This window comes from Rhipicephalus microplus, unplaced genomic scaffold, assembly GCF_043290135.1.
Source record: "Rhipicephalus microplus isolate Deutch F79 unplaced genomic scaffold, USDA_Rmic scaffold_32, whole genome shotgun sequence".
NCBI classification, from domain to species: domain Eukaryota; kingdom Metazoa; phylum Arthropoda; class Arachnida; order Ixodida; family Ixodidae; genus Rhipicephalus; species Rhipicephalus microplus.
In genome coordinates, this window is record NW_027464605.1 from 1,456,566 (window position 1) to 1,744,923 (window position 288,358).

The 288,358-nt window shown below is 45.5% G+C and overlaps 4 protein-coding genes and 1 long non-coding RNA gene across 7 annotated transcripts; 2 read left to right on the forward strand and 3 right to left on the reverse strand.

Annotated features, from left to right (window-relative positions):
- Nucleotides 1–418: 418 nt before the first annotated feature.
- On the reverse strand, nucleotides 419–101,807 carry LOC142786794 (uncharacterized). Its single transcript, XR_012889161.1, has 2 exons — nucleotides 101,247–101,807; nucleotides 419–1,248 (listed from the first exon to the last, which is right to left on the reverse strand). It is a non-coding gene; the product is annotated as an uncharacterized LOC142786794 (long non-coding RNA).
- LOC119172267 (uncharacterized) lies at nucleotides 15,223–26,410 on the forward strand. Its single transcript, XM_037423312.2, has 3 exons — nucleotides 15,223–15,313; nucleotides 23,657–23,818; nucleotides 25,863–26,410. The coding sequence occupies exons 2-3, from the start codon at nucleotides 23,669–23,671 to the stop codon at nucleotides 26,178–26,180; spliced, it is 468 nt and encodes a 155-aa protein (XP_037279209.2). The 5' UTR covers nucleotides 15,223–15,313; nucleotides 23,657–23,668; the 3' UTR covers nucleotides 26,181–26,410.
- On the forward strand, nucleotides 66,093–92,565 carry LOC142786789 (uncharacterized). Its single transcript, XM_075884437.1, has 2 exons — nucleotides 66,093–67,556; nucleotides 73,311–92,565. The coding sequence occupies exon 2, from the start codon at nucleotides 86,976–86,978 to the stop codon at nucleotides 87,783–87,785; it is 810 nt and encodes a 269-aa protein (XP_075740552.1). The 5' UTR covers nucleotides 66,093–67,556; nucleotides 73,311–86,975; the 3' UTR covers nucleotides 87,786–92,565.
- A 2,110-nt stretch (nucleotides 101,808–103,917) lies between the features above and the next one.
- Nucleotides 103,918–144,787, reverse strand: LOC119172268 (uncharacterized). Of its 2 annotated transcripts, none has more exons than XM_075884426.1 (6): nucleotides 144,572–144,787; nucleotides 124,887–124,962; nucleotides 123,510–123,722; nucleotides 119,754–119,931; nucleotides 107,823–108,106; nucleotides 103,918–104,367 (listed from the first exon to the last, which is right to left on the reverse strand). In XM_075884426.1, exons 1-6 carry the CDS (start codon nucleotides 144,625–144,627, stop codon nucleotides 104,155–104,157), a joined length of 1,020 nt encoding a protein of 339 aa, XP_075740541.1. In that variant the 5' UTR covers nucleotides 144,628–144,787; the 3' UTR covers nucleotides 103,918–104,154. The 2 variants fall into 2 exon arrangements, with proteins under 2 accessions (XP_075740541.1, XP_037279210.2); XM_037423313.2 differs by lacking the exon at nucleotides 144,572–144,787 and adding an exon at nucleotides 140,398–140,687.
- Nucleotides 144,788–157,245: 12,458 nt separating this feature from the next.
- LOC142786783 (uncharacterized) lies at nucleotides 157,246–165,318 on the reverse strand. Of its 2 annotated transcripts, XM_075884427.1 has the most exons (3): nucleotides 165,108–165,318; nucleotides 159,434–159,601; nucleotides 157,246–157,840 (listed from the first exon to the last, which is right to left on the reverse strand). In XM_075884427.1, exons 1-3 carry the CDS (start codon nucleotides 165,301–165,303, stop codon nucleotides 157,701–157,703), a joined length of 504 nt encoding a protein of 167 aa, XP_075740542.1. In that variant the 5' UTR covers nucleotides 165,304–165,318; the 3' UTR covers nucleotides 157,246–157,700. The 2 variants fall into 2 exon arrangements, with proteins under 2 accessions (XP_075740542.1, XP_075740543.1); XM_075884428.1 differs by lacking the exon at nucleotides 159,434–159,601.
- Nucleotides 165,319–288,358: the final 123,040 nt, after the last annotated feature.

The window sequence follows — 288,358 nt, forward strand, 5'->3', positions numbered from 1 at the left end:
CGAAGCCCTCCACTACAGCGTCTCTCATAATCATATGGTTGTTTAGGGACGTTAAACCCCACATATCAATCAATCAAATCACGTATGAAACGTTAGTTGGTAGGTTAAACCTCTTGCACTAAAGGAGAAAGCACACTAAATCACCAAGCTTTTTTTTCACAACATAAGTTTAATAACGGGGTATGTGGACATTATTACCTGCGCTTGAAATTTGAAAAGCGCATGCACGTATTTTTTAAAGCCTGCTATCGAAAGTGAAAGCCCGAAGTTCAACACCCCCCCCCCCCCCCCTGAAATAAACGCGTTCCGTGCATATCAAGCATGCAAACTTACGAGCGCACGCGTGAAAAAGTTCATACGTCTCGTGCTCAACTGAAAGACAAGGTAGAGTGGAAGACATGGTAGGAGAACACGACTGTTTGGTGTGCAGCGCAAGGGCGCTTTTATTTCAGGCTGTCAGGTGCCATGTTGTCCGTGGGTCACCATGCTAATGCATCTACAAGTTTCGATCACTTGAGTGACCAGCTGCGACACGGTCGGCGTCGAGGGAAATTGCGATAACTTCTCATTTGCATACAGAGTGAGGGGACGTGCCAGAGCGAGGACGTAGCGTGGGTATGACGTCACGTTCCTGGTGTCGTCCAGAACTGGCCAACCATCTCCTCGAACGAGTCGCAGAACATGTCGACACGTAGGCGAATTATTGGAGAGAATGCCCACTGCGTGGCGTGGCACGTGACATCGGTAATTGCGGACTCAGTAATGGCACTTCGAGCGTCGCCAGCTGCTCTTCCGAGGTTTCATCCTGATCGGCATTGCGGCACTCCGGGAACAGCGAATGGAGCCCACCTCGTTCACGAACTGGCGCAAACGTCGTTGGAAGCCCCGTAGGCCGTGGAGTGGAATACAGGTCGTCGCACGGATGCACTGTGAGGTCCTTGGGAGGGTGCAGGTTGGCTGCTCGAGGTAACGTTGATGGAACGGTTTTTAGCATTCGGAGCGGTACACTGACCTCGACGCGCTGGGGTTCACACAGAGTGGCTGAACTTGGGTCGACCGGAACATCGGCCTCTTGTGGATCGCTGAAGATCGCAGAGTGAGGCTGCATTGGCAGTGCCTCTTTTCCAGCCGCCGTTCACTTGCAAGAAAGACCACGTCTGCAGGTTGGAACGACTGGTTAGCGACTTCGCGCACAGCTGTGGCAGCACATTTAGAGCTCGTGCCACTTGCGCACGTAAAGGGCGAGCACTGTAAGAAAGAAAAAAAAAAGAAAGCATTCTTCGCGCGAGAATCGGGTCAAGTGAGAATGATTCAATCAGACCCTCTAATGGTTTAGAATACAATCTAAATGAATGAGAGGGAGACGCATAAAGGTCAGTATCCACCATATCCATAAAATACCATTGCAGCAATAATACGAATGAAATAAACCGGTCATTAACAATGCATAGTTGGATGTAGAATGTTATTGATTCACATCACTCTCATACGCTCAAGGTTTAAGTTTTCATCTGCAATATAAAATCTTAGGCATGCTCCAAAAAAGTCTCCAAGTCTCTACGAAGCGAATTACTGAGGTCTCTAATGTTTACGTTGAAGTCGCCAAGGAATAAAGGATGAACTGATGAATGGATGTATGCACACACAGAACTGACGCAAGGACGGACATATGAATGACCATTTGCAACCATATGAGTTTCTATGTATGCTTTGTGCACAGATGTTATTCTCCTGCGTTATATCTCATGTAAACGTCGGGCGGCTGTTTATGAAGAGAGGAACATTACGGGGTCTTGAGGTGCTTCGTCGCCAAAATTGGTCCCGAAGCGGTGCCCTCTATCTGAAGGTGAGCGGCTTGACCACTCGGCTATTCAGACACGCTGACAGAAGGTAGCTTGGCCTTTTAAGTATTATATAATAAGAGGGCAGTAAATGAAGAGGGCGTAATGAGGAGAGATATGAAGATGAGGACAAGGAGAAGGTGGAAGGTAGAGATCACAGTATACCAAAGGGGACCTGCCACACGTTTTGAGCATGGTCAGAAAACGCTGCTGATCTGTAGTAGAGGCTTCCGGAAACACGCGAGCCCAATTCTACAGCGCAGCACGGGGCCTGGAATTCACAATAAATTATCAATGTGAGTTACAAATTCCTTCCTCCTCCGTCCCCAAATGATGGAAGTTGCTCAAAAAATCACACGCAGAATGCCCATCTATCAGCCATTGGCTGATTTGAACATGGCGCGTGTGGTGGTCGCAGAGATCGCCGATGGAGGCCGTCACTTTTCCACGCGTGTACGCTCGATTGCACTGAAAAAGCCGCGTATTCGAAGAAAAAAATGGCAGATCATACGTACAGCGGGAAACGATGATAGGCGAAGCACGAATGAAGATGGTAGATATGTCACTTTAACATCAGCACAACGTTACGAGGTGGAGGTAAATAATGCCGCACATAACGTCCATGTCATGATTATCATGTTTGAATGTCTCGTTTTCCTTCGTTATACATTTAAAAATTAAAAAAAAACCTCTATTATTTGTATAACTGCTGCTTTTTATTAATTTTCGATATATTGCTTTCTTTATAAAAAACTTAGAAATGTTCTTGTGTCTTGCACTTTCGTTATTCGTATTTTAGCTTTTTCTTTGTATTAACATAGGAGGTCCCGCCTGCGGTTTACAACCTTGGGACCTCCTCCTGCATACTTACTCACAATGTACATTTCAGACACTAATAAAATATTGATTGATTGATTGATTGATTGATTGATTGAGTTTTCCAGTGAATTACTTCCATGTTTACTCAAAAAGTGTTTTAGGGCCCCTTTAAGCACGAGAAAGACACATCGAAAAGAAAAACAGATTTAGAAAGAAAGATAAATAGAAGCGCGAGACAAAAATCATGGATACAAACAAAAAGCAATTGATTAACAGATAGTAAGAGAAAGAAAGAGAAAAGAGAGGAAGAAATAGAAAAAAGAGACGCGAAAGACAGGAAAACAGAGCCATTAAATAAAAACGAAGGGAAAAAAAGTAAAGAAATAAAGAAAGAGCAAATAAAGAAACAAGGAAGGCCTCCCACTTCTGAAATTTTTTCAGTCTTGGCAGCCAGAGGATTAGGGTGCCTCACTTTTTCCTATCTCGTTTTTTTTTTGCGCTTCGAGCTTCCTGCTATGAGGATGTACTTTAATTGATTGGCAGCAAAAATGGCCGCAAGAATGCAGGATCTACATCTCATGTCCATGTTCGTGTAAATGAAGTCTGTTTTATCATCGTCGTTTATGTATGCCTATCAAGAAAATGTTCTGTTGAAATGTTATTGACGTCTGCGACAATAGATTTTTCTGAACACACATGAGTGTCCTCTTTGAAGCATATTACTTATGAGCGGTCATGTAGGCTCCCTACTAATACAAGTAATCAAGAGACAGACTCGCCACGGCATTCTAGTGGTGAGCGTGCTTCAATGTTGACCAGAAGATCATGAGGCGGAAACTCGGCCGCGCATGCCGCCTTTCGATCGAGGTGCAATGCTGGAGGCACGTGTACTTAAATATAGGCGGACGTTAAAGAACACTAGGTTGCCAAAACTTCCCATACCTCTACACAGTGTACCTAATATCATATGATGGACTCTGTAGTAGAGGAATCCGGAAATTGTGGATTTTTTACACAAAACTCTTAAAATCAATACTTGTAGAAGAGAAAACACGCAGTTTAGCAACCTCGTAAGTGAACGGTTTTGTGTGCATTTCGTGCGGGCAAGGTAAAGATCACACAAAAAAAATGGCACACCAACCGTACATGGGGAATTGATGATATGCGAATCACGAATGAGGAAGGTTGATATGTCACTTTAAAATCAGCACAATGTTCCGAGGTATAGGCAAATCATGCCATACATAACTTACGTGTCATGATTATCATGTTTGGATATGTCGTTTACCTCGTCATCTGTTCACGTCACGGGAAACCAAATTTAGAATATGCGGAGCTAGCGAAACGGCCGCGAGCACGCTATGAGCGTGGTATGTTGTCATTTTCTTAATTGACACGCTTGTCAGCATTATCGTGTTTGCACCAGTCATATACTTTCGTGATCCATTGACGTCACGTAACACCAAATTTGATATATGTGGAGTTAGAAAAACGGCATGAACATGGAAAGGTCCAATATACTGCAATGTAACGTTGACGCGCGCGCACACTCGGCACAGTGATGATATGTTAGCAAAACCTGAGTATTCTATTGTCTGCCGCCAGGCGCGACCGATGCGACCAGCGTCCGTTGGTGCGGCCCGACGGCAACTGGCGCAAAATGCGACATGCTGCATTTCACGCTGATGCATTACCCAGACAACGCTGCGTCTCCCTCTTTTCGTGACGGACGGACGCTGGTCGCGTTGAAACGCGCATGCGTAAAAGCAACGCAGCACGTTTGTGCACCTGCGAGGCAGGACCGGCGCCTGGCGTGGCAACGCCGGCGTGACGCGACGAAGTGAACGCCGGCGAGCACGCACACCGCGTCACGTCGAAATGTATTGGCTCAGTGACTGTAATATGTAGTCATGTTTTCACATGACACGCATCTCATGATCATTATGTTTGTACCTTCGTCATCCGTTGACGTCACGTAATACAAGATTTGGCATATGTGAAGCTAGCAAAACCACCGCTAGCACACCATGAGTGTGCCATGTAGTCATGTTGTTACATGACACGCATGCCATGATTATCATGTTTGGATGTGTCATATACCTATGTCATCCATTCGCGTCGCGTAATACCGAGTTTCTTACATGTGAAGCTAGCGAAACGGCCGCGAATGCATCATGAGCGTAGCATGTAGTAATTTTGTTACATGACGCGCATCACATGTTTATCATGTTTGCACCAGTATCATACCTTCGTCACCCATTTACGTCCCGTAAAACGAAATTTGGTATAAGCGAAGCCAGCGATACTGCGACCAGCGCATCGTGAGCGTGGCATGTAGTGATGTTGTTACATGACACGCATCTCATGATTATCATGTTTGCACCAGTCAGATACGTTCATCCTCCATTCACGTACCGTAATGCCAAATTCGGTATATGTGACGCTGCTAGCGAAACGGCCGCGAGTGCATCATGAGCGTGGCATGTGGTCATGTCCTTACGTGACACGCATGTCATGACTTTTTTGTTAGGGTCGGTCGCTTGTGTTCGGCATGCAATCATATACCATACCAGTTTTGCAACATGTCATGTGAACGAAACCACCACAAGAGCTGCTGTCACACCTGTCCCGTTATTAGGGAGGCGATCGCCGGGCTAATTCCAAGAGCCGAAGTATCGGCCCCCCGAACCGCACCACGAAAGCGTGGACAATTTAGAAGTGGTCCTTATTGGTGCGCCAGCGGACGCCGGCTGTGGCCCAAAGAACAAGACAGAGCCGAGAGTTGATAAACAAACAAAATTATATTCTCATTAACGGCAGATCAAAACACAATACACACGTATGCACACTCCACAATAGTTACATACAATACGTCACCAAACAAACAATGTACTACACAGTACAATCAACCACACTTGAAACAACGGACACAGACAACAATACGCACCACAATGCAGTCGCATGCATTGAACAACCAAGACTCTTAAAGACCAAAGAGATATAAAACCTATTCAGTCCAAAGTCCTTGGAACAAAAGTCTGAATGATACTCTTCCGAGAATCACTCACTCAAGGTCCAGCGTTGTTGTCGTTCCGCAGCTCTCGAAGTTCTCTTCCAGGAAACCTCCCGTCTTCAATTGGCCACTCTTCCAACTTCAACTTCTTCGCCGGAACACGTCGGCTTCACACACGCAGCTGTTGCCCGCGTCTTCGCTCGATAGCGGTAAACCCGCGCTCTTGCCTGTAGCTCGAGCCGTCCCTACGGACCAAAAACTTCGCCGACTACACGGCGGACTCTCTACGCACTCTGGCGCTCACTTCCGTCTCCTCCTGTTCTGTCACTACGGGCAGAACCTTCGCCGACTCCACGGCGGAATTCCTACGCGCTCTGGCGTTAACTTCCGTCACCTCCTGCTTTCTGTCACTACGGGCAGAACCTTCGCCGACTACACGGCGGAATTCCTACGCGCTCTGGCGTTAACTTCCGTCACCTCCTGCTTTCTGTCACTACGGGCAGAACCTTCGCCGACTACACGGCGGAATTCCTACGCGCTCTGGCGTTAACTTCCGTCACCTCCTGCTTTCTGTCACTACGGGCAGCTCGGTTAAATACCTTGCGCGCGACTTTCCAGAAATTTCTGGTCATTTCGCCGGCGCGATACGCGGCGAAAGCTGGGAAGAGGGCGAGACAGTTGGAATGCCCTCTCCGGCCGGTGAGTCAACTCGGTATGGCCCCGCCCACTTCTTTCTGGAAAAATCGCGGGCTTGCTGGGCCGCCGATGTGGGGTGAGGAGGTTCGTCTGCGAAGCCGTGCTTCTGCGGGGAGAGCGCGCGCCCGGGAGCCCTGGATGTTTGCTTTCTTTTTTTTTCTTTTTACCTCGCGGCGTTTCTGCCGCCCGTTGTCGCAAGTATTTGGCGGCGCGCTCTTGTGTAGCGCTCGTTCTGTGACACTGCCCCCCACTTTAAGAATATTATCTCATAATATTCAAAACCACACAAACGAGCGCGAACAGTCACCACACATTCTCACAGACTGTAACACAATCCGTCGCTCATGACACTTCACATTCACAATATATCACTCAATACAATCGTACATTGTAGTTCAATTCCACAACACATGAAATATAGCCACAGGTACATGCCTACAACACTTCATCACACATTCTAAACAATACAACCGTACAAAGTTCTGTCTATCCAACAATTATACAACACTATACATCACACCATCGCACAGAACACTGACTCGCCCGACATACACTTGAGACACAGGATAACAAGAACAATAACACAACATATGGCACTCAGCACTGCCCAACACATTCTGATTCGACCTCGGCACTTATCCTGAATACTTCGAACAGCGCTTGCGCCCCTTTTTGCGGTGCTCGCTCGATCTCTTCTTGTGCTTCCACGTTCTTTTTCGGCGAGCCCTTTCCAACGACGATATCTGGGGCGTCGTCTCAGCCATCGTTGTCTCTTCCGACACCGTTAACGCGTCATTACATTCGACGGGTCCTGTCTGTTTATTTACCCGCTTGATAATGCCTCTACATTTTGCCCGGCGGGCCAACTCCGTCTCCTTTACACTGTCGGTCGGTTGAGGTCGTGCCGACGTACGTCCGGTTGCTCGGCCCGTGAACTGATTCGACACGATCGTCTTCTCCTTCGCTGTCTCTTGCGCCGCAGCTTCACCTTGGGCTCTAGTGAGCTCCGTCACGGGATGTTCCTCCACTGTATCTCGCGGCCGCTGTGTTGGCGAGGGCTCTATCTTCGGGTCTTCTCCCAAACATTCTGGATCACTTGGCCCTCGCGCCCCGCCGATGTTTCCGATGACAAGGTCATACAGGGGGGTCGTCATGCATAACGCAGTAACCTTCCCGCTGAAGTACGGGGTTTCAACCTCGATTTCTGCTTCGGGAAGCATCCGGACCGTACGGTCAATTAGGCAAACCGGTTTCGTTCTGCCTGTCAACTCTCTTTCCCGTACCAAATTTCTCCTCACGATAACCGTGGAGCTACCGGTGTCTCTTAGAACCGTAATCTTCTTGCCTGCAATCTTTCCAGGAAGCGTTGGCATTCCCTTCGTAACACCGGTTGGCTGTTTTGACATTACAGCACCCACAATAGGAATTTTCTCCCCATTCTTCAACTCTACGAATCCATCAGTGACGGCATTATTATCAGATTTCGGTGCCGCTTGCACACAAGATACCTGGTGAGTTTGACTCACTCCGTTCCGACAAGCGTCTGCTTTGTGCCCAGTCTGACCACACTTAAAACATTTTACAACCGTAGGGCTCGTAATGATCGTTCGACAGTTTTTCGCGCGATGACCCACTCGGTTGCACAAAAAACATCGCGGAATGCTCTCTGGTGCACGCTTCTTTTCTTCGGGAGCCAATTTCTTCGAATCGTCGGGGCACTCCTTCTTTACCTTGGCCAAATTAGTGCCACCTTGCGCTTCCAAGAATTGATCAGCCAATTCAAGCATTCCTTCAAATGACTCTGCCTTCCTCTCTTTCAAATACAGCGACAGGCTTGGGTGGCAACTAGTAAGAAATTGTTCTCTAATTAGGAGCTCTCTAAGCTCATCGTACTCCTGTGCTGTCCCTGAAAGTTCAATCCATCTGTCGAAATAATGGCAAAGTCGGGCAGCATACTGCGTAGCTGTCTCACCATCAGCTGGCTTTCCTGTCCGAAATCTGTCCCGGAATCCTTCCACAGTGAATCTAAATCGCTTCAACAAAGCAGCTTTCACCTTTGCATAGTTGGCCGCATCGGTCGGCGTCAGCCTACCGTACACACTGAGCGCTTCACCACTCAAGCAGGTACTCAAAGCAGTTGCCCATTGCTGTTCCGGCCAATTCTGGCTCCTCGCAATCGTCTCAAATCTGTGGAGGTACGCGTCTAGGTCGTCCTTCCTTTCATCAAACGCTACGAGCAGCTTGCTTGGGTTCAAGCGGAAGCCGTGATCTTCCCGTTCGCTGCTTTCAACTCTAGCTTGGACGGGAGTTTCGTTTCGCTGTTGCAAACGGAGCCGCTCGAGTTCAATTTCGTGCTGCCGCTGCCGTTCCCTTTCAGCCATCTCCGCTTCTCTTTCTTCTCTCGCCCTTTCGGCTGCCAACTTCTCTCTCTCCAGCTCCAACTTCAATTGCTGCTCTCTTTCTTCCTTCAGCTGTCGCTCTTTTGCCTCTCTTTCTTCTTTCAGCTGTCGCTCCTTTGCTTCTCTTTCTTCTCTCGCCCTTTCAGCGGCCAGCCTTTCTCTCTCCAACTCAGCTGCCTTTTCTTCCTTGGCCCTCTCTGCCGCCAACCTCTCTCTCTCCAACTCAGCTTCTTTTTCCGCTTTGGCTCTTTCGACCGCCAACCTCTCTCGTTCCAACTCAGCTGTTTTTTCTTCCTTGGCTTTCTCAGCTGCCAACCTTTCTCTCTCCACCGCCTCTTTCTCCTTCTGGCTTACCCATTTCCGTAGTTCGGCGCCGGAAAGACCCATCTTCTCACCAAGCGCAACTAACTTTTCGAGATCCATTGTGTCTCGCAACTCGCAAATGAAACCTTGCCGCGTGCAAAAAGTATCTGCCTAAATCAGTCTATCGGAACACTCCCCTGCACTCGTTAACGAGAACACTGAACAACACACAAAATCGTTCCGATAGCACTATCAACAACTCGAGGCTCTTTCTCCCTACTTTGGACACACTGTGCACCAAAAGGTCCTGTATCGCGGACGCCAGATTAATTGTCACACCTGTCCCGTTATTAGGGAGGCGATCGCCGGGCTAATTCCAAGAGCCGAAGTATCGGCCCCCCGAACCGCACCACGAAAGCGTGGACAATTTAGAAGTGGTCCTTATTGGTGCGCCAGCGGACGCCGGCTGTGGCCCAAAGAACAAGACAGAGCCGAGAGTTGATAAACAAACAAAATTATATTCTCATTAACGGCAGATCAAAACACAATACACACGTATGCACACTCCACAATAGTTACATACAATACGTCACCAAACAAACAATGTACTACACAGTACAATCAACCACACTTGAAACAACGGACACAGACAACAATACGCACCACAATGCAGTCGCATGCATTGAACAACCAAGACTCTTAAAGACCAAAGAGATATAAAACCTATTCAGTCCAAAGTCCTTGGAACAAAAGTCTGAATGATACTCTTCCGAGAATCACTCACTCAAGGTCCAGCGTTGTTGTCGTTCCGCAGCTCTCGAAGTTCTCTTCCAGGAAACCTCCCGTCTTCAATTGGCCACTCTTCCAACTTCAACTTCTTCGCCGGAACACGTCGGCTTCACACACGCAGCTGTTGCCCGCGTCTTCGCTCGATAGCGGTAAACCCGCGCTCTTGCCTGTAGCTCGAGCCGTCCCTACGGACCAAAAACTTCGCCGACTACACGGCGGACTCTCTACGCACTCTGGCGCTCACTTCCGTCTCCTCCTGTTCTGTCACTACGGGCAGAACCTTCGCCGACTCCACGGCGGAATTCCTACGCGCTCTGGCGTTAACTTCCGTCACCTCCTGCTTTCTGTCACTACGGGCAGAACCTTCGCCGACTACACGGCGGAATTCCTACGCGCTCTGGCGTTAACTTCCGTCACCTCCTGCTTTCTGTCACTACGGGCAGAACCTTCGCCGACTACACGGCGGAATTCCTACGCGCTCTGGCGTTAACTTCCGTCACCTCCTGCTTTCTGTCACTACGGGCAGCTCGGTTAAATACCTTGCGCGCGACTTTCCAGAAATTTCTGGTCATTTCGCCGGCGCGATACGCGGCGAAAGCTGGGAAGAGGGCGAGACAGTTGGAATGCCCTCTCCGGCCGGTGAGTCAACTCGGTATGGCCCCGCCCACTTCTTTCTGGAAAAATCGCGGGCTTGCTGGGCCGCCGATGTGGGGTGAGGAGGTTCGTCTGCGAAGCCGTGCTTCTGCGGGGAGAGCGCGCGCCCGGGAGCCCTGGATGTTTGCTTTCTTTTTTTTTCTTTTTACCTCGCGGCGTTTCTGCCGCCCGTTGTCGCAAGTATTTGGCGGCGCGCTCTTGTGTAGCGCTCGTTCTGTGACAGCTGCAGAACCATGAAATGTGAATTATGACATACATGTGACGATTTTCATGTTATGGCTGGTCAAATATGTTCTTCATGCACTCATGTAATGCCATACCAAGTTTGGTATCGATAACATCATTATTAAAAAACCCAGGAGAGCTAAAGGTCGTAGGTGGCTAGATAGATAGATACGCCCAATATCGCCGAAGTTCGCTAAGAAATGCTTCGCATTGAAAATAAGCCACGGGCTATGTGGTACAAACGTTGAGCAGTCGCCTTGAAACCACGGCGAAGGAATGGACTTTTTTGGCGTACAGCGCTAGGGTGGTTTTATTTCACCATTTCTAGTGTGCTATGGTAGGTCCCATGATATTATGCCCATGAGTTTCGGTCGCTTTAGTGACCGGCTTCTGTGCTGTTCGCATCGTCGATTTCGCACTGGGCTATCATCTGCTTCTAAAACTGAGGCGACGCGCCATAGCAAGGAGGTCGCGTTGGTATGACGTTGCGTTCCAGGTGTCGTCCAGCATGAAAGAACTCCTCGAACGGGTCGAGAAGCACAGAGACACGTAGGCGAATAACAAAAGAGAAAGACCACTGCGCGATGGGCCACTTGACAGCGGTAAATGCGGACTCAGTAATAGTACGGCAAGTGTCAGTAGCCCGTGCTCGATCAAAGTCACTTTTCACTCGATATGGCTGCGGTACGCCGAGGACTGCGAAAGGAACGCACCATCTTCACGAACAGCAGTGATTGTTACCGGAAGCCCTGTACATATTGTAGGGAAGATCAGGCCTGAGTGGCAAAAATTACGCACCACAAGTTTCGCTTGAGGCAGCAGGCGTGCCGTCTAAGGTAACGTTGGCAAAAGGGTGTTCAGGCTCTAAAGTTGGGCAATGGCTACGATGCACTGAAACCTGTACGGTTTACCTCTACGTTGTGCGACCACCACCTCCAGCCTTTGAGCACCGGTGAAGAGCGAGTGCTATCCTCGAGGCCAATTGAGCACGAATGTATGAAAGCTAATATTAAATAATCAATATTCAAATAATAAATAATATAATTGCATATAACTAAGTCACCCTTAAACCCCTGTCACACGAGATGGTTAATGTCATCTACACTGAATGACATTTACATATAAAGACATTAATTGGCTGTCACAAGGGGACGTCTAATGTTATTAAAAGAATATGACTTCAGAAAATGAATGAGCTCGCCGAACTAATTCGAGAGACCTTTCGTCGCGAAGATGTACTCTCGCCGGAAGAGGGCCGTGAACAGATTATATATGAAAGGATTAATAAATTATAACAAGGAATATTATGGCTTTATTTTTAAGTATGTTTTAATGTATTCGCATACAATTCAACTGAGCCGTTAGAAAAACAATTGAATATTCTCGTTTACAGCGACATTTACAAAAGCGTCGCCCGCCATGTTGGTCATGTCAGCCATGTGCTCAGTGTTTATGCTAGTCTCGCAGCTGTCTTTCTTGATTAACATGCCTGGCACGAAGGGAGACATACGCCGCGACAACGCTTTTTATCCGATCTGCGCGAGAAGTTGCAGCAGCTTCCTCGCACTCCGCCATGTCAGCCATATTGAACGTTTACCACGTGACCCCAAGAGCGATAGTGGCTCCAGTCTCACTTCGACTTCGTATGAGTTACAAGACTTTCTTTGCATATTTATAAAACTGCATATTAACCTTTTACCCTCAATTTCATCCATGTGAAAACATTTTTATAATGCTTAGTGTACATAATAAATTTGTTACACACGCTGCGACTGTTTTTTGTTCAGTCCCGTCTTAGCGATTGATTGATATGTGGGGTTTCACGTCCCAAAACCACTGTTGATTATGAGAGACGCCGTAGTGGAGGGCTCCGGAAATTTCGACCACCTGGGGTTCTTTAACGTGCACCCAAATCTGAGTACACGGGCCTACAACATTTCCGCCTCCATCGGAAATGCAGCCGCCGCAGCCGGGATTCGAACCCGCGCCCTGCGGGTCAGCAGCCGAGTACATTAGGCACTAGACCACCGCGGCGGGGCAGTCCCGTCTTAGCGACATCGCGATTGGCATCGTTTACAAATGACTATGTCTTTCCGTGTACCAGCACACGTTTCCTAATGTCATTCGATGTGTCGAACGTCATTAGAGTAAAATGACATTAAACTTTTTTGTGTGATAGGGGTATTACTAACCTTAAACAACTTAAAAGTGGAACCCCTTAAAACTTAAAGCATGTAGGGTTCAAACGAAGGATAGCTTAAATAATAAAAGATAATGTGCATTGTAATAGTACTGTTTTTCTGTGTCATTATCGTTTCTAGATTTGGCATAAGCTGATATGCCCAAACGAGCGTCATTCGATGCACATTGTACCACAAACTACGACATGAATGTACGAATACTATAAACGACTGGTGATGGCGTGAGTGTTCATAAATACATGAGTGACAAAAGTCACATCATGCGACTGTTGTGAAGAAGTTACACTGCTTCATTAGCGTTGAATATAATATACCAGTTTATGTACCTGCACTTATGAAAAACATATGACATACTCGTGGTAAGAGGCGTCATCACAAGAATGAGATGTGTGGCGTTTGATGTTTCATTTTTGACAGCTTCGAAATACGTCAATTACCACAGTGCACCTAGTATGCAGAATATTTTCTATAAAAAAACATCGCAAACTTTCCACTCTGCTATTTTTTGTTTTCTTCGCGTGTCCTTTTTTTCGTCAGTCCTCTTCATGGAAAGGTGAGTTTTTTTTAGCATATGTTTGTATAACTGGCGCTAAAAATGTAGTTCTCTACTGTCGCACAAAGCCACATGTCGTCTCCCATGATTACTCAATATTTCTCATGATTACTCACAATTTCTCATGATTACTCAATCATTCTCGTGATTACTCAATCATTCTGGCTTATCTAACCTGCTTGCGTATAGGCTTACGGGCGTCCCACGCAAAAGTCGCATCAATTGATAATATAAAGCAAAAGTCTTTGCTCTCAGTCTTCAGCCGTATACTAAGTTTTGCTTAAGTGTTCTCTGCCATGGTGAGCATATACGCATATGAAACGGCGGCCCATTGACGACGCCAGCGGCCCTCGTGGAGACGACACGTGCCTATGCGCGACAGCAAGGAACTACATTTTTTAGCAGCAGTTATACAAACACATGCTAAAAAAAACTCGCCTTTCCATGGAGAGGACTGGCGAAAAAAATACATGCAAAGAAAGCAAAAAATAGCCGAGAGGAAAGTTTGCGATGTTTTTATAGAAACCACGGATTCTTGCAAAGAAAAGATGCCCAGTTGCATCCCCTTGCAAAACGCCTTAAGCGTAGATCGCATACGCGCATAGCTGTGCGTCCCATAAAAAAAGTTCACATAGGCAAGCAACCAGTGTTACGAAAGTGCTCTATACGCTGGTTTTGGGTTTGTTGGGGCGTTATATATATATATATATATATATATATATATATATATATATATATATATATATATATGGTGTGTGTGTGTGTGTGTGTGTGTGTGTGTGTGTGTGTGTGTAAATTCTGAAGCTCTGTCCGACCGGAAGGCATTGTCGAGATTTGGGATTCAAAGCTCAATTGGTTGCCTTTAAGCAGTTTGCATTGAGCACGTGCACGCGCATGCGCATTTCGTTGGTCTTGTCGCGACACGTGTTACACGCAGTGTATGAAACTCAAACAAAAAAAGAAAAAAAACTGTGGATGTGAAAGAGAGATACATTTCTTTGCTTCACTTTCCGTTTAATAGCAGCAAGCCAGTTAAATGCACTCACAGTTTTTTTTTTCGTAGAAGATACGCTAGAAAAAAACTTCTCAGCTCACCACACGAGTCCTCACTGCAAGAAAGTAGAAAGATAAGCGCGAAGGAAATGCAAGCTCATTTTCGAAAGAGGAACGAGAGGAAGGTCGTAGAACGTGGGTAGGAAAGAGACGAGAGGAAGAAAACGATGGCGTCCAACGAAACGCGCTTATAGGTGCTCCCACTTTGGGTAAATAGGGAGATCGCCGGAGTTCGTAAATCCCGAAGCGAGAAATTCCTTCTTTCCAGAAAGAAGGGGACACGCTATGGGTTCACTATAATTGAATGCCCACCCCGAGTTTGCCGTAATCTCTTCGCGGGAGCCCATTGTCTGACGCTGCCAGAAGAAAGTATTTCGCGCTTGACAGTGGTCGCATAAATAACGCGTGGTCACTTTCCCATGCCAGCGACGCCGAATAGATTTCGAGAGGATGAAGGCGGATTTGACCACAACGGCAGTTACTGCACCCCAGGGTGGGCGGCTGGTTTCAGGCTTTAAGGTGACATGCGTAGACGGTACACGAGCGATAGGTCTCCACAAGAAAGAGCAGAATGTTGCTGGTCCTGCGTTCTTAGCATCCAGCTTCACCTCCTCCGGCGAGGGCCCCAAAAGGGATAAAAAGGACACCTTCGGCAGGCGGTGCCCGACTCTGCTTAGTCAGCGCTTGCGTCGAGTGACGTGAGCCCGACTCGCGCCCTGTGTCGTAACCTAGTGGGGCTGCTGGCGACGTAGACCGATTGCCTCCACGTGAGTGTGTTCAACCCGTTGCAAGGTATCTAGACAGACTGGCTGTGTCTTGCTCGCGAAGTGGGCGAGAATACCGTAGTTTCTGCTTGAGTATTCACGAAAAGTTAAACGAGCTGGAAAAAAGATTGCGGCTGTCTCCTAACCCTAACTGTCTAACTGAGTGAGATGTCTGAATGAATGGACCTCTAGCATAGCAGTACGTCTTTGTAATTTAACTACATTGCTATAAAAGCGGATAGCCCACGGCTGCCAGCACTAACCGACATCATGAAATGTTTAGTCAACACTAGTGAACGTTGGCCAAAATAAACCGATGGCGGGATCATTCGAGTGAATACTGTTGATTTCACACGAAAAGTGCACTATACTGAATATTATTCGTGACTGCACAGAATTCATTTTCAGCCTACGTTTATTGAATAGCTCATGAGTATTACTCAAAACTAAATTGAACTCGCTTTGCCAGCCTCATGTTTAATGCACCTCAATGGCCTTGATGATCATAATGATGATGATGATGACGAGGATGATGGTGATGATGACGCGAAAACTGCTTTGTGGTACATTTGTCTGTGCGCTACCATACTCTGACGCAGATTGGAACAATGCAGTACATGCCACTCATAATCCAAGCCGGAGAACACTTGTCCTAACCAAACGTGCAGCCACACACCAAAGCAAGGAGTTTATAATATCGTATGCACGTGACCGCAGCTTCTGTTTCAGACGACGCGGCAGAGTCACGTTATCAGACCTCGGTCGTGACTCTGAGGTCAATGTGACGGCGCCTCAGAGCGCTCAGAGCTGAAGAGTGGTGCTCTGAAAGAACCGTTCGAACGTATTTAGCGCGCTTGATATCAACCCCAGAACTTGACGTGCGTTGCCAGCGCACTTGGAAGTGCTATAAAATGACCAGTCGAAAGTACCATCAGAAGCCCCTGTTACCTTCTCTGAAATGCATTAAAACAAATAAAAATTTATCAGTGCGACTAGACATCCATAGAAGACTCAAGCTATTAACAGGAACACGTGAAATTCTTCCCAGCTGCTTTGAATTATGTAGTTTGGGAATACTTGCTAACGCATTTTCAAGTCAATTGGGCATGTGCTCAGCGTTTCTTTCTTTCATGTTGGTGTATTTTTATAGTGGTTCTTGCCTCATAGGTTCGAGGAGTCAACTCAATCATTCATTTCAACACCCCTCCAGGCCACCTGCTTTGAATACAGTAAAAGTTGGAGACTGATCACTATTTTTGTTGCGCCTCCTGAAAAAATTTGAAGCGCGAGGGTAATTGCCTCCAGGTGCTGTATCGATTGAGTAAACATAATCAAGCCCAGCTTACAGATTTTTTTTTTACTTCGCAGTTCTCGGCAGCGTCGCCACATGACCCCCTATAATATGCATGCGACGAAATTGCTTTGCTGCATGCTAAAAAAAATGAAAAGCAATTTATTCGCTAGGCTTGCTGTTAGCGGGTGGGTACTAATAAGCGCAGGCCCTGCCGCCTAAACTTGCTGGTTTCTACGAATAAAGTTCTTTTTTTTTTCTCCTATCCTCGAGACTGTAACAGCACAAAGCAACAACCGCGTTTCAATTGATATCATTTAACATTTGATCTTTGTAGTGGCTTTCATCATTGTTTACAACATCGATCGTATAAACCATAGCTTAATAAAGGGGAAGTACGAAGGAAGGTTAGAACGTTCACTTTCTCACCACCTTCGTTCGGGCAGCTGAACGCAAGAAATAGGCAGTCTATATGGTTTCACTATAGCGTAATACTCATGTATCGATGACCTACGTAGCCGATGGCTGCCTGTCATGGCTCTTAGTGTACACGTACATACTGCGATGAAAGCCAGTTATCTTCGTGTCTCCTCCGTTTTCTCCATGCCTAACTGACTTAAGCAATCCACTCCAAGTGGTAGAGAAGATAATGACACCTTCGCGTTTCGGCTCACCTCTGGGTCTGTCAAGACTATGAGGCAAGATGGACTTTCCGTCGACGTGAGCACTGTGTAGGAAGCTGGCAAGAATTCGAGCGAGAAATAGAAAAGATCGCGTGAATTGCGGGGTTGGCTGTCTGTGTCGCTTGCGAAAGAGCGACCACAGTTTCGTGAATTGGGCAGTTCTCTTGCAGTCATGCAGGTCGTAGAAATTTAAGATTGTAAGTCGGAGCAGAGAAGTTTTTACAGTGAGGCTCCCCTAGAGACAGCTTTATAAGGCAGTTCATCGATACCTTGCGTCGGCGGCTTTAGCTGCTCATGCAAAAGCGAAGTTCTTGGGTACATGGCCTAACCAGAGATAAGCGCGAGTCGCTGTAATGTCATTTGTGCTTTTTAGTTTGGACACCTCATTTAACAGTGCACCGTGTGTTTGCGTTGGACGGTACTTTTATTTTCTAGTCGGGCACTGCCACTGCCCTTACTGATTTGTGGCGCCTTCATAAAATAATAATTTCCACTTTCTTCTATTCTTATTTGCAAGATGTTTCAGCGCGCGAACAAAGGAAAAAGGACAGGGTAGACAGAAAGAGGGCTCTTACTGTCTACCCTGTCCTTTTTCCTTTGTTTGCGCACTGAAACATCTTGCAAATATGACTACGCACCAACTAGCCCAAGCTTCCACTCTTGTGAGTTACCTTCTATTCTTTCATGCTCCCAATTTCTCTTCCTAATTATACATCGTCTCTGCTTAGCCCTTCCTATCTTTCTTTTGTGGTCTCTCACAGTGAACTAGGCTAAAATAAAAAAAGAAGGAGCATATGACTGATTCCTTCGCCACAAAATTATTATAACACGAAAGTAAAACGAGCCTTTTCAGAACTTGTCGGTTGTTTATAGTGCATTGATATACGAGGGCTTGTACAATGTCTATCGGTGCTTGGCAGTACAAGGCACCGCTTGTTGTGGACCTGCCAATGTTGAAGCCTAGGTGCAAATCTCCTTCTCAATGACGAACGCCCATGACCATAACTCAATGTTTGTGGTAGCTGAAGTTAAAATATACATGCACACCAAATAAAGTGAATCTCTCGCAAAGGTAGTCACAACAAGCATGTAATGAACACTGGTCCTTGATATGCAACCATTTAAAGCACCCTAAAACACGAAGGGAAATGCAACGCACGTCATGCTGTTTCTAACAAAGCGAGACGCGGAACGTGGTGTGACTGTTTGGTATACCGTAGGCATATACCGTCGGGGCGAAGCTCCTAAAGCCGCCGGTCTGTCCATGCATGTCTTTTGTGATCTTTTGTAATCACCTAGTTGTATGACTCACTCAGCAGGTGGTGCTAGAGTGAGTGACAGACAGACAGGTGAACGAACAGGTAGACAAAAGGACATACAGACAGACAGACTGATGGACAAATCCATAGATACACGCATGGCTGCATGGACGGACGGGTGGTTGCATGGGCGCACGGACAAACGGAAGGACGCATGGGCAGACGAACGGACGGATGGACCTCATTGCCAATGACTGCACCATGGAGCACATGCTTATCAAATACGCACTCAAATGTATTCACATGCAAACAACCACGATCCAAGGGACGCGCATAGACTTAGTGTTGGCAAACGTCTCCATGCAGCCAGTACAAGAACCTCTCTCGCTTCATTTCATGGACCACAAAGCCGTTATAATAAATGAATTTCGCAATCCAGCCGCCATGACAACGAATGAATTAAAAGAAGAAACGAGAAAACGAAATAACAAACGAACAAGAACAAAATAGAAGTTCATTTAAAAAAATATACGCCCAGAGTTGCGTCTTTCTAATGAGGTAATGGGTGAAATTTTTACGGCAGAATTACGATTTACTCACGTTTGCCCCTCTCACGCTTCGCCGACTTATAATCATTCATCAGGTGGACATGGTGTGTTTTTTTTTTTTAATATGAACAAGCTACAGCGAAGTGGCGGACAATTTTCTCGTTTTAGTTATGCGTTCACCATTCCGAAGTGGAACTCTCACAGTTACAGCGCCCTCTGACAAGGTTCAGTCTCGTTAAATAAAATTGCAGACCACTTTTACAAACTAAAAGAAGTGTACAAAGCTGTACTGTTCACGAATTATCCAGACTTGACTTTTACAAGGCGTTGCCGCAGTTCATTTCATCGAACATTTCAGCCAGGCCGTTAGCGGAGCGTGGGCCTCGCTTCACTAGGGTAGCAAACCGGACTGGTGCCTGGTTAACCTCTGTGCCTTCTCAGTCTCTCTGCTCTCTTCCCTTCGCTCGGCTAAGCCACTTACGGCTGTAGTGGAGGGCTCATGCACACTCGCGTTCCCGGTCAACATAGCTGCTGAGCAGAGCGCGAAAACGCTCAACTAAATCTCTATAATATTATATGCAACGCTTGGGTTACAGGCGTCGTAGTAGTAGGTAGCCACCTCCTCGGCCGTACTGGAGGATTGGAACGCGCGCACACGCGCACTTTTTTGAACTCAGGAGGAAACCGTGCACGTTAATCATAAATAAAAAGATAGTGGCTTCTAATGAACTAACCCACAGAGACGAGTATCGGTGCCCTAATCTCCAATAAAGGTTGCCTAGAATTTGAAGTGAAGTGAAGTGAACTCTATTGCCACATATATCAAAATATGTTTAAACAACAAGGATGATGGGATAAAAGCTGCATGTATTCAGCTTGACTAGTCCCACCTCCCAGAACAATACCAGCAGCAGCAAACATTAACGAGCATTCTTACTTGTCACAATAGTAAAATAGAAATACATAAAGCAAGCGATAAGAGAAGAAGCAAAAAATATGAAACAAACATTCTAAACAGACACAATCATAAACAACAAACATTGGTGATTATAACATTAGTTGAAGCATTCTCTTTTTGGAAATATGACGTATGTTGTCATCACCTAATTTACACTTGTTTAGTATTGAAGGAAGGCGGTAGGAAAGTGTTTGAAAACCGTATATTGTGCGTGGTTGCGGAACTTCCCAATGTTCAGTGTGTCGCTTTATGCGATATGATTGATTTATTGACAAGTTAGCGATGTTCCTCAAATGAGTACTGCCCTTAATCGTTTCATGTTTAAAAGAACTATAAGCTGATACTCATAAAAGTGGTTAACTCGGATAATTTTGAACTTCAAAAATAGGTGACGCGTGTGCTCAATATAAGGTACATCAGCAATAGCCCGTAGGGCTTGCTTCTGTAGTGTGACTAAATTTTCTAAGGATTGTTTAGTGCGGCTTGACCAAACGTGGTGACAATAGCGCAGATGTGAAGCAAAGAGTGCCTTATATATTATGCGTTTCTGTTGTACTGGTAAAGGTTTCTGGCATCTGCGCAGCATACCTAAGGCCTTGCAAAGCTTAGATTTCAAGTGATCAGTATGGTGGTCCCAAGTTGCCAGTTCGTGAAAGATGACACCCAATGTTTTAGCCGACGCAGAGGGTACTACTTTAGAGTCATTTAGCGTAAGACACTTTGTGCGATCGCAAGGCGTAAATTTTGCTCTAAAGGGTACTGCTTTTGTCTTCGAGCAATTAAGCTGAAGTGAGTTTTTCACCGACCAATTATTTATTATTATTACTATTATTATCCAGATGTATAAGTTCATCATCCTTAGTTCCTGGAACAAAGAACTGGTGTCATCCGCGCAGATAATGTAGCGAGCTGAATCATCAACATTTACAATATCATTTATATATATAACAAATATTAGTGGGCCTAGTATGCTGCCCTGAGGCACACCCTATTCAATTAATTTTAACGAAGATAAATGTCAGTTTATTGATAAACATTGCTTTCTATCGGTTATGTACCTTCTAATTAAATCTAGGGTAATTCCGCGTATGCCATAACAATTTTATTTATCTAATAAGGTTACATGATTTATTCTGTCAAAAGCTTTTTGAGAAATCTACAAACACTCCCAGAGTTAGTTTCTTAGCCTCAATACTGCTCACAATTATTTCTTTTTGCTTAAGAAGAGCAGGTTCGGTAGAATAGCCTGATCTGAACCCGTGTTGTGATGACGTTATTGTGGAATGCTTGTCAAAAAAAGAGGTCATTCTGAGTAGAATAATTTTTTTCTAAATCTTTAGAAAGCAAAGGAAGAATTGATATTGGTAGATAATTGCCTAAATTATCTCTTTCACCACCTTTGTGTACCACAGGTACCCTAACAACTTACATCCTTTGTGGAAAAATGCCAGATGTTAATGCCAAGTTGTAAATATGAGTGAGGCAAGGTATGATCAAGTCGATAGCATGAAAGATTGGTTCGGACTTTAATTCATTCACATTCTCACTTTTGCTTCGCCTGAAGTTTTTGAACGTGTTTAGAAAAAATCAAAACATATGTTTAGAAAAAAATGAACATGCTCACCAAAAAAATCTAGTAACAGAAAGACGCACTTTAAACACTATCTAACCAGAAAAGGTTGCCACGTTAAACTCGCTAGGCGCAACCTCCTTGGTTTCAGCGATGTTGACAGGATGTGTTTCAATATCGTCATTCCACCGTAGTAGCAAGTACTCGTAATAGTTACCGACTTTTTCTAAGCACAGGTTTAGCGAGGTAGGGCCGCAGCGGTGATAAAAAGTGGGAACTAGACACGAAGCGCCGGCCGTTATAGAGTGTGCACGTCCGGCCGTGCCACCTCTCGTTTAGTACTTGGAATGTCCGCTGGATGGCTGTACTTCTATCTGATGGATATATGACGATAAGATGCGATATATTGCGATACTTTGAGTGCTCACTAGGTAGACGGGCGGATGGACAGATCCACGGACGGACAGACAGACAGATGCATGGATGAATGGACGGACGCATGAACAGATGAACGGACGCACAGACTGACGAACGCACGGATGAACGCACGGGAGACGGACGCACAGACAGATGCACGTACAGACGGATGGACGTACAGATGATCGCACAGACGGACGCATGGACGGGCGGAAGCAAGAACTAACTGGCAGACGGAGGCGCGGACAGATTGAGAGACGCTTCGCCCCAGTCGTCATCATGCACGCCGTGGATATTCTTCGATTTTTTTCATCTTTGAGAAACAGCCTCTGTCAGTAATGTTCAACGAAATGTAACGAACTGTTACATAGCCTGGTTCTTTTCTGGGTTCCCGACGGCCCTCAAGGACAATTGTTTGAATATATCGACAGTTCTCACGTACATAGGGAATCAATTTGATGAGAAGCATGCGCATAGTATAGGCCTGTGTTGTATTTTGATATTGAGTGAAATGTTGCTAAGTGGCGCTAAAGATAGCTACAATGCACGCGCAGGCATTCATTTAAAAGCCACATATGCTTATAGAACCAGTATTTTACAGTTGCGTAGGGGTGGCAGCAGCTACATGGGTATCAGCAACAGCATACGCTGTAAGCTGATATAAAGCACTGGTCTTCGTAAGAATGACAGCCACAGACACTGCTGCATAAATCAGTTTCAACGAATAACACCTACGTACAATTGATATAACCCGGCATGAGGGCTGTATTGTAGGAATACATATGTTCGCAAAACTGCATAGTGAATACTGCAACCACAATGGACGTTTGACAAACTTAAGGGTCTACTTGAAAAAGTAGTTCCTACACCTGGTGTGGCTCTGTGGTATATTTGATTTACACACAGAATGCGGGGGTTCAGTTTCTGCTGGGGCCCTAACATTTATTATTAAAATTCATCGGGTCAACGTTGCCGATGTTAGCTTTTTCCTAACTCTCCCGCGTCAGAATTGCCCATGCGTGTTCTCCTCGTTTCTGGGTAGATAATAAGTGTCAAGCACCAATGGCACATACCCGCATACCAGTGGCACTTACCCGCCCACGTGTATGTGCCACTGCCTGGCGGAAAGTGTATGATGACGCACGAGACGAGATTGGGATATCACTTATGGCATGACCAGCGAGGCTAAAAATTAAACAATCTTACCCTTCCTTCCATACTAATTTTGGGTTTTACCCAAGTTATGGGGCGGTCATGAATGTACACAGACATAAGCGGCAAGCTAGCTATAGCCAGCTAGAGAAATAGATAGCTATAGATATATATATAGACGCTCAAAGTGCCTGCAATACGCCAAAAAATTCGTCACTTGAAAAAAAAAACATTAACAAAATATTCTTCTACTGGTAATGCAGTTAACGTTGAGACTTAGCTTCCTATCAATCCTGCCCTGATGTAGACTTAGGTTTCTGCACCCATCCGAACAATCGTTCTGTTTTATTTTATTTGAAATGTGTCAGGTTGAAGCCTTTTAATGTACCTCCCTACTACTCATTCATATTCATTCAGTCTTTACAGTTTATCATTACAAAGATTCCATTTCCCTGTTTCGTGAGACAGGTGACCAAGATAATGAGCCGCCTGGAGCGGTACTTGGTGCTGTCTGCGCTGATTCTGACCAACGGCGCTGATCACTGCTTCGCCGAGGATGCCGCCGACAACCAGGACCTTTTCGTCATGAACTCGGACCCGGCCCTAGGACAGCTCTCCGCCAATGAGAAGGTGACAACGATTCGGGAGGGGTCAAAGTGTGCACTCCACTCTCGCGTAACCTGGCATCTTGTGAGCAAGAGGTTGTCCTAGCTCTCCTATTTAGTTGGCTGTGAAAGCTCGACTGGTTAGGTTGCATAGGTAATGAATTTATTTATTTGATTTGTATACACAGAAAACACAAGGCACAGAGGAAATAGGGAGGGAACGAGACGACAACTGCCACCTATTGTGGCCCGACGCCTGCTTGCTCCTTTGAGAAGAGGAGACATAGAGGAAAAGAAGGCAGGGGGGGGGGAGAAAAAACAAATGAATAGAAAATAAAAACTGAACAGAATCGAAAATAAAAAAATGAAACGAAAAAACACGTAAACACAAATATAGTGAACGGAAAGGTGTTCATAAACGTAGGCAAATTGGTTTTCTTTAGGAAAGTTAGCAGGGCACGATGGGCCTGGTTACACCTAGTACACATCTTCTCGGGAACAGGCAATCGTCGCGCATCTAAGACTGATAAGTCCATATGACTTCGTGAGCAGTGCTCACGGTGCAGGGAATGTCGGACACTATAAATTATATGTTCTAGTCCTCCTAATCTCATCTGCACACCCAACTTTCTTGTGCCTATCACCCACTTGCCTTCTCTGGAAATCTTGTAAGTTGCCCTTATTGAACAGAGCGCATCCTGCCTACGCGCTACATGCCTGGCCCATGTACCGTTTTCTTTGCTTTCATATATGATATCCTAAACCCCGGTTTGTTTCCTGACCCACTCTGCTATCTCCCTGTCTCTTAAGGTTAACGCTATCATTTTCCTTTCTGTCACTCACTGGGTCGTTTTTAATTTAGACTGTACTGTCTTTGCAAGTCTCCAGGTATTCTGCTTCGTAGGTAAATACCGGCAAGATGTAGCTTTTATATACCTTCCTCTCGAGGGATAGTGGCAATCTAATAGTCATGATTTTAGAATGCTTTTTGAATGTGGTCCACTTCATTCTTAATCACCTAGTCAATTCAATCTCGTGGTTTGGCTCTGCGGGGACTACCTGTCCCAAGTATACGTACTCTTTTACAATTTAAAGTGCACAGATACCTATCTCAAAGCGCTGTTCTGTTGTGAAGTTCTTGTAAATTACTTTTATTTTCTGCCGAACTTGGAAAAGTGAAGCAATGAACGTGATAGCAACAAATTGAAAAGTCACGCGCAGAATGAAAAGCAGATCGAAACGTGCCCCACGTTTGTCACTCACAAATGACGCACGAAACGTACTCACAGGTACAAAGGCACGCGAATAAGTGTCTCAGATGTTACATCACTGTGTCCAAAAAGCGCGTGCTTTTTGCAAATGGAGACTGCAATGATTCTAGTGAACTTTGTGCGCCCGGTAACAACAGAATCATTCCAGGTAAAGCCCGAAGCCAGCCAAGACGTACGATCCTCCCCTCCTCGCTACCCCGAGATAAGGGTGCGCGAGGGAGCATCACTCCCCTCCTCTAAGTGGGGCAAAGTTTGCGTAGGAGATTGGAGCGCGCGCCGCCGCACGCTGTGGTGACGCGCGCTCACTGCGCCATCTTACTCGCAATGCTGAAAACACGATAATGCACGTCAGCAGCGGTAAGTGGTAGATATGAATAGCTTGTTTAAACGCTGAAAGACGATGTGTATAAGACTACCGACTGTGTTGAAGATGTAATGTCTTTGTTTGACGCGTTATCACGCATGAAACACGTGTGATAGTGATTGTCATATTAGCTTGACCTGTAGTCAAGAAGGCAATAAAGAAAAAAAAGCTCCTCGGTGGCTCGGTGATTAACGCCTCACACTCACGATTTAGAGAACCCAAGTTCGATTCGGCACGCTGGAGTCTTTTTCTGTTTTTTTTTGTTTCTTGCATTATCATATATTTAGATACGCATACTTATACGGTGAGTTATGCCGGCGCCGGCGGCAAAATCTAGCTCAGAGTTTCCATATAACTGCTATCACAATAATAATAATAATAATAGTATGGATATTCTTAATAATAATAATGATAATATTAATTGGCAAACGCAGGAGAACGCTGCCACTGCGGGTGCTTACGCAGGCGGCAGTGAAGGCGCGCTCGCCGAAGACTACGACGAGCCGTCGGCGTACGACCGACGTCTCCTCCTGCAGGGGCTGATCAGCAAGCGGGGTTTCGGCGAGCGAAGGCGGCGCGGTTTTGGCGAGAAAAAGAAGCGCGGCTTCGGCGAAAAGAAACGAGGCTTCGGCGAGAAGCGGCGACGCACGGCAACCGCCCATCACAGCCTGCTGGCCGTGCCGTCAGCCAGGACGCCGTCGGGGGCACGGGTCCTGCTCTTCGAGAACCCTTACGAAGGCTCCATACCGTAGCTGTGGGCGGCAACTTTCGAAAGAAAATTACTTCGTACGGGCCGTGAGTGATCGCTGCAGGGAGGGAAAAACTTCGCATCCAAAGTAGCTATGGTAACAACGCAAACTGTCAGGCTCAAAAACACGTCAGCTGTAGCAGCGCCTGGGACGTGTGGGTAACACTCTGCAGCTACTGCTAGCGACTTCGCACCTATTTGGCTGCGAGAATGTACTTTTGAACAAAGTCGACTTTAGAGGGACCGTACTACGTGACGACGAATTTGTGAGTTAATAAAATATTGAATAAAAATAAAATATTCGCCTCATTGACTTGTGTAACCTGTTATAGATTGTCGGCTATAGTAGCCTCAACTAATAAAGAAGATAGTTTTCCGCACTAGTTCATCGAGTACCTTACATTGCATGGACGGACTGTCTGGTATTTTTGCGGGCAACACGTTAGCTTAATGATACAATTGATTGATTTGTGGGGTTTAACGCCCCAAAACCACCATTTGATTATGAGAGACGCCGTAGTGGAGTGCTCCGGAAATTTCGACCACCTGGGGTTCTTTAACGTGCACCCAAATCTGAGCACACGGGCCTACAAGCCTAATGATACAAATGCTGCTACCATCTAGCAAGTGAGAATCGACTGCGCAGCGTCACATGGGGCATTATTGGTGCAAGAATCATGCGGAAAAAATTTGCACATACACAAGAACCAGGACAGATTAAGACAAGCGCTACTACCAAATGTTTATTCTTTCAGCCCCTCCCCAAATTATAAGGATACAATAGAGCATTGAAAAGATTTTTCTTGGCTAAAACTCAAATAAAAAATTTTATTATGTGAACTCTAGAATGGAGGTATTTGAACAGCGTTATTGGATATAATACCAGAAGTAAGCATATATAGTGGTGTAAAACTAGCGTACAGCCTTTTTGGCTCGACCCACGAAAAAGCACAATATCAGTGTTTGTGTCATTTTGTTCAATATACCCTTCCCCAGGCTCTTCATCTCTTTGGCTCTTTCTCGTCCTGTATCAATTCACACGTCGAAATCATTTCGCTGGCTCTAAAGTGGTTGGTCATACACACTACAGTGGCTATAATTTAAAATCGCATTGTTGCAAGTGTTGCATTATTGCAAACCCAGATAGGAGCAAGAGAAGAAATACGAACTGAAAAAAAAATAAAATGATGAGAAAGAGCTTGCATCTATTGGCTAAAAAAAGAACTAATAACGTGTTGCCTGAATACAATAAAACAAAATCTGAACGAGGAAAAAAAACATTCCTTCCCCTAAGTCACCTGATTCTGCCTGTTCATTCGTGAGCAATGCACTGGCTACCATCAAAGAATAAAATACTGATGACGGGTAGTATTATTTATAATAAAGGCAGAAAGCGTATCCTAAGTCAAAACACGCTAAAGTCTGATATACAACACCTCGAATCTTTTTAGGAGATAAAGGCACTAGAACGTGCGGAAACGAATGGGAATGAGAGTGAAGACGTGAGTATACATTCTGACTGATGTTCGGGTCTGCTGCTACAGGGCAACACCGCTTCTTACGCGACCTTTCCAACGTCACATCATTTCCTTCAGTCGTGCCTCTGCGAGTTGCTATATGCTATGCGCATTCACGCAGGCCGCCGTAACACGTTTGCTTCAACTGCGGCACAGCGGATATCAAAAGGTGACAACCGGAGAGCGGCCCCAAAGGCGCCGCTGCGTGTGATCCCTTTCGTGCTAAAAGCAGGCGGCGGCGACGTAATTGCAGCCCAAGCTTCAGCCACAGTCGCTCTATTCGACTGTGTTCGCGGCGAGCACCGACAGAGATAAGCGCCCACCTACGCGACGCATTGCCGGGCCAACGGGGGCAAACATTACCTGCGTGTGTTCTGGCGTGTACTGGCCCACCAGGGAGAGCACCGGATACGTCGCTGCACCGGAAGTCAACCTGCACTCGGCAGAATGCATCCTATATAACCGCCCATAAAGAAAGACAAGGTTGAAACACCTTACCCTCAAATCCACCCATTCGTACAATGCGTGTACTATAACGATTCTCAAGCTTATAAAGATGTAGTGTACGGACCTACGGAGCTGACTTTAGGTGCGAGAAAAAGTACAAGTGCTAGCGCCACAGTAAACATATACGGGTAAGTGACACGAGTCGCATTCAATGTGCTGGCAAGCTAGGCGAAACACGAATACAGCGCTGCGTCTGGCCTACCTCAAAGGAATACTAAAGAGATGAATGTTTTTTTTGTCAGTACTACTTGCCGATACTAAAAGGAACACGCTTGCTGCAAGAAGATGCTTTATGAGCACGAAGGAGCGTATGAAAAGAGTGGGTGACGACGCCACATCGAAATTCCCGTACCAGTTACTGCAACGTCATAAATCTTGATGGTGTCTACTAAGGTTTACCATTTTCCTAATCGATAAAAATGGAGTAAATTGTCTGATGAGGGAGACGGAGTCTTAACATACATCGTTTCAAGAAATTTATTTGATCCACTACGGCCAGAATGCTAAAAACACAACGGCATATGTTACATCGGCATCAGATATATTCGGCGTAAAATTTCGTGGTGACACTAACAAAACTGATTTTCTTTTCAATTAACAAACTTATATGGTGGTGAAATAAAGGACATTGAACTTTTCAGAGTATAATTCATCAACGTGAACAAATATATTGTTTCATCTTTGTGCATCTTCAAGAAAGTGCTTGGGTAGAATAACTGCACGAAAAGTCGTCACTGTTTTTTTGTAATGGCAGGGACCGGTGATGCGTAGGAACTGTAGTGAAATTACTTGACGCTTGCCTATAGTTCTTACAGCTTTCTGGAATACACAAACATGTAATAAATATTGATGGGGTTTAAAGTCTCATCTTTTCTGTTGTACACAAAGGCTCCTTCACGTCCCTAGTCAAAACCTATACTGACCTTGCTTTCCAATTCGCTGTGCCAAAAAAATGGACGCCTTTTTTGTTTTGTCTCTTTTCTGTAGTGGTTATACAATTTTGATTTCACGTAAGTCATTAACGAGGTCTACATGAAGACTCAATATCAACACATGATTTTCTTCTTAGACTACAAGTTGAATTTTTTCAGAACTCTTTTCGGTATAGCATTTCTTCTTTCTATTTCGCGGTTGACAAAATGTCTAGCTTTTAGTCCAATAACTTTAGAAACTATCGTTGCCCTGTACGAATGGTTAACCAGCGAAAGCTGAAACATGCGGCCCCAGTGTTCAGCAGTGGGTTCAACCCAACGTGGCACTGAAGCTCTCCTCCTACATTTTGGTTACATGTTCGTGCTCCTTATTTAGGTTAGGAACACGTTTAGCTTTAGTTTACCACAGTGTTTATTTTACATGCTGCACATTGTGACTAGCATGATCATAATCATGGAAGAGTGTAGTGGGCAGATAAACGCACTTCGCGATGCGTTCATCACAGTGGTTGCATTTGAACCACTGGCCATCACAGAAGTCGCAGCCGAAGTCCAAGTGCTGTGGGAGAAACTGCAGCCGAAAGCGGGCGTTTGCCCCCGTGAATGCACTCCCGCAATCATGACATTGACGCCGTAACGCCACTTGTTCGGCGTAGGCATTGTGCCGTGTTGCCTGTAGGCAGAAAGAAATTAGGTGCCTTTTAGGGGCGAAGCTTTTTATAGCGGCACCCGTTCGTTCCCCGTAGTATGTAACGAGTATAACATTTTGGCCTCCAAGGTGGTGCCGGTGAAAGACTTCTTCTGTGCGTTGTTGAACAATAAAAAATAGTGCTGAATGTAGATGTCAATGGCTGCTAATGGGGAAGGAGAGACAGGAGCATTCGGCTTTTAGTTAACGCGCAGGCTGCGACAACCATTAGCAGCCATTGGCATGTACATTGAGCACTATCTGACAAGAAAGGGTCGCTACGTTATACTCGCTGGGTGCAACCTCCCAAGCTTTAGAAATGTTTAGCGAGCGTTGAGCCGCAGTGCCATGAATACAGTGAACTTGTATATACCATGAACTCGAGGTGGTTAAAGGTGGGAAGTGGACCCGAAGCGCAAGCCGTAAGAAAGTGTGCGTGTGCCACCTCTCGTTTAGTCCTTGGAATGTCCGCTGGATGGCGGTGCTTACATATGGGGAATATATGATGAAAAGATGCGAGATGGTGGTACTTGGAGTGTTGAATAGATGGACGAACGGAAACATAGACAGATGCATGGATGGACGCATGAACGGACGCAGGGGCGGCTGCATGGACGAACGCAGGGACAGACGCACGAACAGACGCACGCACGGACGGGCTGATGGACGCATGGACGGTCACACTGACGGACGCATGGACGGACGGAAGCAAGAACGAATGGACGGACGAATTCTTCGCCCCACTCTCCATCATTCACTCCGTGGATATGCTGCCATTTTTTCCCCTCATCAAGTACTACGCATTCATTGTTCGGCACGGTGTTGTTGCAAGCGTTTGACATCGTGAGCTAACTCGGTGGCGTGGTTTAAAAGGTCCGCCCACTATCCCGGCGCTTGCATACGCGTTCACAATTAAGCGCGGCTTGGATGGCTGCCGGATTATCATACGCATTTTCTGCCGGCACTCGGCATACCAGGCCTGTCTTTATGCCAGGATTCCACCATCGGCCCGGCGAATGCGAGCTTTCTCGCGTTTCGATAGTCGGTGCTCTGTTAGAGTCCATGTCATCATGGCAAACACATGTCGAAGGTTTCAGGAGAAACAGAAGCACGCGTGCATGGTGCCGCGATGCCACGAGATGGATGACGTAGCTCGAAACACAGCCAATGGCGCGCGTGCTTGGGTACGACGCTGAGAATCGCGTACTGATAAGACAGCCAATGGAGAATGACACCGCTGCCATGACACCGCTGCCGAACAGTGTTTGATTTATACAAGCCATATACAGCTTTCGCTGTAAAATGGTTTGTTTCTATAGTGCGCATATTTCTGTCGGTCTAGGTAACAAGCGGAAATCCTAGCAGTTACCCCTGACACAATACCTCGCGTCAAGCGATGAGGTGCTGATACTAACTAGCGTTGGTAGATACAGGTGAAGTACAAAAGCGGCTGAAAACGCAATTAGTGCCTATGCTAACATTTGCACAGTTCGTAACGGCTGGTTGTTTTGCTACGTGCAAGTGGCCCGCGTGCAGGGCAAATGCCGCGTGACCGGGGTCCCGTATCTGTTTGGTGATAACGTCGCGTGACTCTGATATATCAGTTGGCCAATATTTAGGGTGTTTTCGTGATGGGAAATCTGGGATCGCATTTAGCTCGGTCGTGATCATGTTAGTTTAGGCACACAGGTGATCATTCTTAATATTAATTTCTGGTATTTCACATCCCGAAACCCCCACATGATTATGAGGGACGCCGTCGAAGATGGCTTGGGAAATTTTGACCAGCTGGTGTTCTTCAACCTACCGTGACACGGCACTGAACACTGGCCTCAAGCACTTCGCCTCCATCAAGCGCTCATTCCTGTTCTCAGAGAAGTTGCACAGCAGGGCAGATTGTAACCGCACTAGAGGAAATATTAGGGTTTAACGAAGCACGAGGAAGTGTGTTTCTAATAGAGGAAATGACTACTACTCCATGCAATAGACCCTTGCAAATGGTTTTGTTCTTGCTCTGAGAGAGAGCGAGAGATATGGCGTACTAATATACGAAATGAAACATTGGTCGCTTATCGGACGCAACAATAGAAAGTATGCTCTCCGAAAACAGCTTTTCGGCAAAAGGAGATATCGCCCAGAAAAGAAAGTAAATGACCATTCAGGAAATGATGATGAGACTTGTCTTTCTTTGATAGAATAAGGTACAGGTGCTATCAGATTTATTCGGAACGCCTGAATACGCAGCCATTCACTGGGGAAGCGCACCGGGAGATAAATACAGGCAAGGTTATCGCATGTGCGGTCTACCTAGTGAGCAATTTTATCTCCCTAGTGCGTCTAGATGGGCATTGTATTGATCCATAAGGGAAGCGCTGGCTGCTCTTCAGGGATAAGGCAGCCAGGGCTGTATACGGAGAGGGGCCTGTAGTGTACCGCGCACCGTAATTCATAAATATGAGGGCTTGTAGATTCCTTCTAACGTGTTCTCCTGTTTATTTGCCTTCATTCTGGTAGAATAAGTGCGAGTAAGGCGGCATGGCTGCAACGACATCACTGCCTTCTTTAAACCATGCTGGTCATTTTTGCGAAGTATTACTCTTTTGTTTAAACATATGCTGATCAATGTTTCGACCTAGTTGCTTATTCAAGGACAATTTGTACTATTACATGATCACTTTCTTTACAGGTGTGTCTATGATAGCACCAATAAACCATTTTACAAAAAAAAATTGAAGTGACATATGAAATGCGAAGCATTTCTTTGCGAACTACGGCGACTTTGAATCTATCTATCTATCTATCTATCTATCTATCTATCTATCTATCTATCTATCTATCTATCTATCTATCTATCTATCTATCTATCTATCTATCTATCTATCTATCTATCTATCTATCTATCTATCTATCTATCTATCTATCTATCTATTTATCTATCTATCTATCTATCTATCTAATCATCTAGCCGCCAACGACTTTCAGCTCTTCTGGCCGTTTCGATAATGGTATCAATACCAAACTTGGTATGGCATAACATGACTGTATGAAGAACATATTTGACTAGTCATAACATGAGAATCATAGCATGTATGTCATAAATGTCATGATTTACATTTCAAGGATCTGCAGCTCTTGCAGTGGTTTCGTTCACATGGAATGTTGTAAAACTGGTATGGTATGGCATGATTGTATGTTGAACACAAGCGACAGACTCTAACATGAAAATCATGACATTCCTGTCATGTAACAACATGACTACATGCCACAGACATGCATGATGCACTCGCGGCCGTTTTGCTTGCGTCACATATATTAAATTTGGTATTACGGTACATGAATGGATGACGAAGGTATTATACTGGTGCAAAAATGATAAACATAAGATGCATGTCATGTAACAACATGACTACATGCCACGCTCATGATTCGCTCGCGGCCGTTTCGCTAGCTTCAATGTACCTAACTCGGCATTACGTGACGCGAACGGACGACATAGGTAAATAACACATACAAAATTGATAATCATGACATGCGTGTCATGTAACAACATGACTACATGCCACACTCATGATGCACCTGCGGCCGTTCCGCTAGCTTCACATATGCCAATTTCGGTATTACGTGACGCCAATAGATAACGAAGCTATGTGACTGGTGCATACATAATAATCGTGAGATGCGTGTCATGTGAGAACATAACGACATGCCACAGTCTAAGGCACCAATACATTTCGACATGACGAGGTGCGTGTACTCGCCGGCGTTCATTTCATCGCGTCACGCCGGCGTTGTTACGCCAGGCGCCGGTCCTGCCATATACTAGCAGGTGTGCCACGCGCTGCATTGCTTTAACGCATGCGCATTTCAGCGCATTCGGCATCCCTCCGTCATGAAAAGAGGGAGACGCAGTGTTGTTTCATGAGGGAGACGCAGTGTTGTCTGGGTTACGCATCGGCATAGAGTAATGTGACATCATGGCAACGGCGCAAAATGCAGCATGTCGCATTTTGTACCGGTTGCCATCGGGCCGTGCCGACGGACGCTGATCATGCCTGGCCACCGACTATAGAGCACAGAGTTTCCTTATATTCACTAGAGAGAACTCTGGCGCTGGTGTCTAAGGGAGCTGCAACCGACGACACTTCAGCGAGCATGGGGATGATGGGTAGTACACACATTTGTCTAATATTCGTACTTCTGGCCTGCTTTTGGCTCCGTGTGTGTTCGTGTGGCTTGGAGTTGTTTTCTTACGAAACAAATAATAACAAATGTTCAGCAGTTGGATTGGATTGGATAAACTTTTATTTGGTCCTCCAAAACACAGATCACTGTGTTGCGGGCAGCTCCCACGTGGGGACTGAGATGCCAAGCTCCTCAGCCGGCTCGCGGGCTTGGTGGACAGCCCAGAGCTGATCTGCCAAGGACGAGCTGCGGATTTCCGCCTCCCATCTGGCAGAGGTGATGTTCGATATACAAGTAAATTTAGTGGACTGCCAGAGCATGTGTTCTAATGAAGCTCTTTCCCCACAATGTGGACAAATATTACTTGGGTATAGGTCAGGGTACATGATGTGTAACATTTTCAAAGTAGTGTACATCCGCGTTTGCAAAAGCATTAATGTAAGTGCTTGGGGCCGGGTTAGATTTTCGTGAGGTGGAGAAAAAATCCTTCTAGACAGGTAGAAATGTTTAGTGAGCTCGTTATATGTTGTAAGAATATCCCGGTTATCCCCTTCACCGATAGAACGCATCCCCGGGGAGGCGCGGTTGAAGAGTTCTCGCGCCGCCTCGTGTGCTGCTTTATTGAGATGGGAGGGGAATCATTGATTTGCCCAAGGTGAGCTGGGAACCAACTCAGAAGATGATGCGTTATGTTTTTGCCTTGCAGTATTCTCAGCGTTTGTTCAGAGACCGTCCCCTTGGCGAACGCCCGTAGTGCTGCCATGAAATTACTGTAGACGACTTCAATGTTATCCATCTCGAGTGCTAAGGCGATGGCCACCTGTTCCGCAATGATTGGGGCTTTCGTCCTGACCGTCGCTGAGTTGACGACATGGCCAGCACCATCGACCACCACTGCCACAAACGCTGTCCCATTGGCGTAGGAAGCCGCGTCATACGACCCCTCGTTCTTCGTTTGAGACTTGAAGAATAGTCCTGGGCCTCGCTATTCTTCTTCAGAAGTTGTGTTCTGGATGCATGTTTCTTGGTATAGGAGACACCGTGATATCCTCCCTGATGTTGTCGGGGATATCATTGTAATTGCGTCTGATTGCCATTGGATGTTGGCCCAGCTGCTGCAGGATCATTCTCCCCGACCTTGTTGTAGATAATCTTGCAAACTGTGCTCTTTCTTGGGCTTCTGCTATTTCTTCGAGCGTGTTGTGAATGCCAAGCTCAAGCAGACGCTCGGTGCTCGTATGTATGGGTACGCCCATGACCTTCTTGATAACTTTCCTGAGGAGCACATTCAGTGTCTCAGACTCTGCTCTTGACCAGTTGTGCATTGCTGCCTCGTACGTGAAGTGGCTTAGAACAAACACATGCATCAACCTGATGAGGTTGTCTTCCTTGATCCCATTTCTTTTGTTGGCCACTCTGCGTATGAGGTACACCGCACTGTCTGTTTTCCAAGTTAACTTGGCTATAGATTTGCTCTTGGCGCCACTGGACTCTATCAGCATGCCCAGGACTTTGATGGAGTCGACCCTCTGGATGGTATTCCCTTGATTTGTACGGAGGTGAATGTCTATCTGGTTTAACGGTTTCCATCCCCTGGGCTTCGGTCCCCGGCGTGCAGTCTGATACAGTAAACGTTCTGTTACGACCGGCCCTAGGGAACCAAGCAAGAAGAGTTTGGGGGAGAACCGACGGGGTCGTCCACCCCCACCTCCCCATTCAGGCTCCTCCTCTCACCGGGAGAACTCCGGACTCTGCTGTGCGTTCGTGACCATGTTCGGTAACATTTTAGGGCGCCGTGACCATATATGGACTCCGTGTTAGGTTGTGCCACTCCATGTGTTGTGAGAGGTGTTTCCCCCTCCCTCGTGGCCGAGGTGCCGGGGACACCGTATTGGCTGACGATGCGGACAAGGCGCCCAGTGTCAACAACGTGGCGCTATAAAATGCCGAAGACGTTTTGTATCACACTCACTCTTCTCTCTTTGGATCAGTTGATCACTTCTCCACATGTAAATAAATCTCTGTCGTTCGCTCGGGCGCTTCTTCTCACTGAATTGTTGGACGATGGATCCTGCGACGGGGCCAGCTACCGAAAACGAGACCGGCAGGACCCGTAGTCCCAACAACTGGATGGCAGCGGCGGGAGGCCGATAACCCCGAAAGCGACCACTGGACGGAGTGAGCCCGAATTTCAACAACGGGACGACAGGAGAAGGATGACACGAGCTCATCGACTTCCAAAGAAAATCGAACGACACTTCTGAGAGGCACGACGCCGGAGACATGACTGCGAACTGGGTGAGTGCTGGCTTTCTCTGTTAAATTTTACCAGGCATTTACTCTATGTGTTAAGTAAAAGCTGGTAGAGAGGGGCTGTCTTGGTCATTGGGTTAACAAGTAACTTGCGTCAGGCAGAAATTGGGTGATAGCTTTGTTAAGCTCTTTCAGTCGGTGGCGTCAAGGTTAACAGTGACAGGGCAGGATTCCGTATAAGAGCTTTTTGAAGCTTTATTTGTAGACTAAGTTAACGGAAAACTTGAGGAAGGGCAGGAACCTAGAGCTGTCGTTGCCGTCAAGGTTAATTAGTTGCAGGACAGGAATCTTTGTGGAACAGAGACAGCGGTACTGGAGGCAGCCATGAATCTGAAATCCCTGCGAAAGTCCATGTTGTTGCTACTTGCAAGGGAGTTGAATCTGGAGGTGTCGGACTCTCAAAGAAAGCCAGAGCTGATAGAGGCGATTCTCGCATTGGGGGCGGAGGATGACGAGCTGTCAGAATGTGTCGAGGAGATTCAGGAGAGGCAAGCAGCAGAGGCCGAAAGAAAGGAGGCGGAGGCCGAAAGGAAAGCGGCAGAAGCCGAGGCAGATAAGATGCGAAAGCACGAGCTTAAAATGAAGCGCCTCGAGCTAGAGATTAGCCATAATAGTAGAGCAGGATGCAGCGAGGCATCCGGTACCACAGAGCGGGTCAGGTTCAAAATGACGGACCTAATGAGATCGTACAAGCTAGGGGGGACATTGGGCTGTTCCTCGTCAACTTTGAGAGAACTTGTGAAAGGCAAGGTTTCAGCCAGGATACATGGTCTCAACGCTTGTTGTCCCTACTTCCGGGGGAGGCCTCAGAAGTAATCGCGCGCCTCACGAAAGAGGAGGCTGACGAGTACAGTGAGGTAAAGTCGAGCCTTCTCAAGAAATACAAGTTGTCAGTGGAAGGTTTCAGACAAAAATTTCGCAACGCCGTAAAAGAGAGCAATGATTCATACCCGGAGTTTGCTTACAAGTTAATGGCCAACATGGGGGAGTGGCTCAAAGAGGCAAAGGCGTATGGGAATCATGACAAGGTGCTCGAGTGTATCGGTCTGGAACAATTCTATCAAAGGTTACCAGAAAAGGTGAGGTTCTGGGTGCAGGATAGACCGGACGTGAACACCCTAACGAAAGCCGCAGAGCTCGCTGAAGAATTCTTTACGCGCCGCACCCTCGGGGCAAACAGCGAGCCTAAAAGGGAAAAATTCCTACTACCGAATAAGGCACCGTTTAGAAAACAACCGACAAGTCTCGCACAAAAGGGTGAGGAAAACAATTCATCTAACCATGGGGCGTCGGCAGAGGCAAGCAAAAGGAAATTTGAGGCGAGAAAACCGGCTGCTTGTTTCAATTGCCACGAAACAGGGCACTTCGCGAAACACTGCCTGAAAGAAAAGGTGGCCTTTTTATCTATAAATGAAGCCGACGAGAACATGAAGTTGTTAGAGCCCTATATGTACGATCTTACCGTGAACGGCAAGCAGTGTCGGGTTCTTAGAGACTCCGCAGCCACTATGGACGTAGTTCATCCGTCTTTTGTTCAGTCCGGACAGTATTCAGGAGACTGTGCCTGGATTAGACAAGCCGTAGAAGCAAACAGTCAGTGCCTCCCCGTAGCTAAAGTTGTCCTTAAAGGCGCATTTGGTACGTTGGAAACGGAAGCCGCGGTATCGCCATATCTACCCCCTCAGTATCCTTACTTATTTTCAAATAAGTCAGATCAAATGCTGAAGGAGAAAGGTCTAACGTTGGGAGAAGGCATAGTGCAGGCACTGACTAGATCGAAAGCACGTGCGCTGGCTGCCAGAGCAACGTTCACTGAGGCAAACAAGCCTCAAATCGACAACGGGCCTGGTTGCGATTTGGACACTACGGTAACAAATCGACTTGTGCGAGAACAGGCTGCAGAAGCCGTAGTCGCGGAGGCAACCATTTCTAAAGGCGACGTTGAACCTCCTCCCGAATTGGAAGGGGTCAATTACGCCTCGTTGACCAAGCAAAAAGAAAATGCCGTTGCTCCCCAGCCGCTTCATGGTAGTACAGAGGATAGCACAGAGGGTGACACATTCCAGGTACTAGGAACTACAAAAGAGTTGTGTGTCATGCCAACTTCGGATAATTTCACTCGGCTGCTGCAGGTGAGCCCCCCTTCATTAATAACCGAACAAAAGGGGGACCCGACGCTTAAGCAATTCCAGGACAGTTCGAAAGAGGAAATTGCCAAACGAAATGTGAGATTCCAAGAGAGGAGCGGCATACTCTATCGAAAATATCTAGATAGGCGAGGAGTAGAGTTTGACCAGGTAGTCGTACCTCAGGCGTATCGTCAGGATTTGCTTAGTTTGGTGCATGGAGAATCATGGTCAGACCACTTAGGCGTAAAGAAGACGAAAAATCGTCTTTTACAGGAATACTACTGGCCTGGATGCTTTAAAGATGTAGAGAGGTTTGTAAAATCTTGCGATGTGTGTCAGCGAGTGGATAAGCCGGGAGATAAGGCGAAATTTCTAATGAAGCTGGTACCCGTAATCACGGAGCCCTTTCGTCGGTTGGTAATTGACACAGTAGGTCCTTTGCCCAAGACAACTTCAGGCTACCGTCACATCCTGACCTTAATCTGCCCAGCTACTAAATTTCCAGAGGCAGTCCCGCTAAAAGTGCTAAGTTGCGTGGAAGTAGTGAACGCACTTCTGTCCGTGTTTGCCCGGGTAGGCTTTCCTGCCGAGATACAATCAGACCAGGGCACCATTTTCACGAGTGCCTTAACGACAACCTTTCTAGAGCGGTGTGGCGTGAAATTATTGCATAGTTCAGTCTACCATCCGCAGTCGAACTCGATAGAAAAGCTTCACTCCGTGATGAAGCGAGTGTTAAGAGCCTTATGTTTTGAACGAAAAACTGACTGGGAAATGTGCTTACCTGCAACGATGTTTGCACTAAGAACTGCACCACATGAGACAACAGGGTTTACGCTAGCGGAACTTGTTTACAGCTGCAGACTGCGGTCTCTTCTTCGTATGCTGAGAGAGTCGTGGGAAGGTCAGGGTGATGATCCTGTAGTAGTGGAATATGTCCTCACCTTATTGGATCGTCTAACAAAAGCCCAAGAACTGACCGAGAGTGCGATGACCAAAGCACAGCAGAAGGCTAAGCTTTACTACGATCGGACCGCTAAAGCACGACACTTTGCTGTAGGAGACAGGGTCATGTTGTTGAGGCCCTCCCAAAAGAATAAGCTTGAAGTGCAATGGGTCGGCCCGGCCGAAATTACTCGAAAATTGTCTGACACCAACTATGTGGTAAAATTACCAGGAAGTCGTAAGGCACACCAGGTGTATCATAGCAACTTACTCAAACCCTACAAAGAGAGGGAAGTCATGGTGAACACGACTTTAAATGTTCCGGAAGAGGTTCCGGCAGAAATCCGTGAATTAGCTGCCGAATCGGACGAAGTCCCGATCGAGAAAAGAGTTGAGGATTTAGTATCAAAGTCACAACTAACAACGAAGCAGAAGCAGGAATTGCGTGGTCTTTTGACCGAGTTTCAGGACAGATTTGTAAGCGAGCCAGGCCGGACATCCGTCCTCACTCATGACATAGAGCTTACCTCGTCGGACCGGTAAGATCTAAGACGTATCGGGTGTCACCTCGCCGGCTTGAGCTAATAAAAGCAGAGGTTAACAGGATGCTGGAATTGGGTGTGATTGAGCCGTGTGAAAGTGATTACACTTCCCCGTTAATTCTTGTGGAGGTACCCGGCAAAGATCCGCGTCCTTGCGTAGACTATCGTAAGTTAAACCTCATCACCAAGGATCAGACATACCCAATTCCCCACATTGAGCAACGCGTCGAGAGGGTAAGCAGCGCGCAATTTATCTCAACGCTAGACCTAGTGAGAGGTTATTGGCAGGTGCCGCTCACCGAGAGGGCGAGCCGGTATGCTGCATTTATTTCACCATTGGGAACATTCCGCCCTAAAGTATTGAGTTTCGGCCTAAAGAACGCGCCTTACTGTTTTTCAAACTTAATGGATAAGGTTTTGCGTGGTCAAGAGGACTTCGCATTGCCTTACTTGGACGACGTCGCCGTGTTTTCCTCGTCCTGGCCAGAACACTTGACGCATTTGAGAGCAGTACTGACACGCCTACGCGAAGCAGGTTTAACGGTAAAGGCGCCCAAGTGTCAGCTAGCACAAGCAGAGGTACTCTAACTCGGGCATGTTATCGGTCGAGGGCATCGCCATCCCTCTGAAATGAAAGTGGCAGCTATCCGAGACTTTCCCCAGCCCCGAACGAAAACCGATATTCGGGCTTTTCTTGGAATAGCTGGTTACTATCGTAAGTACATCCCTAGATATTCCGACATTGCCAGCACTCTTACTGACGCGTTGCGCAAGACCGAGCCCCAAATGGTCGACTGGGATGAGGAGAAAGAAAAGGCTTTCCGCGTTTTGAAAGCGGCCTTGTCGAGCCAACCTTTGCTTAGTTCACCGGACTACTCGAGGCCTTTCATAGTCCAATGCGATGCTAGTGATAGAGGCATGGGGGCAGTTCTTAGTCAAAGGGATGAGGGGGATCAAGAGCATCCCGTCCTATATGTTTGCCGGAAACTCACCCTTCGCGAGCAGGTTTACAGCGCTAGCGAAAAGGAATGTGCGTGCTTGGTTTGGGCAGTCCAGAAACTGGCTTGTTATATTGCCGGAAGCAAGTTCATTGCGGAAGTGGACCACTGTCCTCTCACCTGGCTACAGACCATGTCCTCTAAGAACGGCCGCCTGCTGCGTTGGAGCCTCGTTTTGCAACAATATACGTTTGAAATACGCTACAAAAAGGGTGTACTCCATGGCAACGCTGATGGCTTAAGTCGATGCCCCTGACGCGAGAGGATGTCTCGAGAACTCTGGCATTTTTTTTTCCTGACCTAGACAAGAGCTAGTGATTGTTTTTTTACTCTTTTAGGTGTACTTGTTTGAAAACGTTGAAGACACGGCTATCCAGGGTTCCGGGTTTGGTGTGCTTCCAGTGTTGTTGTTTTGTGTCACCTTAAAGTGTGAGTAACATTTTGAATAAATTGTGTATTTCCTTTAATATCAGTTAAAGAGGAAAATTGCCTGGTGGAGTTTGGCGGAATTGTCCGGCGCTCACCGGCTGAGTAGTTGTGTTTTCATGTGCGTATGTGATGTCTGTTGAGCCCACAATGAAGCAGGTGTTGCCCTCTACTTCATCAAAGATGGTCGTCACCAAACCGACTGCCGGCGCTGATCTCTCCGGACAGTGGCTGCAAACCTCAGCCCATCGAGATCTCCACCCCCCGCGCGAGAGACTGTTACGACCGGCCCTAGGGAACCAAGCAAGAAGAGTTTGGGGGAGAACCGGTTCTTGACCGACGGGGTCGTCCACCCCCACCTCCCCATTCAGGCTCCTCCTCTCACCGGGAGAACTCCGGACTCAGATGTGCGTTCGTGACCATGTTTGGTAACATTTTAGGGCGCCGTGACCATATATGGACTCCGTGTTAGGTTGTGCCACTCCATGTGTTGTGAGAGGTGTTTCCCCCTCCCTCGTGGCCGAGGTGCCGGGGACACCGTATTGGCTGACGATGCGGACAAGGCGCCCAGTGTCAACAACGTGGCGCTATAAAATGCCGAAGACGTTTTGTATCACACTCACTCTTCTCTCTTTGGATCAGTTGATCACTTCTCCACATGTAAATAAATCTCTGTCGTTCGTTCGGGCGCTTCTTCTCACTGAATTGTTGGACGATGGATCCTGCGACGGGGCCAGCTACCGAAAACGAGACCGGCAGGACCCGTAGTCCCAACAGTTCTGACTTACTCGAGGAGCCCTTGAGCCCAGAAAAACGAAGGTACTCTTCTACGGTGTCAATCGCCTCTTGCAGGGCGCTCTCAATCTGCCCCTCGCTTCCACCTGTGCACCAGATGGTAATGCCATCTGCGTAGATGCTGTGCTTCAATCCTTCAATGCTCGACAATTTCTTTGACAGTCCAATCATGGCAATGTTGAACAGCATTGGTGAAATCACTGCCCCTTACGGCGTGCCCCTTGCTTCTAGTTCGATTGCTGCGGTCTCGACATCTGCAATCTTCATCACGGCTTTCCGATATGTAAAAAAGGACAATACGTAGTCATAGAAGGCTTTCCCCAGACCAAGCTTGGAAATTGCTTCGAGTATGAATGAGTGGTGGATGTTGTCAAACGCTTTTTCTAGATCTAGGCATAGAATGGCTCTCACGTCTCTGGTTTTGTTGTCGATGACCTGGTATATGATAAGCTTCAATGCATCTTTTGTGGATAGCCCTGCCCTGAATCCAGCCATATTGTGTGTATATATGTCGTTATCTTCCAAGTACTTGTTTATCCTGTGCAGCATGGCATGTTCTGCGTTCGGTAACGCGTTCGGTGGCGTTCGGTAACGAGTATGTTACATTTCGATCACGTGTCATTGTTGGTTGCCACAGGCCCTCATTGTATTCTGCTCAGAGGTAGTATACAAATAAAAAAATCAGTTCATTTTTCATACAAAACAAACAATCGAAACTGAACTGTCTTTCGCCAGCATGTTCACAATTGTATTAAACGGTAACGCCGTTCTTTGACATGGTAAATACGGCACAATGAAAGAAATGAAAAAAACTTCGGCAGCATATCCACGGAGTGAATGATGGAGAGTGGGGCGAAGCATTCGTCCGTCCATTCGTTCTGGCTTCCGTCCGTCCAAGCGTCCGTCTGTGTTACTGTCCATGCGTCCATCCACCCGTCCGTGCGTGCGTCTGTTCGTGCATCCGTCCCTGCGTTCGTCCATGCATCCGCCCCTGCGTTCGTTTATGCGGCCATCCAGGCATCTGTCTCTGAGTCCGTTGGTCCATCAATACAACACTCCAAGTACCACCATCTCACATCTTTTCATCATATATTCCATATATAGAAGCACCGCCATCCAGCGGACATTCCAAGGACTAAACGAGAGGTGGTACACGCACACTTTCTTGCGGCTTGCGCTTCGGGTCTACTTCCCGCCTTTAACCACCTCGAGTTCATGGCATATACTAGTTCACTGTATTCATGGCACTGCGGCCCAACGCTCGCTAAACCTTTCTAAAACCAATGAGGTTACGCTCAGCGAGTAAAACGTAGTAACCTTTTCCTGTCAGATAGTGCTCAATGTACATGCCAATGGCTGATAATGGGAAATGATAGACAGGAGAATTCGGCTTTTACTTCCTTACGGCTTGCGCTTCGTGTCTACTTCCCACCTTTAACCACCTCGAGTTCATTCATGGTATATACTAGTTGATTGTATTCATGGCACTGCGGCTGAACGCTCGCTAAACGTTTCTAAAGCTAAGGAGGCTACACCCAGCGAGTATAACGTAGCAACCCTTTCTTGCCAGATAGTACCTAATGTACATGCCAATGGCTGCTAATGGGGCTTGCAGCGCGCGTGTTAACTAAAAACCGAATACTCCTGTCTCTCATTCCCCATTAACAGCCGTCGGCATGTACATTGAGCACTATATTTAATTGTTTGACAACGCACATAAGAAATCTCCCACCAGCACCGCCTTGGAGGTCAAAATGTGACAATTGTTACACACTACAACAGCTATGAGGGACGAACGGGTGCTGTTATAAGGAGCTTCGACCTTAGGAAATATTCTGCTGAGTGTTATTGACGTTTGTGGCAATAAACTTTTTCTAAACAAAAAACAGCCAAGCGCACGAACATGCATCCCCGCACGAAGCCTTATGCTACAACGCGGTGCATGCGCACACACAACTTGTCATAGATTCTAACTACCTAGCCTCCCTTATTCATTTGCTCAGTGGTACTTACCGCTACGGTTTTGTAGCAGTGCATTGAAAATCTAGGTGCACTAGGGAGCAACGCCCTCTCTTTAGGGAGACCGCGGACGCACAGACCATCGTACTATACTTTTCTGCGGGTCCGCTAGCCAGGCGAGCGGCGTTCCTGCGTTCCGCAGTATTCTGAGAGCGTATGTACGCTTCTGTGTTTCATACTACTCAAAGAAACGAATGGTTTCTCATGGAGGAATTACCCTGTGAGAGGTTATCACTACACGTTGCTATGTTGCAATATTTCGAACAAGAAAAATATTACTGAATCACGAGCAAATCGTGCTTCTCTGGACAAAATTACATTTGTTAACGTGACCACGTCTTTAAACTCACATGGAACTCGACACAAGACCTCTACATGCACAGAAGAATTTCGTTGCATAACGCGGTAGGAAGCGTAGCGCGGGCGTGATTTTTGCCAGAAATGAAGCAAGCTAAGATATAGTGCCCCAGTAAAAGCGTTCACATGCACTCAACAAAGGCGGGCTGAGTCGGTTTGTCGATGACGATGTGTCTAGATGTGTCATGTTTGTCTTAACGCTAACCAGTCAAATTGACGAAACATGAATTTTGGCTCAGCCAGCAGGACTCGATGGGGCCTGCTGAGACTAACCGTCTCTTTTACCGTGTGTGTGTGTGTGTGTGTGTGTGTGTGTGTGTGTGTGTGTGTGTGTGTGTGTGTGTGTGTGTGTGTGTGTGTGCGTGTGCGTGTGCGTGTGCGTGTGCGTGTGTGTGTGTGTGTGCGTGTGCGTGTGCGTGTGCGTGTGCGTGTGTGTGTGTGTGTGTGTGTGTGTGTGTGTGACGCAGGAGACGTGATATACGATGAACCATTTATTTGTCTTCGCCTTCCTCCTTCTGTATCATTCCACCACACCGTTCTCGTGTGGTTCGTCACACACTTCCCCCCCCTCCCCTGAGAGAGACCTAGATGAAAGGGCGGATGATATTGTTTAAGTCTCCTGACATGAATGACGTCCGTCTGGCGACCGAGTAGAGCCACGCTGTGGCCGATCTCGTAGGTAACTGCCGAAATCTTGCGTATGATTGTATAGGGTCCTTCCATGATCGCGCTGAGTTTGCCACGGTTCGGGTGCCAGGGTGTTTCATATAGAACAGTCTCCCACTTGAAGCTCTAATGAATGGAACTTCTTGTCATATATGATCTTGTTTTTCTCGTGATATGCCACTGAATTGCGGACTGCGTCTGTATGAGCTTCCTGCAGATTTTCGGCAACGCCTGAAAGAAGATAGGGATATGATGGTGTGCCGTATATAAGAAAGCAGGATTGGTAGCCTGTGACTTCGTGAGGTGTTCTATTGTACTCGTCGACAACGTCCGAGAGGCGACGCGGCCACGGTTTTCGGGGTCCGACGTTGATCGTGCATCGGAGGCGAGTAACGATCGTCTGATTGGTGCGCTCGTTTAGCTCATTACACTGCGGGCGTTGTGAGCTTGTTAAAAGGTGATGAATATTGTTGTGCTTGAGAAACTGCTTAAATTTGCCGGCAGTAAATCCTGTGCCGAAATGGAACTTCCGAGGCTTTCCAGCAGCGAAGATACTCTTCAAGCAAGAGATGTACGCTTCGCAAGTCTCAATCTTGTGTGCGAAAGCCCAGACATAAGGGGTGGCATGATCAACGGCTAGCTGAATGAATCTTTTGGATGAGCCATACTTGCCAAAATCTCCGATAGTGTCCTTGGCCAGAAGATCAAATGGTTGTTCCGCTGGTGGTAAAGACTCCATTGAACCAAAGTGTTTGGTCTTCGGTTTCTTGCAGCGCTGGTAAGTATCGCAGTGGCATATGTACTCGCCCACGTCGGTGATGATGTCGGGCCAATAGTACTGTGGAGAGAGAAGCCGCAACGTCTTCTTTACCCCGACATGACCGAAAGCATTATGAGCTTTTTGGAGAAAACCGGAGGGCAAAAGGCACATAGACTTTTCGTATTTCTCTGCGTGTCACTATACTCAGTTCCTTCTCAGTGGTATGCTTTTCGGGTGGTTTGTCGTTGGGATGCTCTCGCAGTTGCTCAGCTGATCAGTTGAACTATCGTGCTTCGAGATAGTACATCAGCTTCAATGTGGTCAATGCCCTTGTGATGTTTGATGTTCACGTAGTACAAGGAGAGTTTCAAAGACCACCGGAAATGTCGGCCTCGGGAATTCTTGATACGTTTAAGCCATTGCAATGCTGCGTGATCCATGATTACAGTGAAAGGCTTCCCTGTAGATAGCAGTGCCATTTATAAATGGCGTCAATAATTGCCAAACATTCCAGTTCTGTGATGGCGTAATCAATTTCGTGTTTTAGAAACTTCCGTGAATGGTATGCAATTGGGTGTTCTCTACCTTCATCATCAGCCTGCTTCAAGACGGTGCCGATACCTCTGTTGAATGCATCGCAGTATAGCACACAAGGCTTAGTGACATCGTAGATGTTGAAGATTGGCTCTTGTGTCACGCATTTCTTGAGCTGAATGAAAGCCAGTTCACACTCCGGATCCCAGTTCCATGTGGCGCCTTTGCTGAGCAGGCGTGTCACTGGGTGAGCGATTTGACTGAAGTGGTCAGTGTATCGACGGTAATTATTGACAGTGCTGAGAAAACGCTGCAACTCATTAGGGCATGATGGTGTCGGAAACTGTAGGATTGCGTCCACGTTGTTTTGCTTTGGAGTGACGGTGCCATGCGAAACCTTGTGTCCCAGGTTCGAGCGAATTGACATTTCCTTAATTTTAGCTTGATGCTTTCGCTTTTGAAAGCTTTCAAAACGCCCTCCAGATGCCTCAGATGGTCTGGAAACGTGTCAGAGTAGACAACAATGTCATCGAATTAATTCGTGACGTTCTGCAAACGGTGTTCTGCCAATATGAATTTGACAGCCCGTTCGAAGGTGGCCGGAACATCCCGAAGACCAAAAGGCATGACGAGGCACTCGTAGTGACCGGTACGTGTGACTAACGCTGTTTTCGGAATTTCATCCGGGTGAATCTTCACGTAACCAGTAACCTGAAGTTATGTCTAACAACGAGAAATACGTAGCTTTTCCCAGAGAATCGAGAACGTCATCGGTGCGAGAGATGGGCTGATAATCAGGCACCGTCAATTCATTTAGCTTGCGGTAGTCGATGCAGAAGCGCGTGCGTCCTTCCCCTTTTTTCTCTGCCAGAAGTGCTGGCGCAGCGTATGGCGAGGTAGATAGTTGTATGACACCTTGCTTGAGAAGCTCGTTGATCTGTCTGTCCATTTCAACGCTGTCGGTTTCTGAGCATCGATAGGGGGCCCTGCGAATGGGAACATTGTTGGCGAGATGAATGCGATGCACTTCGCCATTGATGCACCCAATGTCTGTCTGTGACTTGGAAAAAATGCCGTCGTACTTGAGGACAAGCTGCTTCAATGCCAACTGTTGAGTTTTATTTATATGTAGTACACCGCAACCTTCAACACCTTGCAAACACGCGCCCATGTTAGCCGTGGTATCGTTTTGTGTAAGAGAATGGAGGATGTCCTCCTCTTGGCGTAGAGGCATGGTGTCAAAGTTCAGCGACAAGTTAAAGAGGCAAGCACTATCAAGCCAAGAAGTAAGTTGCTCTTCATGCCTTGTAGAACATGAGCCTGAATTTCTCTTGTCACTTTTCCTATCTGTACCTTTAGATTAACGCGACCCAAAGTTTTGGTAGTAGATGTGACTTGTTGAACTGAGAAGCATGAATTCTTCATTATTTGCAGGTGAAGTGCCTTCAGCACTGATTCGCTTATACAGGTATTCGTGGCTCCGGTATCAAGAGTAGCGCTGACAGGGTACCCGTTAATGAGGGCATCAAACTGAATTACATGAACTCTGGGTCGCTCTCCTCGTTTACCTGGTTGGTGTAGAGGGCAGAAATGCTTGCGCGTCGTGGGCATTCATTATGCCAGTGCATCTGTCGGGGTAAGCCATCTATCGCGCAGTGTTTGCACTCGCGCACGGGTGTTCGTACCAGGGTATTACGTGGACGCTGACTAGTTCTGTGACTTGTTACGTTAATCTATGTATTTCGAGCTGGTGGAAGGCGATGTAACTTCACTCTCTGCATAGTTGACTCTACACGAAGTGCAGCTGTAAGCCATGCCGCTGGTGTAGACGACGTAAGCCCAGCAAGCGCCATCTCCATATGCGCCGGAAGGCCGTCGATGAGCCCTGATATAAGGTGCGTGTCCTTTAGGTCGGCTAGGCGTTCGAGAGACATTTTTTCATTATAGTATTCCTTCAAGCTCTGGCCTGTTCTCAACCGGCAATGAATCAATTGGCGAAAAGGATCCGTGACGGCGCTCGTAAAGGGTTCCTTCATATGCGTTCACATAAGCTCTCCTAAGACGCGTCAGCGTTGACACCCTCGGTAAGAAACCATCGGAAAGCCTCACCGTCAAGGTAATCGGAGAAGTAGCACAGCTTGTCTCGCTCCGTCTATGCTGTGGCCGCAGTCCTCACCTCGAAGAGCCAGAGCCACTTGTCAAAGGGGACGTCCGTAGATGCTCCCGAGTACTTCGGCATGTTGATGACTTTCTTGGATGTCGCCACGATGAAGGGCATGGTAGATAGATCCTGTCGACTAGTGTGACGCAGGAGACGTGATGGCTATACGATGAACCATTTATTTGTCTTCGTCTTCCTACCCCACACCGTGTTCGTGTGGTTCGTCACACACATATATATGTATGTATGTATGTATGCATGCATGCATGCATGCATGTATGTATGTATGTATGTATGTATGTATGTATGTATGTATGTATGTATGTATGTATGTATGTATGTATGTATGTATGTATGTATGTATGTGTGTATGTATGTATGTATGTATGTATGTGTGCGTGTGCGTGTGTGTGCGTGTGTGAGCGTGTGCGTGCGTGTGCGTGCGTGCGTGTGCGTGTGCGTGCGTGTGCGTGTGTGCGTGTAATGAAACCGCTTCATGTATTCTACAACTGTCAGCTGTTGCAAGTTATGCACGTGATAATGGGAGTATTATATTTAGGAGAGTGTGTGAATGTTTTCATTTTATTTTTGTTTTTATTTTTTCAAATTTATGCTGTATATACGTCACTCTCTCATGAGCTTGTTTACCTTACGGCTCCACCTGTGCAGTACTTGTAAACTTGCAACTGTATAATTTCCCACCTGCATGGTACTATGTGGGGGGATAAACAATAAGAGGGAAGGCAGGGAGGTTAACCAGGCACATGCCCGGTTTGCTACGCTACGCTGGGGGAATAGGAAGGGGGCATGAAGATGAGAGCGAGAGGAAAGAGAAGAGAAAGAGAGAGAGAAAAAACAAGAAAAAGAGGATTTTCAGTCAATCGGCTGGCGCGTATGAAGTGGTGGCACTACACAAAAGTTAAAGGTGGTCAGGTAGGCCTGTAGTCCTCAAAAAGCAAAAGACAGCTTTGACTGCTATTTGAGCCGACGAAAGGCGATGATGGTGTTCAAGTAGCATCTGCACAGAGAGTGGGCGATCGTCCAATCGTCGCAATGCGTTCAAAAGCTTCTGTCTTTCAGAGGCGAATTGAGGGCAATGGCATATCAGATGGTCGATGTCTCCTTCGGTGCAGCAGACGTCGCATTCCGCATTGTCGGTCAATCCGATGAGGGTTCTATATGCTTTTGTGGAGACAACCCACAATCAAAGGCGACAAAGAAGTGAAGCTTCACGTCGACGAAGTCCGGATGGAGGTCGAAGTTCCAGTCGAGGGTTTATTTGGTATAGTCTCGAATGTCTTATGCTTGGGGTGTTCCACTCCTGCAGACTCAGACTCTGTGACTTCATTATACTGTAAATAAATAGATAAAATGTAAAGCACGAACGCAGATTCAAGCGTCTCGTGTCAGCGTTTCGCAACCAGTAGCGATTCACCAGGCGTCTTTACTTAGCTCTCATGTGCATGAAGGCTGCAACAAAGCGTTAGCTTCCGGCTGTTGGAATTACACTTTTGATTACAACTTCTTTGTCGTGTTTATGTATGCGTCGCGTATGAGGCTGCTGTCAAGCAGCAATAACATGGAGGGTTCAACAGCAGATGCGACCCATGCAGGTCGGGAACGTAAAATGCGGACGTAGGAATCACACTTGTCTAGAAGCCTGCAGCAGCCACTTCAGCTGCCGTTATCTGCAGAAATATGCAAATACCGATGCTGTGATGGTATAGTAAACATACTATAAATGTATGGTAGGTACCTCTGCTATACAATTTAAGCTTATGCTTGAATTGTGTAATTTATTAGCAGGAATTTCAGACAACGACGGAGTCCTTGTACACATAATTGTCCTATTCCGCACGAACGTTTTTGCTACTCTAGATTTCGCGATTTCAACGAAGCTGATTATACGTCTATCTCTGATACTTTGCTGCATAAGTTTGACCATTTTTGTCCCTTAGTACCACGTCTCATGTTGGCAATCTTATAGGTTATTTTAAGACAATAGTGAAGTTCTGTGAGAATAATTACTTTAATAAAAACTATAAAAAAGACGACTAAGAAGCTGCTGTGGAATCGCAATGATATATTGCCCATATCTCGCCGTGTTGCCAGACGGCGTTAAACCAAATACGCTAAACCTTCGCTTCAAGCATCCTTTGAGAAAGCGAAGGCAGAGCTTCGCGCTGCCACAAAACTGCCAAGGACGTCTACTTTTTTCTACAACTTCCTTCATTACTTAGATCCTATTCTCCGAGCTTTTGGACTTCAGCCTTGCCTAGTACAACAACTTCATCTTTCAAGATTAATAAAACCATTACAAACGACCCCATTGTAGTTTCCAATGCATTTTCCTCTTACTTTCCGTCAGTTTTTATCCTCGACAACCATGTTGTTTCAATCTTCAATCATGATGTACAAAAAAAAATAAACTAGGTGATATTGTAATAAACTCTGAAGGTGTATTGAACCTGATCTTGGGTCTCGACAGCGAGAAATGCTCCGCTTCGGACGGCATACCAAACTCTTTTCTTGTGAGATACTCCGCACGGAGAGCCCGTTACCTTACAGTGATCTTCCAGAAATTCCTAGACTGCAGTGAAGTTCCATCTTGATGAAAAACAGTCAAAATAGTGTCTTCGTATAAATCTAGTCATAGACAACTCTTATCTAAATAACGGTCAATATCTCTCACACCGCAGTCATCCAAGAATGTTACAAAACAGTATTCTTAAACGTATCTTAGAATTCCTCGACTCCTAACGTCAGCTCAGCATGGTTTCGGTCGTGCCTACTGCATTGTTACATAATTAGTTGATTTCGTTCATGACGTCACCTCTTCACTTCACTTCTGCAATTTTTATTTCCTTAAGGGCCCTCTCAAGGGCGGTATTACACAAGGGGTGGGGTTACGATTGGGTGACGTATACATAATGATAATGCACAAGTATACATACAAAAGTATACGTAAATATTATATATACATTTGTAAATTATGTACATCAACCAGATGCATATAAGTATGCAACAGAGATGTGCATATAATTACTAGCCACATATAAACATAAGAGTAAATTAGCGCTTAAGCTTCTCAGCAAATAGTGATGGACAGGTGATATCAGCGATAGAATGGGGCAGGGCGTTTCACTCTATGAACGGCAGAAAAAGGAGGCCGAGAAGGTAGTAGTACGACTGCGTGGACGGGTCACTTGTGTGTGATGCCCAGTTCGAAGGGAGAGGCGGAGGGGTGGGGCCAAGATGTATGGTGTTTGATGAAGCGAGCTGTAATAGAACTTGTGAAAAAGGATTAGTGAATCAATGCAGCCTCAAACCTAGGTACAGGAAATCAAAGCTTTTGATTTTGTACTTTATTCTAAGTTGCTAGTAAGACTTTGTTCTACATTCAATAATTCCCGTCTTGTTTCTGGGATTGCCAGTTTCGTTCATTATCACACAAAATTTGCTTCTTTCAATTCAATAGAGTCAACCCTTGTTGAGATCACGTCAGGTGATCCGCAGGGATCTGTACTGGGCCCATTATTATTCCTCATATATATAAATGATTTACCACACTGCTCCTAATCTAAAATAAGACTATGCTGACGGTAGCGTATTGTACGAATCCATTGATTCCGCGAAATATAATCAGTATGTCACAATCGCTCATATCTTTCAGCGCTTGGTGTAAAACATGGAAGATAAACGTCAAAACAGTTCTCAGGTCGTTTACCAGTGAGCAAGTACCCGGTTTCATTTGATTAACATCTGAATGGTACACTACTTGTAACAATACAAATGTCTGGGTGTCATTGTGAAGAGTGTCACAATACAAATACCCAGGTGTGATTTTTACAAAGCATTTTTCTAGGACTAACCACATCTATCACATCAGCGGGAAAGCTCTAAAAAATTTGGTAATTTGCTCCATACTTTGGCTATGTCTGCCCGCGACGCCAAACATCTGTATAAGACGTTTATTTGCCCTATTTTAGAATATGCATCTCTAGTTTGGTACCCTCATAAACAATGTGATCTAAATATGCTTGACGGTGTCCAGCTTAAATCCATCCGTTTCATTTGCCGTAACTACAGCCACAACTTCTCATCATCAGAGACCCTGAAATCGCAAAACATTGTATCATTGCATTCTCGTTATCATATTAAATCTTCCAAACTATTATATACAGTTATAAACTCCTCCACTGGTATCCTGGGCGTTAACAACATAGCATTTATATAAGAAACATTCACCCACAGCTCCCAAAACCTAAACATAAAGACTTTATCCACTCGTAAATACACATTCAAATATAATGATTTTTTTCACGTATTATAGATATCTGGAGCTCTCTACCGGGCAGGATTTGCTTACTGCCATTAAAAAATTTCATTGAGACCACCACTAACCATTCCGATCATGTGTAAGTTATTGTTTGTAATATGCAAAGTGTTGTTTTTTCGCGTATTCCTCTAATGTATTTCAGTTATGCATTGTTTTTTCGCTCTGTTGTTTTCGTCCTGTATTACTCATCCACTCCTGCTATAGCACTCTACTTAAACTGCAGTATATTCAAATAAATAAATAAGCATGCAGGCGACACACCAAAGCACTGGGTAAGGTGACACTGGAAAAATTTAAGGGAATAAATATATAACAAGAAACTACTTCGTAATATTGGCAAAACCGCTTCCTTTGTTTCCATTTTCACGCTTACAAACCTTTAAATGTAACTGCCGCCTTGCGTACAGAGCACACAAATCACTGAGAGCTATGTATGTTCTCAAACATTTTCGGTAAAATTGCGTGCTAAAGCAAACGTAGGACTTAGTTCTGGAACTTGTGCGGTCGCCACACTTTAAAGAAAACATTGAGTAAAAAATCCCAGCATATTAACGGAGTGAATGATGATGAGTGGGAGAAGCTGCGGAGGTGCATCGGTAAACAGTGAATCTCCCGTAAATCATGCCCAGTCGATTATCATGTAAAGACGGTGAGCACGCTCTGCAGTCGTTTTGCGATCCCTCTGCTCCACCGCCTTGTCTTCATCGCTCATACTCGAAGCACACAGACTGCCGGCGAAAGAGGAAGCGCGCGAAGGGCGAACGCGTTTTAATATAAGAGTAAACGCGGCCTTCTGTCACGCGAGAGCACGTATCGGATGAGAGTAGATCAAATGTAGATCATTTAGTGAGCCAGCCATCTGAGTACTAGTGGTGCGAGTGCCCCAGTGTCATCTTGTGAGCACCCTCAGTACTGTAGCCGTGGCTACTACAACGTGGGATTTGCGTACGCCTCAAGGAGCTTTGATCCTAAAAGGGCGTCTTCTGGTCTCACATTATTATATATGATATATCTTGCGTTCCTTTCCTTGCATTGCCGCTGCGTGACAAGCATTTGGAGGTCACAAACGACATGTGCGTTATCAACGTAAATTAGCATGCTTGATGCAAAATTGGCCAGCGCCGGGTTTTCAAGAAAGGGATTAGAAGCAAGCCAGATCACGGTTGTTTTTGTGGTGTTAGGACCGGCGCCAGGTCTGACAGTGGATCGGCGTTCCTTTTGATGTTCCTTTTGAGTCGCCAAACGGGTTGGCGGCCTGTGTCCGCCATGTATTGTTCCCACCTGGCCGGAGGGTGCGGCGTCCTGCCGCCGCGGCGCCGTGAGCAGTTCGGGAGACCACCGGTGCAGCTTCTTCTTTGGAAGATGACGGCGGCGGCGGCGGCCGGGAATCGTCCCGCTAATTGAACGAATCGTTCGGCACCATTTGAAGCTTGTTTACGGCGGCCCTTTCGATGGATGCAGTCATCAACTTCAGACCCCTCGCCCAGCGACACACCTTGACGGGGGGGGAGCCGCGTTCGTGCCACATGGCCGTGCGGTGACCACGCTTCAGTTTTGAACGTTCGCGTGGACCGTGCGTGCTCGTCACCCTCGCGGGTAATGTGTGGTCCGTGATTGGACGGTGCCCTCTGTACGCGGTCCCCGATCTAGGGATCTGGGGAGGACAGACCCTTTATAATGAGCCCCCACGGCTCATTCGGTGTGCTTTTTCGAGTGGAGAGCTCGCCATGTACGAAGAACGCCACTATATACCTAAACTTTCTTATTGACCTCTCTCTAATGTAAATAAACGTCTGTTCTCTGTTTTCCCATATAAGCATTGCTTCTCGCTATAAGGGACGAGTCCGATGGGAGCCAGCTACCAACGACGAGACCCACAGGACTCAGGTCCCAACAACTGGATGGCAGCGGTGGGATCGAGCTCATCGACCAGGAGGCAATGCTGAGACCTGCTGTCTGGAGGACCTAGAGTCGGACAAAACTGCTTCGTGGCATCACTGACAACACTGGAAGGAACGCGTCCGAATTCATGACTGCATAGGGTGAGTGCACTGCTTTTCTTTGCTGAGATATCACCAGGCTTTGCGTAGGATTGTAAACAAAGCAGTGATTTGGTAACGGTGGACGGAAATATTGATAGTACGTCAAAGTTGTTTAGTTAAAAGAGTTAGCAGCACCAAGGACCGCCATGAATTTGAAAGGACTAAAAAAACCAGAGTTGTTAGAGTTGGCCCGAGAGCTGGGCCAGGTAATTGCCGAGACGAAAAGAAAGCAGGAGATCATTGACGCCATCGAGAAGATCGGGGCAGATGACGAGGAGCTGAGCGAATGCTTGGAGGCTATTACTCAAAGGAAAGAGGAGCAGAGGCTCCGTGAGGAAAAAGAGGAGCAGAGGCTCCGTGAGGAAAAAGAGGAACAGAGACGTCGTGAGGAAAAAGAGGAACAGAGACGTCATGAGGAAAAAGAGGAAAGGGAAAGAGAACGTATCGATCGTATGGAAATGAAACGCCTAGAAATTGAACTAGCAAAGGCTCAATCAATGAACGGAGCTAGCGCAGTGGCACGAGAAAGAGAGCGCCGAATGACAGATTTGATGCCATCCTACGCGGTAGGAGGGGACATGGGTCTTTTTCTGGTGCACTTTGAGCGCACGTGCGAGAGGGAAAATTTTGCTAAAAACACGTGGCCCCAGCGCTTGCTTACGCTGCTGCCGTGTGAAGTAGCTGACATTATAGCCCGTATGGGTAAAGAAGACGCAGACGACTATGATAGAGTCAAAGCGAGTCTGCTCAAAAAGTACAGACTGTCAGCGGAGGCGTTCAGGCGAAAATTTCGTGAGATCGAGAAAGCCAAAGACGAGTCATACCCAGAGTTTGCGTACACCTTAAAGGTAAATCTGGAGGAATGGCTTAGAGAGGAGGGTGCGCTTGGCGACGCGGAAAAGACTCTGCAGTGTTTTGCGTTGGAACAATTCTTTCGGCGTCTACCTGAAAACATTAGGTACTGGGTTCAGGATAGACAAGGAGTAGATACTATCACGAGAGCGGCAGAGCTCGCAGAGGAGTACGTAAATCGCCGTGCCCTCGAAGGCGAGGATGTCCCTAGGAGGGAGATTAGTAAATATCGGGCCGACAAGCCTCCGCGATGGACAAAGTCGGGTCGGTATATGCCGAAGGAGGGTTTACACTCCAAAGGAAGCGGTGATGAGAAAAACAAGAGAAAGGAAGAAGCACCCGAGAAAAGGGCGGAAGGGCAACAGAAAAAGGCGTTCGAGGCCAAGAAGCCGATAGTTTGCTATAACTGCCAACAGACGGGGCATATTTCTTTGGGTTGTAAGAACCCGAAAGTTGTGTTAATGTCACTCTGTAGTAATGACGAAAACATGAAATTGCTAGAGCCATACATCCGAGACCTAGTCGTGAACGGCCAACCGTGCCGCGTGCTCCGCGATTCGGCCGCCACTATGGATGTAGTGCACCCGTCCTATGTCGAGGAGAGTCAGTTTACAGGAGAATGCGCATGGATAAGACAAGCAGTAGAGACAAACAGTGCATGTCTCCCAGTAGCAAGAGTCCGCATCGAAGGCCCTTTCGGTGTTCTAGACACTGAAGCTGCCGTTTCGGCACATCTCCCAGTGCAATACCCGTATTTGTTCTCAAATAAATCAGAGTACTTGCTGCGACAAAAAGGAATTGGGTTCAGTGAGGGTATCGTACAGGCCTTAACTCGATCCAAAGCAAGGGAGCTCGCCGCTCAGACAGTTTATAAAGATCCGGTGGCAGACGAAACAGCTTCAGCGGCAGAGCCTTCTTTACCTGGCACGAAACTGGACCACCCTATAATGGAGCCTCAAAACACAATATCTAAAGAAAGATGTAAGAAACCGGATGAATCCGAGGCATCTCGAGAAGTAGAATGCACTATAAAGCTGTTAAATGTAAGTCCTACAGAACTGATAGTGGAACAGGAAAATGACTCCACTCTCCGTAACCTAACGCCAGACGCGAAGGAAGGGGTGGCTAAGCAAAACATTCAGTTCACCAAGAAGGGGGGCGTCTTGTACAGAAAGTACACGAGTCGAAAAGGAGTTCGGTTTAATCAGCTAGTCGTACCGTATCCTTTCCGCAAGGAGCTGCTGCACCTGGTCCACGGAGGTTTGTGGTCAGGGCATCTCGGCATCAAAAAAACAAAAGAATGTTTGTTACGGGAGTTTTACTGGCCCGGCTGCTTTCGGGAGGTGGAGGCATTTGTAAGAAGCTGCGACACGTGCCAACGCGTTGGCAAGCCAGGGGATAAGGCTAAAGCACCTATGAAGCTGGTCCCCATTATCACAGAACCGTTTCGCAGGCTAGTTATAGACACAGTGGGTCCACTTCCTGTAACGCAGTCCGGGTACCGGCACATACTCACAGTGCTCTGCCCGGCCACGAAATTCCCGGAAGCCGTACCGTTAAAGGAGCTCAGCTCGGAAGAGGTAGTTAAAGCGCTTTTATCTATCTTTGCACGTGTAGGCTTCCCTGCAGAAATTCAGTCCGACCAGGGATCTGTTTTTACAAGTGCACTAACCTCGACATTTCTAGAAAAGTGTGGTGTTAAAATCATCCACAGTTCAGTGTACCACCCTCAGTCAAATGCTGTAGAAAAGGTACATTCAGTCATGAAACGGCTGCTACGCGCCCTTTGTTATGAGCAAAAAGAGGATTGGGAGGCTTGCTTGCCCGCAGCTATGTTCGCGCTTCGGGTCGCTCCTCACGAATCAACAGGGTTTTCGCCTGCGGAGCTAGTTTACGGACGTGCTCTTCGCTCCCCACTTCGCATTGTTCGAGAATCTTGGGAGGGCCGGGCGGACGACCCTTCGGTAGTAGCATACGTACTTGAGCTGTTGGACCGACTTCACGCAGCTCAAGAACTAGCGGAGCAGGAAATGCGCAGAGCTCAAAACAACGCTAAGCGCTATTATGACAAAACAGCCCGGACGCGAAGCTTTCGAGTGGGGGAAAAAGTGATGATACTGAAACCCTCACTGAAGAATAAACTTCAGGTCCAGTGGGAGGGACCTGTTGAGGTAGTTCAGAAATTGTCAGACACAAATTACTTGGTTACTGGACTGGGAAGGCGTAAAACGCAACAGGTGTACCACACTAATCTGCTCAAACCGTACCAGCAGAGGCATGCCGTTGTAAACATGTCGCTCAATCAACCGGAAGAAATGCCTATTGATTTCCCGGAGTTAACAACAGAAAACAAAGACATTGGCGAGACTATTAGTAACCTGGTAGAACAGGCGGAGTTGGAGCCAGATCAGAAAGCGGAACTGAAGGAACTATTGTTTGACTTTAAAGAAACATTTTCAGACACACCTGGCAGAACCAAAGCCCTAGTTCATGATATTGAGCTGACATCTTCGGAACCAATTCGTTCTAAAGCTTACCGCGTTTCCCCGAGGCAACGGGAAATAATGGCCGCGGAGATAAACCGAATGCTCGAGCTAGGAGTGATCGAGCCAGGAGAGAGTGATTACACCTCGCCTCTGATCTTGGTTGAGGTCCCAGGGAAAGAGCCGCGACCGTGTATTGACTATCGGAGGCTCAACTCGATTACAAAGGACCAAACTTATCCAATTCCGCATATTGAGGAAAGACTTGAGCAAGTCAGCAGTGCCAATTTCATCTCGACTTTGGATTTAGTCAGGGGATACTGGCAGGTGCCTCTAACTGAAAGGGCTAGTAGGCTTGCGGCGTTTATTTCCCCGATGGGAACATTTCGGCCGAAGGTCCTTAGTTTTGGATTAAAGAATGCCCCTTATTGCTTTTCTGGCCTAATGGACAAAGTGTTACAGGGTATGGAGGACTTTGCCCTCCCGTACCTAGATGATATTGCTATTTTTTCTTCTTCCTGGATAGACCACATGAAACACTTGCGAGCTGTGCTATGTCGTCTGCGTGAGGCCGGCTTAACAGTGAAGGTTGCGAAATGCCAATTGGGGCGCGCTGAGGTAGCTTATCTAGGGCATGTAATAGGCCAAGGCTACCGCCGGCCGTCAGAAGTAAAGCTGGCCGCAATAGACAACTTTCCCCAACCACGAACCAAGAAAGACATTCGGTCGTTTCTTGGATTGGCCGGTTATTATCAAAGGTATATCCCGCGTTACTCTGACATTGCAAGTTCCTTGACAGACGCTCTTAGAAAGACTGAACCCCAGACCGTAAAATGGGATGGGGCCAAGGAACATGCATTTTCTACGCTAAAGAAGGCACTAAAAAGTCAGCCAGTGTTGAGCGCGCCTGACTACTCTAAGCCGTTCATTCTTCAGTGTGACGCCAGCGACCGGGGTATGGGTGTCGTGCTTTGTCAGAGGGGAGAGAACGACCAGGAACACCCTGTGCTGTATGCCAGTAGAAAGCTTTCTGTTCGTGAGGAAGCATACAGTGCCTCAGAAAAGGAATGTGCCTGCGTTGTTTGGGCTGTGCAGAAGCTAGCTTGTTACATCGCCGGTTCTAGGTTCACAATAGAGACTGACCACTGTCCCCTCACATGGCTACAGTCCATGTCATCGAAAAACGGCCGTCTTTTGCGCTGGAGCTTAGCTCTTCAACAATACACCTTTGATATCCATTACAAGAAGGGTAAACTCAACAGCAACGCAGATGGTCTGAGTCGTTGTCCCTAGTACCCCGAGGGCTTCAAAACGATTTTCTGCTTTCTATCCTCGATTTGAGGCCCACTAGTTTTCTGTATTTATCCAATCATGTGTCAAGTGTTTTGTTTAATGTCTTCAAAAGTGGCTGATGTGGTGTTGCGACTCGGCGGGGGCCACAGGAATAAAGTTGAGGTAGAAGGAAATGACTTCCACAGGTGAATCTGAGTCTGGTGATTCTGAGTAGAGAATTGCCGTGTGCTTGCTTGTGTGTGGGTGTGCTTTCGGCGCCGTTTCCGCAGTTCCTCGTTTGTGGTGGGCGGAGAATATGGTGGAGGGGTTCACCTCATCCCTGCGAGCAACGCCCTCTTGGTCGATGATCATCGGATCCAGTGTTCGGGACAAAAGTAATAGAGGAAGAGCCGACAAGCTGCAATACAGATCCCGCTGCACAGTACCTGCTGGCCACTGCACCTCGGGATCTTCTTTCCCCGGCGGAGAGGCTGTTAGGACCGGCGCCAGGTCTGACAGTGGATCGGCGTTCCTTTTGATGTTCCTTTTGAGTCGCCAAACGGGTTGGCGGCCTGTGTCCGCCATGTATTGTTCCCACCTGGCCGGAGGGTGCGGCGTCCTGCCGCCGCGGCGCCGTGAGCAGTTCGGGAGACCACCGGTGCAGCTTCTTCTTTGGAAGATGACGGCGGCGGCGGCGGCCGGGAATCGTCCCGCTAATTGAACGAATCGTTCGGCACCATTTGAAGCTTGTTTACGGCGGCCCTTTCGATGGATGCAGTCATCAACTTCAGACCCCTCGCCCAGCGACACACCTTGACGGGGGGGGAGCCGCGTTCGTGCCACATGGCCGTGCGGTGACCACGCTTCAGTTTTGAACGTTCGCGTGGACCGTGCGTGCTCGTCACCCTCGCGGGTAATGTGTGGTCCGTGATTGGACGGTGCCCTCTGTACGCGGTCCCCGATCTAGGGATCTGGGGAGGACAGACCCTTTATAATGAGCCCCCACGGCTCATTCGGTGTGCTTTTTCGAGTGGAGAGCTCGCCATGTACGAAGAACGCCACTATATACCTAAACTTTCTTATTGACCTCTCTCTAATGTAAATAAACGTCTGTTCTCTGTTTTCCCATATAAGCATTGCTTCTCGCTATAAGGGACGAGTCCGATGGGAGCCAGCTACCAACGACGAGACCCACAGGACTCAGGTCCCAACAGTGGGAAAACAAGTCACCCTTCTTAATCGATCTTTTCTTTTAGCGTGTTGCGATAACGCTGAAATGTTTGGTGATACATGCTTAAAATTCAATGCTCCTTTTCATACTATTGAAAGGCAACACTTAGTTCAGTCATAGAGAGAGAGAGAGAGAGAGCTCTGTCATGAAAAGCAGAGAATTCATCTGGCATATAAATCGCTGACTTGCTACACTGAACGGCAAAGAGAATTGGCGATGAAAATAACGAATAGGGTGAGAAATAAGAAAATGTTAAGAGAGAAGAAAGATAAAAATGATAAATCAAAAAACGAAGACCACATCATTGCCCATTGAATTAGAACGTGATTTAATTAGTTTTTCAGTGGTGTCAAGCCAATGCTAGAGTTTGTCTAGCTGGCCGGTGCTGTCCAAGTACGCGAACTAAAGTTTCATTGCACGCCTCTGTAGCGTCAGGCAGACTAAATGTCTCAACACGCAGTCAAGGGAGAAAGTTCTCTCTGTCATCGGATGCACTGATATCAGTCTACTGCATGTATTGCTTGTATAGTGAAGTCTCGTTCTGTGGGCGAAAATTCGCCCCAAGTACAGAGTTCTGTTTTGAAAACGCCGACTGCTGTACTGTGAATGCCACGACCACGCAAAAATAGAAAGATAATTGACTGTTTGTATTTTTATCGCTTTTATTCTTTGTTGTTATTAAATTCCAGTTTAAGAACTATAGTTTTACCCACCTTGTGCACGGAAAGCACTTTGATAAACACCGTGGTTTTCGAAAACGTGTGAAAACCTGCTGTTTTGACTAGCGTCTAAATAACGTTTAATAACAATATATTGGGTTCTCCGTCCCATAACTATGACATGATTATGATGGACACCGAATAGCGGAGGGCTCCAAAATATTTAACCATCTGGTGTTGTTTACCGTGCACTGACATCGCGTGGTACACTAGCCTCTACCGTTTTGCGTCCATCGAAATCAGACCGCTACGGCTGGGGTTGAAACCGTGACCATTAGGTCAGCAGCCGAGCACTGTATACCCGCTGCACCACCGCGGCGGACGTAGAGACAACGTTTCTGCTCAAAAATGTTTACGATCGACTGGTCACAAAAACGCGCGTTTCGTGACAAGTGGCTTTACGCAGGCGTCAACCCTTATCGTACAAGCCATTTATGGACTCTGCAAAAGTGTCGCATGAGAGAAACGGTGTGCTTTCTTTGATGCAGTGTTCTTTGAGATTACGACAATAAGCCTAGCCTTCGTAAGTGGATGCTTCCTAGAGAAATGCGATATATATATATATATATATATATATATATATATATATATATATATATATATATATATATATATATATATATAGCCTGTTGGAACACAAAGACAGGACGAGCGCTAACCTCCAGCTGTTTACTCTTTCAGAATTACAGGCTAATAGAAATCCACTTCTTAGTGACCTCAAGAAATGAACAGTTGTATTCATCAAGAAATAAAGACTTTCGAGTGAGGGCCCGGTCGGTCGGTATGTTCCTTCATTTTCTGTATGGTCATGACTTTATAGCGAAATCGACCATTGAATTCAGAGACGCACCAGCTAAGCCTACAGCGAGTACCACTGGACAACCATTAGACAGCCGTTAAAGGCCTGTGCGCTGTATCGTCTTGTCCTTATTTTTTGCGCCCTTTACTGGTACTCGTGATATTATAGCGAGATATGTATGCTCGATCAAAATCTCTTCATTGCGTGACGATTGCATTACGGTTACATTATCATTATTGTTGTACGTGTGAACTTTATTAAATGGAATTTTTTCGCGGAACATGTAGCCCCGCATGTTTGTTTGGCGGTGAAGTAAAAAGAAAAATGAATGTTTCGCAGGAAAACGGTGTGACTCTTAGGCACCGCAGGGTTGACGAGTAACTTCGACACCTAAGAGGGTTGACAAAGTGTACCTAAATTGAAGCACAAGTGCGGTTTTTCATGATGCCTGCAGCGAAATGCAGAATACATATAAAACCTACTAGCTTTAGTATTTCCTACTGGAACTTCATAACCACGGAACCATCGCAGCGCACAATGTATTGTCTGATCTGAACGCTACAAATAAATAAATAAATAAATACTGCGGCCTTCTGGTTCATCACTACCGCAACGAGCACAACACGCTCAATGCGGGACGTCACGCGTGGCCTAGAAATTAGGTCAATTAGTTCACAAACCCCGCAAACGCTGAGTGGGAAAAAATAGCCTGCACATTAGCCCCGTCCACTCTGCGCAATATGGAGCCAAGCTTCGTGTTGCGGTCTTGCCGGCCTCTTTCACTCGCTGACACGCACTCGCGCTCGTGACGACAGAGTTTTCCGAGCCGCTATCGGCGCTATCTGGCGTTACCAGGGAAGCATGTGATGCTTCCCGGCTGAGCGGAGGATAAGCGCCCTTTGAGTCATGTGAAAAGCAAACACGCGGATTCGTCATCGGCACAAAGGCACGGTCTTTGACGGTCGGAACAACCTGTGTGCCCAAGGGCGGCACGGCAAAAGATTTATACAACAAGCATATATCAATACGAACAGGGAGCGGCACGCAATGCTGTTTTGTATATGAGAAGCTATTCAGAGCACCTGGCGTACGGCGACACACTCTACTTAATGATGCAAGGTGCAGGGCGCAAAATCGCGAAAATACGTATGTAGAGAGCGATGGCAGGGAAAGCGGGGTGAGTTTCATGTTATGAAACCAATTGCGGTTGTACGATGGTCATGGTGCTTGAATCCTGGCCAGGTGGTAACAGGTTGGAATCGTGGCCGCAGTTAGAGGAGGCAAAACGCGGGATACCCGTGAATATAGATATAGGACCATGTTAGAGAACCCCATGCAGGTGGTTCATATTTCCGAAGCCCTCCACTGTGACGTCTGTCATAATCATATCTTGGTTTTGGGACGTGAGACCGCAACTAATTTCACTACGTTATATATTAGTACTCGAAATAGTATCAAACTGGTGTTCAGATTGGCAAATGATACTTAATGTTAAAAAAACAGCTATAATGACAGTAACAAGAAAAAGGGAATGGTCAGAGTTCTCATATACCATCAATAGTATCCCACTTCCTAGAACAAGTCATCATAAGTACCTTGGCCTCACCTTTACTAGCGATCTGAGATGGGATGCCCACGTTTCTAACGTTACAGCTACCGCACTGAAACGACATTTGTTTCTGAGACGATGCCTTCGACTAGCACCTTCTGAAATTAAACTGTTAGCCTACAACACGTACGTGAGATCTGTTATTGAATATGCGAACATTGTTTGGTTCCCGTACACAAAAAAAACATATTGCGAAGCTAGAAGGCGTGCAAAGAAAAGCTGTTCGATTTATCTTTAACAAGTTTAGGCAAACAGACTCACCAACTGAAATGCTCGAAGAAGCGGGCATGCTAACGCTGCAAAAACGAGCAAGACTAGCACGCCTACGATTCATGTACCAGCTACGCCATAAGCAAACCAACATCGATGCCTCCAGGTACATTACACTTCAACAATCACGACCCACCCGTAAGAAGCACCCCGAAATGCTACAAGAATACGCATTCCGTACGGAATGTTTCAAACACTCATTCTTTCCCAGCATCAATAAGGGAATGGAACAGCTTAGCAGCTATGATTACTAGCAGCAATTCTTTAAATATTTTTTCACGTCTTGTTGAAGAACATTTGCGTTTGGAACCCTAATAATGCGCTATTGTGGTCATCTTTGCAAAATACATTGTTTTAGACTGTGTTATTTTGACTCTTCCACACTGTAATCATTTGGATATAGTACAATTACTGTTAGAACTTTATTGTTAGAATTTGGTTAAAATTTGTTTGAATTTGATTGTTAGAAATTGTGAGAACTTGGTAGCATCAATGTAACGCGTATCCTAAACGATGTATAACTTACGGATGTTTTTATTGTGTGCTTTTATTGTGTGTTTTCCCGATGTCCTTTCTCCGAAAATCCCGACAAGGGATTGGCAGTATTTTTAAATAATAATAATAATATATTGACAGTATAAAAGGATAAAGAGGTCCACCTGATGAGCTCATTGAAATAAGTGCTATAGTTTAGGGCTAAGCAATGCCCCTACTGCCATTTTTGTCTTCAGCTCAGGTCATACTCACGTAATTTCTACTCGGACATTTACACGAGAGCCAACGTTACCTGTAGCAGCCTGATTACCTGTAGCGACGCGAGCCCACTTACACGAGAGACTGCGCATACCAGTCGTGATACTAAGAGCACTGTACCTTCCAATGTCGACACACATTGAGCTGTTAACAGAGAAATAGAGAAGTAAGACCGAGAAAGAGTTAAAGGAAGAGGAGATTGAGGGGGAGGATGGTGGCAAAAAATGAAAACACATAACGTACACAAGTATGCAGAAATTTTGTGGAGACACGTATTTCACGTTTGACAGTTCATAATTTTTTGAAGTTGCACTGGCGAAGAACGTTCGTATGTCTGAAGGGGACAAATGAGTATGAACTGGTATTTTTTTCGAAATCATTGGGGAAAGCTTATTTGTAAGATCCGCATTTTCAAGGCAAGAATATCGTGTTCTAGATCAAGTTCTTTGGGGGTACAACCTCCGTATGTTTTCCCTTCTGTTCTGTTTCCCCCAAAATAGGCACCATCTTGTCCCAATGTAAGAGCTTCCCATTTGGTGTACTCTAGAGTATCTAACAAAAAAGCAAAGTGCTGTGGAGCAACACTCATCAACGCATCGCCGCACTACAAATAAATATTAAACGATCATTTTTACACCGACATTGCAAGGAAGCCACCCTAAAGCAGCTGATATTTGAAACGACTGTGCGGCTGCAACACATTATCAAATTTAGAAATACCGGTTCTTCGTCGCAAAATACTGTGGCAACCTTGTGTTTTTCTTTTCATTCATCTATGTAAAATGTACCACTATGTAAAATGTACCTCCCATACTGTTTGTTACAAGCATAAATTTTTATCAGCTCTTTGACACGACGTCACGGCTGCTGCAGTGTGGATAGAGAGAGGGAAGAAATGTAGTAAAGGTATGGAGGTTAACTAGACTATGCGTCCAGTTTGCTACCCTACTCATGGAGAGGGGGGAGTAAAAAAAGAGAGTGTGGATAGATCTTGCTAATTATTACGAGCTGTTAAGATAAGAAGATGGCAGCGGCGTAGATAAGCGTATGTTCGTCATGCTTCTCCACGGCTTGCATCTCCTGTACTCCGATTGCATCATAAAGAGCAGCTCAGGAACACACGGAATACTATCTCGAAAACACTTCACTGTCCTGGCAACTATGTTTAATTGGAAAAAACAACTGACATTAGGCGTAGTCTAAATACAGAAACTTCCGAGTGCAGTGAACTGTCGTTTTTGTGATGTTCCGCAGCTTGTAGCGTTGGGCTGGATTTTGCGACGAAATTCTATCAACTCCTCCCACTTAACGCGTTTTGATATTTTACTGCTGTGACTGCGGCTTGAAATTTTTCTCCACACAAATGCACGTGTCAACTTTCATGCTCGAAGGAATTAGCTATTGCATAATAGCAACGTTGTGACGCTATAAGCCATAAGCCCTTAAATAATTCATCGACAGCTACTCCTAATAACATTAGTACAGGTAATACACGTAATATGAGTCACATAATATGAATAAAATAATCAAATAGTATGATCACATAACAGAAATCACGAAACAATGCATACAAAACATTTCTAGTGGCTATACACATTTTCCAACATGATCACTTTAGTGAGGCCGAATGATGAACAGAGACTCCTGTCGCACGTTCCGACGTCGATTTTCGGCGATTACATAACCAGTATTCGTAGTTCACCACGAGTTCGGGATTCCCTCTTAAGCACCTGCTAACGACTATACATTTTGTTTTTGAGCTTAAAAACAACGCTGGCCATTCACTTTCCTTTGCGCTTGAAGCTTCGCCGACGTCCAGGTTTGATTCAGGACTGGGCACGCTAGATAATGCATTACTCGCGCATCGCATTCAGGGCCATCTGAAAACTCGATACTAGCGAAAAGTTGCGGCATCGTCAATCCTTTGTTCTAGAGGCTGGTTTGAGCACACAGCTGCTTTATATGCTGCTGGTTTTCCACGCTCTCAAAGCGTTGGTTGTAGTATAGTCCTTGGACTTGGAACGTATGTAGCAATGCGAAGGTACAACGTCTATCGACGACAGTGCTGCCTTAGGACGAGCAGCGGCCGGTATGCGAAGCGTTATACGTGTGCGAAAGCATCGTCTCATTTGACGCACGCGCAAGAACCAGGCGCTCGCGTGTTGACACAAAAGAAACGGCGTGAGCGAAAGGGGGGTTCAGGCGTAAAGATAAGGTGACCGTTATGCGTTCTGTCTCGACGTCGCAATGGCCTGAAACAGGCGGCCAAGCCCCTCTGAGCGCGACCGCAGCCTTCGCCCTTCCGCGGCGGGAAACACAGGCGACACGAAGGGCAGAGATAAAGTCAGTAGAGCACGCGGTGTTCGCACAGAGGGACACTCGCAGCGGCGACGCTCTGTGGGCTTTATTCCCGGTGCCGACGGGGGTTAGACAGGCGCCAAACAACTTCGTCGCTGGACGGATAGGAGCAACGCGTGGTGATGAACACCTGTACCTCCCACCGACAATAGGCGAGACCCTGGCCGTCGGCAGTACCGATCGTATGTAACAACTTTTCTCATATATCACATTCGTGCTTTTTATTGCGGAAATATTGCTGACGCAATGATATTTATTCCTACATGAAGATCATACGTGCCACAGAGCTTATTTTTGAAAATGGGGTGGGATGTCTGAAAGGGTGCGTATTAACTGCAGTGCCGACAGACACGCGTGATTTACAATTAACAGATCTGAGTCAACTTTTCGCAATTAACACACATTTTTACGATAGGTACAGCGCTGCTAGCACCGACAGCCAAAAACAAATTTGGTGGGTTTCCGTTCGGTGCGAAAGCCTGGGAGTCGGTGCGTTTTCTTTACGTCCATGGCCCCTGTACGTGATGGCACGCTGACAAGTTTCAGAGACCACGAGCCACCTAGAATGTTTCTGGTTGGCTCCACCAGAGTGACTGCTGTGCGCGTACGCAGAAGGCGCCCGTGAAACAGGTCCTTTATTCAAGGCACATATAGTACAAATGCTGCATTGCGGCCATTCAGTCCTTGAGGTATTTCTCCTGACGTGTGAGCTCCGCAAGGATAATTGGTTTCAGAAACTGCACTTCGTGCACGTGGTGTTATGTTGTGCAGAATGAAATTGCTTTCAGCTAGAAAAAAATACGTAGCGCTTGGAGCAAGGCTGCAATTTTTTCATAAATCTTATATCCAGCTCTTGTAAACTTGAGTTTTGCAGCTATAGAACTCATTTAAAGCTCATTGAGTAAGAAATTGATCGGCGTATTCACATGCTAAAGTGAACTTCATCAGTTTGGTATTATTCGGCGTAGAACATGATCGGAGCATTCCGATATAATGGCTATTTGGTTGCTATCGCTATTTTTCCACAATATTTAAGACATAGCTCCACCTATTTAGGTAAGGTTAAACATTGAAATGTGAAGACTATATGCTGGCTTACACTTCTAGAATGACTTTGCTGTCTGCAGTGTAGTCGTACTTTGGCATGTTTTGGTGCCATGTTCAGCGTTCCTATTATATATTTGAATTTTTTCCGACGCAGGTATTTAGCATAAATTTTTGAAGTACCTGTCAATAAATAAAAAAATTATTTTTGTCTTTAATGATATTTTTTGTATTACTGTGCTTATAAAATAGGAGAATGGTAAATATATCAATGCAAGCTGAGAGAATAATACAGTATTTATTCAGCATATAAAAGAAATATAAGTGGCACATCATAATTTTTAATATCTTGATTATTTCAACTTTCCTCTAACACAGAAAGCTTTTGAGTAAGCATTTTGTATGGTGAAGATATTTGTTGTTTTGTTTTCATAATGGGAACACACTAAAAATGGTATATGCAATCGTCAATAAGTCTTGCTTTTAATAAGTATTCTGGCATGTACCAGAATACTGGCTTTTTATAGTAAATCGCTTAGCTTCGTAGTGATATATATATATATATATATATATATATATATATATATATATATATATATATATATATATATATATATATATATATATATATATATATATATATATATATATATATATATCTTGTAAGACTACTTGCAACTGTGTACAACATTACCAATAACAAATACGATTCCCAAAACTTACAAGATCTAGGCAATTTGCCGACAGTATTGAACGAGTTAAGCCCTGACACACACGACGCACGCTGGGATTATTTTTTAGAAAGAACATTAGGGAGTGCTGCAATTATAGCACGCATGCGTATGAGTCACATGGTATGATTTTATATTTTGGGGGTATATGCAGGAGTCAGAAAAACACTAATTCTAAATAGATAGAAAGCATGATACTGAAATTGGATGTTTTGGAAACTTACCTACAACTTTTTGAGAAAATTTTAACCCAGTATCATTGCTTTGAAAATAGGTAAATTATTCTTATAAAAATAAATAAATAGGCTGAAGAAAATTACTACGATTTACTATTTGCAACTGTCAGAAACACGCACTTAGCGTCGGCATAAAGTGAATCTGTATATTTTCAAATTCTGGCTGGTGTTAGCTGTGGTACGCTGTACATCGTTGAGCAATGCGGGATGAACGTTAGAGCTAATAAAGCAGTCGTAAACACCTCTTATGTAGCGGTTGACGCAAAGCAGCCATTGCACTAGCACACTCCCGAATATAACAACATCGTTAAAATGAGATTACGATATTATCGCGTGCTATAGTAACACATTTCATATCACACTTGTAGCGTAAAATGCCCAAAGGAAACTCACGCTGTGAGGTTGTTGCTACTTTGTAGTATTACTGATTTGTTAAAAAAAGTAAAATACCGCTTTTGTTCGTATAACGTAGGAAGGATCACGATCGGGTTAACTCGTACTCCATAGTTCATTCTTAGAATGAATTATTTTTTTAAGAATGGGTGAATTGAATGCAACACACACATTAGCCACACCAAGAAGAAGAGGATGAATGTGTTTGTGTGGCTCACTTTCACTTCGTTTCTTGTTAATGTAGTTTTCAATTAGCCGCATGTCGCGGGTTCGAATCCCGGCTGCGGCGGCTGCATTTCCGATGGAGGCGGAAATGTTGTAGGCCCGTGTGCTCAGATTTGGGTGCACGTTAAAGAACCCCAGGTGGTCTAAATTTCCGGAGCCCTCCACTACGGCGTCTCTCATAATCATATGGTGGTTTTGGGACGTTAAACCCCACAAATCAATCAATCAGTTTTCAATTAGCATTGAGACACAATTGTTCTTGTTCCCCAAACCCAATATTATACACTTTATAACCCCATACTTAATTTGAGCACAAAAAGTAATAACCTATTCAGGATGATCAACAGCTTGATTAGCCTTAAATGGACTTGAGGGTCGCTAGCGAACGCTTCGCGTTTGAAAGATCGCAGACTTTTTGAGGTAGTTGTTGGGTAATGACTACCGCCTCAATTCAAGTAATATTTCGGTGAGCCTGAGTCCGAGTGAGTCCTAAGTACAAGATATATTTCATGAGTGAGTCTGATTGGGCTCCACCGATTTCGCCAATCTGCGCTGGCTTCAAAAGGAGCATGGCTGTAGCACGTAGTAATGCACCAGAAACTGCATACATAGTAGAAGCCACGTTTGCTAATGCGTTGTAGAAAAAACTGAACGCCCACTTCAAAGATAAAATTGTTGCCGTCCTTGAACGTCATCATTAACTCCCACATGGCGAGCTCTCTGATTTTTTTGTGGTTTTACGTACCGAAATACTCATCTGGTTTTAAGCCTCAGGGTATCGTAGCCGGTCAATTCAAATCAGTTTTTGACCACAGAAGAGCAGGTAAACGACTTCGTTTCTTATGTTGTTCATAATCAATATATTTCTGCCATGGCCTGAGTATAGAACATGTTAGGAGACGTGACTAAGCTTAGCGACGTAACACTAAAAGGACCGGGTTGTCACGACAAGTACGTAAGCCCATTGCTGTGGAGTCAGTTGCAGACGCTGCATGCCAGGAGTGCAAAAGTGAAATAGTTTTTGTCTAGGCACTCTGATGGAGTGTACAATGATCAATCTGCCTGGTGAAGTTTCTCTCTGTCAGTGTGAATTACTTATAATAGGCATGGTACCATGCTTACTCAGGGGTGATAACTCGAGATGGTGAAGCGCTTTGAACTCGATTGCGATCAAATCAAATGCTCTGAGAACTTGATACAGCCAATATATATCAAGTTTAGCAGGAAAAATCACTATCGTATTCACCGAGAAATTACCAGTACAAACGTATAGAAAGCGTCGGAGCACCAAGCATCATTTTTGTTTATTTCGTATGTGTTTTTCTCAAATTAACAGATCAAAGAATTTACCATAGCGCACGCGTAGGTTTCTGAGCGTCTGACAGCTGCTGTTACGACTGCACTGTTTGATAGAGCAAGAATCACGCATCCGTTATAACCACTGAGCCTAAGGAACTATTGGGACGACCGGCGTAATCACAACATGAAGCTTGATGAAGACCATTGACTTGACACCATATAACAGAAACCATGGCGTTGTGCCGCTTGTATTATGGTGGTGTTCACGTCATTTTTCGCCTGCAGTTGCCGAGTCATCATGTGAGAAATTTGTTTTCCAAAAGAGCATAATGCTGTAACCGAAACTTGGCTGAATTTCAGAGGAACGTAAAACAACCCAAAGTATTTTCAATTTCTAGAACAGTTGTAATCGAAACGGGGCAATTTCTCATTGTAACATGAGCTCGGAAAGCCAGTTTCAATCAAAACCGAACTAAGTACTAACTGTTTCAATCAAAGTGAGCCGCATTCATTAAAACAGTACTGCGCCAGCAAACCTGGTCAAAACAACCAACGCCTTCCCAACCAAAATGTTTCGTGTCTTAGTTGTTTCGATATTGTATTTACGTTAAACAGTTAGGCTTTCTAGCGCGAGTCGGAACTTACTGAAGGACTTGATATTTATTGACAAAACTTGATTGTAAAGAGTAAGAGGCCGACTTGCCTAATTCTTTTTGCATCTTAGTGATTCTTTTTGACTTTAGCGCAACAGTATCTTGTCCTCAGTTCACCCCAACGCGGTATATTTGAAATAAAATAGGCATGCAATAAAGATATTGGGCGTCTATCTATTCCCTAAAGAAGAAAAAGTGGTCATAAACGGCATGGTATAAATTTAACTGGAACACTTTTCAAGGCCTTCAATTGATGCCAGAAACAAGAAAACACTGATGACAGTCCTGATTAGTGCCGCTTTTGCCAGGTAGGACCACACGCTATTCCAGTCTAGTAATCGCCATTACGCCTATCCGTCGAATCATGGCAGCAACGGAAGCACAAGCATGATGTCAATTCTATCGCGAAATATTGCTTGACCATGCACTCGAACTATTTTACACATATTTCACGAGCTAATTCATGTCCAGATTAACTGTTTCAATCTATATGAGCCAAATACAAATTTTACTCCACAATACTGATGATGCTTGGATATATAAATTTTAGCCACAATATAAATTTGTGGTACTTAGGGGAGAGGAACATACTGGCAAAAAAAGTTTGAGTAGGCTCAACCACATTGTCGGTATAAAAAAGTGCGTTTTTCTCAGTTTCATTTAAAGTGCATTTGGCTCTTTTAGAAAAAAAACCAAACGCTTCATGTAAGAGTGCATAGCAAAGTACTAAATGACGTAAGAATTTAATAACAAACCATATGTAAGGCCTATCTAATAATCAATAGACAGCTAGTGGGAGCTCGACAAGCTTGCATATCCGAAACCAACTACTACTAGCGACCAAGGCTGCACAAGCTCACTGCTACTTCGACATAGATAGTCGGCTGCTTTTGGGCGTAAAGAGCCTTGTTTGGAAAATAAAGAGTAATTTTCTCCCTATCCATGAGAATTTTTTGTAACACAGGTGATGACAACCGAAAGTTATAAAGGCCTATGAAGACCTTTTCTAATGTGCACCTAGTGTAGTTTATGATTATATTGGGGCACACAACTTTAATAACGATCATTTTAATTATTCATATAAGAAAACTGTGGAACTCTTTATCAAGAATACCAACGGCTAGTGACAGTAGGTAGGTAGGTAGGTAATAAACTTTATTGAGATTTTGAAGAAGTCATCCCCCAAGTAAAAAAAAAGAAGCTTCTGACACGCTGGAACCGATTAATGCATTCAAATATGTGAACCAGAATTTTTCGCTTGTTCGAATTTTAACTGGAAACTCTTATTGAGCTTTTCTTATGGAGACAAGCATTGTGAAATAAACCTACTTACGAAATAAATGTTTCTTTTTCAGGGCCGTCCCCACACGGTGTCGAGCAAGCGATCGAGATACCTGTGAGCGGGTACTGCTGCCTAAAAGAGAGCAATCCGTGGACAGTATGCAATTAACCCTGACTGTCATGGAGTCGCTCTCTTTAAGGAGCTACCCACGATCATCATTGGAGCATTGCTGTGGACAACAGCGTTAAAATATTGTCTGGCGTAGTATGTGCTAATCGTCAATTACCGTTCACGTTACTATACGCGTTGAAATGCATGAAAGTGTCACTTTGCCTAATGCTCGGCCTTTTTGCAAGTTTGCACATTTATTTGTTTTTTTAAATGAGAAAGGCAAGCACCGAGCCGCTCAATGAGTGAAACAGCAAGACATTACGAATCTGATGACTAATCTGGTTCCTTATAGTTAGTTTCAAAGCCATGCCTAGGTTAGCCGGGTGCTTAAAAAGTGTTTGTATGTTGATTGTACTCCTTTTTAGCATTAATTCATGGTAAGTTTATTGAAGGAATACCAAATTGATGTTGAAAGCAAACAAAGTTGTTAAAGAAGTGATTTAGTGGCAGAGCTCTTTCTTTTCCAGCCCCCCCCCCCTTTTCCTAACGTTGAGTAGCAAGCTAAAACGGATTCAGGCCGATCTCTCAGCGTTTCTGTATCAAAAAAATGTTCTCTCTCGCTCTCTCTCTCTCACGACGAAAAGGAGATCGCACTAAAAAAGGAAAACAAAAAAAGTTTTGCTACACGACAGTCCGTAACGCACACGTATCTTCTCATAAAAAAACAAATATTGGCCACATACAACTGCACACATGTACTTCACATACATTCATGTTGTAAATGAGCCAATGAATGTCCAATGTACAAACATTTTCATGGCACACGTTTTGTTTGTCTAACTGGGTGCAAACTTGTCTTAGTTAGCTGCGCATAGTAAAAATAATTTAACGGACCCTCAACCACTACACCGTTCTGCATTATCACTCCAGACACTACCACCTCACCCTCTCGCTTTCTATTATCTCTTTATGAAAAACGTGCTCAATAGACAACTTCAGAACGGATTATCGCTGTTATCGGGACTCAATTTCACGCTATTATCTCCGTTCGCACCGTACAAAGTCCAGTACACATTGTTAGATCAGTTGATCCCACATGAAAGCGAAGTTAGGCGATAAGGAAGAACTGGTATGGGGCTACATGATCAATTGTGGTCGCAGACTTGTCCTCTAAGAGTGCCCTAATAAGGTACTGAAGGAAACTCTGGCATTAGTGTCTATTGAAGTTCCATGGGGCTTCAGCCTGCATTGTAATGGGGGGTAGTACACGGATATTTCTAATATTTCCTATTTCGGCTTCGTTCGGCTCCATTGGGCCTGGAGCCGCCTTGCCGCCAGACGAAGTTCAGAAACTGTTCAGCTGTTCCATTTCATCATCTTAATCTCTTGGACTCTGCAGTTCAAATTAGCTCATAAAGCTCAGAACAATCCAAACTTCTATTCGACACAATCTACAACACACAACAACAAAGAAAGACACTAGTTGAAGCCGCAGGCATAAAAAAGGCGAGTCCGTGTACTACCCACAATTCCCGTGGTGGCTTAACAATCGCAACGCCAGAGTTCCCTCTATAGGTTACAGCACAAAACTCTTAGCTTGTCACAAGCGTGGGCATGCGCAGGGTTCTCCAATATCGGAGGGGAGGGCAAAATGGGTAACGTTTTACTGCAACGAGGCCCCTCCATCTTTTGCGAATACCAGCACCTCACATCGTACTTGAGTAGAAGCCAATGATAAAAGTGAAAAACATGCTTTGTCAATTGTTGTCGTTGGTATGTGTCAAAGATATTAGCGTGCAATGCGAAAGTCATTCGCAAAGGAATAAATGGTACCAGTGACATGCAAGTTTTAACAACTTAGCAAAAAAACACAGAAGCTTACTTACAAGTAGCCCCTCCGCACTCCTTCACAAACAATACTGATTGCTCTTGGTATTGTAGTCAAATATCACCTAATCACGTTAGCGTACCTTAACCGTTGCCAGAAATTTCTTGGGAAAACGCTACAACCCTAATACTGCTGGCACAAAAATCGCAAGACACTTTCTGTTTCGTTCGTTGCTTCCCAATATAACACGGCTAACGCTAACACTTACTCGCTCAACGAAGATAAATGTCTGCATTGTGCTTTTTCGGCTGGTAATACCTCTCGCAGCACCGGTGCGGAATGCTCACTGACAACGCTCTGGTCATTTTACAGGCCACGCACTCTATAGCCGTTGCAGCCATATGTCTTCTGCAGCCAATGCCTGCAACCTGGACGACGTTTTCCCCTACTTCCCCTCCTCACATCTTGCAATCCTTTCAGCTCGTTCGGCACTGGTTCTCGGTTCTATTTGTGTGTGTTAAAAGTTCGTTTGCCATCCACATGCTATCTTGTACGCCCAGTTACGTTACGATAAAGTAGCACCATAAAGTGAGCGCTGAGGCTGTGGTTACGTCGAAGCAGACTTACATACATTCAGAAGCTTAAATATCTAAAGGAAATCACAGATGAACAAAGGCGCGATGGCTTCTTTTATGTACCCGAACAGCAGCAGGCCTTGGTTCTCTGGTCTGACCAGCGGGCCTAATCCGATTATCGAGTCAATGTGATTACATGGTCTACACAGCAAGAGAAACGGATCGATGAGTGCGGCTAAAGTAATCAACGAGGTCACCACAAAAAAAGTAGGCGAGGGGTTGACACGCGATCGAGTTTGCTGTTGGCAGCGTTTGCCGCACAAGTTGACGCACACCGCATGCGAAAGGGAAAAACATAAAAATAGAAGTAAACGAATGGCGACATGCTCTGTAGGCCTGATAACTTATCCGTACGCCAGCTCTTTGCGCAACAATTGACTAGACAGAGCAGGTATTCTCTTGTTATCTTTCACTTATAAATGAAAAGTACAGGAAGATAAGTTACCTCAAAGCCGCCTATTTCATCGTGACGGAAGTAGTATAGAAGATGCGCACAAAGAAAGAAAAGGTGAAGGGAATAAAAAAAAGATAAATTATCAAAAGCCCTATGTACGGAGGGGGGGGGGGCAAAAGTTCTTAGGCCAAGCTGCCATAGCAATGCATGGAATAATTGATTGATATGTGGGGTTTAACGTCCCAAAACCACTATATGATTATGAGAGACGCCGTAGTGGAGGGCTCTGGAAATTTAGACCACCTGGGGTTCTTTAACGTGCACCTAAATCTGAGCACACGGGCCTACAACATTTCCGCCTCCATCGGAAATGCAGCCGCACGCTTTAATATAGAAAAGCTGGATAAGGTGGAGCAGTGGTTCTGGTGCTCGGCTGCTGAAACCAAGGTCGTGGGTTCGACTCCAGCCGCTGCAGTCGCATTTTGCTGGCAGCGAAATGCTAGAGGTGCGTGTACTGTACGATGCTCATGCTCGTTAAAGAAGTCAAGATAGTGAAAATGCTTGTCCATGCGCTGCCTTTGCGTCGGCCAAGCGCTATAGCGGCCTTTCAGAGCCTTTTCGAAACACTCCTGCACTGGCACGGTGGTGTGAAAAGTGCACCTTATTATTATTATTATTATTATTATTATTATTATTATTATTATTAGTATTTGCATACACAAAGACGCAGAAAAAAGAGGGAGAGAGCAAGCTGGCAAGTGCCACCTGGAGGGTTACAGCGCCTGCTCACTCTTTTGGGAGGAGGGAAGAAACAGAGGAAACAAAGATTAGAGGCGAAAAAGAGGAAACAAGATGAGGAAGTGGAAAAGGATGAAGACTTCAACAATTATGAGTAAAACGCATGAGTAAAAATTAATAAAAAAGACCATCTATAAACGGGTGGCCAGGTTGGTTTGGTTCATAAATGTAAGGAGCGCTCGGTGGGTCTGGTCGCGTCGGGAAGCACTACCACTCGGGAAGAGGTAGTCATCTAGGGTTGTGCACTTAAGTCTTAGGAATTTATATTCCTTGACCAGCAAAAGCCGCTGCGTAGCAAAGGTGAGACAATGTACTACGAGATGATCAAGTGTTTCGCAGGAGCCACAAGCTGCGCACAACGGGCTGTCTACACGCCTTTTACGGTGTAATAGTTCACGCACCAGCACAGATCCACTCCTAGTTTGTACAACAGTGCTCGGGAACTACGAGGCAAGCCACGGCCACGAACACGGGGAGGAAACGATCGATTCGCCACAGGCTGATCTGGGCGCTGCTTTAGGAGGTGTCGGCGTATAAGCAGACGAGCGTTGTCCATCGTACATATAATTCCCGGACAGTCACAGCCATCATGGTTGCGTGACGAAGCAAGGCGATCCGCTTCTTCACTGCCTGCAATACCCACATGCGAAGGTACCCACTGTGCAGCTAGGCATACCCCACGTGACAGAACATTGTTAATGAATTCCATGATGCTGCTCAGAATAGGGCTGTCGGTCTCCTTGCTAGTGAGTCTGTTAGGAGCACCACGAAAGTTGGTGAGCATGACAACCTTCGATGCTGGTAACCCTTCTTGTACGTACCTAAGGGGAACATCAATCGCTGCTAGCTCAGCCGTCACCGAGGATGAGAGTTGCGGTATTTTAAACAACCGCCTGATATCGATTGAAGGGCCGAAGAAAGCTTCAGAAGCGCTCAGGCCATCGGTGCGTATAGAAGCGTCCGTAAATACTTTTGCATAGCCTTCGAAGTTTTCAAATAAGTGTGAATGGGCTAATTAGCATAGTTCCAAAATATGTTGGTCACACTTTTTGTGTATTCCTTGAAGTGACAGATGGGCAGGGAAGGCACATAAGCTGTGCTCTGTCGATGTTGTCAACTCAATGGTTTCACTGGAATTGCCAGTAATGTCATTGAACAGAGCCACCGAGTTACCCATCCGAGAAAGTAGGCACTGTAATAGCCGGTTAAGGAGTGTCTTGCCATGTGGGACTCGGTTCAGACGCTCAATTTGATGTAGCGCTCTCTAGTCAGCTTGAAGCCTTAGCGGCAACTGGTGTGCTTCAGTCAGTAGTGGGATGTATTGTGCTTCACGATGTAAGCCAAACAGTACTCGGAGGGCAACACGATGATCCCGTTCCAGCTGAGTAGCTCAGGGGATTACCACGTAGCCATAAACCTTCCTCGCAAAGATGTTATTCTAATCTTCACTGATTCACAGGATGCCTGTTGAAGATATCGTTCAAGTACATACACACGAAATTTGGAACACTGCAATCCACCCAGCGTGAAATTTCCGACTTGTCTGGACCCCTGGGCACGCCTCTCTCCCAGGTTATGAATGCGCACTTGCAGCTTACCCGATAACTCACTGACCGGGAACCAGAGGAAGAGCTTTCCAAGCCGGATTAGGATGACACAAACACGAAACTTCTAGGCTATTGAGACGCTCTCGATAACTAACGAAGAGAACGTATTCAGTACCCTGCAACATACGACACGTTCGGACGAGTTGATGGAACCATGGCATGTCAACTGCAGGTCAACACCTTCTGAACTTCTATTTCCTCCACATCGTCCATCCCACTTGTAACCCTGACTGAGCGGCCCCGACGTGATTTCACGCAACGCTGGAATATCAGTGTCCTGCAACCAGACTATGATGTGATGTGCACACAAAATACTGGCAGTGCTCCAGCGTGATATGGAATAGAAGACTACGATGTATACGTTGTGCTGGTGCGAAATGGCGTGAACGTGGCGAGTAGCGGGAAGGGAGAAAAAATTGCGCCCACCTCCGTGAAGGTAATTGTAAAGAAATGTGAATCCATTTCTAGCGCTGATAGTACATGGCGAAGTAATTTTATAGGCGTAAATTATTGACGAGATGGGGATGTGTACCGTAAACATTTACACATTGATCAGCCAGCGAACGGTTGAAAGTGAGCCGCACGTTTCTCTCCATTTATATATACGTAAGAGCAAGTACACAGGAGAGAGGGGCGTGGGAGGAGAGAGAGAGTGAACGGCGAGAGGAGCAGTGAAGCACTGGCACATACCAAGGAGCTTCTTGGCACCTACCCTCTTCAACACACTCCACACACGTGGGAGCTCCACCAAGCTGCCGCGATGCGAGAGCCCTGGCAAGCCATAGCACGCTTCTCCTCTCCACTCACTCTCCACCGATGACAAGTCTGATAAGGAGACCACGCTCCGTGGAGGCAGCGCTCATCAAAGTGCGAGAGGGGATAAGTTGATAACTTTTAGAGCGCGCCAAACGCGAGCCGCTCGCGCCATCTCGCCACTGATGACGAAAACGCGCTGAAGTTGCGGAGTTGTGAGGACCGCCGAAGAGTATATGGTGTATATAAATGGGTTTCCGTCAGCATGATTGACAACGTACACTCCATGGTCTAATGGTCAGCGGTGAATGATGGGATCGTGTGGCCGCTGGTTCGACGCTTCACGACAAAGTTTTTCGTTCTCTGTTTTTTAAAGACGATATTCTTTCTTGGGAACCTTGGGCGCAAAAATTATTGTCTGTCTGTCTGTACATTTGTACAGACAGACAGACAATAATACTTTGTCTGCCCTTCACGGTACTTTAAACGGCAACAAGTTGGCCAAACGATACTCTAAACGGTCGACCTCATCCACAGCACCCACAAATATTGCTCAAGGTTGAGCGGTCATACTTGTGTGATTGTCAAATAAAAAGCAGTTATTGCGCATATCTTCCGCATCATAACAACACGTCAAAATTGTGTATGTGTGTCTCTTAGTTGAAAAAACATACATAAGTAATTATAAGGACCGTAGCATTTATCACGTTGCGCTGACCAGGCAACGCTTGCACGAAAAAGAAAGTGTTTCCAAAGCGTTACCAAGACGACACAGTGGTGGCACCTACCAGTCGTTTTGCGTTCTACACTTTATCACCTCCGAGACGGGCGCCCGCGCTTCGTTTTCCAAGATAACTGCCAGATAGCGCCCATGTCTCACGTGTAACGTGACTTGATGGGTTCGTTCGTCTCCGCTGCACGCTCAAGCACTGTAACGCAGCGCCTCCAGAATACCATTCACCGAGTTTCTTGCGCAGAACATCCAATAAACGTTTCGTTCACTCTCTCCAGACGCAAGAATCTCGATTGATATGTGGGGTTTTAACGTCCCAAAGCCACCATTTTGATTATGAGAGACGCCGTAGTGGAGGGCTCCGGAAATTTTGACCACCTGGGGTTCTTTAACGTGCACCCAAATCTGAGCACACGGGCCTACAACATTTCCGCCTCCATCGGAAATGCAGCCGCCGCAGCCGGGATTCGAACCCGCGACCTGCGGGTCAGCAGCCGAGTACCTTATCCACTAGACCACCGCGGCGGGGCAGACGCAAGAATCTCGTCTTTCGATGACATTTGCAGGGTAACATGCAGATACGGTGCCAGTTTTTTTTCTTTGAATTCAGTTGGTATTTATTTTACAATGCCATAATCATGACGAAAATACGTCAGCAGAGCCACGGTGGAACAAAGCATAAAAATATTGCTTGGTAATATTTGCTTATCGCTGTCGTGATCTGTACGCTAATGGCGTCCAGAGTGATCACTCTAGGCAAGTAATAGGAAAAAAAAGTCCCAGACTTGAGGAGTATTATAGACCACCATGATATGGCCTAGGGTGATAAAAATGTGCTTTCAGTGTCTACTGTCTTTTATACTTCTCACTCCAACATGTGCGAATCTCTGTCAGCGGATGAGCGTACAACGACTTATATTTGTTCCTGTGGTGCAGCTCTCAGAAAGAGCAAGCATGTTATCGTTGTGGTTCTACGGCAGACCACGCAAATAGCTCTGAGTGTGAGGCCAAGGCAGGGAAGTGTCGAAAATGTGAGAAAGTTGGCCATTTGGAAAAAAAAATGCAAGTCATTGCGGAAGTTTGAGAAGAATGTTTAGCATATAGTGGAAGGTAACGATACAGCTGATTAAGACGACCGCATAATCATCTGTCAGATCTGGAGCCATAAGAAGGAAATTTACGAAGTGTTGGAAATTTAAGGATGTTCTCTATCGTTATTTTTATTTATTTGAAATTAAGCAAGCCAACATTCAGGCTCAAACAGGATGGGCTCAAGCAAGATGAGCTTCACGTGCAATCAAAACATATATATATAAAAACGCATTAAGCGAACCCAACAAACAAGACAAACGATGAAACTAGTAGGATAATTGGAAGATCGGGCCATGAAAACAAGTGATAGGAGCAAGCAGAAACGGTATCAACAAAGAGGGTTAGACCTTTAAAACATGGCATTGAATATTGCTAACAAACTCATCGGAGCTGAATATAATATTTGGCCATGAATTTCGATCCGCGACCGTACGAGAAAAAAAATGTATTGAAATGCTTTTGTGCGAGCGAAGATTGCTGCTGTGCCGTGATGTTCTTAATTTAAGACGCTCAATAAATGCTGGGAGAGATAAATTGATTTTACCTACTAGGCAGTTGTGAAGAAATAAAAGGCGGTTAACTTTGCTCCGGGCATCCAGCATTGGTTTGTTATTGAGCTTTATCAGCTGTGTAGAGAAATCTGTCTGTATTTTCCAAATATGAATTGCACTGCTTTACGCTGAACATTTTCTAGCTGCTAAATATCTTTTTGATAATGAGGGTCCCACACAGTTTATTCGTACTACAATTTATAGCTTATCCAGGCGTTGTACGCTGCAAGTTCAATCCTACTGGGCGCTTTCCTAAGTTTTCTTTTAAGAAGCCACACTTTCCAGAGGCAGGCTGCACAAATATCAGATATATGTTCTGATCATGTTAACTTATTTGTTAATGTAACGCCTAAGTAATAAACTTATAAACTTCTGCGGCCCAACTGTTACTAATTGAATGTACGGAAAAACTGACCAGTTTTTTTTTTCGGTTACATGGAGTAGCACTGTTTTCTCTGAGTATAAAATCGTTCGCAAACGCTTGCACCAATCTGCAACCGCAGATATACTGTTTTGTAATAAGATGTGGTGATTTGTATTTGAGAATTACTTGAAAACAGCACAATCATCAGCAAACAACCAGATTGATACAGTAGCAGTAACCACTTCAACCAGATCATTTGCGTGAATAAGAAATAATAAAGAGCCTCAAACACTGCTTTGAGGCACTTTATTTGAGGTAACAGGAAGCACAGGAGATAAAGATTTTTTTTTCATTTCTACAAATTGTTTTCTATTAGAAGATATGCTCTACTCCATTTAACAATGAAGGACGAAAGGATGAGGTGTCCTAACTTATACAATGAATTACCGTGTGGTAATTTATCGAAGGCCTTCGAAAAATTTGAGCATACAATATCAACCTGCCCAGAGATATCAAGTACAGCCAAAATCTCGTACACTGTATAAACCAACTGAGTAACTGTTACCATAGATTTTCTCAAGCCGTGTTGATGTGGTGACATAATACGTCGATCGGTTAGAAATTCCTGAATGTAACATGCAACTGCATGCTCCAATCACTTGCAACACGTGCTCATTACTGAGACAGGACGATAATTATTCACCGAAAGCCAGTCACCTTTCTTGTGGATGGGTGTGACACGCGCAATGCGCCAATCACTTGAGATGACACTTGTGGTTATCGATAGGGTAGTCATATTAGTCAGAAATCCAGAAATTTGCTCAGCATGGCGTCTAAAAAAATGTGTTAAGAATACCATCTGAGCCACCAAACTTCTTAATACTAAGATTTTGAAGCAGGGCGGTGGTGCCATTTTGAGTTATTGCTACTGTTTTCGCTGGTTCTGTCAGGGCCTCCTGATAATTGTATTCATTTAACGCCGAAAATACTGTATGAATGAAAACCTTTGTGATTTCTATTTGTTTCTAGATGATTCGATCATGCACTTTCAGTTTCTATATCTCCTCATTAGCTTCAGTTATGTGGTGCCAAAACATAGGAGGGTCAGTCTTAATAAACTCAGTCAAGGTATTGTTGCAGAAATTATTTCTTGCTTGTCTAACCTCATTCAACAGTTCTTAATTTAGTTTATTCAACTGTGGCATAGAAGTCTTATGCTGTCTTCTAAGCCACTTTATTTTTCATTTTTTTCTGTATTATGGACCTAGTGATCCAAAGATTTGAGCGCCATTTATGAATTTGTTTAGTTGGAATGAAATGAGAAATGCAATGTTCTGAAATGTTTACGAAAATATGTTTAATCGTTTCGAGTACTTTGAACTCAACTATGGGAGAGCACTGAGCCGTCCCGGTTAAAGCAAGGAGGTTATAGTGCCAAAGAAGCAAGGAATTTGAGAAGTGTGTTTAGAATAAAATGTTTAACGATTTCGAGTACTTCGTACTCTACTATGAGAGAGCACTGAGCCGTCTCGCTAAAATAAAGTGCTACAAACTCTGGCTTCTGCGTTTGAGACAGGGATGTTTATTGCAAACTAGTAACAACATTTCAGGTGAGTACAACTGTCTGGTGCAACATGGAGCGAAACCTTTGCCACAAACACTCAACATCATGACTGTCACAGGCAAGGTGCATGTCCGAATAATCAATAGTGGCCGTACCATTAGCCCTATTATAATCTCTAATATAACCTCCCGGTAATTCTTTCTTCATTCCTCCTCCTCCTCTAATTAGAGGTGAACAATAGGTTTTCTTATCTCCAAGAACCTCTTTAATCATAATAGACGCTATTAAATTATCACCAGAAATTACAGGCTTCACAAGCACTGTTCCACTACTGAATTTCTTTCGGATAAATAGCGCGTCTAAAAAACTATTTCCACGAGTGCACATTTTGCAACTTGCTCAAGATTGTGGGAGCATATAATATCCCCAAGAATATCACTGGTAATAGAATTCTTGTACTGAAAATGGCTCCAGTCAATGGACGGAAGTTTAAAGTCTCCAGAAATAATCATGTTTTTACCGTGTAGTTTTAAAGGACGGTAATACAGCTCACTCGAGAAGACATCGCTAGCATCCGGTGCTCGATAAACAGCGCAAAGATAAAAAGTCGTTTCTCGAAATAATGCTTCTAGGATCAAGCTTCCATAATCATTGATCTGGTCTGACACTGTTACATCAATACCACGCTTTACAATGATCGCTACGCCACCACCTCTAGACTTTCGATCTCTTCGCAATAGCTGGTAGTCTGGCAGGACAATTTCGTCATCGCGAATCAAAACATGTAACCATGTCTCAGTTATAATGCAGAAATGAGGATAGTGCAACAAAAGCAACTCTTCCAACTCATCTACTGTATTAACAAGGCTTCCTGCATAAAAACTGAGCAAACGAAGCTGATGTGGCACTGACTGCTAGCAATCCAATGGTGATTTTTTTTGTCTTGCTATTCGTTTGCGGGAGTTAGCTGTATCGTCGCACACGTACATCTCATTGGTGATACAGATCTTACAATGCACGAGTGACACCTTCTTCCCATTTGCTTTATCCTCCCTCGCTCTTTCCCAGGGCAGTTTTTTCACCCGCAACTTGTCCCCGCATTTGTCGTTTTGAGTGCTTATGCCCGCACTTTTTAGCTTTTTGCAATTTCTAAGCACTGTTCTTTTTTTCGCCGAAATCTTAAGAACGCAAAATAACTGATCGCTGTAAAGAAGGTTTACCAAGCCTATGGATTCAAGTTACTGACGTAACACTAAGGCCTAATTTATTTTCAAAAATTTCTTAAACAACTTTGTGCCGCAATAAGGATTCATTTTCTTTCGGTTTCTCGGTCAAACCAGAAACCACCAAATTAGAGCTATGACTATGGCGCTCTAAGACCACTAGTTTTGTTTGTTGTGTTTTAGCATGGCCTGCATAGAATACATTGATGTGTCAATACCCTCAGTCGAGCAAGCTTTAAGCTGCAGCGTTTGCACATTATCCTCTAGGTTCACCAGCCACGTGCCAAAATTATAAGCAGCCTTTTTCGTTGCTTCAAGGCGCTGTTTTAGTTCAGTGATTTCACTTATAATAGCTTGTTCGCCATCCATAATATTTTCAAACGTTTCTTCGACCGATGGCTCTTGATTCATCTCTATAGGCAACCGACACTAGACCAGAGGGCGCGATGGAGCTATTTTTGGCCGCCTCAGCATTGTTGGTGTATACCGACTGCCAGGGATACGATGAAAATGAAACTCACGCTGAACATATCGATATGCTGAAGTGTCATTGCTCTTTTTGGCACGTGCTCAAAGAACGCTTCCTGCGTACTTCGATAATCACGCGTGACCCCCTTGTTAACCACCGAATAAAAAAAAAATACCCGGGAAAGTTCGCTTTTGCTGCGTCTACTCGCCAAGCGACGCAGGGGCGGGCCCGGTTTTGCGGTGTCTATTCGCTAGGCTGTGTGTGTTGGCGTTATCGATTCTTGCCGACTGCATTGCCAGGTGCCTATAGAACCACACAAAATGAGTGTAGACATGCACAAGCACTCAAACGCAATAAGCAGGCATCTGTGTGGACACGTCAAAAAATGACAAGAAAACGGTCATCACTGCGTACGGAATGACAGTGACCAACCTGTACGAAAATAAGTAGGCGCATGGTGAGTGGTGTGTTCGCGGTGCCTGTGGTAACAAAAATTCTTAGATTATATGTCATCGCGGCTCTGGATGTGAAGCTTCAATGATCAGCGCAGATGTCTTCTAATGACGCAAGAAATTGCCATGTTACCACCAGAACAACGTTCCGAGTTTAAACACTTATTCGCAAAAAAGCTGGGAACTGTGAGAGGTTTCACTCACAAGGTCAGAGTTTGCGCGTCTGTACAACCAGTGGTGTTAAGACGACTACCATTCGTAATATGGCATGCAAACATGTAAATATGCAAAATGTACATATTAATGTATTACTTGTGTCTCTTGTTTACCTTTAAATATTTTTTGTGGTTGTGTTTGTGTGAACCATAGAATGCACATGTTCTTTCAATTTAATCTCATATCCATGTTCATGTAAATGAGGTCTGTTTTGTTATCATCGTTATTGTATGTCTAAGAAGAAAATGTTCTGTTGAGTGTTGTTGACGTTTATAACAATATTTTTTTGAGACAGCAAGTCTGGGCAGAAGTTCAGAAATAGGAACAAGCTCAGGGCACCATTGAGCGTGTCGACTCTCCAGAATGAGTCTCCTCTATTGTCGTAGACAGAAAGACAGACGGCTCGATTCACACGTGCTTTGACTTACGGGAGCCAAACAAAACGGTGGTGATGGTAAGTTTTTCTTTGTCACAAACTGGGAAACTCCTGAGCAGCTTGGCCGGGGCACAGCGTTTCTCCAAGCTAGATTTAGCTTCTGCATACCACCTGTTACCACCGAGTTCAGGCAGCCGTTATTTTACCAAGTTCTCAACGAATGACGGAATATTTCGCTTCAAGAAGGTTTGGCATCGGCGCCCTCAGCGTTGAAAAAAATGGAACCTATAATTTTAAAGGGGAGGCGCTGCGATCCCCAATTGGAGCAGACGCCTCTCACATCGGCTCCGTCATTTTCGTTGTTCCGCTGGCCCCTTCCTCATGGTGCGACCATTTCCAGCACACCATCCGATTAGTGAAGTTACCGAAAATTGACTGATAACAAGTGTCAAGGTGGGCAACATTTTTTGACAATATTACCGGACCTTTAGTGTTCACCCCACTAAGTGCGGAGCAATCCATACCGAGCAGTAGGGCCCGTTAGGCCTTGACGGCTTACGTTCCCCTCGAACATGACGGACTCCCGTATGGACGATGAGGCTTCCGACGTATCCGAGAACAACGAGGAGCATTTAGGCTGGCAAGTTGTTGCCGGCCGACGATCCCGTGCTGAGAAGAAGAGCAGCGCAGCGGCCAACGTGGTGCCATGCAACTCAGAAGTGTCCAGTGGAGACGCCGCCACCGGCGGTGGCAGGAGAGCCGCAAACGCCACCGGCGCGTTCAAGAATCGTCTTGTCAAAGCCTCGTGGATGCCCCAGCTGCCCGAGGAGCATCACAATATTATAATCCAACCACGGGGAGGACTGAATTTGAGCAAAGTGAGCTCCACGGCGATCAGAACTGCAGTGATCGAGGCTTCCGGCCTGACGGCAGAGCAAGGAAATGAAGACGTGGTGTGCCCCAACTTCACGCAAAATATAGTCGTGCTTAGCACGCCTGAACCAGATAATGCGGCAAGGTATGTCAGAATCAAGCCCTTCAAGATCGTGGAAGCGGAAAATGAAGTCAGTGCGTACGAAATGGCTTCACACGCCACTTGCAAAGGTGTGATAAGACGAGACGATATGAGGGACTCCCAGTCCGCTATAACAACAAATATCATGCATGAACGCAATCCACTCGCTTTGGCTGCGAAGCGTATCAAGACTTCGGGCTCAGCCATCGTCCTCTTTGACGGACTGCGTGTGCCAAAGTTTGTGCGTTACGGACTGACCTTGGTAAGATGCTACCACTACAGGAAACAATTTGATGTGTGTTTCACTTGCGGTAGGGTAGGACACCACTCGGATGTGTGCCCAACGTCGCACTCTGTTCAGTGTTGAGGGTGTGGAGCCCTCAACCCGCCAGAGAAGCACATCTGCACACCCGCGTGCAAGTTCTGCGGAAGAGGCCGCCCCACCAGAAACAAAACGTGCAGGAAGCGGTTTCAAGTTCCCTATGTGGTACGGGCTTGCCGAAGGGAACGCGACTGGTCACGATCTGCCACGAAAGCGCCCATGGAGACGACAAGCCTTTACAAGAGCCCCAGAAACCGCTCACGCTCTCGGAGTTGCTCGAGATTTAGACGCTGCTCGCTACCTAGGAAGAACAGCCGCTCCAAGTCGAGAGAAGTGCCAGAGAGCTCAGAATTCGGAGCGCCTGGTGCCACGCCGGCTGCTGGGACCAGGTGGGCCGATAAAGCAAAAGGTACCGTGAGAGTCGCTGGTAGCACTGCTGCGCCAGCGGTGTGATGACAGAATGGATCCGTTGATTAGGGAGGTAAACTCTTTGCGGATGGCTAACGAAGAACTGACCAAACAGGTAATCGAGCTCAAAAAGAAGGCGGAGCCATGTCCTGCGAGTGTAGTAACAGTCAGGCCATTAAGTCAAAATATTGAATCATGTGAGGGGGACTGCTCCCGCGCTCCTAAAAAGAGAGCAGTCAGCCCCGAAAGTCATTCAGTTTTCTCAGTTCTTCCTGAACACAAAGAGGTAATTAAAGAAATCAAAAAGACGACGGAAAGGACTAACCTTAAAGTGGACAAACTATGGAAATGAGAGTCGCTGGTAGCACTGCTGCGCCAGCGGTGTGATGACAGAATGGATCCGTTGATTAGGGAGGTAAACTCTTTGCGGATGGCTAACGAAGAACTGACCAAACAGGTAATCGAGCTCAAAAAGAAGGCGGAGCCATGTCCTGCGAGTGTAGTAACAGTCAGGCCATTAAGTCAAAATATTGAATCATGTGAGGGGGACTGCTCCCGCGCTCCTAAAAAGAGAGCAGTCAGCCCCGAAAGTCATTCAGTTTTCTCAGTTCTTCCTGAACACAAAGAGGTAATTAAAGAAATCAAAAAGACGACGGAAAGGACTAACCTTAAAGTGGACAAACTATGGAAATGAGAGTCGCTGGTAGCACTGCTGCGCCAGCGGTGTGATGACAGAATGGATCCGTTGATTAGGGAGGTAAACTCTTTGCGGATGGCTAACGAAGAACTGACCAAACAGGTAATCGAGCTCAAAAAGAAGGCGGAGCCATGTCCTGCGAGTGTAGTAACAGTCAGGCCATTAAGTCAAAATATTGAATCATGTGAGGGGGACTGCTCCCGCGCTCCTAAAAAGAGAGCAGTCAGCCCCGAAAGTCATTCAGTTTTCTCAGTTCTTCCTGAACACAAAGAGGTAATTAAAGAAATCAAAAAGACGACGGAAAGGACTAACCTTAAAGTGGACAAACTATGGAAATCGAGTATACCCTAGAAGAAGTCGTACTTAAAAGGTAGGGGGGCAAGGGGCGCAGCATTTTCTGCTAAAACATTTACAGCAGTCCCTGCGCCAGGAAACAGTACTTCAGGACACTTCACCAAGGCACTCGCCATCGCCAAGAGCTCCCCCCTAATATTAGGAGGTGACTTTAATGCCCCCTACCAGGTGCGGGGATACACTTGGAATACAAACAAAGGAGAAGGACTATGGGACCTCGCCACAGATCTCGGACTGAGCCTGATCACCGATTCACGTGCAGAGACTCTATACCAGACGTCACTTTTATGAAGAACACAAACGAAGCTAGCTGGGAAAATTCAGGCACCGATCTAGGTAGCGACCACTATATCATACACACTGATATAGGAATGCCGAAACAACAGGCTAGAACTTTTCGCATCAACTGGGACCTTTTTATTGAAGCTAGAGCAAAACGACTAGACTTGGAACCAATAGAAACTGGCAGACGGTCCTTCCAGACCTGGATCAACCAGCTCGCAGAGGACCTGCAGGAGACCACTAGAAATATTACGATGGAAGACAGGATAGAGACCATAGTTAGTAGGCTTGCACATCTGATCAAGGCCAAGCAATTCATATTGCAAAAATGGAAAACGCAAAGGCTGCACCAAAAGCTCAGGAAAAAGATGGCGTTGCTGAATATACAGATATAAGAGCACTCACAAACCCTCACAATACAACTGTGGGACGAAGCTTGCAACCAGGCAGATGGTAGAGTCAAACGTGGGTGCAGTTGGAACCTGTTGAAACACCTATTGACGAGAACGAAACTAAGTCTAACAAGCAAACTGCCATTGCGAAACTACTACATCAGGCGAGCCAGTCCAGGGCTGAAGAGGTAATCATGCAGCATCTTGCGGAAAAATATCTCCTGCCGAAACAACCGGGGGTGATCGATGAACACATCGGGTACTCTAGACCACCGTGCGAACAAATGAACCGTGATTTCACTGAGGGTGAATTGTGAGCTGCCCTTCATGGTCATTTAACAGATCGGCAGCCGGACCCAGCGGCGTTACTAACAAACTGGTAATGAATCTAGACGATGACTCTATCACTTTCTTGACGAATCACTTCACCGACTTGTGGAAAAAAGGAAAATATCCGGAGGAATGGAAGCGAGCCAATACTATTCTCATACCCAAACCAGCTAAACCACTCAGCCTAGATAAACTCCGTCCAATCTCTACTTACGTCATGCCTAGGTAAAGCTATAGAACACGTCATTCTCAACAGAATCACGCGATACGTCGAACAACATGACATACTCCCTTATAACATGATCGGTTTCTGTCCCGGGCTGTCGACTCAGGACGCCATGCTTCTCATCAAGCACCAGTTCATACAGGTTAGCGCAGTGCATACGAGAGTGCTCCAAGGTCTCGGCGTCGAAAAAGCTTTTGACCGCATAGAGCATAAAGCCATCCTCGAGGTCCTATCCACGCTGGGTCTGGGCGAGAGGCTTTTCCGCATAGTCAAGTTGTTTCTTAGTGGTAGACAAGAGAGCCTCACACTAGGAGAACTAAAATCTAATTTGGGGGCACAGGGCAACAGAGGCACCCCACAAGGAGCTGTGCTCTCATCCATGTTATATACTTTAGCAATTACCAGAGTTACGAGGGATTTGGAGCAGATAGAAGGTATACACTTCGCAATATATGCCGATGATATAACCATTGGGAGCGCCAACGGAAATATAGGCCAAACGGAGACTAGACATCAGGAGAGTGTACACATCGTGGAGAGCACTCTCGGCGAAATGGGGCTAAATTGTTCGGTGGCGAAGTCAGAACTTTTGGTTGTAAAAAACCGAGGTAGCGGTCCCAGGTGAAGAACCCAAGATTATCTTGCGCCGTCAGGACGGATCCACGATCAAGCAGGTCCGAAAAAATTTAGTCCTAGGATTTTACATAGAAGCGGGAGGTAGCAACCTCACTGCCATTCAGCATATTTCAAAAAAAAAAAAAAAACTGACCAAGTACTCAGGCTTCTAAAGAGAATCACCAACTGACACAGGCGCCTTGGTGAGGACCGCACTCTAAGGCTACTGCATGCCTTCGCTCTATGTTACTTCACCTACGTGGCAGGTCTTCTACAATAGTCGCAGGCTGAGCTAAACAAGCTCAACACCATTATCAGAAAGTTAGTCACGGCTGCGCAAGGTATACGCAATAGTGCGTCGAACGCGAAACTCATGAGCTTAGGCATGCACGAAACTAAGCGAGAAGTGGCTGAAGCACAACAGACGGCGCAGCAGGAAAGTCTAACGAGGACACGTGCAGGTAGGCTTATACTTAGGGCAATCGGGTCAATCCCCAATAGATCGAAGAAGCCGAAGGAGGTCGAGGTCGAACTGAACGCTAAGCTTAGAGACCTGATCAGAACGACTCTTCTGCCGAGAAACATGCATCCGGAACACAATGTCAGCAGGCGGAACGCGAGAGCAAAAGCTTTATTGAAAGAAATCGAACAGGTAGGACAACAGGTGGCCGTCGTGGACGCCGCCTGGGTGAAAGGCCAGGAGGCCTACACGGCGGTGGTGGTCGACAGCCAGGGAGAGGTACGGGACGCCCTGATTATACTCACTAAGGATTCAACGGTTGCGGAGCAAGCCGCGATTGCTTTAGCTATCAGGAACAGAAAATGGTCATACGTCTACAGCGACTCCAAAGCAGCAATTACGAGCTTTGACAAGGGTTATGTCGCTGGGATTGTGGTTAAACTTATGAACAAAGTCAATCCTATTTATACTGAAATTTGATGGTTTCCTGCTCATATGGGACAAGTGAACGAAACTCAGGTCAACCTCAATGAGGGGACAAATGACCTGGCACGAGGACACGCTTGCCGTTCCGGTCAGACCCGATCCGACGCCCACTACCATTTCGGGGGTTATAAAGATAATGTAATCACTTACAACGACATCACAAAATATTATTACTTGGGGCGGTGGCGATTCCCACTGCACGCAAAATTGAACAGGGCTCAGGCACTCACGCTACGTTTGCTGAAAACCAGAACTTACCCAACTCCGTATTTTCTACATAAAATTCTCCCTGACAGTGAAATTCAAGACAAGTGTGACGCTTGTGATGACATTATTGTGATCAGACACATGCTAGCGGGCTGTCCCATGACTCTCGCCGACCCCGAAGAGCAATGGCTTTACTGACAGACGATGGTGCGAAGCGCGTCTTATCCAAGACCAACTACGGGCAGTTCAGAAGGCCCATGATGACGCCACAAGGCACGGCCTTACGGTACCGACGTGGACGCGGCCCGCCTCGGTCTGAATAGACCGGGCTCCAGGACACAAATAAAGTTTTGTGAATGAATGAATGATTTTGAAGGGGTGAAAATGTGTCATATTCTACATTGATGACATCAACATGTATGGGTGCTCCTGAGAGAACCATTTGGGAAACTTTCGTGCTGTTTTGCAAGGTATTTCGGATGGTGGCCTCAGGCTCAACAACAAATGTATATTTGACGTGGCAGAGTTCACTTTTCAATGTCCCATTGTGAGCGCCAAACTATAATTTACGTTGATATAATCCATCGAGGTGGTTGCTAAGGCACCTTCCCCTACAAATATAAACAAACGTAGCTCGCTACTGGGACTTGCAGGCTTCTATTCCAAGTTCATTCCTCATTTTTCGAATGTTGTAGAGCCAAGACGTGCCACGCTACGAATAGAGATACATCTTTCATTTGAAGTGCGGCAGAACGAGCAGTTTGGAGCACCTGAAAACTCTGCTCCCATCTTGCGAAGTTCTTTATCTTTTCGAACCACACTTTCCTGTTTACGTTACAATTGATGCCTAAGGATATAGATTAGGTGCTTAAATTCAGCAGGACAACGGAACCTTACCACAGACAGTCGTATTCGCCTCCAGTGCACTCCAACCGCAAAAACGGAAATACTAAGTCATTGAAAGCAGGCCCTTGCCTGCGTTTAGGCTTGCGAACACTGACACGTTTATTTTTGGGGATGACCTTCCATCTTAAACACATCCCGCGGCTTTAGTTACGCTCCTTTTGACGAATAACCGGTGACCGATTATTAAAGAATGCGCGCTGGTCTTCATGGTTACTCTGCTAGGACTATACCATCGAATACAAAGAAGGTAGCGAAAATATAATGTCTGACGCTCTCTCTAGGCTTCCCGTAAATTGTTTCATCAGCGACGCACCAGAAGAATTATTTCTGTCAGTTGTCTCCCGTAGGTATGCAAGAACTTCAATAAGCAAGTGCGAATGATCAGATTACTTGTGAAAATAAGCACTTCACGGTTACTTCAAGGCCTGACAAGGAAGTCACTGTTAAAAGAGGTGCTTACCTTACCATTATTGGAAGACTGAACTCTCTGTCGTAAATGATATGCTAAGCCAGGGTGACACAATTGTCGTGCCTGAAACTTTGACACCCCGCTTTGTCTGGTACACTAGTCACGCCTAAGAATTAGTCGTACCAAATCTCACCGGAGAGCATCCTATTGGTGGCCATGTGCAGAAGAAAACAACATCTCCATTTATGCTGTCATATTTGTACGCACTTGACGGCTGTGGTGTGTTGGCCTTCGTCAGGTAATCCCCGACCAAATTATTTTTGCCATACATTGAAAAAAACGCGCGCACATTCCCCTGAATTCAGAAATCCGTCACGTTCTTTTAAAAACGATAGTCTTTCTGGGGGACCTTCGACACAAAAATTTAGGTTAGTCCGTCCGTCCGTCCGTCCGTCCGTCCGTCCGTCCGTCTGTCTGTCTGTCTGTCTGTCTGTCTGTCTGTCTGTCTGTCTGTCTGTCTGTCTGTCTGTCTGTCTGTCTGTCTGTCTGTCTGTCTGTCTAGCGCCCACCAATGTTGCTCAAGATTAAGCGCTCATCAGTGTGCAATTGTCAAATAAAAAGCAATTTTCGCGCATGTCTGGGGTACCATAACAACACGTATATATTCTGAATGTGCGTCTTTTACTAGAAAAGACATACATAAGTAATTTTAAGGACTGTAGCGCTAACATTTGATTTATTTACACGCATCTCGAGTTCGCGGTCACGCCCTAAGTACGTGCGCCTAGATCACGCTGCGCTGACCATGCAACGCTTGCACGAAAAGGTGTTTCCAACGCTTTGCTAAGACGAGACGGTGGTGGCCCCTACCCGTCACCTTGCGTTCTACACCTTATCACCTCTGATACGGGCACGCACACCCATCTCAGAGCCACGCTCTTTGTTTTCTAAAAAAACTGCCAGATGGCGCTCATGTCTCATGTGACGTGACTTGATGCGCTAGTTTGCCTCCGTGCACGATCGAGGCACTCTAAGGCAGCGCCTCCAGAATACCGCTCACCAATTTTCTTGCGCAGAACATCAAATAAATGTTTTGTTCGCTCTCTCCACAGGCAAGATCGTCTTTTGACGACACTTGCAGAAACATGTTGATACGGGTCCAATTTTTTTTGTCTGGTCTGGAAAAAAAGCCGTGGCATATAGAACGCAGAAACCTTCTCACACATTATTGGAAAAAAAAGCGGGCAAGCTCAAATTTGCATGGAGTAGCAAAACGAAAGAAAATGCATGAACAGAAAAAAAAGGGGGGGGGGGAGGAAGAGCCCAAGGAAGCTATGCAGACATATTTTTGAGGGTGGCTTTGTTGCCTTTTGTCTCTGTAGGCTTTCAGATATGGACTCAGGGCTGTTGACATTCAAAGTGGGCTGAAGTACTAAGGTGTATTTCTGCATTGATGGCAGACTCGTTTGCCGGTTTGAAATAATAAAATTCGCAAAACATTTACTTCCACGTTCTAAAATCAAACTAAGACACCAATGAAACATGTACTACTTCATGAGGCGATGGTGTAATAATAAAATGGCCGGTGCCTCCGGCGTTTCTTGAGAACAGGGACAATTTTTTATTCATGTGGCTGATACACGTTTATTCAGCTTGCGAAATTAAACAGGAGAGCAAGGGTAACGCGGCAGGGCAGCTGTTGATTGGATTTGCGTTGCAGTTGTTACCATAAAGCGTACTAAACACGACGAGGTCAGATACTGAGATAGAACGCGTGTTTTTCATAGAGACGAAACGAACCGCTTGCAGCGAAAGCGCTCAGGTATCGATCCAGGTCATCAAGCAAACGGGGTAAAAAGGTGGATAACAATATTTTTTTTTCTGCGCCATAACGTCAGTCCTACCTTCGAACCAACGAGCGGGCGTAATCTGGCGCTTGTGTACACAGTCTCTGTCAGGACTAACAACCAAGGAACTTAGGAAGAAAGGCATGCGAATAACAATAAGACGAAGCGGCGACAAGGTATGGAAGTGCAATAAAAAGAGAGAGAAGCAAATACGCTTATTCCATACGTGAATCGCATTGTCCGTTCCTTTCAGGCGGTTCTGTCAAACGAACAAAGGGTGCCTGCCTACATACGGGAATCGGATTGACGAGCACACTGCGCCCGGCGCGATATCAACACAGTCTGGGAAGAGGAAGTACCAAGACGGGACTCCCTCTAATGAGACGTGGTGGGACATGTTTTATTTTTCTTTGAATGACTGCAGTCTATTGGCGCAATGCGTGTAACGAGGGCATACAGTCCGATACTTATTAGGCCGGCAATGACTGAAACGTCCAGCTGCCATTATTTCATCGACCAAGGGGTGAGGCAGCGAAGGGGCACTATCATTACACTTGGCCACTCCAGCAGATAAGATTCGAGAACCGTGTTACGGGAAAGTGCATTGCATCACCATTGCTTTAAGGAACTTCTTTATGGTAATTCTTAGTGTGTCCTTGTACACAATGATATTATGAGTGCGGATAACAGATGCATACTTAGTTATCGCGACGTACTCAGTGAGCGAATATAGAAGTGAACGCTAACCATCCTTACAATACCTTAGCTAGTCGAATCACCGCTTCGGGCACCCTGTTGGTACCATGTACTCGTCGCATTAGTTTGACAATTTGAAACTGTCCTAGGAAATGTGATGAAAATATGTTCGGTATCTGACCAGTATTTAGGATGGTAACTTGTCGGCCTTCTTGGGAGTCATGCAGGTAAGAACCCAGCGTCTGTATTTATTTTTCTTGTGTGTGCGTGTGCGTGTGTGTGCAAGCACGCAAAATAAGTATATATACGAAAAAAGCTATGTTATAGCTCCAACTTGAAATTGATAAAAAAATACGCTATTAAGACAAAAGTTAGCATTCAATATCAGACGTGACAATTGACTGGCGATCCGCGTTGGCGGCGTCAACGAGAGTACTTCAAGAAACCTTCATTACTTCACGACTTCTATATACAAAGTGATCATGGCGTCAAAGGTCATAAGTTTGAGACGCCAATACGACGTCACTTTGATGTCCCTTGATGATGTCGCTCCATGACGTCATAGCCTGGGAAACAGTGGGCCAATAATCGAGGCAGAGCCCTAGCAGCAGATTCAAACAAAAACTGCGCTTGGCATCGTATATCAAAGAAGACCCGGTGCATTCTAAGGCGTACTATCCTTAACGCAATTTAGGTTTGAATATTATGTCGTACCATCTAGCACCACAACACATGCGTCTCGAAAACCAAGTGAGCTGTCTCCAATCCTGAAGGCAGTGGAAAACGTCGTAAGATGGAAAGTATGTGAGAGGGTGGGGGGGGGGGGGTCAAGGTGCGGTAGGAAAGATAAATCGTCTGAGAAGAAAAAGAGGCCCTGCAACACTTTTTCAGTGTGGGTATAGAACGCTGTCATTTGATAGTTGAGACTCTCTAGAACGTGCTAGCTAAATAATATAGCGCAACACGTCGCCTGGAATTTAAGTTATATTCTCAGAATTCATTTAACATCGCTTTTTCTACTGTCGATGAATGATGCTACATACTGAAGAATCAGTGTGTCAGGGGCCCAAGTATCACAATATAGGCTGATTTAAGCATGGCACGCTCGGTAGTTGCTGGGGGTGCCATGCAAGGCCATGACCTGTCCACGCGGACTCGCACGATCGCACGGAAAGGCCGAGCATTCGAAGAAACAGGAGGAGAAAAAATTGGCCCCGTATCTGCATGTTCCACTGCGAATTTCATCGAAACCCGATAGTTTTCCGTCTGGTGAGAGTGAAAAAACGTTTATTTGATGTTGTGCATAAGATAATCGATGAATGGTATTCTGGAAGCGCTGCGTTAGAGTGCCTCGATGCCTGCAGCGGAGCCGGAGGTGAACGAGCACATCGAGGTACGTGAGACATGAGCGCTATGTGGCAGTTATTATAAAAAACAAAAGGATGGCCTTTGATATAGCAAGCACCCGGTGTGCGCACCCGTCTCAGAGGCGATAAGGTGTAGAACGCAGAGCGACGGGTAGGTGCCACCACTGCGTCGTCCTAACAAAGCGTTGGAAGCACTTGCCTTTTGTGCATGTTTTATTGTCAGCGCGGTGTGATAAACGCTAAGGTCATTAGAATTACTTATGTATGCATTGCATTTTCTAGTATAAAGAGACACAAATCAGAACTTTGACGTGTTGTTATTGTGCCTCCGATATGCGCAATAATTTCTTTTTAATTTACTATCGCACAAATATGAAACTTGAGCAATATTGTTCAGCGCTGTGAATGAGATCGAATTTCGGCCGTTCCGGGTATCGTTTCGGTGAGCAGACAGACAGACAGACAGACAGACAGACAGACAGACAGACAGACAGACAGACAGACAGACAGACAGACAGACAGACAGACAGACAGACAGACAGACAGACAGACAGACAGATCAAACTTTTTTTGTTGAAGTACCCCAAGAAAGACTCCCGTCTTTAAAAGTGCTCAAGGTCAAGAGTGACAACTTCAAATCTGCAACAGGCTGTGACCCGTCGTAGGAGGGTCAGTGGATACAACTGATATGGATACCAAGGCACACAGGAGTTAGAGGCAATGAACACGCTCATGCCTTCACCCACGATCTCTTACACCAAGCTTCCGCTGCTTCATCCATCACGCACCTTCTTGCTGACCAGGACGATCCCCAGCGCCTTTCTTCCTATACTGACATTCTGCAACACATCAGGCTGAATAGACGCACTCTACCTCTACCTGACCCTAAATTGGATTTTTCATTTACTCATACTGTTGGCCTGTCGGCCATTAGCAGGTGGGTCAAAAGTAACATTTGCAAGACATGCATTACACGATAACTAACGAAACCACTTAAAAAATAGAGAAAAAGTGCATCTGTAAACAATAAAACAGGAACATCACTGATAAGGCATCGCAGGTTGTGCGGAGATGATTACAATCATCAGCATTTCCAAATCCTTACGTATTGTTGAAGATATACCCTTCGATGTGCAATCCGTAGTGTCTCCAGACGGCCACTTTATTTCATATGGTCTGGGAGTGCCAAAACAACCCCACTATATCGGCCAATCAAAATCCTACAATAGATGAGTGGCAGGCGACCCTGTCCAGCAAGAGAAGCAAGAGGCCTTGGTCGACCGAGCCCGGGCGGCGGCAAGAGCCAATGATATTCCGGACTAGAATGTCCAACCACTTATTTATTACCAATGAATGTTTTATTCTCTATCTCTCCCAGGTTCCATTTCTCCCTCTTCAGCTTCCAGTGTTTTCGACTGCCCCAGACATGGAAGAAGGAAACAACTGACGAGAGGCCCTGACGTCACTCGTTGTGAAGCCGGAAGTTGGCAGTATTGACCGGAAAATTTCTCTCTCTTGTTTACATAAATGTGAAGCAGAAGGGGCGACTCTCTCGCCAGCTTGGAAAGCACGTGGGTCGCGCGGCACACGTCTCGTGACGATACGAAATTAACGGACCGGTGCTCAAAACTCAGAGCCAGCGCAATACCTTCGGCGCCGTTAGCGAAATCATTTCGCCCGAATAATCAACAGCGAGTAACAGATGACCGACAAAGAAGCAATGACAAGAGAACGCGTGCTAGATGCACGGACTACGGCGAGTGTGGCACCAATGCTTTCACGACATTTAAATTCACGCGATGTGCAGACAACACAATTGGCCATGCGCCACTTTTTATGGTTACATTCTGTCGCTCACGTGGCCGACACGGCGCCCAGTCACCGTGCCAGTGTTCCACGTAAAAGCGCACCGCTGTAAGCATTGTGCGACCACAGCGACCTTGTGCACGGTAAATTGACACTCGTACGTAGTTGCTCTAATGCCGAAAACGTGAGCATGGCAAGCGAAGCAGAAAAAGTGTTTTAATACGCCCATGAAAGCTGTTACTGTACATTTATCGAACACGAAACTACATATGTGCCCAGTACCTCCCCAGCAAGAACTTTTTGATCGTTGTCACAAGCAGGAACAGTTCACAACAGTCCCTGACCTGCAAGGCATTCTTCGCGGTTCCATTTTGTAGTGATGCTCGAACGCAATTTCGCACAGCCCTTCAATTACTTCACCCGCCGCACGGCACATGCATATATGCGCTCACTCTATGCCCTGGTGATGTTCCGAGGCTAACAACAAATTTTGTAAACGTTACTAGGAGTACCGTAACTGCCGGGACAGCATTGCGTAGCTAATTACTCGGCAAAAAGCACGGATATTTTCCACCACGTGTCAATGCAAGATCTATGAAGGTGCACATGCCGCCACCACTCACTGCTAGACCACCTACTCTGCACAACACGTAACCATGGAACGCCGCTTTTGTGCCTAGTAGATATGACCACCGTGAAGTCATTTTCTTCACAATTTTTTTCACAGCATGCCGCCTGAACATGTCCTATTCTCTCATTCCTTCCACGAAGACCCGTGAGAATATTTGATGAATATGTGAGGTTTAACACCCCAAAACGACCATATCATTATGAAAGGCACCGTAGTGGAGGGCTCCGGAAATTTGGACCACCTGAGGATCTTTAACGTGCTCCCAAATCTGAGCACACAGGCCTACAAAATTTTCGCCTCCATCGAAAATGCATCCGCCCCAAACACTCGAGAGAAAGCAATTGTGGCGCGCGACAAATCTGTACTTCCGGCCGTACTGCACAGATTCTAAATTCATTTTCACGGTGGTCAATTCGTGAGGTAAATAGCTCCTTTACCGAATCGAATTCATTTTATGGCTACTTGAAAAAGTGTTGCAGGGCCTCTTTAAGCGAGTGCCTAAGGAACCATATGAGTTTCGATCTTCGACGTCGTTTGGACATTTCTTGTCATTCCTCAGTATACAAATGATCATGCGGGCCCTTGTGTTTTTATACTCCCTTTCCGCTACCAGCAGCTTATGCAGCGTAAACACTCAACGAGACCTTTTCGGCAGAAACTGGAAAACAGTACCCCAACGAAAGAGCGCATGCAGCTCGTTCCCGTTTCGAGTGCTCGTCGAATATCTTTTCAATAATTGCAGTTCTTTGTTTTGTCCAGGCATGGGCAATTAGCTCGATACGTATTCTATAATTTGTAACGTATATTCACTCATCCAACATACCCCACTTTGAGATTGGTTCAGACAATTTTCATACCAATCTCGCTTATCGATGACGCTAAACGCAAATCAGGCGAGAACAACCACCTGTTCACCATTATTAACGAACGAAGAGCTGAAAGGATACAAAAACAACCACTGACTGCTTTTGAAATCACTCAGCTTCTACCAAAAGATTTGCTCGTACGAAGCTACTCACAAAAACCGACATTTCCACGGCATAAGACACGCGTTGACGATAAACAAGCAAATGTACATACAAGCGTTCTAGTCGCGCAAACAGATGAGGAAAAGGGCAACATTGCTTCCTTCTATTACGTTATGCTTCCAGTAATCCTCATTGAGCGCGTTATTTAATGCAGTTTCAAATGCTTCAAGCTAGAGGCTAGAATTCAGCAAGTTGCTTCGTTCAGCGCAACTACGAAGCAAACGATCCCTCTTTCGACGATTTTAATAACCGAGTGAAACACTGTGGAGAAGAGGGGTTAAGCTTTCATTAAACAACGAAGTAGGTGGACTACCGTTGGTTCCTAATAAAGACTATCGCGTGGTTAGGCTTCCACTTACCATTGCTTTTGTTGATGTAGGTGGACAGAAAGCATGCGAGAACCACCGTAGTAAAATAAACAGCCTCGGCTGGATGCGCACAGCACAAGTGTTCCGCCGCACTTCATGGCAATCGTACCACTTCGTCGTTACCGCATAACATCCACGACAAGGCATGCAAGCTATCAAGAGCGAAGAAGCGCACGCAGATGATTCGAGCCAACGAGAGAGAACCAAATTTTCCCACGGCGGGAGCAAGGGACGCTAGAAAGCGCCCAAATGCAAGGAAACGAGCGAGGCGAACTTGGTGCGCAGGCGCACTGTAGGGCGAGCCAGCACTCGGCGAGATAATGGCTAGTGCTCCAGCGTGAGAGATCGCGGCGGCTAAGCAGTAGCGCCTTTTTTTATCGGGGTGACCACGATGATTCCTACCGAAGACAAGATACTCGGCTTGACAATGTGACGACGGCATTCTCTATGAAAAAAATTTCACACGATATCCACGATGGGGCGAACCATCCGTCCATCCGTCTGTCTGTCTGTCCATCAACTATACAAAAACCGCTCACGCCATCTACTGATCCTATCTATAAGGACATATACACACAATGCCGTCTATTTAGCAATGCACATAATAGATGATTGAATACTACTACTACTACTATTACAGAAAAGGGAACGGCTCACAGCCTGAGGAGCTTCACCCTCTAAGAGAAAGAAATTGTGTTTTCAGGTGCTTGCCACAGAAAAGCTTTAATTAAGGGGTTCAACATGTAAATCGCTGGCGTCGAATACGGTGTTACACGCGATAGTATAGTCTCAATCGCAATTGCAAAGGGCGGTCAGCCATCCAGTTCAGCAACAATAGCCCTTGAAGTCGTCGAACACAACATATATTTTTAAGGCGAAGCATTTCTTAGCGAACTTCGGCAACTTTGGCATATTTATGAGATCTATCTATCTATCTATCTATCTATCTATCTATCTATCTATCTATCTATCTATCTATCTATCTATCTATCTATCTATCTATCTATCTATCTATCTATCTATCTGTCCATCTATCTATCTATCTGTCTATCTATCTATCTATCTATCTATCCATCTATCTATCTATCCATCAATCTATCTAGGCACCCGCCAACGTCTGGGTACTCTCTTAACATGATGCAAACCAAAACTAGTATGAGAGGTACGAGATTGTTTGACGAACGAATATGACTCGACGATCACGAAAAATAATGTGATAATCCCGTCGCATAGAACGTGAGATCATTTTTCTTCGGATACTTGTGGCATATACACGTATACCACTGGTCACGATATGCGGGTGCGCGCCACAGGTATTTGATAGTTTATCTCTGCCAAGCAATGGCCACATTACAATTAGTTCTAATAACAACCCCTATACACCCCTTTCACTATTGTCTGTGCTCATTATTATTGTGTATAACAAAGAAAACTAGCCGTAACTTTACACTTTCTTCCTTCAAGACGGACACTGGCGATTGAAATGCCAGGGCGCGAAGAAAAACGGACATCAGCAGCGTTGACCCGATGAACAGCAAGCAATACAAGGTATGGTCCCAGCAGGAATCCAACTCAAGCATTCTGCGTGACAATCATGTATCCTAGCACGGAGACCCACCAAATATCCAAAATCCTTTCCAAAATGCTTCAGTGTTCGTGAAAGGTCAACAGTGGTTGCAGTGCTAATTTTATAAACATCATATGTGTACTGCTATTATACAACCGTCACGTCGGATTGACGCCATTTGTAGTTAAGCGCCATCCATGATTGATGTAGCGGTGTCCAGGGCTACCATTATCGCGAGCTCAAGTACTATATATCGACTTACCGCTTCTGGTGGTGCGAATATCCATGTTGCTGTTATCGTTTCACAGTTGTAAGCAACTGGTCATATAAAACATATGCCACTGTTCTATATATGTCTGTGCATACAACATTTGTATGCACAGACATATTCACCTTTTCATAAAAGCCTCCCTGGGCACCGCCATAGCCCTCCTTGTGCTGTGCAAATTGGCGCGTCCCCTCGAAAATGCACTGGCAACGCTGCGCCCTTAACCTTTGTACTCCCGCGCACAGCCCATCATGGCGGTGTTTTTTTCCTTCCTGTGAAGAGGTGTATATACATAACATTTGTACATAACTTAGACATCATTTCGCAACGTATTACTCAATAAAAAAGTACAGCATAGTCAGCTTTTTTTTTTTGTTGGACTTCGCATAACAGCGATTTCCAAGGTACGTAGCATCTGCCAAATCTTTTTATCCGAACTTTCTACATGAAGATTTACTTTGCAGCTACGTGAATGACAAGTGATTGTCTTATTTTTTTCAATTTAAAAGAATATTGGTTGTGTTTGTGTTTTAGACACCCAAACAATCGTTTAGTCGGTCTAAGTTGTGGGGGATAATCAAAGAAAGGCAGCGCACGCTTTTTTTTTAAGTGCGACACATGTTGTTAACGCAGAGCTGGCTCTTAAGTGACGCGAATCTGCGGTTTTTGTCTGATATTGCTCTCGTCCAACAACTATGGCGCGAAACAATGCGTTAACTCACCTTTTTTCTAATGGTAACAGTAGAAAATATAGCCCTTCCAAAACCAGCCTCACAAATGTTAGCTCGCTGATATGGAGAGAAAAGAAACAGAGACGTGCACAAACACCAGGCAACAACGGCGATGGGTGTTTAATGTACTGTAAAAAATGTACTGTAAAATTGTACTGCCAAACAAAAGCAAGACTAGAGTTAGACCGGGGCACCGCATTGCCAGGTAATTTTACGTCCGAAGACTTTTCCGGGGTTTCACGTTGCAAAAATGAATAAATAAAACAAAATAAACTGTTAAACAGTTCCTTTTGCGAGGATTGCGCCTCCTTCACCGTTGAATGTGACGTCCCGTCATATACCGCCGAGACCATTGCTGAAGACCTTCTTCAGCACTTCCATGAAGACGCTGCGATCCTGTAGTTCAGAACGGAGCCGTTGCTCACGTTCTTGGCGTTCTATCTCAAAGCGGGCCTTTTCCAGAGCCAGGTTGTCTTCTTGAAGCTTGAGCCTTGCCTTTTCCAGCTGCACTTCTTCTTGTCGAATCTTGAGCTCACGTTCTCGGACCTAAGATAAAAAGGAAGACATATCACCTGGGTAATTAAATACAAAGCATGAAAAATTTTCGTAGAATCGCTGTTTCTTCGAATATGGAAATAGTAGCACGCACATATTCTTGCTCAGCCTTGGATTGCTGCGCCGTGCTCCCAACCGGGTTGCAGAAATATGGCACTTTTTTCTTCTTTTAACCACTACCACCACAATATTGGCCTCGAGGACATACCGTTGCGCCACGTACGTGATGACGTCACTTATAGGATGTCGGGTTGTGTTGCCTGTTATAATACCGCATTCCCTGCGCTTTTGCTGTGGACACCGTTCGTGCTTCCCTTCATTTCGAAGCTCAGTTCAGTTAAAGTTAAGCTCAGTTAAAGAAGCGGTAAGCCCTGATAATACGGGCAAGAAAACTATGAATCGATGTCCCTGGTGGCTCTCTCGTGTCTAATTTGCATCGTGAAATCGCGACTAAAAACCAGTGCAGCCATGGGGGACAAATGAAACTGGTGTCGCGAAAACAAAGCTGCCGTATTCAACAACTACTATCTGTGACGTCAAAACGATCGCAGCGCTGGTCTCTCAGGAGGCCCTCGCGGGCAATAAAGCTGACCCAGATCATAACAAAGTGCAGTAGTGGTAACATAACTTAGTTCAGTATATCTGGCAATCGTTACTTTGTGTTGGTTAAAAATTAACTCACGAATTGGCGATCTGGCTCACACGAATTACTAGATACAAAACAGAATTACTAGGCTTCGAGCCAACTCGCAACTAAAGAATAATTACGGCTAATCTTGTGCCTTCAACTTCAATTCATCGGGGGGCTTAACCAGTATAATGAGCTTTCCTTGTGCGAGATGACCAAATATCTGCAACTGTTTCAAATGGCTGTGAAAAGTGCACGAATCAACTTTCAATATTTATTTAGATTTTTATGCCATCATTCTATTTTTGAGCCTCACGGCAGCAGAATATTTGTTCGTTGCAGCAGACACCACGATGGCCCTCGCATTTGTGGCTTCGCTATGAAGAAATAAATGTCTCAGAAGTGAAGCGCAACGATGCACTTACTTATTTCGCTATAAACAATAATTCACTATGTAAGGATTATTAGAAGTAATTGTAATGTAAATAGGAAGAAAGAAAAGTGGACAAAACAATAACTTGCCACTGCCAGGACACGAACCTGCGACCTTCGATAACGCGTCCAACGCTTATCGGAAGGTCAACGGTCAAGATCCTGCCTGTCGCATGTCATCTTTTAGCCCACTTTTCTTTCATACCATTTAAAGTGAAATTACTTCTTGTTACATCCCACGTACTTCTCTTGGCATCACTGTCTGTTAGTTGTCATTATAATAGGGTTTAACAAAAAAAGTAGCTCTTAAATATACACCTATTTCTTTATTATATGTATAAGACATGTAACATTTCCGTTTTTAGGATACGTTTAGTACTTATGATGTTCTACTACACAGAAATAACACCATTGCCTATCGCTTGCTCTGATGTTTCTATGCCGTCCGTGCTTTGATTCTCACTGCCGAAGCTATAAAATGTAATGGCCCCGGAAGGGCCTCAACGAAAACAGGATTTTAAAATTATTGTTTCAAGCAGCCATGTTTACCCCAGCCTTCCGCCTACCGCATTCTTTTATTCAGTTCTCAAAGTGAAAGTTCTAAAAAAAAAACGCCAACAAAGCACAGTGACATTTCGCTTTCTTTCAATAAATATGTTGAAGGACGTTGTCCTAATGACAACTATTTTTCTACGTAAATATAGGCCCTAGTTGAAGGAATCGCAGTGTTTTGTTATTGTTAATGCGCCAAAACATTTTATTACTTTCTTTTTAGCAAGCTCACTTGTTTCGAAAATTACTTTGGGGCATTCATTCTCGTTGTTTATGTTAAAGTGGCTTACGCTCGTTATACACACACTCACGCAAGCACATGCACACACGCGAAATGGCGTACGAATGCACCCAAGTTTTCCGTCCTTTGTACCAGAACTATGCGAACAGTCAGTCGATACTCGGTGTTTGTTGCCCTTTCACCTCCTTCCACAGACTGTGTTTTTCACACCTATTGGTCAGTATACCACCGGTTTCTGCAGATTACGTCCACTGTGAGAAGCTTCTTTTTTTTTTTAGGACCACCATCATCATCATTATGATCACCATCATCTTTAGCCCATTTAGGTCCCCACTGCCGGACGACGAAGGCCCCTCTCTATGATCCTCAGCTTTCTTACTTCTGTTGAGCAGACTCCATTTTATCCGAATTTCAGCAGTCCATTTAACACACTGCCTTCCTCGCGTAGGTTTTTCATCCCTTGGTAATTATTCCGACGCTCTTATCATGCACCTGTTGTCTGTCTTACGCAATACGTGGGTAGCCCAGGTCCGTTTATTTTGCCTGATCTGGTGAGTAAATTATAACATCCGCTACCTTTGTTTGTTGCCTTGTTTGTTGTAGCTTTTTCTCTCATCCCACTCTTTCCATTCCCTCTTTCAATCTCCCCGACCCCACGTGTAGGGTAGAAGACCGGCTTTCCTAAACTGGTTAACCTTCCTGCCTCTCATTCTGTAGGATTTCTTTTAAGGGCGAAGCTCCTTATAACGGCACCTGTTCGTCCCTCGCAGCCATTGTAGTAGTGTGCAACAAGTATAACATTTTGACCTCTAAGGTGGTGCTGGTGAGAGATTTCTTCTGTGCGTTCTTGAACAATGAAAGATAGTGCTCAATGTACATGCCAGTGGCTGCTAAGTGAGAATGAGAGACAGGCGAATTCAGCTTTTACTTAACGCGCACGCTGCGAATTGTTTATTGTTGAACAACGCACAGAAGACAAGAAAGGGTTGTTACGTTATACTCACTGGGCGCAACCTCCTAGGTTTCAGAAAGGTTTAGCGAGCGTTGGGCCACAGTGCCACGAATACAGTGAACTAGTATATACCATGAACTCGAGGTGGTTAAAGGTGGGAAGTAGACACGAAGCGCAAGCCGTAAGAAAGTGTGTGTGTGCCCCCTCTCGTTCAGTCCATGGAATGTCCGCTGGATGGCGGTGCTTCTATATGAGGAATATATGATGAAAATATGCGAGATGGTGGTACTTGGAGTGTTGAATAGGTGGACGAATGGACACACAGACAGATGCATGGACGGACGCACGGATGGCTGTACGGACGGATAGACGCATGGACGGACGCAGGAGCAGATGCATGGACGAAAGCAGGGACGGACGCACCGATGAACGTGCGGTCGCTCGAACGGACGCACGCACGAACGGGCGGATGGATGCACGGGCGGCCACACAGACGCATGCATGGTTGGACGGAAGCAAGAACGAATGGACGGACGGATGCTTCGCCCCGCTATCCATCATTCACTCCGTGGTTATGTTGCCATTTTTTTCTTCTATGCTTGATGATAATTGATGTTAGCCACGTCAAGGCTTGAGCTCACCTGAGCTTCCTTGGCCTGACGTGTGAGCAGGTAAGTGATGACTTGCATGGGGAAGTCTCCGGCGCCTGCGGACCGAGCCACGTGGGGCGCTTCGGCGGCCGCTGAGATTCCGTCGGCGGCTTTCATGGCCGCTTCGGCACTGGCAGCGCCGTCTTCGGCAGCTGCTGCTGCAGCCGTAGCGGCCGCTGCAACCCTCATCTCCTCGATGAGCATCTCGTCGTCCATGAACCGCGGACGCTTCGGAGATAGCGCCTGCTTGTCGTCCCTGTCTTGCTCGCTGCTCGCTGTAAGATGCCACAATGATCGTCTATTAACATGACATGTCTCATAAGTACGTCTGCTTCATTACTTTTCTTATTAACCTGTCACGGCACTGTAGTTGATAATGCATTCGGCTACTGACCTGCAGGTCATGGGATAAAATCTCGGCCGTGGAAGACGAATTTCGATGAAGGCGAAGATATTTGAGGTCCATGTTTTTGTATTTAGATGCGTGTTTAAGAACCCCAGGTGGTCGAAATCTTTGAAGCCCTTCACTACGCCATATGTCCTAATCATATGGTGGTTTTGGGACATTAAACTTAAACTATTATATTTTCTCATTATGATTATTATTAGTTTTGCACCAGTGTATTGGTATAGCCACCATGATATTTTATATTGAATCGATCAAGACAATATTAGGGATAAAAATATAATTGATACCAGCTGAATGCAGTGATGATTATACACGACATAGTTTTGTTTCCTGATGCAGGATAACCATACTTGCATTATATCTTCCACTTGTGCCTTGGGTTTATTTTACTGCCATTCTTCATTGCATTGTTAAGCAGCGACGTCTTCTTCACGTGATCTTGTTTCCAATACGCAATCAGTAAAACAAAACAGTTTTGTTCAATTGAAAATAAAAAGGTCGCATCATTTCATTCAGAAAAAGCACTTTACAAATTCGATGACAACAAAGGTGCTAAATTTGGCAGTGTTGTTTTCGCAGAAGTGAAAAAGTTAGGATGAAAGCCCACCGAGATTAACAATCCTCGGTGACCAGAAACTAATCTCAACTCAACATATACCTTCCATAGAATAAGTATTTATCCCTCCCATATCCATTGACAGCGCAATATTTCAGGAGAAAAAAAATTGCAAACAAAGAAGCACTTCTGCGAAATTTTGAGAGGCGTACATGTCCGAAAAATTGCAAAGGCATTGTTGACCTTCATATAATTTATACAAACTCCTTTGCTTATTAGTTCAACCAAGTTGGACATTTCAACGAGAAACGATACTTCGTGAATAAGTTTTCTCACAAACGTCACTGAGACGATATAAGGCTGAATTCGAAAGTCCCCCACATGACCCCCATTTTTTTTATCTCCCTGAAATATTTTAGCTTTTCACTGTGGTGACTGTAAACTAATCAGCACAATTTTTTTTCGATACACCTGAGATGGTTGTCAAAATGAATAGGACAACTGGTGTGAAACGACACGTTTGCTATTCCAACATGGTATCTCGCTAGCACCGTGAGCAGTATAAACTTATTTCATGTTTTAAGTGTTAATCCACTTTATAAGCGACCCCAAACCATTCACCGCCGTCGGTGGCGTCCGCAGTCTTCTCTCTATCTTTAAAATAAAGAGGACTTGGCGGGCCGCAGCGCGACGCTCTACCGAATAAGCCACGGACGCGACGCTGATATCGGTGTCAGTAACGCGCCTTATATCTTTAACGCCGCTGCGCGCGTCCCCCCCCCCCCGCCCTTCACTCACTCCTCCGTTCTCTTCGCTCGCTGCAGCTGCGCGCGCACCCCTCTCTCTCGCACGCCCGCCTTCTCTCCCAGTCTCCCGTCGAGAGCGGGTCGTGCGATGGATGTCCCGGAGGCAACGCTACCATCAACAACGAATGCGGTACAACCGAATGCCAGCACTGCACCCGTCGTTGGAGGTGACGGTACCACGGTGGTTTCGCCGACGTTGGAAGACAAGGTGGCGCTGCGAAGGGCTCGTGAGACTGAATGTAAGCGGGCGAAGCGTGCAGCGGATGCCGAACTGCGTGCTCGCGAGGCCGAATGCAAGCGGGCGAACCGTGCAGCGGATGCCGAACTGCGCGCTCGAGAGGCCGAGGACAAGCGGGCGAAGCGTGCAGGTGATGCCGAACTTCGCGCTCGCGAGGCCGAGGACAAGCGGGTGAAGCGTGCAGCGGATGGTGAACTGCGCGCTCGTGAGGCCGAGATGAGGCGTCAGCATCGAGCCGCGAACGCGGCCCAAGAAGCGGAACGACAACGCAAGCGTCAGGCGGAGAAGGGCGATGAAGGCTCACTGGCGAATGCCAACGGATTTTAACTTTACTCCCCCTCATAGCGTCACCCCGTGCATTCGCACTTAACCATGTTCACCCTCGGGGAAATGCTTGGGAGTTTTTTAAATAGTGGTAGGCTTCGTTGACATACCCAGGCGCTTGTAGCAACGTGACGGCGTGCGGGTTCCGCTCCGCCCAAAGCTCACAACCACCCTCTATGATAAGGTGACAACTTGCACGGCAGCTGCAAAGTTGCGTCCAAGCACAGCGTGTCGATGCCTTGCGTATGCACTACGTGTGGGCCGAAGTATTCCATATACATGGTTGAAATACACTGTGGATGCGCTGTACGAAAATAGGTGATCCACCATATAATACTAAATGAACAGGCCCCGCCGCGATGGTCTAGTGGCTAAGGTACTCGGCTGCTGACCCGCAGATAGTGGGATCGAATCCCGGCTGCGGCGGCTGCACTTTCAATGTAGGCAGAAATGCTGTAGGCCCGTGGGCTCAGATTTAGGCGCACGTTAAAAAAGCCCAGGTGGTCAAAATTTCTGGAGTCCTACACTACGGCGTCTCTCATAATTATATGGTGGTTTTGAGACGTTAAACATCACATATCAATGAATTATCGATACTAAATTAACAGTCTATATATATTCAAATATAATGCTTCGTGCGATTAATTCAGGTTATTTTGTTAATGAGAAACAAGTCACTGCTTTACGTTGTGGGAATAGATGCCGTTTGAAGATGTAGGGCGTGTTCAAAGTGCCATGTCTTGCGCGCTGGGTGTTTAAAGGCACCAGGAGTACTCACATACACTCCGCATATAAATTCAGCTAAACTTGCTGTTTCGACGGGCCTGCAGATTAGGTGAACACGATGCCAGAGTCAGTGGCGTATCAATTCTTTCGCGAGTCAGTTCTCCGATGAAGGCAGGCCCACCTGCCGTAACATTACTAAAACTTGTGTTTTCGCACGCTTGTCGACCTCTTTTTCTATCACATTTTCCACCTGATCCATTGAATTTCACCCCACTATATATATATATATATATATATATATATATATATATATATATATATATATATATATATATGTGTGTGTGTGTGTGTGTGTGTGTGTGTGTGTGACGCAGGAGGCGTGATGGCTGTACGATGTACCATTTATTTGTCTTCGTCTTCCTCCTTCTCTACCATTCCACCACACCGTTCTCGTGTGGTTCGTCACACGCTTCCCGCTTCCCCCCTCCCCCGAGAGAGACGTAGGTGCAGGGGCGGATGATATCGTTTAAGTCTCCCGACATGAACGATGTCAATCTGGCGACCGAGTGGAGCCACGCTGCGGTCGATCTCGTAGTTAACTGCCGAAATCTTGCGTATGATCGTATAGGGTCCTTCCATGATCGCGCTGAGTTTGCCGTGGTTCGGGTGCCAGGGTGTTTCATATAGAACAAAGTCTGCCACTTGAAGCTCTTATGGAAGGAACTTCTTGTCAAATATGATCTTGTTTTTCTCGTGATATGCTACTGAATTGCGGACTGCGTTTGTACGAGCTTCCTGCAGATTTTCGGTAACGCCTGGAAGAAGATAGGGATACGATGGTGTGCCATACATAAGAAAGCAGGGTGGGTAGCCTGTGACTTCGTGAGGCGTTCTATTGTACTCGTCGACAACGTCCGAGAGGAGACGCGGCCACGGTTTTCGGGGTTCATCGTTGATCTTGCATCGGAGGCGAGTAACGATCGTCTGATTAGTGCGCTCGTTTAGGCCATTACACTGCGGGCGTTGTGAGCTTGTTAAAAGCTGATGGATATTGTTGTGCTTGAGGAACTGCTTGAATTTGCCGGCAGTGAATCCTGTACCGCGGTCGGAAAGGAACTTCCGCGGCTTTCCAGCAGCGAAGATACTCTTCAGGCAAGAGATGTACGCGTCGCAAGTCTCATTCTTGTGTGCGAAAGCCCAGACATAACGGGTGGCATGATCAACGGCTAAGTGAATGAATCTTTTGGATGAGCCGTAGTTGCCAAAACCTCCGATAGTGTCCATGGCCAGAAGATCAAACGGTTGTTCCGCTGGTGGCAAAGACTCCAAGGAACCAAATCGTTTGTTCTTCGGTTTCTTGCAGCGCTGGCAGGTATCACAGTGGCGTATGTACTCGCTCACGTTGGTGATGATGTCGGGCCAATAGTACTGTGGAGAGAGAAGCCGCAGCGTCTTCTTTACCCCGACATGACCGAAAGCGTCATGAGCTTTTTGGAGAAGAGAAGACCGGAGGGCAAAAGGCACATAGACTTTTCGTATTCCCCTGCGTGTCACTATACTCAGTCCGTTCTCAATGGTATGCTTTCCGGGTGGTTTGTCGTTGTCATGCTCTCGCAGTTGCTCAGCAGATAGGAGTTGAACTACCGGGCTTCGAGATAGTGCATCAGCTTCAATGTTGTCAATGCCCTTTTGGTGTTTGATGTTCACGTCGTACATGGAGAGTTTCAAGGACCACCGGAAAAGTCGGCCTCGGGGATTCTTGATGCTTTTAAGCCATTGCAACGCTGCGTGATCTGTGATCACAGTGAAAGGTTTCCCGTGTAGATAGCAGTGCCATTTATCGATGGCGTCAATAATTGCCAAACATTCGAGTTCTGTGATGGCGTAAATAATTTCGTGTTTTAGTAACTTCCGTGAATGGTATGCGATATGGTGCTCTCTACCTTCATCATCAGCCTGCTTCAAGACGGCGCCGATACCTCTGTTGGATGCAGCGCAGTATAGCACACAAGGCTTAGTGGCATCGTAGATGTTAAGGATTGGCTCTTCCGTCACGCATTTCTTGAGCTGAGTGAAAGCCAGTTCACACTCCGCATCCCAGTTTCAGGTGGCGTCTTTGCTGAGCAAACGCGTCAGTGGGTGAGCGATTTGACTGAAGTGGTCGATGTATCGCCGGTAAACATTGACAGTGCCGAGAAAACGCTGCAACTCTTCAGGGCGTGATGGTGTCGGAAACCGTAGGATTGCGTCCACGTTGCTTTGCTTTGGAGTGACGGTGCCATGCGAAACCTTGTGTCCCAGGTACTCAATGGAGGTTCGAGCGAATTGACATTTCTTTAATTTAAGCTTGACGCCTTCGCTTTTGAAAGCTTTCAAAACGCCCTCCAGATGCCTCAGATGGTCTGGAAACGTGTCAGAGTAGACAACAATGTCATCGAAGTAATTCGTGACGTTCTGCAAACGGTGTTTTGCCAATACGAATTTGACAGCCCGTTCGAAGGTGGCCGGAGCATTCCGAAGGCCAAAAGGCATGACGAGCCACTCGTAGTGACCGGTACGTGTGATAAACGCCGTTTTCGGAATGTTATCAGGGTGAATCTTCACGTGCCAGTAACCTGACAATATGTCTGATGTCGAGAAGTACGTAGATTTCCCCAGAGAATCGAGAACGTCATCGATGCGAGGGATGGGCTGATAATCAGGCACCGTCAATTCGTTCAGCTTGCGGTAGTTGATGCAGAAGCGAGTGCGTCCTTCCCCTTTTTTCTCTGCCAGAAGTAGTGGCGCAGCGTATGGGGAGGTAGATAGTCGTCTTACACCTTACTTGAGAAGCTCGTTGATCTGTCTGTCCATTTCAACGCTGTCAGTTTCTGAGCATCGATAGGGAGCTCTACGAATGGGAACATTGTTGATGAGATGAATGCGATGCATTTCGCCGTTGATGCACCCAATGTCTGTCTGTGACTTGGAAAAAATGTCATCGTACTTGTGGATAAGCTGCTTCAATGCCAACTGTTGCGTTTTATTTAGATGTAGTATATCACAAACTTCAACACCTTGCAAAGACGCGCCCTTGTTAACCGTGGTTTGGTTCTGTGTACGAGAATGGAGGATGTCTTTCCCTTGGCATAGAGTCATAGTGTCAAGGTCCAGCGACAAGTTAAAGAGGCAAGCACTATCCAAGCCAAGAAGTAAGTTGCTCTTCATGCCTTGTAGAACATGAGCCTGAATTTCTCATGTCACTTTTCCTATCTGTAACTTTAGATTAACGCGACCCAAAGTTTTGGTAGATGATGTGACTTGTTGAACTGAGATGCATGAATTCCTCATTATTTGCAGGTGAAGTGCCTTCAGCACTGCTTCGTTGATACAGGTAATCGTAGCTCCGGTATCAAGTGTAGTGCTGACAGGGTACCCGTTAATGAGGGCATCAAACTGAATTACATGAACTCTGGGTCGCCCTCCTCGTTTCCCTGGTTGGTGGAGAGGGCGGAAATGCTTGCGCGTCGTGGGCATTCATTATGCCAGTGCATCTGTCGGGGTAAGCCATCCATCGCGCAGTGTTTGCACTCACGCACGGGTGTTCGTACCGGGGAATTACGTGGACGCTGACTAGTTCTGTCACTTGTTACGTTAATCTGTGTATTTCGAGCTGGTGGAAAGCGATGCAACTTCATTCTCTGCATGGTTGACTCTACACGAAGTGCAGCTGTAAGCCATGCCTCTGGTGTAGACGAGGTAAGCCCAGCAAGCGCCATCTCCATATGCGCAGGAAGGCCGTCGATGAGCCCTGATATAAGGTGCGTGTCCTTTAAGTCGGCGACGCGTCCGAGAGACATTTTTTCATTATAGTATTCCTGCAAGCTCTGCCCTGTTCGCAACCGGCAATGAATGAATTGGCGAAAAGGATCCGCGACGCCGCTCGTAAAGCGTCCCTTCATGCGTTCACATAAGCTCTCCCAAGACGCGTATGTGTCCAAAACCTCGGTGAGAAACCATCGGAAAGCCTCACCTTCAAGGTAATCGGAGAAGTAGCACAGCTTGTCTCGCTCCGTCCATGCTGCGGCCGCAGTCCTCACCTCAAAGAGTCGGAGCCACTTGTCAAAGGGAACGTCCGTAGATGCTCCCGAGTACTTCGGGATGTTGATGACTTTCTTGGATGTGGCCATGATGAAGGGCACGGTAGATCCTGTCGACTAGTGTGACGCAGGAGGCGTGATGGCTGTACGATGAACCATTTATTTGTCTTCGTCTTCCTCCTTCTCTACCATTCCACCACACCGTTCTCGTGTGGTTCGTCACATATATATATATATATATATGTATATATATATATACATATATATTCTCATGAACTTTGAAGGAAATTCATCAAAGTGGCAATGTTGGCGAAATTTCACTATATGATGTAACAAAATAGCCTCGTGACAATTTCCTTTTCTCGTAAGAATATGATTGAGTGATTACTGTTCTTATGTAAAACTACACTTCACTTGTTGGTTTCCACAGTGTGCTGCCAAAAGTTACCACTGTCGAAACAGCCCCCCCCCCCCCCCCCAACTTTTTTCAGTGCAGGGGCTGGCGCCCCTTGCCCCTTCCCCTGGCTGATGCTCCTATGGCCAGAGCCAACTTGACTAACCAGCCATCTACAAGGCCATACCTTTCAATATAAAAGTTAAAATCCTAGAACCTGCGTTGCTTTGCACATTGAATGTATATTACCTGAATATATGTGGTGGTTTCTAGCGTATCCCACAGTGACAAATAACCTTCCTGTGTCGAAAATGTCACCCCCTAACAACACTCAAGTTTTAAGACTTTAGCAGCACGAAGTTACAGTAAGCAGTTTTTTTTACTAACTTGGAAATTTTTATATATCTGTACATTGATCTACTATTTTCTGCATCAACAAAAGGGATGTCTGCAGCTAACTAACTGAATAACTCACTAACTAACTAACTAACTTGAAGTTAAGAATTGTCGGTGGCGAGTGAGCGTGTGTATGCACAAAAATGAATGCCTGGTATGACATGGAGCTCTTCGCTCGAAATAACGATGTCGTATAGAATGCAACCCCGCCAGCATAGCACTCCGGAATCTGCGCGAAAGCAATACGCTAGACAAAGTGGCCGAAACGAAGTTGGCCATAAACGAGTTCACTTCTAATACGAAATCACTCGAAATCATCGTAAAGCGCGCGCACTACTAATCACCACAAGTTGACCAAGTATCGTAGCGAATACGACGATAGCAGCACCGTGGCTCAAGCCAGGCCAGTGACGAAAGCGAAAAGAAAGAAAAATTGTCCCCGTATCTGCATATAATTCTGCAAATGTCATCGAAAGACAATAGTCTTGCGTGTGGAGAGATTGAACAAAACGTTTATGTGATGTTCTGCGCAAGGAAATCGGTGAATGGTATTCTGTAGGCGCCGCGTTAGAGCATCTAGAGCGTGCAGCGGAGGCGAACGAGCGCACCAAGTCACGTCACACGTGAGACATGAGCGCTATCTGGCAGTTATCTTGGAAAACAAAACGCGCGGCTCTGAGAAGGGCGTGCGTGCCCGTCTCAGAGGTGACAAGGTGTAGAACGCAAGGTAACGGGTAGGTGCACCACCATGTCGTTTTAGCAAAGTGTCGGAACCACTTCCCTTTTCGTGCAAGCGTTGCATGGTTAGTGCCGCAGATGTGCGCGATAATTGCTTTAAAATTGACAATCGCACAAGTATGAATGCTGAATCCTTTTGCAACATTGGTGGGCGCTGCGGATGGGGTTGGCCGTTCGGGATATCTACTGGTGCCGTTTAAAGTGCCCGGTACTGTTAAGAGTGGTCAAACAGGCAAATGGATAGACAGAAAGGAAGTCAGACAGACCAAATTTTTTGCATCGAAGGTCCCGAAGAAAGACTTTCTTCGTAAAAAATAAAAGCTGGCTGCGAAGCGCTCGCTGCTCCCGTCACTGTCAGGCCCGAGGAATGAAAAGATGGTGTACTATACATAGAAGTGATAATTCGAACGTTCGTCTCCTCGTATCTACACGTTGGAATAAATGTTTCACGATGTACCCTCCGCTACTTTTATCTCGTCGATGCGGCTTGTTTGCGTCATCGTCTGACAAGCCTCACGCAATTTTCAGACGGCTTACGCTCGTCTGTGCCACTCGACTTTCTGTCTTAAGCGGCGTGAAGACCGACGCAACCTAGAACAACTACGCATCACTCATTGTTTGAGCGTGTACTGAGCGCTTTGGTGTCGTGGATAAAGAGAGCATCGAGAGCTCGGAAATTTCCTTTCTTCGCATAGCATGGAGGCGAGAAAGCCAACTTCTTGCTCGTTTGGGTAACCTGACACTTCTGGCGCCACGTTATACGTGTTAACCCTGTTCTTATCAAATTTCTATTCAGAAGCGGGCCATGGTAAATACTGCATAAAGGTTTAGGCTAATTATTTACTGGTTACTTGTGTCTGCTATTTCTGCCCCCATTGTTTCGCGCTGTTTTTTTTGTTACTATAATAACTGGCATTCTCAGCATCACAATAGCTATGCCAAAAGCAATGCCATACGCGAAACCAAATGTGATTCAGTCTTAGTGTTTCGCCTGCATTAGCGCTGTCGACATGCAGATTAAACAAGAGCAGTTTAGGTCACGTTCTGTAAATTTAGTACAATTCACTGTTGTTTTTTCTCGCTGCCAAATGAGATGCAAAAAGCCGTTCCTTACCAATGTTAGCATCAGTGTCATACATAGATATACTAACTAAATGAAGTTGTCAAAGATTTTTATTGGTGAACAGACTTGCAAATAGCCTGACTATAGTTATAGCGCCAGAACAGAACGATGAGAAAGAGACAAGAAGTACACGAGCGCATTGTCATCGTTATGTTCTCGCGCTATAACTATCGTCATTTCATACCAACTATCCCGAACTGCCACCCTTCAAAATTTGATTATAGCCCTTTAATATGCTGTGCATTGCTATATAGCAATTTGTAGAGGCGAAATCACTGAAATAATTTGCTTGCACAATGCTATTTTTCAACTACGGCGGATGATGATGATGATGATGATGATGATGATGATGATGATGATGATGATGATGATGATGTGAGATGTAAAGTCCCAGATTATGAGAGACGCCGTAGTGGAGGACTCCGGAAATTTCGATCCCCTGGGGTTCTCTAACGTGCACTCAAATCTGAGCACATGGGCGTACAGCATTCTCGCCTGCATCGAAAATGCACCCACCACACTCGAACCACGGCTGTGAAAGACCTGAAATGCTACTCATGTTTCCTGTTATCAGGTTCCATCTACTATTGCTAATGAAGCGTGCGCCAATTGCAGCAAAAATGCCATGTAACCTATTGCAACCCTCTTTTTATTCACCCTAAATATGGTTTGAAAGGAACACACTGCTCTTGTTACAAATTGGATTATTTCTTTATGTTCTGGCGTGGCATGGTGCATTGGTTTGGCCCCACAATACTGCGAATACCGCTAATAACACGGACAGAATACTCATATGAAGCTTCAACTTCTCAGTACGGTGATATGCCACGTGGCGAATCAAATTAGGGTGAGTGCATGTTCACGTAGGCGTTGCGAAAACGTACGTAGCGATGCTTATCTATGGCGAACTATGAATGTACCAACCAACGAGGCAGGTGCCTTGATCTCGTAGGACATGAATTCTCTGCCAAAGCCCCTGTTGTAAAGCAATTATGTGAGTCTGCCTAAATTAGTGCTAAATAACTTGGACAGGACGAAAGCGAAGGGCACCCACAGTAAATTACCACCACACGTCAAAAACAACCACCAGGCTCAGTGAAACGCGATATTCTTTTAAATCGCCAATTTAGGCTTCTTGATTGTCATTACTTGAACCTTCAAATGTAACCAGATCAACATGCAAGGCGTAGGCATTTTTTGTGTGAATGTTTTCATTTCACAGCACAGATATTCAAATGAAAGAAAAAATACAGTTGCACTACTGTGCATAGACCATCAACATAATTGATAAACTAAAAACTTTAAGGAATTATTAATATGAGTGCAACCTTTATCCCAAATGTTCGAACTAGGATATTTTTCTTTGAAGAAATACGTCCGTGAATGACTATCTGCTTTAAAAGAAATAAACAATTGCACTTTAAATTACATATTCAGTTACTATTACTTCATATGTGCGTACACAAACTCATACCAGCTTTATTAGGATGCTATGCACTGCAAATATTGTTGTACTATTGCTTTTATACCAAGCTAAATTTTATTGGTGAAGTTTGAGGTAAAGATGTTCTCTTTCATGGGCTAGGTTTCCGAATCATGAATGCTAGTAGCAAGCGTGGTTGGCAGTGTCATTTTGCCATTTAGTGGTATTTTGAATAACGGAATATAATTAGACAAAACTCTGCTGACGATGGTTGTTTAGGCATAGTCTAAGCTGGCAACATTAAGGAACTTGAGAGAAGCTACACTGATTCTGTATGTGAGCTTGCATTTTTCCGAGACACCGGCTGTCAAGCTGCTACGCCAAATGAGGAGGGGTGAAGAAGAGGAGTGCAGCTGCCTTTCCAGGCCACCAAGAATAAATAAATAAATAAATAAATAAATAAATATGCTAACTTGCACAATCATTCCGGAGCGAGTAATTGTGAAATACTTGTCAAGCGTTATCAGATCAAATAACACCCATGGTAATGGCACTCTCTTTCCGCTTGAGGAATTCATTTTCAGTCCTTTTAGTAGACAACAATATGTAATATCCAAGCGAGTCAAGTAAGTAAAATGTAGTAGTGCCACTTTAATTTTTTAGTCAATTACTGCTTGGATTTCGCTGTTACATAGCTTTAGGCGGCTTACGTTCGTGGTTGTCGGAGTGTTCGGGCGTTGAGTCTTCATGGAGAATGATGCGAGGCCGGTACAAGTCAAAGTCTTCGTTGTCGTCTTCTTGGACAGCAGCTGCTTGGGGCGCCGTAGAGACTCCAGAGCCGATGCGGGAGCTGTAACCCCCTGCGCCGCTCTCGTATTGCTGCAGCACCTATGCCAAGGCCATACCGAAATGTAAAATTGTTTCCGCTGAGATTGTACGTCGCTATCATCATTCATATTTCTTGTCGACTGCTTCCATTGACAACGAGGCCAGATGGCTGTTCTGAATTGAGGTATCACAGCCTGACTGTAAAAACAAGGCGGCACATTTCTTCGAACGGAAAGTGGCATGTGAATCGTATTTTTTTCTTCCTACATTTATTTCACTGCTACCGGCTATCGCAATGTAAGCTTGTTTGAGGCCGATTCTTTCCGAGCCGCGCGCTTGTCTAGTCGCATGTTATTTTTGTATTTCACATGCTTTCTTTGTTAACAGGAAAAATGATCACGCAACTAGTACATTGCTGAAAGTAGCAAAGGTGGATGTTTCAACATGAGCACACATGCTTCAAAGACATTTTTGTAATTAGGTGAAGACTCTTCAGTTACAAATATCTTAATGAACACAATTATTGTCGTTAATAACAAATTATTAGGAGCTACTACATTCCATTGGGAACAATATGTATATTATAGCGTCGCTTCACATAACGCCACTCCTCTTTTTTTTAGGGGGCAGCAGGGGCACTCTATATAATTTGGACGTCCTGTATAACCTTTATTGTAACATTGTTAGGAGTACAGTGGTCATATATGATTATTCTTCATAGCAAATAGGTCCGTGTTGTTATGTATTGCTTTTGTGTAAGGCACCCTCACAAGTGACACTTCCACGCATTTGAATCCAACTGTCGAGGTACCTAGTAAAAATAAGTCGTCCGATAGGAGCCTTCGCAATTAGGAACGCACAGGTGGCGATACTCACAATTCAGCTCAAGGCGTTTCAATATCAAACCAGTAAAACATGCCTTCAGTTTAGGACACTCGTGAATACGATTCTATACTGCCATGAGCTCACGTGCCATAGATTAGCAAGTGGACGAAGGTTAGCAACAACGTGCTGAAACGTATTTGAAGTGGGTTTTTTAACGAAAATTAAAAATGTTGACAATTTTTTACCACAGGAAATAAAATTGTGTCTGCCTACATTTACTTTATTGTCATCTAAAATTGCGTCTTAACTCTATCAAATCACCAGAACAAATTTGTATGAAAGAAAAATACGTGCTTTTTATTTTGTTTTTGAGTGTTCGTACTTCCAAATTTTCTTGACTATTTTTTAGTAAAGATTTTACAGCATTGGCTGTCTTGTTTTGAAGATTCAAGCCTATGACTGCATTTTCTAGGTTTGTGTAGTTTTTGTACTCAGACATCAAAGCATAAACTTGGGCTTTTAAGAGGGTCAACCGACATCTATGTACATCTGGTACTAAGCTAAGAAGAAAAACGATACAGTTTGTAGCTTTTTGCTGCGTCATTCATTGACTGTTACTCTCTCATTGTAGAGTACCAAGTACTTGAAATGATTTCACGCTTTTTCTAAACACCGTAGTTAAATTTGTTACTTGCTCTTTTACAGCTTGCGAGTTTCGCACAATTTTTTTTTGAATATTTAGTGTTCCAGTGCTCCGAATGATACACCAATTCCCTCTCACGGTCCGACTTACTAATATCTTGGTCAATTCAGATAGTAGAGCAACTTCACCAATAAAGAATTGTTCCCTAGTGGGAATCTTCGATCAGAACAATTTTTTAGTCAACCAAGAAGCTTTAGTTTTGGAGTCTGCATGAATTGTCCTTCTTCAACCAAAGAGCATATAGGACTTCCTATTCATTCGCATGTCGTATACTCATGAATTGCCATGTTTTCGACTCGTTTATGTTGACAGCGACTGCAGTGGTCTGATAGCTGTGGCTGTAAACTGGTGAGCCAAAAGTCACGGGATCTGGCCACATTTTGATGGAGGTGACATGCTAGAGGCCCGTGTAGTTATATTTGCGCGCTCGTTAAGAGCCTCGTGTGATCGGAATTTCCGGAGCTTTGATTGATATGTGGGGTTTAACGTCCCAAAACCACCATATGATTATGAAAGACGCCGTAGTGGAGGGCCCCGGAAATTTAGACCACCTGGGGTTCTTTAACGTGCACCCAGGAATTTCCTTAGCTATTCGTTACGGCATCCCTTGTAATCATATCGTGGTTTGGGAGCGTATAAAACCCCAACAATTGCTACTGTCGACGACACCCTCATAACTACATTTTACGTCATACACCTCATACCGCGTACCTAGGGCGATAAGTGATGTTTCGACTACACATGCCGCTCCCTTTACATTACAATGGGAACACCAAAGTCCAGTTATTTTATTAATTTTTTTTGCAATGATAAAGGAAACAGATGCATTCCAGTTTTCATTCGGCCCCATTCTGATTCTGACTCAATCCATACTTAAGTAAAAAAAAAAGTTTCAGGCGTCCGTGAGTGAGCGACATGTGCTAGCAATTTGCAGTTTCGAAACCAAGTTATAATCCTTATGAGATACAGGCAAGGTTCTCAGAAAACAAAACTCTAAAGAAGCAAGAAAACCAATTTTGCTTGACCTGACACGAATGACTTTAATTAGACCGGTACGTTTTTAACGAGATCCTGCAAAGAGCATTGGCAATAAGAAACCTTCCATAACATTAGTACTTCGTAAGTGACCACCCTGAAAATAAAAAAGAAGTGTGTTACTATATATTCGGTGACTTCTGACTTGCCACGTATATGACTTCATTCAAAGAGACACGTTAACAATATATTGTGTCCCATGACTCCCGGAAAAGAGTACGACGATCTCCAAAAAGAGTTTGCGTGTCTCCTTAGCGAGAGTTTTACTCGTGGCAAGTTGAAATTAACAAAAAAGGGTCGAAGGACTCTTCCTTTATTTAGCGGCATACCGTCTCCATAAGTATGATCTACAAATTGTAATCTCCAGTGTGGCGCCTTTAAAGTCCACCTCTCAATAAGCGCAGCATGCCGAGATCGTAAAATGTTGAAGTGCTCTCTTCTTCGTTCGTTTCTCTCCTGCCATGATGGTATAGTGGTTGTGATACTGCACTGCTGACCTGCAGGCCACGGAATCAAATCCCGGCCATGGAAGCAGCATTTGCGATGCATGCGTGAATGGTTGAGGCCCATGTGCCCTAATTTAGGCGCACGTTAAACCCCAGCTAATCGAAGTTTCCGATTCCTCCACTACGGCGACTCTTATAGTGACGTCCGGGACTTGAGACGTTGAGCCCAAGATATTATGGTAATTATTAGGTCATTCAGCCGTTGTACATCAAGCACATTCACGGACAATGCCGCAATAAATGATGTCTACCCACGGGTGCATTCAGCACCTCACTAAGGGACGAGCAGTCACTCTAAGAAACACCGGAGGGAAAGAGATCCTACTCTTTTGTTTCTAGTCACAATAAAACCCCGTCATAGCATAAATACTCATGATGTGGGCTCACGGTGGTTTCACTCAACTGTTCTGATTGGTGATAGGAGGTGGATGAGAAGCATGAAGAGAGAGAGGGGGGCGTTGATGACACAGGCTTTGAGGGAGGAGGCGATCGTCCCTACCACCCCCCTCTGGTTCCACCACTGCGTATATACATTCGTTGTTCCTTGAGAAAGCGAATCGAGGACCCACCTGATGCAGCAGTTGCTCTTTGACGGCAAGCTCGTCCTTGGTGCAAAAGCGCTGCAGGCTTGCGAGGTCTCCCTTGATGTACTGGTCCAACATGAGGATGGTGCGCTCACGGCACCGGCGAGAGCTGATTTTGAGCACGCTATCCAGGTTGCGCGATATCGCCGCCCAAGCCGTAGTTGGTGGAGTGTCCTTGAACGGGTTGAGGCTCACGACCTGCTCGGCAACAAATCGATTATCTCATTCACCGCTTCGACATGACAGTGCAGCGCTGCGTGGTGGATTCTTCAATTTCCAATATCGCTGGTATGATTTCAGATTTAAAGAAGCGATTCACTAGGAGGCGGAGTGCAAACGACACTCGGCGCTCCAAGATTGCGGTGCATGCTAAAGAACCCGAGCTGGGCAAAATACATTATGGATTCTAACAGCATCTTTGATAGCTCCCTGTATTGCCTCGGGATTTCAAAAACCATAGTCGGAGCTACTTCAACAAAATGATCAAGCACTGGTCCATTCCCTGTTGTCATAATCAAAAAACACAAAGTTACGCCGTTTGAAGCCATTCGCCACCACACGAATGATGTATGAATTTTGGGAAGTATGTGTTGCATCACAATCAGGAGGCAAGCGTACCGACGGAACAGTTTTATGAAATAAAGCGAATAAAGAACAAAAACCTAGCCACCCCCTCTCCTCACGCACATCTGCACACTGTCCTGTCAGGGTTGCTCCTGAATAACGTTTTCTACCGCATGCTACAGAAACACCAGGTCGCATGGTTTTAAGTGTATATAGATGATCGACCGCTTTCGAGCACCACCAGCTGGATCATACATTACGCTAGGCTATGAAAACGCCTTCGTAGTTACTTTAGGTACTCCGCATACTTGAAGGAATATGTGCGCTGCAGGCGATCATATTGTTTTACGCATTCACAAAGCAGTTACCGAAAGCCGTCAGTAAAACGACTGAAATGCCTAACTTTCCATTTTATTCACACATTTAGATGCGAAACCCTTAATTAATGAGTGTAAAGCGCAAATTCCTTTTTTTATATATGCCACTTTCCTTCCAGACTAACCATACTGTCTTTTTTCACTGTAACTACGGCATAATACAACAGAACAGACAATAAGCCAAGGAAGTAGCTGCCACTCCGCCATAGAAAACAGGCTAATTACTCCAAGGCAGTTTCTTGCCCCGTTGTATGGAGAAATAAAAATAGGCTGTATATTTATATAATTGCACAACTTACACTTTTGACAATAGCAACTGTGAAATTGAGTTAACAGCAGTTAACCAAAACAATGAATGCGTTCGTTATAGACGAGCGTTAATGCTTGTGTAGATAAAGAGGAAGATGTGGTTAGTGCTCACTTCCTGGAGAAGTTGGATGTCCTGCTGGCCCGAGAACCGCAGTGGCCGTTTGCGTTTGTCTGCCGGCTCGTCACCGCTGCATACAGAAAGATACACGTAAGCACAACTCATTTAGGGGGCTCTCAGTTAGCCACAGATATATCTTATAGAGGCTACAACAATGACACCAGAGTAAATATGTAAAGTCCTGTGCAGTCCTGTATGAAATGGCACAATTTGTATTTTCCAGCGAATGTACAAACTCAGAACATTACCGTCTGATTGTTTGCAGGAAAACGCAGGCGCATTAATCTTTTGTGCTGCTCTAAGTAATAACCTTTTACAAAAATAAATTAGTTTAGGCACGGTTGGCCAGAACCTAGTTATTTGATAGTGAACATAATTTTTAATGTAGTTTTGCAGGCACTGTCACACCAGGTCCCGTTTATTAGGGAGGCGATCGCCGGGCTAATTCCAAGGGCCGAAGTATTGGCCCCCCGAACCGCACCACGAAAGCGTGGACAATTTAGAAGTGGTCCTTTTTGGCGCGCCAGCGGACGCCGGCTGTGGCCCAAAGAACAAGTCAGAGCCGAGAGTTGATAAACAAAACAAATATTATGTTCTCAATAATGGCAGATCAAAAAACAATACACAAGAATGTACGCTCCACAATAGTTACATACAATACGTCACCAAACAAACAACGTACTATACAGTACAATCAGCCACACTCAAAACAACGGACACAGACAACGAACGATACGCTCTACAATGCAGTCGCATGCATTGAACAACCAAGACACTTAAAGACTAAAGAGATAGAAAACCTATTCAGTCCAAAGTTCTTGGAACAAAAGTCTGGATGATACTCTTACGAGAATCACTTACTCAAAGTCCGGCGTTGTTGTCGTTCCGCGCCCTCGAAGTTTCTCTTCCAGGAAAGCTCGCGCCTTCAATTGGCCACTCTCCAAGCTTCAAACTTCTTCGCCCGAACACGTCGGCTTCACACACGCAGCTGTCGCCACGCGTCTTCGCTCGATAGCGGTAAACACACTCTCTTGCCTGTAGCTCGGGCTTTCACCCCTCAGGTGGAAATCCTCTTCATCTCCTGCTTCGTCCCTACGGACAAACCTTCGCCGACTACACGGCGGGATCCCTTCGCACTCTGGCGCAACTTCCGTCTTCTCCTGCTCTCTCGTCTCGGACGCTCGATTAAATACCTTCCGCGCCACATTCTAGAAAGTTCTCGCCATTTCGTCGGCGCGATACGCAGCGAAGGCTGGGGAGAGGCGTGAGACTGTACGGGGGCCGTCCCCGACAGATGAGTCAACCCGGCATACACGCCCATTTCCTTCTGGAACGTTCCACTGCTTGCCCGGCCGCCGCTGTGGGGTGAGGAGGTTCGTCGGCGAAGCCACGCTTCTGCGGGGAGAGCGCGCGCCCGGGGAGCCTTGGATGTTTGTTTTCTTTTTTTTTCTTTTGACCTCGCGGCGTTTCTTCCGCCCGTTATCGCAAGAATTTCGCGGCGCGCCCATTTTTAGCGCTCGTTCTGTGACACTGCCCCCCACTTTAAGAATATTATCTAATAATATTCCAAACCACACAAACGAGCGCGAACAGTCAACACATACTCTGAAAGACTGTAACACAAACCGTCGCTCATGACACTTCACATTCACAATAGATCCTCGATACAACTGTACATTGTAATTCAATTCCACGACATATGAAATATAGCCACAGGTTCATGACTACAACACTTCATCACACATTCCAAACAATACAAAGGTACAAAGTTCTTTCATTACAACAATTACTATACTCACATAATTACTATACATCACATCACTGAAACAAACATTTTGACTCACTCAACATACAGGTGCGACACAGGACAACAAGAACATTAACACAACATAAGGCACTCAGCCCTGCCAAACACATTCCGATTCCACCTCAACACCTATCCTGTGCATTTCGAGCGGCGCTTGCGCCCTTGCTTGCGGTGCTTGCTCGATCTCTTCTTGTGTTTCCACGTTCTTTTTCGGCGGGCCCTTTCCAACGACGATATCTGAGGCGGTGTCTCAGCCACCGTTGTCACTTCCGACACCGTTAACGGGTCATAACATTCGATGGGTCCTGTCTGTTTATTTACCAGCTTGTTCATGTATCGACATTTGGCCCGGCTGGCCGACTCCGTCACCTTTACACTGTCGGTCGGTTGAGGCCGTGCCGACGTAAGTCCAGTTGCTCGGCCCGTGAACTCATTCAACACGATCATCTTCTCATTTACGGTCTCTTGTACCGCGGCTTCACCTTGGGCTCTAGTGAGATCCGTCACGGGCGGCTCCTCCCTTGTATCTCGCGGTCGTTGGGTTGGCGAGGACTCTATCTTAGGGTCTTCTCCCAAACATTCCGGATCATTCGGTCCTCGCGCCCCGTCGATGTTTCCGATGACAAGGTCGTAAAGGGGGGTCGTCATACATAGAGCGGTAATCTTCCCGCTGAAGTACGGGGTTTCCACCTCAATTTCTGCTTCGGGAAGCATCCGGACCGTACGGTCAATTAGGCAAACCGGCTTCGTTTTGCCTGTTAACTCGCTTTCCCGTACCAGATTTCTCCGCACGATAACAGTGGAGCTGCCGGTATCTCTTAACACCGTAATCTTTTTGTCCGCAACTTTTCCAGGCAGCGTTGGCATTCCCTTCGCAGCACCGGTTGGCTGTTTTTACATTACAGCACCCACAATAGGAATTTTCTCCCCATTCTTCAACTCTACGAATCCATCGGTGACGGCATTATTATCAGATTTCGGTGCCACTTGCACACAGGATACCTGGTGAGTTTGACTCACTCCGTTCCGACAAGCGTCTGCTTTGTGCCCAGTCTGACCACACTTGAAACATTTTACTGCTGTAGGGCTCGTAAAGATCGTTCGACAGTTTTTCGCGCGATGACCCACTCGGTTGCACAGAAAACATCGCGTAATGCTCTCGGGTGTACGCTTCTTTTCTTCGGGAGCCAATTTCTTCGAATCCTCGGGACACTCTTTCTTGACCTTGGCCAAATTAGTTCCACCTTGCGCTTCCAAGAATTGATCAGCCAATTCAAGCATTCCTTCAAGTGACTCAGCCTTCCTCTCTTTCAAGTACAGCGACAGGCTTGGGTGGCAACTAGTAAGAAATTGTTCTCTAATTAGGAGTTCTCTAAGTTCATCGTACTCCTGCGCTGTCCCTGAAAGTTCAATCCATCTGTCGAAATAATGGCAAAGTCGGGCGGCATACTGCGTAGCCGTCTCACCATCAGCTGGCTTTCCTGTCCGAAATCTGTCCCGGAAACCTCCTACAGTAAATCTAAATCGCTTCAGCAAAGCAGCTTTCACCCTTGCATAGCTGGCTGCATCGGTCGGCGTCAGCCTACCGTACACACTGAGCGCTTCACCACTCAAGCAAGTACTCAAAGCAGTTGCCCATTGGTGTTCCGGCCAATTCTGGCTCTTCGCAATCGTCTCGAATCGGTGACGGTACGCGTCAAGGTCGTCCTTTTTTTCATCAAACGCCACGAGCAGCTTGCTTGGGTTCAAGCGGAAGCCATGATCTTCCCGTTCGCTGCTTTCAACTCTAGGTTGGACGGGAGTTTCACTTCGCTGTTGCAACCGGAGCCGCTCGAGTTCCATATCGTGCTGCCGCTGCCGTTCCCTTTCAGCCATCTCCGCTTCTCTTTCTTCTCTCGCCCTTTCGGCTGCCAATTTTTCTCTCTCCAACTCCAACTTTAATTGCTGCTCTCTTTCTTCTTTCAGCTGTCGCTCCTTTGCCTCTCTTTCTTCTCTCGCCCTCTCAGCGGCCAGCTTTTCTCTCTCCAGCTCCAACTTCAACTGCTGCTCTCTTTCTTCTTTCAGCTGTCGCTCCTTTGCCTCTCTTTCTTCTTTCGCCCTTTCAGCTGCCAACCTCTCTCGCTCCAACTCAGCTGCTTTTTCTTCCTTGGCTCTCTCTTTTTCTTCTTTTTCCTTCTGGGTGACCCACTTCCGTAGTTCGGCGCCAGAAAGACCCATCTTCTCACCAAGAGCGACTAACTTTTCGAAATCCATTGTGTCTCGTAACTCGCAAATAAAACCTTGCCGCGTGCAAAAAGTATCTGCCTAAATCAGTCTATCGAAACACTCCCCTGCACTCGTTAACGAGAACACTGAACAACACACAAAATCGTTCCGATAGCACTATCAACAACTCGAGGCTCTTTCTCACTTCTTTGGACACACTGTGCACCAAAAGGTCCTGTCGCGGACGCCAGATTAATTGTCACACCAGGTCCCGTTTATTAGGGAGGCGATCGCCGGGCTAATTCCAAGGGCCGAAGTATTGGCCCCCCGAACGGCACCACGAAAGCGTGGACAATTTAGAAGTGGTCCTTTTTGGCGCGCCAGCGGACGCCGGCTGTGGCCCAAAGAACAAGTCAGAGCCGAGAGTTGATAAACAAAACAAATATTATATTCTCAATAATGGCAGATCAAAAAACAATACACAAGAATGTACGCTCCACAATAGTTACATACAATACGTCACCAAACAAACAACGTACTATACAGTACAATCAGCCACACTCAAAACAACGGACACAGACAATGAACGATACGCTCTACAATGCAGTCGCATGCATTGAACAACCAAGACACTTAAAGACTAATGAGATAGAAACCTATCCAGTCCAAAGTTCTTGGAACAAAAGTCTGGATGATACTCTTACGAGAATCACTCACTCAAAGTCCGGCGTTGTTGTCGTTCCGCGCCCTCGAAGTTTCTCTTCCAGGAAAGCTCGCGCCTTCAATTGGCCACTCTCCAAGCTTCAAACTTGTTCGCCCGAACACGTCGGCTTCACACACGCAGCTGTCGCCACGCGTCTTCGCTCGATAGCGGTAAACACACTCTCTTGCCTGTAGCTCGGGCTTTCACCCCTCAGGTGGAAATCCTCTTCATCTCCTGCTTCGTCCCTACGGACAAACCTTCGCCGACTACACGGCGGGATCCCTTCGCACTCTGGCGCAACTTCCGTCTTCTCCTGCTCTCTCGTCTCGGCCGCTCGATTAAATACCTTCCGCGCCACATTCTAGAAAGTTCTCGCCATTTCGTCGGCGCGATACGCAGCGAAGGCTGGGGAGAGGCGCGAGACTGTACGGGGGCCGTCCCCGACAGATGAGTCAACCCGGCATACACGCCCATTTCCTTCTGGAACGTTCCAGTGCTTGCCCGGCCACCGCTGTGGGGTGAGGAGGTTCGTCGGCGAAGCCACGCTTCTGCGGGGAGAGCGCGCGCCCGGGGAGCCTTGGATGTTTGTTTTCTTTTTTTTTGACTTCGTGGCGTTTCTTCCGCCCGTTATCGCAAGAATTTGGCGGCGCGCCTATTTTTAGTGCTCGTTCTGTGACAGGCACTGATGATATATGGTGTTTTTGGCGCAAGGGCCATTTGATGGCCAAAGAGCGTCAGTTCATGGGACATGGAATGTGGACGATGATTGTGATTAGCGGCTGTATAAGGGCCATAAAATTCCTCGCGGTAAGGCGGGTAAAAACATACAAGTATAAAATCATGACCATGCCGTGAAAGGTGTGTGGTGTGAATAGATGACAAAAGTTGGTGATAATAAAAGACGATGGTGGATATGTATGGCATTAGCACAAGTGCCTCACACGTTCATACCCTTGCGTCCAAGGGCCGTGAGGCACGTGCTTCCTTGTGTAATCGCCGCAGCAAAAACCTCTCTGGAGAGGTCATGCTACGGGATGCCCGGGTATATGATATGAAAACTATGAATTTCTTTAAAAAACGCTAACAATTATTTGTGACTAAAAAGTGGTTCCCTACCGGCGAACATTGCAGGGTGTAAATGTATATGTTGTCGGTAGGGTAATGGAAAGTGTTATTTTCTTACAGTGTCCAATTGTTTGCACTGAATTAAAATGTGAAGGACTGTTAATGCTTCACCACATCTGTCACACAATGGTGGATCGCCAGTTTTGCAGGCACTAAAAAACATGAATATCACTCAAAATATAAACCCAGTGGGCACACTTGCGCATAGTACGGAAGAAAATTAATGACAATAAATAATGGATTCCGGTCAACCCTTAATTGCGCGTCGAGAAAGTGAGAGAGTTATTACTAATGTATGTGGCCCAATTTACGTCAATTTTCTCACAGAGTTTTCAGCAGCACCGAAATACAGAAAATAGAAGCGCTTCTTACACTGTCATCCACACGATTACATTTCGTTTGATCTAAAAGTTGCTTCCAAATTTTAAGAGCGAAAGTATTAGGCAAATTCCTTTTTGTTGACCCCGTAAAAAAAAGTCTTCATGATCATCATGATTGTCTGCGCCACAGAAATTGCGTAGATCTCACGCACCATTGCTCCACTAGAAATGTAGAAGGCAACGGTTAGCCTGACAAACACGTATGCGCCACAGAAATTCATGTGGCCTATCAGAGAGCTATCGTCATCATAAAGAGGCATGCACCGCAGAAAGTGTAAATCCTACTGCACAAAGCTTCCTCTAAAAAGGTGATTGACACTTAGTAACTGTATACCCAAGAACGCTGAGAACACACATGGGTAATTTTAACACGCCAGCGTTAAGAAAAACCTCACATCGGCAGCGTTGACACCACGATTGCGAAGAATAAATGTCAGGGTCTCGGCAGAGATGGAACCCCAGCATTCTGCCTGGCAATCAAGCATTCAATCAGAGAGGCACGCCAAATCACGGAACTGCTTTCCAAAGAAACCATATAATGTTCGTGAAACGTCAATTGTGGTCGCGGTGCTGTTCATAGAGTTTTATGAAGATAGCGTATGTGCTGCTTTGATACAGCGATCACGCCGCGTTAACGTCAATTGTAGTCAGTTGCCATGCGATGATGTTGATTTGAGTAGCAGTGTTTAGGGCAACCAACCTCGTCCCCACCAGCACTTCGTATCAGCTTATCGCTTCAGGTGTTGCTGATGCTCATGTTCCTGTTGGCATCGTTGCACAAGTGCAAACAACTGCCTATTAAACGTCTGCAACTGTTCTGCATATGTCTGTGCGTGCCACATTTTTACATATAATTGGTGTCATTTATTAACGTGTTACAACACTATCACCTTCCCTCCACACGCTTCGCATAACGTCAATTCTCAAGGAACGTTTGATCTGCCGAATATTTTTTTTTGTTTTGCTGGAGCCTGTTTGAGGATTGCTGATATAAGCCCTTTCTTTTCCTTGTATTCTGCGTGCGCGCGGTTGGAAGCACAAAGGAACCCAAGGTTATGCGTAAGGGAGTGGCCCGGCACTAAAACTCACTATCGAACAGCGTCAGCGACAGTGTATCAACCACTCAGAGCTGTGTAGAGCCCCCTGGTCAATTGACCACGAAATATATTTATTAAAATGCAACAGTACTGCCGGGACATGTTACCGGGTGGGCGTCAGGTGGGTTTAGAAGCGTACCGCACGCTGGCATCACTCCATCCTTACTCCATCTACAAAAGGCAGCACCATGAACGAACGCACCCGGTGAAGAAGCACAGCTCACGCTTTAGTAGTTGAGACGCGAGCCTTCTCCTGGCATGTGTCACCACCGGTAGCAGGGAACGAAGCGTGCACGCGTGGTCCTCGATTATCTTAGCTGGGTGTCTGCAACAGCTCTGTGAAGGCAGCCTACCATTGTAAAGAGCAGGCTGCGTCCACCGAACTATTGGACGCCCAAGTGATGCAAGCATAAGCAAGGGTTACAGCCGGAACGCTCCCGTCACGTCCTTCAAGCCGGCTTGCGCTACAGCGACACAACCAGTTACAACCGCTGGACACGTAACACCTTCCACAAGCACAAGGCACCACTTCCCTTCATAACCAACACCGGTGTAACAGTGCGCACATTATTGCACATACCCACTATATATATATATATATATATATATATATATATATATATATATATATATATATATATATATATATATATATATATATATATATATATATATATATATATATATATATTGACTTGGTGCCTCTAGCTCGTATACCAGGAGCTATTGGTCAGCTGCCAGTTAGTAATAAGTTCACGTGCTACGTGACGCCAAACAGGCTCATAAAGAGTGTGCCACACTCACCGCCATGGCTACTAGTGGCGCTGACTGACACTCCCACGTTTAAATTGACATAGATACCCAATAAAGTGGCTGGGGGGATAGCTATCGTGGTAGCTCAGTGGTAGAGCATCGAACACGTTATTCGAAGGTTGCAGCTTCGGATCCTGCCCGCGGCAAGTTATCTTTTCACCCACTTTTCTTTCTTCTCATTTACATTACAATTGGCCTAATAACTTCCCCTATCGCTTCCTTAGCATTATTGTCTGTTAGATCTCATTAATATTGTGTAAAACACAAAAAACGAGCCCTTAAGTATACACTTGTATATATATATATATATATATATATATATATATATATATATATATATATATATATATTGTCATGAACTAGACCGACAAGATTAAACACCAGACCCGTTCCTGAGCCAACTATTATTCTATATCTTCTTTCACCTCCACCTAGCTCGCCAAGCATGCGCGTCTGTGCCAGAGTGCCAGTTTCGGTCTTCGTCATCACATACATCGCAATAAAAAACACCGATTTCGAATAACGTACGCCAACGGGGCACGCAGCGGGCGCTGCCACTCCACATGCGTCAAAACGCTAACCGTCAATAGCGTTTGTGCGGTTTGCTCACACACACACACACAAAAAAAAAAGAAATCACCACCCGAGCACCCCGTACAAGTGATAGCTGGAAAGTGCGGCACCGGTGTTTAGTAGTGGATTCAACCCGACATGTCACTGAAGCCTTTCACTAATACTCGTTGCTTGTTCAAGCTTCTTAATCAGGGTATACACACACGTTTGGCGTGTGTTTACGAGATTCCCCATAGCCAGCTATTCCCCATACGCCGAACGAGCTGTTACGCACGTTACGACCGTAGTGTGAACATAGCATTAGGCGCTTTATAACTACGAAGCATTTCATAGTGAACTGCGGCCACTTTGAGCATATCTATCTATCTATCTATCTATCTATCTATCTATCTATCTATCTATCTATCTATCTATCTATCTATCTATCTATCTATCTATCTATCTATCTATCTATCTATCTATCTATCTTGATATGGCATAACATGACTGTATGCATAACATATTTGACTAGCCATAACATGAAAATCATGGCATGTATGCCATGAATGTCATGATTTACACTTCATAGTACTGCAGCTCTTGCGGTGCTTTCATTCACATGGCATGTTGCAAAACTGGTATGGCATAACATTATTGCATGGCGAACACAAGCGACAGACCCTAACGTGAAAATCATGACATGCGTGTCATGTAACTACATGGCTACATGCCACGCTCATGATGCGGTGGCGGCCGTTTCGCTAGCTTCACTTATACTAATTTTTGTATTACGAGACGTGAATGGAGTATCAGACTGGTGAAAACATGATAAACATGAGATGCGTGTCATGTAACAACATGAGTACAAGCTACGCTCATGATGCGCTCGCGGCCGTTTCGTTAGCATCACATGTTCCAAACTCGGTACTACGCGACGCGAACGGACGACATAGGTGAGTGACACGTCCAAACAAGACAATCACGACATGTGTGTCATGTAACAACGTGACTGCATGCCACACTCACGACGTGCTCGCGGCAGTTTTGCTAGCTTAATCATATCATATCAAATTTGGTATTACGTGACATCAATGAATGACGAAGGTATGTGACTGGTGCAAACATGATAATCATGAGATGCGTGTCATGTGAGAAGTTCACTACATGCCAAAGTCAAGGCGTACAAGGTCGCAGGAGTCCGAGGACGGGGCAACACTCGGCGAGAGCTCTTGTCGGCGTCAGGAGATGGCGTAGGGAGAGCCCAGTCGGCTAGAGTTGCGCTGTCGTCGGAGATCGCGGCGGCACAACCATTCAGCACGAAATCCAGGGAGCGACTCGAAATCTATGACTGGTGCAAACATGATAATCCTGACACACGTGTCATGTAAGAACATGAGAACATACCACGCTCATAGCGTGCTTGCGGCCGTTTCGCTAGCTCCAAATATACTAAATTTCGTATCACGTGACGTGAATAGATGAAGGTAAATGACACATCTAAACATGATAATCATGGCATGGAAGTCAGGAACCGCATCATTTACCTTTACCTCGTAACGTTGTGCTGATTTTAAAGTGACATATCAGCATTTCTCATTCGTGCCTTGCATATTACCGATTACCACTGTACGTGCGATCTGCCTTTTTTTTGCCTTCTTGAGTTACTAAACGCATTCATTGTTTAACGTGGCGTTGTTGCAAGCGTTTGACATCGCGAGCTAACTTGGCGGCGTAGTTTACAGGATCCGCCCGCCTTTGGCGCTTGCATTCACGTTCGCGATTTAGCGCGGCTTCGAAAGCTGCAGGATCACCGGTACTTAGTTCCCGCCGGTACTCGATATCCGGGGCCTGTTTTTATGCCCGAACTGCAACATCGGTCTAGCAAATGCGAGCTCTCATGTTTTCACCGTCGGCGCTCTTCAAGAGTTGTTCATGGCTTACCGATGTGGAAGGTTTTGGTAGAAACAGATGCGCGTGCGCGGCAACCCGGCTGCGACGATAAGGATCACGTCACTGAAAACGCAGCGAATGGAGCGTGTTCTTGGGTACGATGGTGCGATCGACGTAATTGACAACACAGCCAATATAGATCACTCGCGACACTGATGCCGAAGAGGTTTTAGGTTTTCCTAACCATATACAGCTTTCGCTGTAAAATCCGAATTAACGTGCGGCCCGCAAGGCCCACAAAGCCTCCTCTCGGCGACTCAAGCGTACGTCAGCGACTGCGGGGGACCAACGCTATACGAGAGCTCACATGACGCCCATACTCCAACGCTATACACCAGGTAACTTCACGTAAACTGTTTGAAAACTTCCTATAGTAATAGTTTGGAGTAGTTTAGAAAGCTTAGCGAGATAGAAACGCACATACACAGTACGCCGAACGGGGCGTAGCGTTTACAGGTAGCATTAGACAGTTATAGTTTACGGTTAACGTGATAGCGGATGTAAAGGGAATGACGTTACCGTGCAGCAAGCATTCGTTGTGGACAGCGTCCTATAGTTCAGTGGGATAGCGTTAACGTGGTTTACATGCCCTAGCTGGAACGGTGGCGCCACCTATCGGATGGTTAATGAGTTAATGCCAGTGAAAAAGAAAAGAAAAGGAGATTGTTTACCTATGCCACCACGCGAAGCATTGTTACAAGGTTACTAGTAATAAAGACAAATGAATATGAACCACGCACCAAACGCGAAAAAAATTATGTTGCCTATTTGTTTACATCGATATTGTAGTTAGGCCTAGACGCGTTCGACATGGGAAGCTATCTGAAAAACTACGCAAACTTATCCGTAATACTGGGTCATCGAAGCTAACTGAAGGCAAGCGAAGCCACTTTAAGCAGTCGTTTGCTGCGAACAAGGTCAATCTTTCAACAACTACGCCAAAATCACTGCGAAGCGGGCGTCCGAGAGCGCCCGCCCCCATGTTCACGTACACAACGTACACTTACGCTATACCACGGTAACCTTAAATCTGTAAAAAACAGCGCGTACTGTAAACGGTACGGGTAAGGTACGTATGTGCGCATACGCACTTCAATTCCGGTATCACGGTACGCCCGGTATACCTGTAAAACCGATGTACTCTGTCTGTTAACCGTGTTTGTGCGGTGAACGTTGTGAACGTGAAAGATGACGTCGGTTTTTCACGGCCGCTTCGAACTGAATTTAGAGTCGATGTGGACATATATCATATTTTTGTAGCAAATGACTGCGTAAAATGGGTTCGATTGCTTTTAGACGGTTTCGACAAACGAGAATCACGGACAACTTGCATTTCGTTCAAAGATAACACAGCGTGATCAGCGGCGCGTGATATCGAGATATTAGACAGTTATAGTTTAGCGTTAGCGTGATAGCATAGGTGAATGGAATGGCGTTACCGTGCAGCAAACGTTCGTTCTGGGCAGCATATTATAGTTTGGTGGGGTAGCGTTTACGTGCCCCAGCCGGGGCGGTGGCGCCACCTATTACATGGTTAATAAGTTAAACAGTGAAAATGAAAATAAAAAAAAATGTTTCCCTCTGACACCGCACGAAGCATTGTTAGAAGTTGATTTTAATGATAATAAATAATAAAAAATGTAAACCACGCACCAAGCGCGAAAACATCTATGTTGCCGGTTTGTTTACATCGTTCTTGTAGTTAGGTCTAGACGCGTTCGAAACGGGTAACTATCTCAAAAACTACGCCAACTTATTCTTAATACTCGGTCATCGACGCTAACTGAAGGCAAGCGAAGCCACTTTGAACAGACGTTTGCTGCGAACGAGGTGATTCTTTCAACAACTACGCCAAATCACTTCTAAGCGGGCGTCCGAGAGCGCCCCCATGTTTATGTACACTTCGTACACCTACGCTACCTCGGTAACGTGAAATCTGAAAAATACCGTGCGTACGAGAACTGGTACAGGTGACGTACGTATCTGCGCTTGCGCACTTCGATTCCGGTATCACGGTACACCCGGTAAGCCTGGTATAATATAACTCTCTATTTAAGCTTTCTTCCGCTTGGCACTAAAGCTGGGAAATCTGCAGCTGCTGAAACTTCGGAGAGACGAAGGCACCGCTCCTTGCTGCACGTGACGTCTCAAAGTGCCATGGCAAAATGGCGGTCTCCGTCGGTGGGCGGCATATACCTCCAGTGGCTGTTATGCACTGAAATATTCTTTTACGGCCGACTTTTCATAGCTGTCTAGCCATAATAGACCCCGTACTACAAGTTTTTCGTTAAAACCCCAATTATTGTGTGAGCATGTCATGGCCCTTTTATTTACTGTAAGCGCCTCACGGGAGTTCGGGCCTTGAGTGACTGATATCAGTGGACGTTTTTCTTTTTTTTTTTTGCAAAAGGAATAGATTCGTGTTCTAGCTTCTCCGTCATCTTGGTTTAGCAGTATACAGCCTGACCAAAATTTCCAGAGAGCCAACAGCTTCTCTGTCCAGTACGTTGCAGACAACTTCGTCATCGCCGATATCGAAGGCTTTTGACGTGTAACGTTAGAGCCTCCAATTGAAACTGCCTCTTCGCTTTGCTCTGGCGAGGATATATGCCTGACTGATATTACACTCGACTCGAGGCTAGTGCGGTGCCATATTTAATGATACGACAATTAGAATTCGCTGCATCTTCTATGATGCTGCGAGCTCTACAAGCTGGAGCGTGCAAATAAACCAGCATACAGAAAACATTCCAGCAGATTCTGTGCAAGCGACAACCAACCAGTAGAAAGACAATCGGAGATGATGCAAACGTGGGCTAAAGAGTAGAAATGTTCCTGAAATTCGCACTGCCTGTTAATGACCTTAAGCGCTGTCCAGCAGATCATTTTTGGTCCGCAGACACGATATATTTCAATAAATCACCTATAGCAAGTTTTCTGCTTCCCGCCTCTTAACAGTGGTTATCGCAAACTGACGCACATTTCATCCTCGCAAACCAAAAAGCTGATCAGATTGCGGACGAGCAGACAGCGCACCAGTCATGAACCTGAGCAAGTTAGTGGCAGCTCCACACATTTTTTTTTTTGAATTTCTGGGCAACACAACCAGTTAGAATTATTCAAACCTCGGCGCGGGTAGCGATAACGTACAGTATTTCCAGTTCACATGACCTGAAGTGTATTGCTGTTCGTATTTTTCGTGTCGGACCACCTCATGGAACCGCAAACGGGTTTTCTTCGTCGAACTTAGCCGGCTTCAATAATTAATTAGCATGCATTGCTTGAAAACTGCAGGAGTGAACCTGATTGGACAGATTCGTGCGTCGTTAGAGAGATTCTCCTTTCTCGCCTGTTGTCTTCTTGCCGCTACTAATTCCAGTGAAGCTATAACAGCGCCACAAATGAAGTTTTCAAAAAAAAAACCTTTGGACTGATCGTTTAGTTACAACTATGCATTGCTGTTTCTCAGCCAACATGTGATGATTAACGAACCTGTAGGTCAGGGTACGCACTATCACAGAGAGCGGCTTAAGCACAACAAGCGCGAAGGGCGCATCTGTACGCTAAAGCCACACCGTATTTTTGCTACTTCCTAAAGAGACTATTACGACGGTAACAAGCACCACAAAGAACGGTGACACCACCCCCCTTGTTGTTTGCTCCCCATCTCGTATCTTGCGCCTTTTTTTCCCATTTAGCAGAAAAACATGCCCCGCTGTTAAGTGCACTCATTCAATTTCTCCGATTTTTTTTCTTTTATACCGCGGGGGGTCCCGTCAACAGGTTCCCGTCACCTCCATGAACACACGGGGAGGCCACGCCCACCCACTCGCTAATTCGTGACGTCGCTATCCCATTATGCTCAATTCTCACTTATTTCTCCTCTGGCTGAATATCGCTTATGGAACGCCTGATTGTAAACTCTGTATAATAGAGGCAATGGGGTGTTGAAAGATTAAAACCTTTGCTCAGCTAGCTTAAGATTGAAGTTGCTCGCTCGCGCATGCGTATATAGTAACATTTTTGCCCAACGTCAAGAGCTCTTTCTACAGAAGTACCAAAATATAGCTAGATTGTAACGGAAGTGCCCACGGTTTTCAGTTTTTTAATTGCGACAGCCGATTCCCTTCTTGCCAAGCTACTAAAGTCCAACAGACCACGGCATTGCGGCTCCAAGAGATCAAAATTTCGTTCTTTTATTGCAGAACGACCGTTCTTCATAAGTGATCCTAGTTGGACTTAAACGTGACTTCGCGATGTCAAAAGCGAGGACCATACGAGAGCAATACGATCGAAAGTATCGCACTTATTCGCGAAAGTAGAGACCCCTCATGCACGTCCTTTGAATTTCTATGTAGGCTTCGCACGTCCTGCAGCGCACCCTTGCTTGAGGCACAAATATCTACAGGGTATTCAAGACAGTCTATAGCATTAAGCGGGAACAGCGCGACATGGAACAGGGGTACGCAAAGCTGCGCACATCTGTCAGAGCATGCCACCCGCGCTGCACTCGGGAGAAATTTCCACCACACGTTCCTCTGCTTCAAACGAGGCTAAATAGCTCCAGCTATGCAGTATTCTGCCGAAGGCACTGAAGATGGGTTGAAATGCAAGGCGACTAATTTGTTTTCATTTGCCAAGGACCTAAATTACACCACCAAGCAGCGCACGTTGAAGATGTCGTGTTCCTTCCTCTCAGAATGGGTCACGCGTATTGCCATTCTTAGGCCCCGGTTATGCGACAATATGCAACATGACAGCTACACACAACACCTCAAAAAGATCTACTCTACCCAGCCGCCCCCACGGTCATCGTTCAAGCACACATTCCCAAAGCGAAACGTTATCATTAACGTGGCCGTCTACTACTCACTTTTTTGGACACGCGGCTGCATCTGTCGCGCCGCTGCTCTTCTCCGTAGACGCCATGACCGACATGCGAGGCTTTGTGCTGTCTCCCGCTGCTCTAGGAACACGATTCAGGACTTCACTGGTTGAAGACAAACGCCGGTAGAGCCGTCGTTCAGCGCGCGACACAGAATGGAACAACGCGTTCTCGGTTTCCACGGGTTAGCCTCTTCAAAACGAGACGTCGTCATCACGTGATTAGTGACGTGGCGGATCTCAGACGGCGGCGGCGGCAGTGTGCGCGCGTGCCCGCGAAGGCCGCGTGCAACGGTGGCTGCTGGATGCATTATCGCTTCTTGCAACGTCGAAGAATTCGCCGTGCGATCTCCGAAAAAAAAAAAAGAATAGAAAAGATCGAAGCTGGTAGCCGCGTCGTCGTCCTCAACTTGGCCGACGCGTTGAAACGATGCAGCAGCGCGTCCAGACAGATCAAGGTAAATGTACGAATTCGTGAAAGAGGACGACGTTTAGGTGCTTCGTTGCTTGTTTCTCGGTCAATGGCAGCTGCCCACAACGGGGCATTAGGAGGGAGTAGGTGCAGAATGCAAATGAAAATTTGACACATCAAAAGTGATAGAGAGGTAGGAGTTATGCATGCAATTAGAGTCTGAATCGTTACCTTATGTCGTCTATGGGTCATTGTTGTTTGGTAGGGTTTCTCTCTTTCACCGTTGCTTGCTTCGACCGTTTCCTCTAGTCTTCGTATACTGTAGTGTAAATGTTGGCGTAATTTCTTGGGTGCCGAGTAATGCAACAATATTATCGCTTCATTAAGAACTGATGAGCTCGTCGCCTGATTTATAGAAGTTTCATTAACGAAGAATTTGGCGATTACACATAATTCTCATGGTGGCCTTGACTAGGCAATACAATTGTTTGTATTGGGGCACATTGGTATTGTGGCTTACGAAAACACGCAGAATGCATATCTGACGCACGCGTTGAAATCTATGTGAATGCGTGTATTGGAATGTACCAACAACGGCCTTTACAGTTAGTCTACGCAAAAACCACACTCGTGCAACGCCATCCTTTGGCCTCGCGGGCATCTCGTCTTTTCGTAATAATAATTGTTGGCGAGTAACATAACAAAACCACGCTATGGTATTGACAGACGCCATTGCTATTTGCGATAAGTTGGAGCAGAACATGCCAAAAATTGAAATGAATATTCTTATTAGAGACAATACAGGAATTACTGCTTGCAAACAAGGAGACAAGGGCAACACTCAGAGAGCAGCCATTAATTAAAAAAATACCCCACAAAATGGCACATTCTGGCTTCACCGTCAGGCACCACATGTGTGTTTTCAGGTTTCCGCAGCTAGAGTTAGAAAATTACAGCAGCCATCAATGTATTCTTCTGCCCACTTGCACATTCACCACCCTACCTTTTATTTTTTCGTAAACATTCCTTTCGTTTAAACAACAGCTTACTACTGCAAAAACAGTTAGTTGGTGTTGCAAAATTTTCAAAACAGCCTGCCTGCGAGTTATCTTTTTTTTTGTTTTTCTAATAACAATTGTGCTTTCATTCACAAATTGGCAGGCCGGGAGGCAGGCAGAAGTGTTTTTCAGGGTGTGCGGGGGGGGGGGGGGGGGAGGCTTTGATTGATTTGTGGGGTTTAACGTCCCAAAACCACCATATGATTATGAGAGACGCCGTAGTGGAGGGCTCCGGAAACTTTGACCACCTGGGGTTCTTTTAACGTGCACCCAAGTCTGAGCACACGGGCCTCGACATTTCCGCCTCCATCGGAAATGCAGCCGCCGAAGCCGGGATTTGAACCCGCGACCTGCGGGTCAGTAGCCGAGTACCTTAGCCATTAGACCACCGCGGCGGGGCGGGGGAGAGGCTTTCTGGGAACTATAGGGGCTGGGAGGCAGCCATGGTTCAGTGCAATTTTGTGCTATGGAAGCCATGGAAGCCATTCACGTAGTTGTGAAGGCTCAGTGTGCATTCGTTATTAATAAATGTTTATTCTTTCTCTTCACGTAGTTGTTGTCGAAGCGGAAATCTTTTTTTTTTCCTTTTGTAAAAATAAATAAATAAATAAATAAACCGCTACACTTTTTCAGTGTCGTTAGAAAACGCTTCTATCGGTAGTCGACGCCCCTGGGAACGCGCGAACACGACCTGGATTTACAATTGCTTATCAAAAATAAGTATAGAAGTCGCTTTTTGTTCTCTCTACAAATGATTGTACGCAAATTACTGCGCCATATACCCAAGATTCCTGTCCGTTGGCCGATTCGGGCATCGTCAGCCGCATATATGTTTACAGCTGCCGCCCGCGGGATGCCAGCAAGCGCCAACTCATGCACTCGCTCAATGTCAGCCATGCGTTCGAAGAAAGAAAGAAAAAAAAACCTGGTTGTTATGACGCGCACTGACGATGGGTTCATCTTCTTGCCCCTTTTTCATCACCCTCTCTGCGCAGCTTTCAGTCCCAAGGTAGAAAGAAAGCGTTTATTCTTAGCAGCATCGATAGAATATGCAAATCTCTGTAATTTCGCCACTTGATGGGTTCTATAAACTTAGGTTGCAATCAATTTGTGAGAAAATACGGTATTTAGATAGGAATTTTCAGTGTTTAACGTCCCAAAACTACGGAAATATTAAGGACGGATGGATGCAAAGCCATTCATAAAACGAGGCAGCCGCATGTATTCTGTGGACAGAAGTGGGGCTTTCAAAATATAGTAATTTTTTGCAGTGTGCTAGGGTTTGCACCTATTCAAGTCACAATTATAAGAGCCACTCCGGTAGCTACGTACTAGCTGCCCCTTTGGCAGCCCCTCCTCTAGCTGGTCACTGGGATGGATGCTTTGGCTATTTCACCTGATCTCCCGCACAATCGCACAGTCAGACGGCATCCCCCGCCCCCGCTCACCAAGGGTCAGATAAGAAGGGGGGGGGGCACGCATAGTGGTCGAATCTTGACGGTTAAGAAGTGCTTGGCCAATGTTTTCAGACATCCTTGGCTTTCATACTCTGGTAGGTTAACAAGAACCGAATAACAAAGTGACCAACGCCGGCTACGCGTGAGAGGGGTTCGATAAAAAGAGGCAGCTACATTGTAACAGAAGTTCTGGCAGGGACACGTGCCATCCGAAGATTCTATGTGTTTGCGCAGAGGTAGCAGTTTTGATATTGCTACCAATATTCACCTATTTGCGAAGCTGTAATGATTCATGAGAACTCGACAAGATACAGCGCTATAAGAAAACTGCATTTCGTTTTCATATTGCTGAGCGAGCTTTCGACATACACGATTTACCAAGGTCGATGCTTTGATACAGAAACGCTGGCTAAGGTGGAAAAGTGGTTCTGGTGCACGGCTGCTTAAACCAACTTCGTGGGTTCGACTCTGGCCGCTGCAGTCACATTTAGCTGGCAGCAAAATGCTAGAGGTGCGTGTACTGCACGATGCTCATGCTGGTTAAAGAAGTCAAGATAGTGGTAAGTTACAAGCCCCTTACTACGGTTTGTTGTATTCATGTTGTGTTTTGGTGCTTAAGACTATACATATTACTATCACTTTCGCAATAAATGTTCTGGTCAGAGGTACAGTCGGGAAGTCGGGATACCGAAACCGAAGATGGTAGGCGAGAATCGTGGTCCGTGGTTAAGCAGCGCGCTCTCGAATGAAGCACAACAGGACATCACCGACAGCCAAGTCTACAACGCTGAGCGAGAACAGCGGGGAATGTAGGAACGCTGAAAAGAGCACACCAAGTTCGCGCACATGCTTTACAGCGCCCACACACGTGCTGCACTTGCCAGAAAATCGTAGCGTGCGTTCTTCACAAGCAGAACGTGCATGTGATGCTGATAACGCTACGAAATCGCACCCGGTGCATCACAGCTTTGTATTATCATACCGAAGATGTGATAAAATTCAGAGCAAGAAAACAGGGACACGAAGATGCACTCACACAACAGGTCGTGTTAATTTCCCGTCGAATTAACGAAGCACACTGTCATTATTCGACCACGGCTTTACGGCAATATGCGACAGGAAGATAATGAGCGACGCCAATACAGATCCACTGTACCCAGCCGCTTCACTGGTCACCGTTCAAACGCGGAATCCCTAAGCGAGACGTTATGACTATCGTGGACATCTACTACTCACTTTTTTTGTCCAGCGGCTACCTCTGTCGTGCCGTTGCCCTTCTCTGTAGTCGCCATGACTTTGGCACGAGATTCTACGCCATACGTCAGGATCCGTTTAAAAGTTCCACTAGTCGAAGACGAACGCCGGGAAACTACAGTCTACCGCGTTATGGCGAATGGAACAGCGTGTTCGTGGTACACAAGCTAACCACCTGGATGCGAGACGTCGTCACGTGACCAGTGACGCAGGGTATTTTAGACGCCAAGGCCACCACTGTGCACGGGCGCGCGCAAGGCCGTGTGCAAGCGTGGCTGTTGGAAGCATCATCATTCGTCGCAACGTCGAAGGGTATCGCTGTGTTCTTAAAAAATAAACAAATAGAAAAGATTAAAGCTGACAGCCGTGGCACCATCTCTCACTTTGCGGAACCATTGAGATGATGCTTCGGTGCGTCCAGCAGATCAAGGTCAAGGTACGAGCGTGCCAAAGAGGACGAAGTTAACTTGCTGGCTTGCTTGTTTCCGCGGTTACTGACGCCTTCCCAATGCGGTGCTTCGCGAGAATAGTCGGTGGATATATCATGCAAACGAAAAGTGGAAACATGAAATTCAGAGCAAGATACTAATTCTTCACGGAACTGGGGACTTAAAAGTATCAAGAACAAATTTTTGAGGTGGGCCATTGTTGGCTTGGGGCGGGGGGTGGGGGGGGGGGCTATTTTTTGACGTTGCGTGTTTGGACGGTTACCGCTTGCCTTCATAGTGCAAAGCTTAGTGTAGCTCGTCATGCGTAGGAAATTTCAATGATAAGATCGACCGATTAGGAACTGATGATCTCGCCTGCTAGAAGGAATAAGTTCAATTACTAATAGGATCGATTTCTTAGCATCCGAAGATCTCTTTGCCGGGTTCAATGAACAAGTGTACTTAAGAACTTGGTGTTTACAACCGATTCACATTGAGGCCTTAATAACGTAGTACACCTGTTTGCTTTGTGAATATAGAGTGGTTCGTAGTGTGAAATATTTGCACAGTAGTACAAATAGTATTTTGGTACTGTGGCATGTGCAAAGCAACACGCAAAGTGTATACCCGACCCACACCTCGAAATCTGTGTAAGGCTATTAAGAAATAAAGAAAAACTAAGCGTTGCATAAGCGACGGTCCTTATGACTTGTGCCAACAGCGTGCACTATGAAGCAATGTCACGTTTAGGCATTGAAGACGTGGCTGTCACAAAGACTTGACACTGCTGCACACACAGGTGGGTCAGGTGAAGTAAAACGCGATAGGTGGTGCTAAAAACTTATTCATTTACTGGACGTTTTCTGTGGAGAAACTGCGAGTAGTCGGAGGCTTTTGGTATGTGATTGGGGAGGGAGGGAGGGGGGCTAAGTTTAGGGTTTTGCTTGCGGTAGTCCTCTGTAGGCTCGGCTTATCAAACTCAGCTGATCTTCCAGGTTCTCACTGGCCAGCCCCAGTTCCTATCGCTCCGCTGTAAAATTCTGTATTGTTTCCAAGGTTGTAGTAACGTGACATTCTCACGTGACGTGGTACAAGGTAGCTTTGTGAGCTCCACGTGCAGTGAGAAGAGTACCCAGATTAGGCAAGTTTGGTAACGTACTGGTCTGAATTTGCCTTGAGCTGACTGATTCCTATTTATTTAGTGTTCGGTATGGTAGGGAATAAGCTTGCCTAAGTCCTCCGGCGGGTAGACTTGATCCAGCGCCCACTAACGGAGCACGCTAGTTTAACCTCACGTGTTTTTTTGATGTTCTGTTTTTTACATCTCTCTCCGTTCATCCCTCAATCCCCTTCAGCCAATCTCAATTACATCGGTATTGTATTACCGTTGTCTCACTGGCACTTTTAATCACCATCAGGGTGATCGAGATCAGTTTTCTTGATCGCGATCACTTTTATGACCCCTGCTACACGGCCCAAGCTAATCCGGTTCAAGCTTGGGTCGGATCAAATGCCCCAGGTGGCATTTGCGTGCCGCAAGACATGCCACTGACAAAACTCTACGTACAGTATTTCTATTCCACCATTCCAGCGACTATAGACGGCGCAGTGGTAGATTGAAGTGGCGTGTGTGCACGACAGCGAGAGTCCGCTAGGGGGCCAGGCAAGGCTGGTGTGCCTCGCATGGACTCCGTACTCTACGCAGTTTTTGTTGAACCAAGACTGCTTTTTTTGGTGCCAACAGTGGTCCCTCTTGAACTTCAGCAAGTTGCCGGCGCTGCTGGTGAGTGCCTCAAACCTCTTTGTTCTTGAGGAGATTTGCAAACTTCAACTCTTGCTGAGCGGGGGAACGTCGCCTCGTCAGCCCTAACGCCACCGGCACCGGCGTCGGGCTCGCGCTTCGGCGCGCGTGCACGAGTTCATTCGGCAACGCAATGGCATACATGGTGAGTGGCACGGATTTACCTGCCACAGAATTTAACCCAGAAGAATGGAGTGTAGTCCTGAATGCCCGACAACGCTCACCTCGACAGCAGTCAAAAGAAACTGAAGGAACGCAGTCAAGTAGAGCGGCGTCAGCTGCCGAAACGCCCTCACGCAAAACGGAATCACCGTCCAGCGTTTCCTCAAAGCTCGACCACACAGCTGTGGCGCGTTCTCCCTTAAAACGACTGCCACGGTTGCCAGTCGATGACTTCAAGATTGTCTTTTACGAGTGCGGCCATAGATCTGGTCCAATACAACGATGGAGAGTTACGAGCAGCTGTAGTCGCCAACTGCGGACTGCACTCTGTGGTTGCCGACGAAGATTTTGTGTGCACCAATCTGGCCAAAGAATATTTTCACCGTGTCCACTTCTTGCGCCGACCGAGTTGCCAACTATGCAAAAATACGAGAACTCGGGCTACGTGGTAAAAAACTGAAATTTCACGCGTACATAGCTCCTCCGGACGGGGCACGGGCAGGGATCATCTACCGCGTTTGGAATGGTGAATCACCTCAGGACTTGCTTCAAGAATTACATCGGGCGAATCCCCTTCTACCAATAGTCCAAGCAAGAGACATGGGGCGTACCTCACGCTCAGTGCTCATTCGCTTCATGGTTGAGGAGCTTCCTCCGTCAGTCAAAATGTTTGGCATCCTCTACGCCGTTTTCAACTTTCGACCGAAGGTGGAAGCGTGCCTAAACTGCTGACAAGTCGGCCACCGACGAGATGTATGTCCTTAGCCAAATCACCTCACTCCTCAAGCTGCGGACAGAAACACCCGGAGGACTATCCCTGCACCCCGCAGTGCGTCATCTGTGGGGACGCTCACAAGACGGGTGACAGGGCATGCAAGTAACGCTTTCAGCGTGGCTTCAGCCGTCTCTCTCGGCCATGACAACGGCCGCAACAAGAGCACCAGCAGGAGCAGCCCGAGTTCCAGCTCGAGAAGCAGTTTTTTTTTTCAAGCATCAAGAATAGAAATCGTAGCAGCAGAAGCAAGAGTCCTGGACGAAACCGTAGCAGCAGAAGCAGGAGTCCTGGACGAAACCGTGGCAGCAAAGGCAAAAGCTCTGGACGAAGTGCATCACAAAGCCGCGACTTCAGCACCAAACCCAGAAAGGTGAGCTGGGCAGAGCAAGCCTCCTGCTCCTGTTGTATCCTCTCTGACGCTAAATAAAATTCTAAAACTCAGGAGACTATCGAACGTCTAATGCGAGAGAATCAAGAGTTAAAGCAACGGTTGGCTCTGGTGCTGGAACGTTTAAGTACACTTACAGCTGCCCCACCCACGTCTTCTCCACCCCTATCCATCTCCCCCTCTGTCATAGAGCCTGATATGGCAGCCGAGTCAGGGACTGATATTATAGATTCCTCTCCACAGCCAGCAAAAAAGAAAAGGACGGAGCGATTTGAGTCATCGGAGGATGATTTTAAAAGCACCAGTCAAAAAATTCGGAAAGAACACCGGGAACTCAAACAAAAGGTTGATTTAGGCTTTACGCAAATTGCTGAACGCTTCATTAAGATATAGAATATTCTAGACGTGTTAGTTGCTCGGCTCGAATCTCTGCCACAATCTCAACCCTCTCCAGCGAGGGTGGCGATTTGGGCTTGTTGAAAGTTAGCGCTGTGTTGTGTCTATGTGCCTTCTCTTGTCCGTGTTCGTTGTCTGCGCTACCATCCATCATCCTCTCCAGCGCCTTCGCAGCCATAACCCCCTCCTGCACCCTTGCCTCATCTTCACCCTCTTCACTCTGCAGATGGCAATGGAAGTGCCGTGGATTAAGAAACAAGAGAGACAACCTCTCACTTTATATACAGTGGTCTACACGGGCCCCTGATGTCATCTCCGTACAGAAGCCTTTAAAAGCTTGCAAACTCCTCGACTATCAGGCTGTGCATTCGCATCCTAGCTCCCCATGGGCTACCACATATTTACAGAGAAATATCTCGTTTATAGCGCATGATCTTTCCGATCTTCACAGTGACTGCCTTCTTCTTGAACTTCCCCCACATCGTACAGAACAAGGCACATATTTTATTTTGAATATTTATTCTCATCCTAGAGATGGCCTCACAGCTGTTTTTGAAGCAATCGACAGGGCCATCCAAATAGCAAACTCTGCTCCCATAGTTGTAACGGGTGACTTTAATGCCCCGCACGTAGATTGGGGTTACAGGAGAAACACTCGGAGGGGCACCAGCCTTTTTGAATACATTCAGCGAAACAGGTGGACTCCAGTCACTGACTGCATGCTACCAACATGAATTGGCAACAGTGTGAGCAGAGATACCACCCCTGACCTTACTTTCACTAAAAATGTGCAACAAGTTAACTGGACACACAGTGGGGTCAACCTCGGCAGTGATCGTTACATCCTAACAATTACACTGTCCCATGATAATTTTCATTCACAGTTTCATTTAAAACCTATTGTTGACCGGGACAAATTTCGCGAAATCCGAGACCGAAACCCGAAAAAAGAAATTCAAGACTACAAAGACTGGGCGCCTCAGCTTAAACAGGATGTAGCTCTTAGCAAAAAAGTAGCCCCAGCAGCACATATCCGTGATCCAGTAGACAGCAGGCTACTCCACCTATGGGAGGTCTATCAGAGCTTGGAGAAACGATGGCTCAAGCAAAAATATAATCGTAAACTAAAACGCAAAATGTCACAAACACTCCAGCTTGTAACTGAACACGCGGCCGAACTTTCAACGCAGCAATAGAACCAGATATGTAACCGACTCGATGGTACTCTACATATGAAGAACTCTTGGTCCGTGCTTCGCCATATGTTAGATCCATGCTCCTCGCGATGTGAAAGTAATAAGCGAATTACGAAACTCTTGTTTGAAGTAGAAAAACAAGGACAAGACGTTGAAACTGCTCTTAAAACTACATATTTCCCTGGCCCAAGGTGAGAATCGTTACCTACCTACAATGGAGCTCCCAATGCAAACTTGGATGCACCAAATGCAGAGGCGGAAGTTTGAGCTGCCCTAAGCAAACTTCGCACCATATCTGCTCCAGGACTAGATGGAATTACTAACAAAACACTCCGAAATTTAGACTCCAAGTCAGTGGCAGCTCTTACCGATTACATGAATCAACAATGGGAGCAGGGCACGCTGCCCCAGGAATGGAACTCAGCTAAGGTGACTTTCATCATCATCATCATCATCAGCCTGGCTACGTCCACTGCAAGACAAAGACCTCTCCCATGTTCTGCCAGTTAACCCGGTCCTGTGCTTGCTGCTGCTAATTTATACCCCCAAACTTCTTAATCTCATCTGCCCACCTAACCTTCTGTCTCCCCCTAACCCGCTTTCCTTCTCTGGGAATCCAGTTAGTTACCCTTAATCACCAGCGGTTATCCTGTATACGCGCTACATGCCCGGCCCATGTCTACTTCCTGTTCTTTATTTCAACTATGATATCCTTAACCCCTGTTTGTCCCCTAATCCACTCCGCTCTCTTCTTGTCTTTTAAGGTTACACCTACCATTTTTCTTTCCATTGCTCACTGCGTCGTCCTCAATTTAAGCTGAACCCTCTTTGTGAGTCTCCAGGTTTCTGCTCCGTAGCTAAGTACCAGCAAGATACAGCTGTTATATACCTTCCTCTTAAGGGATAATGGCAATCTACCTGTCATAATTTGAGAGTGCTCTCCGAATGTGCTCCACCCCATTCCTATTCTTCTAGTTACTTCAATCTCGTGGTTAAGCTCTGCGGGTATTACCTGCCCTAAGTAGACATAGTCTTTCACAACTTCAAGTGCACTATTACCTATCTCGAAGCGCTGCTCCTTTCCGAGGTTGTTGTACATTACTTTCGTTTTCTGCAGACTAATTTTAAGACCCACCTTTCTGCTCTCCTTGTGTACCTCCGTAATCATGAGTTGCAATTCGTCCCCTGAGTTACTCAGCAATGCAATGTCATCGGCGAAGCGCAGGTTACTAAGGTATTCTTCATTAACTCTTATCCCTAACTGTTCCCATTCTAGGCTTCTGAAAACCTCTTGCAAGCACGCGGTAAATAGAATTGGGGAGATTGTGTCCCCCTGCCTTACACCCTTCTTGATTGGTATTCTGTTGCTTTCTTTATGAAGCACTATGGTAGCAGTTCATCCCCTGTAGATTTCTTCCACAATGTTTATATATACTTCATCTACGCCCTGATTCCGCAGTGTCTGCATGACGGCTGATATTTCTACTGAATCAAACGCCTTCTCGTAATCTATGAAGGCTATGTATAGTGGTTGGTTATACTCTGAGCATTTCTCTATTACCTGATTGATAGTATGAATGTGGTCAATAGTTGAGCAGCCTGTTCGAAATCCTGCTTGTTCCTTTGGTTGATTGAATTCTAATGTTTTCTTTACTCTGTTAGCAATTACCTTTGTAAATAGCTTGTACACTACAGAGAGCAAGCTGATCGGTCTGTAATTGTTCAAGTCCTTGTCATCTCCTTTCTTATGTATTACATGATGTTAGCGTTCTTCTAAGACTTTGGTACCCTTCCCGTCAGGAGACACCTCGTAAACAGGGTGGCTAGTTTTTCTAACACAATCTGTCCTCCATCTTTCAGCAGACTTGATGTTACCTGATCCTCACCAGCAGCTTTGCCTCTTTGCATGCTCTCCAAAGCTTTTCTGACTTCTTCTATCATTACTGGTGGGGTGTCATCTGGGTTACTGCTAGTTCTTATAGTATTAAGATCATGGTTGTTATCTATCTATCTTGACTGATAAGTTTGTGACTGAAAAGTTTGTGGTTATTTTATAAAATGTTTTAATGAAATGAGATTTCTGCTGATTACCACCTTAATTAGGGGTCTAGAGAGTACGGAGATGGGCCTCCGATTAGCCTATGGGGTGCTGTTTATTATTATATTAAGCGGACAAAATTTAAATTCGTTTGTGAGGTGATGTTACCAAATTGATCTTTTTAGTGGTTATGCTTAATTTTGGTCACGAAATGATTCCGGTACTATTACTCCTGTCCTGATGAAATCTGAGCGGCGACAGGTCTCCAACTAGGTTTTTACACTGTATGAGTTAGAAGTTTCCCAGTAGGTTATTAGCAAACTTAAAAACAATCGTAAAAAAACGTAGTTGAAGACATTGATCTGACGGGCCTACCTTTCTCCCGAGCAGTGAGCCACCCTCCTCCTCTGAGCGAGGGAAGACGCGGGCGCCACACGTTTATTAGCGGTTCTCGTTATATTCTTTCTAACTCTGTATCTTCCGGTTACCTTAAACTATCAAAATTATTCTTACACGAAAAAAACCGGACTTTTGTGATCTAAAAGAAGATATTAGCTATTTTTCGGTGGCGTTTGTAGCTACTTTTTGAAATTTGTTTTAATGAAATGAGCTTTTTGCTGATTACCTCCCTAATTATGGGCCTAGAGTGTACGGAATTGGGCCTCTTGGTAGCCTATGGGGTACGCTTTATTATTATATTAAGCGGACAAAATTTAAATGCGTTGGCGAGGTGATATTACCAATTTATTCTTTTTAGTGATTAGGCTTAATATTGATTGCGGAATAACTCTGGAACTATTAAACCTAGCCTGATCAAACTTCAGTAGCGTCAGGTCTACCCTAAGGACTTTCAACTTCATAAGTAAGAAGTTTCCCGCTAGAATATTAACGAAGCCACAAGCGATCGTAAAAAAACATGTGGTCCGACTGTTGTTGTTTTCACAGATTCACACTGTTTTCCGCTCTTAAAATTTAAAATTTTCGTTTGTAATAGCAGTATTTGTAGCGGTTGAACACCTTGTATCTTCACAAACAAATAGACACCACTCTGACCCTCCTAGAACCAAAATTGCTAAAGTTATAGGTGCTAAGCTAAGTAGATATGTGCTAAGCTCACTTACCTGTGCTGCTGACGCGGCCGCTCCCGCTCCCGCTCCCTTTCATACCCATACATAATAAGCCGTTAGACCTTAATAATTTGAGACCGATCTCTTTTACCTCATGTACAATAAAACTGATGGAGCATGTAATTCTCAATCGTCTTAATCGCTACATGGAACAAGAAAAACTGTTTCCCTCCACCATGTACGGCTTCTGAGCGGGACTCTCCACTCAGGATGTCATGCTGCAGCTTAAGGAGGACGTGCTAAATCCTACTTTTCCACACATTACCAGAGCCATCCTTGCATTGGACCTGACTAAGGCGTTTGATTATATTTGTCACTCCTCGATTTTACAATCTCTTAGTGAACTAAACGTAGGCTCTCGCACACACAGGTATGTCTTTGCCTTTCTCAGCAATAGGTCCATCTGCCTGCAGTTGGGCATTTTCAAAACCGATCCCTTCACGCTAGGTAGCAAGAGAACGCCCCAGGGATCGGTTTTGTCCCGGTTTCCTTTTTAACGTTACTCTCATACCACTAGCGCAGGAACTTGCCAAACTTTATTCCATCAATCACTCCTTGTACACGGATGACATCACAATCGGGGTCAATACTGGCAACGACGGTGAAATCGAGTCGAAGCTTCAGTTGGCCGCTGACATTGTTGTTAAACACGCCAACAATATTGGGCTCACCTGCTCGGCGGCAAAATGGGAACTCCTAGTAATTGACTTTAAAAAGCAAGATACATGTCACATTCAGGTCATGCTTGATGACACCCCTATTCGCAGGGTCAATAAAATCGATATTTTAGGCCTTATTATTTCCGACAATGGTTCAAACGCTGACACGATAAAGTTAATCCGCACCTCAGTTCAAAAAACAGCTTCTCTCATTGGGCGCATATCCAATCGTCATCGCGGTATGAGGGAAGCAGACACACGCCGCCTCATACAGGCCTTTTGCCTATGCAGAATTACCTATTCTATCCTCTACCTCTATCTCTCACTTACGGAGATCGAGCAACTTGACAGACTCATTCGTAATGCCTATAAAACTGCGCTCCACCTCCCTAAATCAACAGCCACGGATAAACTACTTCAACTTGGGGTGCACGACACTCTGGGAGAGCTTGTAGAGGCGTATCTTTTCAGCCAATATCAAAGACTATCACTCAGAGAAACAGGACAGGTACTCCTGCGCCGACTTGGAATCAACGTTCCTCGTCCCACCACGGCCACGCACGCAGTTCCCGTCACTGTTAGCAGCAACCTATTAATCCCGCCACTCCCCAAAAATACTCACCCAGAACATAATCGGGCACGACGGGAAGCTCGAGTCAAGTCCCTTCGGAAGCGCTTCCCTCCTAATTCTCCCTCAGTCTATGTAGACGCGGCCGAATATGTAGATCACCAAGCTTTCGCGGTAGCTATCGTAGATGGATTTCAAAAACTGGTCGCTAGTGCGTCCCTTCCAAATTCGACAGAATCTCTGGAAGCAGAGGATGCGGCAATTGCTTTAGCCATTGTTCACTCCTCCGCTGAGTATATTTTTTCTGATTCAAAAACTGCAATTCGTAATTTCGCCACTTTCCGAATTCATTCTCCGGCTGCTAAAATTCTTGAGTCATCTCTTTCGCCTGATCGCCTCATCACCCTCCTCTGGGTCCCTGTGCACTGTGGACACCCAGGCAACACGGCCGCTCACACCCAAGCCCAAGCACTCGCCAACCGGGCTCAGAGCGACCTGCCTTCGCTTCGAGGTGTCAGGGATCGACTCCTCAGCTTTCACGATATCACGCTATTTTACCGAAATTCCCGCCTAACGTATCCCCCACCACATAAATCTTTTTCCAGAAGTGACCAGGCTTTGTGGCGCAAACTTCAAACGGCCACAGTGACGACTCCTTTTCTTCTCTACCTTTTTACACATGGCGAAACCTCCCCTCATTGCAACTTATGTCCTAGCACCAGAGCCAACTTCCAGCACATATTTCTAAATTCTCCAAACAAACCCAAGTCCCCGTGGCAAGGGTTAGAACAACAGGAGCGATGGGAGGCTGCTCTGCGCAGCTAGCAACCGGGTTTATAGCTCCGGACCGTGAGCTGGGCCAGAAGGGTCGTCGAAGCACAGCAGTGTCCGGCCACCTAGAGCAGCCGGAGGTCTCGTCGTTATCCTGATTCCACTTCCCCCCTCCCCCCCCCCCTCAAATGATTCCTTCGTGAATCAATAAAGTTGATTACCTACCTACCTACTACGTCAGCGTCGCAGAGCGTGAAGACGCGTTCATTGGTTACTGAGAGACCGAACTGCGTCGCAGTTTATGACCATGTCACTGCTTCGGAGCACAGCTACATGGCGCCGCCTGCTTGAACGTAAATAACTTTGCATGCCACTACAAAAATAATTTCATAAATCCATCATTCCATATTGCCACGTTCCATTTCCCAAGTTTTTTTTATAGTCCCAAAACACCACACGATTCTCAGCGCAAACCGCGCCTGCAGTTTTCGAGAAGGTTCCGGACTGTAGTAGATCATTTCGATAAGATCACGCCCACTGTGCGAACGGTACAGATTGTTCTGGAACCTACGCCACCGCCAGCGATAACGCATTCGACGGCAAGATTATAGAACATGCGACGGCAAGATTAGAACATTCGACTAGAACATTCGACGGCAAGATTATAAATGCCGACGCGCTTCGCCGCTTGTCAGTTGTTGATCGAAGGCCGACGCTCCGTTCGCCGCTATCAGTCCGAGACTGCAATATGTGCAAGACTGCTGCCGTTATTGGACTTTCCGTTTACCGGGCACAGGTTCGCCGAAATAAACAGGTAAATCCCAACACGAAGTCTGCTGTCTTCGGCCACGTCACGACCCCGTGACAATATACTTTAACCTTGAACTTACCTGCATTGCTTTGCGAGATTCTTAACCTTCGCTTTTATTTTTGATGGCTCCCATTCATAGCCACCCAGTCGCAGCGAAGCGTGAATCTCGTACGCGCCAGTGTCACTTCTGGCGCCTCAAGTCTGTTCCAGTCACTCCTGCTAGCGGTCAATTACTGTAGAGATCTATTCATTCGACCTCGAAGTGTGCGTACGTTGCGACGTAGTCGAAAGGCTTGCGACACCAGTGATCAGTTTGCTTCTAGGTGCTACAACAGCTCTGATGAAGTGAGAGTTGAACTAAGCGCTGAAGGCAACGGTCGACTGCTTGTCTGCTTCTCCCGTAACTACATGCGGTCAGTGCGAATCCTAAACTATGATACTTTAGATATTGTTAAAAAGGAACAGTTTAGAACTTACTTTTCGATCAACATCTGGCTGTTTTAAAGCGTTTTTATTGAACTATGCTCAATTTTCTTGTTTATTGCGCTTTCAACAAGCTCAGCTAGGGAGGGGGTGCAGACAACAGCAAAATCATAATCTTTCAGGCTGATCACAATAGCCTTGATCCCGATCATGCCCGATTGTGATTAGAAGTGACCGTGTAGCAGCAGCTAATCTGGATCGTGGTTAATCTGGGTCGACACTTATTGCGTATAATAGTGCGCGTGTGACACCATTACCGGACGCTCGTCTGGTGGAGTTTCCTGCCTTTCTTTCCTCTTCTATTCCTTTAAAGGTTTAAATTGGCTGAATAGTCGCAAGGAACGGGAACGAGATTCTCAGGCGATTGTGGCTTGGTGGCAACCTTTCCTTAGGCAGGCTTGAAGTCAGGAAAGCCATCTTGTTATTACGACTTATAAAGAGTTTTAAAACACCGAAAGAACAACCAGTCGTCGCACAATGCCAATAGCGTAACGAGTGGGGCATGAAATGTTCCGACCCATTACGCAAGCTTGTTTTTGTTACCCTATTAACTTCAGCCATAATTCCTCATCACGATAAGCCACTTCATGAAAAATTGGCACAAAGTTTTTTGCAAGTGTTTAGCGGATACCACGCTTCTCAGACAAATGACGAATAGCATGCGAAGGCTGGCCTACTACACAAAAGTTTATTATTAATGCTCTAGTGGGTATTAAGCAAGTGCGCTTGCATCAGATACCAAATAACCGTTTTGAAAAAGCTCTGAAAGGCTGCTCTTTTAGCGGTCGGTGTGACCATTCTGCACCTTCTGTGCAGGCTTGGTGTTTTTTTTCTTTGTTAAGCACAATAACGTTGATGCTATATTGGATCTTAAATATAGAGACTTCGTGACATTCATCCCATAATCCTCTCGTCGGACAAGTGCAGCCCGAAACATTGCATTTAGCAACTTTTCTCTGAACGTTACAGTAGAAATTATAGGCATCTCTAAACAGAGCTCACGAAGGTTAGTTACCGGTGCGAAGGAGATCTAGAGATACAAGTAAAAAAGACTGGGGAATTGTGATCGATGTTTAATGAACTGTAAAAATGTACACCAAGCAAAAAGAGGAACACTAGAGTTGTACTATAGTGTGTGGCAATGCTAAGCACTTCTACATCAGAAGTTTTTCCGGCGTTTCATGTTACAAAAAAAAAAAGAGGGATCATTAAATTAAAAACTGAAACAAGCAGTTGCAACCTCTGCGTCACTGTTGTCCCAACAGTGACGCGACTATACAGTCACAACAAACGCCACATCACGTCACATGCTCATGAAATCGGTGGGGAAGAGTTGCTTACAGTTTTCGTTAAAGTACGATAAACAAAAAGTCTGACTAGTACGCGACAGCGCAAGGTACAGTACACCGGGGACTTTTCCGGGTATCATTAAAGGAAACAGATCAAGTAAACTATACCAGCCATTTTCACCTGTACAGTCACTGTTGTCACAAAAACGCCACATTGTGTCATAAGCCGTAGAAATCGTTGGGGAGACATTGCTTCCGGATTTTTTTGAAGCATTTGTGAATTGTAGGCGCTCCATATCGAAGCGCGCCTTTTCCAATGCCAGCTTGGACTCTCGAAGATTCAGCTCGCATTCTCGGACCTTAAATGAAAAAGAAGAAATACGTCCCTAAGGCAAGCAACGGATGAAAAAAGCGCGCAATATTTCCGTGGGACGCCTCTAATTTAACTTGTTTCTTTTGATAAATACCAGCGTGCACGCAATCTTGTTTAGCCTAGATATTGCATACAGAGTCGAATCAGGTCATGAAAAAGTGCAGTAAAGTTAGTCCGACATTCCTTGTAACAGTAGGTAAATATCTGCTGCATCAAACTGCCCATCTGGCTTGCGCGAAGTTCTAAATACAAAAACAAATTAATAGGCTTTAGCCAACTATAAACAAGATAATAATAACGCGTCTCTATGTGGTGTTAAGTTCGACTTAAATGGTAGCCCAGCAAGTAGAATGCGTCCTCGGAGTACAAGTTCCGAGTGCTTATACCACGAAGACAAATCAGGGAGGCGAGCCGGAAGAATGCGTTTAACTCAGAGTCATGGACTCTACGCGAAATAAAGCATATGAAAAAATTGAGCTGTGAATGCAGCCCGTCTGTTATGCTGCCGAAATTGACCATAACTAGTTCTCAATCTCTACCAACAGATTGTAGTATCGTGCTTTCGAAGTCTACCAGCATGATGCCATTGGAAGATTATAGTTATAGCGCGAGAACAGAACGATAAAGAGACAAGAAGGACTTGCCTACCTCTCAATGAAAAAAAAAACACAGATCTCGAATGTCTAGAAACGAGTGCCTAGAAATAATTCAAATGGGATCGATCGTGTACCAACTCTACATATTTGAAATTGTGATTTCGTACTGTCGTAAAAATCAAACTTACATGGCACATTTGCTAAGAGGCAGTAATTAGTCAGCTTCACGAACGGTGAAGCTAACTTTTCATTGCCAACACACTGACTATGCACCATTCGGCATCGGACTACCCAGGATGTTTGGGGGAGGGGGGCAGGGACTTATGTAGAACGGCTAAGTTCAGTAATTGGTGATCGCTGTGAAATGCGTGTAAATATTTTAGTATCCTTTGATATGTTAAGCAGGAAAAAAAGTTTGGGTAGTTAAGATCTTCCTCCCCCTCCCCCTCTGCTTGCATGCGGCCTCCTGATTAGGCGGGGTATTTGAACACCCAATATTTATTACTTAAAATTTTTGAAGCCAAGTACTCTCCGGATAATGCCTTACCAACTGTATAAGACCATGCGCTTCTGCCAAAATTCATAGTACAAAAGTATTTTGAAAGATATTTGACATCAGGTAAAGTGTGTAATAAAGCCAAGACTATAACTTACAACACCAGATCGTTTTACTACCTATAGTAACCATTTTAACAATTTAATTTGAAGAAATTAAGTATTCATACTCTGGTGTGTCAGTACTCTGGTGTCTCAGTCCTTAAGGATTATGGCAGCATGTGCTAGACAGAAATCATGGGCAGGCAGCGAGAAAGCGGCATCACAAAGTCGCCCCGGGGGAGCCGAAACTGACCGAAGCGCATGGCTGGTCTTGCGCGCGGCGTGCTGCATTTTCAATACTAAATGCAGCGCAACTTCTATGGTTGAAGCAAAAAGTACCAGGAAGTGAGGCAAGTTCAGACCACTCAACAGTTCTAGTATATTACCGTAACAGCGGTGGCGGCAGCGGGTGACATCGGCAGCCGCCTTAAAAATGGCGGCGCTGTCCCTGGTAATACCGGCTGTAGCTGTATCGGCCGCTCTCATCTGCTTTGTGCACCATGGACGCTTCGGCATTGGCTCTTGCTGAACGTCTTTTTTTTGCTCGCTGCTTTCTGTGAAAGGCCCAAATATTGTCTGTTAGCACTACATGTCTGATAAGCAAAGTTGCATAAATAATTATTCCTAATTGGACCTATATTTTATCGCACACTGGTCACTAAGGAAAAAAATAACTACTTGGGGAGTAGTTCTACTAAACAACAATAATAGTGATCTGACGTAGTCGCGTTTGCTTTCTTTAAAACCCGACGCAGACGCTACTGTCATGAATGCTATGTCACACTGATCACGCGCACGCAATTGGCGACCGCCAACTACTGGAACCGTGGTAATGACGGTGTGAATGTACTCGAAATAGTGTTCTGCAACGTTCTGTAGTGTAAAGAGTGTTCTGTAGTGTAAACACTCCCCGAATATTCAAATTTTTCAGGGTGAACCTTGACTATTGCAAAGCACTGACGCCATCCGTCATTTTTTTTTTTTTGACGTCAATGGTGAAATAACGGAACCACGTTCAGTCGAATGAATCGTTTCCTTTTATTTGAAAAAAGGAAACTACAAACTCAGCGAAAGGAATTTGCAGTAAACATGACAGTATTGGCACAGAAGAAAAAAAAGCTGAAACAAAAGCCCAGGATGTATGATCAAACGCGAAGGAAACCATCGCGTTGGGTGACAACACGAATGGTACGAGAAGTCACGTTATAACAGATGACGATGTAACATATTGGATCCTAGTTACTTGATATATGAATTACTGGGGTTTAACGTCTTAAAACCACCATATGATTATGAGAGAAGCCGTAGTGGAGGGATGCGCAAATTTCGGCCACCTGGGGTTCATTAACGTGCACCCAAACCTGAGCACACAGGCCTACAGAATTTCGCTTCCATCAAAAACGTGGCTGCTGTAGCCGGGATTTGATCCCGTGTCCTGCCGGTCAGCAGCCGAGTACCTCATCCCACATGATCATGATGTCACATATGAAGTGTACAAATCTATGTATATATCTAATGATGAGCACATGGAGTCTCGTTACGGGCGAAACTAATATAAAGGCCCCGACCATGGCGGCCTTCATAATGCCATGGTATGACGGCATTGGCCGGTAAAACGCCGGAAGTTTTTACTATACTTGCTTTGTAGAAAAGTTTCTCGTTACACTCTTTCCCAGAAGATGCTATGAAACGTTCATGTCACCTGCCGTTCGTGACATGGACGTGCAGGAACAGCAGCGTCATGGCGAGAGAAGGCAAGGGTGAAGAAAACATGCCCTGAAGCATGCACTGTCTTCACAGTCCCCAGGTACAAACGCAACTTCTCAGTATTCAATACAGATAAAATAAAATATACGATGAACACAACACTCACAGAACAGCCTTGCTGCCTTCAGCCCAGCCGAAACACGAAACACCATAAATAAATTGTGGGAAGCCCGTGCGTATGAGCTAAGCTAAAATTGACAGTGTTAAACAATTTTTCCAAAGTAAAAGCGTATGCCTCGTGCGGGTAATGAAGCTTGTCTTGTTTATGTAAAACAAACTGTTTCACGTAGTGGGAACAGATGTAGTTTGAAGGTGTATGGTCTGTTGAAAACGCAGTGTCTGGCAAGCCGAGTGTTGAAAGACACCAGGAATACCACTCGTGTACAGACACAATAAATTCAGCTTAACGTCCCCATATGACCCGTCAGCGCAATGGGGGAAGGCGATGCCAAAGTTAATTAACTAGTTAGCCACATGAGGCTATTTATCTAAAATTGTCACACGGTAGAATAACAAGTTATAATAGTGCCAGGTTGCGGCGTCGTAAGGGCTGGGCATTAGCTGAATACATGAACTGATAAAATATGGACTAATTTGATACCGTAAACTATAGACACCATAAACAGGTCCTGTTTGGAAAAGGTCGTCGCGTTCTAAGCACACCAATGTTGCACAAAATAACGTGAATAGGACAAAGTTTTATCAGTCTTTTTCTTCTACAAACTCAACCAAACCATGTAATTGCATGTCATTTTTCTCACCGACTGCAGTCATAACTTTATTGATATTTGAAAATCTAACTAGCCAAAAGAAAGCTTGCCACTGGGAGGGAACCGTGCCTCTGGGAGGGATCTTTTTGCTCACTTTTCTTTCTTAACAGTTACCTTACAATTACTTTATTAACGTCCACTCCTCTATTAACATCACATTCCTGCGTGAATTCTCATTATGATGCATGCTGTAATTTCATTCGTGATGAGTTCGAGTGTTTATGCACAAAAATTCCCGGCATGACACTGAACACTTCGCTCTAAATAAACGCCCCGTACAGAATAAAGATCTCCCAGCAGAGCGCACCGGAATCGGCGTGAAGACAGTGCGCTAGACTAAGCGGTCGGAACGCGGTTGGCCATATGCGACGATGCATGTAATGCAAAGCGAGTCGAAATCGCCGTGAAGCCTGGGCATTACTAAGCACCACAATATATGTGGCCAGAAATAGTAGCGATAACGGCGATAGCGGTTCCATGGTGACGGCCTGGACGGTTACGAAAACGAGGTAAGAAAACTATTGCGAAGCAGTCACTGCCACCGCCCTCTGAGCTATCGGGCATGAAGAACGAAAAGATGGCGCGCTTAGAAGTGTTATTCGGCACGTTCGTCTGGTCCTGTTTCGAGTTGGAGTGAATCTTGCAAGATTTACCCGCGTCACCATATGTACCGTGGACGTGGCACGGCTTTATCTGACAAGGCTGACGCAATTTTCAGACTGCTTCGCCCCGCCTGTGCACCTGTCTGAAGCGGCGTGAAAAGCAACGCATCCACGAACTACGCGACGCCCATCTTCCCAACGTGTATTAGGCGCGTTGGTGTCGTGGACAACAAGAGAATCAAGAGCTCCGAAACTTCCCTTCGCATAGCATACAGGTGAGACAGCCGATTCCTTGCTCGTTCCGAGTAAACCAGACACTTCTGAGGCTGCGGCATGTGTCATGCACTCTTATCAATGAAGGATTCAGAGGCTGGCCATGACCATTACTGGTGAAACCAATAGGCTCATTGATAACTGCGTAATTGTTTGTGCCCTCCCCCCCGTCTTTTTGTGTGTTTCTTTTCGTTACAGTGATAACCAACCTTGGCACCATTGGAATAGCTGGTTTAGCAAAACTGCATTTGAAACTTAACGCTATTCAGCTTAAGCATCCCGCCAAAACTATTACTGTCGACATGGTCATTAAACCATAAGAGCCTAGCTGGCATTCTTTGAATTCAGAGGAACGAATTGTTGTATTATGTTGCTAAATGACATGCAAGGAGCCGTTCCCTACCGACGTGAATATTATTAGAGATAAATATAAAGACAAAATGAGGCACCTATATAGAGCTTTAGATTGGTGAGACAGACATTGCTCCATTATGCTCTATGCAGCAAGTTTAGCATGTTGTGGGGACAGAATGGATGAAATAATTTTCGGGTGCAATGTTTTTTCTCATACCTAAATCCTATAAAGCTGAACCACCTTACATAAACAGTACGGTGCACTGTTAGAAGGAACACGTGATCTCGTGGTCGTATAACCACGCGGCGTTAACTAGTGGCGAGGTTTCGAATTTCGACGCATGCGCGTAGAACTGTAGGGGTGACTAGTCCCTAGTTTTGTCAGCTACGCCTCTGTATGTGCGCCTGAAAGCGTTGTAAAGTACCTCCGTATTTTTGCGGTGCAATTTATCTAGCTGTGGCTGCCTGCTGTTCATAACATGTCCAGCAAGCGCGAAACAAAATGCATGGTTTTATCGATTGCCACCGTTTTTTCGGAAGCGGTCACCGTTAAACCAGTCTTTTTTTTACATATTGGTCGCACAAACTGGCCGTTGCCCCACCGCAATGGTCTAGTGACTAAGGTGCTCTGCTGCTGACCCGCAGCTCGCGGGATCAAATCCCGGCTGCATTTCCGATGCATTTCCCCCACTACGGCGTCTCACTCATATCGTGATTTTGGGACATTGAACCCCATAAACCAATCAATGGAACTGACTGTTTTTGATGAGAGATAAGGCAATAAAAGTTAAATTCAGCGAACACTCTACGCACGCTTTTGCGACCTCGAACACTGTGCGAAAACGAAAAGCGTGGCAGGTCATGGCTCGCTAGCACATGCCGAGTGCGTGGGCAAGCAAGCAGCAGACGACGACGCGGAGCAACACCACCTTGAAGAACAAATTGGCTCGCGGCGCCATTGTGAACCCCCCCCCCCCCCCCCCAACAGTTACTATCGGGTACGCACTCCCGAGTTGCCCCCAACATCGTACCATGCTGTACCTAGTCAGAGTTCAACTGGCATGGCTAGGAAAAGATCGGCCGATCACAGCAAGAAGATAAACATTTGTGAAATTCGCAGCATTCATCCTTAAGGTGGTTGGCAAGAAACACTTTACGCCTGTTGCCAACGGCAATTTTTTTATCTACGTTGTCTTAGCATGGCGCTTGGGAAGCGTTCCCATACTTCGAATCAATACTGTAACTCCTATGCACATATGATGGATTTGGGACGCTAATTCCAACTTATCAGAATGCACATATGAAATTTCCGCTTTTAAATAGGGGGATATGCAGCCAACACCAACCTTCTGTAAGATGCTTTGTTCCCGCAACATCCAGTAATGCACGTTGCCATTTCATTTCGAATGATTTAGGCATATAAACAAAAGAGAACTGCGTTAACTGATTATCACCAGAGAAATGATTATCACCAGTTTGACCTTTATACATTATAGGCGTATGCATTTTGCCTTTGGAGAAGTACACATGTGCAGAGTGCCCTTATTGGAAAAAAAAGCCAATTACACGATTGCAAACCTACCTTAAATGTAACCCTTTAATTGGCGATCTTGAAGAAGTGAGCGTGATGTATACCGTAAAAGTTCCGGCTACAATATGTGTTTTTTTTCAAAGAAAAGCACCTCATCAAACGGCGATTGATGTCAAAGGAATCGCGCACAATTATATTTAAAGTTACAGACAGAGGAACTAGTATTTCATAAGTGGTGCACATACAAGCTTTAATAAATCACTATATACCGCAAAGATGATAGTTGTACAACTATTTTCCCATCGCGCTAAATTATAGTTAAGGGTTAGTTAAAATACTCTCTTTTGCTGTCATGGTTAACTAAACAGCAATGCCAGTCGAAAGCGTGGTTGACAGTTGTCCCTACATCTGTAAATGGCAGTATTTTACAGAGTCGTGGTATTTTGAATAAAGGACTATGATTAGACCGAATTCAGCTGACGAAGACCGTTCTGTCGTGGTCAAAGCTAGCAACAATGAGGACGTTATGACAAGCTACATCGCAACTCAATGTAAGGTTGCAGTTTTTCAAAACACCAGCTGTCAAGCTTCCACGGCAAACGAGGAGGGGTTCTGCAGCATTGTATATTCACATGTATACGACAACACTGTATATTTAATCTAGTTTTAAGCTATACAAACAAGTCCTCTTGCAGAACCAATTGTCTCTTTCAATCACTGTCAATGCTCGGATTTCAGTGGCATAAAGCTTTAACTGACTCACGTTCGAGGCCTTCCGAGTGTTCGGGTGGCAAGTCTTCGTGGAGGGCAATGCAAGGGCGGTACAGGTCAAAGTCTTCGTTGTCGTCCTTTTGGGCGGCAACTGCCTGGGGCACCGTAGTAATGTCGGAAACGATGCAGTAGCTGTAACGCCCGGCGCCGCTCTGGTATTGCTGCAGCACCTCCTTTATCGTGGTCATACCAAAAAGTGTGGTTAATATTGCCATGTGTTCAAGTAAGACCTGGCTATCTTTGTCACATGGTCTCTTGTGCTGATAACAATACTTCAGTTTAAGTGAACGCTTCGATAAGGAGGGGCACGCGGGATTAAGCGCTGCGCAGGTGCCGATCTCAAGCCGAGTCTATGGGGATGGTGTGCGAGCCGTTTCTTGTTTTGCGAATCCCCCAACCGAGCATTTGTTGCTGGGAAGCGTATCCTTGAGGCTGGCTCCCCGTGGCCGTGCTATTGCCACATTGTTTTTTTGTTATGGACACAAGTTCACTAAAAAAGTATCTCTCAGTTTTATTGCGCTCTTTGTGCCTGTTTACCTACACCGTATATCTGGAATGTGACATGGCTGGTGGAGGTTTTAATGCTCCAGAGAATGCCCCCAGGAAGGAGCCGCAGCAACTCGATCCCCTTACGGATCGTCGAAAACGACTATAACTAAGAGACCGACACTGAAGAACTCCGAGGTGTCCACCGATTGCTGCACCTGCCAACAGAATTGAAGCCTATGCCTGTAGGGGAACGTAAGACAACTAAGACAACAAGCAGCATCATGGAAAATACGTCAACCAGCCTAGTCACGTGCACCAGCCACGGCATTCACTCATCTTTTGGGAAACCGCAGCTGAACGCTGACAAATGGCTCGGCAAATTTCGAGCTGTTTCGACTTTCAACAGCTGGTCAAACACCAAGAAGCTGCGCAACGTATACTTCTCATTAAACGAGTCTGCAAAGACGTGGTACAAAACCACGAAAGGAACCTGACCGGTTGGGCAGTTATCCGGACGAGTTTCACCCAACTTTTGCGATGACCATCCGAAAAGAACATGGTGAACTTCTACTCGAGACAAGAATAAAACAGCCGAATGATAGTGTTACAGTTTACGCTGAGGAAATGAAGGTTCTCTTCAGCCGCGCTAATTTAGAGATCTGGTGCGAAACCCGCCAGGCACGGTTGAGTTCATCGATAAGCAGGCAACAATAAAGTGGGCGCTCACTATTCGAATATGAGAGTACGAATGCCGATTAGCAGCTGTTCATACCACGCATATCGAGTGAAACTGCATGGAAACAACCAGTTTTCGCCATATAATTCGCTCAATTGTTCTCGAGGAGCCGAACCACAAGTGCCCTCTTTGTCGGACGTGATCTAGGAAATACTACAACACGCTCTTGCATGGACTCAGTGGACACCACAAGCATTACAGCCGAAATGTCTGACACCCGATGTGATGACTTATGTTGCCCAACTACGCAGCCAAACACATCCGGCCCGGTCGCGAAGGAAGCTTTACATGCCCACGGCTCACTCTCAAAATTACCGGCTGCAACAACAGCCACAGCAGTACTTGATCGTGCGACTATTGCAGCCACTTTTTTGCCAGCTCATACTTCTGCCATCTGTGCCACAGAAGACCGACGTGTGTCGCACACCAGACCCCAAACCACTCTTTCCACTGCGGTGAACCTAGACACCTTCTACGAGAATGCGCCTTCCGCAGTTTAGGCCTTCGCGGATTTTCCGTTGACGCTTCAACCTCGAAAACCCGGCAAAAAGCCTCGAGACGTCGAGAAGTACCTACAAGACGCCCCAACATGATACCTCTGGTCACTCCAGGTTTTCTTTACCGTATGAACAACGCTCCCTTTCGCCACACTCACGATATTCTAACGCGGGGCAAAGATCGCTCCTACCTGGTAGGGGATGCTGAAGGCAGGGACGTCTGAAGGCGACGCCACGTTGAAGCGCTTAATACGTTCACGCGACGAGTTCAAGGTAAGAGACTATAATTGAAATTAAACACAATGTGCCGCACATGCGACAGCGTGGTGTGAGACGTCGCAGATTCTTAAACCTAACTACGCTCGCAGCCGAAGTAGCAGTAATCGTACGAGGCGACACACTACGCAATCGATGGCCGAACAACGCCGAAGCCGGGCGCCGGCTTGCACGTGATCATTAAACAACGTCTGATTACCGCCCTCGGGGACACCGGAGCTGATTATTTGGTGATGAGCGCACAGTTTATAGCACGGATCAGAAAGGTGACAACAATTTGGGATAGCCCGCAAATTCTTACTGCGCGAGGGCTTCTCATAATGCCGTTAGGAAGATGTACGGAACGGGTGACTATTCCTGGTCACGTTTACACAGGAATCTTCGTGATCATGCAGCAAGGCTCTAGAGACGTCTTCGTCGGGATGCAGATCCTCCGAGAAAATAATGCGGTAATCAACTTGCGTGTGCGGTCTGTAACACTGTGTAGGGAAGAAACATCTGCGGAGGAAGTCAAACCATGGGCCAGGCTTGCTATCATTAACGGGTAGGTTAGCATTCCAACCTTGTGAGAATTTGGCCTCCATGAATGCGGAGGAAAGCTCAAGTAGCTATGGTAGAAAGAAACACTGAACTCTGGTAGAACCGTGAAGTAGGTGTCACACATTGGATGGCTCACCGGTATCAAGGCCACGGAGAAGAGCTCATAACGAAGCTTACCTCGGAACGCTAGTACCAGAACAAGGGTACTATATGATCCTGAAAGAAACTATTTGATGACTGAAAAGGGGTGCCTTGGCGTGGTTTGGTCCTTCACTAAACTTCACCTGTGTATACGTGTATCGCCAATCACTCAGAGTTGTGACCGACCACCATGCACTTTTCTGGCTGCCGAAGCTGAAAGACCCTTTTGGCCACCTTCCCCGCTGGCGTATACATCTACTGGAGTTTGACGTCACCATCGGCTATAAATCCGGACAAAAGCACTGTGGCGCCGACTTCCTCCCAGAGCACCCGTTGAGCCTCCTTCAGCTAGCTAAAGCGATGACGGCGCTTTTCGGCCTTTAAGTGCTAGCTCCATTGCACAGGACAGTGCAATGTCCTGGACCTACGTAACGTCAACGAATACCTAGAAGGAACAAATGATTCACCACCACTGCTCTTGAAGCGAGCCCTTTCACTGCTAAGCCTCCGAAACAACGTCATCCGCAAGAAAATCTTTCAGTGGAACAGAGCCACGTACAGCCGTCAGTACTTTTAACGGGAACGCTCCGCTGCGTGTCCTGCAGCAGTTTTATTGACGCTGACACCAGTTACGTTTGGGTTCTGTTACCAAGATGCTAACCACACATGCCGACATACTCTCCAGGCCCTACTGGATATTATCTCGGCAAAAGCGCCCAGATATTTGCGGCTGGCATCAATCAAACTAGCCCTGGCCACGCACCTAAGTGTTTGTAATAAAGGTACTGACGGCTGTACATACTCAACGTGCCGACAAGCCTGTGACAAGAAGTCCCACACGCACCTCACGGTTTACCTGCGGCCGGACATCTTGGTGTTATGCGTACTTCGAAAAGGTTACAAGAACAGTATTAAGGCCTGGTCTGACCCCTGAAATCACGCACTACGTGAAAGGATGTCGAGATGCTCAACGTAAAAAAGCCCCACCTAGAAGACATGGCAGATTTTTTAACACATTGATATACTTTCAGAGTCTTCCAACAAAATAAGCATGCATCTGCTTGACCCCTTTACAACTTCTAATTCTGGTAAACAGGGGATAGCGATAGCAACCGACCATCTTACACGTTTTGCCTAAAGAAAGGCGCTGCAGTCGAGGGTACGCTCGGAGTTGCTCAATTTTTTCTAAGCTACATCATTCTCGGACATTGCGCATGCGTGGTCTTCATTACCGACCGTGGAATGGTGTTTACGGCGCAGCTAATGCAGTAAAATCTGCATTACAGCCACACCAACAATCACCGAATGACTGATTGACACTCCCAAATTAATGGCCTGATTGAACGTTTGCACAGAACGCTCGCCGATATGATCTCAATGTATGTAGACGTCGAGCGCAAGACCTAGACGAGATTTTGCCACAAGTAACATTCGCTTACAATACAGCACACCACGAGACAATGAGAGCTTGTCTTCGAGCTTGTCTATACGGCTGAGAAGTCTCGACGCGATGCGATGTTTCCTCACGTTGGAGTACGTGGGAGCTTACGTTGCCCAGAAGGCTAACGGCAAGCCATTCATATACACCGTACACTCTTTGGTAGTCATCAGAACTTCCAACACTTTAGCGCGTTCTCGTTATCAGTGGCAAGATGACGCGATGGGTTCCCTCTGGACGCGCTTTAACTGTAGTCACCCCCGCGAGGCGCTGCCTCCACAGAACGTGATCACTCCTGCGCGCATGCTTATCAGACTCGTAATTCGGGAAAGGTCGCAGGTCCCTTCACCCGCTGCTGAGATCGCGTTTACAGAAGGCCGGTCCTGTGTATATTTGTGCGCGCTTTTTATGCATCTTTCTGTTGGAACAGTGCGCTTTATGGGTCGATCTGCGACAGTTGTTAGTCCGCACTCGTCCTGTGCATGCTGATTCCTTGTGTGCTTACTACTTGAGGTGTGCGCTCTTTTGAACTACTTGCCATTTTTGATGCGACTTAGCAATTTGTTGCTGTTGCTTAAACAGTGCATAATAAACACTCAATTGCCTCTGTAAAAAACCATTTACTTTCGTGTTATACCGATTGCTAGATAGTGGCATCAGCCACGTTTTTTTTTTCCTTTTTCCGCATGACTTGTTCGGTCAAGATTCGCACTGAAGTGATATCAATGACGTACAATCACATCGTCAATTCTTTTTTCGTTGAAACGCTATACAGTTGTGTTCGTGCTTGGACATGCGACTAATGGAATAGCCGGTACGAATGGCCAGAAGAGATAAAGAAATGCAGCGCACACGTATTTCTTTCTTTTTATATGAATGACTATAATATTGGCGTTCAATGGACTCCTACATATCGCTAATTCACGGTATACATCACAGATCGCTCTCTCCTGAGAGCTCCAGTCTTAAATAATGCATTTACTCACCTTTGTCTGGAGGTATTAGTAAAAAATACCGGCATCCCGAGACAGAGGTCACAAAGATTAGCTGCTGATGTGGCGACGAATGAAAGATGCACTTGAACGAAGACCAGAAAGGGGTGATGAGTATTTATTGAACTGTATAGAAGTACGATAAACCCACAGTCTGACTAGTACAGGACAGTGCGAGGTACATTACACCGGTGAGTTTTCCGGGTATTATTGAAAAAAAATAAGTAAACTATGTCAGCCTTTTTCACCTGTACAATCACTGTTGTGACAAAAAACGCCACATTGCGTCATAAGCTGTAGAACTCGTTGGGGAGACATTGCTTCCAGATTTCTTCGAAGCATTTGTGAATTGTAGGCGCTCCATATCGAAGCGCGCCTTTTCCAATGCCAGCTTGGCCTCTCGAAGGTTCAGCTCGCATTCCCGGACCTTAAATAAAAAGAAGTACGTCACTTGGACAAGCAACTTTCCGTGGAATGCCTCTTATTTAACTTGTTTCACTTGATAAATACCAGTGTGCACGCAATCTTGTTTAGCCTATATATCGCATGCAGAGCTGAATCAGGTCATGAAAAAGTGCAGTAAAGTTAGTTCGGTATATACGAAATTTCTTGTAGTAGTAGTTAAATATTTGCTGTAACAAACTGGGCATTTGGTTTGTATAAACTATCTGATACGAAAGCGAATTATTAGGCTTGAAACCAACCATAAACGACAGAATAGATACGCATCTCGTGGTGACGTTAAGTTCGATGCAAAGTGGCGACCAAAGGTTCCACAACTATTTCAAGTGACTCAGAAAATTGGGAGATCCCGCGTACATTGGGCTGATTTTAAAGGGACATATCAACATTTCTCATTCGTGCTTCGCGTATCATCGATTCCCACTGTAGATGGGATCTGCCATTTTTTTGTGAACAGTTCGTAACGACCTAGTTGTATGCCTCACACATCAGGTGGCGCTAGCGTAGTTTTAATCGAAGCATTTTTGATTGCGACAATTATTTGATGCGAAGCATTTCTTTGTGTACTGCAAGCACAATTGGTATCTATCTGTCTATCTATCTATCTATCTATCTATCTATCTATCTATCTATCTATCTATCTATCTATCTATCTATCTATCTATCTATCTATCTATCTATCTATCTATCTATCTATCTATCTATCTATCTATCTATCTATCTATCTATCTATCTATCTATCTATCTATCTATCTATCTATCTATCTATCTATCTATCTATCTATCTATCTATCTATCTATCTATCTATCTATCTATCTATCTATCTAGCCGTATACGACACTTAGCACTCCTGGCCGTTTCGATAATGGTATCAATACCAAACTTGGTATGACATAACATGACTGTATGAAGAACATATCTGCCTAGTCAAAGCATGAAAACCTTCACATGCATGTAATGAAGGCCATGATTTACATTCCATAATCTTGCAGCTCTTGCGGTGGTTTTGGTCACATGGCATGTTGCAAAACTGCTATGGTAGGGCACAAATGCATAGCGAACACAAGTGACAGAGCCTAACATGAAAATTATGACATGCGTGTCATGTAACAACATGACTATCTATCTATCTATCTATCTGTCTATCTATCTATCTATCTATCTATCTATCTATCTATCTATCTATCTATCTATCTATCTATCTATCTATCTATCTATCTATCTATCTATCTATCTATCTATCTATCTATCTATCTATCTATCTATCTATCTATCTATCTATCTATCTATCTATCTATCTATCTATCTATCTATCTATCTATCTATCTATCTATCTATCTATCTATCTATCTATCTATCTATCTATCTATCTATCCAGCACTCCGCTTACAAATTTCAGCTCTCCTGGCCTTTTCGGTAATGGTATCTATTCGCGTTGTTCATAGACTGTCGTGCCACCTAGCGGAATTCAGAAGCGTTCTCTCGAGCATGATTCGTAGACAGACGCTCGCTTCTTGGGCTGTGCTAGCCTCAGTGTTAACGCGTTCGCAAAAAACTAACACAAACCACTTCGTATGTTTCGCGCATCAGTGAATATATCAGGCCGTCAGTGACGTGAGAAATCTGATAGGTTCACGTGAAATGCGATGTTTTCGCCTGTTTGATTATAGCCCACAAAGTGCACATATGAGCTTCGCAAGATTTTCTGCCGTTACGTTAGATAGTTAAATGTTATCGTCTTACTTTTGCTGTTGAAGCTCAACTTGTTTTACGTGCCTATAGAATTCGTCGGTGTTTTTGTAGTGCATCAATGAGATGGCATTTAATGCACGCGGAAAGTAGCGCAGGCTCACGATTTGCTCTTTCAAACCTTGGCAAACTCTACGCTGGTTGAATTTTCCGTACGTTCATAAATGGCAGCACACTGCAAGCGATTCACTGCTTGCCGGGTGTCAGCGAATTGTTCTCCGCATATAGAATAATGTGGTGAGTGATGCCGTGTCGGTGTTATCGAAGTCGCTCGGTGGAGAGAATTCTTCAGATTACATCAAGCAGTGGTGTTAAAAGAAATCATCTTGACATCAAGGATTTTTCACTGGACGTAGAACGCACTGACACTCACAGTGACGATAAGCGATCAGCTGCTAACTCACGAGCAACGAGTTGCACTTCACGTCCTCTTGTGCAATAATGTTCTTTTTTTTTGCCATAGACCACTTTGATTGTATTTTTTGTATATTATCCTTCTGTGAGCTCAAAATAAAAGCATAGATTTTTTTTCGGTGCATGGCTTGTAGCCAAATTAAAGTGGGTATTGCGGAGCGCCGCATGCCGCCAACACGCTCGAGCTCGACCAGCGAAGCAAAGTGGTTAGAGCAATGAAACGTGCAGTTACAACTACCAACCACGCCTTTCTGACAGCTTCTGAATTTCACCGGTACAGTCTGAAAGGGGTTGTTGTTCGACTAATCTTCGTAATTTCTACGTTGCGAGAAGCGTACGCGTGCATTCGTTTTGACATCCTTGTTACGATCGTGCTGATGGAGGCTGTAATGTCCGAGTGCAGTGAATTGCGCATGGTTAGGATCTGATCATGGACACAAACGCTACTTCATGGGAACGTAAATAGTTGTGTTGCAGTAAAGAAGCAACTCCATGGGGCTTACAGCGCAAGTAATGGTGATGGCGTATTATGTTGGCAAACCATCGCTACGTTAAACTTTCGGTCCCGTGCAGCTTCGACGACGTGTTACTCACTATTGGTCCACTGCTGCGGCAAATCTGTCAAGCAGGATCGGCACCAATTAACTCGGAGTGTCGTACAAATTATACGTAAATTTGAGTTCGCTGAGTTTTCTGTAGCGTATACGCAAGATTACGGAAGGCGTTGCTGATGCACGGTCGATCAGCTGACATCTTCGCACTGCGGCAAGAAATGAAGAAGTGAACATTTAGCAGATCCTACCATTAGGGAAAGTACTTTCGTCTAATATACATTCATTCGACGATCAAGAGTTCATCCTGTGAAAGCGGCACGGGATGTACGTCCGTGCGTCCTATATTTTCGTATGCGAGTTTACGGGTTCATTATCTGCCCACAGACAACTTGGATTGCTCGGTGTGCCATCTATAGCCCATGGGCACTGCGAATACTAAGTATGCTGAGCCATGACTTGATTGCATTACGAGCATAACTGACTAGTCAAAGAACATGAAAATCATGACATGTATATCAGGAATGTCACGATGCAGCATTTCCGATGGAGGCGGAAATGTTGTAGGCCCGTGTGCTCAGATTTGGGTGCACGTTAAAGAACCCCAGGTGGTCAAAATTTCCGGAGCCCTCCACTACGGCGTCTCTCGTAATCATATAGTGGTTTTAGGACGTTAAACCCCACATATCATTCAATGTCACGATGCACGTTTCATTGTCTTGATGCTTTTGCGGTGGTTTCGTTCACATGACAACAAAAACTTGTATAGTATGACATTACATCACGGCAAACATATGGGACAGACGCTAACGTGGAAATCATGACATGCATGTCATGTAAGTAATGACTACACGCCACGCTCAAGTTGCGCTGGCAGTCGTTTCGCTAGCTTCAAATATACCACATTTGGTATTACGGAACGTGAAGAGATGACGAATGTGTATGACTGGTGCAAACATGGTAAATATGAGATGCGTGTCACGTACTAACATGACCACATGCCACGCTGATGATGCGCTCGCGACCGTTTCTCTATATAGCTTAACATATATCAAATTTGGTATTACGGGATGCGAATGGATGACGAAGGTATATATAGGAGGCCAGCGCTGGATAGGTGGCGCGCCCAAAAAGAGCACCTGGCGGAGAGTCACGATACAACTCAGCTGCTCCACGGCCGGGCTAGACTGCAACGTGCAGGTGCAGTCTAGCCCGGCCGTGGCTGCTCGTGCCCAGGCGGCCGGTCGCAGTGTACTACTTTGAGAGCAAGCGCGTGTGCCTTTTGCGTGCTACATTTTGAAACGAACAGCTAGAAAAGCCATTGCGGCAGCAATACTTCACTATGGTTTAAAAAAATAACTTTGTGCGAAGGCTACTCTCACATAAAAAAGCACTGAAAGACGAAAAGAAGCTTTGCAGAACGGACTGTGTCTATGCAGATAGCATCGTATAGGGGCAGTGCTGTGCCTTGAGGGCAGCTCCCCCGTCCTCATTTTCTAGTTGCGTGCTGGCTTCTGAGCGAATGCCAGTGGTGGCCGATATGCCCCCATGGATAAGTCCGCACTGCAACGATACCGCGCTGCCAACATCTGCAGTAAAATAAAAGAGAACAAAAACAAAAGCAGATAAAGTGGTAGGTGCATCATTTTTTTTGGCATCGCTTGCACGCCCTGCCCGCAGTAAGTATGCATAGTTACGTTGATAAAGCAAACCAGCATGGCAGCATAGCACGTGTGGTGTCACGCTGCTATTCTTGAGGGCGCGGCATAGATCAACGACCACGGCAGCCGCACTACGATGGGGGTGAAATATAAAAAAGAACACCCGTGATCCTAGATATATGTGCGAATTGGAGAACCCCAAGCGGTCACAATCTTTCATACGCACAGTACAGGGTACCCCAATATGATATCTTGTTTGGCACATGAAAGTCTAGCAATTATCGACGTTGAACAGACAATTTCATTTTAGGCCGACACAGGCAAGCGGAAAAACCTAAACTGTGAGTTAGCCGAAATAAACAACGAGTAAAAATCAAAGACATTTCGGTACTTCTCTAGCAAGCATAAATTCCGATGTTACTTAGCCACGGCAGGCAGTGAGAAAAACCCTTACCGCATCGCCTTACTCCAGAAAGCTATGCTTTGCGTAGTCCGCTGCTTTGTTCGTAACAAGAACCCTGTCTTTTGCACAAATTAAGTTAAACGGAGGCATATCGGCATCGAGTGCTCACCGCGAGAGTATCTTTTATAACAGCCATGATGCGTAGGTGAACTTGGCCCCACACAGGTCTGGTGAACAAGGCAGTTTTCGTTTACACGCAACCATATACAAAAAAAAGTCTACCTGCCTATTGTATCATTCACTTCACGCAGTGGCATCACATGGATTTTGGTGGTGGCTGTATGGATGGACGCATGGAAAATTTGTTAGTCTTGAAGTGCACGACTCAACGCCCAGCGGGCCAGATTTAAAAAAAAAAGTTTACATATGGCGTATGTTGCATGATACGGTCGTTTGATTTCCGGCAAAACGTCTTTCATACTCGGGTTATTGGCCCTGGTTTCAACTGGTGGCTGACTTCACTATCGAATAAATATAGCAGACACGCGCTATCCCGACAGCACTACATAGCTGAGCGAGAGCAGACTTTTCTCGCCTGACCGCTTGGATGCAACGCCGCCTCCACTTTCAATGTCCTCTTCTTGCTCTATTCGCGGCGACATCGGGCTATAGGTGGAAGCACCCTCTCGCGAAAGTGTGGATAGGCGGTCGCAGGCGCGTATACAAATGCACGCAGCGGCGCTTAGTTGCGTGCGGTCTCAGCCGATTGTCGGCGGATAAAATACGTGGACTACAGTTTACAGTTAACTACGCTCTTCTCTATAGAATCGGTGAACGACGCCTATGCAACCTAACTGTTACCTGCGAATATATCACGATCTGCCTTTCATAGGGATGCTCTTCACGCTTTCACACTAAATCACGCTTTGCTGTGTTGTTTGTACGCGGTTAGCTTGTGTACCACATGCTACGCACTGCTGTAGCGTGACTGAACAACTTATTTACATTTTTTCATCTTCATACTATGAAAAAAAGAGAAAGAGAGGTCGTAGAAAGTCCGCATATATCTCCGCGATTCGTTTAGTACTACCGTTCGCACTTATACGCATGTGATTTACTTTTCTCGTATTCTGTTCCCCACAAAACGTGGGACAGTCGATAAGCCTAGTCAGAAAAGCTCAGTGGCTGACGGCGCTTTGCACTACACTGCGTTTACCATTGTACGCACATGTTCTTGAACCAGTAAAAATCTTATATAAGAGTTCAGCAGAAAGCTTTCATCGATGAATTACGTGCATTACTGTGCTTCAACAAATTTAGGCCTGGTTTATGAGAAAACAATTTTTTTTCAGGCAAAAAATTACCACTGTCTTCCGTCAGTCTCTAACAATGCTACAGAAACGCTGTAAACAATGTAAAAACAATGAAAATTACAGTAAAATTATATGACATCATTTATATGACTGTGCTGTAAATATTTTAGTATCCTTATAGTATCCACATTTCTTCCCTCACTATTTACGGCCTCCAGGTGCGGCATGCTTTTGACGGGGTATGTTGATTCCCAATAATTGTGAGTGCTAAAATCACCGAAGCCACCTAATATTTAATTATTGTACTACCACTTGTTTTAAACCATGCGCATCTGCTAATGTTCACAGTACAAAAATACCTTGAAGCACATCTAACTTTGGGTAACGTGCGTAATAATGCCAAGACTATAAAGCTTCACTGTGCCCATTGGTTTTTTTTTATAGATTTCATACCTAAAGTAATCATTTTGACGGTTTATTCTCAAAAAACTAAATTTTAGATCTCGCACAAGGAATCTCATAAAGCTGAAATTCAGCACTCGGACGCGTCACTCTCAAGGGTTTGTGACAATATGTGCTAGTCATGAATGATCGGCAGGCACGAAGAAAGCTGCATCAAAAAAGCCCACCGGGGGAGCCGAAGCTTGCCGAAACGCAAAGCTGTTCTTGCGCGCGGCGCATTGCGCTTTCAGTACTAATTGAAGCGCAGCTGCTACGGTCGACGCGCAAAGTATCGGGCGGCGAGGTGCGCTCAGGCCACTCAACAGCTCTAAGTACATTCTACGTTACCTTGGCAGCGGCGGCTGCTGCAGTAGCGGCCGTGGCAGCAGCTTCGAAAATGGCGGTGCTGTTCCTGGCAGCAGCGGCTGTAGCTGTAGCATGATAATAAGGGTTGAAGCGCGAGCACGAATGTGCTAGAAGAAACAGACGAAAGTCGAGGCACTGTAACTGTAGCTGTAGCAGCCGCTACCATCTGCTCTGTGGGCCGTGGACGCTTCGGCAACGGCTCTTGCTGAACGTGTTCCTTTTGCTCGCTGCTTTCTGTGAAATGGCACAATTATTGTCTATTAGCTTGACATGTATCATAAGAGCGCTTGCTTTATTGTTTCTTCTTAATTGAATTAATATTTTCCTTTCCATTGATCTGTAAAGCCACCGCGAGATTTTGTAATAAAGTTATTGATGGTGATCATACACGTCATAGTAGAGTTCATTGACCTTAGATAGCGTAAGAATGATCATAGATAACCGCAGTTGTATATGATGTGCCCCTTGTTGGTGGGCTCTCGTTTACTGCCAAGTTTCATTGTGAGTCCAAGCAACTGACACCATCTTCGAGTTATCTTTTGTTTACGGAATTAGTGAAGGAAAAGAACCAAGTTCAGTCGAATAAATCGTACCCTTTATTTGCATAAAGGAAAGTCTTTATGAATTCGGCGAAAGGTATTTCCAGTAAATATGGTACTTTCGTCTTCACAGAAGAGAAAGAGTCAAGACGAAAGCCCTTGATATTTGATGGAACGCGAAAGTAACTGTCGTATCCATTGTCAACACGAATGATACGAGAAGTCGCGTTACAACCGATCACGTCACCTGTTACATTATGAATCGCAATTATGCGTTGTTATCATGATGTCTAATATCTGATATAATTGTCCCAAAGTATACATTGGCTTTTAATGAGGAGCATATGAATTCGCGGTACGGACGCCATTAGGACGGTTGCCCCTACCATTGTGTACTTCGTAGTCACAATGTGTCACGGTATTGGCTGATAAAACGTTAGCAGTTATTAGTACTTGTTTTGTAGGAATGCTTCTTACAACATTTTTTAATCGAAAACGCTATCAGACGTTCATGTCACTTGCCGTTGGTGAATTGGAAGTATAGGGGTAGCGGCGTCATAGCGAGAGAAGTCAAGCGTGAAAATTGACAATTACTAATGGGTGAAAAAAAGTTGCCAAGAAGCATACACTGCCCTGACGCGGTGTTCTAGTGGATTCGATCTCGCGACCCGCAGGTCGCGAGATCGAATCTCGGCTGTGGTGGCTGCATTTTCCATGGAGGCGAAAATGCCGTAGGCACGTGTGCTCAGATTTGGGTGCACGTTAAAGAACCCCAGGCGGTCCAAATTTCCGGAGCTCTCCACTTGCGACGTCTCTCATAATCATATGCTGGTTTTTGGACGTTCTACCCCATATATCAATCAATCAATCAATCAATCAATCAATCAATCAATCAATCAATCAATCAATCAATCAATCAATCAATCAATCAATCAATCAAATAAGCAATCAATAAATCAGAGGAATACAATGTCTTTACCGTTCCCAGTCCCAAACGCAACTTCTGAGTACCAAATACAGAATTAATAAAATATACTATGAGTACAGAACAGCCTTGCTGCCATTAGCCCAGTCGGAACGTCCTATAAATGGTGTGAGGATGCTGCGTATGCGCTGAACGAAAACAGACAATTGAAAAGATAATGGTAAATGAATGGTCCGCTTGAAGTAAAACAGTATGCCACGGGCGAATAAATAAGCTTGTTGCGTTAATTAGAAACAAATAACTGTTTGGCGTAGTTGAAATTGACACTGTTTGAAAAAGTAGGGCACGTCCAAAGGGCAGTGTCGTTCAAGCTGGGTGTTGAAAGAAACCAAGAGTACCTCTCAACTGCACACAGCCAATAAATTCAGCTAAACGTCCTAGTTCGTCGGATCAGCACATTAAGCAAACATGATGACAGAGCCAAATTGGCAAAACCACCAACTATGGCTCATTATATATAATCTTATGGCACGTTAGTGCAATTCACTACAATTAAGTTTTGATGCTTCCGGTTGCACTTTTCAGAGCTGCACAATACCTGAATATGTGCGCTGATGAAATCTTGAGCAACTTGATAACGTATACCTTATGCGATAAATAGATCCCTGCTCTGTCGGAAAGGTTATCGTGTTCTTACCGCAATCTTGTTATACTGCGTTATTTCAGTAAGACGAAGTTGTATGAGAAGATTTTTTCCTTTTTCAAACCAAACTGAGCGATGTAATGGTATGCTAGTTTTCTTACTCACTGAAGGCATTTTTCATTGGTATCTCTTTGTCGTCCTATAGCTGCATCTGATTTACTTTCTCCCACGTAGACGAAACCCGTGTCTGCCGAACTGCTGACTAACTAACTAACTAACTAACTAACTAACTAACTAACTAACTAACTAACTAACTAACTAACTATAAATGAAGAATTGCAGGCGGTGGCGAGTGCGCGTGCGTATCCACAAAAATGTATGCCCGGTATGACACTGAATGCTTCGCTTGAAATAACCGTACCACACTCAACACTGACAATGTGATTTTTTTCTAAACGATCACGCTTCGAAATTTCTCATGTGTGTTCTTGCCCTTCCTTGATGATATCAACTATCAATCACTTGTGTCGCATACCCGTGGGCATTTGCCATTGTCTGCCAGAGAATACTTTACGACGTACGTGGCGTGAATGTAAAGATATTCTTGTCATGACTAGCCAATCGTATTCGTCAAACCTACTTACGCTCCCATACTAAGTTCGGTTTAGGCCAAGTTAAGGAGGTGATCAAATGAGCACCCAGATGTTAGATAGATGGATAGATAGATAGATAGGTGGATAGATAGATAAATAGATAGATAGATAGATAGATAGATAGATAGATAGATAGATAGATAGATAGATAGATAGATAGATAGATAGATAGATACTGCCCCACAAGATGAGAAGGGTTGAAGAAGAGTGACAGGAGTGCAGCTGCCTTTCTAGACCCAGAAGAATAAATAAGTAATAAGAACGATAACTTGCTCAAACGATCTTCACTGAGAAATTGTGAAATACTGGGCAATCCTTATCAGATCGATAGGACCCAGAATAATCGCATTTCCTTCATGATGAACTTCTAATCCCTACAGCCAACATTATTCCATATTCAAGCTAGGGAAACATGTAGAGGAGCATTTAAACGTCGTACCAATTTTCAATCCATCTCATAATCACGGCTTGGTCTCAGTAATAAATAGCTTCAAGTGACTTACCTTCAGCGGTGTCGGAGCTTTCGGTTGGCAAGCCTTCGCGTATGACCACTAGAATCGGTACAGGGGAAAGCTGTCGTCGTCATCCTTTTGGACGGCATCTGCTTGGGGCTTCCGAGGGATGGCAGAACCGAGGCGGGACTTGTAACCCCCGGCGCCACTCTGGTATTGCTTCAACACCTATACCATGAACATACCAGAATGTAAGTGTTAATGTATAGTTTTTATTCTAGCACATCGAGAAAAAAGCGCGTATGTTTTTACTGTTCCACGGCAAGCACGTCTATGGTGTTATTCATTGCTTTAGTGTAGGCACCCTCATATCCCATGATAAACTACAGGATGGTAAGCACAAACTGCACCATATGCGGTCAAGTGTTTCAAGAAAGTTGGTTTGGTGAGCTAACATATGATGATAAAGAAGTCGGTGTTACGGACCAAGTGCAGGTTAAATAAACATGTAGATGTATTTGGAGACCCCCGCGTGTTACTCGATCACAGTAAAAGAGAGCTGTAGGTCGTTGGCTCTGCCAAAACGTGATGCATTTATATTCCTTAGCTTGACTTCGTCAGAGTCTGTGTGCTAAGCGATATCAGTGCGTGTTCAAAGGAACCAGATGGGGCAAATTCCCTGAGCCCTTCACTGCGGTGTCTCTCATAATGAAATCGTCGGTCTGGGGCGTAAACCCCCAAATAATAATTGACTGAGTTCGCCAGTGGCCGCCACGTCATCAGATAAGATAGCACTTTGAGGGCATTATAAAGATAGATAGATAGATAGATAGAATGATAGATAGATAGATAGATAGTTAGATAGATAGATAGATAGATAGATAGATAGATAGATAGATAGATAGATAGATAGATACTGCTAGACAAGATGAGGAGGGTTGAAGAAGTGTGGCAGGAGTGCAGCTGCCTTTTTAGACCCAGAAGATCATATGAATAAATAATAAAGATGATAACTTGCTCAAACAATCTTCACTGAGAAATTGTGAAATACTGGGCAATCCTTATCACATCTATATGATCTCAGAATAGTCGCATTTGCTTCCTGATGAACTAACTTTTAATCCCTAGAGACAACGCATTGGGAGGGGGGTGGGTATAACGTTTTAAAACCACCATATGATTAAGAGAGACGCCGTAGTGGACAGCTCCGGAAATTTCGACCACGTGGAGTTCTTTACCGTGCACCCAAATCTGGGCACACGGGCCTGCAACATTTCCGCCTCCATCAGAAACGCACCCGCCGCAGCCGGGATTTGATCCCGTGACCTGCGGTCAGCGACCGAGTACTATAGCCACTAGACCACCGCGGCGGGGGCATTCTAAAAAAGAAGAATGTTAAAGATATATACTAGTTCGACATTGCAAGCAAATATTTGTGGGCAGCATGCCGAGTCATCTGAAAGATTTTTTTCGTGAAGCCTGAAAATTCATTAAATTTTTTCGGACGCAATACATTCCTACAAAAGGAATGTACAAAAGGAAAGAACACTGGGTACAGGCAAGTTCTTTTCGAAAGGTAACACGCAAGCAGGTGTGGCCATCTCTTTGTGGGTTAAAGGCAGCAGGAACAGACACGGGAGCATTTGTCGTTATCAATACTGGCGAGCTGAATGAAACAGTACCCCGCCAATAGGAAAGCACTTGATAAATTGGCTCCCTACGTAGTTTTTTTTTAATGAACAGACACTAAACTCTCGCTTACTCTCGCTGTCGCACGCTCTGAAAAGCCACTGCAAGTCACAACAGTTGTGGCCAGGTATTTCACATATTAAGAAAAACGCTTTCCGCGTACGAATGAAAAGCAAGATGAAATACATCCGGTGTGAGATGTCGGTAAGAACCTTTACATATAAATATGCATTTTGATGCGGCGAACGCGAAAACAGGGACACAGGGCAAGTAACACACCACACTACTCCTCCCTGTGTCCTTGTTTTGGGACAGCTCATTGCGAAATGCATACTCAGTGCCAACATGTCCAAATGTCAATTTTTCTATAAATAAATATAATTCCCTCGCGTCCGGTCGCAAGGAACAAGGAGGCAGCGAAGGCTAGATGGTTCCTGGATTGAGGAGACCTCCCACCTGGGGTAGAAGCAGAATTCGCATCGCTATACCGCTTCGCACAATAAACATTTATTCCTCCTCCTTCACGCTCATAATAAAATGCATAGCAACGCGTTCGGCTCAGTCCCGCACCAGGTTTTGCTCGACCCTTTGCAAGGTGCTGGCGCCGGCTCCGTGTTTACGGAGTTGATCAGCGGCTTATACCGGAATAACAGCACCTGTATCCTGGCGGCCGAGGGAACCACCGAGCCGATCCCGGTCCTGGCAGGGCTACGTCAGGGTTGCCCACTGAGTGGAATCTTATTCAACTTAGTGATCGACCCGGTCGTGCGCGCAGTGCAGGGTTGTGGTTCCGACCACAAGATCCTTGCCTACGCGGACGACCTGACTCCCCTGGCCTCGACCCCGCGCCGACTCCAGCAGCGCATCGACCGGATTGAGACCCTCGCCGCGTCCCTGGGCCTGTCCTTGAACCCGTCCAAGTGCGCGTCCTTCCACATGGTCGGATCGACACCTGTGGGGATGCGCCAGACGGAGTTCCGAGTCTCGGGCGTCCCCATCGCGGTACTGCGCCACTTCGAGCCGCAGCGGTACCTGGGACGTCCAATTGGCTTTCGCATCCCCTCCGGCTCCGGTTCCGTCGTCGAGACCACCCTCGCCCAAGCCCGGGCGATCATGTCATCAATGTCGGCGCCGTGGCAGCGTCTAGATGCCCTCCGGACCTTCGTCTACCCGGCGCTCAACTTCCCGATGCGATGCGGCGTCTTGTCTACGGCGGACTGGCGCCGATTGGACGACGCCATTCGGCCGCTGGTAAAGCGGACGCTTTACCTTCCCACCAACGCGGCGACAAACTACCTCTACGGATCCGCCTCCGGTGGTGCCGTCGGGATCCCTGTAGCGGCGGAGCTTAGCGACCTCTGCCGCATCGACTCCGCCTTCAAGCTTCTGACGTCCCCCGACACCGAGCTGCGGCAGATGGCCTTAGAAGACGCCTATGCAACCGCCACTGCCCGCCTCGGCTGGGAGGTCACCCGCTTTGAGCTGGAGTCCTACCTCGGGGGGTCGCTTGGAGACGGGTGGACGATCCGTCTGGACCAACGCCCGAAAAGCGTCACGCCGCTACAACGTCACCTGGACCCTGGATCCTGGCGGCGTCCGGCTCACCTGCGGCGACGCCACGATCACCCCACAGCACCGGTGCCGCGTAATGCGCACGCTACGAGAGGTGCTGGCCACCGAACGGGACCGGGCCCGGCACAACCTCCCCAACCAGGGAAAGGTGCTGGCCTGCGTGGCGGCTGATCGCGCCAGCTCCCATTTCATGCGGACGGGCGCCTTCACCTCCTTCGCAGACTTGCGATTTATGCGCAGGGCTCATAATAATAAAATGCATAGCAAGTTCGCATAAGCCGGCCCGTTTAAAACGTTACGCATATTTCGGATAGTTTCTTTCAGTGAAAGGTCTGGCGAACTTCGCTGTTGTTGCAACGAGAGAAATGCTAAAATAGGCGATGCTCTCATTCATTGTTACAATACGGAGATTTCGAGAGAGGAGGAAAGGCGGTGACTACATTGAATGCTTCTTTCGGAAGTGCTACATATACGAATCGAATGTTCTTGGCGCGAGGCATGTTGACTAGCTTTTTTGTTGAACACGCAAAAACTCATTGAGGGAGGACTTTTGCTATGCGAAATTAGCGATTACATCTGATCGATGTTGTTCCCAGCTCGGTCGCGAAACAACGTTGCTGTAAACTTAAAAACATTTAAATTTTCTGCAAGGTGATGGGCTATATAAGGGAATATTCCGAAACTCTCAACTAGGTTCATGTTCAACTAGTTGTTGTTTGCTAGAGGATCATTGAAGAAACGCCGAGACTGCGAGCAACCATGTCACAAATAAGGCGAGTGGTCTCACAGTAATCTTCATTTTGCATTGGTTGAAAACTAGACTCAAGGTTGAATAAATCAAACTTTTCGCGTTTACGATGGATACGATCTCTAATGCATTTCACTACTTTAGCTCTTTCGAGTATTTGATTTATTCTGCTGAAAACAAAATGCTTGTTCACGTTGACAATGCCACTCAAGGTGAGCAAAGCCATCGCCACTGCTTTTCTTATTGGAAATACGTGTGCACGTGCATGTCATTGATTACAGAGCCCACTCAAGCAATTGAAACACAAAGCAAAAGAGGCAGCGCCGAAATTCTTTAGGATTTTCAGAACGTATAGTGACACTTTACGCTGAAACCGAAACAAAATTTTCAGGAGGGATTTGACTATATGTGTTAGCGTTGTTTTGCACTGCTAAGACGAACTCCTAAAAGGATTACAACTGCGCATATCGAAAACGAGAATTTTTTAGTTCAGTAATAAGCATAATATAGCATCTCAATGTGTAGTTTTACGACTAATAATAACAAAGAATTTCTGTCCTATGATAGTGTTGAGCGTATGTGAGCTGTAGCCTCCATATCGTTTGACACAGCCGCAGGTGACGTTCGAATCCTTAACAGTTGCTTGCTCTGTTCCTTCTCCTAAAGCATCCACTTTCCACCGGTGATTCTGCGACGAGGAATGCAGAAGCCGCCTACTTCTTATGCCAAGACTGAGAGCACTTTATTATCAACGTAACTCGATTGAGTGACTCAAACAGTGTAAATATTTTATTGCATTCAGTACTTGCAACGAACGAGAGAAACTAAGACTCTTTTTAGTGAAACAGGTGAATTCTTTATATAAGTGCTTACTTTGATCTATAACGAAAATTCAATTAATAGTGATGCTAACCAGACGTCCAAACCACTCTTGCACGCATTTAAATTCAGTTGTCAATTTATCTTGTCAAAATAATTCTTTAAGTAGTTAAGTGAGCCTTCAAGGTTCGGGGCACACATGTGTCAAAGTTCAAGTGGTCTGTGCAGCTCAAAAAACACCAAGCCTGTGCGGAAGGCGCAGCACAGTCACAACGAAAGCGAGAAGAGTGCACCCTTTCAGAGCCTCTTCTAAACCCTCATTGGGTAACTTTGCAAGCACCCTCGCTTGATACCCCCTACGTCATTAATAACAAAAATTTTGGGTAATAGGCCACCATTAGATATGCTATTTTTGTAATTCTTCTGAGAAGCGTGATATGCGTTAAACATTTGCAAGGAATTTTATGCCAATTGTTCATGCAGTGGCTGACGACGATGAGGAATTATGCCTGAAGTGGGTATGTGCCACAGTTAATAGGTGAACAAGAAGAAGCTTTTGTAATCAGTTGGAGCATTGGACAACCCACTCGTTACGCTATTTTCATTGTGAAACGAATGATTGTTTTTTCGCTCTTTTAAAACGCTTTATAAGTCGTAATATTGCGATTGTTTTCGCCCCACCGAGCCACTTTAAGGCAAGTTTACCAACAAGTCCCAAGCACAGGCATGGCTTGGACTGACAGAATACTGGACTGACACCCAGTCCAGTGTCAGTCCAGTAGAATACTGGACTGACACCCAGTGGACCTTGGTTACAGCCCCACTGTGTCATTGATATTAGGTTTTTTTTCCTATTTCGTGCGACATTGATTACGAATACCGGTGGTGGCGGCGACGGAAGGCAACTACGGCACTGCGCGAGACCCGAGTTGTTATCTCATAACAGCTTTCAGTGTAAAATGTTTAATATGTAAGCAGTACAAAAAACACTCCTCCAGTTTCAGACATTCTTGAATGCGATTTTCTACTACCGTGAACTAACGCGCCAACATTTAGTGAGCGCTCACTATTTCACCAAAAGTAGTTTTTAAAAACTAAAAAAAAAGACGGGCAGCTAGCCTCTCATCATCAATGAGACACAAATTGTGATAATAGTCACCGATACGTCAAGCAGGCTCTTAAGGTGCAGGGACACTGGGAAAGCTGCAACCATTCTTAATTACTTTGTGAGTTAACCCTCTAAACTTAAAAGGAGTCCGTGTTATTCTTTCCAGTGACTCATGACTTGCCGCGTATCTGACATCGTTTAAAGGAAACGTGTTAAATCTACACTTCTGACTACCCCAAGAGAGCATGGTGATGTTCAAAAAGCGTGAGTCTTATTGAAAAGATTCATGTGCGTGGTAAATTGGGAACGAGAGAATTGAGTCGCCCTGTTTTTTTTTTCTTCCTAGTAATATTCCATTCCCATAATTATGATCTACATAATCGATGTGGACAATTGGTTAAGTTGGTAATTAGTGATCGATGTATACTGCTTGGTACAGAACACGGACGGCAAGCAGACAGGGACAAGCAGCTTGTCGACCATATTCTGACGTCGTGTAATTATTCGTAATCTAGAAATCGCAATTTTCGCAAAGGTTTGGGGCCTTTATAGTCTACCATGAAATAGGTACAGCTTGTTAAGATCACAAGGCATTGAACCGTTCTTTCTTCGTTCGCTCAATTTTTGTACATCTCGCACACTGACAGGCAGTGCCATGAAAAAAAAAATGGCAGCATATCCACGGAGTGAATGATGGAGAGTGGGGCGAAGCATTCGTCCGTCCATGCGTCCGTCTGTGTGACCGTCCATGCGTCTATTTGTGCGCCCGTCCCTACGTTCTTTCATGCATCCGCCCCTGCGTCCGTTCATGCGTCCATCCATGCATCTGTTTGTGTGTCCGTTCGTTCATCTATTCAACACTCCAAGTCCCACCATCTCACATCTTTTGATCATATATTCCCCATATAGAAGCACCGCCATCCAGCGGACACTCCAAGGACTAAACGAGAGGTGGCACACGCACACTTTCTTACGGCCTGCGCTTTGGGTCCACTTCCCACCTTTAACCACCTCGGGTTCATCGTATATTCTAGTTCACTGTATTCATGGCACTGCGACCAAACGCTCGCTAAACCTTTCGAAAACCAAGGAGGTTACGCCCAGCGAGTATAACGTAGCAACCTTTTCCTGTCAGATAGGGCTCAATTTACATGCCAATGGCTGCTAATGAGAAATGAGAGACAGGAGAATTCAGCTTTTACTTTCTTACGGCTTGCGCTTCGTATCTACTTCTCATTTTTAACCACCTTGAGTTCATTCATGGTATATACAAGTTCATTGTATTCATGGCACTGCGGCTCAACGCTCGCTAAACCCTTCTAAAGCTAAGGAGGTTACACCCAGCGAGTATAATGTAGCACCCCTTTCTTGTCCGATAGGGCTCAATGTACATGCCAATGGCTGCTAATGGGGATCGCAGCGTGCGCGTTGACTAAAAGCCGAATGCTCATGTCTCTCATTCCCCATTAGCAGCCATTGGCTGTACATTGAGCACTATTTTTTATTGTTAAACAACGCACAGAAGAAATCTCTCACTGGCACGACCTTGGAGGTCAAGTGTTATACCTATTTCGGGTATGTGCCACTGGTGGTTACATACGAGGGACGCCCGAGCCACGCCATAAGGAGCTTCGCCTTTTTTCAAGCGCTACGCCCATACCTCACGGAGCCGCGCCCACACGTTCTACTGGGCGATTTCAACTGCATCATCGACTCCCAGCGGGACGTGAGGGGGCCGGGCCAAGGCGGGTCCACTTATCACGCCAGAGAACTCAGGAAGCTCTTGATGAACCTCAGCCTGACAGACGCCTGGCTATACACGCGTGGCGATCTCTTCGTCCCGACACGCACCTCGCAGCTATCGGCGAGCAGATTGGACCGCACCTACCTGCCCGACTTCCTCCTTCCCTCAGTGGTTGCGTGCGAGGTCCTCTCCCCCCCCCCCCCCCCCCCGTCGATCTGGCAAGAAAATCCGATCACCTACCGCTCGCCACCACCTTGAGCGGTTCCCCCGGAGACCGCAGAACCGACCAAGGATGGCGCCTCGACGCAGCTTTGTTACAAGATCAGGAAAGCGTCGAGCGCATTAGAAAACGACTGCGCGCATCTGTGGCGACTGCACCGAGTATGACCCCATGCACCTGGGACGCATTAAAAATCGAGTGGAAGGCAATATTACAAGACGAAGGCAGAGAGAGAAAGCGGCGTATCACAGCCAGGATCAACGAGACGTTACGTAGAATCCAAATCGTCAAAGGGGCCGAGACACTTACGCTATGCATGCAGAATTACCTGACCACGCTGGAAGCCGAATATACCCGACTTTTGCAACAGCGAGCCGCTAGATCACCCGCCGGGTGGGCCGAGACACCCAGCCTAGGGGATGAGAACCATAATGAGGCACACGGGAACGGCAGTGTGTGCATCTCTCGTTTGAAACGCCCAGACAGCTCAGTCACAACCAATCCTGACGAGATCGCCGAGATCCTTAGAGACTACTACGAGGCCGCATTCCGGAGCACAGAACCCAGCCGTGGACCGGGTGACGTGCGTCTCACGGAAGAGCTCTGCCAGAATCTCATCCGCGTAAGCGAGGAGGATGCCGCGCTGCTTGATAGCGCGGTACTCGTCGAGGAAGTACTCACCGCCATCAGGAGCATGCGTCCCAACTCTGCCCCTGGCACAGACGGCCTAACCGCCTACTTTTATGCCACCTTTTTTGATGTTATCGAGCGCCCTCTCACAGAAATTGTCAACATGGTGGTCACGCGCAAAGCTAAGCCTAAGTCATTCGGAGAAGGAAAGATTGCACTCCTCCTGAAAGAAGGAGCTCCACAGGAGGAGCCGTCGGCGTGGCGGCCCATCTCTTTGCTAAACGTCGACTACAAGATTGTAGCTTCTTTGCTGAACACACGATTGAAGCTCCTCCTGCCAACCATCATCTCCCCACAGCAGGCTTGCGCGGTTCCAGGCCGCTCTATCTTCGCGAACCTGACTGTAACAAGGGATGTCTTCGAGTACATGACAGCGAAGTCCCTGTCGGGCGCCTTCGTTTCCCTGGACCAGGCGAAGGCCTTCGACCGGGTCAGCCACCAATACATGCTCCAAGTTTTAGGCCACTTTGGGTTTCCGGCAAGCTTTGTTGACATAATCTCTGCTTTATACAGCGACTTGACGTGTCACGTCATTGTGAACGGCACTCCAACTGACAAATTTGCCTACGAGAGAGGGATCCGGCAGGGGTGCCCGCTAGGGCCCACCCTCTTCATTCTCTCACTCGAACCATTCATAAGGAACTTGGCGCTAACCGAGCAGATTAGAGGCTTTCCCCTGACTGGCGAGGAGGAGATCAAAGTATTGGCGTATGCGGATGACGTTTCTTTGTTCGTCAGAGACCCAGCAAGTCTCCAGAAGTTCCGGACGGTATTCGCATCATATGCGGAGCTCTCGGGCGCGGAACTGAACCGGCAAAAGTGCAAGGCACTCCTGTTTGGCAAGTTTCCTCGCGGAGCCCTCGGCGATCTCCAAGTCGTCGAAGCTGTTAAGGTGCTGGGCATCTACTTCTGCTGTGCCGGCGTCGCAGAGACAACGTGGCAGCGGGCGCTGGAACGAGCACGGGCGGCGATTACCAGTCTCAGCTCCAAAGACCTCGCACTTCGTGAGAAGGCTGTGGCCGCGAAAACCACCATCTGCGCCTTTGCCTACTATGCGAGCAGGGTGGCAGTCATGCCCACCAAAACGGCCACACAGTTGTCAAAAATGCTCGGGTCTTTTTTATGGGAGAACAAGCCAGCGCCCGTGCGACGCACACTCCTGCAGCTCCCAGTGAGTGAGGGGGGCCTCGGCCTCACTCACGCACTGACAGTAAGCAAAATTCTCGCTCTAAAAACGGCTAGAGCCCTCTTTCGCTCCAGTGATTATGTGGGGAGAGGTCTTATGCGCTATTGGAGCAGCACAAGCGCGGCCTTCCTTGAGGCCGACCGACCACTTGGCCCCCTCGCGGAGGCGCCCTCGCCGTTTTACAAGGCAGCCGCCAGCACGATGCGGATGCTCCAGAGGGAGGCTCCTGACTGTGACGTGGACGACGCCCCACCGGCCCGAATCGCGGAGGACGTCGCGCTACACCAGATAAGCGACGACGAGCTACTGATGTCCCGTAAGTGGAAAAAGAAGGCCTCCAAGAATGCGCGGGAAACACCCCGATCAGCGCAGGACTTTGCATGGCGAAAAACTGGGGGGTCTTACCAACCCGTCAGCGGCTTCACAAGTTCGGTATAGTTCCCTCGCCGCGCTGCCCTAACTGTCGAGCCGACGAAACGCAGGCGCACGCCCTCACGGAGTGCCCCGCGGTCAAGCCCGTATGGCGACTTGTAGCAAGGGACTTCAAAATCTGTCCCCCTCCGGCGCTGAACAGGAACAAGGGCGCGTTCGCCAAGTTAGTAGTGATGTGTACCTTGCTCGCCATCTGGAAACGCCGCTGCCTAGCAGAGGCGAGGCGGACACCCACGAGAGCGGCTTACCCAAAGGTGTCCCGCGTCCGAGAGATGGTTTGGCGACATCTCTCGGAACAACTTGAGAGCAGTGGCGAGGAGAAGTTTCTGCGCCGCTGGCACACACGGTTCTTTTTGATGCGGCAGGGCAGGCTACGAACCCCGGTCTCCCCCTTCTAACACACAGACTTCCGCTCCCTGAATTATTATTGTTATTTTTTTGCTGTATTCTGTAATGATATATTATAACTTTGTATAATGATGTCGCGAGCGCCTTTTTCGGCGCAGTTTGTGTTCACTGGATCTCCACTCGTCTATCTTTTCATTTTCAAAAGTTCAATCATGCACATTGATAACAGTGTATAATGATGTCGCGAGAGCCTTCTGGCACAGTCTCTGTTCTCCATTTAATCGCCCCTCTAATGGGCACTCTGCTAGTATAGATATGAGTTTCGAGATGTCCAGGTGACCTCGATTGATGTAACCAAACAAAGAGGTACTCGCCAATAAACATTCCCTTCGCCCCTAAAAAAGAGAATGCCTACCTGCTGAAGCAGCTGCTCTTTGATGGCGAGCTCTTCTTTAGTGCAGAAGCGTTGCAGATTCACACAGTCCCCGTTGCCGTACTGGCGCAACAAGAGGAGGGTGCGGTCACGGCAGAAACGAGGGGTGATTTTGAGAACATTCTCCAGGTTGCGCGATATAGTCGTCCAAGCTGTAGTTGGAGGAGCGTTCATAAACGGGTTGAGCTTCACGACCTGCGTAGCAAGTATTTACCCTGTAATTGACCGCACCGAGGAGCAGGAGGATTGAAAGAGGAAGGACAGGGAGGTTAGCCAGTTCTCAGACCAGCTGGCTACCCTGTACTGGGGAAGGGGGTAAGGGCGATAAAAGATGAGAGAAAAGAGACGTTGAAAAAAAAAGGGAGAAGGTCATCAGACGATCCACGACGCTGCTTACAGTCTGTCTCTAAGACCACTTGCCCGCAGAAAGCGCAACAACGCTCTCAATGCCTTGCGTGCAGAGGACGGTCTCGGCCAGTGTCCTAGTACCCTTTCTTCCAACAAGTGGCGATTGTCTAGTCTATCTGAAACTTTCGATAGTTCTTTTCTTGGCGCACTGAAGCAAGCACACTCGCAGAGAAGATGGGAAATAGTCTCTGCGCAGCCACAGTTGTCACATGTCGGGCTGCTGGCGATTCCGATTCGAAACGAATAAGCATTTGTAAAAGCCACCCCAATCCATAGACGGCACAAAAGTGTCTCCTCAGCTCTGGTTATTCCTGATAAAGGACGAAGCTGTAGGTGTGGGTCCAAATTATGAAGGCGGACGTTGCTGAATGCCGGTGAATTCCACTGAGCGAATGTCAGTTCTCGTGCGAGTGATCGAAGCGTTGCAGCGGCATCCGTTCTTGATATTGGTATAGCTGCACTAGGGGCATCATCATGAGCAGATCGGGCTGCTTCATCTGCACGGACCCCACCGATCTTACAGTGTTGCACTGCGATGTGACACTTTCAATCTACAATAGCGCCTGATCGATTTCCTGATCCCGCCTGATGCGGCTACATTTTAATAGGAGACGGGGAGCTAAATACACTCGGTGCATGCACACTGGCCGACCAGCGGGCCAGGGCCGTCGCCAAGGACCTCGGAAGATGTTCCTCGATTGATGTGTCTCTGGCAGCCAATACACGGGCACAGCAACAATCGTTGGATAAATAAAGTTTATTCAACTCAACTGAACTCAACTCAAAGAGCCCGAGCCAGGCAAGAATAATTATGGAACAGCGTCTTCCACAGCTACCGGAGTTAAAGGAATACTAAATATAAACAATGACTTGAATTAGATTCATAATCTGCACTCTAGGAAATGTAATGCCATAAGTCTTGCTGTCATAAACTTATTATTAGCGAAGAAAATCAAGATTGAAATTCTATATTTAAATTTTGTGCTGAAATCTCTGCGTATGGCGTAAAAAACTACAACATGATATTTTCATGTTTTCGCAACAGTGGCACGAGGAAATTTTCCGAAACTTTTTATGTTGGTTCTATGACACCCACAGATGACAATGTGTTTAATTTTTATGCAGTAAAAACAATGAGGAACTCAGTATACGTCTTGAAAATTTATTACGTAATGGTGCCTGATGCGGCAATCTGATGGGGGCGTCCCCACCCTCATTTTCTTCTCGAGCGTTTTCTCGGTTACCAAGTGTCATGTCACTCTAAGAGTGGTTGGTACTTTCGGGGCTGTGAAATCGTACATTACTGATACGCGAAAAATTGTTTTGCTTTTTAGTGTCCCTTTAAACTATCGATAGGCTGATCGAACAAAGATATACATAGTCAAGTAGATCCTCGGTGAGCAGTCACAATGTGGTTTATTTTGACGTTTCAGGCAGAGTCTGGCCTTCATCAGGATTGAGGGTACAGTTTGTTGGTGCTACTGAAAATAGTTATAGCGCGAGAACAGAACGACGACAAAGAGACAAGAAGCACACGTTGTTTGTCGCCGTTCTGTTCTCGTGCTATAAAAATCGTAATGTCTTACCAACTAGCCCAAAGTGCCACACTTCTAAGCTACTGAAACGTCAAAATAAACCACGTTGTGACATGTCACGGCGGATCTACTTGACTACTCGCAACGCTACGGCCAGGTCACCACCATGCCTGCCAACCTGCCAATATATATATATATATATATATATATATATATATATATATATATATATATATATATATATATATATATATATATATATATATATATATATATATATATATATATATATTGAAATAACTTGAAGATAGCACATAAGAAAAGGATCGTATTTACTAACGTTTCGGCCGTGGCACGGCCTTCGTCAGAGTAAGTAGGTATGATACAATGCAGCCGCTTTTATAGGCTCACGTGATGAACTCTCGGTATTGCAGCTAGGACAATCAAAGTAAAAATGGTAATCTGTCAGGACCTTGTGTTGACATGACTGACATGTGACGGGTGCATGAATATAAAAAAGTTTCAAGTTTCCTTGCGCATCGACACGTGGGGCACAGTATGGTTGGCAGGACATGTAAAAGAGCTCAGAAGTAAAGAAACCACGGTTGACTAATATACAATTTAATATACACTTAAATATTTTACTAATCTAAGAAGTCGTGTTGTTATAGTGCGAGGCAGGTGAGCTTTCCTACGTTTTCATTGATACCTGAACGAATGGTGTTAAATTTGTGGATCAAGAAGGATTCCCTCACTTCCCTATCGTGATTTGTCTTAAAACCGGACTGAATAATCGTGGCCCTAATTTTGTCGAAACCATGGCCAGGCATACTGACGTGCTTCGACAGCGGTAGATTAGGGAGGCTTACGGCATGTGCACGGTGATTATTAAAACGAATTCTGAAACTTGTCTCTGTTTGACCTATGTACTGAGCACCGCAAGTTGAACACTCGAGAAGATAGATGACGTTGATACTATCACACGTGTAGTTCCCATTTATCTTTAAAGAAAAACTGGACGATGTACTTGAAACTGTTTTAGATGTCGTCATGTGCGCGCACACTTTGCAACGTGGTTTGTTGCAGGGATGACAGCCTTCATGATGTGAACACCTGGTTTTAGATGAGGTTAGTAAATCACGAAGGTTCCGCGATCGTCGGTAGACCACGCGTGGTTGTTCTGCAAAGATTCCTTTGAGCCGCTCGCTCTGTATTAAAATGTTAAAATGTTTCTTTAAGATATGGTTCACATTTGGAGCTGAGGCCGCATGTGTCAAAATTAGATTAGTCCGCGAACAATCTTTGGGTCTTTTGTTAGTACTCAGCAGGTCTGAACGGTCAAGCTCTTCTGCACGTTTGATGGCGTCTGTGATTATGCTGGCCGGATAGCTCTGTTTTTCGAGCGCGCTCCGAAGTTGTTCGCAGTGGCGGGAAAATTCGCTGCTATCAGAGCATATTCTTTTAAAACGGACTGCTTGGCTGTAGGGAATACTAGTTTTGTTGTGTTTCACGTGACTACTACTAAAGTGAAGATATTGCTGCCTATCCGTGGGTTTCCTGTAAAGATTAGTTATCAGCTTCCCGTTACGTAGAGTGACCATGACATCAAGGAAGCTTATGTTCACAGGTGAATATGAGTGCGAAAAAGAAATCGCCGGATGAGCGTTGTTAAGATCTGCTATGAAAGAAAGAAGTTGCGATTCACTATGGTGCCAGATTAGGAAAATGTCGTCGATGAACCGCTTATAGTAAAATGGCTTATATTCACAATTTGCAAGAAATTTGTTTTCAAGGAGCCCCATAAATATGTTTGCGTAGTTTGGTCCGATTCTTGTGCCCATAGATGTACCGCTAACTTGAACATAATGTGTCCCATCAAATTCGAAATTGTTAAGTTCAAGAATGAGCTTAAGCAATGTAGCTAACGTAGATGCGGAAACTGGTTTGTTGGCGTGGCAATCGTTGTACGCGCAGATAACTGCCTCGATGCCATCTGAGTGAGGGATATTAGTATACAGTGACGTGACATCTAACGTAACGAGAAGCGAATTTTGAGGAACCTGTAGGTCAACAATATCTGATAGAAAGTGATTGGTATCTTTAATGTAACAAGAAAAGCTGGACGGAATGGTGTTGATGAGGCTATCTACATAACGGGAAAGGTTCTCAGTCACTGTTCCAATTCCAGAAATTATCGGTCTACCGGGATTATCTCTCTTATGAATTTTGGGAAGAAGGTAAAACCTGCCAGCTACTGGGCTCAACGGTATGAGAGATTTCAGAGTGCCATAGCTTATTTCTTTATCATTAAAGAGCGCAGTCAAGGTATCACGAACAATATCTTTGAACTCGTTTGTTGGGTCATGATCTTTCCGCTTGTAATATGATGCATCACTGAGCTGCCTATGGCCTTCGCTGATATATTTGCTTCTGTCCATTACAACAATGGCGCCTCCTTTATCTGCAGGTTTTATAATTATGTCATTACGACCAGCGAGGGATTCAATTGCTTGTTGCTCTCTGTCAGTAAGGTTGCGGTGCAATGGTGTACGTTCTTTATATGCCTGCATGACATCGCGTTGTACAGCTCTGATATAAAGGTCCAGACATTTGTCTCTTTGGGAGGGGGGTGTCCAATGCTTGTAAGATGGCAATGATGAGCTATCGGTATTGTGAGCCGAGGACCGATCATAAAAGTACTCACGGAGGCGCATGTTACGTTCTAAATTGTGAAGATCCTTCACCAACTGAAATTCACTATAGCCTCCTGTTGCAAGGCAAAAATTAAGTCCTCGAGATAACACACTACGTTCCTCAATTGATAGATCATAACATGACAAATTTATTTTATTTATTATATAAAACAAATTATTATATATATATAAATTACAAATTTATTATATATATATATATATATATATATATATATATATATATATATATATATATATATATATATATATATACTATGTGTCCAGGCTTTTCGAGTATGCTCACACGTAATGACGAGGCGATCAAATTCATGTTGCTGACTGTTTCCTGCAGTATGTCAGAATATATTTTGTGCTGTTGATAATTATCAGAAGAAGGACATGAATAATAACTATTAAAGCAATGAAAATGGACGAGAAATCTCAATGAGATAGCTGTTCACAGGTTTGCAAAACATCCGATGAGACACCTTCGAGCTGAATATCTGTTAATTTTCTAGAAATGCCAGTGAAATACAGAAAAAAAAAAACCGCACGTGAAGCCTGCTGGCGCGCAAGTTTGCACGATGATTCTAGTGCTCCCTAAAATACCGCGTGCAAATGATCACAGAATTTGACCGACTGTGCTGTCCCGAGAGGGCCGCAATGACGGTGGGGGCCTTGCGACAAGCACGTTTCATTATCGGCCACAAAAGTGATAACCGGTGTGGCTGCTTAGCACTGTCGTGAACCGAGGCGAAGGAAGGGTATCATTCGTACGCCGAACGTTAAGGAGCACCCGAATCACAGCGCGTGTAGGTGCGCCAGTGGGTTTGTCACGTGGTCTTTAAAAAGGATAGTCTTTCTTGGGGTACGTCAAAGCAAAAATTTTGGTCTCTCTCTCTCTGCCTGTACATATGTCTGTTTGTCTACCTTTACAATACTCTATAAACGGCACCAAGCGATACCCCAAACGGTCAACCCCAGCAACACCGCAACATCCGCAACACCCAGCAATATTGATCAAGTTTCAACATTCATACTTGTGCGATTGTCAATTCAAAAGCAACTATTACGCATATTTGAGGCACCATAACAACACGTCAATATTTTATATGTGGGTCTTTACACTATTTTATATGTGTGTCTTTACACTAGAGAAGGCATACGTAAGTAATTCTAAGGGCCGTAGCCTTAACACGGTGCGCTAACAATGCAACGCGATGTTCAAAAAGGCAATAGTTTCCAACGCTTTGCTGAGACGACATGGTGATGCCACCTGCCCGTTGCTTTGCGTTCTACACCTTATCACCTCCAAGATGGTTGTGCACGCATTCCTTTGTTTTCGACGATAACTGCCAGATAGCGCTTACCGATTCACCGATTTTCTCGCGCAGAACATAAAATGAATGTTTTGTTCACTCTCTCCAGACGCAAGACTAGCTTGTTTTGACGACATATGCAGTGAAACATGCAGATAGGTGGCCTTTTTTGTATTTCTTGGTGTCTGGTACTTAGCAGAAAAACAGTAATAATTCAAATATATAGTTTCGAATAGTGTAATAGGATGTATAAAAAACCGGACAACAACCTTTTCATTAAATTTTTACCCATCATTGTTCCTCCGAAAGTTAGTGGATTAAAAACGCGTAATTGAAAAATAATCAGAACGAAAAAAACAACAACTCTTGACTTACTCAAGGCAACTGTCAGTAACATGGTTTTGGTCGCGTTTTTATTGCGTGTGTCAGCATGTTCCTAAACTCTGGCTAAAGATAGCTGGGGAACCCTTTGTATCGAAACAAACGCTACGGGTTCTATGCAAGACCGTGGGCATAACTCAAACAGGATTCTCTTTCACTAGGCCCATTCTCTCTACTAGTTTTTTAGCTTTAATAGAAAACACAAAATGCTGCTCTTTAATGCCGCTGACACCACAGCAGACATGTAGATCTGCTAATGTGCTCGTTTGATTGACTGGCAGTCCTTTCGTGCTGAGGCGTCGCATTCAGCGGTCCAGCGTCTCCACGGAACAGTTTCGTGAAATAGACCAAATGAATAGAAAGAAGACACTGCTTTCCCCCACCCACCCACCTCACACGCTTTTGGTACTTTGTGCAGTCAAGCTTTCTTCTTAACAACGGTTTCCATTGGCTGCTAGAAAAACACCAGGTCACACGGTTCTGAGCGGCAACAGTTCATAGACCACATTCGAGTATGCACTCATACATTACGCACAGCTGTGAAATTGCTTTCGTAGGCTCTTTAAGGACGCTATAGCGTTAAAAGATGGTGTGCATGGCAGTCGCTCTTATCTTTTTTGTGTATTCGTGAAGAGGTTTACGAAAGCCGTGAATAGTATGATTGAAAAGCTTCCAAGCCAAAGATACAAACACTTCGCTGCAAATGCGCCATACTACAACAGAGATAACATTCAGCCAAGAGAAGTAGCTCGACCTGTGCGCGAGGGCACAAGGTAAAGAATATACGACTGTTTCTCGCCTGGTCGAATGGATAAATGAAGATAAGTAGCATGGTCAATGAAATAGACCACCCAAACGTTTTGACGATAGGAAGTAGAAAATTATAATAAACAGCATTTGCCCCAAGATAATCAATGCGCTCATTGTAGAAGGGCATTCTGACTACGTTGAAAATGCATCCCTAGGAGAAGAGGAAGCAATGGTTAGCGCTTACCTCGTGGAGGAGCTCAATGTCATTTTGGCCCCGGAACAGCTGGGATAGCTTTCGTTTTGTCGTCAGCTCGTTACCGCTGCATATAGAAAGATACACAGAAGCATAGATCATTTAGGGTCCGCTCTTTCGGCACTGATGTATCTGGTCTCAGACAATGTAATGACATCAGGTAAAAATGCAAAAGTGCTGTTCATCCCCAAGTATCAAAATGGCACAATGCGAAGCATTTCTTTGCGCACTGCAAGCATTTTTGGTGTCTATCTATCTATCTATCTATCTATCTATCTATCTATCTATCTATCTATCTATCTATCTATCTATCTATCTATCTATCTATCTATCTATCTATCTATCTATCTATCTATCTATCTATCTATCTATCTATCTATCTATCTATCTATCTATCTATCTATCTATCTATCTATCTATCTATCTATCTATCTATCTATCTATCTATCTATCTATCTATCTATCTAATCTATCTATCTAACCAAAGTTAGTATGGGATGGTGAGATCGTTTGACGAATATTACACGCTGGTCAAGACATGAATAATGTCAAACTCCCGTCGCGTGCATCGACAAACACTTTCCATCAGACAGTAAGCAGCACATACCCGCCCATGGGTTTGTGTCGCTGGTAAGCGGGTATGAGCCGCAGGTGGCCAACACTTAGTATCTATCCAGGAATGGCGAATATACATGCCTAATTTTATTGCGTGGGCGTTATGGGAAAGCTAACAGGGACAGCGTTGACCTGATGAGTGTAAAGAATAAATGTCAAGGCTCAGCAGAAATCGAACCCCAGCATCATGCGTAAATATGAAGTGTTCTACCAAAGTGCCACGCCAAGTCTAAAAACTTCTTTTTAAATAGACAATAATCTTCGTGAAACATCAATCGTTGTTGCAGTACAGACTATCTAATTTCATAAACGTTACATCTGTACGCCTATGTATTACAGTCGTCACGTTCGGGTAATCTAAATTAGAGTTTGGCGCCATCTGCTGTATTTGGTTGAGGTAGCAGTGCTCGGGCTATCATCATCGGGAGCACCACCTCTTCATATCAGCTTATTGCTTATGGTGTTGCTAGTACGCACGTTCCGGTCTACATCATTGCACAAGTGCAAACAACTGGTTATATAAGCATCTACGACCCTTCAACATATGTCTGTGTATGCAAAACGGGTGAGGCCTAACAAAACCTATAGGCCTGTCCCAAGGCAAGTATAAGGCCATTTACAACAAATGACACAAGGCAGACCTTATGTTATTTTACTTTCGTGCTGTCGCACGGTAAAAGCAAATGTTATTTGAAATGATGACCATGAAGTTGGCAATCCTGAGCCATGGAATTCGGGAGAAATAAATATATACGAAAACTTGCAATAACATGCGTGTATCCACATGAACAATTTTTATAGGTAGAACCTTGCTCCTGGAATATAAACGCGGCCGTTTTACAGAACTTGCCACAGCTCCATAACACACTCGAAAACCAACACGGAAGATGATATGCGAGACCGGGCGTGAGTACAGTGCACTGACTTCTTGACTGCGAAAATGAGATGGTGGCAGCGATTTCATGTAGTCACAATTTCTACCACCACAACAGGTGCAATCGAGCCATCAACATCCGCAATACAGGTAACACTAACAACAGAACACAAATAGAACATGGTCAGCATGCAGCCGCTGTAGTTGAAAGTACCTTTTTTAAAGATTTTCACGCGTTCTATTATATAACCAAACCAATAATAAGTGATCTGGTAAGACAGGAATATTTACAAGTGAATAAAGTTACGTATACATAAGTTAACCGTCATCAACTTAAAATTCCCTGGCGTCCGACTACTCATTCACTCCGAAATAAAATGCGAATGTGTTTCAGGAACTCATTCGACAAAAATTTAATTTTCATCATATGACATTACTTTCTCTGTGTGATAGAAAACAAACGACATTACAAATGAATGACATTCGCTGTAAACAATATTCTACTTGCCGTGTGATAGGGTATAGGACGAGGCGAACTGGCTTCATAAATTTCCCCGTAAATCGCTGCAAGATCGCACACTCAAGTCGATGGCTACATGGCTCTTTGGAGAGAAGGAAATCCCCTATGAGATGCTAAAAGCCTGACCACACGTAAATGTTGCAGCATGCCTGCGCGTAGCTTTTTTACGTGGTGCACCACCATCTACCTATATGGGCGCGCAGTACAGCGGCTTCACGCGCCCAGTCTCATCATATTAAGAGGGCGCGGCGCCGAGTCAGAAAGCCAAACGATGGCGCGCTGCAACGCCTACATGTGGACAGGCCTTAACGCGATGTGTGTGTCTTATCTGTCCATCAGTTGGCGGTTGGTGACAGAACACGGTAGGGGGAACAGATGCACGCTTGTTATTGCTGTTGCAGTTTTATTGATGGCCACCCAAGTGCAAGGTCAAAACAGTTGGAATATGATTTCAAATAACTTTGGGAGCAGCCAAATGTCGCCTTTTAAGCACGAAAATTGAAATTGGGAGCACGCTAAGAGTAAGCAACATCACATTTTTCGAAGAACAGGAAATTAGGCGAGTGGTCTATACGTTCTACCTTCACTCGCTTTTCCTTCGCTGGGTTTCTTGGCATTCAGATATTACCGGCAATGAGCTGGCGCATCAGCTCGCCCGCAATTTATTGCACCAGGCACCGTTAGTTCCTTGGCCGACGACTTCGGAAGAACGTGGGAGCTCCATGAAATATGACTGGACGAACTCCTTGCGTCATGCTATGAAGGATGTATATCGACAGCTCAGACTCCACAAGCGTCTCAGCCCTCTCCCTCATCCATCACTCAAAGTTCGATAGGTCTGAATTTTGTGGCACATGCAGTTGAATTGCTTGATCACTTCCTTTTCGCTATTCCTGTATTAAATACAGGTATTAACCCAGTTATTCCTATTATTTGCACCTCTGTATATGCCGCCCAGTCGTACTGCCTTTTTTATTGTCCAATTGCTCAATAGTACAGCTTTTACACTCCCTCTTCCCTTTCCCTCGCCACCTGCCTTGAGTGGGTCGGCGGCGACAGGGAAGAACAGCGTCACCTGGTTGAGCAGGCGGTCGCAATTCTCGGCCTTTAGCTTGTGGATAAAACAAAACTGTTACTGCTACTACAACCACAATCCTAACATGACACAATTTGTTCGCACGTAGTATCATGTTCAAATACAGTTTTTTCCATAATTATTGTTTACTGGAACGATCACCTGGTTCTGTTCGTGAAAAAAATGTACCAAACTTTTTGGAGCCACGAGAAAGATCACTCCAAGGCTCGAAGCTTCACTCACCGCGCCAAAAGTTGCGCGGCTAAGACACAGGAATCGGCCCCAGCCTTAATTCTTGAAACATTTCGACTACCTTCGATGAGATCACAAAACACTATCAAATGGGTCATCGGTCCATTCCACTGCCATACGAAAAGTTCTCTAGGCCCTTCCCATATTTGATACGGGAACATACCCCAGTCTCGTAACTTATAGTCATTACTCCGACATTTCAAAACTTTGTCCGTACGGCCACAATCACCGTGATTTTAGCCATACGCTCTGGAGGCGCCTCTCTTTAAAAAGAAAATATCCAGAATATTTCAAAAATGCTTTTCCTTTCATGCTGAAGAGCCCGGTCCTCATACAACAACTTAAGGCTCTCCGAAGGCCCACGATGCGGTGGAGAGGATATAGGCTCTTCCGTCCCTACAACGGAGCGGCCCACGATCCTACCCTTATAGAACGAAGGTTCAATCCTTCAAGACACCAATAAAGTTTTTTATGCATCACGCATTCATTAGAGTGACGTTAATATCTTCTCTTATTCTGTACCCGCTTGTACTTAGGAGGTGATGATGTTTGTTCTGTAAAAAAAAACTTGCGATATTACTGTAATTTTTTCGCTGCTGTATTCCCCCTCTGGCATGTTCCTCACTTCGGATATATCCTTGAATCGGGCTGCCATATTTAAAAGTAAATAAATATATTCCCAAGCTTAAAGTAATATAGCAAAAAAGGCTTACTTTTAGAAATGAGAACAATATCTGTAAGGACAATGAAACCTCTACAAATCGTGCAGAATGCACATTAGTACTGCTATTTTACTGAAATACGTGTTTTCAACAATCCCACGGTGCAAGCGATAGTGATTTAGGTAACATCAGCGTTGGCAGTCTCTCAAAGAATTGAGAGAATGCCAATTCAAATGCATGTCTGCCAAGGTGCCGATCTTAAAATTTTGAGGATATAAATCAGGAGCGACTGAGTGTGATGAACATAAATGACCTGGCGTGCGTGTCAGTATCGCGTTTCTCAGGGCTGCAGTAACGTCATATACCGCTTCGATTGATTACTTCTGTTTTCACATCAGTGGTCATATTGGTAGTCCAGGTTATGTGACGCAGACACACATGAGTAACGGAGGGAGAAAATGGGTTGTGTCCCGTGACAATCAGTACTTAACGCCCCTTCTAAAGTTTAGAACGATTTGTATTTTCGCAGGTGAGTGTTGTACTGTGGTGAAAACGCCTAACAGGCACTTTGTTGTTTTTTTTTTCGCTTTTCGCAATGGTGTCGCATTTAAGGCATAGAGTTTCCTTAAAGTGCATTAGAGGTTACCTCTAATACTGGTGCTAGTGTATATGAGAGAGCTGCTACGTACGGCGTTTCAACCAGCATGGGAATGAAGGGTAGTACACGAATTTGTTTATTTTTTGTGGGGGAAAGGTGGTGCCTCTTGCGGCTTCGTGGGGCCTGTATTCGCGTTGCCGACAGATGAAGTTCAACAAAAATTCAGCAGTTACGCTTCGAACTCTTGCCTTTTTACGCTCACATATTCAAATCGGCTGACAAAGTTCGAAGTTCAGAACAGCTCTTAGTTTTATCAAAAACAAAACCTAAATAGAAAAATAAACAAATCTACAAATGCTTTCTAAGACAGCAAGCTTGAAGACTAGGCAGATTCGTGTACTATTCAATAAACCTCCTTGGTACTACCCATCATTCACACTGTGGCTGAACGATCGCCGCGCCAGAATTCCCTATGATTATTTTTAGAAATTTATTTGGTAAGGCTGGATCCTTCGCTCAAGATAAAGCTACCATCACAACTTTCCCGCTCCGATGCGACACTGTTATTCCGCCTTTGGTTGGGTGTTGCATTCACAAAGGTGTACTCCTTTCGCATTGGTATGGCAGACACCTCTACATGCGACTACTGCGGAGCTGAAGAGATCATTGAACACGTCCTGTGCAGCTGCGCTTGCTACGACCCACAGCGATGCCAGCTCCGGATGGTTTTGAATCAACTTGACTCCAGACCATTTTGTGTGGAGAAGATTCTAGGACCTTGGGCATTTGCCTCAGTTGCGCAGAAAGAGACTAAGGCACTCCTACTTTACTTAAAGTCAACGAACCTGAGCGACCGCCTGTAGACTGTGTGTGCTCCCCCGAGTGTGCTCGTGATTGTTTGTACCTTCTTATCTCTCTGCAACCTCTTTTCTCGCCTTCATCCCTTCCCCAGTGCAGGGTAGCAAACCGGATGTGCGTCTGGTTAACCTCCCTGCCTTTCCTTACACCTTTATCTCTCTCTTTTATTTGCTAAGGACACAAATTCTCAACTCCTTCGCAATGTGCTTTAGAGTAGACAATGGTGCAGCGGTTGATATCTGGTCCAGTGCTGGTCTAGCGGTGGCAGCGGATATCAATCGGTAGGAGAACTTCAAGACAAAAAATATTACAACGAAAACTGTTATGCGATCACAACTCGGGTCACATTTAGCGCCGTAACTGTCCACCGCCGGTGTTCGTAACCAATATTGCATGAAGTAAGAAAACAAGAAGTAGTACCAAAGTCACACTGGGGCTCGAATCCTGGTCCGTCGCAAGCCAGCTTACTATTATACCACTGAGCCATGCCGGTGCTTGAATCTTGTTAGCAAACTTGCCTTAGGCAGGCTTGATGTCGGTACAGACAGACAGACAAAATATTTTATTGGGTCTTGAGAAACGCTGCTCCTTTAGAGCAACGTCGTGGGCCGCTCCCACGTAGGAACGGGGAGGCCTAGCCTCACCGCCGCATTGTGGGCTCTCTGGACAGCCCGTAGTTCTGGTAGCAACTCTGAACTTCGTAAGGCGGAGTCCTAATCTTCTTCTGTGAGCCGACTTGGGCCCCGTAACAAGGGGCACTGCCAGAGCATATGTGCTAAGTCTCTAACCTCACCACAAGCAGGACAGGTACAGTCAAAAGCCTCTGAGGAGACTCTGCTGAGGAAAAATAGGCTTGAATAGGACCTGGTCTGGAGCATTCTAAACGTGATGGCCTGAGGTGTAGACAACTTGTTGGGTGGAGGAGCAAATGACCACCTACTCAACTGGTAGCGTTTAGCCACTTCACTGAATGTAAGTAAAGCGGACTTGAACATCTCACTGCCAACCTGCGGACCTACGTCTTCCCCAGCGCGGAGGATTAGTTCGCATGCCCGGGAGTGAGCCGTGTCATTCAGGTTTACTTCAGAGTCTAGTAGGGGTTTGAAATGTGCAGGAAGTCAGGTAATGGTATCCACTAATCACTTGCAAGGAATTTCCTGACAATTGTCCATGAAGTGACTGATCACGATGAGGTATTATCCCTGAAGTGGGTATGCGCCACAGCCGTTAGGTGAACAGAACAAGCTTTTGTAAAGGGTTGGAGCATCGGACGACCCACTCGTTACGCTATTCGCATAGTGTGACGCTTGGTTGCTTTTTTGCTGTTCTTAAACGCTTTCTCACTTATATTAACGCAATTTGTTTGATGTCGGGAAAGAAATCGCGTTAATATGAGTGATAAAGTGTTTTAGAACACCAAAAGAACAACCAGGCGTCCCACTATGCGAACAGCGTAACAAGTGGGTCGTCCAGTGCTCCAACGCATTACAAAAGCTTGTTCTATTCACCTAATGGCTGTGGCGCATACCCACTTCTGGGATAATTCCTCTTCGTCATCAGCAACTGCATGGACATTTGTCACAAAATTCCTCACAAGTGTTCAGCGGATACCACGCTTCTCAGAAAAATGACGAAGGATAGCATAGCTAATGCTGGCCTACTACCCCGAAAGTATTACTAATATAGCCGTAGTGGATACCCAGCAAGTGTGCCTGCAGCAGTCACCCAATGAGAGTTTAGAAAAGGCTCCGAAAAGCCGCTATTCTAGCTTTCGCTGTGACTGTGCTGTACCTTCCACGCAGGCCTGGCGTTTTAGGGGCGAAGCTTCTTATAGCGGCACCCGTTCGTCCCTCGTAGCCGTTGTAGTGTGTAACAAGTATAACATTTTGACCTCCAAGGTGGCGCCAGTGGCGAGATTTCTTCTGTGCGATGTTGAACAATAAAAAATAGTGCTCAATGTACATGCCAATGGCTGCTAATGGGAAATGAGAGACAGGAGCGTTCGGTTGTTAGTTAATGCGCACGCTGAGATCCCCATTAGCAGCCATTGGCATGTGCATTGAGCACTATCTGACAAGAAAGGGTTGCTACGTTATACTCGCTGGGCGTAACCTCCTTGGTTTTAGAAAGATTTAGTGAGCGTTGGGCCGCAGTGCCATGAATACAGTGAACTAGTATATACCATGAACTCAAGGTGGTTAAAGGTGGGAAGTAGACCCGAAGTGCAAGTCGTTAGAAAGTGTGCGTGTGCCACCTCTCCTTTAGTCCTTGTAATGTCCGCTGGATGGCGGTGTTTTCTATATGGGCAATATAGAAGACTGACATGTGGAGAATGGGCATGATTAAGAAGTCCGCACTAGAGATCTATCGAACTTTTAAGCAGGAAATCGCCTAGGAAAGGATCTATGATAATACTCGGGGTAGTTCTCTACTGTTCGAGGCCAGGACGGGAGTACTGCGAACCAAGACATATCGGGCCAAATACGAAGGGGTAGACACAGTATGCAGTGCGTGTGGAGAGGAAGAAGAAACTGCCGAACACTTGATAATGTTCTGTAAAGGGCTTCACCCTATAGTTCAGGATGATGGTGCAGAGTTTTTCAAAGCACTGGGGTTTAGAAACAGGGAGGGCAAAATAAACTTTAAGCGGGTAGACTTAACTAGAAGGAGGTTATATGATTGGTGGCTAAAGTCAAGGCACGAGTGGAAATTAAACTCTTCACTGCAAAGTACGAATCCTCAAACTCACTTTTTAGGGAAAAAATATAGTTTTTGGTTCATTAGGTATTACGGCTTGGTGGCGCTAGCCACCGCCTGATCTAAAGGGTACAGCCATATCCATCCATTCATCCATCCATCCATCCATCCATCCATCCATCCATCCATCCATCCATCCATCCATCCATCCATCCATCCATCCATCCATCCATCCATCCATCCATCCATCCATCCATCCATCCATCCATCCAATATATGACGATAAGATGCGAGATGGTGGTATTTGGAGTGTTGAATAGATGGACGAACGGACACACAGACATATGCATGGATGGACGCACGAGCGGACGCAGGGGTGGATGTTTGTAGGAACGTAGGGACGGAGGCACGAACAGACGCACGCACGGACGGGCGGATGGATGCATGGACGGTAACCCAGACGGACGGAAGCAAGAAAGAAAGAACGGACGAATGCTTCGCCCCACTCTCCATCATTCACTACGTGGATATGCTGCCATTTTCTTTTTGCCATTGTTATAGCAAGCAACGATGTCGGTGGCGACGCTACATGGCGTTCACCGCAAATCACGCCTGTTCAACTGCGAAAAGCGTGGACATGTGTTTTCTCTAGTTCCTAACATGTCACAGCCGCGTTTAACGGCTATTAAATTCGTGATTTCCTGCGAAGCGGTAATATCTACGGCAGCACATCTTAGCCTTGAAGTTGCGCCATCTGGCCGAAAGGTGCCCGCTGAAGTCAGTGGGCTGCTGGGCACGCGCTGTTGTTACTTGTAGATTGCATCTCACCAGCGTCCGGAACACAGTTACCTTTAATTGTTTAGGCATAATGTCCGTGTGTCTAGATTGCATTGATGGTGCCTAAACGGGAGGTGGTCAAAGCGGTCATTCCTTGCTGAAATTAGCGCAACTGAAAAATTTGAGACCCCTGGTTACTTGACGCAGCGTGGCGCGATTTCAACCAATTTCGTGGATTTAGCTCAGCTTCACGCAAAATAGGCGAATCTGTAAAGCGGCTTGCGGACGTACGGTATTTGGTCACTTGCATTCTTCATATGTGGGGCTCGAAATACCAAGGAACGCAAGATTGTCAGTACGTATAAGCGGCATTGGGTCACGAGCAATAAAGCTCTCTATTAAATTGTTTTATTGTTGGTTAACTACGAGGATTTATGTTAAGGCGGTAGTATACTGCCTTTGAGCGAAGCCCTCTGCGCGTGCCTTCCTGATGCTGTGCGTATACACCGCCAAACACATGGCTTCTGCCACTGTCATTCCTGTGAACATATACTGTCACTAGCATGTGACACCTTATTAGATCCGTGGTGCCCAGCCGTGGCGCTCTGAATTTGGCGCAAAAGCGCTGAATTCCGAACACCACGCGTCAACCAAACTAGTAGAGCCATGTTGTTATTATCTATTGCCTCAATCTTGAAAGCCTTTGTGAGCAGTGTCCGGCAGTTCTTGCAAAAGCTTCCAAAATATTGTTCATTCATTACGTCAACGGCGACTACCATCCAACTTGACAACCCTGTGTTTGGGCGTGAGGATGCAAGGAAGCAATTCGAGAACCGTGTAAGACCGATTGAGATGATCCCAGAGCACGATGCAACGCAGAAAACTCAACGGCGGCATAATGAACCCACACACTAGAAGAAAATGTATGGTATACGGCAGATGACTTAAACCATGGCTAGCTCCTTGACAAGAAAAAAAAAACGCTCTTATTTATCTTAGTAAATAGTATTTGCGGTGTCTTATCACTTATTGCGTAAATGACGCCTTATTCTGGGGAGATACAGAAGTGGGTCTAAAGCAATGCTTTTCTGAGGCAGGTCACGTAGTAACTATGCATCCGCAGGGAACTTCACGTAGGTCCTTATGTTGGGCACATAAAGGGGAATACAAACGTAAACGTTAGGCAACGTTTTGTTCAACCTCTCCCCCCGCTATGACTTTCTTTGCGTTGTTGCTTTCTTTGCGCTGTGGCCAGATGTGCATACACTATATGAGAAGCCACTCTGAACACGTGGTTACACGACAATAATCTATAATTTAACATCAGAAAAAGTGCAATTGTCGTTTTCCCGCTAAATGTTCCAGTACAGATTTCTGTATTTTACAGACAGGACGTTATCCGGCAGAAGAAATGGATTAGGAACGTATGAGGGATTTATACCAAAAACCTGAATTGGAGTCTGCATATTGAAATAAAGGCAGCTAAAGAAGCTCAGGTGGTTGGGTGCTTCGTATACTGAGCAGTAAACAATCCGGTGTACGCCGTGATGCAGTTGTCTTGAAATATTTTATGTATATTAGCCCGATATTAGAGTTTGGCTGCGTCTTGCTTTCAGAAGCACCCACCTACAAACTTCGACAACTGTACTTCTAGATCGCAAAGCGTTACGATTAGGTCTTGGACTCTGTAAATTTGTCGCAAATAATATTTTATATAAGTAAACGCGCCTACCTTGCGGACGTAAGCAACCTTCTCTTTTTACAACTGTGGTTACAAATACAAGCAGTCTTTTACTTCCTAAACTTGTGTGCATGCCCACTGAGGAGCCCACAATATGTTTTATTATTGAGCCAACGTCCCTTTTTATCCAACAGTGGTCTAGAGTAAGATGCCCAAAAGTCATCGTCGTACAGAAGCTCTTAGAAACATTACAAGTAAACCTTCGTAGAGTACTGGTACTAAGGAGACTTAATAAAACGATTAAAAAGGAATTTACTATATATTTCACAAGAATTGCAAAGATCTTTCCAGTAGGTGCCTAAATGCCACATTTAAAGACCACCTGTCAATATTAGAACTACATAGATATGTGGGGTGTACCTTTTAAAACCGCCATGTGATTATGAGAGACGCCGTAGTGTAGAGCTCCGTAAATTTGGAAAACATGGGTTTCTTCATTGTTTACTCAAATGTGAGCACACGGGCCTACAGCATTTTTCTCTCCATCGAAAATGCAGCCGCTGCTGTCGGGATTTGATCTCATGACCCGCTGGTCAGCAGCTGAGTACCTTAGCCACTAGACCACAGCGATGGGGTCAAGAATAAAATAAAGAATGTAGTAGCAACTGATGTTTCCGTATGTGAAGAAAAGGCAAGAGTAGGAATCGCCTCTTCAGTGTTACATTGGTCTTTTCCAATTCGTTTACCTCATTTTACACCTATCTATCAAGCGGGATTCTTTCAATTCTTTAGCATTACGGCAATTGCCTCTGTCTGTAACAGATGCTACCATTCTAACATGTGAAATGCGTTAGAAGTGTTTTCTGCCCTTGCCTCAAGACACCTATGTCTGATTCACTTGATATTGGTACCAGGCCATTAAAATTACAACCTCAATCAACATGCAGATGCACTTGCAGTGTCCTTATATAATGGCCCCATTATTGTCACATCAAAAAAAATTTTCGCATCAGATAGTTTTGAAAAGTTTCGCTTGGCAACATTTGATTTTTCTAATCTTAGGTACCCTTTGAAAAATTGATAGGGCTCCTCTAGAAGGGCGGTAATATCCTTTGCGCGACTACGATGCCGAGTCCCCCCCCCCCCCCCCCCCTTCAATTTTTATCTAAACAGGTCTGGTCTGGCACAGTCTCCTATATGCCTTTACTGCAACACTTCCTCCTAACCTGCGGGTTATTTACGAATCAACAAAAAAAGACTATTAAGAGAAGCTCTCTGTATAGGTTGGCTTTTAGTGCATCCCTTCCGGTGGTCTTCTCGTTTGAAGCAACTGAAAAGGACTTTAGCCACAGGAACGTTTGCAAAGCCGTATGAGATTTTCTAAGGGAAACAAAACGAATAGAATGTTAAGGTTAGGAATGAATTCATTGTATTTCCAACCATATTAGCTTTCTGGGTTTTTTGTCTGCTTTCTTTTATTCACTCTAATTTTACGTCATGTTTTACCAACCTGTTCTTTGTTAAAATACTCCTATCGAAACGTATTCAGCTAGAGAAACGTTTTCATTTCAAGGATAAGGTATCGACGGTGTCATGGCCGATCTCCGGTGGTGAGTAGCACCAAGACACTGAAGAACAACCAATCAACCACTCTACCTGTCTCGCTCAAGCAGCTGAAACGTGAAAACCGAATATAATATGACGTCCGTCATTCAGCTGTCATTATTAAAAATGAAACACGGGATGTGCTGGTTAGTTTCTATAACGGAGGAATGAAAGGAGCATAACGCAATAATAAAAAGGTGGTTACAAAGTAACCCGCTTCTATAAGCAGGTTCGGAGTTGCAGTTTTCGTGAAACGCGCTACCTTTTGATGACGACCTTCCACGTGGTCCAGCGGACTATATTTAGTTTGCCAACACCAAACACTTTAATGAAGCGCCCATAGCAAGTGCACAGCTTCTCGTCTCCTGCCAGGGGTTATCAAAATCTGAGCTAGGCCGGCTGGAAAATCATTGTTAACCCTCACGAACAAAGAAGGTAACATAATGGCGTACGAGCAGCGAGTGAACCAGCCGTGAACCGGTGCATGAAGCTTCGCGTTGTTCGAGGAATGTCACGAAACACAAGGATTGCTCTGTCCTTGAAGGGGGGGGGGGGTAGCAACAAGGTACACCCATTATGCTCCATGGTTGTGGAGGGTACTGCTTCTCGCATTGTCTCTGTCTAGCAACTTCATGGGGCCGAAAGCAAGTTTTCGTCAGCTAATCTTGTGCGCTGCACAAAGCTTAGACAGGCGTGTGGCAGCTTGGGCTAGTTGGTATGGCATGACGATAGTTATAGCGCGAGAACAAAACGACGACACATAGACAAGAAGGACACGAAGTGTCTTTCGTGTCCTTCTTGTCTATGTGTCGTTGTTCTGTTCTCGCGCTATAACTATCGTCATGCTTAGACAGGCAGTCGTAAAAGCTAAATGTCACAAAGAGAGGACCGTACGGGAGCATTGCGGTCAGGTTTCGCAGTTGTTCGTGAGAGTAGAGAGCCTTCGTACAAGTCGCTTAGATTTCCATGCACGCTTCCTACGTTCCAAAGCACACGCTCGCATCAAACCCAGCAATCTACAGGATATTCCACGCAGCGAAGTTTACAACAATAAGCGAGAACGGTGGGACATCCAACAGCGGTACGCAAAGCTGCGCAGCGAGGGCGCGCACATAATTTACAGCGCGCCAAAAAAAGTTAAAGAAATACTACTACACTATACTACTTCTAATAATAATATTACCTGGGATTTTAGCTACCCAAATTCTGAAAATAATATGTAGACGCCGTAATAGAGGCTCTTGATATAATTATCATCTGATGTTTTTTAACATGTACTGATATCGCACAGTAAATGAGACTCTATACAATTTCGGCTCCATCAAAATACGATCACCACACTCAGGATCAAACCCACGACCTTCGCGTCAGCAGCCGAATGTCGTAACCACTAACTCACCGCAACGGACAGCACGCCGCACAAACAATGGCGAAAATTTTCCAACGGACGTTCTCCTGAAGGAGCAGGCACACGTCATCCTATAAACTTGGCTAAGGTGCACATGTTGTCACACAGTTTTGCAGTATTCCACCGAAGGCGTCTAGGACAAGTAGAAATGCGAGGTGCCTAATTTAGTTTCTTTTGCAAAGGACCTAGAACACGACAACGCGAACCTTCACATGCTGGACGCGTCGTATTTCTGTCCCGTTCAACGAGTCACGAGCACTCTTACTTTTAGGCCATTGTTCGACGACAATATGCAACATGACAACAGCAAGCGACTACAGTAATGATTCTCTCTATACGTATACCCGCAGCAACGGTCACCCTTCAAGTGCGACATCCACAAGCGAAATTTTATCATGAACGAGCTCGTCTACTACTCACTTATTTCGACAGGCTTCTGCCTCTGGAATGTTGCTGACCCTCTCTGTAGACGCCATGACTGACACACGATGTTCAGTAGTGTACCTAGGTACGTGAGGAATCCGAAGTGAGGCTGGACTGGTCAAAGACGAACACCGAGGGCACCACAGTGAAGCGCGCGACACGTAATCGAAGACTGCGTTAGCGGTCCGGAGGTTACTTCCTCAAACCTGGACGTCGTCATCACGTGTCCAGTGACGTTGGGATATCAGACAATGGCGGCGTCAGTTTGGTCGCGCGTCCACGAAGCAGTGTGCAAAGTGCCAAGCCCCGGCTAACAGCTGAAATGATAATCATCGGTCACGACGTCGAAGAGTGGTGATAGGTTCATTGAAAATGAGTGAGGTGTCGCTTTGGTACGTTTGAGTGCACACCTTTTCTTTCCGGCCACCGTGATGGGGGCCATAGCGATGAGAGAGAGAGAAAAAGAACTTTTATCAATGCAAGCCGAATGCCGACTATACACAAGTGCAACAACACGAATCTTTGCGCAAGCAAAATTTTAATAGCGCTTGCGTCTTCCGAATAAGTCACGGTTTCTCTGAAGTACTGTACTACGCAGTTATGCAATTGCTTAGTATTAGTAATATAATCTTGGCTTTTACACCTCAAAACCAGGATTTGGTTATGAGAGATGATGGCATGAAATGCTCCGGAAATTTCAACCACCTGTTGTTCATCAACGTCCACTGACATCGCACATTAGTCTCTACCGTTTCTCCCTCATGAAAATGCGACCGCCACGATCGAACCCCTGACCTTCCAGCGAGCAGCCGAGCACCTGAAGGGTGGACGTTTCCCCCCTACTGCAAAAATATAACAGCATTTCGTCAATTTTTCAACCTACGCCAATACCCAGAAACTGTTTCAATGCGCATTTATCCACGGCTGGAATTTGTTTGATAATCATCGCGCAGATTTCGTGATCCATATGGTGAAGTACGTGCCTCAATAGAACAATGTACTAATAACGTTAAATAGAACTGCTTGGGCTAAAGTTACTTTGTGTACTTTTTGAATATTTTGAGGTTTTCGTATGCATTTTGTTAACCGCTCACCTTTTAGACGAATTTTGCCCTTTGAGAATAGCTTCTAACCCCTCCCCTCTCGATGTCTGTGTTCTAAGAACTAAACGTGTTTGCATAACTCAAAGCAGTGCTATCTTTCCCTCCCGCCTCTCCTATGAATCACACGTTCTTTTAGCAGCCATCCCCATTGAATCTGTGAATCTTCCCTGACAAGTACTCGAAGGGGAAACAACCGTGTCTTCTAAGGACACGCTGACTAGCTGTCAAAAAGGAAGAAGCGAGACGCGAACACAGGACTACAGTATACAAAGAATGTACGAACGTTTACGAACAGATGACGCGTGGAAACCTGTGAAGTGTAGCTCAGCTACTTCCGTTCCGAGCGCTTTCTGGAAGATGCCTTAGGCGCATGCGATCCGGATTGAGGCGTTGGACCACCACTGTGCACCGCTGTGCTAAAAATGCCACCCCTTCCCATCGCCACCTATGGTACGGAAAAGAGGCTTCAGAGAATAGTCATCTTAATAGTATTAGAATAATTGTGGTTTTAGGTCCAAAACCACTATGTCTTTACAGTAGCGTGGCGAGGGTGTTTCCCAATGTGCCCCCCCCCTTCTCAATTTTTTTTTTTCACGAACACATCTGCATGCCAGACCGGCACCAAATTGTAGTTAAAAAGGTGCCCTCCTTCATCCCAAAAAAACAAATGTCTGGATTATGAAAAATGCTGGTTGGGAGGCCACTGTTCGAGTTTCCTGGCTATATAGCAGGGTTGATAAGGTCGTACTTCACAAGAGCATGTGTGTTATCTGCCCATTTACTTCTGAAATGGGTTTTAGTCCCCTCCTGTGTGTATCATAGAGACATATACTGTAAGGTCACGCATACATTTTGCAGAATTGCTGGAAACAACGCGGCTGGCTTCACAAACGCGGGTCATTCCCTGTCCACACGCTTGCCCACTGGTTTTTCTTCGGGTCAAAGCGTAGCGGTATAACTAAACGGCATTTAGAAAAGAACGCGCATGACAGGTGCTATTCTGCGTGCATTACTTGTAGGTCTTGTACACGCCCCTCCCCCGCCGCGTCCGGAATGTGGTAGTCACTAGACTCAAGAATGTTATCCTTCTTGTTCGAAGTGAAATGGCCAACCGTTGCTCTCCTGTTTCTTCATTCTTTATGTTGAGGTGCCTTTTTTTTTCCTTTCTGAGTAGAATGCATGTTTTCGGTACTTGTCTCAAACTGGCGTGGCAATGGGAAAACCACACAGTCATACCTATTCAGCAAATTTTGTTTAAAGAATGTTCATACGTCACAGCTGGGAAATTGATAAGGGCGCCCGTTTTCTAAGAAAATAACGACTTACCAGTATGGTGATTCTAAGGGGTGCCGTTAAAGAAAATTGCCAGGTACTGTACGCTTGTACGCTTATGGGGCAGCAGCGCAAACATTACTCAGCACATTCCTCACACAAAACACAAAAGAAATGTCATAGAGCAGCATAGAGCACTTGTAAATGTGGTTTTGAGAATAATCAGATTGCTATATAAAGCACGTATAGGAGTGAATGAAAAAAAAAAGTCTATTTCAAGCAGCCCTTATTATTTGTAAAGTGTCGAAGATATTTACTAAAGTTTAACGCCCCCAAACTGATATACGATTATGACAAGGCGCGCACTAGAGAACTCCGGAACTTTCGACCACATGAGGTTCTTTAACGAGTCTAATATCTATATATCTAACTACATCACCTCATGTGTTTCGCCACCATGGAAACGTTGTCTGAATTTGATACCGCGATTTTTTTGGTAGACTGTACTATAGCTACTAAGTACACTGTGTTTCGGTTCAGCGGCGGAGCACATTAACCACTAGACCGCCATTGTGGGTCCCTTGGCGAGCTTTGAATGTAGCATCAAATTGTATTCAATTATTCAATATCAAGTTATTTCTTTGCGCGACGCGTAGGGTTCGACTAAGAAACCGGTAATTACGAATTTCAGGTTCTCCGGAAGATTTATTAATCAGAAATTAATATATGTTAACGCAAATACCAGAAAACGTAGTAATTAGCAGAATACACACAACTAAATTTATTCGGAAATAATTAGAAAAACTAAAAAACCTGGCAACTTTTGGCCGAATGATACTGCTTGATAGGCTTGTTTGATGGGGACCGGTGCCACGGTCGCAGGTTCTTCTCAAGTAAATCGTTTCAAGTGATTAGAAATTGGTTTATTTAGTTGGATACAAAGGTGTATATATAGCCTGCAATCTAGGTTAGGGGTTAATATTACGTAATACACATTGATGGCACGTGCACACAAGTATTACTTACAGTCACGCATACATACGTCCTCAAAACCACCGGCACGTGAGAAGTTATACATTAATCTGACAGTAAATGTTCCGTGTTTAAATCCCCTGTCAAATCAAGCGCAGTGCTGAAGACTGCGCTGACTGTCCTTTAATGCATTGTGACGAACACTACGAACTTCCGCTTAGGTGAAGTGAACAATGTTAAAGTGCAGTTGTTACTGGGTGTACATTGTGGCAAAATTAAAGGCTATGCTGCAATAATTAGTAGTTTTTATATTCGGCGAATCGAATGTGACCCTCTTCCTAGTCCCTCAGCACTTAGCTATACTCTTTCACTTTTAGGAGCGAAGCTCCTTAAGGCGTGGGCTGTGCGTCCCCTGTATGTAGCCACCTCTCGTTCAGTTCTTGCAGTGTTCACTAGATGGCGGTACTTGTAGCTGACGGCATTAAGTATTACGCTAGCCACCGCCCGATCTAAAGGGTACAGCCATATCCATCCGTCCATCCGTCCATCCGTCCGTCCGCCCATCCATCCATCCGTCCGTCCGTCCGTCCGTCCGTCCGCCCAAAAGATGCAAGAAGTTATAAACTAGACGGCGGTACGTGTAGTTGATTATGAAAGATGCGAGGTGTTATAAAATAGGAATGATGCCACATATGGCGCGTGTCATCGTTAGATATAGTGCGGCGACGTACGCTAGGGGGAGCGTTGCAATAAAATCGAGTGGGCAAATTGTACGGAGGATTCATGGTTTACCAGGTTTACCTCCGGAGCTTCGCCCACTCATCATCATTCACTTCGTGGATGTGGCGGCATTTTGATTATTATATTGCTTGAACCTGCTCAAATGCGTGGCCATTTATTTGCTAAAGAAGTAAAACATTAGGTATATCGGTAGACTCCTGCTGTGATGCCATCAATGCCTTATTGCCACCGTGACTGAAACCCGAAAGGTGGATGTACCGTAATGTCGGCTGCTCGAGTTCGACTGTTACGGAAGGCATCATTAATTTATTCTCCGACCCAATCCTTCCTACTTTTGTAAATATTTTTTTGCAAAACGACCTTTCGCTGCTAGTGCAAAATGAGTCAGGCAGTTGTCCTGGAAGCATTTTTGTTTTTTTAGTGCTAGAAGTTTTCATTCAAAAAACAGTTTTCTCACTCTTTGTGCTCCTAACTGCATATATTTTCACAGATGAAAAAACAACAACAACACCATGTTGGGTTTGATGTGAGAGTACAGAAGTCTACGTCAAAGCCTCAGCAGTGCATTTTTGGTTGCTCATGCCAATTTGCGCAGCCTAAAAAATCTAGGGTGACACCCAGGGAGCCGTTTTTGGAAAGGTGAGAGTGATTACTCACCGACAGCACCTGCTATTCTGAAAAATTTCAACTCTAACGCATGATTATTGTCTATCGACTAATGCCTGACAACGGGGCGACTTACTTTCCCTGAAATTAGGATCAGCAGAAGAAGAGTCAGTGGAAAAAGTGGTATGTCAATGGTGGCGTCCTCTTAGGAAAAAAAGCTTGGCAGAAAAAAAGTACTGCATGTGCGCACCTAATTGGGCTCATTAATAGATCATACAAACGTTTTAGCAAGTTAAGGTAACACTGTTTAAATTCATACTTGCCGGCGAAAGGCAGCCGGGCACCTTTAAGTTACGACAACTGGCACCTTATTTGCGAAGACAAACCGAAGAAAAGGAGATTCAGGGAAAAGGTGCGGGGGAGACGGGCTAAATGGAGGTAAATTTATGTTGAACAATACAAACCATGTTAAGCCCTTGACATGCGCTGCATTTTATTGTAACGTTCCATGCTTTCCTCTAGTGCGTACGTGTATCTGAAACCCAGCCTTGTGACTAGTCTATTTGACGGCATAGACCCATCACAATAACGTGATGTTTTTGCTCATGGCTATGATTGTACTACACAGAAGAGGAAGCGCACGTGCTTCTATTAGGCCAGTGATATTATAGACACAAACTAACGTTAAACTGCACGCAGTTCGCATGCGGGAAAATTGTCGGGTATTCATATATATTTCCAAGTGCATCATTGGCGGTTGCCCGAGGGTGTCCGACCCTCACTCCCTCCTCCTAGTCACGTAAAAGCAGGACGAGGGGTGCAAAGTAATCGATAATTAGGCCACGTTCGAATAATACAACGGCATAGAATTCGCTACGTCTGTTACACAGTCATTTATGTAAGAAATTCCGACACAAGCACTTTCGGTGAGTCGTCGGAACAACTCAGCTACAGTGACTAGAAAGGTTAATATATCTCGCCTAAAGATGAAGGCGCCATTGTGACTGTGTAGTGCGCCTAAATATTCGGAAACAATCAAACATGCAAAAAAGCGAAATGGCACTCCATGACGCAAAACTAATAATATCTCCTTGGTTCGTGTAGCGTGTCTTTATAAGCAGCATGCAAGAGAAAGTCATGTTTTAGGGGCGAAGCTTCTTATAGCGGCACCTGTTCGTTCCTCGTAGCCGTTGTAGTAGTGTGTAACAGGTATAACATTTTGACCTCCAAGGTGGTGCCGGTGAGAGATTGCTTCTCTGCGTTGTTGAACAATAAAAGATAGGGCTCAATGTACATGCCAATGGCTGGCTAAGGGGGAATAAGAGACAAGAGAATTCGGCTTTTAGTTAACGCGCACGCTGCAAATTTTTTATTGTTCAACAACGCAAAGAAGAGAAGAAAGGGTTGGTACGTTATACTCGCCGGGCGTAACCTCCTAGGTTCTAGAAAGGTTTAGCGAGCGTTGGCGCGCAGTGCCATGATTACAAGGAACTAGTATTTACCATGAACTCGAGGTGGTTAAAGGTGTGAAGTAGACACGAAGCGTAAGCCGTAAGAAAGTGTGCGTGTGCCTCCTCTCGTTCAGTCCTTGGAATGTCCGCTGGATGGCGTGCTTCTATATGAGGAATATATGATGAAAAGATGCGAGATGGTGGTACTTGAAGTGTTGAATAGGTGGACGAACGGACACACAGACCGATGCATGGACGGACGCACGGATGGCTGCATGGACGGATGGACGCCTGGACAGACGCAGGCGTGGATGCATGCACGAAAACAGATACGAACGCACAGATGAACGTGCGGACGCACGAACAGACGCACGCTCGGATGGGCGGATGGACGCGCGGGCGGCCTCACAGACAAACGCAAGGATGGACGGAAGCAAAAACGAATGAACGGACGGATGCTTCGCCCCATTATTCATCATTCACTCCGTGGTTATGTTGCCATTTTTTTATTATCTTCACGCAGAAAACACAAACGCATTTGTGGGACTATATTCTTCAATGGCGGCACACGCCCACTTGGGTTCCGTACCCTTGTCTTCATTGCCACAGAAAGTTGTCCCCGAGAATATGTTGTAGTAACAGAAGTTTTTGCAGTGACACCTGTCATCCGAAGATTCGACCTACGCTTCGCATCAAACACAACCTGAATGATATTCCAGACAGCCATTTGTACAACACTCTACGGGAACGGAACGTAATGCTATATGCGTACGCAAAAACATCCTTCACAGTGCGGCACATGCGTGCGGTACTTGAAAGAAAGTCGCAGCGTACGTTCTGCGTACGCAGCCCACGCAACATCATGCTGCTGAAGCGGCTAAATGGCGCCCAGTGCCTCATAGTTTGGCACTATCGTACCAAGGCATCGACCGACGGCAACCAGTGCGAAATGCGACATGCTGCATTTCGCGCCGATGCGTTACCCAGACAACACTGTGTCTCCTTCTTTTCGTGATGGAGGGACACCGGACGCGCTGAAACGCGCATGCATCAAAGCAACGCAGCGCGACGCCCGCCTGCGCGTATATGGCAGGACCGGTGCCTGGCGTGGCAACGCCCGCGTGACGCTTTGACACGAACGCCGGCGAGAACGCGCACCGCGTCCCGTTGAAATGTATTGGCGACTTGACTGTCGCATGTAGTCATGTTCTTCAATGACACGCATCTCATGATTATCATGTTTGCACCACTCACATACCTTCGTCATCCATTTGCGTCACGTAATACCAAATTTGGCATATGTGAAGCTAGCGAAACGGCCGCGAGCGCATCATCAGCGTGGCACGTAGGGAGTCGCTCCCTGGATTTCGTGCCGACCGGTTGTGCGCACGCGCGCTCCGCGCGCTCGCGACCTTCGGCGTCATCGTAGCGCTGGCCGACTGGGCTCGCCCTACGTCATCTCCTGTCGCCGACGACCTTCGACGACAGCGCAGCTCTGATTTACTGGTCCTGCTCTACGCCATCTACAGACACCGACAACATCTCTCGCAAGTGTACCCCGTCCACGGACTCCAGTGACCGTTCTTCCATCTTTCCTGTCTCTCCTATCCCCTCAGTTTGTTGTTGCTTCTTCTTCCTCTTTCCTATACCTTTACTTCTACCCTTTTATCCCTCCTCACCCCCATCCCTTTGTGAGCTCTGTGGCGGTGTCGCTCACTGAAGCGGACAATAACGGGGCTCACTTTTCTCTTCCTTTCTCTCAAGAAACACTTCAGTGTGGCACGTAGTTATTTTGTTACATGAAACGCATGTCGTAGTTATCATGTTTGGATGTGTCATTTACCTATGTCGTCTATTGGCGTCGCGTAATACCGACTTTGGATGTGAAGCTAGTGAAACGGCCGCAGGCGCATCATGAGCATGGCGTGTAGTCATGTTGTTACATGACACGCATGTCATAATTTTCATGTTATGGTCTTTCATTAGTGTTCACCATGCAATCATGCAATTCCATACTAGTTTTTCAAGATGCCATGTGAACGAAACCACCGCAAGAGCTGCAGGATCATATAATGTAGATCATGACATTCATGGCATACATGTCATGATTTTCTTGTTATGACTAGTCAAATATGTTCTTCATACAATCATGTTGCGCCATATCAAGTTTAATATCGATACCTTTATCGAAACGGCCAGGAAAGCTAAAGGTCGTAGGCGGCAAGATATATATATATATATATATATATATATATATATATATATATATATATATATATATATATATATATATATATATATATATATATGAATATATATATATATAGATAGATAGATAGATTTTATACGCTCAAAGTCGCTAAAGTTCGCTAAAAAATGCTTCGCATTTAATATGCAACATGACAACAAGTGACTGCCGAGAAGATCAACTTTAACCAGCTGATGAAGTTGTCATTATTGGAGCATGGAATAGGTAGTGAAGAAGTTATTATCCACGTGGACGTCTATATAACATACTTTTTTGCACCCTTGGTGGCCATTGTCGTGCGGTCGCCCTTCTGTCTACACGTCATGACTGTCACACGATGGTCTGTGCCGTGCCTCGGTACGTCAGGAACACAATTAACAGCTGCACTGATCAAAGACTAATGCTGATGGACCCACAGTCTTCCGCGTTTTGCCGATTGCGCCAGTGCACTGGCCATACACGAGCTAGCCGCCTCGACTATACAGACGTCGTCACGTGGCCAGTGACGTAGCAAATATTAGATGACGGGGGCCATTGGGCACCTTCTATTTGTCAGGAGGGGCCAACCGGCCTATGGCGGACGGTCCGCGTTCTGAGCCAGGTCCAGCATGTGGGCGTTTCTGAAGTTTGGGCAAACACAAAGGATGCTTGCCGTGAGAAACAGCGGTGGATCGTCTACGCTCATGTTTGATATCCGCGTTCACTCAAGTGTAGTTTTCTTACAGTAAGTTCTGTCACTATACGGAAGTATGTAATGAGCCTCGGGCACTAATGTGATAGAAAATGTATAGGTTATGTTCTTCGAAGGCTGCTGGTTGAAATGCTGTCAATGGAAAGTCTTTTCGTTCAATTTTCTTTCTTCACAATTACATAATATCTTGGGTTGGACGTCCCAAAAGCACCATATGATTATGAGAGACGCCATAGTGGAGGGCTCCGCAAATTTTTGCCATCTAGTGTTCTTTCACGTGCACTGACATTGCACAGTACATGGGCCTCTAGCATTTCGTCTCCATCGAAATGCGACAGCCGTGGCCGGGATCAAACCCGCGACCTTGGGATCAGCAGTCGAGCACCGTAGCCTAAATTCTATCGAAGCTGACTCTTTCTTCAAAATTACACTACGATTACTTCAGCCAAGATTGCCTATACTTTGCATGACCTTATTGTCTGTTAAGGCCCTTGGCTGTTGTGTCTTACAAAGAGAACAAGCCTTTCCGATTGCAGAATTGGAAATTGGCTATCTAACCACTGTTGAGGTCGAAGTCGGTCGGCGATGTGCGGTGTTGCAGCTATGGACGGATCAGACGGCATAGCGAACACTGTCAATATAGAGCGGGCATACTGCCCGAAGTCACTTGTGTCTTGAATTATGTGATATTGGCAGCATGTAACAAATCCACCTGCGAGCTGAGGCGTCCACGGGCTGCTGTGACCGGCCCAAAGCTTCGTAAATCGAAGTAGCTCAGCCCAGACAGATTAGGTTGAAGGTATATGAACGTGTCAAACAGGACGAAGCTCACGTGCTCGCTTGCTTGTTCTTCGGTTATTGGCTACTGCCCAATACGGCACATCGGGAGAGAATTCGACTGACAACAGGAATGAAAACATAAAGCAGTATTTTGAATTCTTCGCGAAGTTAGAGACCAAAGTACCCTTAACTAATTTTGCGCGTGGGACAGCGTTGGCTGGGACAGCTGTGCTTGTTTTCCACCATCGCTTGATTCGACGGTGACTTCCAGCATTAGTAGCGTAAAAGTCGCAGAAACTTCTTCCGTGCAACGCAATGGAATAACACGATCGATCCAGTATAATTTAAGGATGTCGTCGCCAGGTTGAAATAATGAACTACTAATTTGGTGATACATTGTGCGCTCTGAGGCATTAGGTAGAACACCTGTTTGTATTGCCATTGTATAATCGTTCGTTGCTTGAAATGCTTTTGTAATAATAAAAAAAGAGACAGTGTGTTTTTGTACTGTGACCTAATATGTATCTTTTGTACGCTGAGAAGTTTAACAAAAAGAGTTGTTTGACTCACTCACCAAGTTAAAGATGTAACGAGGAACGTGACACTACATGTTAATGAAAAATGGTAACGTGAGTGCGTTACTCGTTACAATTCCAAAATCATTAGGAGTACGCTACTAAGTGACCGAAAAAAGTAACGTGTCGTTGGAAATGGCGTTACTAGCAACGCGTTACCAGTCACACTGGACCATGTGGAACACGCAGCAAGCAGAAAATGCCCGAACTGGCAAGGAAGCCAGTACGCCTCCCAGTATTCTAAAATGTGTGAACCATAGTTATGGCTCGGCAGTCGGGCACGTCCACACCATGTGAACCGAAATTGCTGCTTCATCACAAAATTTCGACTGGTACCCGAAAGCTTCAGGGTGGCAGTTGCTGTAAAATACGGGGTGTGGAAAATACCCCTGCTCTCACGTTCACAACAGAGCCCCGCCGCTATGTTATATAGTGTCGGGGTGAGCCGATGGCCCGCTGTCCAAGGCGTGCTTTTTGAGCATGCTTCTTTCTTATACACCCTGCAAGGTTCAGCAAACTTGTGGGTCGCTTGAGGTAATTTCGGGTCAAGAACGCTCGTTTCGACCTACCAGCAACTATGTGTCTCGAACAGCAAAGTCATTTGTATTCGCAACTTCCAGGTACTGCGGTGCCACTGTGAGGTGGCGGCCGGAAACTCTGATGAGATGATTGAAGTTTTGGACCGGCTTCAAACAGCAGTTATAGTGCCTAGAATATACTGCAGTTGTCGCTGCTTGTTTCCCCTGTTCGTGGTTGTGTTGCAACGTTGTGAATGACTTCGATATTACCGGGACCCTTTGAGTTTCTCAAGTTAAAGAGAAAGTAAAAAGAGAAAAAAAATTGACTGATTTCAGTCGACAAAAGCCGACTTATTGTGAGCCTCGATGCTCACAAGTATCACTTTCAAATTAGCGCCCCCAAACATCTTGAGTGGTTAAGATGGTTTAAATTAACAGGCAAATAACCAGAGCCCATGAATGTATGTGAAACCTACTTTTTGTACGAGGACAGCAACTTCCAGGTTTGCAGTTATCGTGCTTCGATCATCTGCTCGACACTTTCGCTGTGCAAAAAGTACGAGAACTAAATTAAGGGTGCGTTCCACCTCAAGAATAGAATGAAGGGACCGGCTTCAAAACGTTCATCGCATCATTACACATCGGAGGCGTCTTCGAAGTGCCTCCATGACCTTCAGATGCGCAGCAATTTGTGTTGAGTTCTAGTTGCTGATGGTGCTTCTTTTTGTAGTTTCTGTCCCGCACCATGCTATCTTTAGTACTTCTCGTACACTGAAACATAGAATAGTAACGAGAACGTCCTCTCTTAAAGGTGAAAATTCTATATATATTAACACTGGTTTAGTTCACGCTACTTGCCGAATTCATTCTCTTGATATTATTTTGTTGTTATTTTAGTCAAGAAAGCACCCTAACTCATATTGCCGGTAATATTACATGGTGCTTGTGCTTCGGCCTTAAAAAGAAAAAAAAAACATTTTTGCCAGCTTACTCTGCTTCGTGCTTTTCGGCGAGCTTAACAAGCTTTGCGCCGAATACAATTCGAGCAAATCTGTAAGACAAAGCGCGTCTGCAAAAATGTTTCTGGCATTACTGAGACTCCCATTGTTATAATTTTCCAACATGACACCAGGCGTTGCGCGTGACTACGCACAACGCCTGGTGAAGAGCGTACGTGTGTGCCTCATTTACAATTTTTCGCATGTTTATCTACCCAATGTGCTACCCAGCATTTTCTTCCCTAATATATTATGTTAGCACTCCCCTCTTTTCTCAAAAACACAGATCTAAGAGCCATCGAAGCGCGAAAAATTGCAGTCTTCACCAAAAGTGCCCTTTCTGGTATCTTCTGTTTCCGGGTGATCATCTCAACCACAGCCATGTTGGATGTACACTCGCGCCAGCTATAGGTCGCGAAAGTTGCCCATACACTTGAGGACGTGCAAAAAAATAAATAATCAAAGAACAAGGGTATACCATTCAACTGTGCCCCTCTTTCTGTGTTCAGTTTATGCAAACGATCGCAAAAAGCAATTTTCTCTCTCCTTAATTCGAACAAAACAAGAAATGTAAACGAGGGCCTTGCGAGTAACGCAGTAACAGCGGACAAGTTTAAGTGGTCCGAAGGAGGCCTAAAATTACAATCACTACTCGTGAGTTTGAAGCGGAGAGAATATAATTAAAAGAGGAAAACGGTGCTGCTTAAAACAGAGATTGGGAAATGCAGCAATCGGGTGCATAATGGCCATTGACGCTGCTTTTGGTACATCATTGTTGAGCAAAGTGCAATGCAGAAAGTGGTGCCCACGTTTCCGGGTCAATATTTAGGAAAAAATAGTTGTAAGGAGCCTCACTGCTCGCTTTATACTGCTCTTTCCTTTTTTCTTAGAGCGTAAGCAGTCAACGACTATGTTCCTGCAATCTTACTTTTTGCCTGGTCGATGCACGTACGTGCGGAATAGGAAGCAGCATGGTCCACGATACGATATATGAAGTAAAAGAATAAAAAAATAATAAAGCAGAAAAAAGTAAGCACACGATTTAAATACGGGCTTCGCAATGCTGGGAGTTTTTTGAGGCATTTCTAAAGTTTGCCTATCTGTTGGCCAGAAAACTGCGAGCCACTAACAGCGGCTGAAGCGCACAAGGATGCTCACAGAGGCTGAACTCTAAATAAATAGAAAAAAATCTGGTCGAAAAAAAAAGAATGTGCAAACTTGCGGCGAATCAAAAAGAGCTGAAGCAAGCAATACTGAACCTGTTTTGGGGATAAGAAGCTCGGTTTTTTTTCTTTTTCTCCTTCGGTTGAATTCATTGCTTCTTTTTTATATGGCTAGCAGTGTTTGGAAGTTCTTCAGGGCTCTACGCTAGCCGCATCATTCTGAACCCGATAGTTCTGGTTTAGATGGCGGTGGGGCAGATGAGCTGAGATCAAAGGTTCGGCTGTTTCGGCCGAGGAGATCGTGAGACATATAGAAGAAATGAAAAAAAAAGAAAGCTTCTTCATATGGTCACCTAAGATATCTAGACGGCGAAAGTGATCTTCCTGTTTGTTTGTTTTCCTCGGCCTACTGAATTTACTCGCGCAATGATCGTACTTTCTTTTCTTTTTCCTCAAGAAGATCACCGTGAAAGACAGTGTGATGATAACGCCAGGTAAAAATTACAACATAAACGCTAAGTTGTAGGTCGGAAAGAAGGAACAGCTGAGACGGGAAAGGCATGAGATGCTTACAAGTCTGGAACGACTTGTATGCTACCCTACAACGGGGAGAGGGGGTGGGGGAGTTTTAATGATCCAGAAAGACAGAAGGAGAGCAGAGAGAAAGAGAGAACGCGCACACAAACTTGCACACCTCTCCAGACCCACAGCTAAGCAAAATTTTTCGGAGAAAAAAAAAGGGGGGGGGGGGGGGGGGAACGCCGATTCTCATTATTTTTCCTCGGTATAGAATGTCCCCTCCCACCAAATTTCAAAAAAAGCTTAAGCCCCTAGCCCCCCCCCCCCCCCCTCATTCCGCCCCCTGAATACGGGCTTGTACTTCACAGTTATTACAAACCCGTCAGTTCGAAATCGCTGTCACGGTGGAAACCATTCTGGATAGTCGGTCTAGGAGGCCATCGTGGTTAAAGGCGCGGTGGGCGTTACTGTTTGAAGTCATAAGTTTCAGGTTGCCACTCTTACGTTGGCTATCGTACGCATAACCGAAGAATCACGCGGACTAAGACCTACCTCTCTATAAAAAGCAGGCGTCGACTTTGCGTTGCACTAATTTGTTCACGAATACCATTCGACGTATTCAGGAGATATACAGTGACAAGTGGAGGATGGGTGATACTAGTAAACCGCCCTTTTGGGCATCTTCATTGCATTTGTTTTGGCGCTTGTTCCTTTTATAATAATGAAAGTTATATTTTCATGCAATGTACTGTTTTTGCAAGAATGTACGTTTTCATTTATTTATTTATTTATTGTCAATGTGCATGTAAAACGTAACTCGCTGTGCTGCCCTGAGCCTTCCTTTGTAATGGGTGTGGCAGGCTTGTCACACTGTCGATATACTGCTTTTATTCACTGCTCCTCTGTTTTTGCAAAGAAAAAAATTAGGCTGATTGACTGATGTAATGATGGATTTGGTGCAGTATACTAAAGTAATTTTAGCCTAAAACCGCATTATACAAGGAAAAGGCATGATTGATTTGATTTGTGGGGTTTAACGTCCCAAAACCACCATATGATTATGAGAGACACCGTAGTGGAGGGCTCCGGAAATTTCGACCACCTCGGGTTCTTTAACCTGCACCCAAAAAGGAAAAGGCAAATTATTCTCTGTGAACGATGTGAAAACAGCCTAATATCGCGCAAAAATCTACTTTCACGTAGAAGTTTCGCCTTTCCCACCGCCAAGCACCACCATCTTGGAATGGATCTGAAGCTCTAAGTATGTCTTTCCGTTGTCGGCGTCCTCACACGACACGGCTGCATCAGGACGTGGGGGAAAAACGACCGCGGTTGGTTAAAAGAACATATCGCGATGTGCGCAAGCCCTGTGTACTAATACCCCCAAGCCTGCTTCCTTGTTTCCTCTTAATGTATTCTGCACCTCACGTGGTTTTTGACCTGCCTCCATGAGCGCATAGGCTTCGCATGCTTTCTGCACCTCACCTGTTTTCCGAATATTGCCTAAGAGATCAATCAGCCTTGACCAAGCAATGATGCTGTGTGATAGCTTGACTTAAGTGACGTCACATTTGTGTCACAAATTTTGGACCATGTGTGTTCACGGTGACGCCATATGATTAAGCCATCACGCAGCATTGCCAGATGCCACCGAGCAGAGCAAGCAATTGAATAATCATGACAAAAGAAGTGGAAAAATAATGACTTTTTCCGTTCTTGAAAATATTTCAATTTGAGTTAAAGAAATGGCACTCATGTGCACAAGCAAGTTAAAATTATCATCGAGTTATTTTGTGTAGCGCAAATAGGCGCAATACGAACAAAATCACCTACTTTTTAGCATTGTATTCAAGGCAGTGTCCATTCCGTTGAAGGCACATTTGCCAACGCACGATTAACGTTACTTGTTGATTCCGCCAAGGTAGGTTTGAGTTTGACTTCAACGCTCGACCATATACGTGTTCACAAAGAAGGGGGTGTCAGCCCCTCACCCCAACCTGGTCGCCTATCAGAGCAAGGGGGGGGGGGTTGCAAAATCTGTCCTGTTACTTGAAATTGTAGTTTGTGAGTGTCACTACGATAAACCTTTGCCCCCCTCCCCCACGCAGCTGGATGAAGAAACCTCCTATGAAACCTCCTATGCACTTCACTCAAAGCCATCAACAAGTGTGCCTTGGTTGACATGACGATAGCTAAAGCAACTATATTTGCTAAGGAAACGCAAATAAGACAAAAAAGGGCAAAAGAAAAGCGACTGGAAATTTCTACCGGTGACTCTGCGAAAAAAAAAAATGCTAATCCAGTTATTATAGGCGGAACTGGTAACCTTGCCTTCACATGATGATGAATTTAGCACTACATGTGTTGAGAGCACCGATGGTTGATTTTAGCGTTTCGTCAGGCATCTAAAAGCTTTCGCCCTAATGACTTGTATGCTGGTTATGGCGGTATTTGACGGGGATGCGGCGAACGGGTATACAAGGATGCAGAGAGAGAGTCACGCCCTTTGCATATGCGTCGCCTTTAGAACGACCCTCCTAAGGAGCGTTCATATATAGATGACGTAGGCTGTACAGCAGCTGTAATCCTTGTAAACCTGGATTACGCTCGGCGTTGACCCCCTCGTAGCCCGTTTAATCTTGTCTCTGTAGCAAACAGGCTGGCATCGGCGATCGTGGCGCCTACCGTAGAGCGCATGTTTACCCAAGGTCTCACGACAGGCGCGCGCGCTTCTGAAGGCAGACGAGCGAGCTTTCTGCAGGCGTGTGTACATTCCGTGTCGGCTCGTGTATTGGCTGCCCTCATACAGAAGAGGGTTTAGCTTGTGGTCCCCTACCAAAATGCATTGAAACAAATCATTTTTTCTCTATACATCGCAGTTCACTCAAGTATACCGTACCAAAACATGAAACACGCGAAATTTGTATCACGCGAAATTGCATGAAGTTTACTATATAGGAGAAATTTGACGAGCAGGTGGGGTCTTGACAACATGAAAAATTTCTGAAACAGGATGTGTCGCTGGTGCTGACGATACGACAAGTGGTCCTGGCATCTACAAGGCTGCTATTGCCTATCCCAACTCTAGCCCACTTTTGTTTAATTTCTCCTAATATTAACGTGTTTCTGTTTGACTCACCCAATTTCACACGCCTGCATCGCATACATTCAACCCACATTGGGAGTGGGTATTATTGAATAGGTGTCAAGACCATCACCGTGGTCTAACGCGCAAGGTGTCTGGAGTGTACGTGATGAGTGTAGAAGAAGTGACCTCTGTGAACTCCTCTTTTACACTCGAGCCTCCACGAGTTGTAGATAGTAGCGGTGATTATGCGATACGTCCAGTGCCACCTACTTCATGGTGGCTCTTGTCAGAGGAGGGGTGTAGCCAGAAATATTTTTTGTGGAGCGGGGAAGAGGGGAGGGGTGGCACTTCTTTTATTTTGGAGGGGGTACCACCTTGAAATGGTCTCTCTAAGCCACGCCGAAAAAAACTCGGGGAGGGCGGCGGAAGATGGTGTGCCACTACCTGGCAACGCCCCTGGCTCTTGTGCACTCACTACTTTTGCAGGAGTGCACAGGGGTTGACTGCCAGCTAATAAAATCGTACAACACTTCTTTAGCATCGATGAGTCCAAAAGTTTCTCATGAGGCTCACCTCCTCTCTACTGTTCGACCACGAAAACCACAATAGCTCACCGGAACGTGTTGTTTGGCTATAGTTGGTTTATAGTGAATTAATATTAGGAACGCAATCCACATTGACAAAAAGAAAGGAAGGCGACAGGATACGGCGTCAGATACACGCCATGTCCTGTCGCCTTTCTTTGTTCTTTCTATCTGAGTTGCGTTCCTAGTATTTCTTTCGCATGAACCATGATCGGATGGAGCCACGTAATGTGTACAGGACGCAAAATACCACTTCTAAATTTTGTTGTACTGTTTATATTACAAAAATCAGTCTATATCGGTGTATACGTTTTTTTCAAAGACCATACACCTCACGGTGAAGATTGACCTGAAGCCGAAAGATGTGCGGGATAGCATACGGCAGCTACAGACAAAGAGACACACTAAAGGCCACACCTTCCAATTGATACTATTGATGGGATCCACCTTTCACAACCCACAAAACACAAGGAGCGAAAACGTTTATCTCTATTTAATGCTTAATCATGCAAACCTCATATTTTTTGTTCGATATGTAATGTATTTTATAATACACGCAAGTGCCTTTACTATTGATTAGGACCAAAGGTGTACCCTCCAAGAAAGAAAATGTTTTGATTCCCTTCCGAATCCTGTTTAGGGGCGAAGCTCCTCAAAGCGGCACCCATTCGTCCTTTGCTCATAGTAGTAGTGCGTAACCAGTCTTACACTTTGACATGCAAGGTGGTTCCGGTGGGAAATTTCTCCTGTGCGCTCTGTTCAACAATAAAAATTCGCAGCGTGCGCGTTAACTAAAAGCCGAATTCTCCTGTTATTCCCAATTAGCAGCCATTGGCATGTACATTGAACACTATCTGACAAGAAAGGGTTGCTACGTTATACTCGCTGAGCGTAACCTCCTTGGTTTTAGAAAGATTTAGTGAGCGTTGGGCTGCAGTACCATAAATACAGTCAGCTAGTATATACCATGAATTCGAGGTGGTTAAAGTGGCAAGTAGACACGAAACGCAAGCCGTTACAAAGTGTGCGTGTGCCACCTCTCGTTAGTCCCTGGAATGTCCGCTGGATGGCAGTGCTTCTATATGCGGAATATATGATGAGAACATGCGAGATGGTGGTACTTGGAGTGTTGGCTAGATGGACGAACGGACACCCAGACAGATACAGTGATGTACGCACCGATGGCTGCACAGAGTAATGGATGCATGAACGGACGCAGGGGCGGATGCATGGATGAAAGCAGGGACGGACGCACGAATGGACGTGCGGACGCACGAACAGACGCACGCATGGACGGGCGGATGGATGCATGGACGGTCACACAGACGGACGCATGGACGAACGGAAGCAAGAGCGAATGGACAGACGGATGCTTCGCCCCACTCTCCATCATTCACCCCGTTGATATGTTGCCATTTTTATCTTTCTTGGGGACGTTCGACAGAAAAATTTTGGTCTGTCTGTCTGTCTGTCTGTCTGTCTGTCTGTCTGTCTGTCTGTCTGTCTGTCTGTCTGTCTGTCTGTCTGTCTATACATTTGTCTGTTTGTCCGCCCTACCAATACCTCAAACGGCACCAAACGACCAACCCCAGCCGCAGCGCCCACCAATATTGCTTAAGGTTTAGGGTTGATAAATGTGCGATTGTCAATTAAAAAGCAATTATTGCTCTTATCTGAGCCGCCACAACAACACTTTGATGTTTTCTATGTCTGCCTTTATGCTAGAGGAAGGAAGGAGGAAGGAAAATAGGAGGAAAAAAACGACAGGCAATAGGCAGCCGGTTTGCTACTCTGCGCATGAGAGTGGGATGGGAGAGATGAAAGATAGAGAGCAGAGGCACACACAAGTAACATTAAGGAATGTAACGTTTAATCGCGCTGCGCTGACAGTGCCACGCGATGCTCAAAAAGGTGTTTCCAATGCTTTGCTAAGACGTCACGGTGGGTTCACCTGCCCGTCGCTTTGCGTTCTACACTTTATCACCTCCGAGACTGGCGCGCATCTTTCTCCGTGGGCTACACGCCTTCGTTTCCGAAGATAACTGCCAGATGGCACTTGTGTCTAACGTGCCTAGATGCGCTCGTTCGCCTCCGCCACACGCTCGAGGCACTCTAACGCAGTGCCTGCAGATTACTATTCACCAATTTTCTTGCGCAGAACATGAAATAAACGTTCTGTTCACCCTCTCCAGACGCAAGACGATCGTCTTTCGACGACATTTACAGCGTAACATGTAGATTCGGACCAATTTGTTTTATTTCTTAGCCTTTATTGAGGGCAATATAAACTTCGCGTACAATTATAACTGGTGAAAAATTGTGGAACTCATTCAGGGTCACTCACAAATTATATTTTGAGCTTTTGGCTTACTTGGACTTACAAACATCAAAGTACTACTCACCCTCACTCACTCTGACTCAGACTCACGGCTCGGTCGGAATGAGTCGACTCGTGACTCCGTTAGTCAAGAATTGGATTTTTAGACCACACTGTCTGTGATCTTTAACGCTAATACCACACAGAATCGGGGTTCTTCTTAGCACCTTTTAATTTAGTACCTTCGGGTACGAGTAATGTGTGCTTGCAAACTCGTGAGGACATTTGCTCGAGAGAGATGACAACATAAGATTTCTTTATCAAGAACTTCCCTTGGAGAGCTGGTGGAAAGGGCGAGGTCAAGGCACGCCACTAGGCAAGTCATGCCTCTCATCAACAAGTATTGAAATAGTGTATGAACGATTATGTTTTGGAATACGTCTGAGTATACGTTACTATGAACGTGAATCCAAGAAAGGCTGATAGTAATGCTTAAAATGAATAGGTAAAAGCCTGATAGATCATGGGTGATATATGTGTGGGGAAATTGCGTGGTGAAACGTACTGTTGAAGAAAATAAGACGCCGCTCTTACACGACTTCATGCGGTATACGTCTTGCACGGGTGCCTACGTGTGCGCGCATAAGCTTACGTTTCCTCACATTTCTCACCTGTTTTTATCAGGCATAATAGGCCGGTAAAGATTAATTGCAGTCGTTGCTTCACCGTGAGGCGCGAGAAGTCTCCTATATAAGTCGCGTTGGTACGAAGCTCACTAGTTCACGTCATACATGGCGTCCAATGAAGAACGCCTTGTATAAGCGCCTGAATAAACGCCGTCTAAACCCTGATGTCGTAATATTTTTTGTTGTGCATGGTTCGTTTTTTTTTTTACGCTCCGGGTTTCAGTGCTGCGCTCCGTTGGCGGCGTAAGCGATAGAGCAAACGAGGAGCAACCTCGTGCCAGTGAGATTGAGATAGCGTGCCTGTTCGTGCTTGTGACAGCGCAACGCATGCCTCTCCGACTTCGCGTGCACAGGCACGAGAAAGTGGGTTGACCTGCGAAACTTGGGCGAAGACGTGCGTTGATCGAAATGACACTGCGTGGAACGCCGTCAGCGATCGGCAACAAAAGTTGGTGACGCAAGTTTCACCACGTTACGTCGACGCTTTTTATACTGCCACTCACGTCGTCTACATGCATGCGCATTTGCTCAGTTTACAGGGAGCTGAAAACGCCGATGTATCTGCGGTCAGAGTTAAGGAAGTTCAAGGGGAAACGTCCTAATTGATCATTTGCCGAAACCTGCATGGTGGCTTTCCTTCAAGATCATTTTCCAACCAAAGCGGAAAAAGAAACTCTCGTGCCCTGAATGCTTTTCTCGCTCACTGTGCGTTTACCACTCCTATTCCTATGCAGGCACGCGAGGGCGACAAAATCACTTTTACTCTCAACAATGACTTTGCGGTTGTCCCACCTCAAAGGAAATCTCAGATCGCCTGGCGGGCGAGACATGCGCCGTTCTAAAGAAGGGAGTGGGGGGAAGGCAAGAACATAGCGAGTGAGAAAAGCAGTCTGGGAACGACACCTTTTGTTTGGAAAACAACCTTGCAAGAAAGCCAGCTTGAAAATTTGCACAAATGGTCAATTGTCGGTGAATTTTGTAGGAGCGAAGCCCCTCATGGTCGAGGCTTGTCCATTGGCGTTGGCCTCGGCGTTGTGCGCCTTAGCCACCGCTGACGATGATGACACTGGTGACTATGAACAACAGGCACGTTCCAAGCCACACATCCTCTTTCTGCCATTAAGGCTCAGCACATCGAAGATGCCAACTATACGCCATGAAGATAACCAATGAGATGGTGACGATGATGATCCCAGATAATCACTGGCTTGCGCAGTAGATGACGTCAGGATATTGTTGCTGTACGATGCATTTCGTAACAGTGCGAAAACCTAACAACTACCAGATGAACTAGCCCAGGCTTCGTATTTGCCAACTTCAGGTCAGATCCGATACCACAAAGCAGTAATAATAAAAACAAAACAAAATTTCCGACTCAAAATAATAAACCATTTGTGAGCAATAAAGAATGTATATAAATGTACACCGCTTACCACTCATTTACAAGCGTGAGTGGTGAATGCCATGGCTGATTCACAGTAACACTGAACGATCTTACTGCTTCGCAAACTCTTCATCCTGCACTTTGTGTACTTGCCATGACTTTTTTTGTTATCATTACGGAAACGAGAAGGCATATTGCGAGACACGTGCCAGGTTGAAATATCGTCCATGGCAATAAAAGATTGCGTGGCACGTCTGTTATCTACCTTGTTCATGATAATACACTGCAAAATAAAGATAGATAGCACAGTGCCAAGTGAAGTTAAGTTCCGGCCTCCATGATTCAACTAAAGGCTGATTTGATTAATTTGTGGGGTTTAACGTCCCAAAATCACCATATGATTATGAGAGACACCGTAGTGGAGGGCTCCGGAAATTTCGATCACCTGGGGTTCTTTAAGGTGCACCCAAATCTGAGCACACGGGCCTACAACATTTCCACCTCCATCGAAAATGCAGCCACTGCAGCCGGGATTTGATCCCGCGATCTGCGGGTCAGCAGCCGAGTACCTTTGCCACTAGACCACCGTGGTGGGGCACAGATAAGGGCTGATCAATAGAAACGGCCGTCGTTGCGATTTGAAAGTATGGGCTCGGAGACCTTGGCACAAGCAGTGTTAAGTACAGAAGCAGTGGTTACAAGAGAAACATATTTACAGCGTATTCACAGCTTCTAGCCCGCAACTTTCGACATCGTTTAACTCAGGAAAGGCCAAGCACTTCATACACTCGCGGACAACTTTTCTAGGTAATAAAGGGACAGATACAGAGGTGACGCTATTTCACATGCGTACTCCACTGCAAAGCAGTCCAGTTCGGCTCGTGTTTTGAATGACGGCCGCGTTCGAATGACAACACTGCATACGATTCTCTACTTCATCTTGGACAGGTATTTTTGAGCAAAAGTAAAGAAAATCTCCTTCTCCGAGTCGTAGAAATAGCTGGAGGGTGCTCAGCGTTCACCTAAAGACGAAGACGCCATTTCGACTGCGAGCTGCGCGCAAAATGTGCGACGTTCTAATACGTGCAAAAACGCTAAATGGCAGTGTACAAAGTAAAAACAGCTTGAATATTTCCTTAGTGTGTGCTAGATTTTTTGCTCAACAGTGTCTTGTAGGAAATAAAGTAATGTAGTTTTTTTCGTGAGTGTTGCGCGGAAAATACGGTGGCAGACATCCACTTAGGTTCCATAGCCTTCTCTTTAATGCTAAGATAAGTTGTCCGCGAGTGTAGACATTTTTAACTTAGGCACCACCATATTGCCTAGTGTTCGGCGACGTCCATGGTCTGGCTAACCACTGACAAGCTCCGTATTTTTATGGAAGGTATTTGTGAGAATGCAGTCGCAGCTTGTTTTTCGTTCTGCCTCGCTGAAATTTGTATCGTGTGATGCATTCCATAGGCCGAAAATAAGTATTTGAAACACCCTGAAAGGTTTTGATCCTTTCTGGGTCAAATATTAAGCCTCGCTGCGGTGGTTTAGTGGCTAAGGCACTCGGCTGCTGACCCGCAGGTCGCGGGATTGATTCCCGTCTACGGCGGCTGTATTTTCGATGGAGGCTATTGGCTCGTGTGCTCAGATTTGTGCGCACGTTAAAAAACCGCAGGTTGTCTGAATTTCCGGGGCCTTTCACTACGGCGTCTCTCATAATCATATGATGGTTTCGGGATGTTAAACTGCACATCATCATCATGTTCATCATCATCATCATCATCATCATCAGCATCAAATATGATGATATGTTGATATGCGACTGTGCGATCATGTAGGAAGTGGTCGATGTCGTATGCTTTCGGCCCCCTTCGTGTTAGATTAGTGTGCGAATATTTCGACTCGTTGTTGCAAGTCAAACAAGTGCTGATAACCTACAAAGACCCAATGAATTCTTTCCCTGGACTCTTTATTCCAAGGTTTATTTTTTGCACTTGCGGTTTGTTTATGTTGTCGCAACAACTACACTCTTAGAAAAAAAGTAGTAGTACTTGCTGACTTTGGGGTAGTAATGGCTTGTCACATATGCTGCAACCCTGGTAGTAGGCTTGTCACATATGTTGCAACCCTGGTAGTAAGCGCAGTTAGTAACGGCGAGCATGGTAACAGTTACCACCTTTGCTGTTACTACCAGCATTTGTAACTGTTACTGCCGTAGCCGTTAGCACTCATGGGTAGTAACTTTCAAACATTTCAAGAAAAAAGTAGCAACCAATACTACCCTGTTTATTTATCTTGGCATAGTTATTCTTCATGGTTAATGTTGATCAATATATGTCTCATTACTACATAGCTTTGGGTAATCTTGCGTGGTGTGCAATGAACGCGAAGAACACAGACTTTTTTTTCTTTATTTCCAGCTAAACTTCACCAACGGGTTGCTAAGATAAATATATTGCAATTCACAACGAACAACACAAAAACTTCAAAATAACTAAGCCCGTCAAGCATTACTATAAGACATCGCGTCGTAGAATTCCTTCATGGTCAGTAGGGCTTCTACCCTTTCTACCCATAAAGGTACACATTCGTCTGTTCTTATTACCTCGAGTAATCTTAAGATGCTCTCTTTAAAATACTCTCTTGCTGGTCTTCTGTCTGGATCACAATGAAATCCAGCTATTCTAGAGCGCCATATACTGTGAAAGGCAGTCATCATGGTAAAATCGAAAGGTAATCCATCCTCATTCTCTATTGCGAAATACCTGATCCCATGAGGGTCTAATGAGAACTCTTTTTTGATTGTCCTTTGTAATACGTCCCAAAAATAAACTCCTTCCCAACAGTGCAGAAAAACAGGGTCAATAGTTTCCGGTTTCTTACAGATTAGACAGTGAGATCTCCAAGGCATATAAAACCGCCACTCCCCAAGGAAGCTTCTTACAGGAAGTGTTCCAGTGTGTAATTTGAAAAAGAACGTTTTCGCACTTGGAGCTGCTGGCATTTTTTTAACTCGTTTAAGTACATTCTGACACATGCGTGCTGTATATAGCGCTCTGTGCAGTGGGATGGGGAGCATCGTGTCACATAAATCTTTGTACAGTTTTTTCTTTCCAACAGACCACAGGTAGTCAGTTGAAAACCGAACACACAAAAACCGCACACTGGACACAACTTCCTTCATGTATCCTTGCACAGCCCCTGTGGTAACACGAGTGCTCACAACAAACTCGGGCAACAGTCTACTTAGTTTTGTTTGACACACTGTCAGTAGGAAAGGATCTCTTGTCTCGCGAAAAAAGAAAAACCTTTTACTAACTGGTTGATAAACAGATGTCCTAGCCCAAGGCCTCCACACTTCACCCATCTGAACAAATTCGTGCGACTGCACCTTTCCCAGTTAGAACCCCACACAAATACTGCAAACACCCGATGTAATTTTTGCACATTGACCCGGGAACAGTACAGCACTTGCATCACATACCACAGCTTAGACACAAAAAACCAGTTGCATGCAGTAGCCCTAGCAAACATGGACAGATAGGCTGCATTCCACCTATTCGCTTTCTCTTTAATTTCTTTCGTTTGCTGTGTCCAATATTCATCAGTACTTTTGTATGACTCGAGTGGTACTCCGAGATATTTAACTGGCGTTCATGTCCATTAAATGGCTGCCAAAAATTCTGGTGTTGAAGGCCAATATCCATGCCAGAAGCCGAGGCATTTACCCCAGTTTATGTGGCTTCCTGTAACATCGGCGAAAGATTTAGAAACTCCGATTGATTCTTCAATACCTTAGTAGGAAGTGCTACAAATCGAAACATCATCAGCGTGTGCGAGTAGTTTGACCTCTGAAGATTGTACTCTAAACCCATTAATGATGTCATTCTGCAATATCAACCGACATAAAGTTTCAATATATATGCAAAACAAAAGTGGACTAACAGGGCAACCTTGACGCACTGAGCGCTCAATTCTAATGGGGGGGCCCAATGTCTTGTTGATAATTAGTCTCGTGCTACCATTCCGATATGCCATGGCTATTCCGTCAATAATTACCTTACCAACATTAATGTGCTTCAATACTGCAAACAAAAGAGCGTTGGCAACGCAATCAAACGCTTTCTCCAGATGCAGCTGGAGTATGGCCACACGAGCTTGACTGGTGTCAACACATTCGAGCACGAATCGCATTTTATGAACGTTTGTAACTATGAACCGACCTTTGATTCCACATGTTTGGTGTGGACCGATGATATCTTTTATTACTGACCGAAGTCTAGCCGCCGAAATTTTCGTTAATATTTTGTAGTCTACGTTTGTCAGTGCGATTGGCCTGTACGCTGTGACGTGCCTGAGCTTTTCAACCTCGTCTGTTTTCGGAATCAGAACGGTACGCGATTCAACAAAGGATGGTGGTAATTTTTTTTCCTCATATGCCTCATTAAAAACGCCCCAAAGGATTGAAGACAATTGAATTTTAAAACATTTGTACCACTTGCACAAAGACCATCAGGTCCTGGAGATTTCCGGGGATTTCACTTATCAATTGCCCGTTCAACTTCAGATGCAGATATAGATAATTACAAAGCGTTTTTCACTTCCTCACTGACTTGCGGCATGCGTCCTAAATATTCTTTAAATCTTTCTATGTTTACCTGTCTACACACCAAAGGGTTTTCAAAATGACTTGAAAATACGGATAAAATGCTGTCCGTATTGGTTACTTCGTGACCATTCTTCTCTATTTTTTTGATGTGATTCCGTCGAGCGGGCCATCGGCCATACCATGCTGAATGCGCCGGTTCTCGTCCGTCGAGCGTTCGTTTTCTCCACCCCTAACGCTCTATTGGTTGGCGTCTCTCCAGCCGCTAAAGCCTCAGCCCTAGCAAGGACGAGTGCACCGCGGTAGCGTCCCTCGTCATGCAGTGCAAGTTTCTGCTTAATATTGCGTATGTCAATTTTATACTCTCTCGGTTGTTTGCACTCTAAGTCTATTAGTCTTTCCAAAGTCTTTCGGGGTTCTTTTTCTTTCTTTTTCCTTTCGTAACTCAATGCGCAAGAACGATCAATAGCTTTTATTTTTACTCGATGCTTGAACTCTTCCCATTGTTCTGCAAATTTAGCTTCATCATCCATTTTTATTTCATTGACGCAGTTTATTACCTGATCTAAGAAATATTCGTTGGTGATCAAAACAGAATTCATCTTCCACAGCTCCCATGAGAAAGTTCCACCTTTTGTTTTCTCTCCCATATCGCATTTAGCTAAACAATTATCACTGAAGTGTATTGCGTAGAAAGCATATATCTTACAGAGGGCTATTAATTCAAGCGACACGTAAATGCGATCAAGGCGCGCATGGATATTCTCCTGAAAATGTGTGAAACGCACATCCCGCGTTCCCTACATACAGCTGCCCATGTCTTCTAACTCGAAATGAGTAACTAGGTCCGCTAGCGTCCTACTACATTTATCGTAAATGGCGCATCCGTTTGCTTGATCTCGCCCGTTGAGGACGCAGTTAAAATCACCAAGTAATACATATTTCCTTTCCAAAGTGAAGTGCTGCTTTAGGCTTGAAAAAAAAGTGATCGCTCCTCACAAATGGTTGGTGCATAAATACACACTATACGCCACTGACATTCATTGAATACAAAATCACAGGAAACCAATCTACCAGATGGCCGAGAGAAGGTATCTGCACTACCAGACCCGGTAACTTCTTACTGAAGAAAACACAGCCTGCAGAAGTGCCTATGGCTTGACTTACAATTGCGTAGTAACGCGCCGTAAACCTCAGCACCATGCCCCGGGTCTCCTCCTCACCATCTACTTTTGTTTCTTGGAGGCGGAAATGGTGTAGGCCCGTGTACTCAGATTTCGGTGCACGTTAAAGAACCCCAGGTGGTCGAAATTTCCGGAGCCCTCCACTACGGCGTCTCTCATAATCATATGGTGGTTTTGGGACGTTAAACCCCACATATCAATCAATCAAATCAAAATCTACCTGTGTTTCTTGTACAGCTAGTATATCCAGATCATGATCCACGAGCAGCCTGTAGACTTGGCTCTGTTTCTGCTTGGCAGCAAGACCTCGAACATTTAACGTTGCAACTCTAACTTTCGGTGCAAAAGCCATGTCCACACAGTGAAGAAGTTAGCCCGGGGCGTGATGCTTACTTTCAGCGTCTAGAATAGAGCTAAACATCTTCGGAGCCTCCAGGTGGACCCGTGCCACTGGAGGACAAAGATGGCCAGTGTTTGTCCAATATCGGGTTGGGACGCAGCCTTGTGCTGCGGCGCCTGAACGAAGTCGCCTTCGCAGGTGGCCCCTCTTCATGCTTTTCACTGGACACTTCATGCTTTTCACTGGACAGCTCACGCCGTTCTGCCGACTGCTCGCGGGGTCTTTTGCTTGACGCCCCACCACTGATACTCTCGCACGACACTGGAAGTTCGGTTAATTCCACCGGCTCAGGCTCCTTTGATGGGGTGCTTGTGAAGCCTTCTTCGGTTTGGCCGGCTGGCTCTAGAGTAACCTCCCCAGATTCTATGTCTGCTTGGGCTGTTGGTTCATCACCACCAGTCGGTGTAGCTGCACCCGTTGAAACTTCTAAGCTCACCACGTCGCCTGCGGCTTTCGCCGCGTCTTCAGCCTCGGTCACGTCCATCACCAACTCTGCTGTGTCTTCACCTTCAGCTGATCCTATAGCCGATGCGTACGTGCACATGCACGCGTCTTCGCTGTAGCCAAACCGCCGACAACGCGAGCATCGGGGTACCTTACACTCTCTTCTAACATGGCCGCTACCTTGGCAGCTCAGACAGTGCATTGGCCGATCAGGTGCAACCACAAGTGCCAGTTCACCAGCCACCCTGATTTGATGCGGGAGATCTTCAACCTTCACGCCACTCTTGAGCTTAAGAAGCACAGTACGTGTGATTGACCCCTTGTCGCTGCTCCTTGAACACGCCAATTCTCCCTGGTGACTTGTACGACCTTCCCATAAGCCGCCAACGCCGTTCGCACGTCGTCATCGTTGATGCCATACAGCAGTCAATGAAAACGCAGCCGCACCTGCTGATCCTGGGGGTATACGTCGATGCAGCGTCGACCCTTGACTTTTAACTCCTTCACGTCCAGCAAGCGTCTCGTAGCATGTTGACTGCCCAGACATGGTTTATCTGGTAGGCCTCCAGTGCCAACACCTCCGGCAGCAGCCCTGTAGGTCCGAGCGCGTGTCGGAAATCTTTTACTCGATACGGTCTGCCACGCACATCACCGTGTAAAAACACAGTGTTTTGTGCGACGCGTCCCTTGGGCAGTGGTGGCAAAATTATCTCGTATCCTGCGTCTTGCTCTTCGCTCATCCTGTTACCGTGGCTAGTATGTGCCGCAAACGCCACTCCTACGGAGCACATTATTCTAGCGTCCGACACGCGTGAGTGCCGACGAAAGAATTCGAAGAACACAAAGACCTAAGAAGTTCACTATGCTTTTGGTTTTGAGTAGTGAAGCATGGTGCTCCGACGGCGGCGCCGGCCTCGCTACGTTCGCTACTTCTACTTTTACGACTGCACTCAGCAAAATTCCAGACTTGCTGAAATGAAAAAAAAAATGGCAGCATATCCACGGAGTGAATGATAGGGAGTGGCGCGAAGCATTCGTCCGTCCATTCGTTCTTGATTCCGCCCGTTCCTGCGTACGTCTGTGTAACCGTCCATGCGTCCATCCACCCGTCCGTGCGTGCGTCTGTTCGTGCATCCGTCCCTGCGTTTGTCCATGCATCCGCGCCTGCGTTCGTTCATGCGTCCATCCATACATCTGTCTGTGTGTCCGTTCGTCCATCTATTCAGCACTCCAAGTACCACCATCTCGCATCTTTTCATCATATATTCTCCATATAGAAGCACCGCTATCCAGCGGACATTTCAAGGACTAAACGGGAGGTGGCACATGCACACTTCCTTACGGCTTGCACTTCGGGTTTACTTCCCACCTTTAACCACATCGAATTCCTGGTATATACTAGTTCACTGCATTCATGGCTATGCGGCCCAACCCTCGCTAAACCTTTCTAAAACCGAGGAGGTTACACCCAGTGAGTATAACGTAGCAAACCTTTCTTGTCAGATCGTGCTCAATGTACATGTCAATAGCTACTAATGGGGATCGCAGCGTGCGCGTTACCTAAAGGCCGAATGCTCCTGTCTCTCATTCCTCCTTACCAGCCATTAACATGTGCATTAAGCACTATCTTTTATTGTTCAACAACGCACAGAAGAAATCTTTCACCGGAACCACCTCGGAGGTCAAAATCGTAAGGACCGCTATTTCGGGCATTTACCACTCGTGGTTACGTACTATGAGGGATGCACAAGCCACGCCAAAAGGAGCTTCGTCCCTAAAACGACGAAGGCAATGAGCTATATGGTCGTCAAATTTACGATGAAGCAGTCAAGCGCCACAAAGAAGCAATAGAATTGGATGGAAGTAATGCGACAAACTATTCAAATCGGACTGCTCGCTACATTATGCTGGGAGACTACATGGCAGCTCTAGGTGACGGCCGCCAAGCCTTGCAGAGAAGAAAGGAAGGAAAATAGAAGGAAAAGAAAGGCAAGGAGGTTAACCAGCCTATAGGCAGCCGGTTTGCTACCCTGCGCATAGGAGAGGGATGGGGGAGATGGAAGAGAGCGGAGAGGGAAGATAGAAACAGCACATTCGGCAGCACACGCGCGCACACTCAGTCATAGTCCAGTCTTGTCTTTCGCGGTGTGTGACCTTGCTGTTACAGTCGCTTGTTCAAGTCGGTGTCGCGTAGGAATTTCAACAGAGCTTTCGTCGCCTTCTGTTGCAATGTCTTCTCTCGGGCACTTGACAGAATAGTGTCCACAGACATTTGGCTGTTGTCGATGCGCGCAAAAGCAGACGCCAGTGACTGTCTCTGGATTTCTTACAATGGACAGTCACACAGGATGTGGTGCAGCGTCTCTTCGCAATCACAGGCATCGCAGAGAGCGTTGTCGGCCATTCCTATGACAAAGGAGTAAGATTTTGTAAATGCCACTCCTAGCCATAAGCAGTGAAGAAGGGTGGCTTCTCTTCGGTCGAGTCCAGTGGGCATGCGGAAAGCCATCAAAGAGGACAGGTGGTGTTGACGATTTGTATCGATGCTTGGTGGGCACCATAGTGAAAACGTGATTTCACGCGCAAGTCGTCGAAGACTACTGGCAGCATCAATCCTCGAAAGTGGTATGGCTTCTTCTCGTGTTCCTTCAAGGGCTGCCCGCGCGGCACTATCGGCATGTTCGTTCCCTATGATGCCGCAGTGACTTGGTAGCCATTGAAGCGTCACATGATGCCCTTTCTCGAGTAATGTGTGGAGAAGGCATCGAATTTCGAAAACAAGCTGTTCGTACGGGCCGCGACGCAGTGCTGAGAGCACAGATTGTAGGGCAGCCCTTGAGTCGCTGAAAATCGACCATTGTTGCGGTGGTTCTCGATTGACCACACAAAGTGCAGCGCGCAAAGCAGCTAGTTCCGCTGCTATAGATTGCGTGGAGTGGTCAGTCCTAAAGCTGATGGTAACACCTCTTGCTGGAATAACTACTGCCCCTGACGAACACTGGTGGTTTGTGGAACCATCGGTGTATACATGTATGCTGTCTGAATATTTCTCGTGCAAAAGAAGAAGAGACAGTTGTTTCAGCACGGGCGACGAAAACGCAGATTTCCTCCGGATCCCTGGTACACTAAAATGCACTGTGGGTCGAATAAGACATCAAGGTGGTATGGATGGTTTAGATGCATGAGTGAAGCCCGAGGGAAGTTTATCGTTGTATTTCACGATAATTTTGGCGAACGATGCTTGGCGCCTCTCTGAAGGCAACAGTGCAAGGTGATGGCCGGGGGCACGTGCGAAGTGTCGGATGTGCGTTCTCTGGACTTCTACAACAATGTGAGTTTGTATCGGATAGTCACCAGCAATTGCAATTGTTGCTTCTGTTGACGTACATCTGGGCAGACTGAGGCACACTCTCAGCGTTTGGGCTTGTACTGCCTGTAAAACACGAACATTGGTCTTGCAGGTATTGCTAAGCACGGGCAAGCTATATCTGAGAAAACCGAGAAACAGGGCCCTGTAGAGCTCCATCATTGCGTCTACTGACATCCCCCACGTCTTTCCTGCCAGGAACTTGAACAGTTGAGAAATAGCGGTCAGGCGCTTCTTCATATAAATCACATGCGGACTCCAACAGAGGTCCCTATCAATAATGATGCCCAGAAACCCGTGGGTTATGGCGTAAGAAATCGGTCGGCCGCAGATTGGGATGACATAAGGGGTCATTGCTTTGCGAGTGAAAGCCACCAGCGCGCATTTTTCTGGTGCTATGCTGAGACCTTGTTTGAACAAGTAGTTGGCAATCATAGTTGCTGCTTTTTGAAGCCGGGAACGTATCTGAGGACGTGTGACTGCCGATGTCCAGACACAGATGTCGTCTGCGTATATTGAGATTTTAATGGTGCTTAGCAAGTATTCAGCAAGGCCAATTATTGCAAGATTGAATAGCGTCGGGCTAAGAACTCCGCCTTGAGGAACACCCCGGGAAGTATAGCGTCGCGTAGTTGGGCCATCTTCTGTTACCACAAAGAATGATCTTGCAGCCAGGTAACTCGAAATCCACCGGAAGACTCGACCACCAAGGCCAACCACCGCAAGAGCACCCAAGATGGCTTCATGTAGTACATTATCATAAGCGCCTTTCACATCTAAAAACAAAGCTGCAGATATTCGCTTACGGGATCTTTCGTGCTGAACGTACGAAACTAGATTAACGACATTGCGGTCGCGTCGGAAACCAGCCATTGAATTCGGATAAATCTTGTAGTATTCAAGATACCTCTCCAGGCGGCCTAGTATCATCCGTTCCATTATCTTCCATTCGCAGCTGGCCAGTGCTATTGGGCAGTATGAGGTGAGTTCGAGTGGGGATTTGCCCTGCTTCAAGATGGGTAACAAGCGGCTTACTTTCCAGTCATCAGGAACATTGCCATCCTGCCACGAGATGTTGTAAAGGCTCAACAGTTCTCTCCTTGCACCTTCCCCAAGGTTGCACAAGGCTCGGTACGGAATACCATCTGGGCCCGGAGAAGTTGAACGCCTGCAGAGAGCTAGTGCCACCTCGAGCTCCTTTATTGTAAAAAGGAGGTCAATGTGGTAGTCACGGGAATGGGGGACGTCACCTCTCACTGGAGAATCAGAACGAGTGGCTAGGTTGGCGATCTGCGCACAGAAATCTTCTGCGACATCGATGTCTTGCCTCTGAAATAGCGCGAGCGCTTTGAATGGAAAGCGCTGTTCCGTAGGGTGACGCAGACCTTGCACCGTTTTCCAAATGTGTAAGAGTGGCTTGCGAGGGTCTGGTGACTGGCAAAACGTTGTCCATCGTTACGACGCTAATCTATCCTTGCAGAGAGATCGACACAGTTCCAAGAGCCTGCTGCGTGACGGCAAGTGCTATATTGCACTAGGGGACCCAGCTGCTGCATTGAGGAGCCTCCATTCGCTGCGTGTGGTGGATCCCGAGAGTCCAACACTTTTTCTGAATTGAAAATTGAAAAGTGCAGAGCTTCTGCAACTTTTTCTGGTTGAAGGCGATAAGGCCTTCAAGGCACAGAAGTATAAAAAGGTCATCCACTACATAGATCGTGCATTGCAGCAAGCTGTTTCTTCTTCTAAAATTGAAATCCTAAGAAGTTCACTATGTTTTTGCGCTACAGTATGATGTGCACGTGGGGTATATATAGCCCCTACTTTGCAGATGCACGTCTGGCACAGGAAAGCGTTTGTCTTTCTGAATGAATTACAGCAAATGTGAATCTAGAGCACTATGCCATACTACCTGGCTATGTGGGTTTGGGGACGTAGCAAAAGAATTTTAATCAGCTTTACTCTAAAAAAATTATGTCACATCTATGTAATATAAATGGGCCACTAAAATAAATTATTTACAGTGACTGAAACAAGGTACCTTGATTGATTTGTGGGGTTTAACGTCCCAAAACCACCATATGATTATGAGAGACGCCATATTGGAGGGTTCCGGAAATTTAGACCACCTGGGGTTCTTTAACGTGCACCCAAATCTGAGCACACGGGCTTACAACATTTCTGCCTCCATCGGAAATGCAGCCGCCGCAGCCGGGAATCGAACCCGCGACCTGCGGGTCAGCAGCCGAGTACCTTCGCCACTAGACCACCGCGGCGGGGCGAAACAAGGTACCTTACTCATTAATATAGTCTCAGTGCATTTGAGTGCTTCACGCAGCTAGTATATCAGCGATTAAAAGGTAATGATCGTTTTTGGGGTTTGACGTGCCACACCAACAATAATATTTAGAAAAACACCCCAGTGGAATAATTGTTACCATCCTCCGGAGTAATTGTAACCATCTTGTTATATTGATCCGCCAGCCTAGTTAATGTTCTGTTTTTACTAAGCTTGTTGTTATTGTCTATTAACACGCGTATAGCACTTGCTTATGGTTTGTTAACTTGTACATCTTCGCTTCGACAATATCAAAATGACATTTACTTCTCTCGGTTGCGTAATTTAAAACAACTTCTTTCTTGATCTGGATATCTCCTGCGTAATTTTGCCGTTTAATGAAGATACGTTGAGACGATTCCTCTCAAATACTATCAGAATCAGAATCACACACTGTTTTGCATTAAATAGTCAGCAGCCACGTAGCAAAAAGATAGTAATAGAGCAAGATAGGTAGTAACGGATGCAGTTACTACCTCTTTCATTGCAGTTACTAACTGTTCCCTAACATAAGTAGAAATCAGGTCGGAAAAATTTAGTAAAGGCTGCAGCTAGTAACTGTTTACTAACGTAAATAGTAAACAGGTTGCAAAAGGGTAGTAATGGAAGTGTGGCAGCTTGGGCTAGTTGGTATGGCATGACGATAGATATAGCGCAAGAACAAAAGGACGACACAGAGACAAGAAGGCGCTCGTGTCTTTCGTGTCCTTCTTGTCTCTGTATCGTCGTTTTGTTCTCGCGCTATAACTATCGTCAGGTAGTAATCGTTTGAGAAATTTGTAAGCGCTACAGTTACTACCTGTTTGCTTGTAGTTGCTACTTTTTTACTAACTTTTTTCTAAGAGTGTACCACTGTACATCCAGTGAATCGAGAGTGCACAGTCTCGATTTCGTGGCGATGATGGCATCTGCTTATTACTCAATGACCATTCGTCTGTCTTGTCACTCGACATTCAGGTGACCGCTTATTAGTCATTCAATTATTTCCCATGGGTGTGGACAAATTCACATCTGTTTACAGGTAGGCACTGGCACTCAAAGAGCAATGCTGATGATGTTCAACGCGTTCATTTTTCCTGTTCTTTTGAGAGTCAAGGCATTTGATTGGATTTCGGTGGCAATAAAGTGAAAAAAGTTAGAGAGTTTTCTATTTTTTTTTTTGCTGGTGAAGCATGAAGAGCGCTCAGGCTCGAGCCCTTGATCGGCTCAAAAGGCATTTTGACCTTAATTCTTTAATAACTTCGGCTTCGGGTTGCACTGTTTATGCAAAATTCTGGCTTTCGTTTGCAAAGCTAAGCAGCGAAATCGAGTAACAGAAACACTAGACAACCATAACAGCGTCGCCTTTGTCTTGATAACAAAAGAGAATTAACTACGTTTTGTCTCATTGCGTGACTGATGGTCAAGGTCCTTAACCGTGTGAAAATCACCTTCCTTACGTAGCTATTCTACACATATGACAGAAGTCTTTTTTTAATTATTCGGCTTTTATATTGCACATTCTGCACGATACATTACTCCGTCGTACGTAAGTTGCACTCTCAGGATAAGGATCTTGGTAAGTCTTTTTCTTGTAGAGCGCAGCGAATATTCGGGTTTCACAGGGATGATGTGGAACGCCAAATGAATGCGTCATTCTGGTTACCCCAGTGTGGAGTGAGGGGTTTCTCGTCCCTGCTAATACAGTGATATCAACTGCCGTGATCACCACGATCAGCCGAGCTATGTGGCTAGTTGTTTATACCAAGCACATCATACTAGAATACCATATTAAAACAAAGCGAAACAGCACAGGTGGCTGCTCGACTGGTGATTATATGTTTTGCATTTAAACAGACTGGGCCGTACTTGACCGCTCATGTTTAGTCGCCAATCTAACCATGCTCGCTTGTCATTTAAATGAGTGGAACACTGGGCGATTAGGGTATGCTGTGGCACTTGCTGATATAGAACTAGCCACGTTACACAAACAATGTACTATGAAGCATCAGCAACCAAAAAGGCCACGCGTTTGGGGATGCGTGTCGCATACTCAATAATACGGCCATTTCCTTTTTTTTTAGTTGTTACAACATCCAAGAATGGCAAAGTGGTTCCTCTTGACGTTTGGCTGGCTGAAATTGCAATAAGAGAGAAGATACCTGCAGTTCGACCTAAAACTGACTAAAATAGTCCGCGAATTCCACTCATTCAAGAAACAGCCCGTCACACTTTGCGTCCTCGGCACGAGCCAGAAAGGAAAGGGGAAAAAGCGCTAGTTGCCTCCTCGCCCGCTCACACGAGACATTTTTTTTTGTTTCAGTGATCGCGTTTTCCTTTTAGAAAGTAGTCCACCTTCCTCTGCTGCAGTCATGTGTTGACACCGAACTTGGCGTCCATGCAGCTGCACGAACGCACAATGTGCTCTACAAGAAGCAGAACGACGTTTGTGCCCGCTAGCACGCACACGAGAGAATTTGCAGCTAATGGAGCCGGTATGCAGCACGGGATGTCTTCACCCTGCGCCACTCGCCCCATCAGTGACTGGCTTCGAAGTGGTGGCATTGTCATTGCCCAGGTAGCCACCGTCGGCAATCCCCTCATCCTGTCTGTCTGCGCGGAGCGTTGTTGCAGCGATACTGGCGACATGGATTTCCCTGACTGGTTGGTTTCTGAGAGCCTTAAAGAGTATTCAAACGGGAGAGAAATCATCGAGGAATGAAGGTGAACATGGTGGCAAGCAGTGCGAAAAAATAGGACGTACGCACAGGAAGACGGACAGTACGATCGAGTTACGGTGTCCATATTTATTTGCGCATGCTCCCTATGGCTGGGGCTGTTTGTGTATGTTTCACGTCTGAGAGAGAGAGAGAGAGAGAGAAATAAACGTTTATTTAGAAAACAGTGTTCCGAGCGAGGCCCTGTGTCACCCTAAGGTGGGAGGGTTCCCTAGTCCAGGAACCCTCTTGCTTCGACTGCCCCCTTGGCCCAGGCGACGAGTTGACGCTGGTCTTCCAGGTCCTCGAGGACGAGCTTGGCTTCCTACGTTTCAGTTAGGTTTCACTTCTAAATAAAACTTTTTTGTTGAAAGTCAGCGCTTGTGCCCCTCTTTTGCTCCTATGAGTCTGTCTTGTTTTTTCGCGCTCTGGCTTTCTGCCATTGATCCATACCAGCTGGCCCAGCTATTTACATTTCAGCGACAAAGACGAGGCCCATTGGCATCATGTCGTGTGGCGACTTCCCCACCATCGTCCGCTGCTCACACAGGCGAGGCCAATGGAGAGGGAGACCAGTGTTATTAGACTACCCTTGTGGCTTTTAACGCCATTTTCACCAGCTGCTGACGGCAAAACCATCTGCTGACGGCTGCCACTGTCAGACAGAGCAAATTCAACATTCCAAAATGTTCCCGTCCCATCGAGGATGCGGGAGGTGACGCTGAAAGTCTCTAGATGCTCGCCGCGCCTCAACTCACTAGATTTTTCAAGTCTAGAAAGTTTAATTGTGGTTGCTCGCTAACCCATGACGTCTTCGTCTCGTGATCCACAATTCTCGCTTCTCAGCGAGGGTTTATCTACTTTGTGAATAGCCATTTAGAGCAAGCGTCAGCGTATTTAATAAAGGCAGAGACTGACTTCAGAGGACCTCTCGAGTATCGACATCTCCTTACAGCAGCTGTGATATTCGGAAATGAAAATGACGTTTTGTTAGAGCAATGTTATTATGAGTAGCAAAGGTCTTCGAATCGGTCACACTTCACATAAGTTTGAATTTTCAAGAGCTTTGAGCGCAAAGTTGATTGAGGGGGGTTTAACGTTCCAAAACCACCATATTATTATGAGAGATGCCGTAGTGGAGGGCTCCAGAAATTTCGACAACCTGGGTTTTTGTTATCGTGCACCCCAATCTTAGCACACGGGCCTACAGCATTTTCGCCTCCATCAAAAATGCAGCCGCCGCATCCGGGATTCGATCCTGTGACCGCGAAGTTATAACGCCTAAAATTCTTCCGTAATGGTGTCCAAGCAAGGGCTATCCAACACAAAGATAATGAATAAAACAAATTGGTGAAATGACCTCATTGTTGTACGAATTGCTTCGGCCTGCCATTATTTTTGCGCCAAGAAGTAAGCTTCTGTGCCTTCGTCAGCTGGAATGCTCAAAAAAGTTTGAAGAAGAAACTGTGGTTTTCGATGGCAAAGCCGTGTTTTTGTCTAAAAACTAAATTTATTTGTTAACTTGAGTTGCGTACAGCACAACTATTTTGTATTTGGCGTTATACTTGTACATGGTGGGGAATTTCTGTCCTCCTCACTGCGTTTTTGAGTCATTCAAAATGGAAGTAAAATTTGAAAAAAAATTTAAAAAGTTTCAGTTGAGTGCGCCCGTACATCATGCCGAAGGTGGTCCTAAACATTTCATTGCAATGCTTCGCTCAAAGAGTTAATCAGTGATCTCCCCTGTTTATCGTATGCTCTATGGTAGTCACGTGAGACGCTCGAGTTGCGATTAACGATAACCTAGATAAGCACCAACAACCTGCCACTTTGCCGCATTTGCCAGTCAGCTAATGAGAGTACCTGCAAGTGAAACAGTTGAGTCCGACAGGCCTGCACTTTTCGAATGAAGCATGAGCAGTGGGCAAGATTGCGTTAAAGGAATGCGGAACGAAAATGAGAAGAACTGGCGCAAACTTCAAAATTCTATGAGAAAGGTGCCACTGCTGTTCCGATAAACGGAGTTGACTTCCCCTATTTTTGAACAGTTGGTGGTTTTTTTTTATGAATTGACAGCACGTACGTGGCGGCTGCACACAAGTGGTAACGTAACAATCGAAGTAAGTCACAGGGTGCACGTAAAATCCATAGATAGTAGCACGTGCTTCGTTCCTCTTGATTTTCCTTCTCTACCTCTCCGTGGATTCCATTATCACCCTTTCACAAAAACACTATTCTTTACCCCATGCAGCCGGGAACGCTGTTCGCTGCCGGTGCTGTTAGTAGAGTTTCTGGGAGCTGTAGGAGAACTTGAATGGGTCGAGAGACGCAGATGCAGGCTGGCATTGTTTGCTCACCTTGCCCATTTCCTGTGTGCGTGACTTCACCAAATGTCACCCACGGCCACCTGGATCCATGGCACGCACGGTGCCCCGAATCAGGCAGAGGTTTGTCACCTTCTCTGGTTTACGGACGTGACAGCTATATTGAAAAGTGTGTAAAAAATGCATTAAATTTATTATTTTACGGATATTCGAAAATTCGTCTATTCATTTCAGGAAGCAATATTTCAATTTGGTTGAAAATGTAGGCGACTAAAGTTTTCTCAGTATCCCTTCAAGGAGTCAGGTAAACATATACTGTTACGTAAACACGCTTCCCACAACATTCTCTTTCAAGTATCTGATTGATGTGTACCACATGTAACATGTTTCCTCTTAGTACCAGAATCAAATTACTTTCAGTAGCGATTCAAATGCAGCTGATTAGCTACGCCAAATTGACTCGTGAAATTTTAGTCAAGACATACAATGGTGATTTTTGACCAGTTACGTGTTTCGACTAGCGCATAAACGTATGCCGATGAAGGGAGTGATGTTAACATACCGTCATAAACAACGAAGAGTAGTAGTAGTAGTAGTAGTAGTAGTAGTAGTAGTAGTAGTAGTAGTAGTAGTAGTAGTAGTAGTAGTAGTAGTAATAGTAGTAGTAGTAGTAGTAGTAGTGGTAGGAGTAGTAGTAGTAGCAGCAGTTGTAGTAGTAGCAGTATCATTATAGTAGAATTAGTTTTAGTAGTAACAGTACGGCGGGCTGCTGCTACTGCTCTTTCTCCTGCCACTGCTACTTCATCAACAACAAAATGATTATGGGCCAATAAGTATCATCCAACCACTCAGTATCCCCCACGGATGACATCTGTAGGATACAGTCAAAGCTCAGTGCTACGAATCTCACGGGGTAGCGAAAAATATTCGTATCATCTGAAATTTCTATCACCAGAAAACACGGAAAATCAGTATGCGAATAATGAAAGCTGGTGGATGTTTTCATGTATTGTTTGTCAGTGCCGCAGCAACATGGCTAACTTCAAATGACAACGAGGAATCTTTCCATTTCTAGATGACAACGATTGTGCTTGTAGTTGTAAGTATACGGCACGTGCACGGAACCAGATGCATTACGACCTGTCTCCGCAACTAGCCCATTCATAATCGTAGAACGCTTTTTCGCATGACACCGGAGTCCGACACGATGGATATGAAGGCCGAACAAAATCCAGGTCCGCTATTATTTGTTACTTTTTTTATTGTGAGAGGTATGCTCATGGAATGTTTACTTGGCAGGTTTGCTCAACATTCGAGTCTCTCTCGCGCAAAATGGTAATTTAGCTGATGTTCGTGTTCCTTACAATCCTGCATGTTGACGATGCGAGGCCGAGCTTTTTCGCAGTGACCTTCCCTCCTCGGTTATAGTTTACCTTTCATAAAATATCTGATAGCGAGGACATGACTTACATCAACGTGGCATGAACGTGTATACACACTGGAACATCAGTGCCTCGAAAACAGCTGCATGCATCGGGTAAGAAAAAAAATGTTGAGAACACTATCTGTAATCTAAATAAGAAGGCAGGTGAAAGCGCTTTAATACCTTCATGACTCATATGCACAATTTGCCATGTGTTCCCTGTCAACCCAGGCGATATCTGTCCAAACTAGTACCGTACGTTTGTATCAAACATCACAGGGGGAAGAACAATTTTCAACAACCGTACCTCATTACCATGCCGAGTAATAGGCCTTGGCAGTGACTTCAGAGAAATTTTTGTCACCCTCAACTTTATTGTCAGTATTACTTACTATCTCCTCTCGTCAGTGTTATATACCAGCAGTTTTATTGTTCTTCTGGCCAGACTTTTTGTGGTACTTGCGATAAACAAATCATGTTTATATTTGTGTGTTGTTTAGCCGGTAAAATATAGATGAAAAATATTGCCTCAATGTAACCCTGTATATTATATCACTGAGTTGAAATGTTGCAATACGATGCATATAACGTTTCCGAAGAGGTGCTTGATGCTTTATTCGTACTAATAATAAATACATATTGCTAAGCGAGTCTGGCTTATTTTGCAATACCAATGGTGAATTCATTTATAGAAGCCTGACGTAACCAAACCCCTGTGTCAGAAAAAAATCACGTGCTTTATTGATACGATTTTTTGATGTATTTTCGCCCACGTATAAAAAATAAAAAAAGAAGATGTGCCTCCTACACATACCCATGCACCGCGGAAAACCTCGGCGCAGATTCAATACTATAGCATCATAGGCAGTTCACAAGTGAAATGTTGAACAGTGTAGCTTACAAACAGACTGTAACTTGCGTGACACACTGGCAGCACAGCCTGTCTGATGTACGGAAAGATCACATATCACTGTCATAAACTTGCCCGATACAGTGGGTTGGTTCATAAAGTAAAGGCCGTAACCCAAGAACGTAAAAATGCCCCTTTTATTTCACGCAGTTTTCGTAGGAAAGCAGACATTTACTGCTGTTTTGAGATCGCCGAATGAATTTACGACTTCCTACGCTGCGGCCGACCTTCAACATTGGGACGACCGAGCAGACGTACAGCAGTGAATATACGGCAAAGACTTTTCTAACAGGGAGCAATTCCGCTGTCTCCGCACTATCCGTAGCCTTGGTTGCATTGTGTTACATTGACAATACAAAACACGGGGCCTTGACAATGATTGTCGGAATAGAATAGGGTTATACAGTTCGCGGGAGTCAATAATAAAGGGTTGTCAAGTAACGCAGCAACAGCTCATGTAAGAGCTCCGTATAGCACGATGTTGTAACATCTGAGGGACGCTTCAGATTAGCGCACAGCCAGTTCTTCCAACGAAATGAACATTGACCAGTGAAATGTGAAGACACAAGAAGACCACTTAGAAGAGATTGTTTGGTTGGCTTTCTTACGCAAGCGGACAGGACACGGCACACGTTCGCAGACGCGCCACAGACACACGAGCAAGACAGACGCATGATCGTAGCAAGCCACAGTGATTGGCCACCTTATAGCAGAGAATTTCGCAAAACACAATGAGGCCGAATTACGTCTCAAGTAAGCTTGTGATGCTTAAGAAGTGTAGCATTACTACTGCTCGTTGCCCTGTTTTGTAACGTCCGACGTGGTCGGCATTTCAATGCAGCCTCCAAAAGATTGGATTAGTCTGTGAAAAGAATGAACTTGCACAGTCGCGACCGGTCGTCTCTTTACGCTTCAGCAAGGGCTCTCACGCAAAATGGGTTTTAAGGTCTCCTGACGATCACAATCATCTCAAATAGCCCTTCCAGTCATCCTATTGCGATAATAAAAGTACTTTTTTAAGAAAACTTGTTGGCTGAACAACTGACGAGTAATAAACACTTCGTGAGTCCCGAAAAGAGGCTAAACTCGGATCAGCAGGTATACAAGCATCAGATTTAAAGGCAGAAACAAGAGATAAATGAGAAGTACTCTAGTTTCGGAAGCTTGGTGCCTCATATTGCATGCAGTCGGAGAAGCTGATTTCTTGTGCAGGCAGTAGGTACTTTCGGATGGGTCCTGCTTTTTAATAATTTACAGATACTGCTGTCTCGCATGTTAAAGATATCAGTAGTGGTTACAAGCAGTAGTGTACGCGTTACCCATAAAAAGTATTCAAATACATGACACGTTCCTCTAACAAATAAGGAACGCGTCACCGCCATACGTCCCGCCTCCAATAATAATAAAAAAAGGTAACGGACTACCGTTATACCGTTACCGAAAAGAAGTAACAGGCATTACCTCGGGCGTTACTCTGCAATCAAATGATTTAATCAATGGGTATTGGCTGCAGAAAACCCACAATAATTTTTTTAACATCTCCAGTTCGTGTTTCGCATAAAACTCCGAATTTCAATAGGAATTAAACCCAAATTCTCATTTAACGAGAAACCCCACATATCTATCAATCAATTATTTAACGATAAATATTTGTAGAAATGTGCAGCGCCTATAGTCGGGTAAAACTTTGGAAGGCAGGAGAGGCCCCGCCCAGGTCAGCAAAGCGTAGCAGTCAAATCGCTTCGCGACGAAAGATATAGTCCAGCCAAAAAATATGACTGCTTCTAAAACACCTATTTCGATAATCAACGTCCCTCGCACATCTTGCTCGATTTGAGAAGTGGCATAGAAACACATTGAGATGCAGGCCTATCTGAATTAAAACAGTATTGTTCCCCGATTACCGTTGGCGAGCTCAAAATGCTCATGTGGGCAGTTAGACGTTGAGCTATCTTATCATACTGCGCCCAATGATCGGTCAGTTGCGCGCTGAGCTGGAAACAACGAAGGCAGCATGTTCCCTCTGCGGGCAGAGTCACTAGCCATCCAGCTCATGACGTCACCTGAAGTACGCGCACCTATTGGTAGAGGCTCGTGTGAATCCACCTTTGAGGGGGAAAATGCCGCTTCCTTCTAAACTTGTACCCGATAATAAGTAATACTATGGTAGCTTAAAGATTCCTGCACAGCTACACACGATGGCTTCTGACTGTGGCACATGGTGAAGCTACACACACTATAACATTCAATCGTCCATGACTTCTGCAAAGAAAACAGCACTGAACCCTAAAAAAAAAAATTACAGAGATCAATCTTTTCGCGGTTCAAACGGCACCTCTCTTGGAGATCTTGGCAATTAAACCTAGTAGTTCTTGGCCTCTGAAAATGTCCGGCGTGCGCCGGCACAATCTCGGAGGCCTGCATTGGCGCCTTTTTTTTTTTTTTAGGGTAGGGGTGGAGGAAGCAAGAACATCTCCATGGTTAGGACATGATAGACCTCTTTGTTTGCACCCTTCATCGCGTTTTGGCCCCCCAATGGTCAGGCCACGTGCCTCAGCGATGCCGTTGCGCATACGTAGACTATCTACACGGAGAAGGCCTATCGTAGCGGCGGGCTTGTGCTAGCAGCGTTGACGAACATTTCTTTAGTAGTAAAAAATTGTTTAGTCTCGCCAATAAATATTGGGACGTAAACACCTTTTTGCTTCCTTCAACGTCCATAATTACCGAAAAATTTTTCAAGAGTTTAGGTCAGCTTGTTCAAGATCAGCGCCTCACTCACTCATGACTTCAATAACCAGAAATGTAGCTGCCGTTGGAGAGAGATAGAAGGAAAATATGTTCTCAAAGCGAAGTTGAAACGAAGTGTTATCAAATTTGTAGCAACTATTACGTAGAGCAATTCTCTTAATATATTTAAACATTTTTTCGGAAGTATTTACTTCGCTTCACAACTTTCAGACAATATTAAACATCTTTTTGTTACGCATATATTTCATGCACTAAATTTGTTCCTCGTAACAATAATATGGGTTTTGCGTCATCATGAAATTTCTAGAACGACGGACACTAAAAATAGTTCTTCTGTGTTGAATATATTCGATATTTTGTTTAATCGTAAATTGTTTGCTTAAAAAAAAAACCTATGTTTACTTTGGGGCTACTGAATGGTACGTGCACGAGGTATAAAATATTGAATCAATTTAAAATATGCTTCCTGGGCGCTGTGTAGAATCATCTGATCGTATGCTATGACCATGTTTTGGAGACACATATCAAGGTAGCGCTTTTTTTTCTACGTGTCACTTTCCCCCCTCCCCCCCCCTCTGTGGAACATTAGCTACGGTGCTCGGCTGCTGACTCAAAGGTCGTGGGTTCAATCCCTGCTGCGGTGGTCGCAATTTGATGGAGGCGGAATGGCAGAGAACCATGTACCTTGTCATGTCAGTGCACGTGTAGGATCACCAGATGATCAAAATATTCGGAGCCCTTCAACACGGCATCTCTCCTGATCGTATCGTGGCTTTCGAACGTAATACCCTGATATGCCGGGTATCATGTTTCACTGGACGGTTTCTCGCCAATTCTCCGTAGTGGGCGAAATTCCATTTGAGACTCTCGATCGGCTGTGCACCAGTTGAAGTTGAAGAACGTCTCTACTCTGAATTGTCCAGGAGTCCTAAAAAGGCGCTTACAGTAACTGGCTTCTAAGTCAATGACACGGAACTAGTCTAATTAGCTGCGGTGCTCGTTCACTCTATGCCATACTCAGCGAGTGCACTCCTTTTTCACTGGAACTTGGGAACGTTGTTTTTGTGTTGCCGCAGAATCTCGGGGAAGTTTCTTGCTTCCCCCACGAATCAAGTAGACAGTTGTCAGTTCGCGCTTGAGTTGTCCCATTGCTTTCTCTTTATATCCAGTTTTATTTATTGCAGCACGCAAAAAAAAAAAAAACAGTTTCACTAAGTTTGCAGTACTAAGTGTCAAAATCAGTACGTGGTACGGAGTAAACCGGCTCATGCACTTTTTCTTCCGAAAGCCTGTCTTTTGGGCACGGAAAGGCACAGGTGCAAGCAATACACCAGCTGCGATTCATTTCCACGAAGTGTATGTCCGTAAGTTCCTCGTGGCGGAATCTACGGAATTCTTCAAGCTCTTCCGGGCCATGGTCCAACCCTTCCAAAAGGAAGCCAGCGTGACTTAAGAAAGTTGTACCCGTGATTTCCAGAAACAAAAGCGACTGCAACCGCGCTAAGTTCTTTACCCACACCTGGCAGGCCAATACAGCAGTTCCACGCGACGACAAAAGAATTTGTCATAGCTGTGGAATAGTGGCGTGCCGGAGCGCTGTCAGGTTTAACCTGACCGTCTCCGAGTGGGCGTCGCTAAATGGTGGTGGTTGTGGTTTGAAGAAGATGAAGGCGCCTAATTACTGCAGCCCTGTAGGGAGCACGGCACAGCGCCTCTAGCTACGTGACGCGCTGTGCTTATTATGGACCTAATTAAGTAGTGTCACTCACCTACAAGATGAAAAGGTAACAAGTAACGTGACACCGCATGTTAGCGTAAAATGTTAACGTAAGTGTGGTACCCGTTAGTTTCGAAATTGTAACTGTATACGCTAATAAGTTAGCAAAAAATTAACGTGTTACCGGCAACAAGATTTTACGTTAATCATGCTCTCTTCTTTCTCTCTTTTTTTTGTGCAGCATAGAGCATAAATTAGGTTAACGAGTGAGTTGTAACGTGTTACCAACAATACTGACTTACAAAAAGGCACAAAGAAACAACAATAAGAACGAAAACATAAATCAAATTATTGCACCTTTACTTTATGAACTGTGCATGTGGTTGTCGAAAGTATAAAAGATGACCGCACAGCGTCGCTATCATCGAAGAGAATTCAATGCAGCTAGTCAAGCGGATATATTACTAAAGCATAATCCATCGAGATGCGAAATGCCGAAGTACGCGAAAAGAGACTGACAACCTCTCTCAATTTCATCATAGCCTTGCTGTTGATGCATATATTACTCATGAAATTATCGACAAGTAGGCATGCAAATAAATCTGGCTGATCCCTCTGATATAGAAATCGGTATGACATATAAACGTGAAACGTGTCGTCACAGAAACAGTTCACTGTTCATTACACAGAAATATATAAGGATGTTTTGTGGCTACAGCACCATTAAGTATTGATGCGCCCATGTTGATGCCTGGTGGTACATTTCCACCATGAAAATCAACGACCCGTGACCGCTATACACTTTCCGGAGATACTTAACACGCCTGAGGATCGCGCAAATCACACTTGAACTCTAGCGTTAGTAGACCATGCGAGCGAAACCAAACGGATTTTCATTCAAATGTTTTTGAACTCATGGTTTGCTACAGCGAAGGAGCGTGATTTGCAGTTTGACGATCATCCTGTGGATATGTGCTTGGCATGCATCGTGTTGGCGAGCAGCATCATGCTGATAGGCCGCTTCGGTGAAGATATACGATAACTTCGGTCCTGCATCGGTGTCTGTATGACAGCCAGTTGACTCGCAATGCGCTCGACCTCACAAATGCGAGAGACTCAGCTTGTTCCACAAATGCGCGAAGGCCTTCCGCTTCTCCCTGTAGTGCCCATTGGTGCACCGAACTCACATGGGCGACATTAACTCGTCGACCCGTGGTATTAATGCGGCGCCTAATGTCACAGTTCTATTATTGCACTCATAACAGTAAATGGTGGAAATACACCATTGTTGCATACTGAAGCTGCCCTACACGGCAAACGCAAGCGCAACCCGGAAGACGAGGCACGTAACTTACGCCAATACAACGCGAAAGACGAAGCAAGTAACTGCGTCGTGCCCGATTCAAATCAGTGCGTAGAGCACGTCGAAATAAAAGACTGCGTTTGTAGTCTGCGAAATCAGCCGAAGAAACCTTGTCGTAGCTGAATGCGGAGACAACCACACACTTAGTTTCAACTAGGGCCAAAGCCACGATTGCGACGTTGGTAGGCGCTGATGCCTTGGGAGTCTTCATGTGCGCGCACGTGAAGGCTCCCTGCTGATGCCCCAGCACCCGGTCGAATGTTGGCATCGAGGCGCCGCGCTGACACTACCGCCGCGTCATCTACCAGTGTTGGTTACTGCCTTAACGCAGTACTTCTATTCTCCGCTGTTAAGTCGTGGCACCACCCAACAAACGAAGAGGGCGAATACACAGCGTTGGCGTGTGATACATCTTTGGTACGTCGAAGGAGTTTTGCGCATATAGCTCAGCTGTCTTAGCGCGCTTCCTAATTTTGCTGATCGAGAGATCGTAAGTTTCATTCCCGGGTCCCTTTCTTCTTGTTCATTTCTTTGCCCACTGCTCGTTTAATTTTCAACAACGTCATATCCGGGACAAAAATACGACAGTGAAGTCTTTGTGGAAACCGGTATAAAACACTTTCGTGTTAAAAGCCGTGGATCTCGCATTTATTTCTCTTAAACACCGCATTCACTTTTGTTGACATCCTGGAGAATAAAACAGTTGGTGAATCGGCCATAGCCTATTGATCTCACCACTATTACTTTCGACTCTTCGGTGTGATAATTTTAAACCTCTGTTTGCACGCAAAACATGATAACAATAATTATAACTGGTGGCGTTTGACGCCCCAGACCACGATATAAATATGAGAGATACCGTATAGTAGAGGAATCCGGTAATTTCGAGTCTCTATAGCCAAAATCTAGAACACAGGCCTCAAGCATTCACGGCTCCGTCGAAAATGCGGCCGCCGCGACCGAGATTCGACCCCGCTACCCCCACGCAAGTCCAATGAACAACTGCCGTATCGTCCCGAGCAAGCACTCCTCTCCCTAAGGGTCATCAGGACATTTATGTGCAGCCTCTTCTCTTTTCCTACCAATCCGATTGTTTTATTCGCTGTTTTTATTCACCCAACCGCGTCGAATGAAAACAGCGAGTGGCTCCACCACGGTGGTATATTGATTATGGCACTCGACTGCTAACCCGAAAGTCGCGGGATGGTATCCCAACTGCGGCGGCTGCATTTTTGGCGTCGGCGAAAGTTTTTGAGGCCTGTCCACTTGGATTTTAGGGGCATGTTTTCGGTGCGCGTTAAAGAACTCCAGGTGGTCGATATATGTGGAGCCGTCTACTACGGCGTCTCTCATGATCATATCGTGGTTTTGGGACGTTAAACCACAGTTACTAAGAATATAGTCAACAAATGCGTATTCAGTAAAACAATTAATCACTAGCAAAAGTGTCTATTTTTTATTCTTAGTGGCTGTTGTGAAGCCGTCTTCAATTTTGATTCACGACTGAGCAAAATGACCCTCCCCCTTTCCCCCTCCCTAGAATCTTGTTAAATTAGCCGTCACCGTAGAGGGGTGGCTGCTCGAGATTTCGCGGTAAGCATGCTCCAACCTTTCCTTCTTTTTGTTTTCCTCGGGCTGGTCGCCTGTTTATATTCGTGTAACTTACATTAATTGTCTGCCTTAGGTCCTATAAAACTACGTTATATGAGAACGAGGGCGGAATAATGCTTATCGCACTTGGTACATTGATTTGGGTAGGTTGACTTGACTCCTTTGTGTATTTGTATGCAACATAGCCTATCCGGGTGACTTTTTTGCAGAAGGTGACAGATGTTCTGACATGTCTTGGCTGGCTAGGGCTTACATGGTTGAAAAAGGTATCAAAATTAGGAATCATCAAAAAGTCAGTTTAATTTTTTGTCTATTGCGGGTCTTACGTTCATATACGAGTCTCCATTTAGTCTCCCTGTAGCCTTGCTAACAAAATATAGAAGCCAGGATGTTTTGTATTACGCCCTCAATATACAACTATCTGTTCTCTTACGATGCATTGCATTCCTTGTCCTATACTGTACTTTATAGTTGTGACAATGGCAAAGGTCTCGAGAATTTTTTCGATGTTATATAAGTTCAGGAATAAAATGAAACATACCTAGTAACAAACAAGAAAATTACAGAAAACAGAAACGCATACATATGACTTCAATATACGATCGCTGAATTTAAGTAACTCAGTATTGCGTCGCGGGCTTCTTACGCACGCTGGCCGAAAAACGCATCAATCTTTCAATATTAACGCGTTACCCGCGGAGGAGCAAACGCCGTATGTGTTGCTGTTCAATAAATGGAAATGGGCACGAAGAATTGCAAAAGCCGGTAACCTGCAGCCGTGTCGTATGCAGTTACGAATCCAAGCGGTCTCCTTGTCGCAATCCTCGGTGAGTTTCAATACAAGCAGGTGCATGTGTCGACACAGGGGGCCCATTTCACAATTCTGAAGTTAGCTGTGCGTGTATATACTTCGGATATAAGCAATGTTCTTAGGCTTGTTTAGCAGTCATCCTGCGTATTTCTCTTTCTTTCTGTTTAATGTGAGGTAATGCCAGGCAGTTTTTTTTTGAAGAATAGTTCATATATCTTATTGCAACAGAGCGTTCACGCGCAACTGAACACCATTAGTTAGCTTTCAGTTTTTCTTGCAGTACATTGTCGCCTGTTCCGTAATGTGAGGCCTTCGCCCTTCGGGCGTACTGAAATATCAGTACAGAAATGTTCACAAAATCAAGATTCTTTTCCGCAAACGCATTTAACAAAAGCTGGCGTGAAAATCAAACTGTGGATGTATTCGAATATCTAACTCGCGGTTAAAACGACTGGATAAAATAGCAAAGCTGTTGGCGCCGAGGTATGCTATGTGTCGTGGACAGAAAATTATTCTCATTGTGAACCAGCACGCGTTCAGTCAAAGAGAGCAATTGGTATACGGATGGTTAACAAGAGGTGCTGCAGCGTCCGGCTCCTAATCGGTGTTCTTCGACCGTGTATGCTCTTTATCATTAATCTCTAGCCAACTAATCTGATGAGTTGGGGGATTCGTCTTACTTTCGCGGCACATAGGCGCTGTCTATTTTACAGCAGAGATATCACGGTCGAGATCTGCCTACAGGTATAAAGGGAAAGTGGTATGAAGATGCACAGAAGATTAGTAAAAAATGAAAACAAGCATAGCTATGTACAATATATACATGGCTATGCTTTGCTAAAATAAAAATTAGAGTATAATGTGGCATAGTATTATGCAATATGCTATAATATAGTGTGGTATAACATGGTATAGTACAACAAGCAGGAGAACAGAGTGATATGGGTGCGCAAAAAAAAAAAAATCACTGCCCGTGCACTCCGCACAATCCGTCAACCAGCAAAAACAGAAAAGTTCGTCCCCGGTGTCTCGCAGTGGGCTCAACCGGACGTCGCACTAAAACCTTGCAAAATTACAAAGTACAAAAACCCAAGCCAATTGGTATGTTGCACTGTAAAATAACACAAAAAACCTAGCAAACAGGAAAAAAATAACACGAGCGCTAACTTTCAATTGACGTTTGCTTTTTCGGAAAGAGATTATGTTTACATAAAAACACCCGGTCGTGCGCAGACCTACTAGCCATGTGTCCATTCATTGCACAGATTGCAAATGTATAGCGTGTTTTTTTGAAGCTACCGTAACTCTTTCAAAACAGTGATAAAACTGTTAGAAAGGTAGCTGAAGCTTTTTTTTTTAATTTCAAGTGTAGAAAAAATTCATAACCCGCTAATCCTTATCTCCGTCTGACAAAAAAATAGGTGTGGTGGCATCAGTGCTGAGAGCAAAAAAAAAAAAAGACGACGTGAAAGTGCTCATAATGTTTATATAGTTCTTAGTTTGTTGGACGGTATCGCTGCGCAAGACCAGATGTTTTCTTGTATATATGTTCTATTTCTGAAATAGAAAATTTCAGTTCAAAATTAGCACTTGTGTTGCCTTTTTTGTGTCTTTTCGCGCTATCTCACAACACTTTCAAAATCATTGGTTATATGTTCGTGGTTCTCATAATGGAGTTAGACACATTTGGCATGGGGTTACCATAGCGTTTATTTTCTGAGGTGCTGCACTTGCGCCTTACATGATCGTGGTAATGGGTCACAGTAATGAGCGATTAAATGCATTTCGCGATGTCTTGATCCCAGGTTGTTGTCGAACCGCAGGCGGTCGCAGCCGACGCCGAAGTGCCGCTCTAGAAACTTTCGCCGAAAGTGGTTGTTTGCGCTGGCGAACGCGCTTCCGCAGTCATCGCGTGGACGCCGCAACACCACTTGTTCGGCGTAAACACTGCGCCGTGTCACCTATGGGTAGAAAAAAAATTAGGTGCCTTTTCGTCTACTTCAAGAACCTTGCATTTATCGTTCGGCGCGGCGTTGTTGCAAGCGTTTGACATCGCGAGATAACTCGGCGATGTGGTTTACAGGATCCACCCACCACGGGTGCTTGCGTTCCCGTTCGCGATTCAGCGTAGCTTGGAATGATGTCGGATTATCGGTCCGCTGTTGCTGCCGACATTCGGCTTCACTCGCTCGCTGGATTTCGTGCCGACCTGTTGTGCCCCCGCGATCTCCGACGACAGCGCAGCTCTGGCCGACTGGCTCGCCCTATGTACGCCATCGCCTGACGCCGCCAAGAGCTCTTGCCGAGTGTTGCCTCGTCCGCGGACTCTTGCGATCATGTCCATCTTTCCTATCTTCTCCTTATTTTACGTATGTGGTTGTCTCTGCGCCTCTATTTTCCCGCTCTCTCTATCTCTATACCTTTTAATCCTATCCGTTTTATGCCTCCTTACCCCCATTCCTTGTGAGCTGCTGTTGAGGTGTCCCCTTCCTCCTGAGAGACAGTTACGGGGCTCACTTTTCTCTTCTTTTCATTTAAGAATTACCCCCCCCCCCCTTCGGCTTACTGGGCCTGTTTTTGTGGCAGTACTGCAGCATCGGCCCGGTGAATGCAAGCCCTCTCGTGGCGTAAGTAGACGCAGCGGAATATCCTACGCATCGGGCCGTGGCCCTCGCTGTCGCCACCGGGCCGCAGTACATAGTTACTGCAAGTGGAACCATTCGTGCAAACAAACCCAAAGAAGACGAAGAAGCAGCCATTGCTCTCGCCTATGCTTCAACTCAAGCATCCTGCATTGCCAGTGAGTACAAGACTGCTACCCGCAACTTTATCAAAGGTTTGATCTCCCAACAAGCGCTCCGAGTTCTCACAAGTACACCTCCGTTACGTCGCCGCCACGTTGAGATCATCTGGACTCCGGGCCACTCGGGGCTCGCGGGGAACGAAGACGCTCATGACGCCGCCCGAGCTCTCGTCCACCAGGCGCGTCATCCAACAGAGCACCACCCCTCGCGACCTGACGTGGCTGAGCGAGAGATGATTGTCTCCTCCTTTCACGACAATGCGAGGGACAGAATGGTTACCTTTGGAGAAATCCTAATGTATTACCGCAAGGCCAGACCTAGATACCCACCACCAGACAAGTGCCTTAGTAAGCAGCACTACCTCGCGTCTATCACAAACACGCACTTTCCCCTGTCCGTCACTGGACAGCCGTATTTACCCCGCTGTTCACACGCCACAATGCAAAGTGTGCGGTGCACATAACGCCGAGCTCTACCATATTATATGGGCCTGCCCCGAAGCTACTCACTGAGTTAAACACAGCACGAATCCTACATTCACAATCACCATGGCCAAGCAGTGGGAGGCTTTGCTGCTCAGCACGTGCCCGGAGGACCAGCTCTGGGCTGTCCGGCTGGCCGAAGACGCCACCAAGATTCAAGACCTGGCCGTCGCCTGAGGAAGGGGGTTACAGAGGAGCCCGTCTCCCGGCCCCCCGCCACCTTTGACCCCAGCAGAGACACTTCAATAAAGTTTCTTCTCTCTCTCTATTTCTCTCTCTCTCTCTTCCTCCCGTTTCCACAGTTGGCGTTCTTCTAGAGTCGTTCGTGGCATACCATGTGAAATGTTTCAGGAGAAACCGATGCGCACTTGCGCGGCGCCATGATTACGACGAGGTGAATGACGTCCCTCAAAACGCAGCCAAAGGTGCGCGTGCTTGCGTATGACGCTCAGAACGACGTAACTGATAAGACAGCCAATGAAGGCCGCTCGTGACACCACTGCTAGACAGTTTTTCGTTTCTCCTAGACATATACAGTTTTACAGACATATACAGACATATACAAAGTAGCTATGTTAGGACGAACTAGGTGTTCACCAGCTGCGCTCTGATCAAGTTTTACGGGACTTGGAGCTAACCTGGCTAGTTTTATTTATTATTTACGAACAGCTGGTATTCGAGATTGCAGAAAAGACTCGAAAATTTATTGAGAAAGGACATGAAATAGCCTTTCAATGGCTTTCAAGTCTTTGTTGAAGAATCGGCAATGAACGGGCTGATCGAGCTGCCCGTTCTGCCCACACTGAAAGTGGTCAAATATCAGTTCTGCTCTCCAGAACTGACGCTGCACGGAAACTGCATGCTTGCTCGCAAGCGCACCACGTCGCAATGGAAAGCGCCACATTTCACTCAACACGATCATGTACCTCAGACCCAACTCTCAGTCTTCGAACTCCTCCAGAACTTCGCCGACGAGACGCTACTTTGCTGTGCAGGTTATGGTTGGGCGTCACATTTACCAATGCGTACGCATTCCGCATAGGAATGGCTGACACTGCTGCATGCGACCATTGTGGAAGTGACGAAACAACTTGGCACATTCTGTGTGAATGCCCACAATACTGCTCACAGGGACAGTCACTCTGCAATGCACTAGACGAACTGGACAACCAGACTATTTCGGAATAAACAGTCCTGCGCTACCGACAGGACTTTATGCCACCGAAGAAGGCTGTGAAGGCGCTCCTGCGCTTCTTGCGTTCAACCGGCCTGTCCAAACGACTGTGATTGGAACTCTCTGAATTTCCGGAGCCCTCCACTACGGCGTCTCTCATAATCTTATGGTGGTTTTGGGACGTTGAACCCCACATATCAATCAAATCAACTCTCTGAATGTGTGCGCATGTGAATTTTTTTAAAATTTATTTTGTATCTCTCCATCTCTACCTCTCTCCGACCCCTATTTCCCCACCCCTGTACAGGGTAGCAAACCAGTTCATCCAAGTTAACCTGCCTGTCTCTTTTTTAATTTAATTTTTTCTCTCTCCTAAGCATTATTTTCTGTGGGTTTTGCAGCAAATCAGCAGTTTAATTTGTATTATTGGTGGTCATAACGCAAACACTAATTCTTCTCCCTAGGTTGGAAGTAAATACTTTTTAATATTACGTATCCTTTAACCGTGCCTTGTGCCAACGTATACACTCATGTCAGAGCAGCACATAACACGTACTCATCATCTTGATCATTGTTGTTTCACTCAGAAAACTTTAATGCACATATTGTCTGCAATCAAATTCTATTTACTTAAAGCCAAACGTGTTTCTAGTAGTCTAGAAATTGGTTTATTTGCTTGTTTCATGTTGTTTCTTGTAACAACCTTTGGCTTACGGGCGTTTGCCGTAAGAGTACCTCAAGGTGTGGGTTTATCAGGTTTTGTATTTTTCTCAAAGTTTTCGGAATAACGTAGTAGGTACATACAATGCGTCTTGTTCGAGCTCAAATGTTTACAAGAATGCATCCACTACAACTCGCCCATTTTTCTACTTTACTGGATTTGTAGCGACATAAGTTGTTATGTCGAGCACTTGCAAATACCAACCATTATAGTAAACCTACTGATGTCGCATTGCACCCCATGAGCACACTAGTTCACAAGAAATTGAGTTATTGCCTGTTTCCGAAACAGTTGCAACAATCAAGGGGATGTCATGTTATCTGCGAATGGATTCCAGCATGCTCGTAGCTATGCACCCGAAATTTTGACTGAAAGGAGTGCTTTACGGTATATAAATAACCAATTTAAGACAGTTTTATCGAGTAGTGAAGGCGTTCAAAAAGTGCCAGCCCTTCCCTCTTTCCTCTCGAGAAAAACCCCTGGCTACAGTTTTACAGACAAATAAAGGGGTTACACCATGATTCCGTCCGCAATAAATCTACAATAGATAAAAACGCAGAACAACCACAACAAATTTACTGAAGCACGTTTTTTTTTACCCGTAAGAAAATGTAACACTTGCCTGCTTGTTTTAGAGTCTGATTAACTTGAATAAGCCAGCTTACGTCAGCGTGGTAAGTAAACATCACACATACGAATGTAAATACGCCGTAGCGCTATCTACTCTTGCTTTTCATACTAAGAACATGATTGTTCATTTTATATTTGTTTTTGTTCATTGCAATTGAAAAAAAAGGCAGGTTAAAGAAGTGTAATTGCTTACAAACTGCACCTACGCCCCTTATGCACTTCATGAAGCCTGAGTTAAATTATTGTGCTGTTCCAAATATTCACCTGACAAAGATACAACCATTTCATCTGCATATAATATACTGCTTGTGTGTGTGTGAGAGAGAGAGAGAGAGAGAAAGATAGAGAGAGAGACGTTTGTTGATCAGTTGATGGGGAAGTTGAAAGGATCCTTTATTAAAAGAACCCTTTGACCTTCAGAGCCATATTGCAAGTGCCCAGAACATTAGACTTACAATGTCGAAAAAACAACAGCCTGTTTAAATACAGGACTCATAAGAAGTAAATCAGCGTCCGATAATCAAACAGGTGTAAAACCGATTATGACGACATTGCATGGACCTTGAGTTTAGTAAAAAAGTTTCAAAAAGATTAGTGACACAGTACCGAAAACCACGCTTATGAAGGTCACGTGACAAAATAGTGTCGGTTTATATCGGGTCGAATGCCTTCCTATTAAGAACGACATTTGTAGAGATTTGTGGGCGGTAATAATTGTGCACAGTGGTCAGACGGTCACTATCGTTTGGCTTCTTTGTTGCGCATCGTCAACGTTGCCGTGTTTTCATACTTGCTCCCACAGTGCATCGTTAGACATCGCCATTTTCGTGTTCGTGATAACATCGTGCTGCATTGTGTATTGAATTATTTGTCATTGTTGTTGCCATAGCTATAATAATAAATTCGAAGCAGTTCTTAGTGAACTTCAGTGACGTTGAGCGTATCTGTATGTTTATTTATCCATCTATCTATCTAGCCGCTTACGTCTGGGAGCTCTCTTGTCACCGCCTTAACTTGGCGTGAACCAAAATTAGCCTGGGAGTGTAAGATGGTTTGAAGAATAGGACATGCTAGTCAAGACATGAATATTGTTACAATCCCGCCGAGTACGTCGTCAAACACTTCCCGCCAGACAGTGGAACATACCCATGGGCTGGTATTTGCCGCTGGTATGCGGGTATGAGCCACAGGTGATTGACACCTTGAATCTACCCAAGAACGACGAGAACACACATGGGCAATTTCATCACGTGAGTGTTAAGCAATACCCGACACCGGTAGCGTTGACCCAACGAAATCACAAAACAAATGTCAGTATTAGAAAAAACCTGATATAGCCAGTGTTGGCCCCTTCACAAATGCAAAAAATAAATGTGAGGGTCCCAGCTTTAAGCAAACCCAAGCATTCTGCGTGCCAATGAAGCATTTTACCACCGAGCAATGCTAGGTATCAGGAACTACTTTTCAAATAGACGGCAATCTTCGTGAAACATCGATAACAGTTGCATTTCTGCCTACCCAGTTTTTTAAACATTACGTATGTACTCCTCTGATACAGCCATCGCATCGGGTTAACGTCAATTGTGGTTACGTGCCATGCGCTGAAATTGATTTATGTAGTTTAGGTCCAGGGCCAGCATCTTCGTGAGCATCAGCATTTCAAATCAGCTTCTGGGGCGATATGCAGGATAAGCCGAGTTTCATAAAACTCAGGATCTTCTCGAGCTCTGGCGACACCCCCGTACGAACGAGCCAACAGTACTATGCCTGCAATATGTCTGTTTTAGAATAATCAGCATGGTAGTCTCTGAGATCAGTACCGGCCGAGCGTCGTATAATATCGCAATCGCAGCTAAACCTGAGGCCACTTGTTAATTATCATGGTCAGCCTGTACATTCTAGTGTGCGGCTCAGCTGGTGCGCGTCGTCTTTATTGTCATTGACAACGAGCACTCGAGCACATGTGGCTGGATAATGAGCTATATTAGGAATGAAGCTCCTAAAGCCGTGGGTCTCTCCCTCCTTGCTCGTGGTACGTGACCGCCTAGTGAATGGATCACTCAGCAGGTGTGGACGGGCGAACAAACGGACGGACGGACGGATGGACGGATGGACAGACAGACAGACAGACAGACAGACAGACAGACAGACAGACAGACAGACAGACAGACAGACAGACAGACAGACAGACGATTCACAGTTTACACCGATAAACCCTCCGAAGCTACGCCCCACTCATTGATATTCACTCCATGTATATGCTGTGATTTTTTTGCTGGATGGTATACCTAAATAGTTATGCCAAGACATGCTATGATTAAGCTGTTTATACAAGGTGATGGTAAGGCTGAGGTAGTTGCGCCACATCTTGAGAAGACCATGCTATTGATGTTATGTAAAGCTAGAACCGGGCTAACTAAAGACGCTAGTTCACGGGCTAACTAAACCATGCTAATTAACACAACATTAGACATAACGATGCTAAGTGAAACCATGTTAATTAGTACTTACTGATACGATGAAAATTAGTATACAGCTAATTAGGATTACGCTTAGTCGTTCGATACTGATCATGGCCTCAGTAATTGCGCCTGATGTAATTGTTTTTGAATTAAAGCTTTATCAATGAAGACAGGGCAGCTTAGCGTGATGATCGTGAGGCCCCAGCCAATTAGTACAATCAGAATTAAGACAAAACTGATGTTGTCTTCACTTCGAAGCCGACCACACACATAAGAAGACAACCAACTTACAAATCTGCGAGAAGGTAGGTTATCACAAACTCCGCTATGCCTTCAGTCTTGTGCAAGTAGTGTTAGCTCACCAAATTATTTTATATGCAAGGAAGGTGCCGCTTAGCGTTCACCGCATCAAACGCTTGGCAGCCACACCATCACCATCACAGTCACGAGTTGAACTCGGGCCTTCTCAGAATCAATGAGTTCGTTTCCGAGCTCAGGTGTCCATCAGATTAATTGAGAGACGCCCGCGGTGAAGATCAGGTATGCCAACCACGTTTGCCCTTGCCGAGGAGCAGTACTGACGTCGACCGGCACGATTAATCTATTAGCTCTATCGCGCAGACTATGCACACACGCACGCAGAAGTAAAAGTGACATCACCACGTGGCTACAGTGTTTCGCATTAAATTCATTAAAGTTCACCGCGCTTGCGAGTTATTCAATCACAGCCACGTTGCCGACAAGATTCGAGCGTCGCTGGTGGCCACCTGTCCCTATATTTATCTGCAATACTTGATAGAAGTGAAACGAGCAGCACGAGAGTACCGAGTGTGTACCGTTGCTGTCTCCAAGAGTGGAAATTTTTATGCTGCAGGTGGAACAACAGAAACTGTGCGAAAGAGGACATACACCCACGAACACGCCTGTGAGAGGCATGTGTTGAATTGGCAAAAAGACAGTACCATAGAGTAACATAGTTTACTGTGTTACTCTACGACAGTACGACAATCATGGTTACGTTGCTGCACTGCCAAAATGTTGAGTTCGTGGCGGCGCTAATGTGCTCGCACGCGGTGTTTCTTCGATAACCGCGGCAAGTGCCGCAAATGCGTTGCCAACGGCACCCGCGTTCGTGTAACTAATTTTATCAACGCTGCTATCATGTGCTTCACACTGTTTTCATGCCACGGCTACCGTAAGCGAGCTCGGAGCAAACTCGGCTGCCCTAGAATCTCGGGCCATTCTGCATTGCATCCCTGGGGCTGCTAATACGCGTATTTCAGTTGGCATCGTTGCGCAAGCGCAAGCAATGAGGTATATGACCATCTGCAACTCTTCAACATATGTCTGTGCGTGAAGCACTATACTAAGTGCGTGATTTCGTGACGTGTCACACAACAAAAAAACATTGCAACATGGTCACCGTTCCTCCGCATGCTATGCATAACCTCGATTCCCAGGTACGTGGGATCTGCTAAATTGTTATTGCGAAGAAATTAAGGAAGCCTGATTGCGCCAATGCAAAAATGAATCCCTTTGATCTATACGTACATTTATGGTGATAATATTATTAGGTACTTCTTTTCGACGTATTTCCTGGCAGCACTGGCAGGGTACATTTATTGACACATATGAATGCTGTTCCATTCTTGCATACAATGCTGCGGCCGTGATCTATCGTTACGGTGCTTGACTGCTGGCCCGAAGGTTACGCAATCACATTGTGACCAGGGGAGGCACATTTTAATTGGGTAAAATAATTGCTAGACACGCATGTGCATAATCCCAGGTGGTAAAAAGTTTCGGAACGTTTCACTAATACAGCGTCTGTCATCATTATTTCCTGCTTTTGGGCTGCATAACCCCAAACAATCAATTATATTATTATTATTATTATTATTATTATTATTATTATTTAACAGTAGTAGTAGTAGTGGTACATGTAATGCAAGTTGAAAAATTATGAAAACTGCGTACTATGTGCTTATTTGTATAAATCGTTTCTATGTGCTATAATGCAATTTTTAAGTTCTTTTACTCAGAAGCTGAAGTTTATTGGTCAATGAGGCAGCCTAATGAAGTATTGACTGAATTGCTACATCGTTGTTGGTGCCCCTCGACATGGCTATCATGGCCGATATTTTAAGTTTCAATCAATTTACTCTCTTCAAGTACAGCAGTAAATGCAGTGCGAAGTGCTAAGGTGAGATATATTTCTTGTTTTTTTTTGTTTTGATGTGTTCTACGTATACGTGTAGTGAAGCAAACTACATGTATCACTTATTTGATATTCACCCAAATTTTTTTCTTTGACAAAATTCGGGTTCATCTCAGCTTAAAGAACTAAGAACCTGTCAATCTACGCTGCACTTCGATACGTAAGTGCACACCTAACTGCTTACGAGACGTGGCTGGAGCAGCGACACAAACCCCTAAAGGTCAATAAAGGATAAGAAAAAAACATGGCAAAGCTTGCTAACTTAATTACTTCATACTGTCAATAGTTCACGAACTAAGCCTTCCCAGAAAAACACGCTTAGTACAAGGGTCGGCCACGTAACAGCATTCACTGTCTGTGGAAATATTCCTGCTTCGTACAGTAAGCTGCTTGTCAAGACTGCCAAGGGATCACTTTTGCGCATCATTAGCCGCGTTTCACCGCTTGCACCGCTGTTTAATTAGCGTAACAGTTTTACGTCTCTTCTTTTGACAGATGGCCTTCAGTTGAAATTTTCTGCAGTACAAACGAGAAGTTAGATTTATTGGACGGATGTTCGCGTACTCGGGAATGCTCTACATGATTTCAAATAGTCTGAAAATTGGGCTATTTCAGGTGTAACCATTGCTAATTTGTGATCCTCAAACGCCTAATCTATGGGTAGTCTCTTTGCACATATTCTGTATTCTATGACATAAACTAAAACAGGAGCCCCCAGACACTAAAGTTAATACATATAAAACACTGATTCGTCCTGAAATGGAATACAGTAAATAAGAGAGTCATATCGACATGCCTCGTCCTATGCATTGTCACAAGGCACGCAAGCTCGGTGATGTCCCAATATGTTCTATATAACAACCGATCCCAGCATACGCCCACGCAGAAAAATATAATGAACGAAGTACAAAACCTTAAATGTGGCCGATCAAGAGTAAATATAAAGGCCAATCGGGATGACGCTTGTCATATCCTGGCGCTGCTTTTGTCAGCCCTCGACAACGGGCTGAATAGAGCGCCGTCGGGAAAATGGTGTCCCTCCAAATTGCTGTCCCCTGTTCGGCCAATCATTGACTTAGCGGCGGGACATGCTTTGCCTCGGGTTAACGCTAAAGGCTTGCTTTTCTCTGGGGACGGGGTAGTAGAGAGAGGGGGAGTACGAAAGGGCGGGAAGACACGGCGCTATAACATGCCTCAAGCAGGGCCGAAGACGAGGATAGCGCGAAGCTATTAATCCGACGTCCTGTCAGAAGCACCGCTTGCGTCAGTACGGGCCGGCGGTCGAGAATAAACGGAAGGCCCAACTAGAAGGGCACGTTATACACCGGCCCATGTTTAAGGCAGTGCCCGAGACGCGGTGTATGAGATAGTGTGGACAAGGCAGGTTTTCTAACTGGGGCCAGCGCATGTGTGGAGCTTCATGTGGGAGTAGAATTACCAAATCGGTAGGCCGCCGCGTTCTAACAACGCTGCTGGGAATAAGCACCCCGTAAAAGCGCTCGTTGAGCAGAAATTTCGGTGTTAGCGTCGACGTTTGCATCGTTGGTTGAGAGAGAAAAGTAGTCCTCTTATGCGTGACCGATGAATCACAAACAATGCAAGTAAAATAAAATAACGATTGAAAAACCTGAACTAGAGTGCTGACCAAACCAGGGTTGTTTGGGTCTTAGTGGGGATCAAACCCGGGTCGTTTGTGTGGCAAGCGGATGTTCTACCACAAGGCCACGCCTCTGCTTGTGAAAACAGTGAAAAAAATTCTTCTGCTTGGAAAGCAGTGAAAGTAGCTTTCATGCTTCACAAGCACACGCGTCCTGTACACATGCTTCAAAACTAAACATGAAATATTGCAGTAATGATTTGTGGTACAAGCGTCCATTGCCAGCGGGCGTTAGAGTATTTGATTGTCATAATGGCACCACGGTTGAAAGCTGGTAGCCCACTACAAAAAGCACCCACGCTACTACGCATATTCCCTCAAGGTCACGCATAGTGGGTAAATAGCAAAATCGAAAATGTTTCGCGCAATAAGCGTTTGAAATACGCCCTATAGCAACTGGATGTCGCTATCGAGTTCAACTCCTAAAGCGAAACTTTAGGGTTCCCTATTCTTCAAGCGATACGGGCTTCATAAAGGCGATGAAGCCCACGGGACAGCTTGCTGCATCAATAGTTTTAAGGCAAAATGCTTGCACTTGATATATATATATATATATATATATATATATATATATATATATATATATATATATATATATATATATATATATATATATATATATTGGTGGCAACTGCTTGCACGGCAAACTCCAGTGCCAAATCCACTCAACAACAGGGGGCCGAGGGACACAAAGAGCCATCCAGAGTCCCAGCAGTGACGACGCCACCACTCCCACCAGCGAGCCCTTACAACACCAGGCGGACGAATGCGGCGAAGACCACGGCGGCGGCTTCCAAATGACACGTGGAAACAAGAGGTACGGGCAGTCTTAAACACGCATGGTCCCACTCATTTCTATCGATTAGGAAAATCATTGAAAAGCGGGTGCAATACGAAAAACACGCGGAACAACTAACAAAATATCTATCTTACGAAATCGCACCTAAGGGCCTCCGCCTAGCCTGCAACCCCTCAATGTCTACACTAAGTGAAGCAGAAAGGGGAAAGTGGGAAAAAATATTACAAGAAGCGTCCTTGCAACTGACTCGGGTCATTGCGGACCATAGTGAGCGTAAGGCCACCGAATACAGTGTCACGGAGGCCACGCAGAAATTGCTATCTAATCGCGGAGAGCATGAGGTAAGAGAACTGGAAAGATATGAACTAAAAAAGAGAGGCGAAATTTCAGTAGTAAAAGATAGAAAATTCAATCGGGACTGCAGAAGCTCCACTGCTCTGCAGTGGAGCTTCTGCACAGAAAAATAGGAATGAGGCCGTACAAGAACGCCAGGGACAACCCGCACCACAACCTAACTTTGAGAAGAAAATTGGGAACTCGAAACTACAGTGCAATCCTAATCAAAACACCCTTACTCTCGATTATGACGCTGACACTGCCGTGCCACGTGATGGCCAAGAGCAGCCAAAAACTTACAAGAAAAATGTCTTCAATCTGTCCAACACAGCGCTCACACCTGCTCAGCTTCAACTTTTGTCGAGAGGCTTAACCTTTTGTCCATCATCCGGTAGATTCAATGAATTTGAACTGCACCAAGACCTCGATAACTTTGCGTGTAATCTCCGCCTCCATGAATACTTTCATGATCGCAAGGACTGTACGGACGAGAGTAGATTGATTGGCGGTGACAAATAATGGTGTCCAGGTGAGCAGAGGGACAAACACCTCGATATGTATATATCAGCAGTTTAAAAAGATATCATCAGAGCATATGAAAAAAATCGGCCGTCTCGAAAGAACATATCAAAGTCAGAACAAAGGGCACTCGATGAACTACGAAAAAACACTGAAATTACCATCAAACCGGCTGATAAAGGAGCTGCATAGTAATTCTAAACAAGTCGGACTACTTAAAGGAAGGGGAACGACCACTATCAGACACAAAATTCTACAAAGAACTTCCAGCGGACCCGACTCCAGAATTTGAAAGGGAGATAAAAGTAACCCTAAATAATCCCCGCCGGAACGAGAAAATTACCGGTAAAATGTTAAAAGCAATGTTACCGGCCCACTCTTTTCCCGGTCGATTCTATTTGCTCCCCAAAATACACAAGGCCGGCAATCTGCGACGTCCGATAGTATCCAGCAACAGCACATCAACAGAAAATATATCTGAATTCATCAATTCCTTAATAAAAAACATCCCCCCAAATTTTCCCTATTACTAAAAGGGCACAAACCACTTCATCTGCGAAACTTCAAGTCTCGACATCCCAGGCGGTAGTTTTCTGGTGACCATGGACGTCTGCTCACTGTACACCAACATTCCCCACCATGACGGAATAGCGGCTATGGTTTCTGAATATGTAAAATCTGACTCATCAAGGAGTGTAAGGGGCGAGGTACTGTTTACACTTCTTGAACTTGTACTAAATTATAACCATTTTGAGTTCAATGGCAAGCATTTCCTTCAGGTCAGTGGCATTGAAATGGGCACAAAAATGGCCCCAAACATCGCGAACACCTTTATGGCTTCACTTGAAATCCCATTCATTGAGCGACGCACCTTGAAACCTTTCTACTACAGAAGATACTTAGACGATATTTTTATGATATGGAACCACGATGAGGGAAGTCTTTTCCGCTTTATAGAGGATTTTAACAAGTGCCACCCGTGAATTAAATTCACGCACAAAATTTCCAAAAGTAGCATTAACTTCTTGGACGTCACTGTCACGATCTAAAATGACCGCTTGTCAACAAACCTTTACAAAAAGCCTACAGAACGTCAAATGTACCTACATTTCAACAGCAGCCACCCAAATCATTGCAAAACGGGTATTCCACATTCTCAGGCCTACAGGTACCAAAGAATATGCACCAATATGCGGGAATTCGACAGACACACAGAACACCTAAAGCATTATTTACTGAAACAAAATTATCTGGAAGACATTATTGACGATGCCATACTACGTGCTCGCAACGTGAACAGGAATGATATAATTAAGGGACCAAACAAAGTATCTAAAACGACTTCCCAAACGAACCTTGTACTAACTTACTCCTCATCAGCGCCACGAATCATTAACATACTTTCCCGCCATTTCAACATAATCAGGCAAAGCAAACGACTAACTTCTATTTTCGCGAAGCCACCTCACGTGGTGTACCGTAGGGATAAAAATCTGAAGGGCATTCTTGTCAGAGCAAAAACAAACACTCCCAAAATTCAATCAGGGTGTTATCCATGCGGAAAAGCTCGATGCAAGGTATGCCCACAGATGGTCACAACACGTGAATCCAAAGCGAACTTCTCGGATTTCCAATTCTGCATAACTGAAAGCCTTAATTGTGACTCCAGTAACGTAATATACATGCTACATTGCAACATCTGCGGCCAAGAATATATCGGCTAAACAGACACGCCATTTCGGCGGCGATTCAATAATCATCGGTACCAGGCCACTTGAATGTCGAAGCTACCTTTATCTAGACATCTGCGCCTGCCTAACCACAGTTTTGAAATATCAGCGTAACTCTTTTGCAGTCCGGTTTCTCAAACAGACGCGAGCGCGAACAGCGTGAGGCATATTTTATTTTCAAATTTCGAACATTAGTAGCCGGCATCAACGAGGACCGTGGAAGACTCTCCTGCCTACGAGAAGTAAGCCAGGAGGAAATTGGTGACAAAGATTGATAGCTGGAGGCCATGCTTATTTTTTTTGACTGACTCGTACGTGTACACTGTCCTTTCTTGTTTTTTTTTCTCTTCTCTCTTTTTTTTTCTTTTTTTCACATGCACATACAAAGTGGTTCTCTTCGCCTACCACTTGATGACCATTGAAGGGAAACGGAAGAAGATGAAAGAGAGCCGACCGACCCGTTAAGGAGAAACCCGTTCCTTACGCACGCCGTCACGGACCCCTCCCGCCACCGCGGCGACAATCTTGGGTGGCCTGACACACGCCGAGAACTGACCAGCACGGGATTAGAACCAGATGTGGACGTACACATACATTTGGTTTTGTTCTCAGTGTTGACAGTGGTTCTTCCTTTTTTCTACTTTCTTTTTTTTCCTTTTTCTCTCTTTTTTCCTTTTATTCTTTGCGTCTTTTTTCTTCTCTTTTTTCTTTTTCTTTCTTTCTTTTTTTCCTTTTTGAGTTCTCTCTGACTCTCGCAAACATCTTCCAAGGCGAGAGGGACACGGCAGCAACGAAGTTTGGAAGTTCATGTTAGAATAACTCATCCCCTGATGAAGGGAGGACCCCTCCCGAAACTGTTGTGAAATAAATATATTATTTATCCTTGTTGACAACGCTCCCGTTGTGCCATATCCCATACCTTCAAGAAGACTAAGTGGCCCATTGAATTATTACTCCCACTATATATATATACATATATATATATATATATATATATGTTTCAGAATTCGTTTCAATAATCACCGTGCACATGCTGTAAGCCTCCCTAATCTACCGCTGTCGAAGCACGTCAGTATGCCTGGCCATGGTTTCGACAAAATTAGGGCCACTATTATTCAGTCCGATTTCAAGACAAATCAGGATAGGGAAGTGAGGGAATCCTTCTTGATCCACAAATTTAACACCATTCGTTCAGGTATCAATGAAAATGTAGGAAAGCTCACCTGCCTCACACTATAACAACACGACTTCTTAGATTAGTAAAATATGTTAGTGTATATTAAAATGTATATTAGTCAACCGTGGTTTCTTTACTTCAGAGCTCTTTTACATGTCCTGCCAATCATACTGTGCCCCACGTGTCGATGCGCAAGGAAATTTGAAACTTGTATATTCATGCACCCATCGCATGTCAGTCATGTCAACACAAGGTTCTGACAGATTACCGTTTTTTTTTACTTTGATTGTCCTAGGTGCTGTGCCGAGAGTTCATCACGTGAGCCTATAAAAGCGGCTGCATTGTATCATACCTACTTACTCTGACGAAGGCCGTGCCACGGCCGAAACGTTAGTAAATACAATTTCTTTTTCAAATGTGCTATCTGAAAGTTCATTCAATATATATATATATATATATATATATATATATATATATATATATATATATATATATATATATATATATATATATATATAGGGTTTGTTTTTTCTTGTTAGACTCGATATTAATGAGATATAAAAGACAATACTGCAAGGAAAGCATAGGGAAACTAAGTAACCTAATTGTAATGTAAATGTGAAGAAAGAAGCCTCGATGAAAACTTGACGAGCCGTGAGCAGGAACCGAAACTGTGAATTTTGAGTAACGCATCAGATGCTCTACCAACTCAGCTACCCCGGTGGTTGTTCCCCCACCCACATTATTGGATGTAATGTATATTCGAATTAAACTTGGGAGTGTCAGTCAGCGCCACCAGCAGCCATGGCGGCAAGTGTAGAACATTCTTTATCAGCCTGTTTGGCGTCACGTAGCACTTGAATCTATTGCGAGCTGGCAGCTCACCAATAATCCCTCGCGTTTGGCAGTCATCGTCGAATAAGCGACATTGACTGCAACTTTGCATTTTTTCAATGTTAGGTGGCTTGGTGAAATAATCAAGAACTTCGGTATACTAACTTTCCTCCAGTTTGGCGAAGCGAGGGGAGGGAGAGGGTTGCGGAGGGTTAAAAATGTTTCACTCACCTAGAAATGCATGTTTTGCACGGGTACATAACTAGCAATTTGTAATATTATGCTCGTACACGTAACTCTGCAAATTGTTATTTCAAGTATCGGTGATGTCTATGATACCTTCTACGCTAGTCATTGCCGAAACATGTTGCGAAGAACCTTTCTTTCGAGTGCTGAATGATTATTCACGTATCACTGAAGCTGCACGGCACTGCAAAGGCAGATGTGATATTTGGCGGAGGCAGGGTTGCTTGCGCTGTTTTTAACGCCAGCGGTTCATGACTTTTGTGGCGTGGGTTCCGTATGGCATCCTTCAAAAATGGCGCCATGATGCGAGACGAACCAATCTGATTTGCCTGTAGACCTTTTACGCTTGCATCTGTTTTCAATAATTGAAGAGCCAGCTATTTTTTTTTCTTTTTGTCCATAAACGCAACAACGAGCGCCACAGCTTATGGTTGCGGCAGTGGCAGGAATCGTACTTTGCGTGCCATTTTTCACTTTAGCATTACATCTTGAGCTTTGCGGCTTACGAAAAGGCCACGACCTGGAGTCACTAAATGTTTAAATCCTCTTGAAAGTTTTTGCGGCTTAACGAAAATTCTCTTCCACAGGCTCGACATCACGCGAGCGTGGAAAAAAAAAACATTGAATGTCGAGGTTGCATTGCGTTAAAATAATGATTTGAACGTCTCACGCCTACTATACCGACCACGGCGAATGAACGTAATACACGCCTAACAAGAGAGGCTCAAATCAAGTACAGTGCGTGGAACGGCCCTCAAGTGAAAGTGAAAATAAATGGATACGGGATTTCTTGAAGACAAAACAAACAAAAAAAAGAACAGCAATGGGAGTTAGCCGGAACGCTCACAATAACTATATCTAGGCCTAATACTGTAGTTCTTTTGTAGCTACGTTTAGGGCGTGGTGCACGGAAATATTTGCACAAACAAAAACCGAAAGCAAAGAACGTCAGCATAGAACAAGCCAGGGAAAAAACGAAGAGTGCCGTAAGAACACAAGTTCTGTGCATTGCTCATGGCGTGAAGCATACCAGAAAGTGCCGTCTAAGCTAGACAAAAAAAAAAAAAAGAGTTCTGGGTCACTATAAAAGAAGATCCCGCAGCCGAATCTATTCTTAAGGGAATCTGAGGAAACGAAATTTTCTCGCTTTCTAGGGCCAATTCCCGAACCGCTGTTTTTATTTTCTTGTTTTGTTCAACAGATTGAATGCTCTGTTGCGATGGGTTGGTTTCTCGTATAGCGTTGCCATCTGAGTGCACCCAAAGCGAATTTGCCTGATCTGCAGGCACTGAAAAAAAAAAGCAGGAGTTCCTTTTGACTGGAAGCTGCTAGGTTTGTTGAACACGGTGTTTTTATTCGCGTCAGTTTAGGTTACTTAGAGCTCTCCAGAGAAGTCAATAAAAACGTAAAAGACAACTTCTGATTACCAGTTCGTGTAACGAAAATGTGCGCATGTAGGACAAAATAAAATGAATGTGACATGGTGCTTTTGTATGTCGACTGATATACTGCCAAGTACTCGAATGCAGCATACAGAACTGTCTATATGACAAAGCAAAGTCATCGTTTATGTTATTCAAACAAACCTGACTATGCTTTTTTCAAAGAAACGCTAAGCAAATCACGTCGAAAACCGTTTGGTACATGTTTATTTATATGAAAGAAAATAAATATACGCTTAAGAATAGAAAAAGGTAAAATTTTACTTACTATACGGAAGGTTTATTCGGGTGAGAGAGAGAGAAAGCTGAAGTTTTATACACAATATTGTCACGGTAATAAAATGAGTACAAGTAACGATGCGGTAAACAGCGGAACAGCTCCGATCGAGGCTGTGTTCCAATTCCTAGACAGCATGTAGACAGTATACGAATACTGCTTAGAAGATAGCCTCAAGCCCATGCTGTCCCAGAAATGGAAACGTTTAGACGGCTTTCACGCGACGATGCGCCGCCTCGCGTCGAGAAGAAAAAGCTAAAATAAGCAAACGTACCAGTTGCAATTTCTGGCTTATTGCTCGTTGAAACAAAAAACAAATAAACGTTGCTCACATTGAGCATCTGGGAAAGCGCCTGCTTGTGTGCAGGCGATCGTTCCGGCGAGATTTGATCTATGTGAGCGATTCGCTGAGCCGCCATCTTGTTTAGACAGCAATGTAGCCTGCATCGTATTTGTCTACGATTCGGTCTTCTCAGAGCTGTCTGTGTTGCCGGCTACGTGAGAATTGGAATGGGACTTGAGATGCCTGCCATCCATTTAGCTGTCTATTTAACGGTCTACGGTGGGTATTTGAACACACCCCGAGCAGCGCAAGTTTGTTAGCGTGTTTCTTCAGTCAAATTCTTTGGCGACGCACAAGTACTGATGAAACTAGCCACGCAAGAGCCAGATAGATGCCCACTATATGCCCGTGCCATTACTCCCCCTCTCCAAAAGCATCGACTCAATGCTTTCAGATAGAAGGTTGAAGGTTGACGACTTCTCAATGCTTCGGCGTAAGATAGAAAAGGAGCTTTCGCTCACATTGAGAGCAATGGTTGGTTGAGTCACATTCTTAACTTCATCGCGAATGATGTCACCAGAATTGTCACACTCGGGTGAGTAGGAGGCGACCAAACTTTATGTGCTCCTCGTGGACCACACTTCACAGAAGCTCGCGGACTGCTACTGAATCCTGTCCACAGGTGAAAGGTGACACCACGGCGACAGAGGCTTGGCGGCCGTACTGCAGAGAGCGTAGCTGAAGTGCTCGATCCATGGTAGTAGCTTTATCAACAAATGGTAGTTAGGGGCTTGCGCATGAGTCCAGCAAAAAGTTTCTCCTTGACACCTCACAGGCGGAATAGAACGTTTGTTTTGTCTCAAGCGCGCTTGACCAAGCGCGGCATATTTTCCACAAACATAGCCATGTTTTCATTTGGCTTCTGAACGCAGCTCTGTAGAGCCTGCTCGGCTTTCTTTTACTTTTCGAGATTTATGAATGCCTGGCGTAGCTGTCACTGAAATTCTTACCAAGTGGCTATACATAGCTCACGGTTTTCATACGATGTACGAGCATAGTCTTCAAGTGCAAAATATAAGTAGCTGAGTTTCTTGGTTTCATTCCATTCATTGGCGGCTGCGACCCTGTCGAAGTGGTCTAGCCAGTCATCCACATCCTCGAACATATCACCATGGAACTGCTTAAGGATGCTTGCTGCGTAGACGACGCTTGGGATGGATGTAAGTCCATATATCTCACTATTTTTCGTCTGACTCTATTGCCGTTGCGGTAGTCATTCTTGCCGAGCTCAAGGGATCAAACTCAGGAGGTAGTCCTAGCAGGCGGCGGCTCTGGGGAAGTGCCAGATTTTTCTCCGAAATCATTGAAATGGTGGCAGGAGTTTGAAGTGGCTTGAGTTCAAAGTAGTGCATTGGGATATTACCCAGCAGCTCCACCAGCTTCTCACGGTAATAAATTGAGTACAAGTAACAGCGCGGCAATTATCGGAACAGCTCCGATCGAGCAGCACGAGTTTATCCTCGTATTCGTTTTTGTTTTTGTTTCCCTGGGCAAATGGCTTGTACCCAAAGAAGGGGATTGGCCGATTATAAGGTGAATTTGCCCTATCCTCGTATTTCTTCAGCAGAAACCCTTCCCCACGCAAAAGTAATGATGAGACTAGCCACGCAACAACCAGATACCCACTGCATGCCCGTGCTTTTATGCATAAGCTACTGGCCTATTAGTGTTTTCAGAGATTGTAAGCTAACTTGCAGATATAAAACTGCATTTCACTTCAGTCTGGTCGAGACGTTTTTATGCTTTGCTGTATGGAGCTGCTTAAAAAAACACATAATGCAGCGAGACACACAGAAGGGAATTAGGATCTGCTGCTGGGACTTAATGAATTCAGCGTATATGATACAGAGCACTACCTCGCGAGCTTGATTCCTTGCGACAACACTTCTAGGCGTCAGAATTAGGAAAACTCACATGTGCATCCATTTTATTGCTCATCATGACAAAGCCAATCAATCAATCATTTAATAAGTAAATCAATTAACTTGCCAATCAAACAACCAGCCAGCCGACCAACCAACTGACCAGTCAACGAACAAACGAAAAACGAATGAATGAATGAATGAATGAATGAGTGAATGGATGATTGAATAAATGAATTATTCAATCAATAAATCAATTCATCAAGCAATCAATCAATGTACCACTATGAATATATATGCGCAAAGAAGCAATCGATGAACAAAATGTTTCCTGCAAGAAGTGGTTTCTATCTCGGATGTCACCACCCCATCCTTCCCAATAAAATCGCTGCTATCCATTGACAAGCTCGGTTCAACCACATTCAAATACATTTTTTTTAAACAAGAACTGCGCCAAACTAATCTAAGTGTAATGTGAAATATGTATGCCGCGTATCAATACGATATCTGACAGACATGTCGTTTCCCACAAACACTAAATAAAACTAGTCATGTTTTTTTTTCTTTAACGTTTTAAAATTAGTAGCTCTTCCCTTTATAAACTGGGTTGTAATTCGTATAAGCTGCGAAAAATAAAGATATCATAAATGAAATAAAACATGTATTTCTTTTTTTCTAAAGTCGCCAAATCCTGACACGGATGGCACGTTCAGGCACGTGTTCTTCATGTGATTCATTAGTCTGAAAGGTTTTGTTTTACGACAACAACGTAAAACTGCTGGAAATGAGCCTATAAAATGAAGCGTTCACTTTACGAACCCCTTTGGAGTAGATATAGTGAAAGCGCGAGCGAGTGCGCTCTTTGTTACATGTGCTTCAGTCGTAACGCACACCACCAGCTAAAAAAAAAGAAAAGAAAAAAAACGGTGGCAGATGATGTATCTTACACACAGAAGAAATACTTTGGCATCGAAGGACAGCGTGAGAAAAGGCAAAAAACAAATGATTTGTATTTCACTGCGACGCAGGTTATTATTAGGAATATCTTGGAAACATGGGTACAGCTTTAGTGTACTAACTAGCGAGTCAGGTTATGCACAGTGATTGTTTCCTCTTTTGAAAGTAAATAAGAATGCTCGTAATAAAGAATGAACGAGAGTGCCTAAAAATAACTAGAGAGAAGTGAACCAGGATAGAATAAAGTAGTGGTTATTGTAGACGTTTAAAGCAAGGTATGGGAGGAGTAGCCCTTTATTATGTTCGACGATATAACCAGGAAATCGCACTTTAGCGTCAAGTTTTCTGGCTGTAGCTACCGATTTAAGGGGGCATTTGATGAAGTGTGTGGAAGTAATTGATCCGATTCTCGATGTGTTGTGACAAGCATGCGTGCGAACTGACAACACTGCTCCCATGGTTTGTTTACAGGGACAGTTTCGTAGCTGATGCTGTCTGGCGTACAACCTGACATGAAGGTGGGCACTTATTCGGGTGCCGGCGGTACAGTACGGAAAGTCGGCCAAAGATTTAGCTATCGTGCATGAGGGGCAGTTTTTTTGTGTATCTTAATCATACGGCTGAAATAAGTTTCATTGGAATTAAGGACAAGTGTATACTCATGAAGCACATGTCCACAAAGCAATTTTTTTGCGATTTCGTTCTCTAATACGGCGCTGACAGACAAAAGAGTGGCCTCTGCGCACAAAAGCTTAAGTTTTGGCCGACTGTGCATAAAGTCGTGGATTGGCTGGAAAGTAAGTGTTTCAAGATTGCTTTAAATGAGTAGTATCTAAATTTTCTAAAGATAATTGGACTTAGGCCTGTATCGAAGGTACGTGGATATGCCGAATTTTTATCTTTTACGGAATCATAGCCACTCTTTCTTTTTGTCAATTGTGCCGTCAGGTAAAAAAAAAGAGAGAGACAGAGAGAAGCCGCCCCAATAAATTGCGTTCTTTGCGTAGCTTTCCTCATTTCGCCGGCACTCAAGCCCGCTGTATTCTATCCCCGCTCATTTCCCGGCTGCGTTTAGCCGTAATGATTTTTTTTTGCTCCGAAAGACCACGTTATCCCAGCTCTGAAGTACATGCATTTGTCTTTCTGTTTTTATTCGCATTTCTAGAGCACGTGGCTCTTGCTGCACATGCAGCTCTTGCGGTATCCCGAGTGTTCTATCTCGTTCTTTGCATCAGCATGCACCTGCTATCACGCGGAAAGGTTTCTTCGTTAAAAGTTTCGTTGCTTGTTTCTATACCCTACACCCCCTAATGCGCGTTCTCTTGCGCACTGGCTGAAGGAACCAGATGTAAATCTGGCTCTTTCAGCACCGCTGCTTTTAATGGAAAGGCTCTCTCACGTGTTGGTGGTATAGCCGCAGCAGGCCTTCCCCATCCCAGACCGACAGAGTCTTGCTTTGTCATTTGGACACGACTTTTCGTACTTCTCCGTCACCGGAAGAAAGAACGTTCTTTTTTCCAACTTTGCGGGTTTCGTTGTCGCTGATTCGAGAGCGCGAAATACCGCGATTTTTTCTCGTTTTGCTTGCAATATTACGATTCAAGTTGAATTTTTGGTGCAGCGATCATTGTCGCGTTGAATGCGCATGTAAATATCAGAAACAGAAAGAAGTATTGCACGAAAGTATAAAGCAACCACTGTCCCTCATTAGCTGTGACTATGAGAAGCGGCGTGAAACATTACAAGGTTGCCACACTAACACAGCTGCACCTTGGGACAAGGGTACACGCCTTGTGCATTGCTAATTTTTCCGAGCAACATTGAGTGTCTGTCCCCTCAGCTTGAAAGGGATTGCGAGTTTTTAGACTTCATAAATAGCAACTTTGTGTCCCTTCCTCGCAAAACTCGTAGCTACCACAGCATTCGCCTTCCGTTGTTTAGCTTGGGCATTGTTTTGAACACATTCGTTTATTTCTGTTAACGCAAACGTAATGATGCTAGGCATTTATCACTTCTTTGCAAAGGTATTTTTGTCGCGTGTTGTCTGAGAGTCGGCGCTAATAATGAGCACGGGAGCCATCCCCCCCCCCCCCCCCTCCAATCTCAGCTAATAAACCTTTTAGCAAGTAATCGAGCTGCTGGGTATCGATTCAATAAAGGCAGTGCTAATGCCAAAGAGTTGTTTAGTCGAATTATTTTTAAAGACGATAGCCTTTCTTGGGGGCCTTCGACGCAAAAATTTTGGTCTGTCTGTCTGTCTGTCTGTCTGTCTGTCTGTCTGTCTGTCTGTCTGTTTGTCCGCTCTTATCTGTTCACCGTTCTCTAAACGGCATCAAACAATACCCCAAATGGCCGACTCCATCCGCAGCGCCCACCAATATTGCTCAAGAATCAGCGTTCATACTTGTGCGATTGTCAATTAAGAAGCAATTATGGCACATATCTGAGGCACCATAACAACACGTCAATATTTTGTAGTTTGTCTTTATACTTATATAAAATGTATTAGTGAAAGACAGAGCGAGAGAGGTAAAACGAAGGAAAGAAAGAAATTGAAAGGAAGAAACATAACTATTTTTTATGACGCGGCATCATTAGAACCGGCGTACTCGTGATCCGAAGGCTACTTAGGCACGCTGAAAAAACGAAGCATAGCCTTACGTGGTGATATGCATCGCCGTCACATAAACGAACAACGAGGACGATGAAGAGGATATGGAAACGTACAAGTACGCGTCCAACTCGTTTCGACTGATAGACAATTCTTTTGGTTGACCGCCAAACAAACAGAAAAACAGGCAGATTGACAGACAGATAGACCAAAGTTCCTGCGTTCAAGTGTTCCGAGAATGACTATCATCAGGAAAAAAGGAAAAAAAGAACGGCCCG

Excerpts from the sequence above, each read along its gene's own strand:
- LOC142786789 (XM_075884437.1), top strand. The coding sequence starts at position 86,976 with ATGACGGACTCCCGTATGGACGATGAGGCTTCCGACGTATCCGAGAAC.
- LOC119172268 (XM_037423313.2), bottom strand. The coding sequence starts at position 140,462 with ATGTCGGTCATGGCGTCTACGGAGAAGAGCAGCGGCGCGACAGATGCA. Across the intron at positions 124,963-140,397 it reads GCAGCCGCGTGTCCAAAAAA|CGGTGACGAGCCGGCAGACA; the intron begins GTGAGTAGTAGA and ends TTCTGTATGCAG. Across the intron at positions 123,723-124,886 it reads ACATCCAACTTCTCCAGGAA|GTCGTGAGCCTCAACCCGTT; the intron begins GTGAGCACTAAC and ends GTTGCCGAGCAG.
- LOC142786783 (XM_075884427.1), bottom strand. The coding sequence starts at position 165,303 with ATGACCACGATAAAGGAGGTGCTGCAGCAATACCAGAGCGGCGCCGGG. Across the intron at positions 159,602-165,107 it reads ACACTCGGAAGGCCTCGAAC|AAAGCAGCGAGCAAAAAAAA; the intron begins GTGAGTCAGTTA and ends GGCCTTTCACAG. Across the intron at positions 157,841-159,433 it reads CTGCCGCCACCGCTGTTACG|GTCCGAGAATGCGAGCTGAA; the intron begins GTAATATACTAG and ends TTTTCATTTAAG.
- LOC119172267 (XM_037423312.2), top strand. The coding sequence starts at position 23,669 with ATGAGCCGCCTGGAGCGGTACTTGGTGCTGTCTGCGCTGATTCTGACC. Across the intron at positions 23,819-25,862 it reads AGCTCTCCGCCAATGAGAAG|GAGAACGCTGCCACTGCGGG; the intron begins GTGACAACGATT and ends TGGCAAACGCAG.